Below are 242,580 nucleotides of genomic sequence, written 5' to 3'. Positions count from 1 at the left end.
GACATTGCCTAAGCATCAGCGTTGTTATACAGTCACAGTATGCATGCGTGCGCGAGATTGCGCGCCCGTGCGCGAAGCTCTGTCTATTTCCTTCAACTGTCATAATGAATATGTGGCTCGTGACACACTGAGTTAGTGTTAGTATAACTGATTTAAAAGAAAAGCACTCTCGGGTGACACCTTAAAAGGGCGCCTAAAGTGCTAAAAAGTGTATCTGTTCAGTTGAGCGCGCAGAAAGAGCGCGCGCCTGCTGAGCAAACACACACACAGCATCATTTGATGGCCCATCCAGATAAAGACCCATCACCGGGCAGCTCGCATCAGCACCATTTACCTACTGCTATTTAATGGACAGGACAAACTTTGAATCCAATGCCTGTCAATGCATTTTATAGCTGCAATCACAACAGAACCTGACGACTGTAGTTTTGTATACAATATAGCCTTAATTTAAAATGATTTCCATTGAGTCTTCTTGGCTGACTGCTGACTCAAGATGCAGTTATCTTTCTGTATGGTGTTCGGATCATTATCTTAAATTAATTCTATTCGTTTTGAATGACCACATAAATTCCACCAAGGACACCAATCGAATCGCGCAGACACGCTTGACGCTTATTTGCGTACAAAGTTATATCAGCGAAATAATTGAACTTTTGTTTAGTCTATAAACAGTTATTGATCGAGTTAAGAGCATTAGATGTGGATAGATTTGGGATGTGTCGCTTTCGTACTGTACATTAATCCAGACACTAATAATGTTTTACCACAAGAGGGCGACAAAGTGTTTCTACAGGCATTAAAAGGGCGTTCATTGCGGTGTGTTTTAGCCTTTATAGACATTTAAACAGACACCTTAAATCACCCATATCAGATTTTTTGTTATATTTGTGTCCTTATCGTTTATGTAGGCCTATAGAAGCAGAAACTAACCCAGCACTTTTCTCTGCATCGACTGTTTGTTGCCAAGTAAGCCAGTGGAAATTATGGCACCAGCCTTCAGACAAATACACAAATGGATCAAAGATATACTTTACTTTTATTGGATATGAGCATCTTTTTCATTTATACATCATACTGCTTGGTGGAGACCCATGTGGGCGCTGTAACGACTTTATGGGAAAATAGTTAATTGCCTTAAATGGCAATGAACAGAAAAATAGCATTTACAACTGCTAGAACAATGAAAACAAATGTTTGCTGTCCAAAGCCTTTTCGTCGGTCACAGAGACCTGAGAAACCAAAGTTTAAGATTTTAAGCTGTTCAAGAGTTAACTATACAGTTCATGACTCTCATATGTTAGATGCGTTCAAGGCAGAGTCTGTTTTTCCAAATGAAATGCAGATTGGATATAGCATAAATACAATTATAGTTACATTTTTAAAAGATATTCATTTCTGTCACCATTATAGTTTACAGCTGATATGACTCACTGGATTCAATACAATACACAAATGTAACATTTAATACAAAAATATGCAGATGCACCATAGGCAAATCACAATTTTAGTTCCCAAAGATATTTGATGGAAAGCATGTCCGAGTACAGCCCCTTGTCTCATATAAGTAACTGTATAGCATTATTTATTTTAAACTCTTTTTGTTACTTCAGCATCCAGACGTTAATCAGAAAATTCACAAATGTATTGAATTAATCAAAACTTATATTAATTCTTATTGTTAGCACCACATACACATTAAAGGGCCACCTTTACAATAAAATGTTACCAGATATTATGCATCACTTACTTCCAGTAATAAATGCTTTAAATAAATCTATGTCTATTTTTGTTTCTTTTTGTATAGCACCACTTTACGTATCAGAGTTGTAGGTGGTCAAACACACAGGACTCCCAAACTGCATCATGAAGATCAAGGTCTCTCATAAGGTACATTGTAAAAATGCATTTCAAAACAAATACAAAAAAAGACTCAATAGGCACCACTATAGAAATATTTGCTGTCCATGGATTTCATGAGTTTACCGTCCGTATCTTTTGCTTGGCTCAGCCTTCAGACTTGGCTTTGATAAGGTGACCATTAAACGTCATGTAGGTGTCAAAATCATCGCTGAACACTGCGTTTTCTCGCTCGCCCTTAAAGAGTCGAACCCACACCTGGTCGTCTCTCTCCAGCTCCAGCATAAGGCTCTGGCTCTGCATGATGGATCGATCACTGGGTTGAGCGTACAGGATGGCCATCTCCTGCTCGTTCTTCATCACGTGCAAGTACGTCTCTTTCTGGTTCCAGGTGTGAGTGTTCAGACTAAAGAAATAGATGCCTGGAACGTAGCAGAAGAATTTGCCTGTGAACATGTTGAAATGGCCGTAAAGGTTGACGATTTCTGTGTCGAAGATCAGGGTCTGATAGTAATCGTTGCTGTGCAGGGCTTTCTTACGGCCCACGGAGAAGGCAGCGTAGTAGGACTTGCATGGTTCACCGGAGGAACCAATGCTGCCCTTTGTGCCCTTCATCCCAATGGGCCCTCGCGTGCCGGTTTGCCCTGTCCTGCCTGATTTCCCATAAGGTCCTCTCAGTCCATTGTCTCCCTTTTCCCCTATTAGGGAAGGAGTTTAGCAGAATTGTATAGTAGACAGGATTAATTCATGCTTCACTAGCATCATTTTAAGGCCGTACATTCTTTATTTATGATTTATCGTCCCACTTTTCTGAATCTTTATGTGAGTGTTTTATGAAACATCAAATAAGAAAAAATTATGAAGTTCAAAATACGTATCATTTTTTTGTTTGTCTTCTGTAATTGCTGTGTTTTATAAAAGCGCCAATCTGAAAGCCATTTTGCTTTTGATGTTTGTTTCATAAAGACATTTCAGCGGCGGTTTGGTCATAGAGGTCAATGTTTTCCAGCTCACAGAAAAAGCATGTGATTAGCCACGCCTGACCTATATCATTCACAGACAGAGAGAGATTTAACTGACATGGATCTAAATTATTATACAGTCAAAGAGAGCCAACAGAGTAAGAAAGGTTATGTAAGTTATAGTTGTGTAAGTGATCGTTCACTCAAAAATGAAGATTCTGTCAACATTTACTCACCTTCTTGTAACCCAAACAGGAGATATTTTGAAGAATGTCGGTAACCGGACAACGGCGGTTCCCATTGACTTGCATTGTTTTTGTGTCTATACAATAGAAGTCCATGGGTATCGCTGTTGTTCAGTTACCGACATTCTTCAAAATATCTTCTTTTGTGTTCTGCAGAAGAAAGAAAGTCGAACAGGTTTGAAATGACAAGGGTGAGTAAATGAAGACAGACTTTTCATTTTTGGGTGAACTATCCCTTTAACATATTAGTTTGCATTCTTGAAATAGAAGAAGATGACTTCGCATCATATGTTATATCACATCGGAATAACATCTTAGCTGTATGTAGTATTTTGCACCTTTAAGGATGGTGATGTTTATCTGTGGCACAACCTTGTACTGTGGGTATTGAGGAGGTTCCTCCGCGGGATCACAGCATCGCTTGCATTCAGTTCCACTGATGTCAAAGTGCAAAAGAAAAGGTTACTAATTTCAAATTGCCAAACAAGCAGAATGTGAAGAGATTATGGATGGATAGACTGATTAATGGATTGAAGACGTTGTAAATCAGAAAAGTACCTGCCATCTCTGTAGTATTCTGTGGCTCTTTGATAATCTCTTGGTTCATACGTGTCCACATCTGGGTTTTGGGTAATGTATGGCTCAGTACTTTTTGCAAACACGGCCGCCAGCAGAACCAGACATGTCAAAGGCATCTGAGATAAAAGTCATGACATATAGTAAATATAATACCGAGCTTTATGTTGAACCCAGATAATACTGAGCTTGATCTGCTGAACGAGGATCAGTTTTCAACTTCTATCAGGTGGTAAAGGCTCTGACTGCCGATGTGACACTAGTTGTAGGATTTCTAAACATAGTCTAAAAAATGATGTAACCAATGATGAGATGTCTCTAAATGTCATCAGATTTTAAAATTGACATCAGATTTTATATTTAGATTAAACTGAACCTCTCTGCTTTTTCTTTCTTGGTAACTATGACTTTTCCAAGCCATGGGACAGAAACTATAAGCAAAAAGTATGATATTTACTTAAGAAAAACGTATGCCAAAAATGAACCTCAGCTTAAGAGAGTCACTCAAGGTCACTGCTGTCTCAGTTTTTCACTGTGAGGGTAAAACATCCAATTTTTGGATTTTAATCTGTTAGCAATCGTTATGGAGTTTTGGATATGAAAAGACATCTGCATCAAAACATTTGGCCTAACATAACGTTTGGCATCACAGTCTAAACACTGCTGAAACTTCTGTATAAAAAAGAACATGTTGAGAACATGTTGGAATAAAATCCCAAATGTTTTGTGAAGTAGCTGCAAAAAGAGGTCCAGAACACCTGGCGACCCGTATAAACACTGTTCAGTTTGAGTTCCCAAACCTTGTGTTCAGAGGTGAAATTTATCCATATTTATACACACTTTACAAAACTGTGACCATTTTTTTTTTTACAAAACAGTTTGTCCACAAGAAATGAAATCACTATCCGAAAACCATAATACATCTATTCACAATTTTCCACAATGGCCTGGTGAGTTGATAATTAAAATGTCCATTTTTTTTAGTTTAAAGTCTCGTGGTTTACCACATTGGGTTCAATTTCAGTTATTTTTGCAAATTTTTCAAAGGTAAAAAGGAAAAATATTCAGATTTCATTACTTTCATTGAATCACACAAGATGCTTTATAAATGTTAAAAAAAAACAAAAATTATACAACCAACACTGATTCACAGTAATGGGTGGCACAATTTCACACTATTCCTCAGTGTTTCACAGTTATGGGGTTTCCATGGGTACTGACATATCAAATTATGACAGATTGTTAAATACTTGTCCTCTGACATTTTAATTTAGTGTTCTGTCTGGGCCAGAAAGATTTTTAGTATATGATCTGAGTACTGTAGCTTTTTTCACTTTCTGTCTCTGCTGCTGTTTCTTTGATAATTGTCTTTTACCACTCATCTTTGTTTACAGTCTCACATGTGATATTCTTGCATGAGAATCTCTCTCCTTCCTGCAGATGCTGGTGTCATGAAGGTTATGTTTACACATACAGAACATCATAGAGTGCTACTTTCGCTCAAAGCCAGTATTTCTGACTCCAACAACATCTGGACTGAACTTTTTTAACATGGATTACATAAGCGAACTGTTTTTGCTCCCCTCTGCTCCAGGGAACGTCACGCTCCAAATCATAAACGTCCCATTTTTGCAATATCTAAGAGCTCCTAACCCTCGGATGCTTTGATGTGCCCCAAATATGAAATATTATTTCATCATTTATTCACCCTCATGTCATTCCAAACCTGTATGAGTTTATTTCTTCTGCACATATTTTGAAGAAAGTTGGCAAACAAACAATACTTACCCCTCTTTACTTCCATTGTAAGGACACAAAGTGAATATGAACGTGATGCTTTTCTAAATTCTTATGTCTGAGATCAGTGACTGAAGATAAACAGATCATCTCCGTGCTAAATAAAACTGCCAACGGAAATGATGCACAGCTTTCATTCCGTTTTCGGTGTGCGACCAAACATGACCTACTTTCAACCATAACTTACTAAATATTTAGCTCTTCTGTCACTAGTCATGCACTGTCAAAGCCCACGTATGCCTGATGTGCTATTTTAAAGGCTACAGACATGTGCACTTATGTAGTACATGCTTGACCTGTTTTTATTCCAACCCTACCAACTTTTTATGATAGAAATGTTTCAGAGGAGGTTCAATTAACTTCAGGGAATGCAAGCGAGCTTGAAGGACACGGCCAAGAACATCTACTGTATCTGCAGAGTAAACAAACAGCCAATTTATTAAAGCAACAATCTGCTTTGCTCCCTGAACTTCAAATGAGCTCCTCAAGTACTGTACGCTCGCATACATAGGCATGAATAAACTCTAGAAACATAGTTGGTCTCTGAGGGATTCATAGAAACACCTTAAAGTTTTTCAAACTTTTTCTGAGGGAATAATAGACTCGGGTTTGCCTGTTCTGAAAGCCTACAGCCTCTCCAACCTTCTGAATTGTGAAAACCCCTCTCCTCTTAAAGTGCACACAATTGCTAGGGGTGAACGCTTTGAAAACAAAGTATTAACTCACGCCACGTGCTTGTACCAAGAAGTCTTTCCTCTTCTCTTACACGGATGTATACATACCAAATAAAGATTTCACCTTTTGATCATTAAATAATATCTGATAAAGGTGGAAGAAAGTGCAGAAATGTATTCAAAAGTAGAGAAAATGTGTATTTGAATGTTTTAATTTATTGAGAAATTAATGAAAAAATGCATATCTGACTGTGTATCCAAACAGACAAAACAAACATACAGCACGAATACGATCAAGCAACTCATCCTTCCTTCTTATTGAATACTTCAAGACTTCAAAAAGACATTTACTGGCAAAAAAAAATTCACTTAAAATGACATGTTTTCCCATGTGCAGTCAATTGCAGTGTTTTTCTGTAATTTGTCAGTTTTTTTATCACCATACTTCAAAAATACATGAAAATCTGTGTGCAATTTTACAATTCTGTTTTTTACAGACCGTGCAGAATATACTATTCACTGCTTACCTTTTTAAACAAACCTTAAAAAAGTAGGTTTTATATCAATAAATCTTTTAATTTTAGCTCTTAATGTAAATACAAAACACAGCTGGATTTAATGGCTTGGACATAAAAGCGTAGACAGTCTGTGTGGTCACTTTGAAGTGTTCCTATGTGGCACAACAACACTGAGGTCAGGTTCACCCCCTGGTGCATGGTTAATGCACTTTGTCTATAACAATCTCCAATCGACTACTGGGTTTCGTGAAAAAATTGTGAGGTTATTTCAGATTAACATAATATGAGAAGAACAATATCTTCAATGAGATTGTAAGAACATATTGGAATGAAAAAGAAAGAATGAAAGAGAGAGAGAGAGAGAGAGAGAGAGAGAGAGAGAGAGAAATCATATTACATATGGTCAATTCTGATATTATGAGAATCTGTAAAACCCTTTTGCGGGAAACCTTAGCATTGCACAACATTCATAATTATGTTTGGAATAGAATCCCATTTTTACTGTGTAGGAAATGAAGCAATTTGAACATGGCTTTGTGATGGCACGCCTCAAGAATTCCATTCCTAGTTTCTGATCCTGCACCCTTTGGCAGTGCAGATCTTTCTATGGAAAATCAAAAGTAAAAACCTAAGATTAGTTTCTCCAGTAGGCCTATCCCACATCGCCCATGATTTAATAGATGTCCACAGGGACAGGTTGTGAGACATTTTCGTCGTATTCATTACATTGAGACTCAAACCAAATGAGGGTGTCATTTTATATGATAACATGCACCTGCTGATACATTTTTCATGTGCACATTCCCAGGCTTGTTCGACCTAACAATTATCTTGAAATGGCTGTCATCCATCAAAACAAAAAAAATGTAATTACGAAACAGTCACGGGTCTGACCGGAGAACACTGAATTGTTTTTGCGCAGCTGTTATGCACGCATGCACTTTATGCAAGAGAGAAGCACAAATTATAATCTCCAAACGTTTATGATGTGGATTTTTCCTTTTTTCACTTCACAAAGTGAAGTATCCGTAAACTCTGAATGAACGATGTACTGTATCAACAACTTCATCCAAACTCTTATATCAAATGACTCAATCACAACCTATACAAGTAAAAGACAGAAAAACAATTTTGTATTGGAATTTGTGAAATACAAACCCTGTTGTGGGTATTAAGTTTTCTTGGCATTATAAAAACTTTCTGACTTTATCTTTCAAAAACAGCCTCCACATTTCCATCAGTACTGCTCATGTGTCCTACCTTTGTTCTCGCAGGTCCAAACCTGAGGGTCTGCTTGGCTCTCTGTTATTTCACTGAAGATCCTTCTGTCGATGTGTCTCTGTGAGAATGTTGCTGTCTGTCAATGTTTTTAAAACATCTCCAAACACAGCATGCCTTGAGGAGCCAGGGAAAAGAGCAGAAAGGGAGGAGAACCGGAGGAGGAGCTTGGATGCATCCAAGAGGGAGGAATGAAATCAAAACAAAAGTACATAAACAAGACTGTGGAAAGTGTAGTAGAGACTGAGAGAGAAAGAGGTATGAAAAGCTAAAAGCAAAGCATTGTGTGCAGCTACTTCCCAGACAGTCAGACAAATGTTAAGTGGCTGCTCCAGGGAATCTTTTAAAGAGCAAGATTACCATTTTAGAAACACAAACAGTTCAATTAAGCTTACCAAAGGACTATAATAATGAATGTTTCACTTTTTCATCTTTAAAACTCTTGAGGCTTTTTAATATTATAAGAAAGTGTGTGCAAATTACTGTCTGGCAGTGTTTTGTCATTAAATGTTGTGAAACAAACAAGAAAACCTGCCTTTTTACTTCCTGTAAAGCATTCATAATCAGCTTTCAATCAAATAAGGGAAACTGAGATCAAACATTGTTAGTAAGCAGACCCACAGAACACAGATCTCCATGTTTAGATTCCCTTCTAGGAGTTTTTCCTATCGTGAATCTAGACTTTTGGTCAATGTTACTGAGTAAAGCTTATGATAAGATTATATGCATGGTAAACAAAGGAAACTGTGAGTGAAAGTGTTGTAAGTTGTATATAAAGCATTATAAACTAATAAGGGGATGTGTGTACTTTTATTCCCATAAGACACTGAGCATAAAAAGTTACTATTTAAGTAGCCTTCACTGCTCATCACTGATGAGCAACACATTGTGCTTATTTATTATCATGGTAAAACACACCTGGAAATATTACAAAAGTGTTTACAGAGATATTTAATGCTTCCTCGCTTAAAAGTCGCTTAGATAAAATCTTCTGTAAATGTATATGTTTTTGCTCTCATTACTAAAAACGAAATTCCTGCTGTTTATATAAATGACCACTAGATGTCGTCATAATTCCACTAGACCCCGAAACTCTTCAGAACCATCTTCATTTGATAAAAAGTGAAATTGAGACAATTGTGTTTATAAACAGTTTAAATACGTTTGTTTAAAACAAACAAAAAACACTTAAGTATACACGTTATAACTTTAATGTGAAATTACGTATCTAGGAATGCTGGAATCATCTGGACTTTATTATCTGGCAACATTTTTGCTTAAATGCATAATAGGCTATATCCTTAGCAATAAATTAGTCAATTAAACTGTGTCCACCAAAGCGTTTTAGCCAGCTAAAAATATACATAGTGCTGTTCTAAAAATGACCAGCTGATGGCGCTTGAGAGCGCTTGGAAGCACTGCGCGTTTTTCCGGAGACGCGTTGGTTGCTGTGATTTGGAAGATCCATGACAGTTACATGCTACTATAGTGTCTTATTTTAAATAATATTACTAAATAGACCGTTATAAAAATGCAGTAACCAACTATATTAACCTTCTCCATTGTTGGGTATGATGGTGGACCAATGTAGTGTTTGTCCAGCCCCTCCTCCACTGTGGTTGGACAGCTTTTCAAAAAACAGTGACGAGCTCCGCGTTTTTTTCCCAAAGTAAAAGTAAATATGTAAAAAAGACAGGGCAAAATAACTCGTGAAATATAATTATGATATAAAGTGCATCAAAATGCAGTGTCATCAGCTTATCTAAAGAATACATCACTTTTTGAATATTTGACGCAGCATTAACACGTGGTAGTGAGCAGGTGTACATTTCATTCGCACCATTAGCAACATTTTCACGAAGTCAAAACTACTTTAACGAGAGACAAACAATCAATTCGCACGTGTATCACGAAAAAGGCCCATGTTATTTTATTTATTTGTGTAGTTTACCTGAGTGAACTCGTGAACCTTGATTCTTTGTACAGTTATACATTGTCACGTGATAATTTACTAAAAAGTCCTTAAATTAATATTCCGTATGGATAATAGTTAATTTTCTCAGTTTTCTTGAAAAGCTCATTGAGCAACTTGAAGAGTGCATTGAAAAACACGTGCAGCGACTGTTACGCAATCTGCTGAAAAACATAACAGCCACGTGACTCCATCCTGACTGGATGCTGCATAATCAATCAAAATACCATCCACCAATCAGCGATCGGGTGGGCGTTTCTATACCCCAGGAAATGTTTAAGAGCGTACAAAATGTCATTTTACCACAACTTTCATCGATTATTATACAGCGTAGCGTTCAACGTTGCTTTTTACGAATTTGATCTGTTGCGCAAAAATGTGCTGATTTACCAGGAGAAAAAAGTAAATAAGATATATCTAGGACGTACGTAGGCACGCCCACAAATAATAAATGAATCGATGTTCGATTCGGTTAACGAGACTGACTTAATGAAACTCCTAAGCGTCTCTCCCACGTGACTGGCGAGCGAGGCGTTGCCAAGGGGAAGTGACGTCACGGCGCTACGTTCGCGTTCACCACTGGAGATTCTAGCCAGGCCTGTGACAGCTACGTTCTTCGCGGCTGCGACGGGGGACATTTGTTAAAATCCACCTCCATCTTCTTCACACGCGGGGAAAACGATGATCAAACCGCCGAGAGCATAATCTACACAGTCTGAGCTTTCGCCTGATCACAATATTGTGACATTTCAGGCTTTTCTTCATTTAAAAAGGAATGGTGAAAAGTGAGCTCCGTCGGAAGAATCCGAATTCTCCTCAGGGATTCATGGGGGGTTGGGGTCGCGTAAGGATTTAAGGGGTTATAGTAATTGAATAGCGTGTGTTGTCGAGGTGAACGCCAATTTTTAGGCTAAACAGCCGTTTAGGTTTAAGAGAAATATTTGAAATAGTGTCGGGCGACCCGTTCCGGAGAAACCAGTAAACAACGATGGAGCTGCGAGTTGGAAACAGATACAGACTGGGCAGAAAAATTGGAAGTGGATCATTTGGAGACATTTATTTGGGTAAATATATATATAAACTCTTGCACTATGTTACTATAAAGCTGTCAGTTGAATGATACTACTCGTATATTGTGAGTCATGTCTGTCAACTGTAAATGTCGCTTTAGTTCCTGTTATTGTCGTCTTATGATGCAACATCTCCGTTCTTCTGTCATTTATGCGAAATATCAAGTCCCTCATAGCGCTATTTCAGTCTAAATGTGCTATTGGAATCCCTTGGTACTTAAAGTTGTCATTTAGGTCCCGACAGGCACATACACTCGCTTACTTCTGTCGTAAATAACTTGAGACGCTACATGATGTCGTATGTGACCATGAAAGACATGAATTCTTTTGATATCAAAGTTTTAAGTTTCAGGTTGAGTGACATCACTCGACAAATGACAGCACTGAACCGGTTTTGTGAGAAACATCAACGTGAGATGCAAACAAGCCTTTACAGGGCTACTGTATTAATGAACTGACATGTACGTACAGGTTTCAGTGTAAACATGAATCAGCCAAAACGCCAAAACTTGGCAGCTTGCTCGGTTTGGATGGACACACCAAGCTGGAATGATTGACATGCTCGACGCTAATGTGTTCAATAGGGTGTTAAATCTAGAGGCTGTTTACAGAAACCTAGTGTGTTTTAATCTTGTTTGATTCAGTGGTATTCCTGATCACATGGTTGTGAATTTTGGTGAAATGATGGCGTGATGGATGACCGTTGTCATGGAGCGACACCAATAGTACCCAGAGAAAACTTTGCATTCACTTGGCGGATTGACTTTTTGGTTTCGCCTCCATCAGTCTCACACAGGAGGATGTTCTTGATTATTTGGTTGACATTTTGAGATCACACCGATGACAATAGAGAGCCATTGTTGGGTATGACAATGCAGGGTTGGGAAACCAAACTAGGTCATTATGTTAGATTTTATTTCGGTTAACAGACGTTTTCCTCGTTGTATAAGTTGGGTTAGCCATTTAATAGTGAGCTTTGGGATTTAAAACATCTACGGTCTACTATAAATCGTCTGAATAAAATGTGTGCGGTTGTAAATGTTGACAATGTTTCTCTTATTCAGAATCCAGTACAAACTTTCGCAAGTGTTGTCCTTTTATTTCTGTGGTTTTCTACCCTGCCCTCAAAAACATTGTTCCTCTTACATAGAAAGATACAACTGAACATTTAAATGAAGCAAAATTCAACTCCTCATCAGGCTCAAATCCAATGGGTTTGCCCTGCCTTGATAGACAAGCACTGTTTGCAGTGTTTAAAAGGGATCTTTGATCACCCTGATGTAAGGGTCTTGTGTTAAACTGTGGAGAGCCCTTTATCCTACAGCGTTCTGGCTGAGATCGAATTGTTTCAATCTCTTGTGTGTCAACAGGGTTTGGCGGGTGTGGTGAGATTGTAAACTCCATCTGCTCATGTGTTTCATAACTGCACCCCCTCTTTACGCATGTGACCATAATTAATGTAATTTCAAACAATACTGACATCAAATAATACTGTTTTTTTTTAAGGTGGTACTTTTGTTTACAATGCTTTTAAATGTGATTGTGTAGAAGTCATGTACTCTAATTGACTTGAATCATCCTCCGCCAGAGTAAACTGGTCTGATGTTCTACCAGTCAGCCTGGGTGAGATGTTACATCGTTTACCTCCCTGATAAATCATCCAGTAGTCACCTTAAATGCGGTACCTATCCCTTTTTGGGGATTCCTAGACCAATCCCATGCTTGCGTCACTTGGCATCATGAAATGCCTCAGGTGTGCGAGTTACCAAGGAATGCCTTTTCATCCACAGGTTTGTTTTTTATTTGTCACCCCTTATGTAACACATGTTTGGGAGGTTTCGGTTTGGCATCGTGCCTGTCGTTTGTTTATTTTTGTACCCCATCTGTAACTTGCTAATCTTTTAACACCAACAAGAAGAGATCTAATTAGCTGTCAGATTATATTGTACACTTTATCCTGTATTAACCTTTATTTTTATTTCATAGTTTGTGTTTTGGAAGTGGCTTTTTAACGTTTTGGCCAAGAACTATGTTATTTACATTGTTTATAGGCAGAGATAGATTTCGACCTGCTCACTCACTATTTTATCAGGGTTGAAAGAGTGTTCCTCTTATGATCAAAATGTAATCAGAGAGAAAAAAACAGTTTGTTCTCTTCCTTGAGTTGACTATGTCCAGTTTGCTGATTGGGTTGTGGGCTTATGCCCTACTTAAGATGAGTTTGTTCGCTAACACCTTAAGTGAATCTCATCCTTATGTGTTGTTTTGTTTGTTTTTCAATGTCTTAGGAACTTGCGGAACAAGTTTTGGAGTTTCTGTTCAGACAGACATGGGTAGTAGCTTGTGTCAGGAGCATACAGTTGTAAAACTGACAGACCCAGTTCTGAATGGTGATAGGTCAACATAGATTACAATCTGTGCTATACACAACATAGTAACACCTCTGATTATTTTTGTAAGAGAATTGTTACTGTGCAACCTGCCAGAGATTGTATTCGTACACTATTTACTGCCCTGACAGTTCATTTGTTTGCTAACAAGCTCAAAATGAAGGTGGTGCCATATTTATCTTGTACACACACGTAGGCCTACCGTACCTTTTAAGTGGTGGAACCAAAGTGACGTTGACATTTTATAAGTTCTAATAAAATAAGATGAATATTAAAATTATTACATTATATGAAACATTACTTTTATTCAAGCAAACAGACTTTTTTATCAAATAAAGCTTTATCGTTTTCAACTAACTTTTCAGCTCATATGGGGCTTTTGCCAGCTTAATTAACCAGTCTGACTAAATGAGCAACGCTCATTAATATTATTTCTTTATATGAACCATATTTTTGTTTATTATTTTATATTTGTCTCAAGTATATGCATGTATGTGTATGTTTTTATAAAGGCAAAATGAAGCACAGTGCACAGACGTATATTATGTGTTAACAAACTTTTATTTTGCTTCCGATTAATCATTTGACAGCCGTAAAAGCCATACTCTTATGCGTGTTTATGCAAATAACATACATGTTTCTTATATATATATATATATATATATATATATCATGTTTTTTATTGCGTATTCCAATTAATAGCAATCAAACTCCAGTTGTTTTGTTTTGATTTAGACCATAATAACAAAAAAAGAAGCTAACTTACACAATAAGACGCAACAAAAACATGATAATATAATATCTTAAAGCCTGACAGCCACTCATGATCAAAATTCCTCCAAGGATGTCATTCAACAACATGTAGGGTTGTAAATAATAGACTTCTTGGTTAAGCTTCTCCAAAACCTCTGTGACCCCCAGTGGAACTTTGTCATATGTGCACCGAATATAATGGTCTATTCATTATAATCTAGATTGACATCAGTTTGTACGATCCAATCCTCTCAGTCTTTTAACTGGTTTGTGTCTCGCTCTACCCCAGGCACGGACATTTCAGTTGGAGAGGAAGTGGCCATCAAACTGGAATGTGTGAAGACAAAACACCCACAGCTACACATCGAGAGCAAAATTTACAAGATGATGCAGGGGGGAGGTAGCCAGAATCATTTTTTTTACATTAGGGGTCTGGGGCTTAAAAAACAATCTGATCAATTAACATTTCAGTTAGATTACAGCATGGCACCATGTGTGATTGTGTGCATGTGGGTTCTTTTTGCAGTGGGCATCCCTACCATAAAGTGGTGCGGTGCAGAAGGAGATTATAATGTGATGGTGATGGAGCTGCTGGGCCCCAGTCTGGAGGACCTTTTCAATTTCTGCTCCAGAAAGTTCAGCCTGAAGACAGTCCTACTGCTGGCTGATCAGATGGTACAATCTAAAGTGTTGTGGTCATAAATAAAATTTGAAGTCTTTTTTGAAGAGTTTTTTTTGGAAAATGTTGTTCTTTTAAATTAAAATTTGGGGTGAAGTGACCAGTGTCCTTGCACAATGTTGGGAAAAGTGCGTGAATGTAGTTCTTTTTATTTTGCATGTGCTCTGTTGCCATAGATAATGGCTTATTTTGCATCACAATCCGTTTCTTATAAAGTGTCTTTTCACAACTGTGTAGATAAGCCGCATCGAGTACATCCACTCCAAGAACTTCATTCACAGAGATGTGAAGCCTGATAACTTTCTGATGGGCCTGGGGAAGAAAGGCAACCTTGTCTACATCATTGACTTCGGACTGGCCAAGAAATACCGTGACGCACGAACACACCAGCACATTCCCTATCGAGAGAACAAGAATCTCACGGGAACTGCACGCTATGCCTCCATCAACACACATCTTGGCATTGGTAAGAACACGTATGTAGACTGTTGAGAATGAAGTACTAGCTTACTACTTGCTGTACACTGCCTATTATATAAAAAATAAAAGTAATGCTTAAAACACTGAACGCTACATTCTGTTTTGGTACTTAGTGACCACATAACCTTCATATTTAGTTCATTAATTAGATTTAGTTCATTAAATAATGATTTTCATTTGTTCATAGCAACAGAGTGTGATGCTGGAGTGATTATACATTTTTAAAATAATTTTTTCTTAGTCTGCTGGCTTTGTATGACGTCACTGTTTGCTCATGCTTGGATGTCTGTATATTTTTAGCCTTTCCCAGGATGACTTTAATGCGTGCACACGTTTGCTTTGACATGACTGCTTATTCATATATTGCTACAGTAGTATGAAGCCTAGTTTCTTTTCGTGCTCCAAATAAGCTCTTATAATTGTGTGTGTGTGTTTGTCTCTACAGAGCAGTCTCGGCGTGATGACTTGGAGTCTCTCGGTTATGTGCTCATGTACTTCAACTTGGGCTCCCTGCCCTGGCAGGGACTAAAAGCCGCCACCAAGAGACAAAAGTATGAGCGTATCAGCGAGAAGAAAATGTCCACCCCAATTGAAGTTCTCTGCAAGGGCTACCCATGTATGTACAAGCCTTGATGTGTTGTTTTAGCAGTTCTTCAATGTAGAATTATTCGAAACTATGCCTGGCAGGTCTCAGCAGTCAAACCTAGATCGTAATGTAGATGTTTATCTGCCCCACAGCTGAATTTGCCACTTACCTCAACTTCTGTCGGTCACTGCGATTTGATGACAAGCCAGACTATTCTTACCTGAGGCAGCTCTTCAGGAATCTGTTCCACAGACAGGGCTTTTCCTACGACTACGTGTTTGATTGGAACATGCTTAAGTTTGTAAGTTAACAGCTTCTTACACAATTAATGATTGGTGGTATTTATTAATTTAGCTTGTAGCATTTATGCTTGTGCTGTTGTGTATTTCACATCTTAATGTAGATTATTTGGAATTGCTTATAGATCGTCCTGCATCCAACTGATTTTGATTTCTTAATCATGTTTTTATTTTTAGGGTGCAAACCGTACAGCAGAGGAGGCAGACCGCGAGAGGAGAGAGAGAGATGAGCGGATGAGGCATAGCAGGAATCCTGCCGCTCGAGGAATCCCAGCAGCCTCAGGCAGACCCCGTCCCACACAGGATGGAGCTGCACCAACCCCACTCACACCCACCTCTCACACAGGTAAGCACATTTTGCTTCCCAATCCATATCTGAAGAAATCTTTTGCTCTTTTTGAACACTGGTAAAAAGAATCATCTGCTTTTCCCTGTATCTTGCAGCAAACACATCCTCCCCAAGACCAGTCACTGGCATGGAGCGCGAGCGGAAAGTCAGTATGCGGCTTCATCGCGGTGCTCCGGTGAACGTGTCATCCTCAGACCTGACGGGACGGCAAGACACTTCCCGCATGTCCACATCACAGGTATGTGCGAACCAGTATGGCCACCTCCATCTTTTGCATATGCATGGTTCCAATGCAGACCAGTCAAATCCTTAATAAGCCCTTTTGTAAGTCTAGGTGTTTTCACTGATCAAATGTGTATCTCAGTGTGGACTAAAGACCAAAGCACAGAGAAAAATATGTTGTGTAATTGAGCTTATTTTGATGAAAAAATTGTGAACATTTGCTCTGTGCTGCTTTATCAAATGACTTTGGGCAGGCAAATTTTTTTTAACACACTTTCATTACGGAGTCTTAAAGGGATAGTTCACCCAAACATTTTAATTCTGTCATTATTTACTCACTCTCATGAGGTTTCAACCCTGTTTAAATTACAGTTCTTTGTTCTGATTAACACAGAGAAAGATATTTGGAAGAATGTTAGCAATTTTCAGTTCTGGAACATCACAGGCTACCATAGAAAAAATTTAAGGGTAGTCAAAGGTGCCGCAGAAATGTTTGTTTCTTCTAGGAGAAAAAATAAGACATCCGATCATAACATTAAGAGACTTTATACATACAAAATATCATATTAGGCTCAAGAATAAATTTGATTATTAGGTAATTGAAAGGGCTTTCCTAGGAAGCTCCCAACCTTACTTTAGTATTTCTTGGAAAATTCACCTGTAAAATCGGTCTGTATTATATACTGTGTAGGTATGGTTTGATCATTGGTTGGTAAAATGTCACTGCACAGGAATGTAAAGCTGAAATGTATTTTCATTTCAGAATAGCATTCCCTTCGATCATCACGGCAAGTAGTTGCTTGTCACGCCATTGTGTGAAGGCAGCCTCACCAGGTGAGTTCAGTTGGCTAAAAAAATTCCCACCTTTTTCAAGTTGCTTTACTACCTGCTATGGTCTGCTGCAACACAGTATCATGCCAAAGCGTGTAACTGACCACCAGACCACTCAAAAATGCGTATCAGTGTCACGCTTTGACTCCTTTAGGCTTGAACATGACACGCTCAGTTCTTCTGTACTTTATTTAAAATTATAGATTTTTATAGACCCCCGTCCTACCCTAAACCTACCCACCTCACGAAGATTAAAATTCACCCAACAAGCAGATAGAAGTTAGCCACAGGCATTTATAAAATAACAAACCAAAAACGTAGAACCGGTCATGCTGCATTCTGAGTCTTTTATAGCCGTACGATATCATACACGGTAGGTTTTAATCACCGGCGACGACCGCGCTACAGGAATGCATGCAAGTGCCGTAGGCATGAACACTCCAGTTGACGCAATCGGATCAGGACAGCCAATGGCATTTCAAAACGCAAGCAAACGTAATGATTCAACCAGTCACAAGGGTGATGAGAGCCAATGTACTTTCACAATCGAAGCTGACGTTCCGGTGGCAATTTTTTTAATTGTATGCACTACGCAGTCGGAAACAGGTTAGGGAATCTCTGTGCTCGATTTTTTTTTTTTTTATAAATGGCATCTGTGGCCATATCTGCCTTTTAAGCGTTGTTTTATAATATAATATACAAACTGTTAGGTTTAGGTGTAGATGTGAGGTCAGGTTACGTGCTAAAATGCGTCTAGTGTACGCACATAGTAATAAACGTCTGTAAAAATACCATGTACACCAAAGACATGTCAAGAATTATAAAAACTTTAGAAAATCGCCCTGTAATCCTAATGTTATTCAGCCTTCATACATGTGCGTCATGTTTACGCCTAGAAGAGTCAAAGTGTGATATTGACAAGCATTTTTTCGAGTGGACCGGTGTGTCTGTTACACGCTTTGGCATGATACTGGGTTGGCTACTGTCATGCACAGCTTTTGTTCTTGTCACTATACATTTATTTCTAGGACTTATTTTTATGCTGTTGTTGTTACAGATTGTCTCCATGTCCCAGACGCCTCCACTTTACAAAATGGAGCACGATGGACAGCCTAACTACACGTGGCTGATTGATTGACAGCTGTCCGCCATCAGATAATAGATAGTGCCGTCAGTCACTCTCTCTTCTATTGACGAAACCAAAATGGTGTAGAACCAACTTGACCTTTGCATAGGTTCTCGCTCTCTCTTTCTCTCTCTCATTCTCATTTTTTGTTAACTTCACTTAATAATTGTTCTCGTGGACATGAGAGCCAAGGCCATTTGTGAAATCAATTACGTTGATCAATCGGAGACTGGATCAGCCAGCCACACCTTGTCATCCTTCACATTATCACACTTTAGATCGAGAGCTGCACAACTTTGTCTGGTTCAGGCTCCTCTTTATTGAGGCTATGTATCGTCTATGTGATTTAAACAAGTCTTTGTATACTGGGTTTTCTTTTGTATTTTAACCTGCCCAACAGACTAGTCCGTCTGGTGGCGCTGTATTGGGTTCACTTTCAATTTTTTATTTACTCTGTATTTATTTTTACTATACTTTTAATAGCTCTTTGTAACTGGCGAGCTCCCACAGGTTCCATTTCCATGGCAGAGCCGGGGCCAAATCTCAGCCTACATCGTTCATAACAAATTGACTCAATGTCCTAATACAAGGACCCTGTGAACCTTACCAGTTTGTCTGCTTTATTAATCTCTAACTGTACAAAATTGCCCTTTCCCATTATTGTGTGTCTTCTGTTTCTAAGCTGTGAAATAACTGTAAAATATTTGTGTAAATGTTTCCATGCAACTCTATAGAAAGACTATGAAATAACCACAGATGGTTTGAGTCTGCAAGTTATCACCAGTTTTTTATTCCACTCTTTCCTAAAGCCACTAAAATGAAGTGCCACACAACTGGGGTTTCATACAGTATATTCTAAACTTGAACTTTGACTCTATGCTGTTTTGATTCTCTGAACTTCTACAAGACAAGTCTTTTAAACAGGTTGCTATTCAGCTTAAGGATGTGGATGCAAGTATTCTTGCATGGGTCCTGATTTCTTAGATGGTATTTTGGAAGTGATTGTTTGTTGGAGATACAGATCGTTTTTGCGAACGTTGAATGAAAAATCAAGTCTTACTTTTGAAGTTCACCAGTGATTAACCCCTTTCAAGAATTATTCCAGCACTGATGTGGCTTTTCTAATGCACCTTGAAAGCTGGTGTGGTCATACTGTTTCTTTCACGTCATCTGTTGAGGAATCTTTGGCAACTGCCTGGGCAAAGTTTTTTTCCATCTGATTCTCTCTTTCCAGCCCATGGCTGTTTTGGGCTCCACAAACTTTTGTGGAAGTCATGCCAATTTGTCAGTCCTATAATAATTTGTATTACCACCGTATTTGTGTATTTTAAACCTTGTAAATAAATGAATTACTTGTATTTGCTTGTGCTGGCATCAGTTTTTTTTGTTCTGTTAGTTTTCCTAAGTTTACCTAATTCATTTTATAATTATTGCATCTAATTTTCTACCGTTTGAATTTCAATTTATATTTATTTCTTATATTTACTTTTCTAAATATTGCTTTGTTATTAAATTTTACATTTAATAACTCCATTTATGTTCATTTATATAAACAAGTTTGTGTAGTAAACTTTACAGGCTATTTAAAAAACATTAACTCAAAATTTATTTCATATTTACTTTTCTAATATGCCTTTTTCACAATGACGTAACTTAACTTCCCCCTTTTTGCAAAGCAGTGTATCATGACATCCGTCTTGCAACAAACAAGAAAACAAATCCGTTTTGCCGTCGCGCTGGAATTTAACAACAGTGAAAAAAACTGACAGAGCACGTATTCAAGTACTTATACTAGAACCTTCGCTAACACACAAAGATAACAAAACACATACCTTTATAATGAAACAGGTACTGTTCAAAAATAATTTGTATCCTTTATCTAGATCTAGTTTTGTAACAACTTTTTATAGGCCCTTATTGGCAAATTCTCCCGGAAACGCACGCGACACGGGGCAGTAATGAGAGCAGTGGAAGTAGCATGCGCAGGCGTCACTTTCACCTGTAAGCAGGAGAGAGAGCATACGTTCGCGAAGTTCAGGTGTTTGTTTGTTTACTGCATTTGGGTTATGAATGTTGTATAAACTGTGGATATAACGCTGGATTTGGAGATCGTTTGAAACCGATATATGGAGCCATCCCGGCGCTAAAAGATGCCGGACATGTCGTAGTTGGTTAATTTTGAAATTTTAGCTGTAAGATTAACATCATGGATTTCCCTTTCTACTTTATTACATGGACCGCATGCGGTGAGTGATTTCCGTGTTTTGTTGATAATGGGTGCGCACGTCCTTGGGTTCAGCCTACCCCTCCCCCCGCAGGCCCGCACGCGCCGTATGTTTACGGAAACAATCGTACAGCTGTATCTATCTTTTATAAATGTGATCAAACTAAATACTATTCGAAGATACGTATTTTGATAATACTATATTGATACTCAAGATTAATATGGGAAAATGCAGGAAGGGATGGTAGATCAAGGCTAGTTTTACACATGTTAAATGATGCTTTGTGACACAGATGCTCGGTCCAAGAGCAAACCGTGATAAAACACTTAAACCAGCTGTTAACATTCTAAGTTTATTTAAATATTGCAGACCGGTGTGTTGCTGTGACTGGAAGCAAGTTATACCCTCAGCAGCAGGATTGGAACCCCTGGTTTAAGATGTTAAGACTCAATGCATTTACAGATGGCCACCAGCTGGACTCGACTCTAAATACTGTGGAAATCCTGTGCTAATAGGATTTGTGACGTGCTTGCGTTCCGCCTCGGAGAATGGCGTTGTGTAGTTAATGGAGTGATTATTTAGATTTAAAGTTGTATTGTTTTTCATAATTGAATGATTCCTTTTTAAGTTATTCAAATGCAATTCTTGATTTTACTGTGCAGTTCCATTTTCTCAAAAACGTTATTTATCACATGTTATATTTCAATGAGTGCTTTGTAAGCAAGTTAATGCCATAAGTAACAGACAGGATTCCGTGGAGAGGAAAATGATTGATTTATTTCTAGAACTAAATTAGGGAAACAAATCAGATTTAAGGCACAACCAAACATATCAGTGTCTTAAGTACAAAATACAGATGATAAGAAGGTTGGTATACTGGAAGGTTTTTATAAGCCCAAATATCTATGGTCATCTTTTTTTATCAAGGTTCTTGCTGTCCAAATGGGTACCCAATGAAACGTATTCACATTGAGTATGGGAAAAAAAATATATAGACATTTTACATATCCTGTACAAATGCATAAAATGGTCCTCTCCTTGTGATTGATGCAGTTGTTATGAAGTTTAGATGAATAAAACGGGTCTAGCTGCCAACTGACATCAACACTGTATCTATTATAAATACTGATAACATTAGAATAGCAACAAAAACACTACAAAACTATGTCCAATTATATCCTAAATAATACACATATTTTGCAAATTCTGAATATGCGCGTGTTTATTTAAGAAAAGACTAACAAGGACCCCGCGTTTCATACAAACCAAAGTGTTTGGAATTGTCCCAAACACATGGCTTTGAAACCACCAAAAATAAATAATCTTACACTCCTGTGCTCTCTTAGGACAGTTAAAAAAATAAGATTACAGAAAATAGAATTTACAGCAGACAAGCCACACCAAACAGGATATGCCACAAATCAAGCTGGTAATCCTTAACATTGCTGGTTCCCTGCACTAGCTCGGAGTGTATCACATTTGGTGCCACTAGAATAAGTTTTAAAAAATCGTAAAATCTCTCCTTAAAATTTATCCAAATATATTGGATCAACAAATAAATATTCTGTCGGTTCAGCACCATCATAAACTACACTGACTGTACAAGAACATATCCCGATATCTGTTAGCGTACGTAGCAGGAACAGGCCTTAACAATCACATCTTGGACGCAAAGCAGGTCTCAAAGCAGTTCTCTGTAGCCAGTTGAGAGACACACAAAGCGTGATACACAAGCATACACAACAACAACAAACATCTTTGAGAGTTAAGCATCTCATTTTTTCACTGACCGAGCACGTTTTCATATCTATTGTTCTACACTAGCATCTTCAGAGGGAGGATTCAGGTTCTACCACAACACCGTTTTCTTCAGTCAACTTTTTGGAAACGTCTATTTCTACAGAGTCCACCCCTGAGCTTTCAGGCTCTTTGACTTTGTCATCCTTGGGTTTTACGATTTCCTGTTGCGCTTTTCCAGTTCCTTCCACATCATCTTTGTTTTCCGGATCCTCTTGTGGAGCTTTGTTGAGAACCTCCATCTCTGCATCTGAAACGGCCATCTCCATCTTAGCTGGAGGATCCGGCTCTTGCGGCTTTTTCTTGATAAAGAGCCAATTACAGATGGCGAGCACAAGTGAGGAGAGAACAACCTCACACCCTGCCAGCAGGAATACGTACTTGTAGTTCTTGGTGGCATCCAGTAGGAGACCTGTGAAGCAAAACAACAGATGTGAGATCACTTCCTGTGTGGATTGGCCAATCATTGTGGCAGTCATCTAAGATCACTGATGTCTCAGAGAAACAGCCCATGACCTGTGAGCACCAGCTGTCAACGTTGTGATAAATCCACTAGCTTTGGGGTATGGGTCACTGCACTGGGATAAAAAAAACTAAAAAGGAGTTCAAGGAATCACATGGCCTTGTATAAATAGATTGTCCTTGTAACCCCAAACAAAAGGCTCTTGAGGTATGTGACAAGTCACATTCCTTCTATTTATCTTTAACCAATGAAGTTTGAGAATGTGACACTTTTACTAGATGGTTGATTCATTTAAAGATTAACGTTTATTCAACATTAAATCCATTTTCTTTCCCATGTAATGCATGTTAAACCAGTGTTCTTTAATACTAAATGCTTTAACCAACCTGCTCCAGGAGGTCCCACCAACACAGCGAAGGCTTCAACCAACAGCACCAAGCCGATCGCACTTGAGAACTTCTCCGTTCCCACTATGGCCATCAACACTTCAAACTGCAGGGCTCCAACCATACCGTAAGAGATGCCGAAAAATATGCAGTAGACCACGAGAGCTGGATAGTCTTTGGAAAAGCAGCCTACAAGATCGGTGATGCCGTTGAAGATCATAGCGAAACTAAAGAGGTAGACGCATCTGGGGCGCACCCACTTGAGTCCAGCAATAACTCCACACGTGGGCCGGGCGAACATATCGACGAACCCCAGAATGGTGAGCAGCAAGGCAGATTTTGTATCCTCATTACCTAGTTCCTTTGCGTAGCTAACCACAAACACGGGAGGTACGAAAAGTCCAAGCACCATAATAGCGGCAGCCGCTGTGTAAATCAAAAACCCGCGGTCTTTGAAGACGCTAAAGTCAAGTAGCTTGGGTTTTGGTTTAGATTGTGCAACTTTTTCAGGTTCAGCAACCTCGCTCTTTTTTGGAGCCACCAAGGGCCTCATGAGGGCACCGCACACACAGCAGTTCAGCAGCAGGCCTCCTAGGATGAGAAAGCCTCCACGCCAACCAAACTTGTACTGAAGGACCTGACCAAGAGGAGACAAACAGCACAGAGCCACAGGACTTCCCGCTGCAGCTAGACCATTAGCCAAGGGCCGCTTCTCACTAAAGTATCTGTTCAGCATGATGAGGGATGGCTGGAAGTTCAGGGAGAGACCCAAACCTGCAGTAAAATCAACATTGTCATGTGTGATGTTGAAGCTGTACATTTGACCCAGCGATAGGTTCAAATAACCACCCAACATTTTTTATAGTATGCATGTCATTATCTATACAACTTTGGGGTTGAGATCAAAGTAATGCTCACCTGTTATGACTCCCGTGCAGAGATAAATATGTATGATGCTGGTTGAAAAGGATGCAAGGATCATTCCAGAGGAGGCCAAAAGGCCACCGACCAACATAACTGGCCGACACCCAAAACGGTTCACCAAGATAGTACACAGCGGCCCTACAGCAAGCAAACCTCCATTAGTTTATAATGGATGGCAGTCCTTGCAAATCTTGCTCTACAAGGTCATATAATTGCCTTAAGCTAGCTTCCAAACATTGCTTTCTTCACAATATCTCAAAAGAACCATCAACTGTGATGCACTGATCCTTACCGGAACCATAAAGCATTGCCAAAAGAATGGAGGAGATCCAAGCAGTGTCACTGTAGCCCACTCCAAACTCCTGGATGAGCTCCTTGAAGAAGACGCTGACTGCTTTGGGAAATGCGTAGGAGAAACCGGTAATGACAAAGCACCCGAAGAGTACAGCCCAACCCCAACCTCCATCAGGTGCCTTGACCCCACTGTCACCAGTGTCTACTGCCGCTCCACCCATGATGTTTTAAGCAGGTCAGGTCTCAAAACTCCTAGAAAAAAAAATATTATTATAAAAACACTGGGAAAGTTTGGCATGTTGAATTGTGGAAGCATATTATGCGTCTACTGATTATGGCTTGACTGCAAAACATGTGGGTCATAGCTTGTTTTCTCAATGGCCCTGTACATAAAGAACTGGTCCTTTGCATACTAGATTCATGCCCTCAGAGCCATGTTCTTGCCAGAAACCACATATCATCTCTCAAGAACTAAGTTTTACATTCTGGGTGCAACACTTTAAATGTAATACACACCATAAGCATCAGAACAATTTACAACTAGTTCATATCCAAAGTCATGCAACCTCTAATCTGCCGTTTATTTCATGTTATCACTCCCAAAGATCTGCAAAGAAATACGTCATCACTGATTACCCAACATATGCAAGATGTTACTTGAGATTTATTTAATCATTTCCACACATCCAGTGGCATAAATAACAATCTTCCTAGTTAAACATTAAATAAAAGGCAAAGTATATTTAACCTTTGAACATGACCTTCTTAAAAGACAGGAACCGATTCATTCAGTCATTTTAACACTAATTTCAGACCAGGTGCTGGTCATTAGTTTAAATGCCATTGAATGTTGCCTGAAAACCTATTGTTTATGTAAATCACACAAAATCATACAAGTATGATTAATGAACCAAGAAAGAGTACAATTTAAATAAGCAACAGATACAGATCAATATGTGATGTAAATGAAAATGCCTTCAAACAGCTTCTGAACATTACTCACAAATGAAACACTACACAAAACTGTTGGCACCCAATCGAAAACCAGTTACCCAACCAGTAAATGCAACCTACCTTGCTTAAGGTCTGTAAAAAACTGCTCTTCTCCAGCTATGAGGAGTGCCACCCATATCTACTTCTCTAGTGGGGGCTAAGAGGCGGGGCTACGGTACATGTCTAGAAAGATCGAATGGGCAGAGCCATAATATCCATCCTAATTTAAGACCTTGACATTTGTGGCGCACATTTCAATGACCGGCATCGGCTCCCCTGCTATAACTTTTGTTGGTCTGGCATTTCAATATAGATGTTTATAAATACAGCTTATGTTTAGGTTATAATGTATTATTAAGGGTCAATATAGAAAGGTCACTTAATTGTTTAGGTTAAACAGGTCACAGGTGGTTGGTTATTTACTTCATTAAGTACGATCTTGACTGGTCCATGCTAATTTATGACACGTGCTGACTGCAATCTGTCGATCTAGTGCGCGTGTACGACAAGGCTTACATAGTTTTTTGATTTACAGAGAGGACACAAGAAACACTGTCACTTGTGTTTATTAATGTTTGTAATGATTATTTTTTACGATTGTGGAAGGAATTCTCCGAAGGAATTTTGCACTACATCACCTAGACATCCAAGCTATATTATTCCCTGAAAGCTAATAACGATGCTTTTAAATATTATGAATGATGATACATAGACGTTTTTGGACTGACTTTTTGTACTGTAGCTCAAGATGCGGGGTAAACACGCTTCACGGGTCCCATTTACCAGACTAAATATATTTGTTCATTGCTTACAGGATTTCCATCACCCCGTATCTAAATATTAGCATTAAGCTAAATATTAGCATCAGGTGGTTGTGATGCAGCGCTTTCAGCTGGTGTACGTGCTAGACGTGACTTTCATTCTCTTCTCCATCACAATACAGGTTACCACGACCCACATGTGTTGTAACCACAACAATATGCAAGTAAAACATGTTTGTATAAAAAAGAAAGCATTTTTCCACGGACCGCTTTAAGGTACACAACGTGAGGTAAAAAGCACCTATTTCTACCAATGTATCGGCATCTTGTTTTGCATTATATACACGTTAGATGCGATACTATTATAAAGTGTGTAATTTCTCATATATTTCATATATATTCAATGATACGAGGATTATCATTAAGTATTAAATTGTTGTTTGTAATAATACTGTTAGTACGTATTATCCACAACATGTCACTCATCACCAAAGCCGGATAAATTCTTAGTCAACATCCACATAAAAGCCAACATAGATAGCATCCCCCCTTACTCTATATAACATGCGCAAAAGCACCCAATCATTATCCCCGAACACGCGTCGAAATATTTAAAGGGATCTGTCCCATACGTACCTTAACGACGCTTGGTTTTTTAAGGTTTTCGTCTGATGATGCTGTGCTGATGCTCTGCTGGGACCAGGTTCATCACGTTTATACGGCACACATCTTTAAAAGAAGCACTCGAATGAAATGTTAAGCCTATCTTGGTGGTTCGCGATGCTCATCTGACTGATCCCGGTTCTGTCACCGACGAATGACTAGAGTCACACTGACGTGCAACCAATGATGCGGCTGTATATAAGGGCACTACGTGCGTTTCCCCCTGCTCTCTTTATCCTTTCTTGTTCGACCAAAATCTTGAGCTTGTCCTGTAATTTGTATAATAGAGGACAAGTGAAAAACAGCAAATAAGAAAGATTTTCTCTATATGTTTTAAAACGCACCACAAATTAGAAATAAGAGCGAATGCATCATTTGTACTCTGAAGTACAGAAACAATTGTAAACGTGACAGCACGCAGGCACGTGAGTCAGGTGTCACATTTCATTTTACGTAAGTTGCGTTTGTTCAAGCTAAACTCGGGGAAACTTGTGCTTTACGTTTGGACAGATGCTAAAAAAGCTAAACTGTTACTTACCTGTGACGAGAGGTCTAAATGTGCACATTTCATTTCATCCTACCGAAAAATTGACAAAAAGCTATTTTTGTCCTCGCAGTATTTTATCTACACAGTATTCCTACATTTATGAATTATTTAGTTCCCTCTTCGAAAATGCTAATATAAGGTAAAACTTCCGAAGAGAAGTCATCAATCCTGTCATTACAGTAAAAAAATGACGTTTAGTGGTACAAAAGGGAACTTCTGTTGCGAAAAAGCATTTAGTAGGCGTAAACCGCGGAAACCATGGAAACGGGTGTTTTCTTGACTAGACGATTTCTGTTGGCATGGAAACAATTACAGTGCTTGAAGGCGGCGCTTAGCTGCAACTTTTATGCTATACTTTAGCATGCTAGCTGACTTGCCTTAAAATGTCTAAAGCGACCAACCTCAGACGTTTTCAACAACTGTGTTGATGCGGTTTTCCTGTTTAGTTTGTATTTTACTCATTTCCGGTGAAAGTTTGTTTATTTAAAATAATTCGGTCCATGCTTGTGCTAATACACACATGAAGGTAAACAAGACAGCTAACGTATTTTCAATGATTCTCATTCTGTTTGTTGACTTTGAAACGTGCCTGTTGTTTTTGTTTCTACTTTTTCGGTTAGCTATATATTTTACCAACCCAACACTGTTTTGATTTGACCTCGAGTTTATGTTCATAGCTGCACGTTTACGCCGCACTAAATTTAGATGAGTTGTTTTCATTCTTATCTGGTCACAAAGGATATAACTAGAATACCATTCTCAGAGGCCATTATCAATACAGGACATTTATTTATAAACTCATTTTTATAATAATTTCAATGTGTATATGTTTTTAATTAATCAAGTACACTTCTGACCATCTTATGAACACGTTTTAATCACTTCCTGTGGTTACAGTGTTGCTTAACAGGATGCCTGGTATTCCCGTAGCCTGTTGTTCCACATCTGCTTCATAACCATGCAGGAAGCTGTGAACTTGGAATCCCAGCTGGCCTGTAAAGAAAGAGAATGGAAAGAACTTCAGGCTTTGCGGGTCCAACAACTGGAGACCGCTCTAAATGATGCCACTTCAGAGCTTTCGGTCCAGAGAGAGCGGTTCCTCCGTTTGAGGGATGACTTTCAATACAACCTGCGTGTGTTGGAAGAACGGGACAAAGAGCTGGAGCGTTACGATGCCTTAGCAGCCCGTGCTCTGACCGAGGACGGCGCCAGACACGAAGAAGTCAGTGAGCTGAGGATCGAGATAGCAAAACTCCAGGATGCTCTGGAGGAACACAGGAAGATGAAAGGTGATTTGGAATTGCAGTATCAGAAGAGGGGAGTCGAGCACCGACTGAAACTGGAAAAGGTCCAGAGGTATGACCTCTCAACCACAGACCCCTGATCTCACCATCTATATGCCTTTATATTCAAGTCCGATTCGTGTTTTCATATGTGAGTGGAATTTTGATGACACACGTTCTTGTTCTTTAGGGCGATGGAAGGCGAAATTGAGAAACTCAGGGAGGAGAATGAAACTTTGAGACGGGATCTCCAGAGACGAATTCGAGAGTCTGATGGGGAGCTGGCGCTGCAGAAGCAGGTGTTTTTATTGCTGGTTTACGTTGTTCGCTTATAATCTTTCCACTCTAAACCAATGGCATTGGGTGTCAATGTTGTCTAAGCTGGTGTGAACAGTAATGAGCCCGAATGATGACAAAAGCTTCATGTGTTGCCATGATTTCCGCTCAGTTTATGCTGAATGTTAAAAACTAACTAACTAACAAAGGCAATTTGGGAATATGTTTTGAATATTAAGAATTATGCTGTTGTGTCTGTTCTGCAAATTAATCCACAGTTCAAATGCTTCGGATTATTGCCAGTGCATTGTATGCTATTTAAAGTAAACTCTCTCACCTAAAAATAATCCAGCTCGCGTTCATATATGCCAACTACTCACTAAAGCAGTCCTCACCTCACTCTGTAAAGTAAAATGATAAGGCCGTGAAGGATTTCAGATAATGTCTTTGAACTAATGCTATTTATACTGTAGTGTATTCAGGTCAGTTCGAAAATAGGCTGGGGTTAGGTATTGTTTGGCATTTCACTGTCGCTTACCTTTGACATTTGAGTGTTGTTGAAGTTCAGGATGCGTAAACATTCCAAAAAAATGTTTTAATTGTCTTTCATTTAAATAGGTTCAGCGATTTGAAATGATACATAAATTCACTGTGATCCAAACAGGAAATGATGTCAGATTTTGACAGCGAGATAAGAAGGCGAGAACACGAGTTCAGTCTGAAGCTGGATGAGATGAACAATGTTATTCTTTCCCACGAGCTTCAAGTAAGACAAACATCCTGGAAAACTTCTCTTGTCCTATGGCTGAAAGTTTGAAGACACCCCTTTTAATCAATGTGTTTCACTAGGTGCCTTTATTCCAATAAAAAGACATATCCTTATGCTACGACCAACAATGGCTTCTAGATTGCCTATTTATGACTTGTGGCAGCGTCTTGGGAAGGCATATTCTGTTCAAGAATGCACAAAAACTCCTGTACAAAGAGGAATAAAGTTAATAAAGAAATGATTTACTCTTTCTGGTGTGAAGGAACTTGACCTGCATTAAGGCCAGACCTGAACTCCTCTAAACAGCTTTGCGATGAGGTAAAACACTAAACCAGAGCCCATTACCTATCATCAGCAACACCATGGTGCAGCAAGTGCGATGTCCACATACTTTCAGTGATATGGTGCATCTATGGTATGAGTGACCCTCATGAATTAATCTGAGATTAATGATATTATAAAACTATTCAGGAAAAGCTTTTGAACAAAGAGCTGGAGGTCCATGCCAAAGCTCACAGTCAGGCCACTGGGGCTCTGCAGGCATCTGAGGTACTTTACCAGAAGGCTCAGAAAGAGGTCCAGCACAAAGGTTGGGAGCTGAAAAACACCACTGCGATGAAAGACTCCAGGTTAAAAGACATTTGTGCACTAAAGTTAGACATTGGACACTACTGTTTGAATATAATAACATTACTGTTCCCTAGGATAAAAGAGCTTGATGACAAACTACAACAAATTGAGAGAAATTATAAGAAAGACCGGGAAGCCTATAACCGGAAGTAAGTTTATTTTTTTATTTAGTATCTGCGCTGATCATCATAAAAAAATCCTACTGAACATTGGTTTAGTTATTATTATAATGGGATCTAAAACAATAGCTAGAAATCTGGAATAATTATTTCAAAGATCTACTATACTATATTCTTACCAAGAGTCATAAAAATAATATATTTGCAAAAAGGGGTTTGACCACTTTTAAGAGCAAGCGAGAAGAGGAACTCGTGCTTAAAATATTATTGCTGCAATCAACAATGTAAACCCACAATATTATTTTACCGTGACCCAAATATTACGATAATATAAAATTACCAGGGGCCAGATTCACAAAACATTCTGGAGAAGAATGTTCTTCTCAAATGACATATTTTTTCTTAAAATCTAATTAAGAAAAACATTGTGAATATCATGAAGATTCCTGAAGATTTTTTTTTTTTTTATCATTTTCTCAAGGTTGATTTTAGGAATAAGAAGATTCGGACTTCTCGAAAAACAAAAACTGTCATAAAAAAAAAAAAAAAAAAATTAAGATCTTAATTAATTAAATCTCAAAAGGGAGATTGTTTTTTTCACACGTCACGTATATTGTATTATGCCAGAATCTTAATTTTTACATTAACTTGGCATTAAGGAATTTCAATATTGATATTATAATAAAAGGTCTCCCTTACTTTAGTGTTTTTTACATTTATTCTGGGACAAAGCAACTGGAAACAGAGAGATTCACAAATATTATGGTGTAGTAACACACAAAAGTATTATAATAAATATAATTTTGTGACACTTGTGAACATTTTAGCTTACATGCAATAGTAAATGCAGTTTAGCACATCACACGCCACTATAAGAACGTAAGGCTCTTGTTATACAAATATAGATCAATATATACAGTTACCTTAAGAGCAGGCGGCGAGTGTAATCATTGACAAAGCTTTTGTCATTTATTCTTACAAAAATTTGTTCTTAAGAAAATATTTGCGAACTCCTTACAAACTTCCTATAGTTTATCTTAAGAACAATCTTATATTTTGCCTTAAAAAACGTTTCATGACTCTGTCCCCAGATCCCTGCTGTTCCCTACCTGTAGTAAGAATTAATTGTGTTTTTTTGGATAACAATGTTGAATAAAAAAACTACTAAGGACATGAACTTGGTGGATTAGTATGTGTAGCTCAGATTACTTTGGTTAGCCTTGATGTTTTCTTTTTGTGCTGTTGTGAAATGTGATATACGCTGGGCCGCTGCTGCCTTCTACAGGCACGCAGAGCTAGAACGGAGGTCTCGGGAGAGCAAGGATGCCCTGGATCTCATGAGAGAAGCTCATGCCAGGAATCTCCTGGAAGAGAAGGGCAGGACCTCAGAACTGCAAGCCAAACTGGACAGGCTGATCCTGGAGCATGAGAGGAGAGAAAAGAGCCACATGGATGACCTCAACCATAAAGACCAGCAGATACAGGAGTAAGACACTTTAACAGAAATAAGATGTTCATTTTCACACAACTATTCTGTAGTTAATTTTATATATACAAAGAATAGATCACTTGGGTTTCTGAGTCATAACCTGGAAAAATTTACATTTTGGTGGGAGGCAATGTATAACCATCGGCTCTAGCTGATGACTAAATGATTGTAAATACATTGAGACTAAATGTGTGGGTGTTTCTCAGAATGTCTTTCAAAGCACTCAGATTATATAACATTTTAAATTTCAAGCAATGAACGTAACAAGAAGTGCTTATACTATAATTTGTCATATACATAGTCAAAAAATATGAATTTGACATTTAGACACAAGACTCTCCAGAAATGTTGTTTTTCACAGCTGCGACTGTTACTAGATCCACACTAGATTTGAATCTTTTAACATGCCACAGGCTCAGAACACAGCTGGAAACAACTCGATCTGGCTGGGATACTTACATCACTCAGGTCTCCAAAGAAATTGTTGCCAAGGATACAGAGCTGCTTGCTGGAGGAGAGAGAGAGGCCAAAGTGAAGGCAGAGCTACAAAAGTTTAAGGAGGATGTGGAGAGGTGAGAGGTCATGAGATGAATGATTGTACGCCACCTGTCGAATGTGTGGACACACCAAAATGATTTTCTTTCTTATTATTCTAAAAACTTAATCTAAGAGCTTTGACCTAAGTTGTATTGTTGTCAGGTATAAGCAGCAGGTGACTATTGGTCTGCAGAGGGAACATGCACTGGAGCAAAAGAGAGTTCAGTTGGAGTTGGACTGGGAACGTCGGTGTGAGGGGGTGCGTTCTGAACATTACCTGAAGAGTGAGGAGCTCATCCAAAGCCTGACACAGGCCAGAGATCAGGTGAGCTAATGCAGTCCGATTTGAGCCGGGTGCAAGAATAATTCAATCTAAACTGAAACAGTGCTACCTTTAAAAACGTTAATGTACTTTAAGGAAAATGAAAGCAGCATTACAAATTGTCCTGGCTATGGTCTTGATGTGAAAATGAAATTAAATCAACTTTATGGATAAATTGAGGCGATCTGTAAAGTAAACCTGGCAAAAAGTGTCTTATGTAATAGAACATAGTATGAATCAGGCCTGTATCAGGCCAGATACTAAGCTCATGTACTCATACTCATAAAAATGAGACTGATACCTCATTTCACAGAACTGACTGCAATTTGTTGGGATATTGGCTTTTAAACTTTGTGAAAAACACATAAAATCATTTATTTTTTCATAATGTGTTTAAGGTGGAGTTTTTTGTAGTTATGAAGCTATTCTAGTTTTATTAGTCTCACTTTGTTGTGAATAGTTAAAGGCATCAGTCAAAAGAATTGACAAAAATATTGGTACTTATACGCTTTCTCTAAAATATGGTATCGGTGCTTCTCTACTATGTAGAATTCTGTTTAAAAAAAACCTCTTTCGTTCAAAAGCAAAACTAAACAGTGCATCAAAGTTTCTATGACTGTATTTGAACATTTAATGAGGCTGTTTTAAAAGTGCTTTTCTTTTTGTTTTTTTACTTTTAAAGGAATTAACCTGAGTTTAAAAGGTTGTTAAGGGGACAGTTTACCCTAAAACAAAAATTCTGTCATAATTTACTCGAGTTGTTCCAAATCTGTAGGCCACTAGGCCCTATACATGTCTTTGTTCTGATGAACACAGAGGAAGACAATTGAAAGAATGCATGTAGCCAGTTTCTGCCCACCATTGACAACCATAGTAGGACATAGGACAATGGTAGTCAAAATTGCCCCACCACAGTTGGCTTTCCTACATTCTTCCAAATATCTTTCTCTGTGATCAGAACAAAGCAATGTATACAGATTTGGAACAATTTGAGAGTGAATAAAATGTAACAGACATTTGTTTTCTGGATGAACTGTTCCTTTAAGTCAATAAAAACTGAACATGCACTTAACATGCATTTAGATTTTAAGTTGTGTATCTGTTCACAGGTAACTGCTGAGTTTAAAGAGAAGGAACGTGAGTTACAGGAGACGGTGGCTTTGCTGAAAAGTGTCACCGTAGAGAGAGACCAGGCACTTCGACGAACCAAACCAGCATCAACTGGAGCCCAGGTCAGCATCGAACACACTCAGCGTTCTCTGTTACACCATTCAGACCCATATTCAATATCATGAAAAAGCTGAAGTCATTAAAGTGATCACCCAAAAATAACAATTCTGTCATCCTTTACTCACCATCTTGTCATTTCAAACCTGTCTGGTTTTCTTTCTTTCTGGAGAACACTAAAGAAGATATTTTGAAGAATGTTGGTTACTGGTCCCCGTTCAATTGCATTGGATTTCTGTCCATACAATAGAAGTGAATGGAGATCCGTGTTTATTTGTTTACCAATTTTCATCAAAATATCTTCTGTGTTCTGTGGAAGCTAGAAAGTCATCAAGGTTTGAAACAACTTATTTTTGGGTGAACTATCACTTTTACACCTGAACTTTCATTCAATCTGTAGAACTACAGACAGAATGCGAAATGCTCTTACTGCTATTCTGAAGTTATTTTGTCACGTTGCTCTGAGCAACTCTGTCAGCTGTTTGATAGGTCATTTATCAGGACACATTTAAGACACTTTAAATACCATACTAGCTAGGGATGCCTGGTCACTAACAGAAATTTACTTTGAAAGTTCACAAACTCCCCAGACAGTATGTTCTAGGAAAGGTTATATCTCATAACACCACGTATCCATATATTCAGCACAACACAACTTGGCTCATGTATCAGCAATTGAATCGCCAGCTGGAATTTGGGTCCATGACCTGGGTCTGACCGTAAAGTAATATCTTTTTTTTGTGGTGTGTGTATTCAGTCCCGTAATACATTATTCGTTGATTGAAAAAGCAGGTTTGTCATCATTCCGCTGACTCTTGCCTCCACCTAGTGGTGGTTATTTGCCTTCAATAATTGAAATTTTTATGTTTTTCAAACAGGCATCTGCAGTGGACAGCAGTAGTTTCCCTTCAGAGGAGATCAGGAGACTCCAGCAGCAGAACAGTACTCTAAGAAGTGTAGTGGCTGAAATGAGGAAAGATATGGAGAACCTGTGCAAACAGATGCCACCAGATCAGAGCCAGAACCCAGCCAGGAGCAAAGATACAGATCACAGCCCTGCAGGTCAAACAAAAAAATGTGCATAGTGCATTAACATACTCGCTAAGTACATGAAACTGTTTATTTAAATTCTAAGTGCCTGAAGAATGAGTCATCAGAGGTTATGGAACATGTTTTGTGACATGCTGTGACATGTGCATTTAAGGTAATATAGAGTACACTCAGGCGTTGGAGAGGGAAATCAAGGAGCTCAAGGCCAGATGTCGGGATCTTGAGGGGCGGTTGGAGGAGGCATCCAAGACCGTCAATATTTCCAACACTCCAGCCTTTGCACTTCCTCTTTCCCCTGACAATGCTTACCTCCAAAACCATATCAGATCCCTCAATGAGACCATAGGTGACTAAAAAACCTTTCATACACATGATCTCTGCTTCATTTTAGTTAAACATGTTTTTTTATGCCTTGGCAAACACTACTTGAATCCTTAATAGCAGGTTTCATTCGTCAGGCATCACGATATTTTCCAGAACCAAAAGGAAGGCTAGAGGAAAAGAAGGTGATAGACATTATCAGGAACATTGTGTTTTGAAAAGTGTTTGTGTGTTTGTAGGTGGGCAGAGAGCAGAGAAAGTGGCCAGTGCAGCTGCTCTGAAGAAACAGGAAGTGAGACTTGCCCATTTGGAGTCTGCTGTGGAGCAGCTCACCCAACAAGTAAGGAACTTAGCCTAAAGTACTCTGCATCTAATATTAAGCTTGCAATAATTTATTAATTGTTAATTCTCTCCAGTGTCATTTAAAAAACGTTGAGAACGAGGGGTTACATCTGGAGCTGGCCAATCAGAAGAGAGCAGCAGCTGCAAAGGAGGCCAAGCTGAAACAAATATTGGCTGCAACTGAGCTGGAGTTACAGGAAGTGAGAAAGGAGGCTGAAGAGTACCAGAAAGGCAGTTTATTCCATAACTTGGAGAATGTGGCCCTTGGAAACCAGGCAGGTTTACAGTATTATCCTAAATTCTTGAATAAATCCAAAGATTATGGTTTTTTGATTAAAACACGGCAACTCATATAATGATTTCCTACAGACATTGTATTTTTATTGAACTACAAAATGTTTGTGGTCAGGTATCAGCATTAAAGGTGGACCTTGCAAGCAGGAGAGAGCCCATTGTTCTTAACCAGGTACAATATTGTAATCATTTACTCACCCTCTTGTCATTTCAAACCCGTGTGACTTTCTTCCACAGAACACAAAGACATTTTTTTAAAGAAAGTTGTTAACCAAACAGTGCCAGCACCCATTCGCCTCTGTTGTATGGAAACAAAACCAATGCAAATGAATGGGTGCCATTTAACAATGTTCTTCAAAATAACTTTTTTGTGTGTGTTCTGGCGGAAGAAAGTCAAACAGGTTTAAAATATGATCAAAATATGCTCTTTGGGCCCATTTAATCTGAGATTTTTACATTTTAAAATGAAATCAAGAACTACACATCAAAACACACACAGATATGTTGTTCCTATAGCCCTGCTGCAAGTTATAACATTATTGTCTCTTATAAATTCTGTATTGAATGGTTATCTAACGAAGATTCTCTGAGATTAAAACACCACCTGTCTGATATTCAAGAGTGAGACTGTGAAGGAGCTTCAGGAGGAGAATCTGTTACTGAGACGGCAGCTGCTGTTAGGAAGATCCGCCAGAGGGGGTGCCCTGGGTGATGTCGTTCTGCTTCAATCGAAGCTCAAACAGGCTGCACGCTTGATCTCCAGCCTCAGTCAGGACAAACGGCAACTCATTGAAATGGGCAACAGGCTCCGAGCGCAGCTGATAGAGGCAGGAATAGAGGGTTAGTGTCTGTTTTAAAATGTACTTAATGGTTTAGAAGTTCATCCAACGTGAATAATTAATGTTTGGTTTTTATATTAAAGGAACACCATTTAGGATTAAGGCAGTTAAACTGGCTCTTATTGATATGCTAGACCGCCACCACAACTGCTTGGTCCAAAGGATTAAAGTGGCCTTGATTTACTTCTCAATAGAGCCCAATGTTTATTTGTCTCAGAAATTCTCTCTGCTTTCTGTATTTTATCTGCTTCAATTTAGGAGAAGTGAAATATAATTTGTAATTATATTGAAAAATATAATTTTATGGTTATTATCTTTCATGAGAGAATAAAGTTTGTAATTGCTCCTTGTATTTCCCAAAGCACATTGTAACGTTTTTTTTTTCTTAAAATATCTCAAAAAACGTGCATCCTTATTAATGTATTCTTAAATATAATTCTCGCTAAAGTTTGCTCTTATATTTTAATTTATTGTCCCCAGTTCCTCGGGACCCAAAAATCATAATCAGACCAAGCACTGTTCCAGAACAAAGCCTGGTGGGAAAAGAACCCTGCCAGTCTGAGCATGGGCTCCTGTCAAAGGGTCGCTTATCTACCTTGGAACAGCTACAGTACCAGTTAACCACTCAGGTGATTCAAGCAGGAGACCGAGACTTTGTTCGATTGAAACATGCTCACTGTATTGATACAGAGGACAAATTTAGTAATCACTGGCCTATGTAAATTTACACTATCTGCTGATTTAGACACAGTTTTTTCATCAAGGCCACTGAAGGGTCACAGTGATCAATGAACTGTCCTTTGTCAGATACAGTAGATGATGATCATACAAGCATAAAATTACAGATCATATTGTTGATACTTACTCATAGGAACTGCAATATGCTCAGAGAGATCAGAATGAGAGAAAGCCTATCGTAGTTCATCCTCGGTTCTCGGACAGCGAGAGTTCAGACAAACACAAAACCATCAACCCATGGGATCCACCTGCCAGAAACAAGGTACTATGACAGCTGAACCAATTAAAAGTAGAACTATAAAAAGGTTTTATTTTTGAATTGAGTGAATGTTGAGTTGTTTTATCATAACTCCTTTCTTAAGTTTGTGGGTAGCAAAGAAAACACACCCCCACTACTTAACCACTCTGGAGGCCCGGTGCCACTTTCCGGGCCACCCCACGCCCTGCTTTCGTCTGTGGGTACAGACGAGTCTCTACAGGAAGTGTGGAAGATGTTGGATCGAGGTTTGAGTTCATCTCTTTTTTCTCCAAGTGAAAGTGAGGACAAAGGTGAGAAGAAAAGCCATGTGTGACTTACTTGAAACTTTAGCTACTTGAATGTAATTATAAAAAAATGGTAAGATTATATCTATAACTGGATTAAAACAGATGAAATGTTTGAAAATATTATGTCATTTAGATCTTTAAATAAATATTGGACTATTATTGGTACATTTTTAAGACACTTTTCTATTGTATTTGTTTACAAAAAAATGGGGCTTATAAAATCTCTGTACCACAGAAAACAATACGCTTTCACGTTCCTTCTTCAAATATGTTTAGACTTTCTATCATGACTGTTTAATAGTCAACACATATGTAGATTTATGGGTTATGTGCAGCGTGTCCTTTAAACCATGTTGCATTTCATCATTCGAAATGTCAAGGCAAAGGATCATATTTGCAATGATGATAATGATTGTGAAATCACGACAGAACTGCATAATTATAATCGAGGCCAAATAAAGTTGACCAATATATGGTCATAATGTTAATAAGCTAACAGCTTGCCCTTGTCTTTCAAAATCGTTCCCCTATCAGTCCTTTTGAATTTTTTGAGATTGTCTTTTCAGTTTAGTTTCCTTGATTTGTCTACTGAATGCAAGTTTTATTTTTCCTAGTGTTTTATATTTTTTTAAAGTTATAAGTTTATTGAATATTAGAAAATGAAAATCCTGTCATCATTTACTCACGCTTTTGCATTTCAAACTGCATGAAAGAAGATATTTTGAAGAATGATGCTACCAGCATGTGTCTATGCAATAGATGTGAATGGGTGCCGGCGCTGTTCGGTAACCAACTTTCAAAATATCTTCTTTTATGTTCTGTGGCATTTTCACTGAAATTGGACCAGACGTGACTAGGCACACTGGACATTTTGCACCATTTCAGAACTTGGCACTGAAATGCTGACTGATGTGTCTGTCTGTGTGTCTGGGATTCAGCCCAGTGTACAATGCGCAATAAGCCATGAGCCCAGGCAACCTTGAAGATCACGCAAGCTGAAGTTCAATATCAACATTGCTTCACAGCACAACACTTAGGGCACGGACCCAATGAAATAACATTTATCCAGATTTCATTTTTCTTTGTCAGTTTTTTCGCAAAAGATCATTTTGAGATGCGGATCTTACTTTGTTCACTTTGAAGCTTTGTTCATTACAACTTATTGTAAATGAGAACGTTTTCCTTTGTAAGAAAGTCTTTTCTTTTACCTCATGTCACGACTAAGTATAATGGCACTGAAGTTGTTTAATCATAGATTGCTACATTCTAAATCTGGTTCATACTGGTGGTTGTTATCATGATGTACTAAATGTACTGTGATCTATCTGTGTAACCGCATCAAGACCAGAAGCATCGCAAGGTTAAATTGTGTTTGAGCCAGACTTTTGTAAATTCTTAAATTCTCATATTATAGGCAGAAAGGCAACTCATCGTTCATTGCTTATTTCTAGCAGAAACCAAGCCAGCACTTTTATTCACCATTAATGGGTTTTAACATGTTGTCAATGGTTGTTCTCAGGCAAATTGGCTGCAGACATGAGAGCACAAGATAGTGCCGGTCAGCAACCTACTCCACTGGTCAGCGTAGAAGGCACAAAAGCATCACTCCAAGAAAAGAAGAAACAAAGTCGAACATTTGTACCTGTACAAAAGACACGGCCTGCTGGAAATTTGGGAAAGATACGAAATTACAACATTAAAGACTAAAAAAGACATGATCCCTCTGAGCCACCTTTTTTGAAGGAGTACACTAGTAGTGTATTTTTATTTTGCATTGTGCTTTTTTGTAACTTGTTTTAATAAATAATTGTATGATGTAAACGACATAAATGTAAATCACAAGTCATTTGTTATGAGCATCAAGAGATTTAGAAGTTTCTCTATAATGTTACGTTTTTCCAAAGAATTTACACACATTTAATAATGTGTAGATAAAATTGTGTAAAAATGTATTCAGATGGTTCTCGAATAAGTATTTAAATATATGTTTCTTTGAACGACAGTAGCTCCTTTCAGAGGCCCGCCTCCTTGATTTACGTCACAGTCTCAGCAGGTGTAGGATTAAACTCCTCCCACAGCTTTGTCCCCACATCACCCTATCTCCTAGCAACACCCTTGCATTCATTCTGATTGGATTCGTATGCACACCTCCGCTCACTGATTGGTGCATTTTGTTCGCTGGTAACCGTCAAAAATTCAGCCACGGAGTCTCACGTGTCTAAAGAGATCAGCAGCGTCACCAAACGATCAGCAAAACACACAAGGCTTGTTCGACCTGACGCGGCGACGCAAGATCCGACAGGCAGATGACACCAAAGTACCGCGAGAGTTCTTCGAAACCAAACATTTGAAAGTTTTCCAATCGCTCTCGCGGTACTTTGATGTCACCCGCTTGTCAGATCTTGCAGCGCCGCAAATCGAACAAGCTTAAAATGTGTGCTAATGTTTAATCTTTAATTGCTTTAAATAAAAGCAAACAATACCAAATAATTTATATGTTATATATTTGATTAATAATAATAATAATAATAATAATAATGCAGACTATAAGCACTCAGAAAAAAAACATTTCATATTTATATTGTAGAAGTTTAAACAGTATGTCCCCTTTTCCTCTATTTTTAGCTGTTTTCTTTTATCAAAATCTAATATAATCTTTAAATAAACTTTCATAATGGACAAACATTTGAAATTATTGTTGGAATAGCTAACGCGTTGCATATTTAAATTCCAGAAAACATAATAGAAGTCACATTGCCGTTTTAAAACAAACGATCTAAAAATATATCTTAAAAAATAATATGCATTTACAATATTTATGCAAGTACTCCACAAAAAATAAACCGTCCTTATAGCAAACCAAAATCCATCCAGTGAATAAACAAACTCTATTGTTGTCAAACCCCAAAACAAACGACCTCCGACCCCGTATCGCCTTGAACTTGAACTTGCACGACCAGACCGGTAAAACAGACTTTTCTGCCGCCGTTTCTGTGCATGTGATGATCATCCGGTGATGAACTTTAATAACCCGGGATTTTTTCCTTTACGGAACTGCAGCGGCAGTGGAGGATCAGCCCATCAACGACTGCGTCTACAGCCCAGCCTCTCTTCTCATTGGACTGCACTTCACAGCCAAACTGTCAGCCCATGTGGCGTGGCCACCGAGGATGTTACACATTTAAATGAACAGACAGTGAGACTCAGGAGGGCGAGAGTAATGTTTTAGGGCTTGGCCGAGGGGCACATCGCTGTAACTCTCCATCTGAACCGGGAATCAACAAAGAGGAATAAAGAGGTCAACCTTTATCCTCAAGGATCTGCGTCGAACTGTGCCCACATCCAGGTATGTAGCATAGTGTTAGTGTAGCATCTTTAGTTCATTCAATGAGGAGTGATGTAGCTAAAAGCCTAGAGATTTAAAGTGAGATCATTTGCCTGGAGGCTGCAGATCGGGCTGTGATAAAGATTGTGAGATCACGATTGCGAGATCAGTATGTGTGGACACCACGTTTCGGATCAGATTCAATTAAACTCCATTACGGAGTGTCTTCAAATGCATGTGATCTATCTTTAATCCGCAGTGAGAGCTGCTCGCTTCATTGTTGCATCGCATCTCTCTATTTACAGAAGCTTTTAGATATCAGGTTTACCCCATATGAATGTTACACGATGAGAAAAAGTATCAGGGTGGCCCTTGTTGAGCCGATGCGGAATTTGCCACCTTGTAAAAACTCGGTTTGGCATATAACCAAGTTACTAAAGCTTGCCAGATTTAGGATACGCATGGGCAGTTTGTGTGGGCTTGTGCCCTTCATCCCTCTCCCTCATTGTATTATGAGCCTGAGCATGGAGCCTGGACTTTATATTCTGTTGCTATTGCCTCCTGTGTATTCTTTGGGGACCAAATTGTGTATAATTTGTTAATTAACATATTATTTCCCCTTAAATCTCTTTAAATATATGTCATACGACAGAAATGACTAGTCATGTTTGTATCAGTATTGTATGATTAGAATGTAAAAATAAATTGATTCCTCATGCATAGGTGTCATGGAGGTGGATTTATGCTTGTCGCTGAAATAAATGTAAAGATTGCAAAACATTCTTGAGCTGATGTCACCACTGCATCATGGGAGGTTTTTTTCCGAGCTGTAATGAGTGGTCAGCTGCATCAGCGGCTCATGAGATCTAGGTCAGGCAGATTACTCTCTTCAGAAATCTGTTTACCTACAGTTTACCCTCTCAATCTGCTTTTTGTCGGGCAAAAATTCAATATTATAGGAATCAGAATAGTAATATGGTTACATTGTTACTGGAATTGTAATGCACGGTGTCTGGTGCACTCCAAAATCAAGATTTATCTCTGTGTTTGGTGGGGGTTTGCCTGCCAGTTTATCTATGTGCGAGTAGTCATGTTTAACATTTGGTGGTTGATTTGAGACATTAACTAGAGTTTTGGTCTATACTTAACTAATGTGTTAAGCAACATAGTAACAGTTCTTTAGAAGACACGTGCATATTTATAGCAAGTACATCATCTTCCGGTTGTCACTATGGCAACTTGGAGTACTAATACCTTGCCTTGACATTTCCTGTTCACATTATGTTACTCTGAAAAATGGAATGTATTCTATGTATTTAACCTGCATAGTTATTATTTGACTTGTATATAATACAATTCTGAGGAACCATTGTCATTTAATTTTGTCTAGGTGAGTTTAAATGGTCCTGAGGTCACTTACGGTTTAATCTCTGACTTCAGCTTCTTTGCTCTTTAGCACATCAAATGTTAAACTCGTATGAATCATTAAACAAAAAGTTATGTCATAAACATAAAGCTGCAGTTTTGTGTTGTTTGTTAAAAAGTCGATTTATTTTAGAAAATGTTTTTGACATATTTTTACACTTAATGTGCGCTAGTAAAATCTGCTCAGATTGGCCGACCATAATTACGTTTATTGATTTATGATGCATAATTTAATCTGCCCCACTTTTTTAGCTACTGGGCACTATTGTGTTTTACAACCCAGTCGTGCTGTAAAAGTCTGTAGGAGATTAGCTGTTATGTAATAAATGTATGCGGTCTGTGACTGTTGAACACCTTTTTGTAATATCTTTCTTTTTTCATTATTTCTAAATCATTCTCTACTGGTTAAATTAAGATGTTCATAATTTACCAGTGCACTTCTTTGTAAAGATCTAGAAATGTAAAATGAATTCTCCTTGCCCATTGCTACGCAACATACTGTACAGAAGATAAGTTGATTTCCCTCCTGGATAAATGTGAAAGTGTTCAATGGTTCACCAAGTTAAAATTCACCCTCCCTTTTGTTTCGAGTGAAAAGGAACAGAGAGACACTTGTGCTTGTCATTGATGCTCGATTGCATTGAGTGAACAGGAATCCCATCCATGCTTTCGTTTTGTTGCTGGCTCTCTGGCAGGCATGAGCGTGAGGGTTCTGACCCCAAAAGGGAGAACAAAAGTGTCCGGCTTTCCAGCCCACGCCCCCTCCAAACAAACTCCCGCCCATTTTAAATTTTGCACAAACTCTGCGACCCCAAGACACAGGCGGTTGCTTTAAAATGAATGACACACATTCACACGTTTCTTTACAAGATCAAGCTGAAGGAATCACTTTTACGTTAATTGACTGACCGTTTCTTATTTTCTGTTTTCTTCAGAATCAAACTCTAGCCAGACATGGAGGATATTGTTATAGCTGGAATTTCAGGCCGTCTTCCTGAATCGAACAATTTGGAAGAATTTTGGCAGAACCTGTTTAATGGAGTGGACATGGTCACAGAAGATGACAGACGGTGGAAACCAGGTGTGTTCATTTTATTCAAATGTACTTTTTATTTAAATAAATTTAGCGTGAAAATAATTTTCTGAAAAAATCGATATGCAGGCCCAAAACAGCCATGAATCAGAATTTGCTACTGCTTGGTGCAGGTTTTATTGGGGGAAGGACCTTTTCATTCTCGAGAGCATTTGATTGGAGAGAATTTTGTGAAGTGCATGATGAGTCATCAGTATTGTTGGCTTATTTTAAAATGCACAAAAATATTTAAATGGGTATTTCTGTTTAGGAATACTTTTTTTCGGTTTATAAGCACATTCAACTCCTTGATTTGTAGTTTCTTTCATCGGCTGGTCTCCTTGCCTACCTGGCTGCTGTTGTGGTTTCTCAGTCCATCTGGCTTTTGGGTCTAATGAAGGGGCCGGCTCTCTTCTCTCTGTTGGCACCAAGCTAATACTTTCATTCATGTGCTAAAGCACTAGCAGGCTTATATCAGCGAGTAGAGAGCGCATTTGATTCATTTTTCTTAACTCTAGGTCTGTACGGTCTCCCTCGACGAAATGGGAAACTCAAAGAAATCGACAGATTTGATGCAGCCTTTTTTGGGGTGCATCCCAAACAGGCCCACACCATGGACCCACAGCTAAGGCTTATGCTAGAGATATCGTACGAGGCCATCGTCGATGGAGGTTAGTATCGGTATACATGTTAGTATACAGTGGTTGGTTATGATGCATGTAAATGTTTATGGGTTTAAATCCCAAGAAAACGAATGCGTACAATTTGTAAATTGCATAAGTATTATTTTTAACCATATGGTGTATGGTATGGGACTATGTATTTTTATATATACTAACATGTTGGCCATATGGTGTGTGTGTGTATGCAAGAAAAATGACTTGGCGTGCACATAAAATGAGTTTGTTGATTCTTCATTGCAGGCATAAACCCGGTGTCTATGCGTGGCAGCAAAACTGGCGTCTACATCGGCGTAAGTGGATCCGAGGCGGGAGAAGCCTTCAGTAAAGACCCAGAAGAACTGCTGGGCTACAGCATGACAGGCTGCCAGCGTGCCATGTTTGCCAACCGCTTGTCTTACTACTTTGATTTCAATGGTTTGTAAACAGTGTCATTTTAAATGCTCATTCAATGGTAGTGATGTGGGATGGGTTGATTTGTGTTTTGAATAACTGTGATGTAAATTTATGTTGTATGGTCTGATGTGTTGTGTGAGTTGATTTGAATAAGTGACTCATCACGCAGTCGTTGCTTTCACCGTTGTAACTGCATACCACGCATACGTAACACTTAGACAGCCACTTACATTTTAGATTTAATCTCTTCAAGGTGCAGTGAGCCAGTTTTTCTTCATGGAATGCCATGCTAAAACTTTAAAGGGATAGTTCACCCTCATGTGGTTCCAAACATGTATTCATTTCTTTGCCCAGTTGAACACAAAAGAAGATATTTGAAAGAATGTTTGCAACCAAACATGGGCACAATTGACTACCATAGTCGTTTTTGTAGTAGCCGAGAACTCTTTGGGTACAAACATTCTTCTTAATATCTTTCTCCGTGTTCAGAGTTTGGAACAACCTGAGGGTGAGGAAATGATGAAAGATGTATACATTTTTGAGTGAAAAATCCCTTTAAGATGGTGGAGTTTTGTAGATTAAGGGCGTGCATTGAATTGCAGAATGTCTTGCATTGTTTGTCGAACGTTAAGTGTAAAAAAATCAGCACATGTATTTTCTTCCATGTTTTTGTTGATTCAATGTTTACCAAACATTTATTTCTTTGTTTTGATAAGGTCCCAGCGCAGCCATTGACACTGCATGTTCCTCTAGTCTGCTGGCTCTTGAAAACGCCTTCAATGCTATTCGCCATGGCCAGTGTGATGCGGCGCTTGTGAGCGGAGTCAACCTGCTTTTCAAGCCTAACACCTCAGTTCAGTTCATGAAGCTAGGCATGCTTAGTCCCGAGGGAACGTGCAAGTCATTTGATGCCTCAGGTGATATGCCGTTCATCACTGTGATCTCTTCATCTCTCTAAAACTTTCGGTGGTTTCAGTGGAATTCATGTCTATAAATGTCACTGATAATATGGTCCTCTACATTGTTAAAGGCGGGATGGCCGATTTCTCATAGCCATTTTTGATGTTCAAATCATCAAAACAGACACACTCCTACCCCCATCTTTACTTTCGAAGCACTCTGCACGACTAATGTCCATCTTGTGCACTGTGCATCTTACTGCTGATTGGCTACAAGGTTGTTTTGGTACTCTGCCCTACTTTGTCTTAACAAGAGTAATTCGGAAATCGGACACCCCACCTTTAAGTGTTTGGCTATGTTTGGAATGGAATGCTAGCATACTGAATATACCGTACAGTATAAGCTGTATACTGTCTGTTTTGTGAAACGCATTGCATTATGGAACAAATTATTTACTTTGAATAAACAGAAGCTTTAATTATGCGAATACATTTTTCTAGGAAATGGGTATTGTCGCTCAGAAGCTGCTGTCGCTGTACTTTTGACCAAGAAGTCAATGGCAAAGAGAATCTATGCCACTGTGTTGAACGCAGGCAATAACACGGACGGCTACAAAGAGCAAGGTGAATACAACACCCTTCCTCTATCACACACACATGAAGTCTCATGAGTGAAATGTTAAAGGGATACTTCACCCCAAAATAAAAACGTTCTCATCATTTATTAACCCGATTTCATTCCGAACCTCTCTATGACCCTTTCTCTGTGAAACACAAAAGAAGATATTTTGAGAAAAGTCAATGAGGACATGTTACCAAAATTCTTCAAAATATCTTACGTCTTCTGCAGAAGAAAGAAAGTCATACAGGTTCGGAAGGACATCAGGGAGAATAAATAAAATGATGAGAGAAGTTAAAATTTTGGGTACGCTTTATTGCCTGCATTAATTTGAACGCTGTCACTTTAAATGTCGAACCTGAAATCATTTCTGAACCACTGTACATATTGTGAAATGTGGTGGATCTTTCCAGGCGTGACCTTCCCATCAGGCGATATGCAGCAGCGTCTGGTCCGTTCTCTCTACCAGGAAGCCAACATCTCACCCGAGCAGGTGGAATACATCGAGGCTCATGGCACTGGCACAAAGGTCAGTCAATCTAAAAATAATACACAAGACACGGACATACCCGTGTGAACTAGATAATAAAACTACAACGCTCCACATTTACAGGTCGGGGATCCTCAGGAAGTGAATGGCATTGTTAGTGTATTCTGTCAGTCACCGAGGGACCCCCTGCTGATTGGCTCAACCAAATCCAACATGGGACACCCAGAGCCTGCCTCTGGATTGGCAGCACTTGCCAAGGTACGTTTAACCACGTCTTTGAAACTTCACATAGACACATCTAAAAGCTTACAGTACGTTTCTCAATTGTATTTCTACAGGTGGTTTTGTCACTCGAACATGGCGTCTGGGCTCCCAACATCCATTTTCATGATCCAAACACTGACATTCCTGCTCTGACGGATGGCAGGCTACGCGTGGTGACGGAGCCCATACCTGTCCGTGGCGGCATCGTGGGCATCAACTCGTTCGGCTTCGGGGGCTCAAACGTCCACGTGATCCTGAGTCCACATGGTTCAAAAGCTCTAGATCAGACCACGCCACCTGTAGTCCCCAGACTTGTGCAAGCATCTGGTCGCACCGAGGAGGCTGTCAATACTTTGCTTAACAAAGCCCAGGAGCAGAAGGAGAACCCAAGCTTTCTGTCTCTGTTGAATGAGGTGTCCGGGGTTCCCACGGCTGGCATGCCTTACAGAGGTTATGCGGTGATTGGAGCCCAGGGAGAAGTTAGAGAGGTGCAGCAGACTCAAGGCACACCCAGGCCCCTCTGGTACATTTGCTCAGGTGAGAGCTCATGAATTTGGGATGGTTCATGACTTCTAGGGGTCACATCAAGAGGAATCAAATAACTGTAAAGATAAGCATTTGCTCACACCTGTGTTTTTAAACAACCACGTTCTGGATTCATCTGACCTGTTTCGAATGTTTGTGTTTCCTGTCAGGTATGGGTACACAGTGGGCAGGTATGGGTCAGAGTCTGATGCAGCTGCCGGAGTTCCGGGAGTCCATCCAGCGTTCGGACGTGGCTCTGAAAGACACCGGGCTTTGTGTGTCACAGTTACTCATGAACGCTGACGAGAGCACGTTTGAAGACACTGTCCATGCTTTTGTTGGCCTCGCAGCCATTCAGGTCAGATTCCCCTCAATCTAGAAACACTATGTGCGGTGCCCGTCTTGACGAAATGACAATTTCGCAATGAAATGACCCCTGTTAAACTTCACACTTGATATGGGGTGGATACATGTTGCAATACAGTGTCACAATCATCCGTCGGTATTGCAACTCTGTATGCAAGAGATTGTCTCTTAAAGGAACAGTTTATGCAAGAATATGAATTCGGATGTCATTTATTCAACCTTAAAACCTGTATATGGTTCTTCCTACAGTGTTAGGCAAAATAAGATATTTTGAGAAATGCTCGGTGGTTTTGTGTCCGTGTCTATGGGGGGCAATATTGTTTGGTTACCAATTTTATTTAAAATATGTTATTTTGTATTCTGCACAGTTCCGACTGAAAAGTCATGCAGGTTTGAAGTTATTTTATGGAGTAAATTTAAAGGAGCAGTTACCCATAAGAACCAACTTATACCAATATATTTCTGCGTATTCTCCAGGTTGCCCAAATTGACATGCTGCGGAAGATGGGTCTACCGCCAGACGGGATTGTGGGACACTCTGTGGGAGAGTTAGCATGTGGCTACGCAGACGGTTCCCTGAGCCACAGCGAGGCCGTTTTAGCTGCTTACTGGAGAGGACGCTGCATTAAAGAGGCCAACCTGCCCGCAGGGGGCATGGCTGCAGTGGGTTAGTGTGGCACCTTATATCTCTACCTCTACAACAGATGCAAACCTGAGGGAGCTTTGAGTTGTGAATTCATTAGTGAATTCTGGGATATTTTCGAAAAGCTTGCCTGTTTTCTTTAACCCTCCTTTCCTTGTCCTCCAGGTCTAACATGGGAAGAGTGCAAAGCTCAGTGCCCACAGGGTGTCGTTCCTGCCTGTCACAATGCTGAAGACACGGTTACCATCTCAGGCCCTCAGGTACTGTATGGTCTGCGACTGCATCTTTGTTGAGAAAAGATAGACGCTTAAAAACTAAACATGGGCCCATTTACAGTATGTATATGAATGTTTGTGTTTGCATACGCAGGAGGCTGTCAGCAAGTTTGTTGCCCAGCTGAAGAACACCGGTGTGTTTGCCAAAGAAGTGCGCAGCGCTGGTGTAGCTTTCCATTCGTATTATATGGCTTCCATTGCTCCTGCCCTTCTGTCTGCATTGCAGAAAGTGAGTCATTTAAGATGTTGCAGTGTCACAATGCCCCCTGGTGGCCATTATGGTCCCTGGACCATTTAGTTTTTTGGAACAAAGCAAAACATCTGTTTGCATCTGTATAAAGTAAAATATGTTTGGCTTCTATTCTTAATTGCATTTTTCTTAAAGGGACAGTTCACCCAAAATGAATATTCTGTCACAGTTTATTTAACCTCATGCTATTTGTGAAGCACAAAAGATATTTTGGTTTTGTGTCGATATGCGATGAAAGTCGATAGAAATGTTCGTAGGTTCCAACGTTCTTCAAACATCTTTTGCGTTCTGCAAAAAAGTCATACAAGCTTGGAATGACATGAGGATGAAGGATACATTTGTTTTATTTTTTTGGGATGAACTTTCTTAAATATAAATAACAAAAAAAAATGTAAATAAAACGATTACTCTTGCTGTATTGTTTATTCATTTTCCTTACATTTCTTGTAAAAAAAATATTATTTCTGTCCGTGTTCTCATAGGTGATTAAGAGCCCGAAGCCTCGTTCACCACGCTGGATCAGCACGTCCATCCCACAGGCGGACTGGGAGAGCCCTCTAGCGCTTTACTCTTCAGCTGAGTACCACGTCAATAACCTGGTCAGTCCTGTTCTCTTCCAGGAGGGACTCAACCATGTGCCGGACAATGCAGTGGTGATCGAAATCGCCCCGCACGCCTTGCTCCAGGTGATCATGAATTACAAGAACGAGTTTAATTTGATCCTTTAGACACACATTTAAGATTTCTTATGCACCTGCATTGACGCACCTACAGGCCATCCTTAAGCGAAGCCTCAAGCCCACCTGTGCCATTCTTCCCCTCATGAAAAGAGGTCACGCCAACAATCTGGAGTTCTTCCTGTCTCACGTGGGAAAGATGTTCATGAACGGGTTTGTCTTTGAACCTTTATATATTACAATTCAAGTTGTCTCCGTTTCCAATGCTGTTGATAACAAGTTCTGATATACATTTGCAGGATAAACGTGGACTGTAATAATTTGTATCCGTCTGTGGAGTATCCTGTTCCTACGGGAACCCCACTCATCTCTCCTCACATTCAGTGGGATCATTCCCAGATCTGGGATGTGCCCAAGGTGGAGGACTTCCCTGCTGGTTCAGGGGGATCCACCTCAGCCACCATCTACAATATTGGTGGGTAGCCGAGATATTAAAATCAGTTGGTGACCCATATACTTCATCTCACCTTTGAACTTTGTACAGATATGAACCCAGAGTCCCCAGATTACTACATGATCGGTCATTGCATTGATGGGCGAGTGCTGTACCCGGCCACAGGGTACCTGGTTCTCGCCTGGAGGACTTTGATGAGATCTCTGGGCACGGTTATGGAACAAACCCCTGTTACGTTCGAAGATGTCACCATCCATAGAGCCACCATTCTACCCAAGACAGGTAAGACATTTGTTTTTGCACTTTAGATAAATAAAACAAAAAGGCAGTTTGTCCATGTGGCGTAAGACTGACTTCATTGTTATTCTGTTTCTTGTATCAGGGTCTGTCCAGCTGGAGGTGCGGCTTATGCCAGCTACTAACCGTTTTGAGGTGTCTGAGAATGGAAACCTGTCTGTCAGTGGTGAGTTTCTGCAAACATATTGTTTTGAAATGATGCGGCTAGAATTGTACAGCAAATAGCTAGGTTCGGTTTTGATGTTGACATGATATTTTTTGAGTCGACATATTTATATTAAACGATTGATACCCTTTTTGGTTACAGGTAAGGTCAGTGTCTTGGAGGACGCTGCACTCGAGGCCTTCCATGCTGAACTGGCCAAGCCAATAGCTGCAGACCAGGAAGACCCTAAACTGCTTTTGAAAGCCGGAGACATCTATAAAGAGTTGCGTCTACGTGGATATGACTATGGCAAGACCTTCCAGGGCATCCTAGAATCAAACAATGCCGGTAATGCATTTCAGACAATATTATCTTTAAAATATAAATTAAACAATTTAATAGAAACTATTTGGACAATCCAGAGCTCTTTGATGAGGTGTTTGTATTCTCATAGGTGACTGTGGAAAGCTTCATTGGACGAGTAACTGGGTAACGTTTTTGGACACCATGCTGCAGATGATAGTGGTGGGGCTCCCCGGTCGTAGTCTGAGACTGCCCACACGTATCCGCTCTGTGTGTGTGGACCCCAGGCTTCACGAGGAGAAAGTGAAAGACTACTCCGATGACCAGAAAGGTACCGAATGTGTTCTATCTAAGGAAAGTTTGCATTAACTAATAGAAAGTTTCTGACCAAAAATTGAACTCTCCTTCTAGCCGTTGACGTCTGTGTTAACCGTTGCATGGACAACATCACAGCCGGAGGAGTTCAGATCTGCGGGCTTCACGCTACGGTGGCACCGCGTCGCCAACAGCAGCAGACTCCGCCCACCTTGGAGGAGTTTGTCTTTGTTCCTTATGTGGAGTCAGATTGCCTGAGAACCAATGAGAAGCTCGGAGAGCAGCTCAGGCATTGCAAAGGCATGTTTTGATTTTTACTTGACATTTTGAGCTTGGCTTTTTTATAGTCGTATTAACAGAACTTTGGCACTTTTTTAATGCATTTTCTATTAAAAAATTTAACGTTCCTGAATACAGGGTATATACATGAACAAATACAGTTCTTCAAGATAATCCAAATCAGCAAGTGAATAAAATATAAAGTTTATATAACTAATAAATAACTCAATGCTGCTAACGGTTATATTTTTTGGATACTAAATAAAAAATTAACAAATGTACAAAAAAACTCTCCTTACCTTACACCGATTTACAATAGTTATCCTATTAATAACCTTAAATTACACAATGTTATAATTAAATATCATGAATAAATTAATATTAATAATACAGAGATGGCAATATAGATGTATCCTATATGAGTTGCATACTTTTTCTTGCCTCCAGTGCCAAATTTGCACAAATCAGTGGCATCTTTATTCATGGCTTTGTTAAAATTTGCAGTGTTCCAATCGAGCATGATAAAAGCGGTCTTGTCCGTGTTAACTGTTTCCCTTTTATTTGACCTTTTGTTGGCACAGGTCTAGTACAGCGTCTGCAGAGGAAACTGGCCAATCAGGGAGTAAAGATCTGCATCCCTGGATTAGACGGTGCGGCCGAGAGCCAGCTGATTGAAGCGGAGTCGGAGAAAGGACTGTTGAGGCTTCTGTCGGTGCTGTGCGGGCTGGAGCTGAACGGCAACCTGCGCTCCGAACTGGAACAGACGGTACAGAAGGAGAGAGACTGTCTGCTGCAGGACCCTTTGCTGAACGGCCTGCTGGACTCTCAGGCGTTACGGCACTGTTTGGACACGGCTCTGGAGAACAGCACGCCTGGAAAGCTCAAAGTTCTGGAGGTACACTGAATAAGTTTGAGCCTTCTTGTGGTTATGGCTACAAATTCCTCAAAGTTTAGAAGAACCACTGCATCAAACTGGCTTAGAAAGCAATGAAGTTCTCATCTTTTGGTTTTCCGTGCTAGGCTTTGTCTACGGATGGTCGCTTGTTCTCCCGGGCTGTTAGCCTCTTCAACATCCAGCCCATGTTACGTCTAGACTACACTGCATCTGATGTCTCTGCTGATCAGCTGGAAGGTCTCCAGAGCTCCCTGGAGGAGCAGGGCATCACATCTGCTCAATGGGACCCTCTGCAGGGCCCGGCGACAGGTGGTCTGACCGGGGCTGATCTTGTTGTATGTAACTGTTCAGTAGGACCCGTGGCCAACCCTGCGGTGCTGATCGAGAACATGACTTCAGCTGCAAGGGATGATGGTTTTGTGTTGCTCCACACCCTACTGAGAGGAGATACTCTGGGGGAGACAGTAGCCTTCCTTGCATCTCAAAACAAACCGGATGGCTTGTTGACTCAGGTGCGAGCTAATATGCAAACGCTTAGTTCAGAAATATACATTTGAACCACAGAATGAAAGTTACATATTTAAATATCAATGCTATATTTATATAACTTGTAACATCTGCATCATTTAGTTTTGTCTGCAAGTTTCTCAGATTTTGAACTGTTGTTGTTTGTTTTTAGACTGAATGGGAGAAGCTTTTCCAGCAGGCCTCTTTAAATGTGGTCATGCTGAAGAAATCCTACTACGGCTCGGCTCTGTTCCTCTGCCGCCGACAGACCCCTCAAAAACAACCCGTCACTATTTCTGTGGACCCCACGGACTACAAATGGGTGGATACACTAAAGGTGAGTTATATTATCCAGCATTCCAAGTGAAATTTGACCAGATGTTGCAGATAATAGATTTTTTATTATGTTCATTGTTCCAAAATGGCAGACACATCGAGATGTCTAGAGCAGTGACATCACTTTGCACAATTTATATTTTTTCTAAAAAAGCTTTTTTTGACCATGGGGCATTGGATTGAAAGTTAACTCATACTAACTCATTAAGGATCTAAATTGATCCATCCATGTCTCCAAATCCTATTCTCTTTTTTTATCAGAGCACTTTGGCGGAGTCATCCGATAGCCCCGTCTGGCTGATGGCCACTCATGGTCATAATGGAGTTGTTGGGATGGTGAACTGCCTGAGACAGGAGCCTGGAGGCAACCGCATACGGTTTGTCCATTTACTGCGCATTTAGTCAGAAGACCTTTTAAAGGTACAGTGCGTGAATTTTAGCGGCATCTAGAGGTGAGGTTGAGAATTGCAACCATTGACTCACTCAACTGCTCCCCTCCCTTTTGAAGCACTACGGATGCTGACACAGAACTGAGATGCTGTCACATTTTCACTTCTTTACCGAAGGAGATAACATATTTACCAAATGCACTCCCTAGAGCAGTTTGTCCGTTTGGGGCTACGGTAGAAAAAACATGGTGAATTCCATGTAAGTGTATATAGAATTAGCTCATTCTACGGTAATAAAAACATAACGCTTCATTATGTGAGGTCTTTATACACCTCTGAAGACAGTTCTGTATATTTGATTGCATTTGTGTCATAAGATCTTCCAAATAATTGCAAATTGGACTTCTAATAGACTGTGTGTTTGTTGATATGTGCCGCTGTTTTGTCTTCATGAAGTTGACAGTCGGTGCAATCGTGCATTTTTTTTTTTTATTCATCGACTGTTCTTCAGAAGTCGACGGTATGGATGGCTATGTTTATATACATTCTCTCCCTCCAACAGGTGTGCATTTGTTTCTAATCTAAGTAAGAGCGCCAAAGTCCCCTCCCTTGTTTCTACTCATGAGGACTTTCAAGATGTACTGCAGAGAGATCTGACCATGAATGTGTTTCGTGATGGGTTGTGGGGCATCTTCAAGCACCAGTTGCTTTCACAAGGTCAAACAGAAAATCCTATTACATCTTTTAATGTACTTTAACTAAAACCTTTTTTTAATATACGATATGAAACAGACCCTAGCGCATCAGTGAGTGAAATCTGAGTCTGAAACTAGTGTGAATGTAACTTTGCTCATTTCAAATTCTCTGTCCTGTGCGTTTATTTGTAGATCTGAGTGAGGAGTCGGTTGAGCAGGCGTATGTGAATGTCCTGACCCGCGGTGATCTCTCATCATTGCGCTGGATCGCTTCACCTCTGCGTCATTTCGTTCCTTCCAACCCCTACGTGCAGCTATGCCGCGTTTACTACTCCTCCCTCAACTTCAGAGACATCATGCTGGCCACCGGCAAACTTCCCCCAGACGCCATCCCTGGTTTGTATCCATCCCAATTTGGGAATCTAGCTTATGTAAAAAATGAAATGTTTTGATTCCTTTTGTTTTGTGAATGCAGGAGACATAGCCCTGCAGCAGTGCATGCTGGGAATGGAGTTTTCAGGGCGAGACCCCAATGGGAAACGTGTGATGGGTTTGCTGCCAGCTAAAGGCCTGGCCACCTGTGTGGACGCAGACAAGCGCTTCCTTTGGGATGTTCCCAACAGCTGGTGAGACCCGGGAATAACTTGCACTTGTGATGTGAATATCTGATCATGTCTTGATCAAAATGGATGTCCAATGTTGTGTGCAGGACGTTGGAGCAGGCTGCCTCTGTACCGGTCGTGTATGCCACGGCGTATTACTCTCTGGTGCTGAGAGGACGTTTGAGGCATGGAGAAAGTGTGTTGATCCACTCAGGCTCTGGAGGGGTGGGGCAAGCAGCTATTGCCATCGCTCTTAGCATGGGATGCAGGGTCTTCACAACTGTTGGTGAGTGACATACTTCTCACACTTCTTTAGAAGTTTAAAGATCACAACCAGACAGTAATATTTTTCACTCTTTGGTTTTTACTCCTCAATGTGCATCTGGTTTTGATTCTCAGGTTCTGGAGAAAAAAGGGCGTACCTGCAGGAGAAATTCCCTCAGCTCACAGCAGATTCTTTTGCTAATTCTAGAGACGCCTCATTTGAACAGCATGTGTTGTTCCACACTCAAGGCAAAGGTGAATTATCGTATAACTAAAACGATTTGTATACGATAGAGTTGTCGACACTTTTTGTTAGTTTCACCTAATTCAAGTTAATTTTTTCCTACCCCATTGACAGATTTTGTTGTTGTTGCTTGTTTTAAAACATAAACTTAGTTCTTATATTTTTTTTCATAAAGCAAGACCTATATCGTGTCACTTTACAACAATGACATCTTGACTTAAGAATTAAGTTTTACCTCCTTAACTACTAAAAGTGATGGTTCACCTAAAAACAAAATTCGGTCATCATTTATTCACCCTTAAACCTGTATGACTCTCTTAATTCCGCAAAACACAAAAGAAGATATTTTGAAGAACTGGCCCCCATTCATGGTTTTGTGTCCATACAAGAGAAGTGAATGGGGGCCAGTGCTGTTCGGTTACCAACTTTCTTCAAAATGTTTTTTTTTTTGTAGAATAAAGAAAGACTGAGAAATGACAAGAGGGGGAGTACCTGATGACAGAATTTTCATTATTGGGGGAACCATCGCTTAAATCCAAGTTAATTTGTTTTACCCTGTTGGCAGATATTTTTTTCTTGTTTAAGGCAGAAACTTGCTAAATTTTAAACTTAGGTTGTTTTGCTTCTCAAGTAAATTAATTTTGATTTAAGAATGTTTAGACATTTTTGCTTGAAGACAATGTAAAGAGCGTTTTTACTCCGTACTTTTGTAGTGTAATACATTTATTGCATGGTTAAATTAATGCAACAAACCTCTGTGTGTGTTTCTCAGGAGTTGATTTGGTACTGAACTCACTCGCTGAAGAGAAACTGCAAGCAAGCTTGCGTTGCTTGGCCAGACATGGTCGTTTCCTGGAGATCGGCAAATATGACCTGTCCAACAATACGCCGCTAGGTGCGTCCCACATCTCAACACTCACTTGGCACAACACAGTACTTTTATTAAAATGATACTAATAAAATTGTGCAAATGGAAATGTGTACGCATGTCATTCTGTGGAACAAAAAAGATATTTTGAGAAATGTCTCTGTGGTTTTGTATCAAATATAAGTCAATGGGGACCAGAGTTATTCCAATGTTCCTCAAAATATCTTCATTTGCATTCTGCAGAAGAAAGTCATACAGACTCGGAGTTTCATTTTTTGGTGAACTATCCCTTTAATACTTCATTTCTTTAAGGTATGGCTCTGTTCCTCAAGAACGTTTCCTTCCACGGCATTTTGTTGGATGCTTTGTTTGAAGAGGGGAACCGGGAATGGGAGGAGGTATCAGAGTTGCTAAAGGCGGGAATTGCCAATGGGGTGGTGCAGCCGTTACGCACCACTGTCTTCGAGAGAAACCAAGTTGAGGATGCTTTCCGCTACATGGCCCAGGGCAAGCACATCGGCAAGGTCCTGCTGCAGGTAAGAACTGGGCTTTATTTTCTTACACTTTTGAGACGCAAAGTCTTCCTATGATCCTACCCACCATACTAATAACAATTTCTTAATCGTACTTTATTTTGCTCTTCCATCTCCAGGTCCGTTCAGAAGAGAAGAGCAGTACTGTTTCCACCACGTCTCCTCTCTCCATCCCCGCTATATGCCGTACCTTCTATCCTGCATCTCTCTCATACATCATCACTGGAGGTCTGGGTGGTTTCGGGTTGGAGCTGGCTCACTGGCTCACAGAGAGAGGCGCTCGCAAACTAGTGCTAACGTCAAGATCCGGTATCCGAAATGGTAAGCAGGCATGAGATAAGATCACATTTTTCTTTTTTTGTGAGTGCCATTAGAAGAATTGATTGACAACCTGTGTTGTTTTGACAGGATATCAAGCCAAGCGTGTTCGGGAATGGCAGGCAATGGGCATCCAGGTGCTCGTGTCCACCAGTGATGTCAGCACACTGGAGGGGACGGAGCGGCTCATCACCGAGGCTTGCCGTTTGGGACCAGTTGGTGGCATCTTCCACCTCGCTATGGTACATCTAGTCACTGCTTTACATCGACTGCCACTCAAAGTAAACAAGATGTAAAGGTTGCTTACTCTTTCATCTAGGTTCTTAAAGATGGCATGTTGGAGAATCTCACCCCACAGCAGTTCATTGATGTCAATAAACCAAAATATGATGGAACCATCTATCTTGACCGGTAGGGGTGGTTTGTCAATAAGACGCGGCCTAATTTTTTTACATTTCTTATGAAGAATTGAAATGGATTATTCTCTTTTTTATTCTCTACAGAGTGACTAGGCAGAAATGCCCACAGCTTCAGCAGTTCGTGGTTTTCTCCTCGGTCAGTTGTGGCCGCGGTAATGCTGGCCAGAGCAACTACGGATTTGCCAACTCCAGTATGGAGCGAGTGTGTGAGCAGCGTCGTCACGACAACCTGCCGGGCCTGGCCATACAGTGGGGTGCCATTGGTGATGTGGGTGTGGTCTTGGAGACCATGGGTGGTAATGATGCGGTGATTGGGGGCACGTTGCCTCAGCGAATGACTTCCTGTTTGGAGGTGCTGGATAGGTTCCTGTGCCAGCAGAAACCTGTAATGTCCAGCTTTGTACTGGCAGAGAGGGTGGTGGTCGCCAAAGGAGACGGAGGTGGACAGAGGGATCTGGTTGAAGCTGTGGCTCACATTCTAGGTAAGATACTGCTCCGAGATTAAAGATTGCATAACACACCCGGTTTTTGCCAATCTCATATTAATCTTGAGTGCCTATACAGTAGTATTGCATACCTCGTATCTTCGAAGAGTATTAAGTTTGATCAAAAGCATGCTCCGCATTAAAACAGCATGTCTGTAGAAATTTATTAGAATTTATAGATCTATTCTGGAAATTTCAGTCCAGTGTCTGCTGAATTTCAACAAAAACAAACATAAAGTCACCCGACAGCAAAGTATACATTTTTTAAATAAAATTATAAAAAAAGTACTATTTTGTTGTTTAAACGCGAGCATGAAGTTGTTTTCTTTGCAGTTTTCAAGATCTAAAATATTTGTGTTGTTTTGACCAGTAGGTTTAATTAAAATTTTCTACAAATAAATGCAAATAAAAAACATTTTATTTGGGAGAAATGTTGTCGGTAGGTTACAGAATAAAACAGTGGCAAGTTTCTTAAACACACCTATAAGAAGTAAATTCAGAAAAAAATATTTTGGAGTGGTCTCTCTTTTCAACGGCTAAAAATGATACGCATGTAATTTAAATACTTGACAGTGTAATGCAAAATATAACATTCACAAAGTTATTTTCTGCTTTTCTAGGTGTGCGAGATGTGAGTAGTCTGAATGCTGATGCCTCATTGGCCGATCTAGGTCTTGACTCGTTGATGGGCGTGGAGGTTAAACAGACACTAGAGAGGGACTACGACATCGTCATGGCTATGAGGGAAATCCGACAGCTGACCATTAACAAACTGCGGGAGCTATCCAGCCAATCAGGAGGCACTGATGGTGAGCATGTGACTCATTTACTCACCCTTATGTTGTTTCAAATCTGTATACATTTTTTTTTATTCAGTTGAACACAAAGAAGCAGCAAAACGTTCTAAAGCACTTTTGACTCTCATTTTTCCCACTGTGGTAGTCAATGGTGTCCAAGAGCTGTTTGGTTACAAGCATTCTTCCAAATATCTTTCTTTGTGTTCATCAGAACTCGAGGATGATGTCTGGAATGTAATTTTTGGGTGAACTGTCCCTTTAAAGTAAAACAAACTCAAACATGCATCTATATCCTTTGTGTATGTATATAAACGAAGAGGAGAGTGAAATGGCATCTTTCTAATTCTTCCTCTCCTTTCTCCCAGAAGCCCGAGCTTCTCCTGCAAAGCGTTCAGGTGCTCAGGGTCTGCTGGAATCAGATCTGAGTCGGTTGCTGGTGAACCCAGATGGCCCCACGGTTAGCCCACTGAATGAGGTCCAGAGTGCAGAGAGACCCTTGTTTCTCATTCACCCTATCGAGGGCTCCATCACCGCCTTCCGCACTCTCACCGCCAAGCTTAGCGTGCCGTGCTATGGCCTGCAGTGCACCAAAGGTACAAGACTTGTGATGCCAACATAAAGTAAAATTGATCAGACTTTATTTATCTTAAGTTTCATTTATATCTCTTCCCTTCCGTGTTTTGTCCATCCATAGCCGCTCCGCTCGACAGTATTCAGAATCTTGCATCATACTACGTGGAGTGCGTGAGGCAGGTGCAGCCGGACGGGCCGTATCGCATTGCTGGATACTCTTTTGGTGCATGTGTGGCTTTTGAAATGTGCTCTCAGCTGCAGGCAGCGAAGTGCCCTGTGGAGTACCTGTTCCTCTTTGACGGATCTCATTCTTACGTGGCGGCATATACACAGGTAAAATAAAAAGCTTGGAAATTACAAACATAAATGTGATGTATTGTAGTCACATGATTTGAAATTGATTTTTTTTTTTTAAAGAGCTACAGGGCCAAATTGACCCCTGGCAAAGAGTCGGAGGCTGAGACTGAAGCCCTGTGCGCCTTTATACAACAGTTTACTGGAATCGAGTACAACAAGGTAGAAATCCGATTTTATACTTCATAACTCATCACTGTTTCATTTTAATCCTAAATTAAGTTTTCTTATGTTGTTTTAGCTTTTGGAGACGTTGTTACCTTTGTCAGACTTGGAGGCTCGCGTAAACAAGGCCGTGGATCTGATCACATCCAGCCACAAGAAAATCAGTCGAGATTTGCTCCACTTCGCTGCTTCTACGTTCTACTACAAACTCAAGGCTGCTGACGGATACGTTCCAACTTCAAAGTATCACGGCAATGTCATGCTGCTAAGAGCCAAAGCCAGCAGCGAATATGGTGAAGGGTTGGGATCTGACTATAAGCTTCATGAGGTAAGAATACACAAATACAAATATTCATGCACCAATGATTATTTAGAGATTATCTGAGGAACTCAAAAGAAGATATTTTGAAAAATGGCTCTGGTTTTTGTGTTCATACGACGAAGGTAAATAGGGTCAATGCTGTTTGGTTGACAAAGTTTTTCAAAATATCTTCTTTTGTGCTCTGGAGAAGATGAATAAATGATGAAAATTGTTTGGATTTTACGGTGTACTATCCCTTTAAGGGGAACACCCCCCCCAGTAAATACTAAAGCTGGTTTACTAAAGATTGTTTTTCTTTCGAATGGTTTGCAGGTGTGTGACGGGAAAGTTTCAGTTCATGTGATCGAGGGAGACCATCGGTCCTTCCTGGAAGAAGGTGTGGAATCGATGTCGGGCATCATCCACAGCTCATTGGCCGAACCAAGAGTGAGCGCCAGAGAGGGTTGAACATTCTCTACTAGCATCTACTCTTTTTCCACCCCCTAGTTACATTATAAAGTTTACACCCCTGTATATTAAAATTAGAAAATCTCTACATATTTTACCAACCCCATGGCAAACTTTATTCACAATACAATCTGTTGTTCTTTGGCACTTCTTGGGTTCTTTTTGCTTGAATCAAAAGTTCAGTTCAATCAGGTTATCCTCTTTCACTCCTTCTATAAATAATCTCTCGGCACTGTGAAACATCAAATTCCCTGAATGATTAATATCATACAAAAATAAACTTGCACCTCATCTTAGTTAAGCGCCAATAACCCTGCATAGTGCCTAGATGTAGTGATTTGACCCTCTTTTGGTGACACTGTTTGTACCTGAATGTCTGCTAAAGGTTCTGGCAGCATCCATACCTGAATATTAATAAGCCAACCTAATGATGCGGACTGCCAATGCATGCTTTCAAATCTACAAAATAGCTGTTGGGAATCTAGTTACGCACATAGCTGAGAACGCTGTTTACCATAGGTGAGCGGTAACTGATGCTTTGAGAGTACTATTGATATCTCACCGGTTTGCTTACGTTTACTTCGCTTATGTAGCATTTTTGTTGTTGTTGTTATGAATGATATTTGCTGGTTCTCTTGATGTTGCTGTTGAACTTGAAGTTATGCTGCGTTGATTGTGCAATTCATTTGTATTGAAAAGAGAAAATAATATGTACAAATAAGAACATTCCGCAACATTCCAGGATATAAGTAAACAATAGGGAAGCTAGCTAATTGACATATAGACTATTTTTTGGGAAAAAAATCTATTATTAAAATAATTTTTAAATATATAAACACGAGAATGAGCTAAAAGTCGAAAGCAAAGTCCAATCATAAAACTGATGTGAAATGCTGCCGTATATTTCCAGCCTGTGCAAAAATGTTGCGTTGCAGTATCTACAGACCTATGGAGTATTAACCTTGTGTTGATTTATTCCTCTTTTAAATGATAGTACAAACATTACTTATGGTGTTTGTCAGATGTATACATTCTCCCATAGGTTCTGTGATTGAAAACCAATTAAATTCTTCAGATCCAGCTTTAAACTGGAGCTCTTCTCTAGTAACGTTTTACTAAGTTCACGTCGTGGTCAGCTCCAGACGCTCACTTATGTTTTGCACTTAAACGTAATGTTTGGGATTGAAATTGTGGTTGTATTTTCTTGGCATTGTCGTGATAAGTGACTTTCGGTCACGGCAGAACACGGCCTTCTTTTCAGAAAGCAAATCGCTCTATATTTCTGAGACTTCTATTCGAGTCAGTGACGAACAGTGTGATTTGTGTGCTTGAGGCAAAGCTGAAAGAGCTAGACAGTTAATTTGTCTGTTATTGTAATATTATTTTTCTTTTGGTGTAATGTTTTCAAGTATTTATTGCACTAGTCCAAATAAAACCTATTACTAACATACACAAGCCAGAGTGAGTTGTTTTTTTCCCCCAAGTTACTTTGGAAATTTTTTTGAAATTGTATTTTACAGTAAATATGTATAATAAACAAGCATTAATGCATAACTCACATTTATTATAACCAAACAAGTGTTGTCAAATCATTTACCTAAAAACAGGAAATAACTAAAGAAATAAAACAGCTAATCTCATATTGATAAATCTAAAAAATCAGCAACATCTAAAATAAAAATGCATCTCCTTGGAAAACGAATAACTTATGAGCATCTTCCAGATATAGTTTCTTCTAAAGCTTAAGTCTCTGATTATACTTTTTAAAGAAATGTAAATTGACAAACAAACAACAAGTTTATCCTTAAAGCAGTCTTTCTGAAATCCATCTTTTTAGTGACGGCCATGCTCTAATGCAGTGAATAAAGGCACAGTTTGATCTGAATGGTCATGCATAGAGGATAAGAGCTCATGAGTACCTGCTCTCTCAGCAATGGAAAGTAAATTCATCATGCAGTTCATTCTCAAACAAGCAAATTACTCATGCATGCATTGCAAACCGTAGAGACGAATCTTAAAGTATTAAACATTATCTCGTAATGCCTCTTTGAAATGCATATAAAATACTACAGTGTGTAACAATCTTTGGTTTGTAAGGTTCATGGAGTGTGTGGTTGATTCTTGATACAGTGTCTGCCACCATTATCACAACAGGAATATCTCCCAGGTATTAAAGATCAGCTTCATCTTTTGAATCGCTGCTTTCACCCAAATCTTCAAAGTCTTCATCTTCATTCAGAAAGTCTTCTTCTGCAAACTGCTGGTGTAACTCCTCAAGAACCAAGAAGCGCTTTATTAAAGCAGCGAGTGCTTCTACATCACTAAAAGACAAAATCAAAATCTTTAAATATGTTGAAAGCGTCATAGCAAATTTAAGTAATCTGTTGTGTTTTAATATGAAATATAAAGTATGCTTCAAGTGTTACATGTACGTAGGACTTTGAAAAGAATATGTTTACCAGCGTGACCCCAGCGTGGCGCTGTGTGTAAGCGGATGAGAGAATCCGGTTGCCAGACGTAACACCAACAGGTATCCCTTCCCAAGATACCTCACCTTCTCCTCCTGAACACTCACGTCTCGCAAATGTCTCAGATCTAACAACACTGACCGAGAGACAAAAACAAATTTTTGTATAACCTGACATTTACTGCAACCCCCCCCCCCACAATTAATGCTGAACAATGCAATGCTCACCTGTCTCGTGCCCTCTTTTCCAGAAAGTCAATATCATGGCATAGAGACTAAAAGATTTCAATTCTATTTCCTTCTTGGATTTGTTAAACACTGCCTCCTAATGAGAATATGGAAATACAAACCGTTAGTCTGGACAGTTGAACTCATTTGCTTAAACGAGTACGGAGTAAAGATACAGTAAATGTCTCCCTACCTCCCATTCCTCCATGTTTTGTAGTGCAACAAATAAACAGCCGGTCACGTAGAACATCTTCCATAATATACTGTCTAAAATGATGAAAGAAACAGGTAGTGATTAGTCATTTTTAATAAAATAAGTCGACACTGCATTACTGTACAGTCTGGAAAAGATTTCTTACCAGAGCTGTAATAGGCCGCGGCAAATCCAACCGAAGCAATTCCTGTACATAAGAGGAAGAAGAAGTTTGAGGAAGTTTTCTTTAATTCATTGAGGACATGAACAGACTAGCTGCAAACTTTTATCCGTGAAAATAATAAACCCATACCAACAAGGAGGGACCAAGATCTAATCCCAGGAGATCTCTTCAAATGAAGCACGTCAAATGTGTGCTTCTCCACAACCATATACCCCATCTTTAAAAGAAGAAAAGACAAACAACAATATTATATTGTTTTAAAATGTGTTCAAATACTTAGTCAATACATGTGACATAGTCAAACTACAATGTCTATCTGAAGCTTGGTCATTTAGATGTAAAACACAGTTAATATAAATAGTGAGTAGCTTTGTACAAAGGAAAGCCTCTCTTAAAAGAAAAACACAAAGACCAAATACTACACTATTCTGTTTGTACAATATATGCAAATAGACAACAAACAGGATCACACACAGTTTTGAATAAGCACAGGGACAACACCCACAATAATAAGATCCAATACAGGAAGTCCATCTGAAACATCCCACCTACCTTAAAAAGTCGCTTTCTCCTATATGACAAATCAAGATAAATATCAGCTATAAATCATCAAATACTTAGAAATCACCAACGAGACACTAACTGCAAGAAAACAGCTTAAGGAAATAAAACGTGTAGCTCATGCACACACATAAAAACCCGCCTTCCCGTGACGTCAACATCCGCTGCGCAGGTTCAGTTACGATTGGACCAAAACAAATTAAAAGTCCCGCCCTCTACCACGACCCCTCCCTCCCCCTATTTTTTACAATGGTTAAAATAATCCTTATAAATCAATAAAGTTTCAAAGTCCAAACTCTAAAGCACCGGACGTCCGGCTTACATATTATTACACTTACTAAATATAATTACATAATATATTTTACTAGATATAAATTATTCAATTATTGTATTCACTTCATACAATTGTCCCAAAATGATGGCGCACGAGTGTAAAATAATATTTTATAGTATAACGCGTTAGGCTAAGGGGAGTTGAAAGAGGAGTTGCCGGCCGCTCTGCGCATGCGTGCCGGTCAACGCAAGGACAATGGAGTCGCATACACCGGAGTGTCGAATAGCGATCTTTCTCCAGCCGATTCGGATTAGTCAGAGTTGCGAAACGTGTTGTTCGATGCGTAACGTCGTTATGTCACCGCATTGCGATCATCTCTGCGCCGTGTTTTGATGATCGCCCGCTGCTTTCGTTGTCATTAGAAGTTCCTTCTGTAAAGACTCTTCTACTGAACAATAAGGACTTCATGTGGTTTATGTAAGTAGGGAAGACTGTGTTTCATTTATTCTTGGCTGCTTTTTACCGTTGCTTTATCTCGGCCAGACTGCTGAACATGTCACGGTTATCTAATGAAAGTGAAGGTTCGCCCTATCTTGTTCATTACCCTCCTCCACGATGACGAGTCCTGAAAGATGTTTGGTTTCTCTGTCATTTGTTGATCACATGATTACATGCATGCAAAAATGAACGAGATCCGGGTGCTTAGCTGGTGATTATGTACATAAGCACGAAAAATCCTCAAAACAATAATCAGGTGAAATTGAATAGCGCATGTGCTGGGAACCCGACATTATCACATTTCTATGAAATTGCTTTACTGTGTGTACTTGTTTCGTGGCAATGATGGGCTTTATTGTAACTTCATCAAATAACCACCCCTCTCTTTATGTCAAATGCATGTTTATGGTATCATATAACACCCAGAACGCTTTATAAATATGCTGAAGTGTGAATGATTCAGTCATACCTTGTTTTCAGAAGCTCCATATACAATGTCTGAAGTCAGTATTGGAGGAAAGAAAGAAAAATGTGAGAATTGCACTAAACAGGTAACTAATGTCATATTCACGATTTAGCGTTTGTTTATATCTTACCAAAATGCTGTATAACTGGAACATAGTTTTGTTTACAGCGCTTTGAAAGTGACATTCAATGAATCGAAAGGCTGATCCATTCTGCTGTACTTTAATTTAAAGGGACCACAAATTGGTTTAAGTCTTGTTAATGATGATGATTGTTTGTTTTGCACGTTTTTAGTGCAGCAAGAAAAAGAGTGATGAAGGTATAACCTCGCTCCAGGAGAAAGATAATGCCAACGGAGAGGTATTTCTTCTTTGTTTTCGATAAATACATAATGCATCCGTTCAACACAGTTATAGATTCTCAGTCTGATAAGCTGTTTTTGCATCTGTTGTTTTACTGATGTTTGGTTTGAGGACAGGTGAATGAATGAACGCATGTTTGTTTTTGAGGTGTAGATGAGCGTGTGAATGATCATATGTGCCGTTGTCCTCAGGTGAGAGAGTCTGCGTCGGGGCAGCAGGTGCTGCTGAGCGCGTGTCTGTCCTGCAATGGATGTGTATCAGAAAGCGAAAGCCAGAAAATCTCTCAACAGAACCTGGATGAAATCAAGCATGTGCTTGCCCTTAACAAGGTTTAATATTAATTATTATTGATATGATTGAGTTATTTTACCTCGTTCTAAAGTGAGCGTTTCACATGTTGTTTTTGTGTTTCTGGCAGAAGTGTGATACTTCGAAACACAAAATCCTGGTGGTGTCCGTGTGCCCCCAGTCATTGCCTTTTTTTGCCATCAAATTTCACTTGGATGTTCCGGCGGCTGCACTGAAGCTCTGCGGCTTTTTCAAAAGTGTGGGTAAGTCTGGACGGCATTTTTGTCTGGAAACATTGTCACTTTTTGTGGCTGCTATGCCTACCTTATCTAGTCTTATTCAAATGGAGGGGCTTGCAAATATACGCCACATGCCAAGCATAGCTGAACGTTTGTACACGTGGCACAACATGAGTTTGATGCTGACGGCATGTCTTTTGTGTGTGTTTTTTATTCTTTGTTCTTAGGGGTTCATTATGTGTTCGACACTACGATAGCTGCTAGTTTTAGCATTTTGGAGAGCCAGAGAGAATTTGTTCAGCGCTACCGCCGTAAACATCACGACGCTAATGTCATGCCGATGTTCACTTCCTCGTGTCCAGGTAAGAAAATCCGGATAACCACTAAATCTCATTTACATCGGAAGTGCAATGTCCCATCCCTGCACGCAAATACAGTATATGGTTGCCAGCTGTCATCCATCTTGCATCTGAGCTTTTAAACAATATATGTGGGATTGATTTTTATTAATTATTATATCGTTGAAATTATTATTGGACGAAACCTCATGGTGTTGTTTCTGGAACATTTGATCATTAATGTAAATAAGAGCCAGATGAATGGGAAAGTTGTAGTTGGTTGAAATGGGGGATGTGTTTGAATGGGTGGGACTGTGTAAGATAGCCACATCATTCTGCAGCTGTGAGATAGATGTGTCTAGGCCGCCCTACACCCTTCCTGCAATAACCGCTTTCAATTTCACCCTTTCTCTGCTCTTTTCTTCCTCTAAACTCGATCGACAATGATTTCCTTTTCGTAACAGATTATCCAACGCAAAGTGACTTGCATCAAGCATAAATGATAGTGACTATTTTGAGGGTTTTCAGCGGGGTGCCTTGTGTCAGAAAAGGTTGCCAGCCTATGCTTTAGAGCAGGGGTTCTCTAACTTTTTGGGGCTGGGGACCCCTTAAAGTTGAGAAAAGGTTTCAAGGATCCCCTAAAAATTAGTTATTAGCATATTTGAATCACATTTTTCATTCTTCTTAAAGTATTTGAATTGTTTTTTAAGAATTATAATAAAGAAAAGTATCTTTGTATCACAATTATATCGTTATGCAAACCCTAAATATACAAAATATATCATATATCAAAACATCAAATATACAATATACAATACATCAAACCAGTACTTTCCTTTAAGGAAAGGATTAGACAATATTAAAAAATAATCTTGTGTCTATGTACAGTATATGAAAATCTATTTTCAATTTTCTTTTATTGTTTTTGTCATCGAGACCAACATCTTTCAGATCAAATGCACGGATATAATATAATATATATTTTTCTCAAACACTTAAGCAAACATTCACTTAATATATAACAGATTGTCTGAATGAATTCTTGTAAGTGTTTTTAAAAATTGTAATTCTGTGTATATGTGGATCGCACCTGTCTAAGAGCTATGATTTTTAATGGTTTTGAACGAATCCCACTTTGAGCACCTATGCTAAGACCCACCTTGTGTCACGTGTCCTACTCGACTGCACAGATATGAAAAGTTCAGGGTTTAAACCCACAACTGTTTGCCTTTAAATCCATATTTTTAGGATAAAAAGATGTAGGGTTTTAATCTATAGCTAATAATCATACTAATTTATTGGTGTTACACTTTTAAGTGTATTGCAAAGTTGTCGGTGGTTGAAGAATAATTGTGTCTGGTTGTACGCAGGATGGATTCGCTATGCGGAGCGCGTCCTCGGCAGCCTTGTGACACCACACATATGCACCGCCAGATCTCCTCAACAGATCATGGGTTCTTTGGTCAAAGACTTTTTTGCTAGACAACAAGTGAGGGGTGATGCCTATAGATGTAAAATTAGTTTATCATCAGCTCTGAATAAGTTGCTAAATCTATCTTTGTAGCAACTGACCCCGGATCAGGTTTACCATGTGGTGGTGGCTCCCTGCTTTGATAAGAAGATGGAGGCCGTGAGAGAGGAATTCTACAACAGCATCCTGGAGACCAGAGATGTCGACTGTGTCCTTACATCAGGTATGACTGTGAGAGAAAACCATTGATAACTCTCTTTTTTAAGACCGAACAGTTTTGACTTGATTCAAAGATTCGTGATTGATTTCTAAAATGTTTTAAAACATTGTTTTCACTTGTATATGGCTCCTGTAAATTATCATCAATTGAATTGTATTGTTTTTTATTGTTTGTAATAGCATATCAGATGCGGAAGTAACAGGGTATTTTGGTTATCTACGTACACAAAAATTCAATAAACAGGTGTTTTGGTTTAGGAGAGATTCTTCACTTAATGGAACAGAGCAAAGTTACTATTGAGGATGTGGAATCTACTCCTTTGGATCATGTGTAAGTTGCTGCCTTTATATTTGAGTTGACGGAGAAACATTCCCAGTGCTCTGATGTTTTAAAATATTAAGACAATCATACATGCTTGCATTCAATCTACAATAAGGCACTACAATAAGGTTTTTTAAAAGGGAAATTTATGTGAATGTTGTTTGCTTTAGATTTGGTGAAACATGTGACACAGGAATGGCTAGGCATGAAGGTCGTGGCGCTGAAGGTTTTCTCGAGCATATCTTCAAACATGCAGCCAAGGAGCTGTTTGGTCTTGAAGTTCAGGAGATTGTGTACAAGACACTCAGGTGAGAATGAGACATGTTTTGGCTTTGGGTGGTTGTTTAAAAATACATTTAATAATTGGATGGCTGTTGTAAATATATTGTAATTCAACTAAATAGTTATAAATGTATTTATTAAATATAAATCCATGCATTGTCTGGTGTATCTGTTATTTTGTTCCTTTTAGAAACCGAGACTTCCAGGAGGTGGCGCTAGAGCGTGATGGAGAAACCCTTCTGCAATTCGCTGCTGTCTATGGTTTCCGGAACATTCAGACTTTAGTTCACAGAATGAGGAAGGGCAAAGTGCCCTACCAGTTAGTAGAGGTGCTTTCCTGTCCTGGAGGTATGAAATTATTATTTTAAACATTTTAGATTGCATGCTGTTTATCAATTCCATTGTTGTTTATTTATTTATTTATTTCAGTTTTATTAATTAATATTGTTTATTTATTATTTATCTTAATTTTATTTTTGAGGATTGCATATAGGTTTTAATTTCTCAAATGCTTGAAAATATTACAAAAGGGTCATTTTCAGTAAACATACAAAACCTGAAAGTATAAGGGAATTGGGTCTGGGAACATCCATAGAATATTAATGTATATTATTATTGATAAAAATATATAATTTTAATATATATATAAAAAAAGTAATAAAAAAGTAAATTAAATATTTTTTTATAAATATAATTTGGTATAAATTATATAATATACTTTTTTCTGCTTTAAAATAATATATTCCATTGTCTAGTTATTTCTTTTTAATGCATTTATATTATTATGTATTGTTTTTATTTTAAGGCTGTTTAAGTGGTCGAGGACAGGCTGAGGGAGATGGAGGAAAACCTGACCGCTCGCTGGTTCAGCAGATGGAAGAGTCTTATAGCAGTTTGCCCGTCCAACTTCCCGAATCCAATCCAGAAGTCCAGCGCCTCTACCGGGACTGGCTGGCTGGCCATGACTCTCCACAAGCTCAACAATGTCTTCACACTCAGTATAAGAACCACACACAACCTCCCTCTCAGATACTGAATCCTGACATTCAGTGGTGATTGGAACAGGCTGTTTCATCTCCACAAATCTGTCAGAGCTTGGTTAATAACATGGAGACTGAGTTTGCAGACAAGACTCATGCATGGCACCTTCTTGTGCTCAAAAGGACTGCGCCGTTTCCCGTGCAACAGCTGAATACCTGCAATAATTCAACCGAGGATGAAGCAGGTTTTCTGTTCTCTGCAGGAAATCCATTCTGTTAAACTAATAAGACTTGCGTTTGAGAACTTGTAATCACATTGCAACCAAATGATGTCATGGATGCTTGGGCAACCGGGTATCGCATTAAAAGTGTGATTTTTAAAAGCATTATAGCAATTAAAATACTATGTTCTGTTAAAAATCTTATTGATTTGTTCCGTTAAAAATGAGCTGTTATTGAAATTAAATACTGGACCCTGTTCATATACATTTAAGGAAATGTGTCAGAATTTGTGAATAAGACTGTCAATAAGATCCAACAGTAGAAAGTGCAAACCTGATACTGGTGCTATGAATAGATTAAACAATGTTAACCATCAATTTAAAACTTTGTAGTTCAGTTTGTTATGAAACAATTTTGGCAGTGATTTTCTAATTTGTCACAGGTGCATTAAAAAAACATTCATATCCAGGGCTACACAAAATCTGCATGATCATTTGCATTGCATTAAGTTATTAAATTTGCATCGTATTTTGGGGCGGTTTCCCAGACAGGGATTAGAATAGTTTTAGACTAAAATAAATGCTAGAGCTGTCCAAACCGAAAACAACTTGCATTGCAATATCTTAAAATACATCATTACTTATATGTTGTCTTAAAATGCACACAAGCAATGTTTTATCTAAGGCATGTTTGGTAAAGCTACTTAAATTCCCGGATTAAACAAAGGTCTAGTCTTGATTTAAATCAATCCGTGTCTGGGAAACCACCCCAGAATTATGCTTTCTTACCGTAAATGTCTAGCAAGCCTGGCATACTTAAATACATTTTTCCATGTTTAAAATTAGTTTGCAGATTTCCTTCCTACCAGTATAAGTTCAGAAAATATCATACATCTGCATCCGAGTCTGTCTGGGCATGTTTTATAATTAATAATTTCTACTTTCGTTTGTAATAGTTATCTTTAATTATTTTTTTACCAGTGTCAGATTTACCATGACCACAATAAACATTGAGATATTGGATCATGTTTACAAGTGTGCTTGCACAAGTGCACTATGCTAAAGTGCCGCTTGATGGCAGTCTACATCACTAAATAGGTGAAACTTATTAGCTTAAACTATGGACCTAATAAAATCAATACAAACTTTGTTTTAACTCAACAGTTGGCTGTGCTGCCACAATGTTTCTGTGTTATAATAGCACTCCTGGTGTGTTAAAGAATATCTAAAAGATAAAAATCAAATTCTAGAGGTATTCTTGGTATATTGTCATGTGAGTTAGATTAAAGCATCAGTAGATTTTAGAGATAAACATGGATGAAGAATCATGAGTTGCAGCTCATATTAAGCAATCTTTCATCATTGCTGAAATTCGTGGACTTCCACACTTAACAAGCTGTCACATCTAAAGCAAAACACAGGTGCATGGTGCATTCATCAAAAGAAGAACCTGTTGAATTTATCCACACAAATATCAAAAGAAGAAAAAAAACAATATCCGGCAAAAGCTTTCATTTTATCTATTAGTGTAATGAAGTTTTACAAGTAGATTCTCATTTGTGATTAAAGAGTTAAAAGTATTTTGGGTGTGCCTCTGCCTTGGGTGAGATATGTCAAAAGGCAATCTGCCTATCAGCAACTTTTTATCTTTTTTATTGCCCGGCGTATGATGGGAGACAGTTAAAGGGTAACAAAAACAAATTGACATGTGAAAAGTTAACTGAAAATGTTGAATTTAAGAGCTGGAAGATATTTATCTTAACAGCAGTGTTTTACAAGAGATGCAACTACTGAATGATTTAAATAGCCATTGTTGAAGACTCAACACTACAAAGACATGTCAGGCAATTCTGTACCAAAAATGCCACCGTGTAATTAGTCTTCAAGTGATTAAACATAGCTGGAATTCCAAGTATTTTCCTTGTCCTGTTGGATTCCTGAATTCACCACACAAGTATTGGGAATTACATTCATATATAATTTGCGGCTTATCATTTAATACGTTAACAGTGAGATCATCATTACAGCAGGTAGCTTATGTCATGTGATCAGTGTTGGGTGTAACTAGTTACTAAGTAATTAGTTACTGTAATTTAATTACTTTTCCCTTGAAAAAGTAAAGTAAGGGATTACTCATATGTTTTCTATAATTTAATTACAGTTACTTTTGACGTAATTAAACTAAATACTTTGTGAAATATATGCGTGTGCAATAGTGTAATTGACATCAAAATCTGTGCTTTAATGTATAATTCTCACATTTGTAATACTTTAGTCAGTTAATAATATTTATTTGAATGAATTAAATAAGCCGCTTATTGTCTATCCTTGAATCACTTAACTAAGGTTGATGTATGATATAGAAAGTAATCAGTAATGAGTAACTAAATACTTTTTGGACAGAGTAATTTGGACAGTAATCTAACTACACTATTGAATATGTAATGAGTAACTAGTAATTAATTACTTTTTCAGAGTAACTTACCCAACACTGCATGTGATGGATGAGTGAACCACATAAAACAGAAACTATACCTAGATATAAAACAACAAAATAAGTTAAGGTTAGGCTGGTTAACATATAAATAAGGTACATATTTGAGGGGGTATTAGTTAAAAATGATATAAAATAGGAACGAGAAAAAGATTACTTCACTCTCTTATCAGTCACACAAATACCACGCCCCCAGCGCTGGTTCTCTCAGATGGACAGGTGAGTGGTCCAATCATAGAGCGCTATATACACAGGACGACCCGCAAACTGACTGGCATCAGTTCAAAGAAAAACTGCGATTTGACTTGCAACATAGTTACAGCACAGGAAAGACGCGAAGTGGGCGGTGAAGTTTTATTTTATGTTATTCATATATCAAGTTTGTCGTGGTTTAACTCTTCTTTAGCCTTGTCGTTTTTGTGTATCTGAAAGTTGTACGAAATGTCCAGCAACATCAGGCCAAGGCTGTGCGTATTAGAAAAAGGGGACAACGGTTACGGGTTTCATCTCCACGGCGAAAAGGGAAAGCCCGGTCAGTTCGTCCGACATGTGGAGCCCGACTCCCCGGCGGCCACCGCGGGTCTGATGGCCGGGGATAAACTGGTATTCGTGAACGGAGAGAGCGTCGAGGACGCCAAGCATCAACAGGTGGTGTCCCATATAAAAGCCGTCACGGGAAAACTTGAACTCATCGTGGTGGATCCGGAGACCGCAGAACTACTTGTGAAACATGACTTGAAGTGTCATAAAGAGTACTTGACTGATGGGATACCGATACCGGGAAGCGACGCTGGGTCGGATCATGGGGATGAGGTCAAGAACGGGACATCTGGGGAATCGACCCCCGTCCCGGAGACAAACGGAGAAATAAGCATAGATAGACTGAGCGTGAGCTCAAAGGTGAGTTCACATAAATTAAATATTGTTATTTTTTGATATATTCAAAACTTTGTATTAGCAAATCCTTATCTCTGAAAGATTTGTAAAGGCGAACGTGCGCGAGAAGATCGATTCCTTTGAGCATATAGGCCTACGTCATGTTGAACATGGTTGACAGCTGTCCGAGAACACAAGATATGCACAATATGGCCATTATTATTATTTTCTGAAACGTTTTATTATTGTTTTCTGATAAATTCCAAATACATTGTTCAATCAGAAGGCTATAAAACATAGGGTTTGTGGGAAAATTCCAGATGCCATTTTTAGTAGTCACTGGTTCTACTGGTTCTTACATTACTCCCAGTTTGACCTATAAAGACAGACATGTGTCCAAGCTTTTCTGTGTAGTTTCCTGTCATCAGCTGCTGTGTCAACCAATTACATCACACATAGTGAAGGTTTTATTGCTTAAAAAACTTTAGAAGAAATGTTTGGTTATTTCAGCAGATCTTGCCTCAGAATAGAAGAGAGGACAGTGTGGCTATTTTCTTATGTATATCAGACTTCATATCAATTTAAAAATAAGCGCTGTAGACCTTTTAACACTTATAGGCTCGGTTTCACAGTTTAAGCCAGGACTACGCCTTCGTTCAATTAAGATATTAAATATAAAAATACCTTTTAAGACTTCATTGGCGTTGTGCATCTTGAGAAAAAACAATGTCACCGATATATTTTAAGATATTTAAGGGCCAGTTTTATTCGGTTAAGACGGGTCAGACATTAATTTTGGTCTGTGACTAGCCTAGGCTTGTCTGTGAAACCGGGCCTTAGTGTTAAGGCTAATCGTTTTAAAGGTCTTTGCATGGCAAAAGATACACATTTTTATGTGACGCAGTACAAGGTCTCCAAGCAATTTGCTGTCCGTCAACACTATAAAAACCTTTATTGGCAGATATGCAACTATGATGTCAATCTGAAGGCCTTTTAAAAGCAATATTTTAATTGATTTCATAAGGGAGAGATAGATTTAGGTCACTTTCAGTAGATCGCTATGAGTTCCAAAGTAAACATTTTGCCAAATACATGTCATGATCTGTGCTTGTTTGTCTGTAGGACAAAAGCCAGCAGGATAAACTAACACCGATAAGGTACCAATCCCGGCTTGCCGTGGAGATCCTTAAGCAGTAAAGGGGAATATTTTGGAGAGTTACTCTTTGTTCAGGTCCAGAGAGAAAGGTGCTCATAGAGCAGAACTGATCATTTTATCCTATAACAGACACTAATATGACATCACATTCGGCTCAAGTCACTGAAAATCGTTTTTTAATAGTCTCTGCTAAGGCAAGCAACACTTTCATATAATTAATACAAGAGATTTTGAAGTATTAACTGTCACACACAACCTCAGTTATAACACTTTGATACAAAACTGATCGTACGAATGTGAAGTATAACTCTTGATTGTGTATCATTACTTTCTTTTATAATTGGTATTTAATCTGGCAGTTGAATAAACTGATTTACATAGGAAGCAATCGATCTAGAGACCAGTTTTTTTAGAGTTATTATTTTGCCAGTATGTAACCAACTAGCATAAGCTGCGTAGCAATGTGCTAACAACCTCTCAGAACACCTTTGCATCAAAGATATCAAAAATAACAAATTGCGCCACTGCCGCTACAATGAATGGCGAGGATGCGACTCTCAATATGGCCTCTCTAGCGAAGGAAGTCCCGCATTTAAGTAAAACGAGCCAATCGTCAATCAGTAAAGATTGATGATTCTCTGGGACGGGGCTCTCGTGAGGCGCTTGGCTGCCTGTGCGCAGGCGCAGCAGATGAGGCGACCTCGAAAAATGTAATTTTTTTAGCGCAATTTAAGCTAAGCTAACCTAAGTTATGATACGTTTTATGTCATGTTTAATTATTGATCGGAAATATGCTGTTAAATTGTGATTTAAAAAAAAAAAATATCTGCCTTCCCCCACTCAACTAGATAGGACTGTGGAAGTTTAACACCACTACCGAATAATTATTTGCTTCAATCCATTATCTCAATCGATTTCTATGGAAGAATACTCTGTTAAAGGGATAGTTCACCCAAAAAGATTTTTTATGTCATCATTTACTCACAGTCTTGTCATGTCAAACCCCCATGACTTTCTATCTTCCACAGAACACAAAAGAAGATATTTTGAAGAAAGTTGGTAAGCGTACAGCACTGGCCCCCATTTATTTCTACTGTATGGACACAAAACCAATACAAGTGAATAGGGGCCAGTTAACATAATTCTTCAAAATATCTTCTTTTTTTTCTTTGAAAGAAAGAAAGTCATATAGGTTTGATATGAAAAGAGGTTTAGTGAATGATGACAGAATTTGTAGTTTTTGGTGATGTTCTCTTAAAGATTTAATTGCCAGCACAGCAAGTTGATGTTACGTTTGCAGTCTTAATAATGATGTTCTAGTCGTTGACAGAATGGCTCAAAAGACCAGTGACAAAACCCAGAAATAGCTTCAGTCATCATAACCCCAGCACCCCCGAGAAGGCCTCAACTCAATAATAGTTATTTAAAGTCTCTGGAACCATAGGGATTGTGATCGCATCACTTTCCAGCAATCATCCAAGTGCTTTTGAAGCCTTTGTAAACTATGAATGGCCCTTCTGTTGTGTCGTTTTCCTCTCGCCCTCCTGCGTCCCATCCTTCCTGTCTGTGATCATTCAGGAGTGAAATGGAGCTGAAGGAACATCCACAATTTGGCTGTCAATCTGAGCCGGACAGAGCTCTCCTGATGGCAGTGCCCAGCGCATTGCTTATACGTTTTCAGAAGAGACATGCACGCTTGCAGGCATGGTGTTAGACAATAACATTATCGTAATTGATAGTAAAGAGGCATAACAGGTTTCCCTTTTAGTCTAATTCTGGTGTTTTTCTTGACATAACAAACATTTGAGTTATTGTATTAAACTCACTAGACGTGCTTCGAGTTCTTGTGACCTTTGTGTGATTCCAGAGACAGTCAGGTGTGTGTGGGAGGGTAGAGAGGGTGTGTTTGTTTCTACAGAAAAATGTCTACTTCTATACATTGATCCTGTTCTAATAAGTGACTTGTGCTGGTGAAGGATCATTGAATACATTGCATGCTGTCTGAACGAGATGTAGTTGTGTACAGTATGTTTGCTGTAAGAAACCAAAACACAGGGTTTATTCAATGCTGTATTGTTTGTTTAATACCTTAAATGGAAGGTGAAAGATGGTACAGGTCAGTTTCATCAATAAGAAATTTAGATTATTTTATTGACACACTTCAGGTATATTGTTATACATTTTACAGACAGATGACTTGCTATTAAGATTTTCTTTGGGCAGTTTTAACGTTATGGATGTGACATTTTTAGCTAAAACTTGAAAAATTCATTCCAAGAGAATGTATTTCTTTATTTGCAATATATTGAATCATCTGTTTATGTTTTTACTCAACTCCTGATGATGGAGTCCAGACAGTCTGTGTACAAGCTATTTATTTTAAAAGAGAGAAAAGTGTATGTGTCATGGATGTGAGTTAAAAGGACACATGTTTCTTTGGAAACATACTGTGGAAGATTTCTGTGAATTAAAATGTGCAAACCCAGAAGCAATAATACCCAACAAGTGTAGAAGGGATGCTACTTCATAGAATATAAAATAGTAACTATATTTTAAATAGAATGTGCCTATTTATAAGGAATATGGACTGCTATGGACGTGACAATTCACTTACCTGACAATGAAGAACTTTGCTTTAAAAACTTTAAGGGAGACTTCACAAGGGTACTTAAATAACAAAATATTGACATCTGACCTATCAGTAAGGTGAAAACCTTAGGTAAAAAATTAAAGCAAATACATTTAATAAGTGGTGCTTGTTGAGTATTATTCCACGGCTCATTGGAATACTTGATTCTGATTGGCCAGTTGTTATATTTGCAAGATCATTATTCCCAGATGACAATCTATCAAATTATTAGCACACAGTAACCCGGATGTATCAAATCATTTTGACAGGTTTTTTTGACAAATTAAATGTAAGATTATATTTACAAATGATTCAACCAAATTATCTGTTACCAACATTTGAACGTCATTTCTTGCCTTTAAAACGTAAGTAAACGGCTTTTCCTCACAGTAAATAAAGTATATTCAAATTCACATTTCATGTCCAGGTTTTTTCTCATGTGTCATCTAGCCGTATAATAAGCTGGATAATGTACAAGCAGCCAGCTGTTATGGTGAAATAAGCCCCTACAGTCCACTTCACGTCCTGATCACACTGTCAGGGCTTATTTCTGTGTTAACTATCCCTTACTTAAACAACTCCGTAAATATGACGTTGTGGTGCATTTCCTACCCAATGCTACCTCAAATCTTGCCCTTTTATAATTTCAATTTAAGCATTTTATTTGCAAGTAATTAGATGCATTTTGTCTATAGAATGTCTTAGTGTGCGTTTGGGACATTATATCGATGGCTAATGTGTATCTGAGCCACACGCATGCTCTCGGTCCCCATTTCAAAAGTTAACTGTCAAGTCAAGGCACAACTGCAAGTGGGAGGATTCTTCACACATTTGAATAAACCACTTCCTTAGTTACAGGTTTGTCGTCTTCCTGCTGTGGTATTGTTATATTTTACAGATGACACAAGCAGTAGACGAGGAGAAAGCGTATCAGCTCTCACCTCATTGGTTTGTGCTTTCAGTACCTGTCTGCATTTTGGTGGCAGTCGGCAGTTTTCAAATCTCTGTGTGTTAATTATTGTCTGTTGAGTACATGAACATATTCAGGATCCACAGCCTTTGGATAGGCCTGTAAATCTGTTTATGGTACCTTTCCTCCGCTTTGCTCATCTTTATACAATCAATTTATTGAAATGTCATTTTTAAAGCTTTTTTTGCTATTGCCTACCAATGTAAGTATTCCACATGACTAGGGGTATAAATAAAGCACGCCAGCTTGGAAGAAACTAGTTTGAGATAATCATTATTTTCAATCATGAGTTCATGTGTTACAAACCGTTCCCCTCAGAGTTGAGCAAACGCTGACAACATGAGTTACTAAAGTGAACAATAAAGTCATTAACCTTTGTATTATTGAACTGTAGTATCTTTATAGAGCTGGAGAAGGGTTTACGTTGTGCTTTTGACAGGTTATAGGGCCTTTCCTCTCTCGGAGGTTTACTTCCTGACACAATTTCATGAACATTTCTGAAAGTTAGTTATCTGACAACATGCATCCAAGTTTTTTTTACATGTAAAGATGAACTCAGATTTGAATAATGGCTGGATTCACTGTGTTCGTGTGCAAGGTGGGAAAATCCCCAACAGTCGGACAAAGATGAGTTTGTCTGCTGTTCTGATTGGGTAAAATAGTTACCCAGCTGACATGGAACGTTCTTGTTTGGCTAAAGTTCTGTTAAAGTTATCAAAGGTGAACTTGCATTAACCTTAAAAGAGCGTTTTATGAGTGTTATGTCTTGTTAAGAGTTAAAAATGAGTTATAAACATTTTATTCTTAAATTGTTACATGTTACAGAAAATAAAAACACATTCAGAAATGATGTTTTGATAACTTTAAGAGTAACTATTAAAATGTCCTTAATATTACTTTTCATGTAGTGTGTAAAGTTGCTGTTTGTATGTGTAAGCAGTCTGCCGAGTTGTAATGTCGAAAGTGAAGTTATTGGCTTGAGAAAAAAGTGAACAAGTCATCTGTCGTTCTAAGTTCTGCTTCAGATTTGTGTCACTCGGTGTAATGCCCGCCTACTTTCCATTTGAGACGCTGTACGCGGTAGACCAATCACAGCAGACTAGACCATCCGACCAATCAGCTCAGAGTAGGCTGACAGACAGGAGGGAATTAGACAGATGAATCGCCGAACGAATCATTTGAGGGTCAGTCAAGAAGTAATTTAAGTAACTTTGGTTAATAGTAACTGCCTATAATTAGAAAGTGTTTTTTCACCTTGTATGTACGTAAACTTGTTGTTGGACAGTCCATTGACTAAAGTAGTACCTTAAAAAATCACAAAGTATTTACTCTTTAACGGGAAACGTTTGTTAAACGTTCTTTAAGCATATTTTTACTACTTTGGTACTTGCCTCTGCAATACAAAATGTGAAAGTGTAATTTCTGAGCTACATACAGGTGAAATGTCACCAAGTAAAAGTTATATTTGCCAGTAGTTACTCTGAAGGCCACAGGTGATACAGGTTCATACAGACAGTTTACATCTCAGGAGAATGGAGAGCATCAGAGATCTATGTTTGAAGGCTATCCCGGAAGTGCCGCACTGGTTCTCTTGACCGAAAGCCTATGCATTTTTCCCATAGACTTTTCGAAGATCGTAAAAAACAAGGTCCGTATCAAAGGCTTATGATGTTTACACCTTTTGCCTATTAAGATAATCTTTACAAACACAAAATGTGTTACTTTTGAAGCCAAAAATACAATCGGCAGAAGTTAAAAGCTAACACGATGCTATAAACAGACTACACTTAAGGTTGCTCGATATCAATGTCACCACCACCTAGCCTCCGAAAACTCTTTCAAACTTTATTAAAAAAATTATTAAAAAAATTAAAAATTTATTAAAAAATCACAAGCGGAATATAACTGGTGGGTTTTTTGTCATAGAATAAAGCATGGAAATATTTAGAGGTTTTGTTTACCACAGACCATATTTCAAGCGATTTACCAAAAGACCACTTAAAAACCCATAGACTTTGGAGTAATGGAACCCAAAGCACTAAAATGCTAACTGGCTTCCGGGTTTTCTTTTTCATAAAAAAATATGTCATCTCTGAGTCTCCATATTGCCAGTGAATAAAGTTCTTTGTCAGGTTTCCCCCCCGGCCAGTCGCTCGTTCCTTTTTTGCAAAAAGCAACTATACTTCCAAAAGTTTTATGAAAATAGTTTCTGTGCTTTTGAGATCATAAATATATTATCCAAACATACGGATTAATATAAAGGCATGTTCAGCCAAGTGGCTAAAAGTTTGTTTGTAATGAGTCATAGATTTTTAAACAAATATTATATTGCCTATCATCCCTGTGTTATGTAAGGACTTAAAAATGTTACCTACTATTCTTAAATATTAAGTTTTATACATAGTTATATAAGTTTTTACATAGTTATTAGTATTCTCATTATGCTAAATCAAAATTATTTTTCTGTCCTTGAATTCGCAGGGTAAAATATGACTTCGATGTTCTTGACTGCTATCGTTAATCGTATGTTGTTATATTATATTGCTCATTAGAATATTCTTTCCAAATGTTTTTGATAAGATTTCTCACGTGAAATCACACTGCAGTGTTGCAGGGCTCTTGTAAAAGCAGATTATATCATTCTGACGTGACGTGGATGTGTGGGCCCCTGCCAAACCTATCCCAATGATAGCACACACCCAAGTCCTTTCCCACACTCCCACAATTCTCTCCTAGCTCACACCCGGCTTGACCAAACAGTCGTGTGCCAAAGCCATCGGCTCACCCTGCGTGTTCAAACACTTTTGTTTTTAAACAATGACGGAACATCGAGGTTGATTCCTGTTCACATTTGTTCTGTTTACACATAATGTTCAGATGAGCATGCAAAGGTTGTCGCAGTAGCGTCTATGATGACATAAGTCATGAAGACCCAAAGTGTATGATAACAGCATGTGACTTTATCAGGCAGATTTGTTTATCTTATCACTGTTGGGTGTATTCATTTTAAAATATGCTGAATGATCTTCTATTTTTACTTGATTTTTTTTTTATTCGAACCCTGAAAATGACCCTTTTTTCTGTGGAAACAAAATAAGATATTTTGAGAAATGTGCTGTTGTGTCCATACAATGGAAGTCAATGGGGGCTGGTGTTCTTTGGTTACCAGTGTTAGTCAAAATATCTTCTTTTGTGTACCAATTCAAGCAGACAGAGTTTATCAGGACCTTCTCTCTCTCTTTATACTAAGTAGTAATAGTCTTATAGCAGACGCTCTTATCCGATGCGACTTAGTGCACTTATTACAGGGACAATCCCTTTGGAGCAACCCAGAGTTAGGGGTCTTGCTCAAGGGCACCATGGTGATAGAAAATTGCTGGTTCAATGCCCACAAGCAATAAACCATACGTTAATAACCAACTTTACCACAAATGATGTCCACAAACCATCCACAAAAATACTTTCTAGAAAAGAACTCTTAGTGTAACATATGGGACCTGCTGGCTAAGCCTATGCTATTCAAAGCTAAGATAGGTCTTTGCCATAGTTAAGTGTTAGAAGAGCTTTTGTTTTATTAGCAGCACATGCGTCAAGAGATAAAGAGGATGTATTTAATATTGTTTGCCTTGTGAACTGTGAGGCACAGTGTTTTCGTTCATTATCAGTCGTGTTGATCACATGCGGTGACTCCGGTGCTAAACCCTTCTATCGTCACCGCTATCTAGTTTCCCAGCTCTCCCAAGAAGTGCTTAGTTTACCGTATATGCTCCACTCCAGCCTTCTGCTTTTGATTTTATTCTTATCTTCGATGGTGTATTTTGAGCACTTCGGATGGGCCAATACAATCCAATTGTGATTGGTCATTCGTTTTATAAAGCGACTCATTTTAATACAACCTCAATCTTAGGTTTAGGGGCGGGGCTTCATTATTGCTTCTTTTGAATAATTCTACATTTTTGTGTGATTTGACATCATATCATTTTTTGCAAAATGAATCCACTCATATTATAGTCACAAAACCTATTCATTTTATGCAAACACTATAGGATGTTTATAAAGAACGCTTTTTCTTGAATGCTTTTTTTACACATCCATATATCAATATGTGCATAAAGACAGGTGGATGTTTGAATTGGGCTGCTCGTGTTTGTACAATTTCAGCCATATATCACAGGTTGGTTTGTTAAAGAAGGAAGTGCATACACAGGTCGCTTTCTACATTTCACTTCTACGTTTCAGTGCTGCGGACTAAGAAGTACCAAGTTCTTTAAAAATGGTAAACAGGTTATATTTTCAATGAGTATCTCTTTCTCCGTGTAGTATATCTATGTGGTTTTATTTGGATTGATGAGGAAGCTGGAACGTGTCTGTATTTAAATCAGATGTTCGATGAGACCGGGTGGCTTTACGGTGGTTGTTCAGTTTCAGTGTGTTGTTCATTGTTTTTTTATATTTGTGTGCGCTTTTGTGATCTGAAATACTTATGATACACTGAAGGTTTAATCGATTTGAAGCTCTTTTGGGAACGGGGCTTCCATAGAGGGCACAAGTAATATCTTACATTTTTTTAAGGTTTTAATTTCTAGTTACAAGTTACATCGGAATCGTTCATTTAAAAATTGATATATCATCACTGTCAGGAAGAAACTTTATATCTCCAAAACTGATATGAGCATACGTATTTATAAATGATATCATGAAATGATTTTTTTCATAGTTTTCACTGTTGTTTGACGTTTCTGTGCAGGAATCTGCCAAAGAGCTGCGTCCACGTCTGTGTCACATGAAGAAGGGCGCTACCGGATACGGCTTTAATCTGCACACGGAGAAGTCCAAACCTGGCCAGTACATCAGGGCGGTGGATGAAGACTCTCCCGCAGAGAAATCTGGACTTCGACCCCAAGACAAAATAGTGCAGGTATAATCCATCATCTAATCAGTAATGAACACAAATGTGTGTATACTGTACTGCAGGAATGTGGGCCGATAGGGACTCGCATTCCTTTGTTTTATCTGACAATGACTCCTCACCATAAAAGCCATGACTGTGACATGACATTTTATCATTTTTAATAATAGCAAACATTCTTCCACCAAGTACTATACAGGTCATAACTGTAATTCAGACTATCAAAGATAGTGTAGACCAGCTGTCATACTGTATGCTATTTACCTTAAATACTTTGAATCTTACATGAAGCGTTTAACCTGTGCAATGGTTTGGACTCTTGTATTCAGCACTGAATGCTTGAGCCGTGTGTGCGGTTTCCAGAGCAGTAATCTCATTAGATAGCGGTGAAGGAGTGACCAGTGTCATTACGGTCTCTGTGGGAGAACAGGATTAGGAAACTCCTGTGGAGAGGTCAAAGGTGCATCTGTTTATCAACCCACCTGAAATCCTACAGGAAATTTAAGTCAGGCTGATAGCAAAGTAGAAGATGAGACGAACAGCGTCTTGTAGTGCCATCCCAAAACGGGAAATCAATCTCGCGTACCTTCTCTGGATCTTTGTTTACTGTGGTGGGCTTTATGAGACCAGTTTTTACTGCATTTATGCTTTTTGTTGTCCTTATGTTGTTCCAATTGCTTCTATTGTTTACCTCATTTGTAAGTCGCTTTGAATAGAAACGAAATGACGAAATGTTAATGTAAGGAGGTGGAGAGTGAGATACGTAAAGAGAGAGAGAGACAGGGTGAGGGAGAGATATAGAGACAGACATAGTGAGTATGACAAATGAACAGATTTGCAGAATCGGGATGTAAAAGTTATATTTAAAATATATAGAAAAAATATATAAAAATATATTTCAAAGGAAATTACATATAAGATTTAAAGGTCTAGTGTGTAATCTCGTGGAGGATCTATTGACAGAAATGCAATATAATATTCATGTCTTCAGAGGTGTATAAAGACTGTACATAATGAAGCGTTATGTTTTAATTACCTTTGAATGAGCTAATTCTATCTACATACACTGCGTGTCCCCTTCACCAGAACACAAAAGAAGATATTTTGAATAAAGTTGGTAACCGAACAGCACTGTACACCATTCACTTCTATTGTACTGTATGGACACAAAACCAATGCAAGTGAATGGGGTCCAGTTAACAACAATATTTACTTTTGTCTTCTGTGGAAGAAAGAAATCAAACTGGTTTGAAATGACAAAAGGATGAGTAAACGATGACAGAATTTTTATTTTGTTTCGCTATCACTTTAATGCTGCATGCATTTGCCTCTTTATTGTCATCTGTCTTTGAAACATAAACTAGCAGGTTACATTGTATACTTACATTTACATGTATTGAAAAACAACTAACATTTCCCAAGAAGTCAGTTTTAAACACTGATTGTTTATGAACTTGATCAATGTCTACAAGAAAAGTTACGGATTGCAGGTTTAAGGGATTTAAGGCAATCTAATCTTTCAGATGATGTGACTATTTCTTCTGCGTAGTGACTGATATGAACAATATTGGCTGTACTCTGTGACATAGGATGTTAAGTTCTCCGGGTAATGGTTGACTTGTCTGTGGTAGTGTGATTTTATTTTTCACAGTTTAAAGCGTTTTGCTGGTGAAACTGTTTCGAAAAAATCAATCTCTGTCACTCAATGCGTCCTCTGTCTGTTCCCGATCTGCTTTTGTACGTTTTTTATTATCGCTTATTGAAAGTTTGACCTGTTAAGAACTTTAAGGGGTTGCTTTGTCTCTGTTGTGAACGTCTGGTCCTCATTGGTCTCATAGAAGGGCTTTTAATTTCCTTCAGAACACCACGGAAACTTTTCTTTCAATGTTGGCTTCAGTCACCGGCCGTGTCTAAAAGCATGTTCTTAGTTTCATTTCTATTTCCTGCATCTTTTCTCAGATTCCAAAGAGCAGAGAGTCGTTTTGAATGTCAGCCGTGAAGTGAGATCACATGGTTTAGCTAATCTTGCCATGTTTCACGCTCAGTGATGAATTCACATTTTTACTTCCTGTTTTCTGTGAGTCTGGCCTCGTTGTTGTGTGTGTCTATAATAGGGCCGTGTTTAGGGACATTAAGGGACGTATAAGAGGGCTGTTGTTTGTCCGCTGTGTTTTAATTGCCTGCAGAACGGGAGAGTGGGATCCGCATTCTTAAGAGCCCACTTCTGCCCAGATTCTCCCACGCGGATTCCTTAACCTCTGGCCTCCTACGACCGGCCAACAGAGCCGCTATATTGTCCCAGGTGTCTCTCTCTGAGAACATGTGATTAGTCTTTTAAATTTGAAATGGTGTTAAATTAGAAAGAAGATTTGCTTCATCCTTTAAATTAAAGTGTGAATAAGTAACATTTACAAATGTGTACAGAAAAAAATACAATTTATTTCAAGTTGAAATCATATTATGTTGTGTAACATCAAATTATGTAAACTGAGAAAAGATAAAGTGATGGTAAATATGAAAACATATACACTGCCGTTCAAAAGTTTAGGTTCACTTACTCATATTAATTTTTAAGACAAATGGAATTATGTTACCGTATGTATGACCTCACAATTCTAAAATAAACCAAAACTGGTGCTTTTATACATCTTTTCCAGGCTTGCTTCTATTGGCTGCTTTTTTATCATCAATTATAAAAGTCAAAAGCATTTAAAAAATAAAATTGTAATAAGAAATAACATGCTGGCACAAATATATTATCCATTATAAAACAATGCTTTAAATGAAAAGGTTTTGTAACATCATATAAAACATTCCAGCCGAGTGAGTCATAGAGAACCGCAGGTGCTGACTGCCTTGCCGTTTTTATATCCTCCGGGGACACTATAATTTAATGTTGTTCTTTCTGCAGGTGAATGGTGTTCCTGTGCACGAGCTTCAGCATTCAGAAGTGGTGGCGGCCATCAAGGCAGGAGGAGATGAGACTAAGCTTCTGGTGGTAGATCCTGAGACGGAAGCCTTCTTCACGAGCTGTCAGGTCTTACCCACTGAGAAACACCTCACAGGTATCACTGTAACATTTTAACTCGATGTCGCCGGCGTGTTTTTACCCTGTGCAACGTGTGACTCTGTCGCGGTTTAGTTTGACCTATAGTTTGGTTTTGCTAATCAGGAACAATTTAGTTTACTTTGTCAAACATTTCACCGTGTTAAACACGCACACGAACACACTGCTGGTTAAATATCAACTTAAATCCTGTGGCGTCGCTGTATATGTAGGGTTTAGTCAAAGTCACCATCTTACTGCCAACATGTCGTCATGGTGACTAGGGCCTTGGCAACAGTATGAGGAATGGGGAAAGTCAGACACCCCTAAATACTCCAGACTAGGTAGACTATGATAGAGGTTGTAAATAGATGAAGAGGTAAAAATAATGATATTAATGACCAAGTTGTATTTATTATATTTGTTAGGGAGCTTGCCAACAGACAATGCTGTCGTAACATGCCGGAGGGCCACTGGAATTTCTCCATTTTTCATTGAAAGCATGTTGACAGCTTCACCCCCACACTTCTTTTATTTATTATTCATCCACAACAGTCACGTTTCCAAATTCTCATGAAATTCTAAAAGGCCTTTTTATGGCCCTGTTTTTCTGAATGAAACTCACTGTCCAGCTATATTGTGCTGTGAATCGCCACATTTGTCTGTTAGCCAATGGCACATTAGCTTTGAAGATTTTCCAATACTTTTATAAATCATTTGCTTAAATGAAATAAAAAGTCATTTGTATTTTTGTTTTTCTTATATAAAACTAGAAGTAATTCAAACGTTATTAACCTATTAAGCGCATTCACCCATCCAGTTATAAATGGAACTTTGATTCTGACAAAACTTTTCATCATATGCAGATCAGCTCAGGTTCAGTTGAACGCGTGGGAACACTGCATTGTGGGTTTCTGTTAATCTAAAACAAAGATGCATTTGCCGAGTCTAAAATTATTGTGGTGTAGTGTCATATTTTCAGCCTCACATTGTGACTGTTGTCATGCTTGTAAGTGAAAAATGATTTACAACCACGTGAACTTTTTCCTAAATGATCCCTTTTACCCTGAATCCATTTTGACTCACAACGTTGTTTTAAATGCCGCTCCGGATTCTGTTTCCTGGATGTGTTTCTGCAATCTGATGTCACATGTTAAAGATTTTTTGTGATTTCTCTGTGCGCAGGTCCCCTGCCAGAGCCTGTAGTGAGTCGGGACACAGTTGATCAGGTGAGTTACATTACCTCTACTCAGAGATGAGATCTTTACCAGCATGTGTTGAAGGAAGAAACATGCACTCAGACCTAATTCATGACACTATGTGTAAAGGAAAACATTGCGTTATTTATTACATTCTTGAAAAGTGGACAAGCCTGTTTTGTTTATGCGCACGTAGTGCATTTACACATGGCATGCGATCGGTTGATAAAGGGCTTGTAATGCATAGGGAAGAATGCGTGATGGTGTTAGATGATGTTCTGGATTCTCTCAACTGCACTTCTGTTAGATTAGCAATGAGAACACATCATCTCTGCTCTTTAATGGAAGTTCTCTAAACATTTGAATCTGACCGTCAGAAGATAAAAATGTGCGGGGGAGATTTTTTACTCGTTCTTCTATTTTCACACAGCCTGAAGCATGTGTAACTTTATCAGGTCCTGGTACCTCTGACATGATCTGATAAAGCATTCATACTGTAGCTCTCGGCAAGATGTAGTGTTCATTGAGTCTAGATAATCCAGCACTTGTTATCATCAAGTATGATATTTGTGGATTTATGTGTGGTTTCGATCATTGGCTTTAAAATGGGAGCTATAGTGTAGACCAGCATTCCCAAACTTTTTCATTCCAGGACCCATCTTGACAGGTATAATCTATCTTGAGACAAACCAAAATATTTTTAAATGGAAATATGGGGAGAAAATACACATTCATCCTCTATAAGTAGAAGAGTTTTTATTTTTGCTTAATGAAATTTAAGCTGGAATACCAAACTATCTAATAATAAAGTAAAAAAGCTATTGTCATTGCCAGTCATTAACTGGACTAAACTTTTTTTTGTGTGTCATTCAAAAGACAAGTGACTTTCCACAACCCACTTCATGTCACCGTGCGACCCACAAGTGGGTCTGAACCCACAGTCTGCAAACCCCTGCTGTAGACTATTAGAGGACGGCAAGAGGAATTGCAAGCATACCTTAAAGTGATACTTCACCCAAAAATGAAAATAATGTTTATAACCAAACAGAGCTAAACACCCATTGACTACCATAGTAAGAAAAATACAATGCTCCCGAACCATTTGCTGTCCTACATTCTTCAAAATATCTTCTTTTGTGTTCAACAGAACAAAAATTATAACGTTTTTTTCCTACTTTAAGAGTCAATGGGTGTGTTAAGATATACCTTTAAGATTTTTATTCTTAAATCATGTCCGTATCAGTCTACAGTAGTTCATCGGAGGAGTTCGATTTTTTTAGTACAACATAACCCTACATTTTGTGAAATGTCGTGTTGACCTAGATAGAGAAACCAAAACCAACTAATGCTGTAAATCTTTTGTGAATTCTTTACTGACAGATTCGCTGAACAGATTTTTCTTGGGCTTCATGTCAGAAAGGCTCAAATTCATTTTCTCTTGCACTAACACTTACATGCTCTTTTAATAAGAGAATAGTACATTATAAAATGGTAAAATCAGAAATTGTGGAAGAAGAAAGTTGACCTGGTGGTTTGTTCCATCAACAATAAAGGATGACAAATAAAAAATCAATATATGATAATTACATGTATTTGTCATGGGTAATGAATAAACATTTGTCTTATTATTATTATTATTATTATTATTATTTCTAAATGCCTAGATATTTCTCTCTATACAGTGCTTGATCACGCTTAAAAATGCTGAAGTTGTTACAACCCATGGTCAGGTTAATATGGGCAAACCAAACCTTTGGTTTGTCAGTAAATTAACATAGAAAATGTTCAGCATTTTAGATTTAAACACCTAGTGGGATTTCATTTAAACCCAGAGGTTGGGTTTGTTCACCTTTTGTCCAACCCAGCATTTTTTTTGTCTTTGATTATTAAAAGATGAATTACTAATGTTAATTAGTTATCCATGAAGTACATACTGTACTGTACTATTATTAATCTATTACTTTGATTTGTGTAATAACTAAACGTCATACTGCGAGTTGAAAACAGCTCAGGGTCCATCTAGTGGTTAGATGCTGTATTCTATCTAATTTTGGTTAAGTGTTTATTATTGTCTGTATTAACAGGTTTCTGTTTTTGTCAATACAGGTGAACGGAAAAACAGCCAAGGAGGAAAAATCCAGGTTGTCCGTGAGCCTTTCTACCTCCAGCACCACTTCTGACGCATCCACTTCTGCAGCTCCGGCCAACATTCCAGCACCAGAGGTTCGTCTCCATACACTCACCCAGCACTGAATCAATTTACAGGCTGATCACGGATGATTTTAATGACGGTGTTATGTGCTTATTTCAGGAGAGATCCAAAGAAACAACTTCAGATGAAGATAAAGGATTATCTCTTAGCATGTCGCTGCAGCAGGCTAAAGAACGAGCTCGCCAGAAACGCTCCAACAAAAATGCTCCAAAAATGGACTGGAGCAAACGTAATGAGCTCTTCGGCAACCTCTGAGATTTCTTCTCGTCCTGTTCACCATAGTCTTCATTTCATCAGTTTTCTTTACAGCTGCTTCATGTTCTCTTTTATCCCATTATGCCTTTCACCTTTGTTTTTCTCTTGCACACAATGAGATTCTTCTTTCACATGTATATTTTTAAACCAGTGTTTGTTGACCTGTGATTTTTGTTATGATCTTTTTTATGATTACTTATCATCTTGGTTTACCTCTATATCACTGATATAAGACAATATATATATATATATAAATATATAGGATTTAACATTACTGTACAATGTATAGTCTAGAATATAATTCTTAATGAAAACTCAAATGATATTGTGTCTATATATTTTTCTGGCAGTATTGATTGCCTTGCAGTTTAGTATTTTGAGAGAGCTGTTTTATTTCCTTCAGAGCTTGTCTTAAACCTTATTTTCAAACTGTAAGCAACAGTGTATTGAACTTTTTCTTCATGTTAGAAGGTATAGAAGCTGCAGCATTCTAAATTTGTAAATGTGAACTGTTTATAAATCATGAACTTATCAAGTTACTATATCCGACTGAATGACTATTATATTAGCTTATACTGCTGGCTGTAAGAATCTCTTATTAAAAATGTTATTACTCTATTACTTATCATTTAAGAGTCACAGTCATACTCCTCCTGGTGAGCAAACCCCTAATCTAATTTTGAGTAAAATCTATGCAATATCATTTGGTCATATTTCTATAATTTTAAGTGTTATGTTATTGATGCATTTTTTAAATATAATTTGTATCCCAAATTTGTCATGTATCCTTTTAATGCATTATTTCACATTAAAATAATAATGCATTTATTTTTTGTGTGAATGTCATCGTCTTGTGTAGCTCTCCATAAAGGGGATTTTCTAATTGTTTTCAGAAAATAAGCTTTTAGGTTTTAGTTTTTGGTTGGCCTGCCAACCGATGCAGTCAAGCTCTTGCAAATGATCCAGAAAGCAGCTGCACATTTAGTTTTCAATCAGCCTAAAATAACTAATGTAACACCCCTCCTGATTTCACTCCACTGACTACCAGTTGCTGTCCGCATCAAGTTTAAATCACTCACACTTGCAGCAAATTCGCCCCTTTACCTTAAATCACTGCTCCAGGGCTACATCCCCTCCAGTCATCTTCGGTCTGAAAATGAGCGACGCCTGGTTGTTTCATCACAGCGAGGCAGCAAATCGCTTATAGCTTTACCACTTAGATTCCCCCGTGGTGGAATGAACTGCCAACCTCCGCCCGAACTGCAGCATCCTTCACAACTTTCAAAAAACAGCTCAAAACATACCTGTTCTGCATTTATTTTACCAACCAATAACTGTCTGTCTAGTGTCTAAAAGAAAAATCTCCTCCACTTACTCCAGCTTTAACCCTCATAGTAGCATGGCCTAAACTAACAGTATTGTGTAGCGTGTTGACAAAATGTTTATACTTGTAAGTCGCTTTGAATAAAAGCGTCTGACAAATGAATAAATGTAAATATTTAGAGATTCTCAAACACTGTTTTGTTAAGGGTTCGAAGGTTAAATGTTTAAAACTGTATGAAGTGTCAGTTTTGTCAGACTACAGTCATATCAGAACATTGTTTTAGAACAATGGAAAGCATTTTGAAAGCCTTTATTTGATTCAAAAGTTAAGAAGGAATGCAGCATAGTGAGCATATTACTTTTTTCCCATACATATTTCCTTAGACATTCATTTTGAGTACAAGTTTGACTTTTTAAACCCAGGGTTCATACAAGGTGCTTGAAGTACTTAAATTTGCCTTTTTTGTATCAAGTCCTGGAAACCCATTAAAAAGAACCATATTAATGAAGAGGTACTTGAAAAGTGTTGAAGTTTTGAAAGGCTCTTTAAAATGAAGGGGTTTAAAAGATTCCTCACAGCGATGACATAGAATAACTAGTTTTGGTTCCACCAAGAACCATTCAGTCAAATCTGTTATTTACAATTTTATAATCTCATGAACCTTTTTCGCTACAAAGAAACAGAAAGGTTCTTATTGGGATGTTAAAGGTTGTGTTTGAAACCATTTAGACAAATAAATGTTGCTCTATGGAAGCGGTCTGGTCAAGGGGTACTTGGCTTGAAAAAATCCTAAAAAGGGTTACTTAAGCAAAAATAGTTTGAGAACCACTGCGATAAGGTACAACAACTATCATATGTAAATTCGGGGTTCCAAACCTAGTAACCTTTACACGCAAATCTTGCACAGTATGTTTAACCTTTAGCAAAAGCTTTTATCAATGGTTAGATTTGGTAAGATTTACCCTTTTAAATAAATTTAGAACTAATGTTGTAAAATAATCTTCTAATGTCCTTTAATATAAAAAAATAGCAGTCATAAAACAAATCTACCAGTATGTAATTCATTTTGTATAATTTATGGGAGCTCTTCCTGCAAAAATGGTACTTTAGTTTCTTTTTGGATGCTGTATTTGCTAGATTTGACCACTAGACTTTACACACAGAAATTATAATTAATCTTTACTGTACTGTCAAAAGCTGGAAATTGTTTAGAGCACATTTCTTCAACCAGACTTGTATAAGATACTGATAACTCTGTCGTCCAAAGAAGGGGAAAAAACATCAAACGTTTTAATATCCTTTTAATTCAGTGTAAAAAGTTATTTTTCAAATTCAACAGATACACTTTCACAGCCATGCGGAAACAGTTTGAAATGCTTGTAAACAAATGAACATAAAATTCAATCAACAAAACTTTTCCCCCACAGTTAAACTATATACATATATAAGCTATCAAACCCTATATATATCACAGAACACATCATCATCATCATCATTAGAAATAAAGCAAAGACCAGATACAGACTATCAAAAAGTTACAAACCCGACACCCTCACGTCTAAGTACAATGAGGGTTGACGTTAGTTCTTTTTTCGTTATTATTAATATTATATCAAATGATTCAGCTACTTGTATCCAAAATACAGATCTGAAGTTAATAATCACCCACTTTCCAACTTATAATTACAGACGTTATTTTTCTTTAATAGACCTAATGAATGAATTATCAAATATATATATAGCACCATGATGTGATTACTGAGGACAGAGGGAACGCCACAAAAACCCGTGTTAGTATCAAGACCAGAACAGCGACTGGCCCTCGTAAGATTCTCACATTGCTGCATGCACTGATAATCATCACTCTACTGGACGACATAAACTGTGTTTATATTTTCTATTCTGCTTCTCTATTTTTAAATCCATAGCTTTTCTTATGAGACAAAACAACACGGAGGATAAGGCATCAAATTCGCAGACGAGAGAGGGTTTACTTAAAGGTGAAGTTGTGCGTTAGAATTTCAATTCTTTTGAGGGTAGCAGCTGAATTTGCCCCAACAGTCATGTTTAATAAATGCGAACGATTGAAGGAATTTGGTCTTCGAATGAAAAAAAATGTGATGACTTGTACATGATCATAACCAGTGTGTACCTAAATCCTGACGCTATGAATGGGATTCATGAGGGAAACGAACAAAAACGGTACCAGCATGACAAAACTAAAGTATGCAGATGTTGATGTAAAATAAGTCTATTAAGTCCCAGTTTGATTAATTAAATAAATGACAGTGCCTTAAACAAACTACACATGCATACAACACAACAGCTACTTAAGAAACAAAAATAAAATCAATTCAGGACAAACATTTGTTTCAACCCGATATACAAGAAAGAACGAAAAAGACAGAGAGGGGCGAAAGAAACATTGGATCCTTTATACAATGAATCATAATTTAACATGGATACAACTGGAACATTTAGGTGACCGTTTACCAACGTTTAGTAAAGCATTTATAAAAACTGATAAATGAGATCAAGGTTGAGAGGAAATGAGTACATGGTCACATTTGTCAGGAGCTTCAAATATCAAAAACAAAGCTGTAGCATTAAATCGAATCGAATGAAATCAGAAGCATTTAGCCGCCAACCTTCAAATAAAGCAGAAGTCAATGAAATACGTTTCCTGAGAGTTCACCAACAACCTTACTGGTACTGAATAGAGCTTTGAATCATACTAAGATAAACAACTATGCAAATGTAATATTGGTTGTATTCTATATGATGTTATAAAGGTTATATACACTCAGAACAGGGAAAGCTCAAGTCTAGCTCTTAGAAAATTGTCACAGTTTTGTAATATATTGTAAGAATATTTGATTAAAGTCTATAGTCTCTAGTCTATATATTTTAATGAGTTGTGTGATTTTTTTCAGAGTAAGACATCATAAAACAACAGACATTATTGCATAACATTCTTTCTTCCACGTCAAGGACTCTGTCAATAACATGCTATGATACAAATATAAATGATGTTTAGATTTCTGCTGTGAAACAAGCCATGTGTTCTGTTGCATAAAATATACATGAATATACCCTTTCGAACGGAGCGTGAAAACTACCTATTGCAACATTAGCGAGGCGGAGGAGCTAATTGAACAACCTCTCGACCTGTGTTTTAAAAACCGCTTGCTTATAGAGGTAGTACAAATATCTTCTGGAATTAACGCTGTGAATAAAATACATGAGATGCACAAATCCTCTCAAGTTAGCGCTTGATCACTGGTCTGCACGGGCAGGAGGGCTGGTAAACAGATACGCTGGCGCTAAATTGTTCGCATTTGACGGTTTTACCACTAAAAACATACCGTGAGTGTTCTGGAAGAATACTCGACTGTGCTGTCACATCAAACATGACAGAAAGGTAGTGTTCAGGTAGCAACGATTGCTTACCTTTATTCCGCGGCTCACAAAATACTTAAAACTGTCCCATATAAAAATGGCTCTTAAGTATGAATCCATCATTGGCGTCAACGTTTTTCTTTGTTTTTGCATAACATAATCTTTATTTGACTTGAGCACATCCCACATCTATAATTAAGTTTAGATAATACCATAAAGTCATTTTATAAGCCGATGCGTATTCCTTTCCCTGTAGTGCAAATTGTGAGTGTTTTCCATAAGCCCGCTTTTCATACCAGTAAGGTTTGATTTCAAATACCATCATCCCTCATTCCACACCTATATACCTTTAAATATTTTATGTGAACGCGTGAGTGTTTTTAATATGAATGTCACACACGTATGAATATACTGTCTCAATATAGATTTCTACTACTCTTATCAAATGCACATCCATCCAAACCAAACAGCGCGAGAAATACACGTGGTACTAAAATCTTACAAAAAACAAAATCAACTTTTTCACCAAAAGGGAAAACAGGGGAAACAAAGAAGAAGAAAAAAAACAGCCAAGAAAACTTCAAGTACAATGAACACTGAGGAGAAAAACAAAAAAGTCCATCGGGCAAACGGAAAGTCAGTAAGTCAGTATCTCAGTTCCGAACAAATTCCCTCTTCAAACACTGTTTTCTCTCAGATCAGAAAAACGTCTGTTGTTCAGCTGATTGAACCTGAAAATGAAAAACGAGAGAGACCTGGTGTGTAGGGGAGGTCACTGTCTCATCTCCCAGGTCTGGTGTGCATCGCTCAGAGTGGGATTTTTCCAGTGCTGTTGGCAGTGAGGTTGAGCCTCGGTGATGGCTGATGATGCTCAGGGCTCCTGTCGGATGTAATAACTGCCTGAGCCGTTGCTTTCCTGGTCTGAGATGCCCTGTGAGAAGGTGAACTCATCGATCTCTGGAGTCTCCTCTTTTAACTGCAGTGAGGCTTCTGCGAAATTGAATAGACAAGAAAAACAAATCCATAAACTGAACACGGACGGAGAGGAACTGAATACAACATCGAAGATAGATGGCAAGGTCACTCGAAGACCATTCTTCTTTTTCAGATATAAAGGAAGGGAGGATGGGACGCCACAAAGCCATAATCTTACCTGTTTTTTTACACACCCTATTAAGTCACACCATCCTTTACTAAACTACCAATACAGGTGGGGGTAAAAACTGACCCGACTTTAAACCAAAAATAATACGTCACTCCCTTATCAGGGGATTTTTATATATAACAAATAACACCTGATGATGTACAATCGCGCCGGTTCTTTCTCCACGCCCGACCTGAAATGTGCAGTAGTGAGCAATGAGCTCAGCGGCGCCCTCTCCCTAAATAATGGAGAATTGAATTACCTGAGTTGAGTGCGTGATCATGCTCTACACCTGAAGCGGGAGGTCGCCCGGACCCAGAGTAGTGGGACAGGTAATGGGGCGGAGTCTGCTCTTCATCACCCGAGAAGCTCCTCCTCCTCAGAGGCCCACCCAAACCGATCGGCCTCCTCCCAACTGGAATCTTCCTCTCTAAACACCAAGCCAGACTGAAGTTACCGAGGTTACCCATGCTAACGAGCTCCGCTCCACAACCCCGCCGAGCACACTACCACTGAACCCGAATTTGACTGGACAGGAGGGTGAAGAACCCACAACATTAGAACCTCGGACCTCTCCCTTCTCCCAAACATTTGCTCGGATTCTTTTCACCCTAAGGAAGCGTGTCACCCTTCCGGCTGTCTCACCCGGGTATGATGATGGCTACAGTTGTCAGTGCTTATCTAGAACCCCACTGAATCATGACAACAGACCATTAAGAAGGACCAGACCAGACTCAAGCCAAAGAAAAAACGAGAGGTAAAGATTCCTGGACCAGATTAGCCCTCAAAATTTGTGATGGGTGAATGAAGAGAGAAGATGGAAAGATTAGGCAGGACTGGACTCACTTTTCTTTTGTCCCTTATACTGTGCAGCCTTCTTTTTCTGTTTTGAGACATTCGGTGGTGTTTCTCTTATGGCTGAGGAGAAAAGAGATGAGCTGTTACTCTATAAGGCTAACCAAAAAACCTTTTTTAAACAAATAAATACACAGCCTGAGTGATTGACGAATTGCTTTAGCTTTCTAGGTGTAGGATGTTCGCTCACTCTGTGCGGCGGGGGGCTGTAGCTGATATCCGGTCAGTTGGCACCAGCCAATCGGGTAAAGATCTGGAGACTCACAGTCCACCCACTGATCGTACTCATCCTCCCAGCCATCAAAGTGAATGCGCAGGAGTCTGTGGACGATCCTGGTTACCGTGGCAACACACACCAGTCGCGGCTCCATCAGGTCCACTGCCTCCAGTTTCATCCCTGGGCGGAAACCGTGATTCGGCACTTCCTGAGGGGAGCGAGGACACAGATTATTCTGGTCAATTTAGAAATCTTTGCCGTATAAAAGGAACGTACTTTAATATGATATTGCAAATATTAGAATTTCAGAATAGAGTATGCCTGTTTTCTTCCCATGAATACCTACTTTGTTAAAGAGCTTCACAGGGGCTGCAACTGCACCCACTTCTCTGAGGTAGTCGAACCATTTGAAAGGGAGCTTGGTGTACCCTGCAGAGCAGTTTTAGAATCATTTCAAGTCAATTTCCAATTTCATTTATTTGAAAGTGCAGAAAGGGACAGAAAGTGCACCTCTTGGGGGCGTGAAATCGATGCTGTTGATTTCACAGAAGCCGACAGGAAAGATGGAGGGTGAGGTGGAGTGGTAGCAGAACCAGTCTGAGCCATCTGCAGCCTCAGACCCATCAATCCCAATCATAAGGTACCCGTCTGCCAATACCTGTGAACAAGGTAAAAAAGGCTTCCTGTTATAGAGCGTTTTTATGCTATACATGTGTTATTCCTCATTTCTGTCATACGAGAGCTGAGAAACATAAAAAAATGAACAATTCAATTAACGCCAAATATTTACACTGTTGCTTTAAATATTAAAATTTAATGAAGTGAAATAAAAGTACATTTCTAATTCACCATTTTAGACCGACAACAATGGTCCATTTTACCTTTCGTACAGTAGCAACACATATAGCTGAAAGATTGAGAGGGTCTATCGCCTCTAACTTCATCCCGTCTTTGAACCAATCACCGTTCTGGTCTACATCCTTCACCTTTAAAAGACGACATATGTGAGCAGATGAATTAAAGATAATGTAAACACAACCTTTAGAAAAAGCACAGGTAAAAAGTACCTTAATAAACAACTGTGAAGGAGCATCCATCTGTCCCTCCATTTTCTTCGACACTTCTGCAAAAAAATAAAATGACAGTTCAGATTCCTGAGCAACAACAAGTTTATCACAAGTCATGCTTTAGACCTTCATTGTCCATAAAATATCCGTTGCATATTAACATTTATGTGTCCATTTGTCATACACAATAGCGATTCATCTAAAGTGAGAACCTCCCAAATCCAAAACAAACCATTCAGCTGCACTGACCAGATCTTTTAAAACGGTGTCCGATGCTTCGGGACCAGCCGATGGAGTGGATGAGTGGACTGAACATGTGACACCAAAAGTCATCAGTGCCATCTTGACTCTCCTCGTAGACCAGACGCAGACGCCCACCGATCACCTGTTCCACCAGGGCCACACGTGTCCGGCACAGGTGGGTCTTATCCACCACTTCCACACGCATTAGTTTCTTAAACGGGTACTGCATGTTCTCATGCACCTTTAGTTTGAAAATTTGACACATTTTAATTAGGGTTTTATATTATTGTGTACTTCACATCTTCAATGTTGTAAAGCAATCTAAAATCTGTAAACATGTTTTATCTAATAATGTCTGATGCATGTTCTCTGTGTAACAGGTAGATCTTGCTCCACAGGTTTTCCCTGATCTATAAGAGAAACTGTACCTGATCAACAGGACTGTGAGACTATTTGAATTTCTATGGCGCTTACGCTACACAACAAGGTCCTCCTTCTTGTTCTTGTTGTAGCAGCATGCACACAACACAACGCAGACAAAGTGCACTAACAACAAGACCTTAGTCGAGGAGCAGAAGCTACCAACATTGAAAACACATCCCACATCGCGCTAACTTCTAGTTTGATGGTGGATGGCAAACGAGTTCTTGGTGCGTTAACGCCATCCACTGGAATGTAGCGTGAAACATTAAAGTGTTAATAAAGGGCTTTCTATATTTCATTATACAGACTTGTTGCTTTAGGATAGTTTAAAATGGCCATTAAACACGCTCAGTTATGATAATGAATATACGCCTGCAGTTTTTAATTCCTCCATGCAATAATTTGAAACCTTCTGCGCTGTGATTGGCTGGATTAGTTCTACAGGTGTCACACACAATGAGATCGCTTGGCGATAAGATTGTAGCATCTGGGCTAGCTCGAGACCGGTCCGGATCACGTTGCTGACCTGCTTACACTTGCAACGAGCTTCGGTGACCGAAACGAGCAGCGATTTGGTCGCGATCCTGGGGTTTCGTCGCAGACCATGGAAATCTTTCCCCTACTACAAAATCCAGCCAAAAAACACGAAGTGTGAGCTTGCCATTACCTTTGTGGCAAAATCCGCTGGAAGGGTTTTGGCTCCAGTGAGTCGTTTCACAAGAAAGGCCTTCCAGTTTGAATACTTGTGTTGGATGGCTATGAGGAAAAAAGAACAATTAATAACAGTCATAACTGTAGTTTACAGAAGTACAGAATTATCAAGTAGCTTGAACAGTTAAAGATTTACGTACATTTAGGAGGAACCAGTGGTTTTCCACTAGAAGCACACCATCCAACAGGGTGGATTTCTGGGATACACAGATTACACCAGAAGTCTCTGCTTGTGTCGTTATCAAAACCCTCATAACGGAGGAGAGCTTTAAAGCCTGAGAAAATGACACAAAAATACGTTTTCAAGCATAATACATAAAATCCTTAGCAAGACAATGTACATCCAGCTTCGTGCAAGTGTTTCTTATAATGACCTGTACATTATTAACTATGTAAATGACAACATGGACTCATTTACCTGCCAGTTTTATAATCTCTGCTACCCAGTAAACTTTTGTGGAGAGGTTTGTGTCTGAGTTCAGGACCTCCACCCTCACTCCCTCAGCGATGTCACCCCAGCACAAACCCATGGGCACCTAGAGTATTTGAATTAACATGTTATAACAAACACACAAGCAAATAATAATAAGAAAAGATGGGCAAAAATCATATTTCTATCAAAGCACATGACTCACATGTTTAAAACTGCTGACTGGTGCCCCAACCAGATTATTGCTACAGACGTATTGACCCCAGTCAAAGCCTTCAACAGGAACCACTGCATGAGGAAGAAAAAAAAACAAATGAAACACTAAACATTAAGCAAATAATAGAACGGTTGCAAGAAACTGTTTATAGGGATAGTTCACCGCAAAATGAAAATTCAGTCGTCATTTACTTTCTTTCTTCTGCAGAACACAAAAGAAGATATTTTAAAGAAAGTTGGTCACAGAAAACCATTGGTCCCCATTCACTGGCATGGGTTTTGTGTCCATACAATAGAAGTGAATGTGTACTGATGGATTTTGTTTACAGAAATTCTTAAAAATATCTTCTTTTGTGTTGTTTTTGTGTATAAAGATTATGGAAATATTCTTGTCAGTCTTAAGCATGCATTTCTTCTGGTTCTGTTGTTTTACAAACAGACGATTACATCATCACAATTAAACTCAGCAGAAAAGTCACATACCTGATTTTGATTTAGCTTGGTTCTGTTGATTTGCTTGATACTGTGCATAAGCTGCCAACTTTGCCATTAATGGCTGTTTCTGTAAGATCTTTGACTTTTTAGTTGGTGGTTTACCCTTGATAGGACGCAAGCAAAACACATCACATATTTCATAGAAAGTTCCTGTTTAATGACACAAGCAACTGATTAAGAACAAAATAGAAGAACTATAGACAAAGTTGAATATTTACCTGAAGTCTCGCCAGTATACTGGCCTTTTTAGAATTGGAGGAATAGCTTCTAGAGCAGGACACACTGCAGAATCTCTTTGTTTTAGAGTAGAAAGCATCCCGAACACCAACCATACCACACATCTCACAGGTCGCTGAATGAAGAGGAACACAACCATTAACCATTCAGTCACGGTATTAAACACTAGAGCTCGTAACGATTAATCGTTTGCAGAATAAAGGTTTTTGTTTACATAATATATGTTGGTGTACTGTATATAATTATTATGCATATATATAAATACACCCACATGCATGTTTACATATAAGAAATATTTACATGTTTATATTTATATATATATAAATATTTATGCATGTGTGTGTATTTATATATACATATTTATTATACACAGTACACAAACATATGATATTTAAACAAAAACGTTTATTTTGCAAACGATATGTCTCGATTAATCATTATGCAGCCCTATTAAACACACTTATATACATACTTATGTTTCATAGACTATAAAAATGAGCTGTTTGTGTTCTTATTTAATCTATTTCTAATAAAGAATCGAATTAGTAAAATGTTGAACTAAAGAAAACTTTGTTGCTTTAATAAAAGCAAGGAGGACTATCACAAGTGCAAAATCTCAAACATTTCATGATATTTAAAACCACAACTTCTCTTTATTGCGCCCTTTAACCAAATCCAAAAATATCCGACAAATTTAAATGAAAATGACTCACCCATTCCTGCTTTTCCATCAGGATAGGTGTACACCTGGCCGTTGTTTTTGATGATAGGCAAGCTGGCGGGGATGCTCGGCACCTCATCCTCACTGTCCTCTGAGCTCGAGCTGCTACTGCTGTCTTCACTGCAGCTGTCATACCCATCAAACATCCCAAACGAATCTCTCCTCTTCCGTTCTGAGCGGGGAGTGTGCTCAGCCTGCGCGTGATGTGCAATGGACCGAAGATCAAAGAAAAGGTTGAGAAAATGCAAGGATTAAAGCTCCCATAAAGACCCATAACACTCATAATGCAGCTTGTATCAAAGCTGATACGCATATAAGAGACATTAAAAACCATAATCTTTCAGTTATTCAACCTATTAATGAGCTGGGAATTGGGACACAAGCACGAAAATTGAATTCAAGGATCTCACAGGTCATGAAAAAAGCAAGTTTAATGTGAAAGGGGGCAATGTTATCAGCACCCAATATCCCCACAGGGCATTTCAGGACATCAGATAGAAAAAGCTCAGGAATCAAGTTTATTATTATTATTTTATAGCCATTTAATACAAATATTTAATATATTCATCATTGGGTCCGTGAACTGGTGCATTGCATATATCTAAACTACAAAGAGTTGAATTAAAAATGAATTATTTTAAACTTCTTCCTCATTTTGAAAACATTAAATGTCCATTTCTTTCTGCTTGAATACCACCCAAATCTATAAATTTGACGAACTGCAAATTGTTTGTAGATCATATCACAAGCTGATAAAATATATACACAAGCCATAAAAACACAAACATAGATATTATGTACTATGCTTATAACGTTACCTAACATACCTAGACAACATTTTGGGTCCTTTTGCAAGTCTCATAACATCGTAATTTGCAAACCTACTAGCCCCAAAAATGCTGTTAACCTACCGGGGTTTGATATACGACCGTAAACACAAACATATACACATACATGGGCCTGCGAGAGGATCTTTGTAGCACAAAACACACACATAACCAGCTGTATTTTCAACATTTATTGGGACAGCGGTCTTAAATGAGTTATCGCACAACACACTGACCAATGTAAGTGGATTTAAGAAATGAAACATTGTGCTTTATGTGAACAGCAGGATCTGTTTCTGACAACCAAAACAAAGAGGACGGCTAACAATGCTAGCCGCTAACTACGCTAAATCAAGGAAGCGGGCAAATAAAAACTCGCTCTTACCATATCTCTTGGATTTTCCATTAGCCCTTCATGCAAGTCGGTTTTTCTGTTCGTTGTGGTGTGGTACAAAAGCCCCCCGGAGGGGAAGGGCCTGTCTTAAAATAATTTCACTCCAAAGGAAAAAAATAACTCCAGTAGATTATCAACAATTGTCATGGCTCGAATGCGCATGCGTACAGGTCTAAAATGATTGACGCGCGTAGTCGCCAATTGCGCTCCCCGGTAAGAACCAGTGGACCATATAAGGTAACAGGAAATGTGACAGTGAGGGTGAAAAATTGCTCGTCAAATAAATACAGACTTGGGTTGCCATTACACATTTATTGGCTATAAAATATAATAGATTTGGGGTCGTAACGTCATGGTAATAGAATATGACAGGATGAAATGATGGATGAGGTGATTCAGCTTTCAAATTCAGGAGGCTTGGGTTTGCTTTTCAAGGTGTTATGAACTTTGTGCTAATTTATTTACCCTATTTATGTAATGAAGTATTTCTTACTAAGTTAATTCTGAAATCCAACTAAAATCTAGTCCTTGTATTTACAGTGGTCTTCAAATAAAAACAGAATAAAAATAATTGAGCCATTTCTTGTTTACAGATTAAAGTTATAATGGAAATCCTAAATTCTGCCATTTATCTCACCATCTCATAATTTCAAACCATTATGACTTTCTTATGATGATTTTCCTAATGTATTTAAAGGCATGGTTGTCATTTCAAACCTCTTTTACTTATTTTCCATAGAACACAAGAAGATATTTTGAAGAATGACCTGCGGCGGCACCCTTTCACTTGCATTGTTTTTTTCCATTCAATAGAAGTGAATGGGTACCAACTTTCTTCAAAATATCTTCTTTTCTGTTCTATAGAAAATAAGTAAAAGAGGTTTGAAATGACACCTTCCCTTTAAATACATAAAATACATGTTTTTAACATTTGTGCTCGTCTTTGCTCTCTTTAAATGTAATTCTTAAGATGAATAGTTTCCATTGTAAACTTTTTAGTTAAGCATTTTACAAAATGAAATGGAAAAACAATATTTTTGTTACCTCATTGTTAACTTCAGGTGTTGAACAAGTATACACCGTTCACACATACACACAAACCTAAAGCACATGGATATAACAATAATCTTTATTTTATTGTACAGCAATATTATTCCATGGCATAAAACTTAAAATTCACCACATAAACTTGAACAAAACAAAAATGACTAAATCTTGTCACTCGTCACAAACCAACAATAACTTTAGTGCAACACAGCATTAACACTTCTGAAGTTTTTAACTAACTCTGTCATGAGTTCCCTGAGCTCTGCTCTTCACCTCTCTCACCTTGACTGTTCTTCAAATGCGTAATAAAAGCCAAACAAAGGCTGACATAACATTCAACACTAAACAAACACTATGAGAACGCAAGAATAAACAGCAGTATAAACGTCAACTGCCATCCACACAGTGTGAAAACTAATCCTTATTTGAGAGAACTTAAGTGCAGGCAGTCTGAGCAGGTGGCATAGTCAAGTAAGGCTCTTGTTCAGCGTCGGGAAGCACGTGCTGAATGTTAAATGTGGGCAACGACTGGTCTCTGGGGAGGACAGCAGGATGTGTGATGACATCATTAGAGCAATCAATGATTAGCTACACAGATATACAAACAAAATACATTAAACTGATGTTTGGTTGCAACTTACCGATATCAAGGCATACAAGTCTTTGGTCTGTTGTCAGTTGAATTCCTCATCAATAGTGTCATCCACACTTCCAGAAATGGAGGCGACTTCTGAATATGAAAGGGTCAAATAAACGATTTGTAAAAACACAACAATTGTTAAAATTAAATAGGTCTCCAATAAAAGCCAAATCCCGTGCGGTGTACATAAAACCTCATGTTCTGTATACCACATGTGAGACATATTGGACCTACTTTCTCAAACCGGTCAAATCCCATAGAAATTCACAAAACCGTCCAGACTTACAAAACTGATATACAACCATGTAAAACCACCACAGTGCTCCAGTGTGTTAAGTTTAATATAAAGTTTACACCTCTCATCGACTCTTCAACACCACTTTTGGCCACCTTGCTTATAAAATCCACCTTTGGTTCTTGAAGTTCTTCCCCACTTTCCGCTTCATTGCACTTCTCATCGCTCCATGTCAGGTTTGGTTCATCTACATTTCCATCCGCACTAAATGGTTCTCCTGAACCATCGCAAACCAAGTCACTTTCACTGCTGCTGGTATCACTTAATGTGATTATCTCCTGATTCTGGTGTGTGCAAGCTGGACCCTGTGCCGTTTCGTCATCTTCGACAGAAGCGCTTATTTCAATTATGGAGAGAGATGAAGCAGTTGTCTCGGTGCATGATTCTGAAGAATAAGACGATGTGGCGGTGGTGGACCGAGGCATGGTGGTGCTGAGAGAAGCCTCGGACGAATCAGTAGAGGAAGTGAGGTTAAACCACACACCTCTGATTCCGTCACTGCTGTCGGTACCCTCCACGCCCTCGCTGTAGCTACTGTCTATCATGCAGGACGAGCTCGTCTCTTCAGATTCAATAAACGTCACGTTTTCCCCACCAAAACAACGCGGCCCTATGAAAACATCGTCGCTGAGGGTGAAAGAATTCAGGGTGGATGTCACAGCCTCCACACAGGAGGGAGATGTAAAGGGAGAAGAGATGTCATGAACCGGCAGCAGGCCTAATGGTGACAATAGGGTCAAATTGTGGGATTGGATCATGTTTTCAGATGTCGTCTGATTTGGGGGTTCTACCCCTGAAGACGAATCAAGTATTTGGCTGACTAGCTCGCTCAAGCTCTGAGAAGGAGTGGAGTGTATCAGAGAAGACGTTGACAGAAGATTGAAACAAGCGCTCTGGTCGACGTCAGCGCGCTCAACTTCGGGAGAGCTGGCGAGCAATGATGACCATTCCAGTTGTTTTCTAAGCCACGGAGTTGCTGAACCTTAACACACGTCACCCACAGACTGTTTATACGAGGTTGATTTAAGAAGGTTAGTTCTCTAGCCCTGAGGGCAACATACCTGACAAACTGATGCAGGACATACTGAGTTCTGAGCTTGCTCCTGTCATGTCATCCTGTGAAAATCCACATAAAGATTCAAATCATGACCGTCATTAACACCTGAAATACACTTCGTAACAGAATGCACTTGTTTTTCTTACCAGCATCTTCTGGAGTGATCTGGACTCATCCCACTCTCCCCTCAAGCCAATTCCTTCATTCCCACAGCTCACGGCATGACCAAGACGAATCAGCTCCTCTCCCAGATCCAAAGCCTAGCACAGAGATCAGTTCAGATTTAAACATATTTTCTCTTTTTTACATTTTTGAAAGAAAACAGGATGGATGGGCATATGCTAAGGTGCTAGCTTACGGGTTCAAGTCAAGAGACTGGCCCCTGGTAGTGTTCTCTCTATTTATGAATCCCATGAGATCGTATCACTTGTTTTACTACTTTATGTTAAGTCAGATCTTTATTTACAACACTTTCCTCAACAGATATTTCTTTTTCATCTTTTTCACAAATAATACATAAGCAACATGACAAAGTTTAATGTAAGGTTTGTGTTTTACGGTCGTTTTTAAATATTTTTACTTGATCAAAATAAGCAATTTCAACTTAATTTCACTTGTCAAAAAAAAAAGAATGAAATGAATAAGCCAATTTGGTTGTACTTTAAAACGTTTTTTGCTGCCTGATTTTTTATTTTGATGATGTAAATTGTATATACTGCCGGTCCCAAAAGTCACCATCTTTGATTACGGCATGCATTCGCAGTGGCATCGCTTGGACATGCTTCTAAAACTGAGTGCAGACTTTTAAAAATAAATTCTGGGGTATCAGCAGAATAACTAGATTTCTCAAAAGGACTTACACCCCAACAATCCAGCATTTTACTGACAAAGTATGAGGGAATCTTCACCAGATAATAATAATGAATGTCAGTTGTTAGTTGCCTGAGATCATGTGTTTTTAGGCCACAACTACAACTTAGTCTGAAGCCAAAACTGCGACTATAAACCTGCTAGAGAACATGAGAATAAATCCTATTTAAGAAACTCCATGATGGTGCCAGTTTAAGCCTTCATGGGATTGGTTTGACTTTTGCACATTTAGCAACAACCATGGCATCACTTTGGCAAACAGCGTTTTTAACATGGATATAAATGAGTTGTGATGTTGACTTCTGACCTTGCCCTCGTTGTTATCGTAGAGTTTTACACTGGGCCAGGACGACACCTCCGAATGAGAGTAGCTGCACAGTTTAGCCAGTAAAGGTTTCCATTCAGCACAGTATGTCATGCGATCAAAGTCATCTAGTGCGGCTTCCGTCCAAACCTCTCCTGAAACAAAATGAAGACGTACAGCATTTGATTTTCCACTGTCGGTGACACTTTGTATATTTCACTTAAACATCTAAACTCATTACCTGCAGGACGAACTCCTGCTAGACTGCATTCAATAGCTTGGAAAGGGAGGCTCAAGAAGTCACTTCTAAACACAAAACATGCCATCAGAATCAATCCCAGAACACATCTGTGCATATTTAGAGATTAGAAAATGTATTACTGAGAAACAATGAATTCTACATTATATGGACTGTACTACAATCTCTCAGTCCCCCGCTGACCTCATGCTTCGTAAATGTTCCCTCGGTAGCTCCCCATTGTCTCCAAAGTCCACATAATACAAATCCACCGAGCCAGAATTCAGATTTCCCAAAACTCTAGCACGATTCCACTTGCCATAGTCCCTGTATGTAGCAGCCACTATGTCTCCAACTACAATAGTCTCCACTCTGAATTCCTGGAACAAGGAATAAAAACGTGATTTGTATGTTAATTTCTGCAAGACCACAGTGACTTCAGACAAGCTGTACCTGTGAGGTGTCACTGTTGTAGAAGCGGCTCATTTCTTCCGTCAATTTATCAAGCTGCAGAGATCGGACCCCTAAAATCTGGATCCAGAAGTGTTGAGGATGTTCAGAAGCAGATACATAGACCTCAAGGTGTTCATCGGGCTGGAAGCTCAGGTCTGGACTGGGGACTGACAACATCAATAATTAGTAAACAGACTGAACTACACAGGACTAGGATCAGTCACTAAGTAGATTCTTGTGATTGTGTGTTTGCTGCACAACTTTGAGTCTTACTTTCAAATTTTGAGATCTCCAGAGGCGAGACTGGAGAGGGAGCCTCCTCAAATTTGAGGGAATTTTCAGACGCATCACTGCCGTCTACAAAGCCGTTCACCGCAAGTCTGTCTTGTTTAAGATCAGACCCCCGGGAAGGTATATCTTTGCTATCAAGCTTTAATAACTCATTCTCCGCCCCTTGAGCTTTGTTAAACTGCACCTCAGGTGGTTTCCTTTTCTGACGAAGTGCAGAGGACTGACTTATCCGCTTTCGTACAGTTTCACTCTCCAAGACCTTCTCCATGATCATCTCCTGTGAAGAGAAACATAAGCTAATGCTGTCATCATCTGACAACGAGATGAACGCCTGATGCCATAATTCCATCATATTTGATAGAAAGGAATAAAACATTATTTAAAACAAAAAGTCACCTTTGCATTTTGAACTTCCTTGCGTGTGCCAGTAATCGTAACCTTGCCCTTCTCCTCTAAGGTCTGCCCACGATCTCTGGAGCAGTTCACCCTGGCCCCGGAGATCCTGTTAATGAATTTCAATGTGTCCCCGCCCCGACCTGGCGCGAGAAACAATATTTCAAAACAAACATGTGGCTTTCATGAAGCATAGACAGACTGATATGGAACCAAATAGTTGTTGATCGCAGGATCAGTAAGTAGCCTTAATATAGACCTACCTACCTATGATCCGCCCAAATGCCATTTGAGGCACTTCAATGACGTCATTGATGACCTCACAGTCCGTGGCCAATTTCTCCAGAGCACACTGTGCCTGAAGAACCTGCTCATGAGAACCCTGGATGAGAAAATTCACTGAGCTCTGATCTCCAGTGTTGGGTAGCACGTTTATCAGAGCGCCAGAATTTTGATTCACCTACACAAGAGAGAACTTTTGACTCGTTTTACATAATACAAATCATACACTATATTGCACCAAAACCAATACAGTGGAGCTGTGTGATGGGTCAGACAGACACCAGTGTCACTCACCATGTCCAGAAAGTTGCTCTGGTATGTTGCAATAGATCGGTACACATCAAGCGGAATAGATATTTCGGATTCTTCTTTGATTTGGGTTGGTACTACGTAGTAAAAACATGGAAGATCAATGTTTAACCATCAACAGCATCAGTTGACCATCGATACATGAAAACAGATGTCCAAGCACGAATGGCATTTACCAAAGAAACAACAAAAGAAAAATATTATCAAAGGTTGTTTACCACTGCTGTTTCGAATGTGCCGGTAAACAAGGTAGCCCACCGTGGCCCCCACAGAGATGCCTGCGGCCAAAGCCACTTTCTTCCCCGAGCTCAGGCTCTTCCACGGGCCGTCTCGCACCGCGGCCATCACTTGAGTCGAGCTTGCCGGTAAACTCCACCTAGAGATGCAGAATAAGCAGCAGATTTATAGTTGTCCACAATACTTTACAAGGGCCTTTGAACCAATGCCATGCAGTAAAAATGAACAATTCACAATAGAGGCTCATTTTGTTTTCAACTTTAAAAAATGTGAAGCGTAGCAAAAGACAAAAGCTGTATTCATAAACTGTTACCTAAGCAGGTTTATGAGAGCTCATGAGATTAGTTAGCCGAACTTTTAATACCAAAGACCACATTCCGCAAAACCCAGAGACTTAATACCTCTGTAATTGAGTCTTGACAGCAATGCATGAGAAACCTTCCAAGAATCTTGAAAGGATGTTTACAACCCAGTCTTTTTGTTTTGTAGAATTACAATTGAGATTTTTGTTAAAAGACGTATACACACACAGCAAAGCAGTGGACAATGCAACAACAGTACACTTTTGTTCAGTAATGACCAAAGCAAACAGCAACTAAACGGCATTGATGCATGAAGTTGTGCGTCTCAATACTGCAGTCATGCACGACACAGAAACATCATGCATGAATGATTCTCACTGAGAAAACAGAGACGTGGGGTTGTAGCTGACAATCACACGGGGTTTAGGGATGTCCACATCCATTTTGGACCCTCGGGCCATCTGACTCCTCAGGAGAGCGAACGGGCAAAGAAGTAAAACATGGTTATAAACTTTCTGATAGTTTTCTTTGGCATATATTGGCTATAGCATGAAAAACAATGAACAAACTGATGTTGATATAACTGACTGTCTGACTCTGAAGGCACCAAGGCATTGCCTAAAATATTTGGATGCTTGCCATAACAAAGGGAAATCTGTGCAGTTTGTCATTTCTTGTTGGCCTGTTGAATGTTAAAGGGATCAAATCCACGCCCATTGAAAAGCGGTTTGATGATACATGAATGAACAAGCTACTATACGAACTTAACGCTAATTGAAGACATTATCATAACAGACCTCTATTTTATCGAGAACATATGTGAGCATATGACAAATATTGAACAAAACATTTCTTATAGACGCGTGACGAGGCCTTTTAAATCAGGACCTGATGTGTACGAAGATCATGCACGTGCGTAATGCGCGTCCACTGCAATTGTTAACGCAGCGGCAATGGTGCGTGATGGGTGTCACAGAGGTGCGTTTATTTCACCCTTTAACCGAATCTTGTTTTCCATCCGTGCATGTTTCAACAACCACGCGACGTGATTTGCTTGTTGGGTTTTGCATTTATAACATGCAGGTCGTTTGTTTTCACCGCGACGCATCTCGTCCTTCACGCAAAAGCAAGCATTGAACAAAAACAAACGCTACAAATGCTAAATTTACCTCTAAAACTGTATAGAACGTGTTCGCAATCACGAAGTGAGTCCTTCAGATGTTCTTTATGTCACCAGTGTGGACGTACTGATGGTTCACCGGTGCTGTGGTTTGTTCTGTAGCACGCAGGACGCACAGTTGACGTTTCAACAATGATTGGCCCTCATCCCGCAGCTCGAGTATAAGAACCAATCACGGTCTCCGATTCTGCATTTCCTGGGAACTCGAGGAATATGATCTGATGTCTGGTGCTGACAACACAGCGCCTCCTTCAGGAAGGCCGATAGAAGGAGATACGAATAGATTCATTTAATGCAAACAATAGAAAAATACATTGAATTAAAAAAAATCATTTAGTTATTTTATTTTATCATTATTGTATTATGGATATCTTTCAAAAAGTAAATAAGGAAATACTTGCATTTATTTATTCTTATTTCTTGCGAGTGTCAAGTCATATTTTTATTAACGTACCACATACTTTTATCATTTTAACCGAGACATGTCAACTGCAAAAGGTTCTTGACTATTCAGAAATCGTGTGTGTTACAAATTAAATAGACATTAGACATGAGAGCATGTGGACATTTATTAACATAACATTATTGATTCACAAATTATCTGGAGGGTAAGTGTTAAAGGCATTTAAAAAAAATACAAACTGTACAACATTTAGAAATCTTATGAACATTCATAAATAGCAAATTTTGTAGTCAATCAGTTCAGGTTGTCCAGGCACATTTCACATAGTTTTCGTATGTCTGGTTTACAGATGTGGTTGCATCTTGACTTGAGGGATGTAGCAACATCTTCAATCCATGCACGACCGAGTTAACATATTCAGCAAATGACTGAGCTATAGAGATACATCGGTCTTTCTCATGCATGCATCAAAAAATGTTAAAGAAAATAATTCCGAAATAATTACAAAAACCTTGCTGTACACACAAAAACACTGCTCACAAACCCAGAACATGTCTCCGGTTACTCTAGTTTGTACATAAATGAGTGAGTAATAAACATAAAAACCACCCTTTTCAGGTTGATGTTATTTTACCCTTATCTATATTTTACATCGCCCTCATATACCTCTAATTCAGCACCAATTAATAAATTAAACAGTAGCTTAATTTTCCCTAGAGACTACATTTTTAAGATAAGATTTGAATAAGGGCAGCTTACTTATACAGCAACGGTCCTAAACAGCCCTCTCAAGAAAGTGTTATAATATATTGGCCGACATAACACGCATATAAAATGCCTTCAAAAATAAATAGCACAAATGCACCACATATTTTCATTAACATTCTGTGCCTATGACATACATTAGATGCAGACATGATTATAAACAAGGCTGGAAGATGGCAACAATTACAATTTAAGATGAACTTGTAATCAATATAAAGTGAATTCCATAACTAGCTTCTGTATGGTTACAGGTTAGTTACTTAAAACAAAAACAGTAGATGCACAGCAACAAAAAAGGAAAAAATTAATAAGACTGAGTACATAATGCAGAAAAAAATGATTGCGGCCCAAGACAAAGAAACAAAAGACATGTTGTAAAAGAGCACCAGCCCAAAAAAAACATTTATATATATATATATGACTAGCATTGGTAAAGAAGAAAATGCTGGTAACCATCAGAAAATGCACTTGCACTGTGACCCCAAACTGATTTTTAAAACAATCCATAATTCAACAATCGTAACCCACGTGGATAATTAAATAAAAACTAGTAAGAATTTTATAGAATGACATCTCAAGAGGCAATCAGATAGAGGAAGAACAAAAAAATATTCTAAAAAACATCCCTCCTTACCATTTATAACTAAAAACTAGATGGCCGAAAATAATTTCAAAAATAATACAAATATAAAAAAACATTTATAGTCACACATTATGTACACTTTCAGACCAGGCATTTTTTGCATGCAAATAAGTTCAGTGCATTCGGGCTGTCAATCACAGATGTAAAAATATTTCAAATATCTTTGCAAAGAGAAGTTTCTTTAACTGGAAAGAATATTTTTTCCTCTCATAAAATATGTTCTGTTTTGATCCGATAGAGCTCAGAGTTTCCAATAAACAGTAAAAACAGAGATAAAAATAAAATCAAGACAAAAAATTAAACTCAAAAGTGGCTAAAATTTTCTTGTTCATAAATCAGATATCCGACCCAGCATGTGCGTATTCACTTATATACATTTGAAACTTATTTGTATGACGACATAATTCAAGTGTCTCGATATTCTAATTTATAATTAATCATATGTGATGTGTGCCACTCTGACTGCATCTAAACTTTAAGTTTCTCTGGCTGATATATTCTTGGGGGTAGAAACATCCAATGCACATGTGCATTTTGATCATAATCACAAATAAAAGTGAATTAAATCTTTCTCATCTCAATGAGGTAAGTTCAGGTGATGACGTTCACATTATTTCCAGGCTACAAACTCTTTTGACCCTTGTTGCATGGTCAAGAACTGCATGAAACATCTCTGCAGTGCGTCAGAAAGAAACAAGAACACTGAGAAAATACAGCTAAAGCTCAACATGTGAGTGGCCTGTCGTTTCGTACTTTCTACATTCGACTGAACGAAGGAAATTATTAAAATTTCCACAACAGATAATATAAAAAGAAACAAATCATGCTAATTTAGCCCTCCGTTGTAAAATTTGGTATACACTCTATTGTGCACTACAGTTATGAGGTTTCATGGAGGATTAAGGAATGACCTCAACAAAATCCTCCAATAAATTACCCTGCCAAACCCAAAGCAGCATGCAGGTGAACGTCCCTCAAATCACGAAAGTACAAACTCGACTGAGTAAAGCTTAAATGAAATACATTTCACCGATAAAAACAAAGTCCTCAGTGACCATTTAGGCAGAAATAAAGCTCCGCCCATCAGAGGTGTGGCAGGAAGAGCTCTGCTGGGAGGATTCCAAAGGCTGCAGGATTTGTCTCCACCACCACTGAAATGATCAACAACCTACAAACGTGCAGCCCTGTTCAGATGCAAATCAGAAGGGAGAATTCATCCCCAGCTTAGTCTCAAACTGAAGCTTCTGTCTCTTCTGGTATCGCACACGTACCCTGAAAACAGCACAAACACTTACTGCTTATTTCCATATTTAGAGCTCAAGGCCCATGATCACAATATGTTCTTATTAAAAGTACAGCTTTTGTGTATATAAACCTTTCAGCGTCTCACCTGATTTCGTGCAGTTTTACAGCTTCGTTGATTAGCACCACAATTACAACAGACACAGAAACCAAGAGCCAGACCATCAAGGGAATGTGGCCCAGTGTGAAGACTTGTGTATTCCTGTCGTGCCACAAATGATAATCTGTAACAGCTTGCACCACCTGCCCCAACAACCTGAGAGAAGAACAGACAATTAGGTTAGACTAGTCCAGTTAAATGATCTCGGACCACTAATCTATATAAATGACTGGATTCCTCATGACGTCATTACACTGAAGTAAACGCGCTGCTATGTCCAAATAGAGATAACTTTGTTTAAAAAGTATCTAAAATGTTTTTTTTAATGTGCATTCCAATTAATATCAATCCAACTGCAGTTGTTTTGTTTTGATTTAAGCCATAATAGCTAAATAAATACAGCTATCTAATACAATAAAACATTTACAAACTTTATTTTTTTTTCTAACAGATTCATTTCATTTTGGAACCGAACACTTCATATGTTCTTTAAGTCATAAAGCTTTATTTCTAAACAATTAGGCCTTTGCCATTACAACAGTGTGCAATAAACACTCACCTTCTATGCATTGATTTCTATATGTAAATATTCTGGTCAAAATAAACATAACGTAAAACAGCATCTACTTAGTCAAAATGACGATCTAAAATAACGCGTTTTTCAGATAAGTCAATGAAGCTCTCTGTCAGTTGGGCACACCAATAGGGCGGCGCGATCGCTTCCGGTGGCTTTACCTTCTGCCGTTGGTTTAACATTATAGGCGCGCTACAGTCAATTATATAGATCAGTGTTTTGAACCAACAAAAAAAACATCAAAACTTTCATGCGAACATCCCTCTCGTGCATCTATATAAAGTGTAAATCTGAGTTAGACACTCACACCACAGGTACTGTAAGGCACCACCATGTGTTACTGAACGGGTTCTTTCTCCACAGGGGCTGGGAACGGTGCACATAGCTCAGAGAGATGACAACTGGAGAAAGAAAATCTGTTTAGTTTGAAACAAGTGCACATGCTATATAACTTTATATATTCAGTGTAATCAAATTGTATTCTCAGTATTTCATAGTAAATTATTTTATTTTTATCCTGCAGTATAATTTAACCAATTTATTTTGTACTGTTCGCATTATTTATGTCTTTTACAACAGAACACAAACATTTATATTCTTATTGTGCTTTCAACCACTTGTATAAAGTATAAAGTCATGGCAATGAGGTTAAATGCATGACCCATTTATATGCGTTTCTGACATTCATTTTCATGGATGTAAATAAATACGATGGTTTCGGATGCCTGTGTAAGACCATTTTTATCTCAATTTACCTGTGTGCAAAGCAAGGAACCCTGCCATGATTTTCTGAATCAGAAGCAGCCCGTTGGATAAATCACCAAACCACTGAGGGGCATCCTGGGAGCTACGAGTATAAATCAGTTATTAGAACTCAAAACAAACTATAATCAATTAAATTAACACATGTAACAGGGGAACATGCTTTATTTTTTAGGGCTGTCATATGATTAATCATGAATAATCGCATCCAGAATAAAAGTTTGTGTTTACATAATATGTGTCTGTGTACTGTGCATATTAATTTTGTATTTATATACAGATACATGCATATATTTAAGAAAACAGAAATATATTCTGGAAGCGAATAATCGTTTAAAAGCCCTCATTTTTTGTGAGGGTCAGGTGGTGAGGGTTGTGGGAAAGAAAACATCACCAGCTTTGTATAAAAGCAACAGGTCCCCACCATGACAGAAAAACAAATGTGTATGTGATTGTGTATACCTGGCTGTAAGTATGTGGGAGCAGTTATCAGTACTGTTAGCTGATCTTGAACACACTTCCTGTAGAGAAAACCCAAAGCCGACTAAATACACCAACACGGTCAGACCAAACTTCAACAGGAACCAGCCCAGGAAGTAATGCTGCGTCTGTGGGAGGGCGTCCAAAATAACCAAGTTTACACGCTGCATGTCAAGCCTGTTTTAAAGTGAGTTCAAATAGGGGACACATGTGGTCTCATGACTGACCTTGCGCGGTATCGAGTCCAGATTCTTTCCAGTGGCGACTGTCATCACTGAACTATCGGGAGGTTTTCCAAGGAAGGACACGCTGCAAATTCCAAACATTTATATAGAAACATCACATACACATGTAATCTGAAACTTAACAATCTGATGTGTGGGTGTTTTCTTACCTAAGCAAGGGGTAACAGAAGCAGGAAAGCCAGAGTATGTCAGTGATGTTCATGGGAGGGGGCAGCTGAATGAGACACGCAAGAAACTACAACCCAAACAGTGTCATATTAACATTACAGAATGTAGAAAAAAATCTTTAAATTTACCTAAAGAATTCCTTAAAGGCAATGAAATGTGTCTTAATCTCACCTGAATGGTGACCAGGGTCAGCTGACACTGCAGTAGAAACAGGAAGCACTTGCGAATGCCATAGGTGGTGTGTCTCGCCTGAAAAAGTGAACAAAGTCAACAGTTATAACAGCTGAATGCAATAATATTAAAAATATATATATTTTAATGGAACCTTGGGTATCGAGAGATGCATGGCTTAATATATTACCAATAGCATTGACTTTATAAATGCGAAATTAAAACAGTGTACCTGTCACAGTATTCATAAACTTTGAAAACATATTTTTACTTGGAGGCCGCCATTTTTTATGCGTCAAAATCCGTGACGTCAAATGGTTGCAACCTAAACCTGTTCTCTTTAACGCTACAGCGAAGCACACACGTATATAGCAGTAAAATGTCATACGTCAAACATAAGATCAGATATAAATACACAAGGACAGTAAGTGGCGGTATGTCCTCTTGACACAAGCAAGCCCGCCTGCCATAAAAGAAGAATGCGTTCAGTTAGCCTCTGTACAAGGTAAACGTGCATTAAATCATAGCTTTAAACGACCGTCTTTAACACAGTTAAGACTATTTAAAGCAGGGTGTCCGATTTCTTGTAGCAGTTGTTGATGTTCAAAACACCAAAACAAACACACCCCTACCCCCATCTTTCGCTTTCGTCAGCGCTCGGCTCGATTAATGTCCGTCTTGTGCACTGTGCACCTTACTGGTGATTGGCTACAAGGTTGTTTTGGTACTCGGGCCGACTCAGTTGTCGAAAACGTAATTCGGAAATCGGTTACCCCGCCTTTAAGACAACATTATCCACCATTACCGTATACTTTATACATTATGAAAATATACTGTTAAACACAAAAATAAGATGCTTGCTGTTTGGTTATTTATTTTGTATTAGAGCACACGTTAATATCAACACAGTCTACTATTGACAGAGAGAGAGAAGACAGTAAGGATAGCCTTCTGATGTTAATGATAAATCAACAATAAAAAAGTCAAAATCTGAATAAAATGCATTTTATAATGGCTAAAAACATTGTGTATATATTAAATTCTGAATTATTTTAGCTATTAATATGTATTTTTTATTGTTTCTGACCAACAATATTAAAATGTATGAAAATGCACCAAATAGCGTCTTTATTATTATTTATATATATATATATATATATATATATATTCTATCCTCTAGCACCTTATATTTACTGAAGAACTTATAAGTGTGTCTGTGTTCAGCCTGTGCGTGCAACCCTTTTACGTCATCGAAAAGAACACGGCAGCCTCCTTAGGTTAAAATTTAATTTTTTTTGAAGGAATTGAAAATGTTTGATGCGTTTCTAACGACAAATGCTAGTTGTGTAAGGCTATTACAACATATTAAGCCATAGATCTCTCTATACCCTGGGTTCCCTTTAAAACTTCACTGAATATTTGCTGCATAAGAACGTTAACATTTGCTCTCACTCTCATGTATTCTTTGCATTTTTATGCATTCATCATCCAAGCCAACACTAAATTGAAGATTTATATTTTATTTTCATATGCATATGCATTCCCTGGCTATCAAGGCCTTGGGCCTGTACCTGTTCTATGAGTCTGACCATGCTGACGCTCTCTCCCTGATGGAAGGACACAGAGCAAGCGAGACTGTTGAGACGAGAGCTGAGCCCCAACGGAGACAGCTCATCAGAGTCTCCATTGAGCCCACAGCCCGCAGCGTAGCCAAACGTCTCCCAGGAGCACCGCGATGGGTACAGAGGATCCAGAGAGATACTGTAAGACAAAAGAAGCGTTTTATGGGTTCAATCACTTTATATTCAAAGGAGCTGTAGTGAGTTCTAAACACAGACCTAAAACACATTTAAAACCAGTCTGACCAGGCTCAGATACTGCTAAAACCAGCATACGTTACTGGATACTGAATAGTAATATATCACAAACCTCCATAAAGATGAATCTTAAAGAGCAGGTTGCAGTGCTTTCACTATTGAAATTGACATGAGTCATGTGCTGCCCACCTGATGTCACTCTGCAGGAACAGGCAGCTGTTGCGGAAGTTGGCCGAGCTCCCCAAACAGCAGGTCATCTCTCTGCTCTCCTGCATGATCTTCATCATTTCACACATCGCTGTTTGAAGACACGGCACAAAAGTCAACATGGGCCGCAGAACATACAGTTTATATTTAGAAATATGACATTCAGGTAATGTCATACATTGGTGCATGCTTCACAAAGCTGTTGAATCGTTTCACATACATTCTCATGGCGATGCTAAAGGCTGAAAGCCAACATTTCTTATAAAATGATGCATACATGTAAATGTTAACAGTTTAAAGAGCTCGCTCACTTTCAGGGGTGCAGTCTGTGAACAGTGGCACAAGTAGAGGCACATTGTCGATGTTCTTCAAATGAGGACGGACCTGATGGATGCCACGAGGCAGTTTGGCCTACAGAACAACGGTGCGACAGTAAACACGGATAACTTTAATTGGAATGATGTCATAGTGCATGATGTGATGCTGTTGGTCAAAATGCTCACTCTGTTGCAGTCTTCCAGAAAACTGGGAACGTCACTATCAGTAGGATGGAAGCTGGCGAGATCCGATTGGTCCTCAGGCAACAGTGGCCCCTCGGCATCATCACGAGAATCTAAGAATACATAGAGGTCAACCAGAAATGATTAGCTTTATTACACTGTGGCTCTCTGTAATACTTGATTCTGATTGGTCAAAACATCGCTAACTTATTCATTTACAGTATTATTAGCACAAACTTACCCTGCAGAAGATCGTCATGTAGAGATCCAGCTTGGCTAGGGCTGGATGGAGCACCATCACAGTGACCTTCTCCGTTTGGGGTCAGAGAAATGTGACAGTTCCAGCCGGTCTCCAAACCCATCTTCTCAGCAAACACCTGCACATACACAGCAACAGGAGGTGACAATATTCAGAAATGCTCTTCAATTGAGTGAACGTCTATTGGCGATCGGTGTCTTACTTTGCTGCGTAGCTCGTCCTCCATGGAGAAGTACACGAAGCGGATACAGGCTCCTACCAAGTTCTCGATGAGCCGCACCGTATCCAAGCGAGCCTGGAACTGGGACGACACCATGCCCATGAAGATCTGCCCGCTCAGGGCCTGCACACAGTCCTCCTTCTCCAAACCTTCTCCAATACCCTCTGAAACACACACACACACAAATAGAAATGTTTACAGATGGCTTCTCTGACATTTTCATATACAACGTGAGATTCTGTATGTATTGAAAAATGACAAGTTGAAAAATATCAAAATCTCTAAGAATTGAAAGCCAAAACAGGCCACTTGTCCCACCATCAGAGCTCCAGCTGTTCCTGCGACTGCCATGTTTGATGGGAGTGGTGTTGGGAAGCTCCACCCCTGAGAAGAGCGTGGGTCCTGTAGACAACTCCACACATTTCCCATTGAGCTGACTGGACAATGCCACCTGCATAGGCTTATAGGCAAAAGCAGAACAATATCCTGACAGACAGGCACGTTGGTAGAAATCTAAAATCTTCTTCCTACGGAGACAGAAAAAAAATGTTTAAGTCAACTCATCAGAAACATTTGTTCTGGTGTAACAATTGTACAGTATAGGGCTTGCACAACTTTACATTTTTAAAGGGGTCATATGGCCCGAACACATGCTTTTATGTGTCTTCGTGTGTTATAAGTTACCTATGGATGTATGTTGGACCTGATGTTCTAAATATTGTAAGAGGCATATTTGCCGTCACACGCTTGCAATATTCGACCAATAACTTTGCACTGATTAACTGGCCAATACTAGCACACCTCGCTTTTCAGAGCGATGAGCTTTGTTGCGATGAGCTTTGTTAAAACTGAGCGTTTCAGAGATGCGGGTCATACAAACAGGCACGGTATGTGAAAAATACTGCTTTTTTAAACCTGAAATCGTGTATACACATTGCATTACATCTAAATCAAATGATGATATTCGTTTTAACCGTGTCACATGACTCCTTTAATTGGCAAGTAAAAAGTAGTCAACTAATGTCTACGTTAAATAAATGACAAATAATTTTTTTTTTCTTGGGCTGTCACCGACCATAGAACAAGCACTAAATCATGTGATCCAGTCAACAAACATATAAACTAACACACTAGTCTGTCTGTTTCATAGGAAAAACCCAAAATCTCATAATTCGTGTTCCTGACCTATCAGTGCCAGACAACGGGTAGATGTCCGCCCCGTCCCAGAAATCCGTGCAGGCTTCTAGGATGAGGTCAGCTGAGCCGTGGGAGAGCATCTGGACATTGTCTAAGAAAGGTCCAAAGGGCAAAGGTCAGTGACTAAACAAACCACCAAGGACAAACAGGAAGTAAGGACCGATAAGCTGGGCCATACTGGTAGTGCTTTCCCTGACGAACAGGCTGATGAGGTGACTGATGGGGGGCTGGCGTTTGGTGAAGTGCTGGATGCGGCGTGGGGCACATTCTTTGGCGTTTTCTCTAGAAGGGATCTGGTACAGCGCTAAATGGTTCTCATGCTTAAACAGTTCCCTTGCTCCTGGAGTGAAACCTGACATATGAAAGAAAGGAACAAGAACAAAACTGTAAAAAAAAATCATTTTTTTGGTAATCCTTAGAAAGGATACTGCAATGAGAAGGAACCTTAATACTTAAACCTAGAACTTTTTTCCTACATGCTTTAAATTTTTGCCTCAAGACCAGTTCACATCACCAGGGCAAGTTCAAATCTGACCTACTCTTATTATTGAGCTTTAAATGTGTAATTATTAACATTTGCACCTATAAGGCGAGAAAGTTCACAGAGGCCCCAGGGAACGTGAACAGGCAAAACTGCCCCGTGGCATTCCTGCAGCGCCAGGTTGGAGAGATGGTCTGAGAATCGGCAGAGCTGCTGGGTGACGGTGGCGTTGCAGAGGTTCAGCAGGATGTTGAGACCCAGGGGCTTCAGAGATGGAAGGTGGTTGTGCCAGCTGGAGTCATCGAACTGGATGCTGACGGGATTCTGCTGATCCTGGGACAGGCTTAACATCTCCAGGTGATAATCGCACACAAAATCTTCGGCTTCACACATGCCGTCAATCACACCGCATGGCTGGAAATATAAACAAAAACTATTACAGTTAAGTTACATTCTAAAGTAGTTTTAAAGGGATACTCCCCCCAAAAATGAGAATTCTGTCATGAACTCCTCAACCTCAATTTTTTCCAACCCTGTATAAATTTGGTTGTTGTGTTAAACACGAAGAAAAACATTCAGAAAAATGTTAGCAACGGAGGTCTGGGGCACCATTGACCACCGTAGTAGAATAAAAATTCAATGGTAGTTAAAGGTGCCTCAGAACTGTATGTTTTCCTAAATTCTTTTAATTTCTTAATTTTGTGTTGAACAGAACAAAAAAATACAATATTTTCTACTGTGGAAGTCAATAACAATGATGCACCAGAAATCTCAGTTGCTAAAAAATGTTCAAATATCTTTCTTTGTGTTCAACAGAAAAAAGACATTTATACAGATTTGGAACAACTTGAGGTTGAGGAATTTGATTATTTTTGGGTGAACTATCCCTTTAAACTTTATGAAGAAATGTTGGTGGTTGCTGGAACATTGCTAGATGGTTGTTCTGAGTTCTGGGGAAATCGGTCAGGGTTTGGCTGGTTAGCATGGGGAATAGACTATCAATGGAGGGCATGTAAAATTTGTGCGACATCTTAACCTGGCATTATCCAGGTGTGGTGTTACCTGGGCAATGTTGTTTTCTCCACCCTCCGTGTCATGACTGAAACTGACATTGGAGCCAGACGGGTGTTTGGAGCGAGTGGTCTGAGGTCCACGTCGTGGCCGCTGTGTGTCTGAGGATCGGGCTGTGTCATGTGACGTCTCGCTGGGCTCCTGCTCAGCCATGTGAAGGGAGGGTTCAAACGTGGGCAAACAAAGCAATGCTTCACCTTCCTACGTTTAAACACAAACAACACTCACTTACTACAGCACAGGATAAAAATATGTAACATTTTCAAGTACATCACTTTTACAAAAATGAATACTGATATATTTAGAAAAATTCACAATAAATTATCCAAAATAACAATTATTATGACCTATTAATGGCTCACTGGGATAAATTGCTTTGTTATACACACTTGTGTGATAAAAGGTTGTGTTCACGCTAACCTCATCTCTGTCTTCATCGCCCTCCGTCCGGCAGATGGAGTTGACTGACAGGTCATCTCTGAGGTCATCCTGGCTGTCATGGGGAGGTTCGACCCGTCCACTGAAAAAGAGCACAGTCTCAGGACTCGGGTTTGGCCAGGAGAGAATGCCCTGCTTATCCACACAGCACAGCACCTGTGAAAGGGTTAGGAATGAAGATAAAAACCAAGTTACTTCTTTATTCGATCATTTAATTAACATCTTGTTATAAATGTTTGTTACTTGAGCTGTCTTCTAAATAATTTTTTTATAAAAAAGGACTATATTTATTGTTGAAGGAAGAACACATTTTTCTGCTTATGAGCTATAAACACGATTTCCTTCAATTTAGCTTACGTCTTCCTAAATCATGCCTGTAAACACAATATTCTGTACATTATGCCACACTATTATGATGTACTATTTAAAACGTGTTTCATTTCATGTCTTTTATTGAAATATTTCCCATTACACTGGAAATGGAAATCAAGTCGAGCATAATGGCTTGTGGGATACATTATTTCAGAGTGTGCTTTTTCTGTATATATTTAGGTGGTATTACCGAACATTTTCATCCTATTAAATACACAAGAAAAATAGGGGTGTGTTAATATGACATTTAGAAACATATCAGCATTAGTTACGTCAGGCATGTGGGCAACAGCATGGAAGAGTATTTATTTACGGCAAACACTGCTTGACGTTTGTTTATACAAGCAACTACTGTAAATTATTGCCAGTGGTTGAAATGAGGTTAAAATGAGTAGGGATGCACAGATACCACTTTTTAAAGACAGAATACGAGTACCGATATTTTTTTCTGGAACTCGTCGATACCGATACCTATAACAGATGCCTGTATGATGTACAATTATGTTAATAAACAGTATCTTTTTTCTTTTGTCTTAAGGCCTACTTAGATTAAGTAGTCATTTTACCAGCACATTTACTTTAGTTTGCAAAAGTAAACAATATACTCTTTGGTCGAATTATAAAAAATTCAAGGGGGGTGTTGTGGTATTCTTGTTCAAGTCAACCAGGCTTTTATTTTGACGGGACGCCCCAAAGAACATTTGTTTAAGTTAACCAGACTTTTTTTGACGGATCGCCACAAATGGTGTTTGTTTATGTGTTTGTGGTCTCGTGCAGTGAAACGATGGCGCTAAAAGCTCCATAGGCACAATGCGTTCAGTATGCGCAACCGCACTACTCTTTCACACACAGTCACGCAAAAACAAGCAGAATACATATTTAAACTGTCTCTGAATATTTCGTTAGCTGCTACATTAGCTGTTAGCGGTTCAACGCTAATTTCTTATTAGGAAATAATACATTTTCCAGATTCTGTGCCATTCCATGTTGTACAGCAAATTATGTTTTTATGCCTGGATTCCTCGATTCCATCCGTGTTTTCCGCATTGAGGAAATCATAGGGCTCTATGTATGTCACATGAGGTATCAGTCATTGGTATCGGTGTGTCATTACGTGACCTTGGTATGGGCCGATACTGGTATCGGTGCATCTCTAAAAATGAGGTTGACAATCACCCAGAATAGTCCTTTAGTTTGTATTACTTAAAGGACCATTGTGTGAATTATAAGCGGCATCTGCTGTGAGGTTGCGAATTGCCACCATGGCTCACTCCACCGCTCACCCCTCCCTTTCGAAGCACTACAGTGGCTGACACAGAACTAAGATGTCGTCAAGTTTTCACTTCATTCCCGAATGAGATAACATATTTATGAAATGCGTTCTGTAGAGCAGTTTGTCAGTGTAGGGCTACTGTAGAAACAACATGGAGAATTTCATGCAAGCAGACCCAAACTGAATGTAGATAGAAATAGCTCATTCTATGGTAATAAAAACATAACGCTTCATATGTAAGGTCTTTATACACATCTAAACATATAGTTATGTATATTATACTGCAATTCTGTCAAAAGATCCTCCAACAACTGACACACTGGACCTTTAAGTAATTGTTCATCCTTTTTTTACCCACCAAAATGTAACTAGAAAGTGTAAGATCTCTTTTATGACAGCAGGAGGAGTGCTCACCGTAACTGAGCCCAGTGAGTGCAGAAGACTTGAGGTGTAACAAAGGGTCCTGGATTCTCCTTTCAGCTGACTGACCAGGTGTCGCCACACAGAGCGCAGCATCTCCTAAACACAAAAATACACAGTGTGAGTTTCATCCTGTTTGACCGAAACCAAATCCATGTGTCGTCTGCAAGGGTTTTGATTGGCTCTGCAAAAGTGTCAGGATACATAAACCTGAAACCTGATTATGAATGTTATCCACATACAGACGGACACACACAAAAAGAGTGTGAAGCCTGAGAGAGTGGGCCAGGTGAGAGGTCGCAGCAGAAGGTCCAGTGTAACTAGTCCTGCTGGAATGCATTCAGAGATTCAGATGGGTTTATATGCAGCAAGCAGCAGGAAAAAGGAGAAACTGTAGTTCAGATTAACACTTGAGCAAAAGCTAAAGGTGAACACCATTGCAGAGCGTCAAATGAAAATGGTTAGTAGCGGGTGAATGCATCAGACGTACTTTTAAGTCAAAATGAAATAAAAATCTCAGATCTTACTGTGAATAATTAAATTGGTTTGTTGTCCAAAAAGCTGATCAAATTGTATTTAAGTTAGGGCTGTCAAACGTTGTTTTGCGATTAATTGCATCCAAAATAAAAGTTCGTGTTTACATAATATGGGCCCTATCTTGCACCCAGCGCAATTGACTTTGTACACGGACGCATGTGTCATTCCTATTTTGCACCCGCGCAAAGCGCGCTTTTCCCTCCACAGAAGCACGTCGCTAAACTAGTGAATGAACTTGCGCTCCCTGGGCGGTTCAGCGCAAAAAAGGAGGCGTGTTCCGGCGCAAACAATCCCTGGTGCTATTTTGCTGTTCCATTAAACAATTGCGCCACTGACCAGAAAAAACCTAGTCTAAAGTCAGTGGCGCGTTGCGCGTTGTTCATTATGCTATTTTAAGGGCGCATGCTTGACCATAATGTATAGCGTGCACAACCCGCATACACTTTGCTCATGTAATCTACACAGATGCAACAGTTATTTTTGCAAATCATAAATTGTTACACTAAAAAAATATTAACACATGAGATGACGGAAGTCATTGTGGTGTGCCACGAAGATGTGAAAAAATAGGCATAAATCTAGCTTACAAATTATTCAGGCTAATTGTAGTAATTAAGGATCAGACCTGTTTGCCCAATAGTGGCAATAAGACATATATGTATATAAGGACATCTGACAAATTGGTTTGTCCGTCAAGAACCAGGAAAAAAAAAAATCGACTGAAAAACTGAAAGACAGAAAAAAAAGACTGTGAATATACCATAATGTAAGTACATTAAATACCTTAGTCTTCAACTTACCAGTTAAGTTGAGCGTGCTCATATTTTTGCGCCTGGTAAATACGCCATAATAATAGCAATCCATAATGGAACTTGCGCACCTGCTTTTAAAGGGAATGTTGGATGACGCTCTGATTGGTTTATTTCACGTTACGCCCAAACTACACCTATGAATAATGAAGCTACTTCAGACCAACCCATTTTAGATTTGCGCCGGGCGCAAGAGCGATTTATCCCGCCGGGAAAATAGCAACAGCGCCGAGACCCGCCCACAAAGTTACTTGCGCTTCGCGCTTTGACACTTGCGTTTCAGATCGTTAAAATAGGGCCCTATATGTCTGTGTACTATGCATATTATTTATATATATATATATATATATATATATAAACCTATACAAATACATTTTGTATTTATAAACACATTTTTTAATATGTGAAATTATATTATATATATTTATGTTGATTGATTTTTATATAATTTTTTGATACATGCATCATAGATATTATAGTTTGTTGCGTTTTTTTACTATTTTAAAGTCGCTTTTATTTTTTTAGTTAATTTTAGTCAAATTTTAGTTTTAATTTTATTATTTATTTGTTTTTATGTTGCTATATAAAATAAGATTAATACCTTATTTTTTGTTAAATATTATAATTTTATTGCTTTAAACATATTCCAGTTTATTTCTGATGCAATATTTACAGTTTTTTCAATCATTTTAGGCCAATATTTTATTTGATTTCAATTGAAAGAAAAGTTTTCAAAGTTTTAATTTGAGTAAACTAAATACACATTGATATGCATGTATTTGTATATTTTTATAAATACAAAATGAATATGCACAATACAGACATATATTATGTAAACACAAAGTTTTATTCTGGTTCGCGATAATCGTTTTACAGCCCTAATTTAAGTAATATTTTTATAAAAACTTTGCCTCTGAAACGTCTTATTTTTCAAATAAAAAAGGTTGTTAAAGCCATTTCAAGTTGACTTTAAACGCTCAGACAAACACACAGACAGACACACACACACTTTAACTGCACATCTGTAAATATACCAATTACATTTTTTATTAGCATAATAAACCTTCAGAGAAAAAAAAGACTCATTCATGCAAAAAGTTTTCCAAAAGTACCTTAAAGTGACTGTTCACTTTAACAAATATATTCCAGGCAAGCACCCTCACTATAAAAATCAAGGATTCTCTATCATGCAAACCTCAGGCAGAAGGTGGACAGCCAAAGGCCAAAGGGTGGGGTCACGGTTCAGACTAACCGGCGGCACAGAAGCGAAAAAAAAGGTGCAAATCATTACAAAATGGCCACAGGAGTCCTGCCTGAATTGCAAGCTCAGATGAAAAGATGAATACTGTGCACTTGTGATTGTAAAGGAAAAAAATGAGAAGGAACTAAAAGAAAAAAAGTTTTTTCCGGAGTGATCCTTCAAAAGACAAGTTGATATGAAAAAAAAGTCTGAGGGTCCAGAGCAGGGGGAGAAGGATCATAAGAAGCGTGTGGTGAACGGGTGGGAGAGGGGAAACACATAGGATATACCTGGGAGGACACCACTTCCGTGTAGCTGCTTAGAGTGTCCTCAGAGAACTTAGCAAGCTGGGACAAGAAAAAGGTCTGATTAAAACCCTGAGATGATGGACAGTCCACCGCTTCAACTCTGACATCATCGCTTTACCTTGTTTCTTCAAGTTAATACACACGGTAATGACTGACAAGACAAGTTATAATTTAGCAGCAATATCCGTTGTGCCGGATAAAGCCATTTTTATTTTTTAAACTTGCCCTAAACTTTGTAAAATGTTGATCTATAATCCCAGGAGGTCAAGCTAATTATGCTAAAGTGCTTACATTTTTTCACATTAAACATTCACTTCATACATTTTATTTAAGTTTATTCATAGAAATTGATCATATATATATATACATATATATATATATTTGCCTAAACCATGCTTGTGACAAGCAGAGTGGGACGACGGCTGTGAGGGAACAGCGGTTTTGGATCCCTCACAGAGGAGCTCGGAAGCATAAGAGGAGGAGCATCACCGGCCTCGCTCCGTTCCCTCACGACCCTCGTCCTGCTCTCCTTGTCACAATGCTATATGTACATGTATACATGTATGTGTATTTGTCTGTGTTAAAAACTGACAAATATCTGAAAGGGAATCTAAAAACAAACATGTAAACAAATCTGTGTGGTGTTTTGTCAGGCTTACCAGGCCGGTTGGAGAGTTACGTCTGGACTCGGCTAACACACTAGCCTCTCCATACGCATTGACCAGAACCCACATGACCGGAAACAGAAGAGGTAAAATGGGCAATACACCCATCATCTACTCATCAGAGAGAGAGAAAGAGAGAGAGAGAACTTTATGAAAAACTTTATTTTTGATTTAATTTCAACCTTCCTCTTCGATTGCTAAGAATCTGTGCATTTCATAATAAATCAAGGACATGCCAACCAGATCATAAACAGCAATATGATGTTCTTACAGTGACTAACTTTATTTCCTGTGAAAACAACATGAGTATGACTTGATGGCCTTTGATTGCAAAGCAGTTCATTACCTGCAACTGGAGGAAGTTGAAGGGTCCAGGTGTGAGACCAGGAGTGTCAAAGAAGTAACGAAGTGTGTTAATAGTAAAAAAGGCCACCTGCAACATTGTAAACCAAAGATCACAATTAATAATGGACAAAAACAATTATTCACAATTTAATAAATGTATGATCATTACGGCTTTTTAGCACATTTTGCGAGCGTGAACGTAACAGCAGTGTTGAGCTTTCGCACTGACAGAATTTCTGCCGTGTAGCAGTACAGTTTAATACAGAAAAAACTACACTTTCTGGGTTTAGTATAAAATCAGGATTTGGTTTAAAGAAATAGTTCACCCAAAAAAATGGTTACCATTGACTTTCCATATTAGGAATAAAAATGACTATTTTCAAAATGGTGATCATTTTTGGGTGAATTATTCCTTTCATAATGACTGTAAGAGATATCATGGCTGTCATTTTATTATGAATACTGTATCACATTCACATCCAAAGGATAATTTATTTAGGAACCCAAATTGTGTGAGAGAAAAATAATTTGAATCTTATGATGCACCGATGGAGGACACAATGACAATAAAGTTCTTCTGTAACATTTTCTTTTTTCATATTTATGAAAAAGGCTGTTTGCAAGACAGATTTAAAAACTTGCATGTGTGCATGTTGTCGTACCAATACAGCAGGGCAAGCAAACTTTGCAATGATGGACTGCACCGTAAACCGTTCATTATCAAGAGCAGTGATTGGGCGGGAAAGAGCAAGGTCAAGACTGTTCCTATTGGCCAGAAAGAATGCGAGATCATGTCAGAAACTCATTTTACGGACAAAAAAATGTACTTTGTATGTCTACTGTATGAAAATGATGTACCATTGCTTGAAATAAACCCTAGAGAACATGCATGACAATATAAAAAAATGCACCGATTGATATTTTTGCATTGATAGCAAGTTTCTCTGGCTGTAAGGATTTACCTGATGTTATCGAGAACAGGTGTTCGCACAACCCTGAAAAGGCGGTACTGTTGAGGACTGTGGGGGCCCCTCCGTTCGTTCACATGTGGGGAGGGGGGAGGAGAGAAGGGTGGAAAAAGGTCTCCTGGCTCCAGCACAATGTGTTCGTCATCCTGGTAACAGAGGATTTGGTGAGTGAGATGACCAGACAGAGAGTGCCCACAAAACTCGAGAAAATCACTCATTAATAATCATCAGACGCTTCGTTTTGAATTATTTGGTTATCGACACTCAATGTAGAGCTACAAAATGTCAAATATCATACATCACAGATGAGAATTGAAAAAGGATACAAAGTCAACATTAAATATAAAGTAATTACCTTAATTCCTCTGAGTGATGCAAAAGCTTCCTGGCCTGGTCTAAGAGCGATGACATCACCCTCCACCAGGAGACTGACAGGTACATTGACCAATCGCTCATCTCTGAATGTCCAATGCAGAGACCAGGAAGAGGAGATGGGGGTGTAAAGATCAGGGTACAGAGACGGAGCCCATCCAATAGGATGTCCTGCACTTTTCTCCAAATAATCTGACAGCACACAATAAAGCGAAAGATAACTCCTCAACATAAATTTCTTCACTTTACTTTTAAATACTCATAAATTACTTTTTACTCTGTTGATGTGTTCTGTTATAAGGGGGCCTGACTTTTATCCAAGCTGATTGGACGATAATTTGAGTAGTGCAGGATGAGTCATCAATAATTTAAATCCATTTTTCCAAAAGAGAAATACTGCGATTTGTTCTCACCGTTCAGTTGTGAGATAATGGACTTGAGCCTCCGCACCATCTCACTCATCCGTAACCTCTGCTGCCGCCCGATGAGGAATAGGTTCAACACCAGGAGGAGGAACAGTGCGCCCGCGTTCACCATCTCTATGCCCTGGCTAAGAAAATAAACAAATGGAGCTTATATAAAAGCAGGAATTCACCTTGCGTTGAGTGCTTATCCGGGATGTGATTTACGTGCGAACGTAAGAATGTGTCCCGTCCCACTAACCTGCCCTTTGGTTGGCTACCGTGTGAACACAATAGCCCGACCACCACGACCAGTGTGAGGACAGCTCCTGGCCAATGAAAGCATGAGTGTCGGTTGTCGTGGTGAAGGAAGCTCTTTGCCCACAGATCCTGAAAACCAGAGAAAACCTACATTTCTCAGAAGCACTGGTTATAGTTATCCAAAAATGTAACATTCATAGTGGGTTTACCGAAAAGTCAGTGATCTAGTACAAACCCGAATAGTGGATCTGCGTGGGCTGAATTTCTGGTGTTGTCCCAGTAAGTTGGACAGCTGGTCCCGTAGGGTGCGGAGAGCCTGAGTCGTGGACAGTCCCAGTGGAGTTGCCTCCTCCTAAAACCCAATCAGATCAAAAAAACAACAAAAATTGGTCATTCAAAACATACATATGACTATTTCTTCTGTAGAACACAAAGGTATTTTGGGAAATGTCTCTGTGGTTTTTTGTCTATACAATGGAAGTCAATGGGGGCCAGTGTTGTTTGGTTTCCAACATTTTGTTTTCTTTTTGTGTGCTGCGGAAGAATGATAATTTTTCCAGAATGGAATGACATGAGGGAGAGTTCATTATATAAACAAATATTTTGTATGAACTTCCCCTTTTACTTTATAAAACTCCTAATACAATCACATCTAAATGCATTTTTCACAATAAAGAGTAGCGTGTAAAACCATCATGGCTTTCTTCCACCTTTCATCAAATACTCAAATAGAACAAAGTATCTGTATTTTATCACTAAACCACACCAGCTTTGATGAAACATTTGCTTTTTTTAAATAGTGAGGATCTCTAAATGGTCTTATAATCTGAATGCTGGGGTCCCGGGATGAGAATGTAAAAGTTGCTAAACACTTGGTCTATTAGACAACTTGATAATATAACGCTGAGAAAATACAAATGCACAAAAATGCCCATTGAACCAACTTTGCTTATAGGGACGGTTAACCAAAAAAGGAAAATTCTGTCATCATTTACTCGCCCCTGTGTTGTTTCAAATCTGTATAAACTTCATTGTTCTGTTGAATACACAAGAATAATGAAATAATGTACAACCAAACCACTCTGGGGCAGAATTGACTACCCTAGTTTTGTTTCCTACTTTTGAAGTGAAAAGGTCCCCAGAACTGTTTGTAACAAACATTCTTCCAAATATCTTCTTTTGTGTTCAGTCGAACAATAAAATGTATACAGGTTTAAGTTGAGGCTGAGTAAATCATGACAGAATTTTCATTTTTGGGTGAACTATCGCTTTAATAAAAACACTAAATTAACAGACACAAACAGAGTTATTAAGCAGAAACGTTTGTTTGTTGCCTAATATGGTCGTAACAGAAAAATCTCTCTACTCCTCTGACCCATTTTTGCAATCATATCAGTGGAACTGTGAGACAGTCGAGGTCCCGTACTACCGGATGACGCCCCCATTGCTATAAATAAACATAATGCCTTCCCACAGCCAGAGTCTGACCACCTCAAATGCATCCAAGCGCCCGAGCCTCCACGCTCAGAGAGCATCTCGCACACATCAACAAGAAAATATTTACCATCAGCTCACGTACGGCCACATGCACTCACACATGACGGATTATGATGGTTCAAAAAACGCCCACAAAGTGCACACGTGTTAGCTGCAAACAACAGTAAGGCACTCTCACCTGTTACTGAAAATCGACTTAAACGCAAAATGTTAACGACTTGATTTAAACAAATCACAAAACAGCTTGAGTCAACATCCACTCACTTTCTCCTTCCTAAAGCAAGTCTCACTTTTCAGGATCATGGTTGCGGACGTTCACTCCACTCCAGCTCCAGCTCAAGTGTGAGACTGACGCACGTGTGGGATAAACAGGAGGGATAATGTATGCTGCAGTTTCAGCACCCGTCGCGGGGTCTGGACAGTCTGCGCCTCTGCGCATTCAGAAGAGTCTCCACTCTGGGCACGTCCCAGCCGACCTGTAGTCTGCCAGCTAAAAAAGCTTTGCACACTAAAATTTGAGTAATCGAGCGGGGAGAGGACAAATACAATTGTTAACAGAGTTTGGAGTGAGAGGAGGTCTCCTGAAGCCACTTTAGTTAAAAGAGGCTGAACAGAAATGAAAAGACATTTTGTGAGTTGGGGATTTAATGAGCCCGAGAGGTCTGCAGAGGCAGTGGCTGAAGAGAAAAGAGGGTGGAAAATAAAAAACAAAAAGCCAGAGGGGCGATCAGGTATGAGTGGATTTTAAAATTAAGAATAAGAGTATGCAGGATTTGAGGCGGAGGTTTGCCCTCTGCGGCCTGTTCACGCATTCTTCCCTTTCAGTCAACACAGCGATTTACAATTCCAGCAGTGGTGGGGCGGGGCAGGAATCAAGACGGGGAGCATCCTCGCTGAACCCACTGACAGTGTTGGTGGAGACGGGCCACTTGTAGAAAAATCATTAAGAGACATAGCGTCTGTAAAACCTACAAGCCTTCATAATAAATATTGATTTAAGTTTTCCTGTAGGTTGTGAAACAGACATGTAACATGGAATTCTGTTTCCCTGGTAAACTATAAAATGGTTTAGAAAAAGTATATTGATCCCTATATTGGGGATTCTTCAAAATATCTTCTTGTGTATTTCCCAGATGAAAGAAAGCCATACAGGCTTGGAATTACATGGTGTTTAAATGATTAAAGATCGTCATTTTGGGTGAGCTATCCCTTAAACTCTAGAAAACTCGTAGACTACCCTAGGCTAGCAGACACACATTTTATCTAAAAAAGGCACAAATTAAAGGTCCAGTGTATGACATTTATCAGCATCTAGCGGAGAGATTGGGAATTGAAACAAACGACTCTACTCCTCCCTTTCGAAGCACTACGGTGGTTGACACTATGACACTCCATTAAGAGATACAGCAGAAACAACATGGCGAATTCTTCATTATGTTAGGACTTTACCAATTCTGAAGGCATGTTTATGTTTATTATACTGCAATTCTGTCAATAAATCCTCCAAAAAATGACACATGGCACTTCAATCTAACATCACATAACCTCACACAACCTTGTTGAACCTCACTAACCCTGATAACCTTAATCTCATGGAATCAGATTCCGGCAGCAGCCACAGGACCAACTGTCCCCAACATGCTTCCATTTACACAGCAAAATCAATACAGTAAAGGAAATACAAGAACCAAGAGATGCTCTCACTAACACTACTGCCAACTATTGAGTTTAATGAGTGCAAAATGAGCAGTGATACAATATGAATTCACACAAATAAAGGTAACCTAAACCAGTATTCACGAACACACGGACAAACCTTTCAGTTTTTAATACATTGGCTCAGGCTCACATATACAAACAATATGTTTTTACAGTGTTTATTAACTCTTTCACCGCCAAAGACGAGTTATTACGGCAATCAGTGTTTGTATTGTTGTACAGCAGGTGGCGGAATTACACACCTTTGGGAAAAAGTACAGAATCCCAGAACCTAGAACGTATATGTTTTATCAGTTAGTAATGATTGTTCTGAGTGTAATCAGTAGTATCAGTAGATGTTGTTGAATTGTTTATGAACTGAAATTCTTAAAATTACTTTAGTATTTTTCCTATTATATATAGTAATACTAAGTTTTGTTCATCAGTGTAGGTAACATACAGAACCTTACTGTAGTGTTATCATAAAAATAACATACAGATATACAGAAATACATCATGTATTTTACTATGGTTAGTAGCAAATAACCGGTATGCTTTGGGGAGATATGGGATATGGGATAAAAACATCCTTAGTCACTGAAGTTCTGCTCAACGTCACCACTTCGCAAACCCATTATGAACTACAATACAGATTACAATTCATGTCCAAAGTCAATGAGAAAAGGATGATATGGTTTAATAAACCACTAGACCTTTCACCCACATGTGACTGTGTCTGGGATTCAAACTGAACTGGTAATTATTACACAATTATTACAGCACACTTCAAAAACCGAAATACACATTAACATGACCAGAAGAATAAAAATCCATTATGAATGAATAAAGTAATAAACTGACAAGTATTTGCAGATGCATCATCCCTGAGACAATAAAATACCGTTCTGTCGTTTATTGCTTATCTGTTTGTGTCAACTCCTGTACAGGGTCCAGGCACCTAAACTTTGGTGTGGTCACATTTATCAAATCTTTATAAAAGTCCAGAGTAAATGAGATACAGTTCTAACTCTTCTAGCACGGACCACATCTTATCACATGTTTTTTTTTTTTATTGTATTTGGTGTATAGAAAGTGACTGCTGTTTAGAAACTGTGATCATTATGGTAACGGATAATGAGCCAGAACTGAAATTTTTTGATATTTTTCCAAATATCTTTCTTTGTGTTCAACGGAACAAATAAATGTATACAGGTTTAAAACAATTTTGGGGTAGACTTCAAGTCGTGACATTTATCTATTAAGCAAACAACCATTCCACAGTTAGTCCTTCAAATTTACAGATTAAGTGTACAGAGAACACATACGCATCTCAGTTCATTCAGGCTTGTCTAAATTAACAAGACTTCCCGAGAAAGACTTCCCAAGAAAGAACTCACCTGTTTCTTATCCTGTAGCTCCATGGCGACCACTGTCTCTCACCATACTCTGTGGAGATGCCCAGGGCCGGCAGTCACTTCCGATGCCGTCCCAATGCCGACCCTGCAGGCAGAGAAAGGCAACAGTGGCCCCCAAAATCTCTGCACCTGTAAGTACTGCCAGTCTGGGGGGAAGTGGTCAGTGCTGGAGACGACGCTCAGGAAGCTGTAGCCAGTGAGAGGTCGGGGCTTCTCTTCACTCACATTCAAGTGGATCTGATTGGAGGAGAAAAAGTTGATGAAATATTTTGTGCTTCTGGTCAAGACATCATACATTTTACATAACACACCTACACGTACATACATAATACTAACTAATGCCTAATCATTTATTTGAATAACCACGGATAGTAATTGTCTCGTACATGTCAATGTGGGGACTGTCACTATAAACATAACCGATTAGAAAAAGGTTGTCTAATTTTAATCAATCTTAACAAATCTTTTGACTAACCCAAATAAACAGGCCATTTAAGTATTTATTCTTTGGATTTCTCTGTAGTGCGCTATATTTGACCAACAAATCTTTAGGCGAGAGAGACAAAACATGAACACACTCAGAAGCTAAACATGTTTGCATTTTATGTATAAGAATGCACATAGTGTATACATATGTACATACATAGTGTACACATAGAATACACATAGTGTATTCTATATATTAGAAACACATAGTGCTTATTTCACTAGAAAGATTTGTGATAACAATTGAACAATCATTTATTATTGGATAATTATAATGACTTAAGAGTGTTAATAAATACATGAAAAATAAAGTAATAAATAAATAGAGAAATGCATTAAATAATAAAAAAGTAATTCAATTGACATATTTCAATTATTGGCTTACATTTTTACTATTTTCATATTTCCACTGTATATATATTTATTTATACATTTTAATTTCATGCATTCTTAAGCTTTATTTACATTTTTTTCTACTTTCATTACCTCGCTATTATTCCGTTCTTCATATTTAAGTAATTTTCGTCCTCCATAACATATAGTTTCTATATGTAGGCTACAGTATTTCAAGTATTGTTCTTCACCAATGTTCACATTACCAGAAGAGGCTTGACATCAGCAGTGCGACCACAGAGAAGTTTTACTACACAGCTTACATTCATTTCAAATAAAGTTTAATAAGCAACATTTTCGTGCTGTTAGCTGTCAATACTATTATATGTTTACCTAAACGGTGAAACCGCCCCCGTTTCCCGGATCGCAAATACAAAGACATGCGAATTGGAAAAGTCAAGCTTTATCGCACTTCTACACTAAGGAAGCACATGTTCAGTAAAAACGTATTTTATGTATAAACATAATTACACCGTTTAGTCTAAACAGCTGGCTGAGTTCAGCAGAGGTGGCCTAGGGGTTAAATTAAGCCGTTTTGACTACGTGAAACCGAATTATGCATGGTGCAAAACAACCGCAAACTTACGGTATAGATCTGCAACATCAACGATCCGACGGCGTCAGCGTAAATCATCAAAGTTCTGTAAAATATCTCAGTAATGTCCGTCTCAAAATCCTTGGGCTCACTCCCTGTTGACGGCCATGTTTGTAACTCGAAGGGCGTGATGTTTTGAGACGGAAGAAATGCCGTGATATCTGATTGGCTTGTGTCGATAAGAAGGCGGGTAATATGTAATGTCATCCTTTGTAATTGGTTAGGTATATAGGGGCGGGAATCGGCTTGCAGCTGCGTGACTCAGAGGGCGGGGCCTCTACGGAAGACATCTGTGACGTCACATGGTCCATAATAAATGCGTTTGACGTTACACTTTAAATATATGAATCTTAATATAGCGTCAGCTTTACCCACAAAACACAAAACGACAATGTTTTGTCGTATTTCTTAGTCTAGAGGTTAAACACGTCGTTTTCGATTGAAACACAAAGGCACGCTTAAATTTAGAACACATTGTTATACTTTAATAGCATAGTTTAAATAGTTTGACGTCCATATATTATATAATTTTCATTGATTTGAAAGCAAATAATTCAACATATACAAACTCACAATACAAAATAGGCTATAGCTCTATACAAATGGTTACATAATTAAATAAATCAGCCTGTTAAGTTGGATATGCAAACAACATTATTGCTCTAACAAATGAAACATGGGGTAGCCATGTAAACGTTTATACTTTTTTATCAAAACATAATATTTTTTATTCCATATGGCGACATTTTGGAGCATTTTGTGTGATTGATAACATGCTGGAAATAAAATATACAAAAATTCTTTTGGTTTTCATTACAAATACTATAATAAACCAAAATTTACCATTAAAATCAATTCAAAAATCAAAATGTTTATTACCAATTTAATGGTGTTCTGTTTACCATTTTCCAGAACATCCCACCAATAACCTACCACATTAGAGACCCACACAGAGACAATTATGGTTTCCAGTTAAACCTATACAATTCCATTATAACAATGAATTCATTTGAATTTCTGGAAGTTTCTATTGTTTTTGTCAGAAGGAATGTTTGCATATATCTGCTGTTTAATGTGGGGTTCCAGCCCGACTGGGTAAGCTGCTCGGAGAGACTTTCACCACTTCTTCCATAATCACAGCAACGGTGTGGCAAAACTCTTTCGCCTGGTAAAAATAAAAATAAATGCATTTTTCTGCCTAAAAAAACTTTGCTCTCATTATTTATAAAATAATCTTTTCTACATACGTACCTGCTTCAGGTGGAAAGTGATGATCTTGGGCTGGGTTTGGCCACTAAAATTGACCTCAACCGTTGGCAGTTTATCTTTCTTAGGCCGAATTGAGCGCAAGGACTGCACATCCTCCATAGACAGGCTCAAGCATGTGTTCTGTAATGGTTTGTGATAGTTGATGAGATAGATAGATGGTTATTGTATAAAACAACAACAACTTGATTAACACACATGTTAGTGCTAAATTAGTTATGAAAATTAAACATTTGCATTCCAGCTTACAAGAAAGAACCTATAAACTGAATATCATCGCTGTACCTGTGTTTTCGGGTCTAGGACCAAGATAAGTTCATGGTTGACTGCGATCAGGCAGGGAGAAGGACAGCTGCCATGACTTACTTTCTGACCGGTAAATATATTAAATCCCAAAAGTGGCAGTGAACTAACACTTTCTGGAACGTAAGGATAAAAAAGTTGGTTTAGAAAAGACGCATAAGACAACGAATACAAACAATTCCCTGCTGAAACATGCAGAAATTATTGGGAACTGTATTGCTTGTAGTTGACTCAGTGGGTCTGCCTTGGTTTTAATGGTTTCTGTCGATCTCTGATGAGGTTCTATAGGTGGGAAGTTATCTGGCAGATAGGAACTAACAGAATGAAAATAGTGAAATGAAATAGACCCAAAATACACTATCTAGGCCCACATAAAGTAATTTTTTAATGGTTTAACGGTGAACAGCTAACGGTTCATAATGGAAACCATTGGAATTTGAACAGTTTTTATTTCAACAGGGCTGTTCATAAAAAATGGATTTTTAAAACGCATTTCGACAGATTTGTTTACTCACTCAGGAAGCAAATTTTGGCATCAATATTCTTGAGGGGGCCAAATGCAGAAAACTGTGCCCGTATAGTAGCGAGAAGCCTCTCGTCATTGGGGTTGACCAGTTCCAACTGGGGAAGGTACTGTTTTACCTCTTGACTAATGAACATTGTTAATGAATAAATATGAGTGTCCAAATAACTTCATCAGATATAAATCAAGGCTTTAACAATGATATTATATTTTCGTGTCTCAGTATCCAATTTTATTTAGGAAAGATAAGAATTCAGAGTACTTGAGAGATAAATATTTACTTTGTGGGTGGCTGAGTCAGTCCAAGGGTGAGGTGTTGAAGAGCGGTCAGCTCAGCCACCTGCTGGTAGACTGTGGAGCTGGGCAGCAATACTTTCCCAGCCAGATAATCAGCCAGAAGCTATAAGTCATAAATACTCAGTATCCAACATACTTCAAAAGCAACAAAATGTAACACTTTACTTCTGAACCAAAACACCTTTTGATTTGTTTGATTTAATAAAATCTAAATTAACATTATCTAGTTTCTTAAATACTGTATTGTTTGTGTTATAATTAAACTTCTATGTAAAAAAACATTTTCTTGCTTTTATTTGCACAGGCAGTAGGTCAACATGACTTTGTTAAGTGAACATTGAATAATACAATATAGAAATTCCCAGTCTACTGAAGCCATGTAAAGGGTTTTTTCTGTGTCTTTGGAAGGTACCCATGCATGAATTAGACACGTAAAATTGCAAATATTAAAGTGTCGGAACAAAAGATGCATTCTATCTAGGCGATTGCCCACCCAGACCTGCCTGAAAGGCCTAGTATAATCACACCCCACAAATCTTCGTCAGTTCGTAGGATGATTTGACTAAGACCGCCCAAATGTATACGCTAAGATATGCGTACCTGTCAGTACAATTGCTTTGGAAACTGATGTTCCAAATATGGTAAGAGGCGTTACATTTCTGTCACACGCTTGGAATAGTCGACCAATCACTACGCACTGGTTAACTGGCCAATCATAGCACAGCTCGCTTTTCAGAGCGATGAGCTTTGTAAAAAATCTTCACGTTTCAAAGAGGCGGGGCACAGAGGAGATACAAACATGCAAGGTATGTGGAAAATACCCTGTTTTTTACCCTTAAATCCTGTATACACATTGCATCACATCTAAAACAAACAATAATATTAGTTTTTCATCCATGTCATTTGACCCCTTTAATATAACTGCATAAAGCCATTATTCATGGCATAGACTGCATGCATTTTAAGTAAGTTTACATTTTTAATTTAAGCATTTGATATTTCACATAAAACTGAAAATCTGGTACCAGCTGGTAGTGGAACTCCACGTAAAAGTCGTTTTCAAAGTGAAGCGGCTGTTTCCAGATTATTCGATTAAAAGAGAGGGAGATCGAGCCGTCATCCAACAGGAAGTCAAACAGATACTCATCTGAGTGAATTGGGCGGGTCAGATTAGCTAAAGAAAGTAGATGATACATGAAGATCATGAATACATTATAGTATTGAATGAATGGAAATTCTATCAAAACTCTTTAAAAAGCTATCAAGGTTGAGAATTAAAGATCCTAAATGATAAAAAGCCAAGAGAACGATTTAGCAAATTCCAGTGAAAGGGTGACCACTTTGAATATGCTAAAATATAGCTTTGATTTATTGTATATGTATATGTTTTTATTTTCAACATAATATCCACAGCTATAGTTGTGCTACAAAAAATATAAATAAAGGTAGATAAAGTGTTTATAATCATCCATGAATAAGAACAACAAAGATCACATCACCTCCTTTTTTAGTAGCAAAGATGGAAAATTCCTTAATTTCTGCTGGATTCCCAATGCCCATCTCTGCACAAATGTCTGTTACTACCTCATATGTGACCTATAGAAAAACCATAGAAGACACATGACACACAAACATATTATATTCATGTCAGATCAGTTGATTCTGTGCAATTATGTTGGTAAGAGAATGAAAAATTGAAAGTGGGGCAATACTCACACTAAAGCTGCGAATCTTGCAGGGAAAGTCATTTCCACCAGGCAAAGTGATGGGCAGCCGTCGAGAGCTCCTGCCAGCCTGCAAAATATATAAATAGACTGAGATATAATTAAAGATACTAAAGACAACACTATAGATATAATAAAAATATATAATTACATTAAAGCAGGGTCAGAAATTAGCAGGAGCTTGAGGCAAAATGCCCCTGAAAATTGAAAATGTGCTTGGAAAAAAGCCCCCTCCTTTAAAAAACCCTTTAGTCTTTTGGTGCTTTTTACTCACCAAGATAGCCTCCATCTCCGAATGGGAGGGAATGTGCCTACGTCCTCCAAAATTTAGGGATCTCCTGAGATTCTTTTCGCACGTATTTGCCAGCTCTAAATGCAAACCCACACTTGAAAACCATTTCTTTAAATATTAGGAAAGCCAGTTACTTTCCTTTCACATTGGATTCTTGTGCAATTACAAAAAAACTCTTAAGCAGAAACTGCTGGAGGTGAACACTGTACCCTGAAAGGGATGGTTAGCATCCTGCATGATGATCTCCAGGTGGTGAGTGAAATATGGCAGAAGTGTACTGGAACAGGGAAAGAATCCGGTCACCAGATTCAGCAAACGCCAACCGCAAGTACACCTTTCCCTACACAAAGCAAAGAGATTTATAAACTTGTTATCACAACATTGTCAAGGATTAATTCGAACATACATAACCATGCAGCCAGACAATTTTTTGTACGTCTTACGAATACTGTACACATGAACTCACTTGACTGGGTTCTTGGTGGTCTGCTTGATGATCTGGCAGTAGATCTCATCTCTGAGGAATTCCTTTTCTTTCCCCAGCTAAAGCAAAACAAGGTTACAGATCTCATCTCTGAAAGAACAATGCAGTAGGTGAGGAGATAAATCTCACATGTAGAATGAAGTTCACACAGTCGCCTTCCGACTGATTTTTCTTTGTAGGCTGATCCGACATGAACTGCATCAAAACTGAAGAGAGATCATAAAACACATAAACACATGATATTTATAATATCTGTTGTTTATTACATTGCTGCTCTGTCCTCATTGCCCAATTCTGGCATTATAGTCTTTAAATTTCTATTCAATGCAATATTTAAGTATATGTTCATATGTTTATTTTGATAAGTTGCAATATAATGTACAATACTGTAAGCTGTTATAATTGAAAATAAACTGGAGGACCACCTGACCACGTTTTGACCCTTGGCCTGTCTGGGTTTATTCTACATCAATTTGTCTCGCACCAACACAGTGTGTCTGGTACTTTGTTTTGAATGTGTAGCTATAGTTCTCTCACCCATGAAACTCTGAGCACCCTGGCGACTGAGATCACTGTCTGAGAAAAGGATGAGCGATTCCTGAATGGGATTCTAATAAAAGCAAACAAAGATAAAACAGTTTTAAAGTCGATGGAGAGTTTAAAGAGATGGAGAGACAAAAAAAGCTTTATACATACTTGAGTGTGTTCAAGCATCTCCTTCAGACTTTTTTCACTATTAGAATGACTGTGATAAAGTGAAAGACAGAGATTTTATTTTCTAAATTTGTTTATGTAAGTTATCTTTCGTAAGTCTGGTTCTAGCCAATTTTCCAAAGTCCTCACCTGGTGATGGCAAAGTATTTCCTGGCAAACTCAGTCATGGCATACTGCTGACGGTCCGGTTCAGATCTCCGGATGGATGAGCTATCTAGACTGCGTTCACTGCCGACTGAAACTGCACGCATAGCGGGGATGTTGGGGGAGGAGCTATTGACTAGGATGTTGAGGGAGGAGTTATTGACTAGGATGTTGGGGGCGGGGCCATTGACTGGGACGTTGGGGGCGTAGCTATTGACTGGTACGTTGGGGGAGGAGCCAGTGAGTCTCATACTCTTCCTCCTGTATAGCTGCCTCTCCATGTTGCTGCTGTGGTAGTCTGGTGGGGCACAGGGCTGAGTGACATCCACGGGAAATAGTCCTGATCGACCCCCAGTGGAACCAAACATCCATCCTGAAGGGACACCAAATGAGTAAACACCTTTGATGTTTTACTACTTTTACCGATCTACATTAATGAGATTCCATCCACAAACATACATGTCTGAACAATACATAAACATTGCCTGTTACTTGTTTTATTCCAAAGCTGCTGTAAACTGTATAAAATGACTTTGTTACATAACAGAAATCCATGAAAATTATGAGATTTTCTAAAGACAATAAGAACTTGCCCAATCAAAACACTACAAATTTAAATGGTCTCCAATGGTTTTAATTTCTGGATTTTTTTACAACCACAGAAATGACTTACAGCAGCTTCGAGCAAATGTTTCACAAATGTCATTAATTCTTACCATCCTTAAGTCCGTCCATGTGCAGTAATTTGATGACATCACCTCGCTGAAAGCTCAACAGGCTCTTTTCATCGGTCACATAGCTCTTTACAGCTATCAAATAATCTGAGTCCTGCAAAATGAGAATCGATTTAATTATAATCTTTAGAATAAATATGGCAAAGAAAAGTGTCTGGTCAGATTCAAGTAAAAACACTTTAAGATTGGGGAACATAAAAAGGATTCTTCTGAAATGATGTCGTCTTTAAGTTAAAGGGGTAGTCATGCCATTTGTTTTCATCAGTACTCAATTTAATGTCATTTCGAACCTATATAACTTTCTTTCTCACGTGTGTGTACATTTCTCAAAATATCTTCTTTTGTGTTCCAAAGAAAATTGATTCACAAACAGGTTCGAAACAAATCATGGTTAAATAAGAGATGGCAGAATGTTTGGGGTGGTAACCTATTCATTTAAGTGCAAGGAGGGAATTGAACCTTTATCAGTTCCATGAGAAAGAGATTGATCACAGCAACGATTTGAGGAGACTGTGGAGAATGAAGTTCCAGGTCCTCATTAGTCAATGAGAACATAACCTTTCCGGTTCCTTTCTGCTGCACTGACAGAACCTGTGCATAGCTAAACAAAAATAACCCATGTTTACATGTTTACTTTTTCACTATAGTGAAAAAAAGCCTGTTTATTGTGACATTTCTACCTGTAGCTGTGGAGCAGTTTCAGATGTTTGGGGTTAATGCCTGAAGCTCTGGCCACCGTCAGCAGTCTAATTCCTCTATGAGAGACTCCTAGAATTTGAGAATCTCCTCTGTTTCCTACCTGCACACACACAAGCACAAGAAGATTGAGACTTCTGAACAAACTAATAAACTAATGAAATATATTTTTTTACCTTTACATTAAAGAGACGGGCAAAGTAATTGGTCCAGTTATCTCTTGCTGCCATGACAATCCTTTTCTTCATACCAACGTCCTCAAGAGTACTGATGCTTGTTCCAATGTGAAAGTTCGCTGGTAAGGTAGAACGGGACACAGTGAATTATACAAAGTTTTGTATTAAATTTGTTATTGCATTGTGAATTTATTTTAGGACATTAAACAGCATTTGTCATACCCAAAAGGTCTTTCATTTTTCGCCGTTCCTCACGTGAAATCCTCAGACAGGAATCTGAATAAGTGTCTCTCATGATCTATGACGAATAGATTCACTTTAGAATATAATCCAAGAATATAGTCCTTGTTAAAGGCATGGCCAAAATTATGTGGACACCAAAGACGATTTAATTCTGTCTAATCCAAAAATACTGAAATAGCCCAAACCATTATTATTTGAAACTAACTTTTAACTTTTACCCTATCTATGTACATAAAAAAGAACATTAAAGTCTCAGTGAACTAAATAAATGACAATGCTTATTTCTACATGAAAAATTGCAGCGTTTATTATAAATAGTTTATCAATGTGGTTTATTCTCTTTTTAAAAATCTTGTGCCCCCATAATTTTCTGTTAAAATCTGAAAATGCACTTCCTTCCTGCAATGACTCTCCATCTTAAATGACGTATGTTAGCGTCTTGGGGCAGAGCATCCCCTGTCAGTCTGCTGCTCAGTCAACAGCTATTTTTATACATCCAATTAATTCGCAGAAAAAATACGAAGGCTACTATTTTTTTCATTCGAAATTGTATTTCACTCAGAAGTGCGTCAAAGTACGAAAGGAAAAACGATCGCAACTTACGGTTCACGGGGACTTTAATATTTCAAAAGTTATTCCCAGTAAGCAAAACACGTAACATGCATGACAGACCTGTTCGCAGAGCAAGTTGAGGGTGTACGGATGGTTGAATTTCTCTTTGGGATAGAACAACTGGAACACAAATACAATGAGACGTGTAACTAAGATAGAAACTTGGAGTCATAAATTGTCCGTCTCTTGGCTTTACCTCCTTGCGCAGGAAGAGTTTGCCAGGCATGCTGGAGTAGGAAAAGTAGACACTGGCAGAGAATCTGTGCATCTGTGACCGAACACTCTCCTCCTCTGCCATTCTGCTAAAGTTATCTTCAGAGACACACAGAGACGGGATAAAATTGTAGGACTGTATTCATAAAAGCGATCAGTTTACTTTAAATCTACTGTGTTAAAATCTATATGATGAAACTGTGGTGACAAACATTGTAATATGGTCATGCCTTGATAAATTCATGAAAATATGGAGAATAACAAATGACATCACTTACTAAGTCCAGGTGCAGGCATCAGTGGCGGGTCAGGGATGTTAGGGGGCGGGGAAGGGGTGTGACTAGGAGGAGGAGGCGGGGCCTTTGATCGCTGAGAACTGAAGAGATCCGCTAGTGAAAGCTGTTTCTCTCTCATACTGTTGGAGATGGCACGAGGGCCTTGGGACTCAGGGGGTGGAGGAGGCGTCTCATTCCACTGTTTCTGCACCAGTTACATGGAAGAACAAATGGAGGGTTTTACTGACGTCTAAGATGTTTCTTATCTCTTAAAGAATTTCAGAAATCGTGTTCATGTTTCGAGTGAAGTTTGAGATTTGAATGTAAACTTAAACACTTCAGGTCAACATCTTGTACCTTTGGTTGAGCGACGGGACTCTTTGATTTGAGAATGGCCAGCGCTTCTTCTTTCGGATTATTCTTCTTCACAAAATGCTTGGCTGGAACCCTATGAAGATCCTCATTGTTAAGATTAGTCAACACTATGCCATCTGTTTACCAACCAAGATTAGTGTCAAGGTATAGGTTGCCTAGCACAATATGTACAAGAATTCAGGAATGACAGAGGTTGGAGTCATGTTGCAGCACATGGTGACATCAGTTAAAATGAAAGTAACTTCAGAGCAAGATCAATTTACAGTATTCCATTTCGACAAAGACTATTGATGTTTTGATAATGTGGACAGGTTTACAATGATCAGGAAAACTAAATGGAATTGAATTTCATATCATGTTGACTTTCATTTCTTAAATTGCCTACCTGACAGGCTCGAAGGCTTTAGGTTCTGGAGCAGGCCGGTTCTGGTATTTTTTTATAATCTCTCTAATTTTACTAGTAGGTTCTGGTTTAGGAGATGTGGGTTCTGGAGGTTCGGCTTCAGGTTCTGGTATTATTATAGGAGGTGGTGGGAGCGGTTGGACTGTGTAGAGCAAAAAAAGGTTTGAGCTTCTCAACCCATGTCAAACAGAAACTTTATGTACTGTAGTAACACATCATCATCTTAAAAACTGTCTGACCTTCATTCTTTACTGGAGGAGGTGAAGTTGGATGGCTCACTAGTGGGGGACTAGAGTAGATCAGTGGCTTAGCAACCTTAGGGGCGGGCTTTGGACGCGCTTCTGATGTACCTGATATGAATAAAGATTGTAAAAATCTTGTCTTTTATTCAATTACGCTGCTTATTTAAGCATTCTGATTTGATATCGTCTACTCACCGATCTTTTGAAAGAAATTTCTCTTATCTTGAAAGGAACCTATATCTTCCGGTGCCTTAATATCTTCCCTCTCTGGCTGAACCTTAAAAAATACAAGGAATATTTAATTCTGAGGTGAATTATCCAGTACTGTATGCACAGTATACAAATTCAGGGGAAACTTTGCTCTACCTCAGGGGGGCGGGGCTTTGGAAGGGTCTCAGGGGCTTTTTTGGAACTCGGAGTGCTGGTTCTCTCCGAGGAGCGGCGGGGTGAGGGTGAGGGTGAGGGCGAGCGTGAGGGTGAGCGTGCGTGTCTGCGGGGAGGGGAGCGGCGCCGTTGCCGTGGGGAAGACCTCTGTGAGTCTTTCTGACGTTTACGAATATCCTCCTGCTGTTGCTGCTGGGACAGACTCATCGCCTGCATGGTCATCTGCTGAGCCTGAGAGAACATAAGATATTAACAAACAACATCAAATATGACATATAAAATATTTGACTCACCAGGAGCAGAGCCTGCTGATTTATAAAGGACTGCTGTTGTGCAGCCATTTGCTGTGGGCCGACAGATGGTGTTGGCATAGGAGTTGGCATCATCATGGCTATATTCAAACAAAAGCAGTAAGAAGAGGGTCAAAATTCAACAGATTATGCTATTGGAAAAGCATAAGGAGGGGACAACAGACAGCGGGTTGCTTACATGGCATGGGTTGCATCATGGATGCAGCGGGCATCATGTTTGGCATCATTGGTGTGGCAGCATAGCCAGCCATGGCAGGATTGATCTGCATTCCTAATTTAAGAAAATGCATTAATGGTGGTAAGTTAAAGATTTGTAAAACGTGCTTGATGATCTCTACTTTCGCATTTTGTGGTCTTATGTATTGCTTTATTTTAATAAACAATACCACTGGTCACGTTCCAAATGATCCAACAGTCTCAAACAAATTTTCTGCATTACTTTAAACCATTTTGTAATTGTAACCCACAAATTGTTATAGGTTATCAGGCTTGTGTTTTAAAAGAGGTGTGGCTTGAGGCGTGGCAAATTGAGCATTAATAAACATGAATCGAACAGGCAGCATTAACCAGAGATATAAAATTTGCTCTGTACCTGCTCCAGTGTACATGCCAGGCATCATTCCCCCTGCGCCTCTCATTCTTCGATTCAGCATGGCCATTCGTTCAAAGTCCTAAAAATACACAGCAATGGTCTCAATAAAAACGCACATAATCACGCGTCAGTCCAGCCCTTAAAGATAAAAGACAATATGTGTCTCAGAGTTAATAAGTGCCAAAGATATATAATATTTGCTACTTTATTGAACCTATCTGAATCTGTAACCTATAACAACAAAATCTAGGAAGAAACACGTGGTTAAGCAGTCAGGACATTAAATGTGCTTAAAATGTCCAAATACTTTTATGTTATTAGTTTAACCGTGCCTATGAAAGAAATACACCAAAATATATCAATAAAAATGTATTTCTATGTGGAAAATCAATTTCCTTTAAATAAAACAATTCTGACAAATCAACAAACATTGTACATTATTAATGAAGAACTGCACAAAAAAATGTATGCCACTGACCTGAGGACCGTGATCCAACACTGGATCAAAAAGGTCATCAACGTAAGAATCGATCTGTTGCCCTTGTGATCCTAAAAGATGCATTATTACAGCGGTGTCCTTTACAAAGCTCACACTGAACATTATTTACTCAACAAGGAGTGTCAGTTGCTAACTCCCCAGCTGTTATTTGTATTCTTTCATCTCCATAATCATCCCGCAACAGAACAATAATAGAATTTTCTGCCTCTCTATAGCAGCTCTGGCTTACTCACCCTGGGATGTGAAGGCTGGTTGGTGGGTGTCCCATGGAGATGCCTGAAAAGACGGGAGACTAGGAGCCTGCATTGATGGAGCAGGTGGTATGAAATCCTCCAAGTCAGTGGTCATCATCCTAATAACAAAAGTTTGTGGCTTTTAGCATATGCCTATTAGCTTGGAGGCCATCTGATATACACATATTTTCCATAAAACAGAACCAAAAATATTGATGACTCATCCCGCACTGCGCAATTTTTCGTCCAATCAAATGACTAGAATGAAAATGGCCCTCCCACTTACAACCTAAAATTGACCAATTAGCAAATCATGGCACGTTAATGAAGCATAATGAGAACTAAAATGGTTTGCAAAGGATGTCAACAAATATGGTACCTGTCACCCATGTCACTAAAGAGGTAATCGGGTTGTGCAGGTGGGTGAGCCAGGGGCACATCAGCTTCCACTCCAGCCAAAAGATCCATGACAAAGTCGCAGCCAGCCAAATCAGTCCAGCCCTCCCCAGCCAGCAGAGATACAGACCAGCCTTGTGTAGCTTCAGATAGGCTCCTGACAAAAACGAATAAAAATTTCAAAGGACTTCCAAAAAAAAACATTATCATGTACTGTATTTAAAGAAATAAAATCAATTTATTCATTATAAAAACACACAAAAAATAGACAATGTTTCATCTTGGCTACCTGTAGCTTAGAAGCCAAGAAGCAAGTTGCTCCCCAGTGGTCCAAGACTCTACCTCCAATGTCAACCGCTCATCTAACAAAAAAGATGTTTGGTAACAAATTAAGAGTTTGGTTCCAAAATGAGATATCTCCGTTTTATTATTTTTTCAAAAATCATGCGTTTTATAATGTAATCTTGTTTTTATTGTGATGTATTTTTTTATTTCTTATGGCGTAAATCAAAACAAACCAACTGCAGTTTGATAATGGGAATGCAAATTAACAAAAAAGATTTATTTTAAACTGAGTAATCTCATTTTGGAACCAAACTCTTCAAATATCTATAAAATCTTCCACTATACACACGATAAAAGAAAACCAAACTTTACTCAAATCAATTATAAAAGGCACACGTGACTATGATATCATTTAATGTTTACACTGCATCCTAGACACCCGTGTGCCACACCAAGAACCTCTGAATCATTCCACCTATCAGATGTAGCCTATTGGCTCAAAATCACTGTCATCCTCACCATTAAAAGTGTTGACCTGCACTACCATTTTTCCTTTTCTCTGATTCGCCGTCCACTCGAGCTGTGTAGGAGGGTGCTGCCTACAGGCAGGAACGGGAAGCTTGAGGGAGGTGAGCAGCTTGTGCTGGCACAAAGACCGGTATTCTCCTGGACCCTGATCTGACACATACCTAACAAACACAAAACAGTTTACATCTGTCTGATCTGAGAACTGAAATCCATTTATTTATGGTTCCTTTACGTTCATCAGGTTTGACATACTTGAGCAAAGGTTTTTCCAGGGCTGGAGAGGGTGCGAAGGCACTCAGACAGCACGCCAAAATCAACCAGCCACGCAGGGCGCTCTCCTCTCTCTCCCCGTCCCAGGTGTTGAACACCAGTTGAGCCAAAACCTCGTCTCTGATGTTGATCTGAGATTGGCTCTTTTCCACAATGTAGTTTCCCAACATCTGCTCTTCCCACCCATTCAGATCTGAGTCCCCAGTGAAACGCAGGATCTAAAAAACACAAAACAAGAAAGCTATTACAGCGATTAGTCCCTTTCAAAATGTTGGCCACACATCTTTTTTTTACAGACCTAACATCTAATACAATCATTAAATCAATGGCATATGTTTCAGGCATCTAACTGACCAGTTTGTAGATTTCTAAAGCAGTTCGGGCATCCTCGGGGTCCAGAGAGGTCAAAGGTCTATGAAGCGGGTAGCCTTTTGGTTGGCACCATCCGTCCTGGAAGAAAACATCACAAATCAAATGCAAGAAATTGATTTCAATGGATGTTGTGTTCAATGGATTATTAAAGAAACCTTGATGGTGATGTATACCTTCAAGACTGTGTTGGCATATTTAGAAAAAGGATGGTTGTCGATGCCTAGGGGAAGTGAGAGGCTGTGTTGTGATTTGACCTGTGGGGGAGCCACTTCAGTGACCCCTGATCCTTGTGGTCGTCCTGCAAGGCATCATGGGAAAATTTAGCGAAAAGAAAGAAACACTGCATAAAGCTTTTTATACATGCAGATGAAACAGTCTTAAACCTAATGTAAAACATTGAGTTTGAGTGAGAGACGGTTGTATAAATATATTCCTTTATAATTTTATTTATATATACACTTTATAATATATTAATTTAAATATATTATTTTAACATGTGCATTGATAAGACTAGTTTTGACTAGTAAAATTTTTGTTAATAAGTCTCTTTCTGTAATATAATAATAATTAAACCATGCCAATATATCTATTTGAAAATCTTGATAGATATAAACCCGAAGCCCTCACCTGCTGCCCTGCGTAATCTGGTCGCCAGATCAGCCGGGATCTCCAATAGTCCCACATCCTTTTGAAGACACATAATATATATGTGAACATCAAAATGAAATTTTGCAACAATGTGAACAGCAACAATGTAATTCATGACAACCTCAGTCAGGATGTTTTTTTGGGGTGTTATTCGTATTAGGGAGTGCAAAATAATAACTTTAAAGAGAACTTTAGATATCCACTGTAGTGACCTCTATGTGTGAAAGGGTTGTTAGTTACAGAAAAAAATCTATCTTACAGTGTAGCACAAAAATATCAACACAACCAACAGAAAATCAAAAACAAGAATGAGAAACAGTAAGAAACATATGGTGTCTCACCATCTCGGTAGATGTAGGTTTTTCTACCTGTTTCACACTGGTTCTAGCTGTATGTTCCTTATCAAAACACACAAAAAAACAATCTAGCATTATAAAATGCAATGTCTTTAACAGTACCTTTTGTCTAATCACATATTTGCTTTATCCTCTCATGACTAAACAATGAAACATTTATGTTGTAAGAGACTATCCCATTTGTTTGTCCTTTTACCTGTCCATGGCATCGTATGAAAGGTAAACAGAACTATTCTTAGTTGCTGGGTGCCTTTTATATCCAACGAAGACCCTCCCTCCACTCGCTCCACCCCAAACCCTTCCCTAACGCTTTATCTTATCGTTTATTGCTCATTTAATTTAACTGCATTAATCACATTTCTTGTCTTGTGTATCAATGTTTCCATGGCGGCTGAAATGACCCCAGTGAACACAAGGAAATCTGTCATTTTTTTTCAATCAGATATTTTTGCTTTTTAAATCAAACAGACCCACACAAAACCGCTCAACCGCTTGAATGCATTGCTAGGATCATATCTCAAACCAGTCTCACCGATTAAACACTACAATCACTTTAACAGCAGACTACTTGACAGCTCAGGAGGACAAAGTCCAAACTGCATAAACAATGGCAGGAAACAAGAGCCCAAAAAACGAAAGTATCTGGTTATGAAACTTAGTGGATCATTTAAACTGACTTTACCAGTCAAACATTTGAACACTTTGAATTTATGTATAGGAAGATTGATCTATTGCATGCTTCAATGCTTGAAATTGAACAAAATTTTAGACAAAACTTGTGTTTTGTTTATTAGATAAAGAAGTTTAAACAGCCAGAAAGTGTTCAGCAAACATGAAACTAATGTTATACTGTTTAAAGTGAAAATTCGTTCATCATTTGCTCACTTTAAGAGTTGTTCAAATCTGTATAAATTTCTTTGTTCTGATGAACACAGAGAAAGATATTTGGAAGAATGCTTTTAACCAGACATATTTTGCCTCCCATTGACTACCATAGTAGGAACAAATGCAATGGTAGTCAAATATGCCCCAGAACTGTTTGGTGTCCTACATTCTTCAAAATGTCTTCTTTTGTTTTGAACAAAACAACAAAGTGTTTCTATGGGAGTCAATGGGGGGCAAAATCTGTCTGGTTATAAGCATTCTTCCAGATATCTTTCATCAAAACAAATACATTTATACGGATTTGGAACAACTCGAAGGTGAGTAAATAATGACAGAATTTTCATTTTTGGGGATCACTATAAAAAAGTATGAAGTATGTAAAAAGTATTTATATTGCAGAAGAAAAATCTTTTAATTATGCAAATTTGGGGGCAATATAAAAATTCTGTTCTTTTACTGTGCAGTTACGTAACTGTAATTCTGAAATGTCAAAAATAAATAGAATAACAAAAAGAATGTATACAATAAAATATAAACCAAACATTTTTAGATCTGAATTTTAAAATCTTTAGCAAACATTATTTGACATATACCTTGTTTACTGAAATCATTATACTTGCTTCCCCTAAATACTGTATTTTAAGCTATTCGGTTATGTGCAAAATGGATAAATGATATTAAACATTACCTACCTAGGACGATATTAACCCAAATGCAGCCCCATAGAAGTTATTTACCAGCAACATGAAACAGCAGGATTTTAAATCCAAGATACAGAGACAGCGACAGTGACCGAGAGAGAGATTGAGAGTGAGAGAGAGAGACTGGGGCAATCAAGGGCTGGTGGGATCAAAGATGAAAGAGCAGGTAAGAGGGTGGAGCTCACCTCACTATGACATGTGTTTTATACACTCTGTGACGCACCATAACTGTGTTTTAGTCTTTTCACTACAAAAGGACAAAGGACTAAACTGAGCGGTCAGAAAATGAATTTGACATAAAACTTTATTGGAACAGTAACATTAAAAATGTATGCTTGACACTGTTTTTTTTCTATAGAGGTTCTTGGCATGTAATAGGAAACAAAACAAAAACATTTAAGAGGCGTAAACTGAATTCCTGAAAGTTCACAAATGGGTCCAAAGTCCTCTCAAAGAAGGAAATAAATACATACATAAAATAAAGACTCATAACTTCTGATGTAAGTTTACACTCTGATCTTACACATAATATTTATGACATGTATAAAGCCAAAGCAGTGATTGACACATGGATCCTTGGATCCAATCGTTTATTGCAGTCTTAAATGAAATTCACACATTTTTGTTTGAAGTGTCTGCTTACTTCCTGGGACATTTGTATGATTTATTTAATAATTATTTGATAAAAGTGCAGGAGTGGGGCTGAAATTTACTGCATCATACATCATATTTTTAAAGAAGTGGTCTTGGTTACCTTGCAAACGATCATATATTTGTATATGTGAAAAAAAACTGAAAGAGGTATAAAGACTCTCACCCTCCATTGACGTCTTTTAATGGTGTTTCTTGTTATCATCATGGTTGCCCAGAATTGAGTGAAGGATTGCTTCAGTTTCTTGTAGTACCTCCTGCAACCGAAAGAGGGCAACATTCGTTTGATTTATCATCTCAAATTCACAAATCACTGCATATTCTTTGCACATACCTGGCCTGGTGGCCCCTGATATGGGACTGGATGACAATAGCTTTCTGCTTAAAGAAACGAAAGTTGCGTCTACAGATAAAGCCTCGAATGTTCCTCTGAATGGTCACTGCGGCCCATGTTTGTGTACTGCTCCATTTATCTTCCACCCGCTGGTATAGAATCTCCTTCATAAATACCTAAATAGTAAAAAAACACTGGGTGGGTAGGTTCAGCACCAAGAAACGTCAAATAACACTAAGAGTGTTAAATATACTATTGATGTACCTTTGTAAGTCCTAGCTGGTACTGGCTCTCCTCTGCTCCTACAGTCTCTAGCAAACATACCACCTGCTCTTTACAGGTCGAGTGTGCGGGCTTTTGGGCTAATAACACCCCATATCTTGAAATAAGACAGAAATATTGTACATTTTTACAAGAAAGAGAAGGTTTAGTTTAATAACCATGAGAAGTATTTTTTTCTCATAATTGCGAAGGTGGTTGTTTGGACGTTGCTTTTCAGTTGCTGATGTGTTGTAAATGGGTTTAAAGGGATACTTCACCCAAAAATGAAAATTCTGTCACAATTTATTCATCTTCGAGTTTGTTCTGATGGAAACCGAGAAAGATATTTAGAAGAATGTTTATAACTGGACATGTTTCCACCCTCCCATTTACTCCCATAGTAGGGAAAAAATCTGTTGAACACAAAAGAAGATATTTTGCAGAATGTAGGACAGCAAACAGTTCTGGGGTACTTTTGACTACCATTGTATTTTTTCTTACTATGGTTGTCAATAGGGTGCAAAATCTGTCTGGTTATAAGCATTCTTCCAAATATCTTTCTCTGCGTTTATCAGAACAAATACATTTATTCTGATTTTGAAGGTGAGTAAATGATGACATAATTTAAATTTTCATCACTGCGAAGGTATTCTTTATAAGTCCATGGGCGAGATGCAACATGTGGCTTTAATATATCTATTTAATACATTTTCTCACATGTTTGATCGTCCAGAAAATAGTAAATCGAATTGCCTATTATGATAATAGTATTAAAGTCTGCACGATAGACGAATTAGCGACTTGTTCAAGTATGAGCAAACGTTAAACTCATGTTTGTCATTTGATAGTTCTGGATTCTGTCATATTGTTGTACCTCTCCATGAACAGATCGAAGGGTATGCGAATAGGAAATCCCTCTTTCCGAATGTGAATGGTCCCCAGTATTCCTCCATGCCTTAGCTGTGTAGTTACATAATCTACATCAAATATTCCTGGAAGCTGAAACAACAAACACACCAAACCTTGAGCTAGAGAAGGTCCATAAAAAAGAATATAGAAAAAAATATATAAAATGTTTATATTTATCTAATGAGGTTACCTTAACAAAGTTTGGCTTGAAACAACGTATAAATGTAGTTTTAGACCTGAAATATAGAAGGAATTAATAATCAGAAGTCTGTTCATTCAGAAGATTGTACGAGAATTATTTTGTATTTACATAAATGTGATATTAGATGTTAGATAAAGGAACAGTTCACCCAAAAATTTGAATTCTGTTTATTTACTCCACAGTACTACAAGGTCGGGCATTATTCTGAGGTTCCAAATTTCTTTGTTCTGAACAGAGAGAATGATATTTGGAAGAATGCTTGTAACAAACAGTTCTTGGCAACCACAGTAGGAAAAATGTATTACGATTTTTTGTTGTTCTGTTGAACACAATAGAACATACTTTGATGAATGTAGGAAATCAAACAGGTCTGATGCACTTTTGACTACCATTTCTCCTACTATGGTAGTAAATGGTGCCCAAGAACAGTTTGGTTACAAGCATTCTTCCAAATATCTTTCTCTGTGTTCACCAGAACAATTACATTTATTCTGATTTGGAACAACTCACGTGTGAGTAAATTGTCGCCTTAGAATAATACATTTACATTTATGCATTTGGCAGACGCCAAAGCGACTTACACTGCGTTATCCTATACATTTTACATAGGTATTTGCAATCCCCTGGGATCGAACCCACAACCTTTCGTTGTTAATGCAGTGCTTTTACCACTGAGCTACAGGAAAGCTGTTAGATAGAGGTTATAATACGTTTCTATCTGACATTTTGGTCAAAATTTAGTTATTCACAGATTTTGTTATGTGACAACATATTTACATTATGCTATGTTTTTTTTAAATGTGTGCATTTCGGGACTTTTTTAAGAAAACAAAGAGATTCTATCCACAAAATCGAATTATGATTTGATGCTTTAAGGTCCTATCATAACTTTGAATGCACACAAAAGGACCAATCAGGATCAGCTTTATTTGTCATGTGACCGGCCTCCTCGGTGACAGTATCAATAGACAATATCTGAGGAAACGGTGCAACACAAAACAAGGTTTAAAAAAAAAAACTCAAGGTTTTATTGATACTCTTGTCAAGGAGAGGAGCTCAACCTACAGTTTTTTTGTTTTGTTTCAGGTTTTGTTGAGGAGATAATTTTTCATATTATATAAATCATATTAATTACATCAATAATCATTATTGTGTTATTTCAGCCATACTCATCTCTAAAAATAAATTTTACCTGTCCCACCTAAGTTGCATAAAATATTTAGATACAAGAATTACCATAGCATACAAATGCTTAACTGGAGGGTGAACTGCCCTTTAAGTGATATTTGTTGACCTCTCTAAACGTGTGGTGAGCTCTGTAAGTGACTGATGGAAGTGAGAAGCCACAGTTGTCATCTGACTGCGTCCTCTTGCTCTTCCCAGCTCTTTCTGCTGGATGTAACGCTCCTGTACCTTTCGAAAGAGACCCGACACCATCTACACACAAGATAAACACAATCCTCCTTTAAAACTTAATGGGACTTAAAGCTTGCAAATGACATATGTTGTTTATCAATTCTTTATTGTGTTTGGGTGACAAAACAGTCTCATGAATATATAATATTCATAACACATAAAATATGTTTCTTAGCACCCTGACCCATCAAAAATCAGTGTGATGAGCGTTTTCATGAGCAACGTTGAGATTCATTTACCTGTAACCTACTGTGAGCGAAGAGCTCTAACACTTCAGGTCGAAACTGGTCGTGATTTTTGTTGAGAAAGTTATGAACCTGGTGAAATAAAACAAATTTTAGCCACAAAAGCACAGAGGACTGTCTAAATATGAAATCTATAAATTATTTCCACGCAAACATTAAAAAGATTAAACTGTCGGAACTATGACGCGGACATTGAATAAGCAGTTTTGTGAATCCTCAAATAAAGCTTGACTGCTTGCCTGATAAGTGACAGCACCGGCATAGTGATATATTGTGAACACCGGCAGGGGAATTTTGGGTTTGGAGTAGTGGGGACTGTTGCCATGGTGATAGTGGCATTTCTGCAGGAATGTATGGTCTGTGGCCTGAAACAGAGAATAAAGGAGTTAGAGCCATAGAAAAAAAGATTAAGGCTGCCCACAAATCCATGTGTAGAATAGACTTATTTGCATTTGAAACAAGACCGGGTCATTCTTTTGTGGAAACTTTATGATATTTAAACAAAATATAAGCTTTCCTGTAGCTCAGTGGTTAGAGCATTGCGTTTACATCGCAAGGTTGTGGGTTCGATCCCTGGGGATTGCAAATACCTATGTAAAATGTATAGGATATGTAAATGTAATGTAAATAAGTGATCTTAAACTGAATACTTCTAAATCCATCACTGAGCTGCAGTCTAGCAGTACAGGAGGTGAATCACTGAAATGATTACTATTTTATGTACATATTTATTATTTGTATGTTTTCTATAGCTTTTAAAGCTAAAATGTTTCGTTACTTGAGGAAGGCAAGTTTGATCATCCAGGATGCGAAGGATTCCATACGGCCGTGCCGAGATGAGATCCAGACAGCCATGAGATGTTTCCAGTGTTATTGGATACCACCGGATCTGCTCTGCACTATATTCCTCCTAATATAAACACATATACAACAAACACAAACAATGTCAACACTGCAAAAAAATCCTGTAATAAAATATAATTTATAATGTAATAAGTTTTTCTTGTAAATGTCTTTTTTTGTAATTTGATATTTTTTATTGTATTTCAAAGACGTGTGAAAAAAAGCTGTAGTAGTAGTTTAAAATTACAGTTTTTACATTACATGTGAAAAATCATAAAAAAATAACTGTGAAAAGTAGTGATTGAATCATTCGATGTATATATAAAATATTGAATTATGCATATATTGTTAATATACAGTATATCTATATTACAATTTCATTAGAAATAAACACTTGGTTCCAATACATGGAAATGTATTATTTAACATATTGCATTATATTTTCCAGTATTTCCCCATGTTTTTCTTTATAATAAGGGATCCTGACTGCTCTGAATACACACGCTGACCTGCTCTTGTGCCACCAGGGCTTTGTTCACAAACTGTTGCAGCTGCTCGTTGGCATAGTTTATACACAGCTGCTCAAAACTGTTCACACTCAGATCCTGTAACATAAATACATACAGTTCTTACAGACTTCATACAAAGGCAAGAATTAAGTGTCACTGGTTCAGCTAAACATTGTAATACTTTAAGTTCAAAATGAGGGAGAAAATACCTCAAAGCCATATATGTCCACAATTCCAACAGTGCTGTCCATCTCTGTGGGCATCAACCACTCATTGATGCGTTCAAGTATCCAGTCAAACAGAACAGAGTAAAGCGTCTTGGCAATAGCATCTCTACAACAAGAGCAATGTGTCAGTATGCCGCAAGCTTTGTGCTCTGGTTATCTCACTGAAAAATCACGATGAGACCACTGTCACGCTCCCTCATTCCAAACCACTATGACTTTTTTTGTCTGCAGAACAGAAATGAAGATATTTTGAAGAAACATTTCTCTAAATATCCTATTTTGTGTTTCACAGGAGAAAGAGTCATATGCAGGTTTTAAATGACATGAAGGTGAATAAATGATTTTTATGTGAACTTATTCATTTGTCAGACCTGGATTCAATGGCACTTTCCACAGACAGGGGGCAGTAGATCCTGTCATATATTGTTTCCTGTGGAGACAGAGGACTCTTAGCTTTTTAGGAGATACCTCTGTTATATTAATTCAGAACACAGATGAATGTGTGTGTGTGTTCAAGATTCTTACTGTCACTCTGTGAGTGATGACGGTCTGTAAGGCCTCAGCGGACACCTGCAAAAGATTCCCGACTCTCCGAGCTTCAGCTTCACTAAAAATACGGGCCACCTCGAACGACTCACTCTAATTTAGTCAGGAGATCACATTTTATTTGTAATGAGTGGCTTTTTTCATATCTTAGCAACGTTTATTTAAATTTGTGTACAAGATTCCCCAGGAGAAAACGCATGACATAATTGTTAATATTGGTCCACAGCTGAAACATTAAAGGGATAATTCACCAAAAAATGAAGATTATTTTATTTACTCGGCCTTATGTCATTTCAAACCTGTATGACTTTCTTTCTTCTTCAGAACACAAAAGAATATATTTTGAAGAATGTCAGTAGACAAACAACACTCTTCTCTTTGTATGGACACAAAAACGACATTTCTCAAAATGTTTTCTTTTGTGCTCCAAATAAAAAGCAAATACAGTTTTAAACAACTTGAGGGTGAATAAATAATGAAAGATTTTTCATTTTTGGGTAAACTATCCCTTAAATGTTGAGTGAATATAGTATAATACTTTTATATCTGATAAACTGAAAATACATTTGACTGGGCATTTTCTAATTTCTCATTATTCCTCTATGGACATGCTAAAAAGGACCATGAACAGTATACATACCTCATAGGAGCTGAAGCAAATGTTGCCCAGCTGTAGGATAGATGACAGAATGGCCCAAATGTTTGCGAGCTGATCTGCATGTAAACCAATCGTCTCTAAGCATCGGACCAAGAGCTGGAAGTCTTGACTGTCATGCTTCACTTTTATTTCACACGCCCTACCCTGAACAAAACACGTAAAACTGGAAAATTAGAAAAACGACAAATATCATAAAACAGCAGGCATTACATGGGCTCTATCTAAACCTGGTTGAGGTAGAAGTAGGTCTCAGCTCCTTGCAGGTAAAGATCCTGCTTTCCCCACTCGTTCAACCCAGCCAACAGTTCATAAAACACATGGTAGTTTCTCTCTTCCTTCGCCTACAAGAACAAAAATGCTTCACTTACATTTCTAATGCAACACATTTGTTCAGTTATTTATTACAGAATGAACTTAATTCATATGTCAGACACCAAAGCACAAACTTAAAAAGTGAACACTCAACCTGAAAGACAACTCGTGATTTTTCAAGGAGATATTTCGACAGAGATGTGCCGACAACAACACCGCTGAGAAGAGAAAGATCATTTATGGAAATCATGTTATGGTCATTTAATGGTTCTGGCCCTTTAAATCAGAGTTATGAAATGCAGTCGGCTTACTGTCGTATATGGATGTGCAGGTACTTTCCAAATCGACTGGAGTTGTTGTTAAGTATGGTCTTGGCATTACCAAAACTCTCAAGAATGGGCAGAACATCCATTGGCTAATGAGAAGGTGAGATGTCAGAGGTTTTGTATCAAAGCATTACAAAAACCATATGGTTTGACAAACTGTACCTGTCGTAATTTATCATTCCTGCCCTGATACATGGAACTCAGATAGTGGACGATGAGCTTGGCAGCTTCTGTCTTTCCTGATCCACTCTGACCACTGTTTAGATAGCAAATGATAGAAGAAAATTCATATCTATTTTAATAATTCACATTCATGCATATACAGCAGAGGGGAAAATAAAGAGCCATTTCAAATTTATGAAATATACTATAGGTACAGTATGTGTTTATATAAAACATTTTTTTTATTTCCTTCTTTAGTGTGTGAACTACTAACACTATTTCCCAATATATATTGTTTGCATTTATTTGGAGAAACAGGTTAAAATAACAGAAACAATTCTGTGTATTTTTTAGACCTCAAATACTGCAAAGAAAACAAGTTCATATTCACTTTTTGCCAATATGACAGTCATATTTGTGCAAATAGGAAGAGCTTCAGCTTATTTTTTATGTGATAACCTTTTCACGTGTCTTGTAATGCTGTCAGTCTTCCACATTGCTGTTGGATGACTTTATGTCACTCCTAAGGTTTGATTTTGTTGAAAGTCAACAGACAATGGAAGGAAATGACCACAATACATATAGAAATGCTGATGAAATGGAAATTTGCAATGGTCTCTTATTTTTTCCGTGGCTGTATATGTGCATTCAATAAGTAAATGTAAAATACCCATAATCCTCCTCACTTTATGATAATGCAGTGCTCCTGGGTTGTATTCTGAGATTGGCAAAAGGCAACATCTGCCATGGCATAAATATGGCTGCAGACACCGCAGATGGCATAAACATTGAAAATACACATCATTTGCTAATAATATGACCAAAAATAACGATCTTAACTAAACACTTTTGAAATCAATCTTTCAAAGTACTCACGGTGGATTATTGTGCTTCTCTTTACCCTGGTACTGCTGTCTCAGCTCCTCAGTGTAAATACTGAGAGGTTTAAAGGGGTTGATGGACAGCAGCATATTTCCAATATACGTCTGTTGATTTTAACAAAGTGAGAAAGACGCCTGAAAAGTCAAGACTAGTGGGACAATGCAACCAACGAATACACCAGAGTAAGGATGGATTACGGACCACACCATACCAGTCAATGTCAAGGGCCTTAGACTATAACTTGAGAATTTTTTTAATTCTGTCATCATTCACTCGCCCTCATGTCATTCAACACTTTCAAGAAGATATTTTGAAGAATGTTGGTGACCAAACAACAATGGCCACCATTGACTTCCATTGTACAGACACAAAATCCCAGAGAGATTTCTCAAAATATCTTCATCTGTGTTCCACAGAAGAAAGAGCCGCATACAGGTTTTGAATGGCATAAGGGTGAATATATGATGACAGAATTTCTATTTTTAGGTAAACTCTCCCTTTAACTGAAGACAATAAAGCCCCTCTGTTGTCTGCAGAAATAAGAAGTGTCAGTAGTGATTTCACTTTATTACTTATTACTATATAGACATTTCATTGCACAAAGGTACAAAAAACAGCGGTGGCTTCTGTAGAAGTCATGTCCGCATATGTGACACATTTACAAAAATACGTACATAAATGCTATCGCGATGAAAGCGCTTCTTCAGATTCAGCAGAACTGAACTCTCAGACACCTCTCTAAAAACAACGTGAAGTTTGGTTAAAGCAAAGCTTTTAAGTCAAAACTCAAGATGATATATGATTTGTCAGTGTTTGTCAATCTTAATTCAATTTTGACTGGAAATGACAAACTAGTGTAAATGAAAAGGTACGAAAACATATTTGTACACAGCCATACGGTTCCTCTGGCCTATGTGAATGTGTGTATCAGGTGATGAATGTGATGAATGTGATGACTCACTCCAGCTGTGCCAAATCCTCCACCTCATCCACCTCCACAACTTCATTACTTCCTGGCATTATTACCTGAAACCCAAAGAAGAGTCAATCACGAGACCCCCCATTCTTAACACCCACACTTGAACCCACTACAACTCCGGCTCTTCGGTAGTGTCCACAAAAATGACGAGGTCAGAATTTTATTACAATCCAGAGAAATGCACATTTCATACCTGAGTGCTGTTAAGTCTCTCCTCCAGCATGTTCTGAGTTGGATCTTCTGATTCCCATCGGCCTCTGCCGTTGTGGACCGGAATGGTGTGTGCATGTTCATCATCCTGATACACCGTCCATTTGGTGAGCTTCTCTACTGTCTGATGTGGCAGGAGGTTCTCCGGACGCATCCAGTCTTGAGGATCCCCATACATCTGGCCCCTTTGAGCCCAGTGTAGTTCCATAGCGGAGGGCAGAAGACCATTCCCTATCAATTCCGCCACCTCTCGATCCACATCCTCCTCAAAAGAAGCTTGTCTTTCTCCGGTTCTCCACGTCTCCGTTTCGGTTGACTGGTGTGCGTTCCTTCGATTCATCTCCGCTTCTCTACTCTGTCCAATGCTTCCACCACTGTTAAGCAACGTTTTCGACATTGACAGCTTGGAGAAATTCAGTTGTGACTCTCCAAGTTTACCCTTGGCTGCTTGCAGTACACTTGTACCATCTTTAATGCCTGTTAATGGCTTTTTGTTGTCCACTTTGAGCTCAGACTCCATATCATTTGATTGAGTATTCGGAATGATGGTTCTGCCACTGTCTTGTGGGATTTTCTTGATGGACCTTAGAAGGCTCAAGTCGGGCTTTACGGGAAGAACCAGGCGAGCTCCAGGCTTTGGTGGTTTACGTTCGGTGGTGGCAGTGTTTTCAATGCCTGTGCTAGTGGATGTAACAGTGGCTTCGGTTGTCATGCCGATTTTGTTCATCCGGGGCAACACTATTGCGAATTTGGCATCTCCCGAGTTGACCTTTTCTTCTACGTCTTGTGAAGATGTACAAGGGTCGTCGCATAAATCGTCTTGGGGATCAGCAGGGGCGTCCTGGGGTTTCGACGTCTCCGTCTTTGAATCATCTGAAGTTTCATTTTTCTTTGCCATTTTCATGAGCATCTTGTGTCGGATAAGGTTCTTTTTAGACTTTGTGCTGCTACTCTTTTTCTGCACCACCAAAGCAGGAAGCCATTTTGAAATCCCAATTGCTTGGGAGACTGTGGATAACTTTCTTCGAACATGGAAGCTTTTTGGCATCTTCTTTTGAATCCATCCCGAGACGCGACGTAAGGTTGCCATGCCTCTTTTGCGGGCTATCAGACTCTCTGTTGATTTTGAGGGCAGCTGCTCTTCGAGCTCAGTTGTCTCTGTCTCTTGTTTTTGTTCTTCAACAATTTCTTTTGGAAGTTCCTTTTTGCCTTTCTTATTTTTGTCATCTTTTCCTTTACCTTTCGTTGTGAACAGCATACGAGACTCTCTGTTCAACAATCCTTTGGGCCCTTTTGTATCGGCTGTTGTCTGATCTTCCTGCTGATCCTCCACGGTCTTATTCAAAGCCTTTGTTTTACTTGCCAACTGCAGAATTTGAGATTTACCTTTTGCCGCTCTGCTTTTGGACAAAGACATTCCTTTAAGGTGCACCCCTTCTGGAGGACCTGCTTTAGGTTCCTCTCTTTTGGAAGGCCTCTTCTTTTGAAGTATCTTGGATTTCAACATCTTTTTCTGACCTTGGAAGTGAGCAGTCAGGTTTAGCGATCCTGGTTTCATCAATGAACCGGCGGTCTCCTCCTGTGCGCTCTCTTGTCCGGTATCACTCAGCACCTCCTCAGAGTCGACCTCTTCTATGCTGCTAACAGGTTCTTCCTCAGGTTCTTCTTTAACTTTGCTTTCCGGGGGTTCATTGTTGTTCTCATTGATCTCACTTTCTTCCTCTTCTTTTTCTTCTTCTTCAGTTTTCTTGTCTGGGTCTAAGAGTTCTTCCTCACTGCTTACTGCATTTACTTCGATCTCAGCCGACTCTTCCACACGCTCTGGCTCCTCCTCCTTGTCATATGTAGCTTCTTCTTGACTCTCTTGTTCTGAACACTCTGCTTTCTCACTCTCTGAATCGTCTTCTACCTTATCCACTACTTTACCACCTCTCTTTCTCACACCTTTAGCAGGAGATTTGTTCTGAGTCTTGGCTGTAATTTTTTTCTGCTGAGGTTTTGATTTCCCAGCCTTTCCAGTCCTCCCTATACCTGAATTGCCATTTGTTGTCAACTTAGCAGGTATAGCTTTGCCATTCTGCTTTCTCCTGGCGATTTGCCTGGAGGTCTCTATCTCTTCATCTTCCGATGCCTCGGCTTTCTCCTCTTTTCCCTCATCTTTTTGAGTCTTTTCTTTAGCAGATGTCTCTTCCTTTATACCTTTTCCGCTTTCGGTTTTTGTGAGGTTTTGGGATGCTGTCTTGACTCCTTTTTTGGGAGTAACTTGTTCTTGTTTCTCTGTCTTTCCAGTGACCTTCTTTCCTCCTCTAGCTCTGCTGGGGGGTTTGGCTGGAGGCATGATTCTGGCTCACAGGTCCTCTTTCTTAGTTCTTTTTACAAATGTCAAGACATTTTCCTGATCATATTAACACATAGATAGGAAAATATTAAAATCATAATGTTTCTAAATGGCATTACAAACAACGCTGAACTCTTGGATCTTTCTTTCTCACAATTTCTCATTTTTTTTTAACCTTGTGCTGGTCTAGTGAAACAACTTCGGTGACCTAAACTACCTGGGGTGTAAGATCAAATATCAGGTCTTTCAACTGAAGTGCAAGGTGAACCTGACCTAAAAGTCCCCATTAGGACCAAGTTTCAGGTATTCACTCTAAATGATGCCAATCAGAGATGTGACTTTAGATCAACAACGTTCAAGCATCTTTAAACTTGTCACTAAATTACCTAAGTTTGCAATTTTATGCAAAGCTTTAAAATAAACATTTGTGCATTTGTCCCAGCTGAATAAAAGAAAATGTAATGTTAAAAACACAACAAAAAGCTCTATTGTAAGCAAATCTATTCAAGTGACATGAATGAAATAATAAATGACTCACCTGTCTTCTCAAGTATGCAGGAGACATCGTGGGGGTCTGATGAATATTTCTTCCAATCTTGAATCGCTGGTATCATTGTCACACTCCCTGGATTGAACATGCATGTGGATCCGAACGTCTATACAGTCTTTCTTTCACAAACACACACATAGACAAGCATGCACAACACATCCATGGCTGTAGTGAATAATTTATATTTGACGGCACGCCATATAGTTATGCACCCATTGATTTCAGCAGCTGCTAAAAAAGACGGTGGAAAGGTGAGAGGCTTCACTGGAAGCTGACAAAAGGTGTTGATACATGAGAGAGAAGACAGTGACAGATGCAAACATGGTAAGAAATTCCACCAGTCATCTTGCAATCCACAGTCATTTCTATAACTTCAGTTTTTATTTGTCAATTATAGAGAAGGTGTACGTGCAAATGTAGGATAAGAAATTTACAGACAAAGAACAGAATACAAATGTTGGTATGTTACAACCACTTAAAACATACATAATGTCATAGTTAAATTACTTGAATATTTAAGCATGAGTACTTTGTGTTCAAGGTCTTGTTTAAAATGGTGTCTGACAGAATACTTAACTTTCAAATGTATTAGTCTGTTTTTGTGCTGTTTTGTCTCTGCTGTCAAAGCACAAATATCTAAAAAAGTCAAATGTAAGATTCAGTATCTGTTTTTGTTAAAATACCTTTTTTAATCATTTTAATCCCATCAAGTTATTTTTAAAGCTGTGCGACAGAATGCGGTAAACGGCTATTCTTCGACATTCTTGTGGTGCTGGTGTCCAATATCAGGCAAGCATCTGAGCTTCTGTGATTAGGGAACAAAGCGCCTCTCAATAATAGATGATCAAAACTCCTGGCTAAGCATGTATGACAACTGATCTTGCCGTACGGTACATTTTCTTGAAGTTTATGTTATAAGTCATGAAATAATTCGATTTCTTTTCAAAACATATGTAAAAGAGGTTGTCATTTATGCAATTAAAACTTTAGACTCCTCTTAATAAATGTGTTAATTCATTATGCATTTGAACTGCAAAAATCTAAAGAAAACTAGCAATTTCTATTAAAATTAAAACTTGTAGCACACATTTTTATAAATCACTTACAAATATCATCCTATATGTACTTCCTGCAAATTTACCAAAAAACAACTGGAGACCCTAAAAGGTCACCCATCAATCTGAGGAATTAACAAAACCTACAGGAAAAAGTTGTCTCCAGACAAAATATGCTGATTTGCCATCAATTTAAAATGATATTGGTTGTTGTCATCGAGGGTCGGGTTTAGTTTGTACAGCTCTATATGAAACACTTTTATTAATCAAGATGAATTCATCTGAGCTTAAAGGGGTACTCCACCAAAAAAAGAAAATTCTGTCATGAGCAGCTCACCCTGTAGTTATTCCAAACCTGTGTACATTTCTTTGTTCGGTTGAACAAAAAAACATATTTCGAAGAAAGTTAGGAAACTGACATTTCGGGGGCATAACTGACTTCCATTGTAGAAACATTTTAAAGTCAAGGGTGCCCCTGAACTGCTTGCTTTCCTTCATTTCTCAAAATATCTTCTTTTAACAGAAAACTTTGTGTTCAACCAAACAATACACAGGTTTGGAATAACTAGGGTGCGGGAATTTTATGACAGAATTTTTATTTTTAGTAAATTCATAAGACGTTGGTAAATGTTTCAAACACAGATCTTAATAAATCAAGTTAATTATTAAACAATCGTAAATGTAGACTGTTTGTAACCTTACAACCACACTGTAAAAAAAATCACCAATTTTAGCTGCCTTAAATTGTTATGTTGTATTAAATTATCTTTATGAGTCAATTTAACTTCAATTGAACTCACTTAAAAAATCCAGTTGTATCTCGTATAAAGTGCTTGCATTTAGTTTATTATTAAAAAAAGATCAATATTGAGAAAAGAAACCTGGCTCATGCATTTGTACTGATTTGACTTACTCCAATACTCAAATTTCAATATGGTTATAATTCCATCATTACACTCTAAAAAATGCTGGGTTATTTGTTTAACCCAACAGCTGGGTTGAGCCTGTTGGGTCATTTTGTTGGGTTATTTTCTTAGTGTTGGGTCATTTTTTGAGTAACCCAAACGCTGGGTTACCAGTCGGGTCCAATTGAGTGACAGTTGAGAGAGTAAACCCCTCCCACTCCTCTACGCATCAGACAAACTTTACCTTCGCGGGCATTTTGGTCCACCTCATCTCGAAAAGCTGTTATTCGGATAATAAAAGGTATGTTTTACGAGTTTATAATGTATAAAACTATTACTGTACAATAAAAATGCAAAAGTATGCAAAATTCGGCTGTTCGCATTAGGTTTGAAAGTAACGTTACAATCTAGCTTCGTTAGCTTTGGATAGCTAGTCTGTAACGTTATGCCCACGTTGTTCTTACAGCTTTTTAATCATTTAAACTTCATTTTTGGTGAACATTTCCCTTTGAAATTTCTGACTCGTGTGAGTCATTTAGTTCAGTAACTTACGCAACTTGATATTAGTTTAAGGTTGACACGAGAGAGCGTCGTGTCAAAAGCAAACATCCAGCAATTTTTTTATTTTAAATACCGCTAATGTTCGGTGAGGGAACTTAGTTTAAATAGTCTTTTAGACGAGAATGTAGTTGTTAAGAACACACATACGTGATATTTATATATAAACATAACGCCTCTTTGAGAATTTGTTAAGACGCTGTCGGAGGTGTGAGCTTCAGGCTGTCAGCGGTCGTGGCTCCGCTGAGAGCAGCTCTATCTCGGCCATTGCCTCGGGAGTAGACGCTCTTATAACGTTAGTGGTTAACCGAGATATAATTTATTTTGGGTATATGAGACGAACAATTGTTGCTCTTTTTAGACTTCTACTTATTCTAGAGTGTGTCGAATTAGTTAAGAGATGTGTTAACGTTTATAATATTAATTTTTAAGACTGTATTTCACTTTCTGTACTATATCCCACTCTTCTTTTTTCCCCCACTGACAGGATGCAGAATAACAGCTAATATTAATGGATCATTCTATTCAAGAGAAAGTCAACTGGAACTTGGATGTTTTCATAACAGGCTTAAAGGTAAACATTATTTAGGTAAAATGTTAATGTACTTCTTTATATGTTTATTATAATCCATTGTGCTCTGGGTAGGCCAGTTTCCTTACATTCTTCTCTCGTCTCTTTTTCTCTTTTATAGATGAACAAATTGATAAAGAAACCCTCCTGCTGAACATCCACTTCCAAAAGTGCACGCCACACTGTTGTCTACAAACTCCTTGGAAAAGAATCCTCTTTAGTAAGACTGCTCCGTGGATATGTCAGGTTAAGCAGTGCTGAAACCGAAAGAACTAACGCTCTTTAAAATGTTTTGTGAGTTTATATGAAGAGGAAAGTTACGGTGTCCCTTTTTCACATCCATAACGCTTGTTTATTTCTTTTTTTATCGAAAACTTGTGCATAGACTAATATTTTATCATATAAATGTGGTTCTATCAACAAGGGTTTAGTAAAATACTTTTTATAGTGTTTTTATGTTGCATCCATAACGCTGCAATTGCCCTAAAGCATTTTACTCGTGCCACTTTGTTAACTGTATATACATTTTTGAAGTGTTAAGTTGTCTAACTATTTATATTTACTTTAATAACTTTAATAACCTTGCTAAATGTATATGTTAAAATCTAAACTAATGTAATTTATTGAAGTTAATTTTCCTTAAATATGTATTAACATACATTTCATCAAAGTGTTTTATATGCCATTTTATTGTTCATTGAGCATAACATATTGCATGTTTTTATGAATTCCTTTTGTCTTGCATTTTGATCCTTAATAAAACTTTTGATTCTTACTGATGCCTCGAGTATTTCTCTGTGATTTTGTTATTATTATTTTTAAACATTTCGGGTTTGTTTTAAACCAGCAATGTAATTTTTAAGCAAAAGTTGATATAAATAAAACAACCCAGCATGTTGGGTCAAAGATATCTGCAGTAGTCTACCTTACTATATCATTTCTGTCCTTCGGAAACCTCGGAAGTCCAAATTCAATGCTTTCCAGGAAATGTAAAAACATTTTTTTAAAAACATGATTAAATACAGTGTTGGCAAAGTTGACAAGCACTTTCAAAGACATTTTATTAGTTAGATATTTGCAAATTTGCAAACAATATTTTCTTGTCAAATGTTCAGCAGATTTTGTAGTTTTCTTTAAGAATCATAAAAACACATCTCTTCCATCAACATCTTTTCTACTTTCCTATCCCCCCCGATAAAGGATATTCTTAGCTTCGTATACTGTGGTAGGCTGACTGAACAGGGGCCTGTACCATGAAGCTGTTTTAGCCAGGTAAGTTTAGGATTAGTTTGCACCAACCCTGGGTTTTAGGTGCCATGAAAGTACCTCAGCTTTAATCTGTGTTCATCGCCGTGGTAATTTACACTTCACGACTAAACTGCTCAGAAATAAATTATGATCTAGATTAGAGAGCTCACACCGAAACTGAACCAATCAGTGATCAGATTTACATATAAGTGACGCAACTAACTCGCATGCATGTTACAATGGCTAGTTATTTAAAACAATGTTTAATAAAATACAAATACTAATATAAAATGATATAAATATATATTACAAATATAAAAACAAATAATGGTTTCTATACAGGCAAAATCTGATTTTAGAGATAACATTTGCTGGCTTTTCAACATAATTTATTTATGTTCTATTCTTTTACTGTACTACACACAATTTGTATTTCTTTGCATTGCAATTTTTACATTCTTGTCTGTGGTGCAGATAATAATTTAATCCCTATAACATTCCCTAATCCATCCGTGTTGTGTCTGTGCAACAATACAAAACCCTTTAAATGAAATAAATGTGACGAAACTCAATTTCAAACTTCAACACAATCTTTCCTTCTTTACTCTATGATATGAAGGTTTGATAGCCTGTTGGTGTGAGACAGGGCTTATGTTCGAACACAGAACCACTTCAACATGCCCTCAGTCAAACCAGAGTCAGGATTTTGATGACCCTCAAATTTTTTAATCTACACTTCAACTGACCACTATATTCACACACTGGCATTTTTTTATTTAGCCTTTATTTAGAATTAGCTTCTCTCGTGTATTTTGTTCACATTTCTTCTGTAATGACGGTAGACGATTGAGTTTCTGGGGAAGGTTGTGAAATGTCCTACAATAACAGACAGCCGCATCGTAAAATAACAATCCTCACATTAACACGTTTGGCATAATAAACAGTACAAGTACATTGATCTCTTTAACTCTCTCAGAGCACACAGATAGTTTCTCTTCATCATGTGCTTCACCCTCATTAATAAAGGTAAACTAAATGATCACTAACATAAGGCAAGAGATTTTCATCCACTGTGGGGGCACATGCACACATTATACACACTGATCATATATTACATTACTTTAATATTTACCTACAGTAAATGTGTGTAATATATAGTCATTTAACTCAATCAGCAGTGTTTCTAAAACACTTCTCTCTTGTATAGACAGTAGAAACGGTATTACTCCATGGCTAAAATACATTTTTGTGTTACTAATATTTGCGCATATTTCCTGAGAAACATACAGTATCCATGTTGAACGTGATTGGTTTTGCGATACCGAACATCACTCCATGTGCACGTGCACGGATCTTAGCTTCAAGATCAAAGCTCGAGTTGACAAAGAAACTCCATGAGCTCTCCTTTATGGTACCAACAAAGCTTGATCACGTTGGTTTGGTTTTGTCAACGCAAAACTATTCCTTTTGTTCAGCTTGTTCAGTTTGTTCAGCTACGTTCATGGTACAGGCCCCGGTTTTACTGCTCCTATGCATTGTTGTTCTTTTGTTGCATATATTGCTTCTATGGTTTTCCCCTATTTTGTAAGTCGCATTGGATAAAAGCGCATGCTAAATATAATTATTGATTTTTTTGCCATATATCATTATTATCACAGATATGGAAGTTTCAGAAGGACAGCAGCGATATATAAACCACTGTAGAAGTACAGCTATGGTGAAAAAGAGGTGCGAGTACTTCTGGTCAACGTATGCATATACACACCATCACTATTAATGGAGTTACCTGAACTGATGCTGAAGTAAAACAAAAACAAACAATACAGACAGACCTTTCGTGTGAAAAATTTACTGTGAAGACTGTAGTGTGAAGTTACAAAGAATAATAATTAGTGTTCCGATACATAATCATGTCTCTACAAAAATATATTCTAGAACCCCCCAAAGAAAACGCTAAATAGCATTTCAGGAGACAGTACCAAAATATTTCCTCGGATCAGAAAATACAGCCCTCCAAAAACGAACCCATTGGTAAAACAGATTTTCATATACACATATATTAAAACATTTGACTACAATATCTTAAAATTACATTCCTAAATTACATCGTTCATAATTGGCATATCAAAACGTTTTACAATTAAAAAAGGAAGTTCAAATCCTATCCCCTCAGAAAACTGTACACCCCAAAAACTACAGCATGTGTACTACACAGTAGTGTAAAAATAAGTACCTATATATAATCTGATATCTACCACTCTTCTGGATTGGACGGGGTTAAAGGCAACACTACTTCCTGTGAAATACTCTGTGAGGTGTATCATACTTTACATGAGCTACTTAGTCCTCGGATCTAGTTTGCAAGTCCTAATGTTGCCTTGTCGTCCTATCCTAAATCATCAGCATCATCCTCTGGCATTTTTACCACACATTACCAATGCAGACTCGATCCGTTATAAAAGAAAAATCATGCATTTAAAATTAAGTTAAAAACAAAAAAACGCAAACTGCCAGTTTCAAATGCAGCAGTTTTTGCACGATGCTGTGAAGCTTGCGAGGTGGACGTTCAGCATGTAATGGATTGAGTGGAGATACAGTGATTGGTCTTAGCAGGCACTGTTGGTGGTCTCTCACTCGATTTGTCCCCCTGGGTGTAGAAGCTGTGAACGGGAGATGCCTCTCTCCAGGGCAAGGCTTTCGCATGGTTCAGTAGTGGTACTTGCAGTAGTGTTTGAATCGTAAGCAAATCTGGAATGCAGAATGGATCCAGAATTGTTCAGGCACTGGGGTTTAAAGGCTCAGTCTGTAAAAAGCCAAGGGAAAAGAGCTTTAGGCATCAGTTATGTTAAAAGACGTAAAAATGTACAACTTTTGGCTAGTGATTAACTGTAATATAATGATAATTTTATAAATCATTTGATTTTCTTTTCTTATCCCTATTATTTATAAAATATAATTATGCAGACAGAAAATAAGAGCATTATAAAGTTGAAGCACACTTAATGCAAGTATCAATCATTCTAAGTTATTGTAATATATTACTATTATTTATATGCTGTCAAATCGATTAATTGCAAATATTCAATTACAAAATAAATATTTGTGTTTATTAAAATTTTATAAATAAATTTTCTGTAGGTCTACCAGAAGTCAAGTTTGGGCCACATTTATGCTGTTGTCGCTGTAACCGTCAATACATATTTTAGTGTCATTAAAGCAATTAATCGGTTCCAAAAATATTTCCAATTATTTTTGGAACAGATTAATCACAATATAAATCCACAAACACACACACACACATATATATACATACTAAATGTTTACTTGTATATATGTATATATATATACACACACACATTTAAATATATTAAAAAAAAAAAAGATTCATTTCTTAAATATATACATGTTACATATACATTTTAGAATATTTGAGCTCATGAAAAACGAATATTTAAATATTTGTTTATTTGAATCAAGTTAAAAATGACGTAATTTGCTACGTATTTATTTAGGTTTTTTAATGTTGGGTTTTTGAAAAATACATAAAAACTGAATTTATACCTGCGCGGAACGGTATAATACAAAAAGAAAACAGGCAAAACAAAATGCAACGTGTATTGACAGTCTGTGATATATGGTTATCTTGTTTATTTTGTTTAACATGTTCTTGATAAGAAAATGCAAGAATATAGGTCTATTTTACTCTGGTGAAAGTCTATACGCTAAGCTGGCAGCGGAGAAAATACGCTGCTCTTCTAACTCCTATAGTAACAAAACCAAGAACATCTGGCTTTATTGTTTATAACGTTAATAATAAATAAAGTAAACATGCTTGATACCCTCCTGAACAAACAAAAAAATCATCCGTGCAAATATATTTACAGGCTGTTAAGTAGGCGAGGAATGACACACTAAAAAACAGTTTAGTCCAGTTAATGATGGGCATTGACAATAGCTTTGATATTTTACCATTAGATAGTTTGGTATTGCATCTTAAATTTCATTTATTCTATTCAGGGAAAATAAAAACTCTGCTACCTATAGAGGATGAATGTGTATTGTCTCCCCATATTTCCATTTAAAAATATTTTGGTGGGTCTCAAGATAGATTATACCCGTCTAGGTGGGTCCTGGAATTAAAAGGTTTCTGAATCGATGTTCTAATTGGCTTTTAGGTATGGAAAAGGTGCCAATCTTATGTTAAGGCCAAAAACATTTACATTAGTTGCAGTGAAATGTACATTTTCATGTTTCAAGTTGTTGAAATTAGCATAACTTAATCATTTTTAAACGAACGAATATGAATTTACTAAGAAAAAAAGCTCAGAAACAAGTTTTGGTAATAACTGATTAAGTGTTAATTTTTACACCTAATTTGAGTAATGTTAATAAATCACCAGTTTTGAAACATTTTAATATGGTGATGTGAGCCGAGCATAAAACACGATCTTGGCATCCGGTGTGTAAACTAAACATATTTAAACTAGCTTGCGACATGAGTGAACAAAGATGACAAATGATTTTTAACATTTTCTGTATATTATAAAACAATTACAGATGAAGTGCAAGAAGTTTTAAATAAGACGTGACAACTCTAAGGTCGTCTGTAGCGGTAACTTAACCTTGTGGTGACGCAGTTTTTTTCTTATGAAAAATACCAATATTCGAATAGCATTTTTAATATTCTAATAATTATTGTGGATCGAATATTCAAACATTTTTGCACATCCCTAACATTCATATAAATATACACGGTGCGCGCACACGCATATATAACAAACATTTATTTTTAATTGCTTTCATGGCACTAAAATATGTAAAGACTGTTTTAGCGGCAACAACATAAACGTTATGAGGCCCAAACTTAACTTCTGGTAGACCTCCGCAAAGAATCAATAACTGTTAAGTAGTTTTAATTTAATTCAATACAATTGATACACAATCAAATATTGATATAAATTAATATAAATCATACACCAGACACCGAAAGTTCACCTCGGGCCAGGTGTCTGCATCTGATGAAACCATCTATATGCAAGTTATCTATTTAATGTGTGAATAAATTAAAGTAAGACTTGCCTCCATTGCTCAGCACATTGCCTTCTCTTGACTTAGTCTTCACGTTGTTCTCCAGAAAGGACCTTTAATCAAACAACAGGCAGATTATTCCAGCTGTACCAAATATTAACAAAGCAATTTGTTCTAAATGAAAATGAAATTCCTCACGTTTGGTCTCCTTCTAGAGACTTCTGGATCTCCTGAAGCACACCTGTGTTAGAGCAAGACATTATTCAAACAAACTGTCAATTTTCCTTAAACACTATTCCTAGCGTTGTCAGACAGATTCATTGCAATAATGACAACATACAACAATATTATTGTGCGGGATAATGAACATTACAGATCATGCACACACAACTGCACAGGCCATTCTTTTTAAAACAAACAGCATGTTTAGATTGTTACTTTCAGCCATTTGCATGTTTAAAACACAGCAAGCATGAAACACACAAACTGATAATATGTCAATTGTCCGAGCTTGCCAAATTCAATCAGTTACTTATTTCTGAAAATGGGGTTTTGTTTGACTAACTGCTGATTCCTCGTGTACTCACTCTCATCGTTGAGCAAAGCATGCTCCATTACTTGACTAGCAGAATTCTCTGGAACAAACAAGCACATCGATCAGTCTAGTAAAAAACATGCAAACGCTTCATAGGGAACTTTAAAACACAATCTGCGATTGATGCAACAGCCATGCACAAAAGATAAAATATGGCACTGTTGCATCGATGGCAGATTGCGTCCGATTTGTGAGTGATTTACGGGGTGAAACATTCAAAGAAACATTGAGAACATGCATGTTTTAGTATTCATTGTTTAGCTAGCGCACACGAAACAGACGCTTAGAAAAAGCACTTTGAGTCTCACCATGTCCATCACCGTCTTTCGTGAAATTCCTGCATGGACAACAAACACAATTGTCAATGTTTGACATCAGACAAATATAATATTATATCCTATAGTTCAATAGATAAAGCTTATCTGCCATCTATACAAACCTGTTTTCTATTTCTGGTTGGTTCTTGTGAATGGGACTCGATGGCTTCTTGGACCTCATCTGATGAGGAGCCTCAACCAAAGAGTGTGGTTCCACCACTCAACGGGTGGAAAGAGAGAACCTTTCGAACTCAGACGGGGAGATCAGGTAGAAACCTAAACGGTTTCATGATGCAACATTTATATTTAAATAAGTGTTGAAGCATCAGCTAAATTTACAAGTGTAAATAAAATCCAGCATCTCCTACCTTGGCCATATTTGGTGAACACACAGGAGGCGATTCCGCTGACGTCCTCTTTCCGTATGCAGGGATAGTGCACCAGCATTTTGACGGAGGGTAGAGAGATCACGTGAAGCTCACCCTGATTGGTCAAAACCACCATGCTGCTTTCCAGCTGTTCGTCGGTCCGGCTTCCGAACCACGCCACGCCCACACGGCGCACGCGGGATCCATCGACCGCCGTGAGCTTCAGCTTTGACTTACTGCTCACTTTGGGCAAAGTAAACAGCTGCACACACAAACCCGCACAGTAAGACACAATCTCTGATGTAAAACAAGGCCAATCATATTTATAATAATAATAATGTCAATATTCACCTTAAGCTGCTCTTCTGACACGACTAACAGATGATGGGACCCGTGCATTTCAGGACTGCGTGCCAGGTCGTGGGCCACCTCCAGGGGTTCAGGCAGGGGGGCCCCTTTCCCATCCAAGACCACCAGACCTACTACTGGAGCCCGATGCATCAGTTGAATCTCTTTAGCTGCAGATATGTATAATGTCATTTATTTGATGATATATTTTAATATTTATATTACTATGTTTTGGGGCTGTCAAAGGATTAATGGGAAGTATTTATAAATATATATTTACAGATAATTAAAATGATATATTAACATTTATTATATTTTAATTATCATTGAAGTAAAATGAGTGTGTTTGTTTATGAATATGCATATGGACGGTACAGACATATGTAAACATGCACTTTTATTCTTGATTATTTATAATTGATTAATTCATCGTTTATATATTAGATTTGATTTTAACCTGGATGAGCCATCACAGGATCCTCCATCCTCCGTTCCACCGAAGGGATGCGGAGAACGTAAGCAAACACTGCTCCTCCATTGGTCCCGGCCCACAGTGAGGGTGTACAGTGTGTACCTGCGATAGACAACAATGTTTTCTTCAGCTACAAACTACAATTCAGAGATACTAAAGAGTGATAAAGGTGAGCCTTAAAACACTTACTATCACTGACGAACGTGTCGGCGAAGTAAAGCGTTCTAACCAGGCCGGTGAAGGAGTCGTCTGAGGAACGGGCTTCGATCTTTCTCTGGACGGGAGCAAGCTCCATCTCCTGAAGAGCCTCAGCCTCCAACCTGGCATTGATCTCTTGAAGCTACAAAAACAGTCACGATATTTACAATCAAGCCACCGTAGTCGCAAAACCTCATGCAGTAATAGTCTTCCTAAATCTGCACACCTTGGCTGCGTTGGTGGTGTGATGTTTGCGCATGGAGACCCGGCTGCGACGGATTCTACGGAAAGACTGGCGTAGGGATTTTTTGATGGACTTGACGCGGGACAGCGGCCCTTCCAAGGCCAACTGATCGCTGGGGTTTAGGGTGCACCTGTGAACAAAACGCAGACAACTGTCAAAGCATTCGATCCGTGAGCGTGGAGGGGGTTTGTTCCGAGTGCGGTACATTCATGTGATTTCCCTATGGATGTTTAGAACCAGAATGTTATTTCTTATGTTTTTCCTCACTTGACCATTATGTTGTTCTTCTGTTGGTAGTCGTAAAAACCAAATCCGTGGCTGGTGCCGAACGCCACCAGTTTCCATTCTGAGTGCAGGGCGATTGCTGTGACCACAGCGGGCGGCTGGCACTGCACGAGGGCGAAGGGCTGGAAGCCTGCAGGAAACAACACCGGCTCCTCCCGCACGTCTAGACGCGCCTGACCCTTCCATCTGAAGCCTTCCTGACCCTGCAGCAGATCCACCACTGTTGCCTCAACCGTCTGCTCAGCCGCCTCGTCGTTCAGCTCCAGAACCAAAATCTGATGGAAACGCACACAAAAATGACATTTTGTAAACACCTTTGGCGGTACTTTTTTCATGATTTTTTGATGATTTTTCAGTCAATTCTGATAATTACAAGCGTTTAAAAGGTCCAAGGTCATGTATTCGATCCCAGAAAAAACATACTGATAAAAAAAAATAGAGATTGAATGCACTGACGGTTGATACGTGTCGGCTAAATGCAAAAATGCAAATCTTGACTTGTCCATGATATTTTAAGAATTTCCATGACTTATCAGGGTTTCAAATTTCCTGACATTTCCATGCGCTCCATGACCGTGAGAAATCCATTTCCTTTACAGGAATCAAAACTAAACGCATTATTTCTGCAAGTTCTGCAAATCCATTTCGTTTCACTGAACTTGTAATGGCGGGTTTATGTTGTTTTTTGTTTTGATTGTCGTTGTGTATTGGAAACGTGTGATATGATCCCAAATAGATTTTGGGAAAAGATAAGGCAAATTGCGCAACATCGACTGTTTTTGGCAGACTGTACAACATTCATCTTTGTTTTAAGTCATCGATTCTTGTCATGTTGCCCATTTGCATCACTTTAAATAACTGAAACAGTGCCAGACCAACCCAAACATCTTAACTTTTGCCTTCAAGTCAAAGTGTCTGGAGTCTATATTCGCTGTAGTCTTATTGGTTGTTTATTTGTGGGAGGAGTCAGGATTGTGTGGACTAGAATTTATTAATGGTCCCAAAAATGTTTGTCAAACAGTAAATGTATGGCAAATCATGCGAAGAACACGTCTGCACGACACAGAAGAAGGTGTTTCTCAATTTACTGTCCGTTTTAAAAAATCGGTATAGAATTTTCAATTGTCCAATCAGAAAAGGGCAGACGCCCATTTCTCAATTTCTGGGCGTTATCAAACAGCATAGGCGCTTTCAACCATCCAATGGGAGAAAGGAATAGGAATTGCCCACTTGATGTCTTCAATCAATTCAAGAGATTGAAAAACGCAAATATGAGCCCTTTTTTTGCAGAAACCCCAGTCTAAATCGTGCTGAAATCTCTGTAGTTCAGTGAAAGGACAAAGAGAGAGTTACTAACACCACAAAGAAACTCTATACAGAGCACAACCAATTTCCTAATGGCTGATGAGGACATGATGTCTACTGAACTGTTAGAGAGGTTCAGTCAAACTCTTTAGCAGCAACTAAAAGGATAACGAATCTGATAGTTGCCGTGACAACTGGGTGCAAGAAATTACAATGGCAAATGGCTGTAGACCTCCAATCGTCATTATATTCACATCAACAAAACACACTAGATTCCAAGAAATGAGGTCATAACTAAATCGACAGATTTTACTTTCACTTGTCTGTGCACTGAATATTTCAGACAATATTTCAGTTAAGTGAAGCGTGAGAACCAAATGAGACCTTACCTGCCCTGCGGTTCCAGCTACCGTGAGGTACCCGCTGTATTTACACAGGTGGATCTTCTGAATGCCAAGCCGAGGGTCGTCACTATACGGGTCAAAGCAGCCCACCTGAAGTTCACAAATCATAAAAAGACATCAAGTCAAAATCAGGCGTTTAAAAAAAAAAATTCTCTCTATGAAATCAACTACTAGAATGAATGGAAACAAACCTTGCGGAACGGAGGCCACTCTCCCTCACTGCCCTGGTTCATGTTATCGTTCGGGTCGGCATCCGTATGAAAGACACCAGCCGTGCTAAGCTTGTACATGGGGAAAAGGCAGACCCCCGAGGCATCCCAGAAGCGCACTGTGCCATCTTCATGCCTTCCAGAAAAAAAAGACAAAAAAATTGAGCGAGGAACATTTATTTATTTAATGTCATGCGGTAAGAAGCATTTTTCAATGTTTGTTCCTCATCCGTAAAAGTGTTATGCAATTTTGCATATCTGTCTTCCTCCAGGGAATTTCAAAAGAATACGGGAGAGTCAAAACACTTCAGATCCTCATAAAAAAAAAACAATGGTTTTCCATAAACACATTTTAGACAGGACCCACAATTAACACTTTAAACCAACTGCACGTACAGTGTATAAAACAAGAGTTAGTGGATAATTTGCCTGTAATTACTTCGAATTTTGCAATAAAATCCATTAATTACTTATCTTAAGCGAGATATGATTCAATGACACAAATAAAAGAAAATAAAAACTAAAAATATGAGTTCAAGTGACTACCTAGTGTTTACGTTGTTGCCTTTATTTGCTTTCTTACTTTAATTTCTTTTTTCACAGTGGTTTTAATTAAGTGAGACTTTTACAGCACTTTAGGGCAACGTCTGCTCTTATAACACTCGCTTTATAAAGAAACACATTGTTACAGCCTCTGCTAGTAAAAAATATGGCCAATAAAATCTCAATTTACCCACGACTATTACATATGGAAAAAAATTTAATTTCACACCGTTTAGCTCTTTGTTCTTATGAACACAGGGATTTACAAAAAATATGTGTTGTGTTATTTGACAGCGGTCCACTCACCCTGTCAGGAGCAGGTCTCTCTGCGGAGGGTCTGGAGCGAGATTCTGTCCTCCGTTTATGGGCCAAGGCTTTAAAAAGACAGAAACAGGAAATCAAGCTCTGAATGAATGCAAGGCAAAGATTAAAGACGCTCATGACGCCATCAAAGAGAAACCACAGTGAAAACACTTGACACACTTTTGGGTGTACTTTGAAGTCAACAGAAGTTAACATTTAACTTGATAACCCTGAATAGTGTATCACTATTATGGCGCTATACTACAAAACGCCCTTCCCATAAAACAAGAATCAAAACTTTTGTTACATGCAACCTTACTATAACAACTACTTGATTAAATGATTTAAAAAAAACTTGCATATACACACACATGGACAAATCACTGAGCATCTTCTCTTTGCCTGAAATTACCACGCAATAACACAAATCACACAAAGCATGCATATAGAAACTTCGGGGGTCCCAGCTTGACCTTTATGTATACGTGTGTGTGATCCTTTGTATGTGGGCACCTTTCTGGAGTAGTGCGTGTTTTGATTGGCTCCGGCCGCCTGCACTCTCTCCCAGAGTTTGAGCGGGATGGACGAGACGTGGTGAGAACACGTGATGGCAGAACAGTGTAATGGCACCAGGTAGGGTGTCTGGATGACGGGCCAACCTTCAGTCTGCAGATCTATCACCACCAGCTCCTCCTCCACCAAAACCACGACAGCGCTGGGGTCACCTGCAACACGCACATTTAGATTAGAAATGCATCTTTAATTCAAAGGCAATTATCATTTTAAACATTGTATAGGTGTATGTGTTCCCTGGGAATCAACCTATAAATGTTCCGCCGCTAGCACAATTCCCTACAAAATGAGTTCAAGAAATGCAACAGGAGCAGTTTGCATCTCATATTTGCAATTGCAGTGAAATGAAATGAAACCCACATTTGACAGGCCTGAATAACAAACTATGTGTATATATATATACACATAGCTTTCCTGTAGCTCAGTGGTTACAGCATTGCGTTATCAACGAAAGGTTGTGGGTTCGATCCCAGGGGATTGCAGATACCCAAGTATAAATGTATAGGATAATGCAATGCAAGTCGCTTTGGATAAAAGCATCTGCCAAATGCATAAATGTAAATGTATTCAAAGACAGTATTTACATGTTCATAAGTATAAACAGTCAAATGAAAAAAAATTGAACAATTTATTAAAAATAATAAATTAAAAAAACAAAAACAGTAAACCCCATATTTTACAATTGTCTAAAGACCCTAAAGTCTATAAATGGTCACAAGAAACACATTATAAATGCATGTCATGACTAGATGTAAACAGAGATCCGTGTCTCCTGTATTTGTTATTGGATCACCTGAGCCAGAGACAATAAACATCAACTTCTCCCTCTTACCTCTGTGATCCTCTCCTTCCCGGATGACGAAAAAGTCGATAATGCGTGATGTGAAGTCGAGAGCCTCGTGGGTTTTGCTGTGGATGATGGAAATGCAGTGTCTGTCGCCATAACTGGCCCTCGGCATTCCTCCACTGAAGATGAGGAACGTTGGACTGGGAAGAGGCACAGAAGGTTTTACATGCAGATTACAAAAGCAATGTAGAGAGTTTGCTAAACTGTATATATTGCTGGTATAGTAAATGATGGAAAATATGGTCATAAACAGCTTAATTTGTAGGTTCAAATCCCAACCGCTAAGTTATTGTGGTCTTGACAAACATTGACATCATCTTGCCCATTATCATTAATTCATCTACACAATGACATATAACTAAAAACATCCATCCACTTTTCAAATCAGGAAACTTCACATCACACGTGCGTGACTTTTTTAAGAGAAGGAGAAAAACAAGGAAACGTGACATTAAATAAAACTGCAGGATAAAATGTGCTCGAGATTTGTGGCAGAAATCCGACGGAAGATTTCAAGGTTGAGAGGAAAATATGAAGCTCTGTAACAGGTTTAAACATTAACCATACAGTGTGAGTCACAGAGAAGCGCTCCGAGTTAATGACACCACAAGCAAACACACCTGTCTCAGCATCAGTTAGAAACACACAAACATCACAGTCTCATAAAACAATATAACACTTACCCTTGTTTTGTTGGCAGCTGTAAAACTTTAGATATGGCCTTGCAGGGAAAGGCGCCGTATGGTATCTCTTGTTTCTCAGGTTCAGTTTGCGGATCTTCACCAGTTACGGTCCAGTTGCAGTAGCTTCCGTCGCTATGGGAACTGAGGATGTTCCCACCGTCCTCCATCCACCAAACGCTCTCCAGTTGCTACAGGGAATACAGAGAAACTAAAACATTAGATTTTGGAAAGAAAAGTGCTTGCCTGCGAAAAACTTGTCCCATGAACAGTAGGGTGCTGTGGATGACTGCCCGGGCGTTGCTATGTGGTTGCTAGGGTGTTCCCTGTGGTTCTTTATTGTCCGAGTCAAGAGTCCACCTTAAAGCATTTGTCACATTCTAATCCTTAGATACAGTCCAGATCCCACTTTAAAAGAAAATCGCTGTGATTTTTCCAGTTAACCGCCCTTCAGGGCAAAACAACAAAAAGCACATTTTTCCTCAGCAAGCCACAACGTCTCACCAAAAATCACCATGTCTTGAGGCACAAAGTGTGTTGAGAGTTCTGGAGTTTGTTACCTGTATGCCTAGAAAGTGTTGGACGGGACGCCTGCGATCCAGATCCCACAGAACCATAAGGCCTCGGCTGTAGCCAATCAGAACCTGCCGTGGGTTGAGCGGGTTCTCCTGCAGGGCCTCCACACACTCCAGATTCCTGCGGCCGACATACTCCTCTGGAACTCTGGGAAAGTATAAAGAACAGGCCAGCTGTCACAAAGGGTAACTGTATCAGACATGTAAAAACGTTGCATAATGTCACTGGACTTGAGGAAATAATTGAGGCATGGCAGTGACGTGATGGAATGGTGCTTTAATTTGCATAAAAAGATAAATTTCCATTAATCTCATTGCATCTTTGCGTTACTTGTTCTTATGAACAGCTTATATTTAAGAAAAAAATTGTTACTAAACTGTTAGTAGCTTAATAGAACAATGTTTCAGTTTCAGTGTGACCTCTCACCTGCTCTGTACATCATCTACACTAATGTTATTCTCCTCCAGCTCTCTGAAGCCAGGCACCTCCACCACAAACACATGCCCTCCCTCTGTGCCCAGCAGCAGAAGTTCACCCGATGAGTGTGCCAGGACCGCCGTGACCCGCGTCACACTGGGAGGGGCGCTGTTTGCATAAAATCACAAGTGTGAATTAAATACACAGTATATCAGAAACACTTCCAATATATACAATGCATTACACAAGACATCGTTATTGCATTAAAAAGTAATTCATATGAACAGAAATTGAACATCATAAGACTGGCTAAATATAAAAAAGCTTAACGGAATACGATTTGTGAGCAGGGATGCACCACACAACAGGATAGATACAGAAACCAACAAAATGTGGTTTGTCCTAGATGGTTGAAACTCAAAGTGACTAGGGCTGGGCGATAAATCGGTATCGATATTTATCGACGGTACAACATTGTCGATATCAATATTAAAAAAAGTTTGATATAGCACTAGATAATTTCCTTAAAATGTGCGCACCTGTGACATCCGAAGATCTTAAAAAGCCTATAAGATGTTTTGTTACATGAGCGTGCTACGATTGACAAGCAAATAACTAATAAGATCTAATTTGCCAGGTTACGTTAGTCTCAGTCGGGTTGCGTCATCGCCATGTTGACATTAGAACACGTGCAAGATGATTGACGTGCCCGCCGTCAGCGAGGAATTTGTGAACAAAAAGTGAAATGTCAGCTCCCCAGTTTTTTGGTTTCTTTTCTTCCGACCAACATCAGAAGAACGTAGTGTGTAAGCTATGTAAAAAAAACTCCCGGCTAAGCAAAGAAACACAAGGGATTTATTCCTCCATCTAAACCGCTGCCACCCTTTGGAATATACATCATGTCGCCCATCTGCCTCCAGTCAACAAAGAACCCACAAGCAGTCCACGATGGAGAGGTACTTGGTAACAATGCCATATGATACATCTTCCAAGCGATATAATGACATAACCCATGCAATGGTTTACTCCATTGCAAAAGAAATGCTGCCGTTCAGCATGGTGGAGAAGTCAGGCTTTTGTTTACTGTTATAAAGGTTTGTTGGTATTACTTTTTACAGATGCTGTTGTTGATCTACCTCAAAGTTTGCCTTGATTGTTCCACGTTTACATTAAATTGAAGTGAACACATATTGTAACATCTTAAGTACAAAGTTAAAGTTTGTTTAAACTTGTATCTTAATACAAGTAGAGTAAAAGAAGATATTTTGTTTAAAAAAAATTGTTTTACTATTTTTTTACTGCTAAAACTAATTTTATTTGCTGTGTGCCTTAATAATGTGGGTCAGTTAAAATACAGTGGTTAAATACAAACTGTTCCAATTGTCATTTTTACTTAAAAAAAAAAAGGTCAATAATTATCAATATCGAACGATATGAAGCATCATATCGTTGATATATTTTTTAGCCATATCGCCCAGCCCTATGTCAAACTGCACTTGGATTGGACATAATATATATTTAAGCCATACATCACTTTAAGACAAATTTACACAACTTGTTTTGAATCTTGAGCTTACAGGATATGACATCATATATTGCTAAAAAAATAATCATGAGGGTCAGCTGACATGTCATGTGCCCGTGACAGGAGTCAAACGGAGGGGAATAGCAGTCATGTCTAGGAGAATGTGAGTCAGACCTCCAGCATTAGATGGGTGTGTGTTTGTGTAGAGGCATCTCGGTACATTCAAAAAAAAATCTTAAGCATGATAACATCAGATTAATAACCGTGTAGGTGTACGTTTCTGACTTACCCAGGTGGACCAGAGAGAGTGAAACGGCCGATTTCAAGTAATTCAGACATGCCACTATGGGCCCGAAGTGTCCACATGTGCAGACTGTTATCATCCAGCAAAGTGACAAACTCCACCTATCCCCCCCAAAAAACAGGGAAAATAAGAGCACATCAGGTAAAGACTGAAGACAACAGATATTGTATTTTATCAAGCTAAATTTAAAGCACCAGTTCAGCCGAAAATAAAAATCCAAACATCATGATGTCATGACGCACTACCTAATGAGAGCACCATATTAATATATTAAAAAAATAACCGTGACATGATATAGAGGTACTTTTTCATTTCATCGGTGTATGTATGTCACTCAGCAGGTGAAGGCGACTTACATGCAGCTTCCTGAAATAACTTTTCAACCTCGCCCAAAATTATTCGGTGATCTCATGAAAGATTGGGAATTAAATCCAAATTTTATGCCAAAAAAACTACTGGCAAATTCAGAGGCGGCAGGATTAAAGATAAAAAACATACCTGGTTTGGCAGGAAGTGCACCTGTGTAACTGCCGCATTCTCGTCATGAAGTCCCATAAACTCCACACCAGGAGCTCCATACCTGAACACTCGATAAGGAAATAAATGCCAGCCATTCACACAGCGCTTTGCCACTAATAAGATTACACTTTAATGTACATCTGCTGTGTAAATAAACAACAAATATGATTACATTCTAATCACACATTGCTAGCAACACACCAGATTACTCATTTCTATTTCCCCTCTTCCTCTCTGTAAATGATCAACAAGCAATTATGCAATACTATGGAAAAAACATACGTTCCCAGTGCTTGGGTTTAAATAAACTGTTCCAGCTTCTGGACTGCCTGCGTGATGGGCGTGTCATCGCCACTATAAAAAATCCTGTGATCAGATACGGGAAATCTCAGCACTCAATGTAATATCGCAATTTGCTCACTTTGCCTGAGGATTCAGAGACAGGGGAATGGAATGTGGAGTTATTTAAGTCAAGCCCAACGCTAAAGCCCTAACACAGATCAAATAACACAAACTCTGCTCTTCTGGTTGGTGGAGGATACAGTTTAATGGCTCCTGATCTGGTACCAATTGCCAGGAGCTCTAGACAGGGGCTGAATCCCAGAGCGCTGGGCTGATGGGGGAAGCCATGCTCTACCGTCTATGACAGAAAGAGAGAGAGAGAGAAAGAAAGAAAGAAGCAAGTTAAATAGAAATATACAAACAGATGAACCTGAGACTATAATTCTAAAAACAGCCATGTCAGTATTAAAATTGGAATTGTTGCCTGAGTAATAATGCTATAAATTTGTCTAACAAAATAAAATAAAATTATTAACTTCAAAAGTTTTTATTTATTTATATATATTTTTTTAATTATTATACTTTTATTGTAATATTTTTTTCTTTGTAATATTCATTACATTTTTAGCAATTTTGTTATCCGTTTCTGACACTTTAATCTTTATTTGTTCACTTTTTATGTTATGTTTATTTTGTTTATTTTTTTACAAAAATATAAAAAAGTTTAAATTTTATTTATTTTATAATTTTATTTTCTCTTGGTAATGTTAGTTAACATTAAAAAAAAAAATTATCTGTTTTAAAACCTTTTTTTTTTATTTAAATTTAAATGTATTTATTTGATTTACGTTAAACAAATAAACATAAAATTGTCAAAAGCAGATAAAAAATTGCAAAAATTTTAACTAACGTTACCAAGAAAACCCAAACCAAAAATAATAGAATAATAAAAATAAAACTACACTAAAGCTGATCAAAACTCGAATAAGGTTTGGCAAGAGTTTTTCACACACATACTTGCCTTTTTCAAATTCTAAAGCTAATCTGATTAAGAAGATTAAACCAAGTCGATAAGAGTCTGATCCCCTAAACTTCTCACAACGGTTGTACAAGTAGAGTCATATATAATATTTATTTAATGAAACTGAGGTTTCATTTTTTCGGTGGGTCCTGTCATGTACACTTTCAGAGCCTAACCCCAGACACTCCCACTTAAAGACCACAAAAATTTTATCTTGTGCAAATCAGCATATAAAAAACACAGTTCCTACGTAAATAAAGGTAGCAGTGCTTCTGCTGAATGTAAATGTATGCGTAATGGCCAAAACATTTTCGAGAAAATATCGTCATAAAGGTCTTTGATCACCTTGTTGAACTGATACAGATCCTGTTTGTGCTTGTCCCTATGAGACTCGTGTCCATGTCGCCGGAACCTCTTCATCCTCCCTGGAAGAGCAGGAACCACGCACTGCCTCGCTCACAGTTTCTCCTCTCAGCCACCTGACACATATACAATAAAGATACAAGGTTCATCATCAAAGGGTTCACAGACAGACAATAATAGCAACATTATATCAAGAGCCATCACAGTAAATAAAACACAAAGACTTAAGCTAAACACCTCAGAGAAGGTTGTGTGTGTATTCCAATGGAAAACGATGGATCTGATAGGTCCAGGATTTCCAAAGATGGGTTGCGGAGCGTTGACTGAAGCTACCCCCCTTAACCACCCACCCCATTCTCTCTCTCTATTTCACTCTCTCTCTGCCCAGCCCCCGCTGGGAGATCTCTGTGGTCCTGACTGAAGTAACTTTTGTTCTCGTGGTGCCCGGAGCTGAGCGCTATCGCGGCCCCTCCCCTCATCTGAACAAACAGCACCTGATGAAACACCTGTTGCACTGGGAAGCGGATTCATAAAGAGTCTCTTTCAGTTAGAGAAAGAAGGGGAGCTACCTGCTTTCCATTAAAGGAACAGTCCGTCCTAACAATACACAATACTCTCTGTATAAACGGCTGCTTCTCTCACCTGGTGCTTCAGATATTTGCCATTCATTTGCATGCAACAGAAAAGCTACTAGGGTAGCTTTTCCTCCATAGACCTTTGCCAAAAACTACCTTGGTAACCAAAGCATTGCTAATACTAACATTAAAGGGATAGATTAGCCAAAAAAATTAAAAAGTTTTTGTCCGATGTTGTTCAAAACCTGTATGACTTTTTCTTCTGTGAATAACAAAAGATATTTTGAGAAATGGCTCAGTGGTTTTGTATCCATACAATGGAAGTCAATGGGGGCCCATGTTTTTTGGTTCCCCACATTCTTTAAAATAAAACAAGAATAAGCCAAATGTTGAGTCACAGTCAATATTTGCAAAGAATGCTATGACATATTCAGATAAGAATTACGTCACATTACATCCAAACTCTCAGGTGAGCGTGTCCAGACATAACCAATCTCAAACTGCCCCATAATTCATCACACTTTCGAGACACTAAGCTCGACACATATCAACAACGAAGTTTGTTTCCTCAATCCATTCCAAACACAACCTTTCCACTGAGTCAGTCACTCTATTCGTCTCAGACACATATTTCTGTGATTCTTTCCAATATAAGCCAAGAACATTTAGTCACCGCTGTGCATGTCTGTACAAACGTTTCCAGAGAAGTGCATGAGATCCCGTTTCCGTATTTTTGGAAGCACAAATCCAGTAACTGTAGGACCCTGAAGCAAGCAGCCAAGAACAAAACAACGAAGGCTGTCAAACTCAACTTACGGGACAATGTTAAGGTGGGAGGTCCTCTGCTTAAGAGTAAGCCCGGCTTTATGAGGCAAAACTCTCAGCGGGAGAGCTAGAATTGAGCGGGCGAGGGTGAAAAGATGGGCTTCATTCAGTGAGAGAAAAAGTCTGAAACGATTTGCCTCCATACTGGGACTGTTTTCGTGATGGTGTCTAAAAACCATTCTAGTGTGTATGAACATATTAAATATCCATCCGTCTAATCCTCAATAAAAGGGATAGTTCTACCCAAAACTCAACTTTGCTGTTTATTTAGTATCCCCCAGGCCATACGAGACATATACATTTTTCCTTAAGTAGATCAATAAAAAAGATTGTTTTGTAAATCCGCAGCCCTCTGCGCATCATATAATGGATGTATATGGGGTCCACTTGTCTAAGGAGTCCACAAGCGGCTCCTGGTGACAAACTGACATCTTGTGAAGCGAATCGATCGATATTTACAATAAACTGAAACCAAAAACTACTAGTTTAGGAACTCTTAAACAGGTGGACCCCTTAAACATCCATTATATTAAGCACAAAGGGCTGCGGATTTACCAAACAATCATCTTAATTGTTCTACTCAAGAAAAAATGTCACCAATGATGTCCTGGGGGTGAGTAAATAAACAGCAAATTTGAGTTTTTGGATGAACTATCACTTTAATTAGAGGCAGAAAAAACACAGCTTCTTTGGAATCCTGTTGGGAGGAATTATAAGGAGGTGCGTTTGAGGGCATTTATGTACTGTAGGAGTCGAAGCCCAAGCTAGTCTAAATTAGAGGTGGGAGGACTGTGCAGAGACTTTATAGACGTTAAGAAGAAACGGTATGTTGAGCTAAGCAGCAGGCGAGCAGAGTTCCTCGCCATAATCAGCTCAAATGTTCAGATGACAGATTTATACCAGTGGAATACAGAATCATTTGTTTAAAAAAGCCTAGCAAACTATGATGGAATTATCTGGTTAGCTGGCAGTGAAGCCAAATGTCATGATCTATCAAGTTAATTACTCGGTCTTTATCACAATCTACTGTATTATCAAGGTAATAGATTGCCATATCTTTGTTGTTCTTAATGCCATTTTGTTACTTTATACACCAACATATAAATAATTGCCTTGAACATTTAAGAAACTAAATCAACATTTAAATAAATCCACAAATAAAGTTCAATTTATATTTAGCATTGAGCATTTTTTATTGTTCAAGGGAACAGTACCATGCAAATTATCATGATAAATATATTTATAAATACCAGAGTACCCTGTAAAAAACAGATTTGTTTTGTGAATTGATAATGGTTGCCCGGATGTTGCTCTGAGTGGTTTTTAGTAGAGGTGTAACGATACACAATCTTAAAAGTTCAAACGTTTGTGTAGTGCTAAAGAACTGAAACGGAAAGATCTGCTTGACCAGCGCTGTTTATGTCTTCTGAAGGGGTCTAAAACTGACGATATTCAAGCTATAATTGAAACTTCTGTATGTAAATGATTAAACATTTACATTAAATTAATATAATTCATTATATTTCACCAAAGTTTAATAGTTAGCGTTAAGAGTTCCTTTCCATCCCTATCTCATGGAATAAGCAATTGTCCAGTTTAAGCAAAACCCAAGACCTTGTATGGATGTCATTCGACGATAAAAAAAACCCCAAATGGCTAAAAACCGTACCCAGCATTCAAGGATTCAAACAGAGCTCATTCTGAAGTCCAAACAAGGAGCGCCTGCAGTAAATGGTGATATCGCTGTAAGGATCGATACGCTTACAGATTCTTCTGTTAAAGGTCATGGTGAGAGGTAACACTGTAGTACGCAAACACATCAACCAGTCTGAAAACTAACTCCGTGCAGTTTTACCATCCTGATACCCAGATGCGAGCAGCCAAAACTAGCACCCTACGGTCAGGAGAGGTCAATAGCTTATTAGTTTAAAACAGCATGTACAAGCCAACAGTGATGTCCAACTGAATAATAGAAAGCATCGTACTGCATGTGCTGCTCAGGCTGGTGTACGTCTATTAGGAATAAAAGGGAAACAACAACTTCAGTGGTGAAGTTTCTGATAGCTAGTTGCATTAAATCATGTTCCTCTCATTCACAGAGGTGCTTCTGTTCAAGACAATAGCCTCAGAGAAACTCTTGACAAATAGCAATGTTTGCGTGGAAACGAAACACTTAGCTCACGATTGAATACAAAACACGACAATGGGTTTACCGTTACAATTGCATCACGATATTTGTAAGAAAAAAAATATGTAAGTGACACTCAAATGACAGATTTTCTCCAAAACATTAACAATTTTAAGTAACACTATTATTTTGTTAAAGAATATACAACATTCAAGGTTTAATTTAACCATTTTTATGTAATCAAATAGAAACTGAAAAGATCTGTCACTGAAAAATAAAACAGAATTTTAACATAAAAATGTATTTCATATAAAAATATATTGCCATAGCTGTACGATACATATCTTAATAGCTCAACGATAAATTTCGTAAAGTTGTATATTGCGAAATACGATACTTCGATATATTGTTCCACCCTAGCAATGTTCGATTGTATTTTTAAGTACAGATTAAATTTAAACCCACTTCCTTAATTTCAAATCCGATAAATGCAAAAATGCCTGCACCTTTGACTTTTCTATTCATTTGTGACCATTTATTTTCTAGTATTCTTCATTTGTTTTAAAAGAGGAGCCATTTCTACAAAGAAATTCCATGACTTCTCCAGACCTAAAAATTCCTCGATATTCCCAGGGTTACCCTTCGAAATATTTCCGTTCAAATGATCAATTTCATTCAAGGTTCGACAGCTAATCGTGCCCGCTAACACGTCGCAGTGACATCAGTACATTCTCAGCATAGCATCCAACAGGAAACAAAGATCAGGGAAGAAGACAAGAACCGAGAGCCTGCCCTAACATGAGCGCAGAACTGTCAGTGAACTCTAACCCGAGACTTTCTCCCTCAACTGCGCAACCCGGTTTCATACGGCACGTTCCAATGTGTCATGACAAACCTTCGGGAACAATACGGAATTGCATGCGCTATTTTTGAGACAAAAGAACGTATTTAATGATATCCGAGCCGAGGTTAGTAGAAAGTAGAAACAAGTGCTGCAATAACAATCAGGTACACCCAGATTAAAAACTAAAATGTAAACACAGTTAAAACCAGTTTAACCACTGAGAGATGGTGACACGGCTACAGTTGGATTAAAGGTCTGTGGTATTTCAACCCATTGCGAAGATAAACATAACATCTTAAATGATGATCAGAGATAGCATTGTTTCAATGTAACAAAGTCTATAATAATTAACGCATGACAAGCGCTTAGATCACAGACTATGAGTTCAAATCGGTCTCGACAAAAGCGTCCCAGTCAGACATCAAATAGACAAAACTTCATAGCGCTTAAAAAAAGAATGGCTAAGGAAGAGGAAGTGTCAGACGAACTTCCTCACATTCAAACCGCTCATTGTAATCCCGATTTCTGCAGTGATTCTCTCCACACGCTATCAACTGCTGTGGAAGTGACAAGCCTTTGTTTACCTTCTCTTCCTCTCTGTGAAAATGCAAAAATAAGATCTTGTCTATAGCTATAGGGTGTGGTCGAACACAGGATGTCAGTCCCCAGACTCAAGCCTTTCCTGTCTTCTCTGAGAAGGTCTATAAACCGAAGAGTGAAAACCCACATTTACACCACAATCCCTCATTATGAAGTACCACACATCTAATGGTTTATTGTCAAGTTTGGCAAGAGGTGAAAACTGTAAAACCCTAAAATGTTGAATGACCGACAGTCATTGTCTATCAAAAGCTCTTCATATCACAATAAGATTAACCCAAGTTGCACTTTCTGCGCTCTTGCATTTCCCCTCAACAGGTGCATATTTCTTTTGACCCAGTTTTGAAGGACACACGAGTCACTTTACATTGTCTCACTAGATTCAACTTTGCATCGCGTTGGGTCAACGCATGTTTGTCAGGTAAATCAACACCATTTAAAAAGTGATGCGTCTCAAATCACATTGTATTGGTGCTTCACAAGGTGCTCAAAAATCCAGCCATGCATTACAGATCGGCCTAAAAAAAATGACCCATAACTAATAACGAAATTCATGTGACTCAGCCCTAATGCCTGTTGTCTAAGTTACTATTGTCATGGTTCCAAAACAGTCCGCTTTAATCCACATTAAGCATGCACGTATGAATTAACATGAGATAACAACGAACATGGCCGTGTGTAAAGGAACATGAGAGGCTCAGAGAGGCGGAGGCTTCATGCTCTCGATTCTTAACCTGTCAAACCGGTGGGACAGCTATCCACCAATCTATGCCAAGGACATCCAATGCCCAAAAAAAGTATTTCCCAAAAATACTTTTGCTTAAATAAATAGGCCATAGTGTCTTTTAACTATAGGACCATTGCGTCTTTATGCTATACATATTACACTATATAACTTTACCCTACATACAAGAAAATACACTTTACAGCACAATATAGAAACTGCATACACTATATACTGTATAATAGAACATAACTATATATACATACTGTATACACAAACTACCTACACAATGTATAACATAAAATAGTACAGTTACACATTCATATCTAGTGAGAACTTTATAATCAACAACAACAATAAAGGTCACTAACATTGCAACACGTGTCTATACTAATATACTGAGTATGGACACTTTTATCTGACTTACTGTTTCAACAAGCGGTTTCATAAAGACAAAGTCATTCATTCTCATATAAAAATAACATATAGTCAACGTAATAATAAGTGCTGCAGTAAGCAGTTGTGGTTTGATACTGAATAGTGTGTTACAATATGTTGAAAAACGATTACATTAAAGATAATGTAAGCAGAGACGTCGACTCCGTTATATAAAAGAAGGTAATGCACAGCTATGAGATAAACTATAGTAGATACGACTTTAAACTTGGTGAACTGCGACCCTGGCGTTCTTATAGACATCATATGACCGCTCAAATGTTCGCAAATCGAGAAAACCCAGTACGTTTTGCGACACAGCCATAGAGCCGCTGAGTGGTAACACCTGTAGCCGGGCAACAGTCGACGGGCCTTGGCAGGACTCACCTGATTCACCGCGGCCCGACGACCCGGTTCTGTCCACGACTCACACAGGTTTGCTAAATGATCCCGGGCTGAAGAAGAAAACCACGCCAGATGGTAATGTGAAGCAGGCTCGGTTGGTGTTTACCTCGCCTTCGAGGTGTGTGTATGGACAGAGGGATTATCAGTATAAGTGTTTCCTGCTGCGCGCTCTGGCTCCTCCCTGAACGAGCGCCTTCCGGAACAGTGTAGCGCGTGGTCGGCAGGGGCCGCTAGACACTATGGTTCTTTTATTTAATGATTTGGATACAAAGCACTAACATTGTTGTAACAAATACATTATTTCAAATGCATTAAATTAATATACGAGCGTTTAAAATAAATGTAAATAAATGAGATAATGAGGATTAGAAGTTTGAGTCAGTCAGAGATAGGGAAAATTGTACAAGAGTGAAATATGCAATTGGTTTGATATAAAAAATATACAAATACGAGTTTTATTTTCCTTTATTTTAATAAATTACTTTTTATTTTATTTTCGAGTGAAATATAAAATGGATATTTTTTGGGGATTTACAACTACACTTGTTCATAAATGGAAGTTATTCGATTCAACTAATGAATATAATATACAATTATAACATATACATTTTAATAAAACATATACAAAAGTCAATGAAGTTGAACACAACGCACAATTTATATAAATACTCTTTATTAAAATTGATAGAAAGTATTAGATCAAAGCCGCATTTGTAAACATCATTGACATTTGTAAAATGATTTAGATTAGCAACATTAGCACTGATTTCTGTAAAGATAAAAAGTAAATCTCTGTAAATTAGAAGAGCTTTTTTATTTTATAGACTGAGAGCATGTGCTCCATCTGATGGGGTAGTTATGTAGAAAGTTGGGGACCCGTGATAGTTCTCCTGTAAAGAAACAGAACAAGTACAAATTGGTCAGTATTCTTGTAATTAGAAAATACATTTTAGTTTTGTCTATAATAATACAAGGCAAAAGTCAAATCTGATTGAAACATCTTGAATAATTTGTTCATGCGTTTCATTATCTACAGTTTCAATAAAACTTTCACTCATAAGCAGAAACTTAAATTTGATCGCCCAAAGAGGATCTTAAACTGATAAACCTGAATGTGTTTCATTGCTCTCTCTTTAGCTTGTGCCTCAAGCAATGTAACCGTGCATCCACCAAACCCTCCTCCCGTCATCCGACTCCCAAAGACTCCATCCACCTCCAGTGCTGCAGACACCAGCTCATCCAACTCTGGACAACTGACCTCGTAATTATCCCTAAAATAAACAATATTTATCCCAGTCAAAGAACACATCATTTAAGGTCATTTAACTGGCAGTTAACCTCACCTATTAAACAAACAGGCTTAGGAATTAAGTCACTGTAGAAAGCCTTTCTTATTCTTATGTCAATCTTGCATACTGACATTTACCTAAGGGAATTGTGGCTCTCCGCCATTAGCTTTCCAAACTCTTTGTAATCTCCTCTCTTGAGTGCCTCTGCTGCCAGCGCCGTGCGCTCGATCTCCTCGATAACGTGACGCGCCCGTCTGTATGTGACGCTGTCCAATCGATCTTTGGCAGCTGTGAGTTTGGAAGAATTTTAGGGTCAATGCATGTCATAGACCCTGATCATTCAAATACATTATGGTGCATACTACAAATCTTTCCAACTCTTACCCTCCAGATCTGGCAGAGTTGCATCCCTCAGGCTGCTCTTGCCCAAAATGGCTGCCGCCTCCTCACATTGCTTTCGTCTGGTGGGATACTCACTGCCTGTGAGTGAGTGTCTGACATTGGAATTTGTGATCAGAATTACAAGTCCAGGGTCAGTTAAAGGGACAGCGGTGGCTTCCAAAGATCTTAAAGGAATGATTCAGAAAAAAAATTCATACGCTTTTTTTGTGTTCTTGTTTTTCAACTTGTAAAGCACAGGGCTGGCAATGCCAAAGTCACAAGTTTGATATCCAGGTAATATTGATCAAATGATCAGTTCACGCACACGGCAATGTAAATTGCAATGACATAAAATGTCTAGCAAATGCATAAATGTAGAGTTAAATTTGAGTTTTTTTATTTATGAGGAGACACATGTAAAAATAAATATAGACAAACAGTAATTTCCACTCGACACAGATATGCAAAATAATCTACCTGCAGTCAATGAGTAACGCATGTCCCTCTTTGCCCAAAACAGACACAAACTGGTCCATGATGCCACAGGGAACAGCGGCATGAGTGTGTTCAGCCTGCTGGCAGGCGATTGCTTTGGCAACCTGATTTCCATCATCTGTGAAGAAATGATTTTAAATATATATGACCACTAAATATATCTTATAATAAAAAGCGACCGCACAGTTGCAGGTGTGACCAATAGGAGTCCTTACCTGGACACAACTGCTGCAGAAAAGTATACATAGCTACTTCAAGTGAAGCTGAACTGGAGAGACCGCCCCCTAGTGGCACACTACTGGTTATTACAGCTCTAAAACCAGGGATGGGACGTACTGTGTAAAAGCAGAACAAATTGAAAATTATTTTAGAGTATCTACAAGAGACATGGGATTAATCTGAAATTCTGCACATTCAAGTACATGCTGAACCTGTTTATCTCTCGGTTTAAAAAAAAAATTGTGCCCTCAGCAACTTTCCAGAAAGTGCAGATATGATAAACACTATTTAAAAAGTAAGTCCATGAACAAGTTCTCAGCATGGGGCCCTGGGGGTCACATTTTGTGTTAGAGGAAGACAAAATGTACAGCCCCTCATTACTTCCCTTTTGTGCCGGATGGACAAAAATGTTTGCGATGGATTACCTCTATAGTGCTGTACAACTCCCTTTACATAATTGGCCCAGTTTGGTTGGCCTCTTAAAAGAGGGGCCAGTTCAGATGGGAGATGAAAGTCCACCTCTCTGGGTTCATCTGCAGCTTCAGTCAGAGTTACGACACAGCAGTTCTGGTCAGAGGTTTTGCTGCCCACGATTACGGTTACCATTGGCAAGGCCTAAAACCATTCAAACATATTATGAGATTTGTGGTCATTTCTATTTAAAAGACAATAAAAAAAAGATTCCTGATCAGAAGAATACTAGAAACTATCACATAAATTAATATATTTAATGGTTAATATAAAGGGACGGTTTTAATGGAAACTAAAATGGTCTCTGTGGGTTTCTGCTGGTAACTACTGAGTTCTAAAGGTGGGATATTTTCTGAAGATGGAAACCAACAGAGCACCACCAAAATTTGCTGGAATAAGGTCCAAAACATACTACATAAATACCTTTTCTTAATACCTTTCGTAATTAAAATTAGAGTTTCTTCAGCTGGACTGTCTGTCGTGTAAAATAGATTGTATATCACCAAGGACACGAGAGAACAGACAAACTATTGTTCAGAACATCAGAACTGCACGATAAGGTATTTTGCTTTAACAAAAACGTGACGTCATAATGCACATACTCGGTTCACGTTATTTGTCATTGCGTCAGAGATTGGATTACACCTATACAATTTGCTGTTTTTTTTATATCTTACTACAACTTCTTAAATGGGATTTAATATCATTGTCATAAAAGTCATTTACCATCGGGAGGACATAACCTTCATTATAATCAGTGTGTTCTCCGATTAAATTCACGCGTCCTGGAGCGCACGCCGCAACATTTGCGTCATCCCCGTCAAATCGTTCCCGGTAGACACGACGCGCCTCTTCAACCAAATCAGCAACATTTTGAATCGGATAACTTTTGGCCATTGTGATGCAAGATTGTGCTTAAATCGCTGTTAGCTGACGCGTGTTAAGTACTTTTCCAGATATTGGTTGGTAAAGCCATGCGATGTAAACGGAGTATCAACTCATTTACAAGTTAAGAAGCGATATGCGTACAAAACGTTGGTCAAAGCTCATGTGACTGCCATCCAACGTAAACAAAAGAGAGGAACGTCCAAGTGAGGTTTGGACACTTCCTGTATCTACACGAGGCTTCTGATTGGCGCAGAAGAGTAATGTGACGCGTCACATACACAACAGTTGTACGTGCAAAACTTTTCCTTACTCTAGTCGCCTTTATTTCTTAAAATTTGTAAAGCTGCACTTAGTTTTGCATTTTGTTATTCGTCCTCTTGTTATTTGCTATTGTAAGACATTAAGTTGTTATTGATGTTATATAATTAAATATATACATATTGTATATTTTTATTTTGTTGTAAACATTATAAAGGGTCCATGTCGTTTTTCCATAACTAGAAACCCATTATAAAACACGAGGAAAATCCCAATTTTTTATATTTGGTAATGATTTTGAGTAATGATACCAGTATAAAAATACTAACAACATAAATAAGCAGAAGATAAAGACTTTATGGAACACTTTTATTAACATTCATTTTCACAGCCTATTTCCAACAGCTTATTAGTTTGTTAAAAAAAACTAAGACTAAACTAACACTTTAGATTGATGAAATGTATGGAAGGATTATACAGTATTACTATACAGCACATGATACTGTTAAGTGCTTTAAACCATTCTACTGGTTTTATGAACTGATCAGGAAAATACTTCGGAAAACAAATATTGTTTATAAAATTGCATATTTCAGTGTAAATAACTTATTAAGGAATTGAAGGGGTATGAAACATTGAATATGACAACCTGTTCTCCCGGTTATTCAAGGACATGTAAAAATAGTAACATTCATACAGTTTTGGCATTTACACCTTTATGCAATAAGACAACATGCCAATCCATCCAGAACCACTACGAACAGCATTTTATGTTGGCCATCTCAGAAGCAACAAATTATTTTCCAGACTGAAATATTTGACTCACTAATACAACAAAACCTTGTTCACGGAATTCATCTTAAAGAATATAAAATCATTCTTGAATCTACAGATTATTTTTTTCATCCGTGGGACCCTTTCCTGGCCCAGACGCCTTAACCGTCTTAGCTTTGGTAGACTTGATCGTTTTCTTGATTTTTTCTTTGTGTTCAATTTCCTCTGTTGCCTCTGTGCTGTCATTCTTGTCCGCTTTGACTTTCCGAAGCTTCTGTTTACCTTTCACAGGGGCAGAGAAGGTGAGCGAGGCTTTGTTAAATTCTAAGGGAAAGATCCCACATCACCATCAAAGCGGTTCTTGACCACCTGAAGGGATCTACGACCTGGGCACGTTACCAACTTCTTCTCCTGGAGGATGAGCACGTTATCTGCCTCCTGACTGGCCTGATGTGACAAAGAATGATAGATTAGGCCCATGCGCTATACAGACAAGTAAAACATATATGCAACACAACACACAATGGAATAAATTGTTTTGGTCATTGTTTTTAGTGTAACAACCTTTGCTGTCCCAAAGATGGAGGCTGTCTGTAAGTCTTTATCATCTTCCTCTTTCCTGGGATGGATGATAAGGGTCACGTGACAGCTGCTGTTTGTGGCAAACTTCCTGAAGGCTCCAATAATATGGTCTTGTACTGCAAACCTTTGAAAAACATTAATTAACTATTAAATAATCATTTAAAGGTCCAGTGTATGAAATTTAGTAGCATCTAGTGGTGACAACGGCTCACTCCCCCCCCATTCCTTTCGAAACACTACAGTGTTTGACACAGCTCTAAGATGTCATCAGGTTTTCACTTCTTTGACAAAATGTGCTCTGAAGAGCAGTTTGTCCATTTAGGGCTACTGTAGAAACAACATCGCAAACTGCCTGCAAGGGGACCAGCGGTGTATGTAGATAGAAATAGCTCAATCTAAGGGTTATAAAAACATAACGCTTCATTATGTAAGGTCTTTCTTTATACACCTCTGTAGACATAGTTAAGTATATTATATTGCATTTCATCAATAGATCCTCCAAAAAGTTACACACAGCACCTTTAACCCATGATACATTTGAACAACTGAAGTACTATATTTGTACCTAAATATATTGTATTTGTAAAAATTCTGAGTTTATTTCAATTGTTGACTTACTTGTCAAAAGACAGATTCTCCTGGCCCATCATAAACTGCAGGTTGTCAATGATCACATGACCAATGTCATACAGGTAAACCGCATGTTGCATGGTCTCCAGAACAGTCCTATTCAGGGGGAAAAAAAATCTTTAGCCTTTTTCTCACCCTCATGTCATTCCAACCCTATATGACTTTCTTCTGCAGAACACAAAATATATTTTGAAGAATGTAAGTACGCAAACAACATTGACCTCCACTGCATGGACACAAAATATGTTTATTTGTTGTCCACAGAAAAGAGTCAGATACATTAGGGTAAATAAATTACAGACTTTTTATGAACTATTCCGTTAAGGAATGGGAAAAGTGTTTACTTGATGTTCTGCTGTCCATGGAAGGTCATAAAGTAGAGAGGCAGGTCCTCAAACTTGTCAGCCCACATGTCATATTGGTCCAGGTTCTCCTCCAGCCTTTCGTTGGCAAACTGGGTCAGCATAATTTTGGCCAAGCGCACATTGTTGATTTCAAAGCTGCCCCATAGTGTGTTGACACCCTGCATGCAAAGATCCAGGGCAAACTCGCTGATGAAGGTCGTCTTTCCACTGCCAGTTGGACCTACAAATATAATAACAATATTATTATCATTTAAATAGTTTATATAATATGTAAACTCGAATGTATCTTCAGAAGCAAATTTGAAAAGGTTACAGAACGCAATTAGGAAGAACTATGTTAAAGGGAAAGTTCAGCCAAAAATAAAATTCCGTCATCATTTATTTACCCTCATGCCGTTCAAACATTGTATACAACACAAAAAATATTATTGAGAAATTGCTTTTGTGTCCATACAATGAAAGTCAATAGGGGCCAAGGTTGTTTGGTTTCCAGCGTCTGTTGTGTTCTGCAAAAGTCATACAAGTTTGGAGTGACACGAGGGAGAATAAATAATAAAATAATTTTGGGTGGACTATCCTTTTCAGGTTAATACATCACCTGTAAAAACAGTCAGCTCCCCTTTGCGATGACCTTTAAGAATTCGATTAAGCTCAGGGAATCTATTCCACGGTATCCCAGCCACCTGCTCCACATTAGCCAGTTCCCCGTACACATCCTCCCTGAGCTGCTTGAATGACACAATGGACTTGTGGGCAGCCGGAATAGACGCCTTGACGATTCGTGCCAGGTTCTTTCCCTGTGCCAATGCCTTGCTGGGGCACGGCTGAAACTCCCCCGGCCTGACCAAAGAGCAGCGTTTCAGTCCAAGTTTTCTGGAGAAGATTTTTGAGGCTTCCCATGAGCGCATATCTCCTCCCAGCCATAATGAAACTTTCTTGAACTGCTCCAAATAAGGCAGGAGGATGGGGGGCAGACAGCTGACGCCCCGTGGCAAGGCCAAAGACGGAAGACCAGTGGCCTGACTTACTGCCATGCTGTCCAACTCATGTCCTGTAAGCACAACCTCAACATCCTTGTGCGCTATTAAAGGCAGACCGAAGAGGTTGTGGTAGCTGGAAACTTTTGGAACTGTAGCTTCAGTGTAGACCACCTGCCCTTCACCTTTGATGGCAGCAGTAAGGAGTTTAACGCCCCGGAGGCTTGAATCACGCCCGCTAAACCACGGGAACACCAAGCTCTTAGTGGGTTTGAATAACCGGACGCCGAATCTTTTCAATGTGGCGTTGGTGAGTTTACCAATCTGGAACATGGTTTTGACAAGCTGCACCTCCTCATCAAGGAGGTCGGAGAAAGGCACGGAGCTGCTCCAGATTCTTTGGACCTCTTTCAGCTCCATCTCTCTCTCCTCATGCTCCTCCACACTCTCAGGAAAACCCAACAGCACATTAGGGCTTATCGATGTCTGTCCTTCGTTTAACATCACCTCGATGCAATCCTGAAGGTCCTCCCAGGTCCCCTCCACCAAAGTCTCCATGCATGAAAATTGTCCAGTGGTTTTATCGATAAACAGTGAGTGGTTCTCTTTACCAGAACCAGGTTCCAAAAAGATACTAGGAGCATGCAAACAGCTGTACCCATCATGGAAAGGAATATCTCTTGAGCGAAGATACTGCTTGATGTCAGTCACCGTGAGGGGATGGAGAGGGAAGTCTATTGTAGACGTCGCATCTTTTCTCAAAGTTCTATAGAAATATAAAGGAACAGCATGTCTCAATTTGATTTCAGAGCGATACCCCGTTGGTGCCTTTACAGAACACCGCAGCGATGGATGGAGGGATGGCTGACAAAAAGAGAAATATCTCCAGAGATGAAGCTGAAAACGTTTACAGGGATAACGGCGATCTGCCCCTTGCAAGAGACAGACAGCCCCCCGAAGAAACTTGCTCCTCCACATCTGCTGCTATTCAGGACATCCGACCTGTAACATGATAAAAACATTTATAAGCGCTTTAATTAATAACCATCAATTATATTTCAAATATATATCTTATTAATATATATATATATATATATATATATATAATACATATAGTCTTGTTACTGACTGATTTACGTGAATGAACTGTAAGTATAGTGTAATAATGTATATTGTAACGTTACATGTACATATAATACATGCATGACCCCTGACGTTCCTACTTATTACTGAAGTATATCTGTACAATGAACAACAATGTCGAAAAAACCCATTATAGTAAACCCATAACCCTAAATGTTTATAAACTATAAAAAGAAAGAATGCATAATTCACAGAATTGTAGAAACTTACTAAAATGTGAGAAGGGCGCCAAACTGATAACATGCGTCTGCACGCCTCTAAGCTCAGGTCCGCACCCCAAAATACTTCCGTGTGAAACACAAACTCTATGTCTCTGTGTATCCAGTCAAAAATATCTTGTCTGCATGGCTTCAAATATAATTGAATTATACTTCCTAACGTATTAAGACATTTAAAGACAAATTACACGTCTTCTAGTTAAATAAACTTTGTGTATGTTACCAAGCAGAACTGCTGATACTCAGTCCCAGTTTCCACCCGGTTGACAAATTCTGACGGAATTGACATTACACATGTCTTCTTACGGTTGTCCTCTAAACCCAAACATATATAGGACCTGCTAAAATAGTCTTGCGAAGACTGACTGTATTTAAAGAGTGAATTTAATCGAATGAAAGATCATAAAGGGAGTTGACATGACTGCTCGCGGTACACCGAGTCGTTTTTTACAGAGCGTTCTTCATAATGGAGTAAGTCGATATGTGTGTCAGCTAAAGCGGATATCTATCATCTTTTCAAAGAAAGGACAGGGCTCTTTGGGAGTCAGGTATGTGATCCATGTTATTAATCATGTATAATAATATAGTATATAAATATGGTATGTATTATGTATAAATTGTTTTACTTCGATTTAAGAGGCTCCGCAAATAAGTAGTTTTCTCCTTTAGTTTCACTTGACAATTCTTGCTCATGCATCATTTTGTGTTGTTTATTGTGAAATATAACATTTTGCCGAATTCTTTCAGGGATTTCATTGAGGAAGGTGTGGTCGACTTTGCCAAGAAAACCCCAGGAACCGTGGTTTACATCTCGCCTCAGTCCAGCAGAATTCCCAAAATAGTAGCCGAGTATTGTATGTGATTTTGACTAATATTCCTAACAACTAGACTATATCAAACGAATGTAACTGTGCGCTGCACTCACTGTTTCTGTTTCCTTTCTGCAGTAAACGGTAAAGTCCAAGAGGAGACGGTCACCAACAAAACATCTCAGCAAATTGCTGAACTTATAACCAAGATGTCCAACCAATCAGGATTAGACATCATCCGAATTCGTAAACCCTTCCACACAAAAAGTCCAAGTATCCAGGGCCAGTGGCACCCCTTCACAAATCGACCTCTCCGCATTGATCCAGTTGGCCCACAAGGAAAATAAGGACTTTGCTGATGAATGGTTTTCTATTTATTTTCTGACTGACGTGCCGATTTGTTAGTAGACCTCCAAGATGATCAATTACCTCTGCCACGGATCCAAAACTGCCCCACGTTTAACAGTATAATGATGAGGTGGACATTTTCAACAGGCACCGATTAGGATGGACTCATAGGATGATTTTCATTTTTAATGAAGTAAGAGTACCTTGTACCTTGGAAATAGGCTTGTTGAAAGATGCTCATCCACTGAGAAATTTACTCATTTCATTGGGAAATAAATTTCTGAGCTAACGTGATCGTTTTTTGCTTGGTTTTACATTATGAGCCACTTTGATAAACAGTCACCAATACTAATAATCTCTCGGACCAATCTTAATTAATGAGATACAGGGGTACTATTCGCATTTGTGAGTTAAGTTATTGTAGAAAAGCAGTTTATTGTACGATGCTACAACTGGCAGATGCTACCAAAAACAAATTCTGCACAGGAGCACGAGTAGGCAGACACTGTTGCAGTAACCACATATTTATGTTCACAAAGAAATCACATGGTTTTAAGAATTAACCTTTGAAAACCCCCAATTAGAATTTTATTGCAAATGTGTCTGTGTTAATCACAGCAGCAGAAAATGGAATCTTAACCAACATGCAACGTGCGCATTTCATCTACAGTAACAGTGACACAAAGCTTATGGGCACAGTAGGAGCGATTTTCTCACTCCCACACATTTCTAGAAAATACTGTAAGCTGTATGCCACAGACCATTATCACGCTGTGGGCGAAAACATTATGCATGTTGGATGAAATCAGAATCAACTCTATTGGCACTTTATTTTTATTAACTTTTGAACACTTTGAAAGACCTTGATCATGGTTTCTGATTTCTTCAGACTTCTTTATTCGTGTTGTCACAGCTACAGTAGTAGAACCCAACCAGGTTTCCAGGGAGATGAATCAATGGTTGCGTGACAGTAACCGGGCAGAATAACCCAAGGCTAAGCATCTAATCAATGTTAGACATGTTATAATGAATAAGTTCTCGAAAGAAAAGTATATTTATTAATATGTCCCAATTATTATAAGCAGATGAGACAAGTGCTCTGATCACGTTTTTTGTCCCAAGTGAAAACTAGCTTGACCTATTATGGGGATTAAAGAAAGTTCTAAATAAAGATCTTTGTTGCTAAGTAACGGGTACATAGGGGATATATGAACACGCCTGATTTAGATGGGAATCTAAAATCTGCAATTGTGATAGAAAATTAGGTTTAGGTCAGGAACTTTGTGTTCAAAAGATAAAGAAGCAGTAACAACAATAAATACTTTAATAGGTTGTAAACTTCAAATATTGTTCAGTAAATGTACACTTGAAAATATCAACAATAGGTACAATAGGTTATACCCTGTGAGTTACATAGCATAGCAAAAACTTTGGGGGAAAATGGCAAAAAAGTGCAAAAGGTTCTGTGAGATTACAGGGAAGGCAGTGTATATTCACAAACAATAAAAGCCATACTAATATCTAAACATTTATGAGTCACAGTTTATGAACAGAACTAGTAGACATACTACACTTAGTCAATAAGAAATTTAAACGTATCCTACTAACTTTCCTAAAACATGTTCCTGGTTGTTTTACAAATGACTCATCAGTGCATGTTGCTCCAAAGAACAAAATGTTTATCTTCATAATTCTTCTATCTCCATAATAATCTATATATTTCTTGTTGAATTTCATGTTGCTAACAGCATTTCCTGTTGATTTCAATGAAGTTTTATAATTTAACCCCAATGCTTTTTTGACAGGCACCGACTAGGTATATAGAACGATAAACGGAGATCGATACAATCACAAATGTGTGGAAAAATGAATTCCTAAACTACAGAAATGAAAAATAACAGAAAAGTATTAAACTGAGTGGACTGTAATGAGTCAGTATGACAGCAGCTGTGTTAGCGTCAACGCTCACTGGCCAACCACAGCAGATTATGTGTCTCTTTCTAAACTCAGCTGTGTTAAGCCATCGCAGCCCTCTCGATCTCGCCAGGCACTGCTTTTCCTGTCAGTGCTGATAAATAGACCAGCATGAGCTCGAAAACCCACCGGGGAGAGACATGTGCTGACTCAACATTTGGGCATCATCCTTGCTTAACACTGTTTAACCAGTGCCAATCACAACACACACTACAGAATTCAAACATGCAACCATATACATAAAAATACATATATGAGTGCTGTTTTAAAGTCAGGCAAATTGTCATGCATTTTATTGCAGGAAAAGAACTAAAGCTGTTGTGATTGAAATGTTGTGATTGCATCAAAACTCCCTCTTATGCAAGTAATGGAATGATTCTTGCATTTTAGATGGCACTTTTCTTTGTTGGCATCTTTTTAATTAAAAAATCTATGTATTCAAAGTCAAGCTGCATTAAGACATTATTAGAAAGAAGAAGCACAAGTAATTCTTCAACTCCGATATCCAGTTGACACATCGCTGGAAAGAAACACGAGGCATCTTGAAAAGGGCACATATTTATGCAGCACAAAATGACCATCTGTTTGTAGATGTCAATGAAACTTGTGCTGAATCTTAATAAATCTTAATGCATGTATGAGTTAAACAGTGTTTTACATACTTGTGGCATTTCAGTGGTTCTCAACCAGTTTTGCCGTAAGAACAAGATCAAATATTGCACATGAAATGGTGACCCAACATCATTTATTGAAGAAAACGTGAAAATTGGTTATTTTAACAGTTAAATGGTTTTTATAGGTTAATGTTCTTAATAGAAAATTTATAATAATTTGTAAGTATTTTATATCCATTTTGGCATCTGCCAAATACAGTATGTGAAAAATAGAAATCTCCCATCTATGCTGGGCTCCTATTGGTTTATTTAGTCCAAATTATGCAATTCCCAAACTTTTTTATCAATAAAATGTTAGTTTTCAAATGAAATAAATTATTAGGGGCAGTTTTCCGAACAGGGATTATACTATTACTAGACTTAAATACATTTTTTCAGCGGTCCAGCATCGGTGCCATAGTGGTTTCTCAAAATGTACATAATATTTTTTGTAAAACATATTTGTAAAAAACAACTTCATTGTCCTAATTTAACTTGGACCTAGTCCTGGTTTAAAATAATCCCTGTCTGGGAAACCACCGCATTATGTTTGTATAATTATATTTCAGTCTACAAAAATACATTTAGCATACAAGTGATCCTAAAATTTTGATTTGTGTATATATATATATATATATATATATATATATACACTCACCTAAAGGATTATTAAGAACACCTGTTCAATTTCTTATTAATGCAATTATGGTGGTGGGGTAATGGTGTGGGGAATGTTTTCTTGGCACACTTTAGGCCCCTTTGTGCCAATTGGGCATCGTTTAAATGCCACGGCCTACCTGAGCATTCACCATGTCCATACCTTTATGACCACCATGTTCCCATCCTCTGATGGCTACTTCCAGCAGGATAATGCACCATGTCACAAAGCTCGAGTCATTTCAAATTGGTTTCTTGAACATGACAAAGAGTTCACTGTACTAAAATGGCCCCCACAGTCACCAGATCTCAACCCAATAGAGCATCTTTGGGATGTGTTTGAACGGGAGCTTCGTGCATCCCACAAATCTCCATCAACTGCAAGATGCTATCCTATCAATATGGGCCAACATTTCTAAAGAATGCTTTCAGCTCCTTGTTGAATCAACGCCACGTAGAATTAAGGCAGTTCTGAAGTCGAAAGGGTGTCAAACACAGTATTAGTATCTTGTTCCTAATAATCCTTTAGGTGAGTGTTTATATAAACAGATACACAGTGGAAAAAGAGAGAGTATAGGATTACTTGAATGCAGTTATAAAACTGAGGTGCGTGTCATTCATGGCCCACCAGTTGAGAACCACGTTATTCTTTCCATGAACTTTGATATCAAAATGATTGTTATTTACATTAGGTGCAATTATGCAAAATAATCTCTGTAAACGTATCTTGAATTGAGCAATACAACCTTGATTTTATACAAATAAGCTCTGCATTGTCTACACAATCTTTGGGCAGTCGTTGACTCTTCAAAATATCTTTAAAACGAAAGACACCAACCATTAAATTATTCTGCCGTGTCTTCAAACTTTGCACAGCTTGCATTTTTAATAGTCCCCAGTCAATAGCTACGAATGAAGTCTAGTCTGTACCTCGCTCTGTGTCAGTCTGTAGGCCAGAAATGCATTTGTCTTTGATGAATAATATTATAAACAGGAGACGATTCCAAATCTGACTGTTCTCAGTAAGCTTTAGATGCTCGCAGGGATACAACGAAGAACCTCCCAAAACACAAACCTCACTGTGTAGGAATGGTGATTCTTTAAACGAAGTTAAACTTCCCACCACAAGGGGGCGATACAGTTATGTCGTGAGATGGGTCTACACTGAGCTCTCATCTGGTTGGATGTCCTGTGTATGCTTCCTTTTTTCGAGGATCTTGTTGAGCTCCTCTGTGAATGAGTGGTACAGCGGTGACGTCATCCCCGAGTCAGTCTGAGTCAGGAGCATGTAGCTGTTCCCGTTTATTTTTCTCAGCATGCTGGGCAGCGTGGCCGACAGTCCGTTGGCATACTCTGTGGACGGCAGGGGTGGAGGCATCGGGAGAGGTGGCGCGGGCGGAGGATCTTTACACGGCGAAGACTGGACGTCTGCCGAAATGATCTGTAGAAACTCCCCATCTTGTGACGCGGCTCTACTCCGCCCCTCTATTCTCCCATTGCAATGACTAGAAATTGTCTTGAGCTCGAAGTGCGAGCTCCTTTTTCTTTCGGTTGCCATGGTAACAGAAAACTCCTGGCGGGAGTACTTTCTGACATTTGGAACGCTCCTGGCGCAGAAGCTGACATATAGCAGGACCACTGTCAGAACTAGACAAAGCCCACCGAGAACAGCCACCAGAGAGATGTACATAGCTTCCATGTGCCTGAAGGTCTGAAATTCTGGTCCGGAGGGGAGTGGGGCAGGTGGGGGGGATAGGAGCTGCTCAACGGGACCGCCGGAAGGACTCGGAGTCGGTGCAGTTGCAGTGGTGAAGAAACTTTCGGGAAGAGCCGTTGGGTTGGGAGATGAATGTGATAAAGGGGGTGACACGGGTTGGACTCTCACCACGTAGCTGCGAACAGGAACCCAGACTTTGTTTTCTACTGCGTAGCAGCGGTAGTGTCCGCTATGCTGAATCTGGGCACCGATGATGAGGAGGCCGTCGTTACCAGTGCGGAAGCCAAAATTCACAGCATATCCTTGTAGCTGCTGACCGTTCAGTGTCCAATGAGGAGAGGCCAGGTTGGAATGAATCTCACACTGCAAGAGAACATCATCTCCTGCCATAACCACACGTGTGCGGTGTGAGACGAAACCTGGTGAGATAAGAAACACATCAGCGATTGGCTCTCAAAGGGACTCTTAAGTCTACAATCAAAATGATATATTCATTTATTCACCCTCGTGTCATTCCAAACCTGTATGACTTGCTATCTTCTACAGAACCCAAAAGAAGGTATTTTGAGAAATGTTGGAATCCAAACATCATTGTCTCAGAATATCTTCTTTTGTATTCCACAGAAGAAAGTGTCATATACAGGTCTGAATGACATGAGGTTGAATGAATGAATAAATGCCAGACTTTTTACTTTTCACATATTCACATGGAAACATACCATCGCTTGTCATATTTGTACAGCCTCTGCTTCCCATCTGTACGTCCTGGATAAGGCTGGACCTACAAAATGCAAATATCACAGTTAATATTAAAGAGTTAAACCAAGAATGCAGAACACAATGTTCTGTAAATGAGAAACAAAATTAAGTTTTACTATGTACCAAATGGGAGAACAATGAATCTGGTGAGCAAATAAAACCGATGTGAGGTCATTTATAACAAACTGCAACATTACATGGTTGGCCTTAAGTTGTTAAGGTTTCCCCCTTAGTGTGTAAAATGATTTATAGTAAAAACCATATACTAAATAATACAGCAGATAAATGACATGTGACAACTCAAGTGGGGTCATTAAAATAGCCATATCTTTCTTACTTTATCCACCTTTTAACAATGGCGACAGGTTGAATTGTGACAAAGTTTTAATCTAGACCCTGATAACACAACTATGTTCACCCAAATCAAAATGTCTTTTATAAAACAAATGTCTGCGTTTACCTGTTAGGGTAGGATGATATCTCAACACATAGTTTTCCATCCCAAGCACAGAGTGGGTCTCGTGCAAACAAGCAGTCATAACAGGAAGTGTACCGCTCGCAGGATGACAGCGGTACCTGCACCACTCCAGAATTGCCGCTTACGTAGATGCTTTCCTAATGAACACAAGCGGACATATTTATGATGTCCATGTGCGATTTTACTGCATGTTAAAAAATTTAGATTAATACTGTTTTAATGGTGCATTATTGGCCACCTGTTTTTGTGATATAACCAGGTTGTTGATTGGTTGTTTCTCCCCGAACAGCTGCATCTCCTCAATAATGTGCATACGGCCTCTGATATTTACAGCCCTGTGTAACCAGCCATCATCTAGAGATAAACACACATTTTTATACATGACATTAAAATAAACGGTATTATTTAGAGTGATTTTTTTCTTTCTTTCATTACATACAAAGAAACGCAAATATAAAAAACATTAATGAATCAATGCTTAATAAAGCAATACCTGTTCCAATGAAGAGCATGTCATAGACGCGTCCATCCAAACCAGTCACCTGATGTGCGGTCATTTTGGTGTAATCCAAACTCCTCTGGAACAGAAGGGGTCGTCCTCCAACCGGCTGGATTTGAATGGCCATTAAAGGGTATCTTCGAGCAAAATTCAATACGTTGTCAGGAAGATCCCTTGAGGAATTTATGAGCAGAGCTCGATGCTGGTCGGTTATACACTGAAGACAAAGAAAAGAGCGGTTATATAGCTGTATTAATAAGAGTTCAAATATAATAGATGCAAAGAATATTATATGGTTTCTATATACAGTATATATCATATCTTTTGTCGAAGAACACACAGATTATGCGTGTCGCAGAGATTATTGGCCGATTTTGACGCAGAGGGATTCTGAGAGACTCACCGAACCAGGTCTTGGATCTGGAACTTTCCCAGTGTATTCTCTCCATTTAGAGTCCTGTAGCTCCATGTAAGGTCCGTCAAAAGCTGTCTGGACATCTCTGAGGGAATACTGACACACTGCAGACATTTTAACATTTCTCCTGACAGTGAAAATAAGAGAAAGAATGAGAAGTTACAGGAATGATTCTGCAATGTGGAATATCACAGTAACATTTCAACCGCAAACAAATGAAGAGTTGGGGTCCAACATGAGATAACTCGGTTGAAAATAATAATAAAATATCATGTTTTTTATAATGTTATCATATTTTAATTGAGTTTTATTGTGTAAGTTAGCTTTATGTTTCAAGTTATTATTGCTAAAATCAAAACAAACCAACTGCAGTTTGATTGATTTTAATTGTAATGCACAATTCAAAAACATGGTATGAGTTATCTCATTTTGGAACCAAACTCTTCAAATATTTACATTAAACAATGCAATAATAGTTTAAGTACAAGGTGTAAGGTAAGGGTTAAAGCAAAAATGTGAAGTTCATATCTTTATTAAAGCTGGCATTCACTTTAATTTTGTACATTTTTTCAATGATTTACAACAGTTGTACATTTAAAGTGTAAATCCTCGACATATCAGTGATGTGTGTGAAATTACAGATTTAATGTCATCACAGGACACAAAAGAACCACAATGTTAAAAATCATGAAACGAACTGAAAACAACATAATTTTTTTAAACAATTGCCCCAGACTTTGTATCATAATAAGTCTATAAGTCTACAAACAATTCTCTGAGCGTGTAAAACACATCATAGCAGTTTTATGATGCTATTCTTTTCACCCGTGGGATACAGGAGGATTAGTCTCAAAATGAAACACGGATGTTATGACTCCCTTCAGATTGATGGAATAGAGCCATTAAGTCTTTTTGGTTAGACGGGGCAATCTGGGGCTGTTTTTCCTGAAACATCCAATACTAATTCCAATTTTATTTATTTAGCGACCAATGTGAATTAAATTTTGAATCCATTTAGACCAATAAACTTGTCACACCTTAACTTACAGTAGGATTTAAGATAGGAAGTTTGTAATAGTTCCCCCGGCCCCAAACTTAGTCTGTTTACATTTAAAGGACAACTTAATGCAGCATGACTCTGCATACACCTCTTCTCTTATTCACCCCCACTCGCTTCTTTAGATTCTGCCAGCACAAATACTGGCCCAGTGCCCAGTGTTATATCGTGTGTGTCAGGAACATAAACACATGGGAATAATTAGAGATGCTCCCTGTAAAATCCTTTAGCCAATCTTCTTCTGAAAATGAAGATAACACGCAGTCACATGCTAGAAGATTAATGTCACTTTTGCTCACATCCCGTTTAATGAGACTGTTGGAACATCTCTACTCTCTGATACCTGGCCAAACACAACCTTGATGTGATAGGATACAAAATGTATTACCTGCATACCACAAACTTTGCTGAGGTCTAAATACTCAGTGACAATCACATTTTAATAAAAGCATCAGCTAGATGCATTAACCAAATATCAAGTTCATTTTCTCACCATTCAAGTCCGAAAATGCCATAAAAGATGGTGTCCTGTACATCGGCCCCCTTGATGACATGAAGGCTGCGTAGGACGTTTAGCTGAAGCTCATATTCAGGAATGGAACACACCAGCCTGGCCTTCAAAAAGGACGTCCATTTCCTCTGTAGAGTCCTTTGACCTCCAATATCACTCTGAGAATGGGAAATGAGAGTTGGATTAAACCGTTATAGCACACAACAAAACACATATAAAGTCACAGTTTTTTCAGGGTGGTAGAAACAAAACAATATGTTGTAAATAGTCTGCAGTTCTTTGAAAGCTCTTTCTCTTATGGGGCAAGCAAGCAAAAACATTGACAGATTATAAAATTGACATTATCCTAGTTTATATACTGATTAAATCTGTTTTAAAACTACACACAAAATTGAAAATAATTCAGCACTAGTATTTGATTGACACTTCAATATTGTAGTTCAACATTCTGCCTTAGTGATAGATCCAGTGCTCGAATTGAAGGGGGGCTGGGGGGATCCGGGAACCCCCATAAGGCCTTAGGGACCCCCTTTAAGAAGTAAAAAATGGACTTTGAGGAGTCTCTCTGATATTTGTATTTGGGTAAAAATTATAATGACAAATGTGATTAAATTCATGCAATGGATGTGGTAAATTTTGTAAATTAATTATTTACAATAATTTATATTAAGTTTGTTTATGGGCCAGTTGTCATGTCTCTTTAAATATGAAACGCCCGCCCCACGTCTAAAGACCGCTAAGAGCAGGACAGTGAAAGAAGCCTGTTCTTCTATGTAAGCCTGTTTTTAATATAATAGTATATAGTTATAATTATTATAATCAAATATGTTGTGTATTTTGTGTTAATTGTATATTGTGAGACTAACCCCCACCAAAAGAAGTCTTATGAGGCGGACCCCCATAAGACTTGGTTCAATTCGAGATAGATCACCACTAAAATTAAAATTCTGTCATTTTTTACTCCCCATTCTGTCATTTTTAAACTGTATGACTTTCTTTTTCTTGCAGAAAACATAAAAGATACGTTGAAGAATGGGAGTAATCGAATCGAACGATGGCGCTGGTTTTGTGTTCATACAATAGAAGTGAATGAGTACCGCTGCTGTTTGGTTACCAACATTCTTTAAAATATCTTCTTTTGTGTTCAGTAGAATCAAGAAACGTATTAAGTTTGAAATGACGTGAAGGTGAATAAATGATGACAGAATTTTCATTATGGTTTCTTCTATCACTTTACAATAGCCACTCAATTATTTTAACAGCGATTCATTGACCAAAAAATATTAAACTTACAATGTGACATATTCAAATTGAAACAAGATTCAAATAGAAATTGCAATGATATTGTTGTTGTGAATTTATTATCATGAGAAAATGATGTACTGAAAATTTGACATGGTGACTATACAGTACAGGGTTATGGAGTTTTATCAGATTTCTGATAATGTTGGAATAATGAAAAAAATCACAATCTGGAGTATTTCTACCAGATTCATCACTGCGGCCTGCCTCACCCCAGGGCTTTTGCATAATTCACATCTACCCCTGAGAGCGTTTCAATGCCAAATGCACCAAGTGCTGGCAGGTTAATGTCCCCTGAATTAAACATTCTGCTTAAATTGACACAGTCGTGGGCTTAAAAATTGTCCTAAATGTACTTCTGCTCGGATTTCATTAGCATATACTGTAGTAGTAATTTAAAGCCTTGCAGGCTAAAGGTGGTGTCAGTTTAAATTCATTCAGGCCAGCTCTTAAATGACTCGCATGAAAGAGAAAAGGCTAGAGATCTTGTTGTACACCTTCTCCATGAGAAATCTGATCTCGGTATCAGATTATAGTGGCATTGCCAAAGTCACTAAAACAGAAATGCAGCCATACATTCTTCTTTTTTATTCTATCAGGCTTTTGTGCAAAATATATGCGTTTGTTTCTGCACGAGCGCATGTGTGCGTTTGGCCGTATTGATGTGTGGTGTGATGTGGCCTACTTTGAACTGGAGATGCTCTCTCTCCTAACTCAGTAAGTCAACCAGTAAGGGACCTGACCTGCTTCCCAGAGCCGTGAAGATTTCTGCAGTGAGTGTGAATGCAGGCGTAATGAAAATATAACAGTGGGGGAAAATGTGGAGTTGTCCATTCCAGCACAATGAAGATGGTAAATGAGATGAGAATAATGCAGAAGGGACAAAGTGTGGGAGAAAGATTGAGGAGTTTGGCCAGTCAGGTTTCATCTGCCCGGCAACAGTGGAAAACCACAGAACCTCCAGGAACGTATTGAGATAAGAGCAGTCACGGGATCTGATTGTGAAGATTTATGCAAGTTTGATTGATTGAAATTGTATTTATGTGTGAAATCGTCGTTTTAATGTAGAGCTGAATAAGTTTGATCGTAAAGACATTTTTTATCAAACAGATAAGCCTTTGCTTCATGATAGTATTTAAAGGGACAGTTCTCTTAAAAATGAAAATTCTTTCAATATTTACTCACATTGATGTCATTTCAAATTTATGCAAGATTAATGCAAGTTTGATAATTGAAATTGTATTTATGTGTGAAATCGTCGTTTTAATGTAGAACTGAATAAGTTTGATCATAAAGACATTTTTTATCAAACAGATAAGTCTTTGCTTCATGATAGTATTTAAAGGGACAGTTGACTCAAAAATGAAAATTCTTTCAATATTTACTCACATTGATGTCATTTCAAATTTATGCAAGATTAATGCAAGTTTGAAATTGTATTTATGTGTGAAATCGTCGTTTTAATGTTGAACTGAATAAGTTTGATCATAAAGACATTTTTTATCAAATAGATAAGCTTTTTCTTTAAGATAGTCCTTAAAGGGACAGTTCACTCATAAATCAAAATTCTTTCAGCATTTACTCACATTCATGCCATTTTAAATTTGTATACCTAACTTTTTTATGCAGAATGTAAAAAAGATATAAAAGAAAGCTGGTAACCAAAGAACATTGTACCCCATTGACTTCCCTTGAACGGTCACAAAACCACTGAGACGTTTCTCAAAATATCTTCTTTTTTTTATTCCACATAAGAAATAGTCAAATGCAGGTTTTGAGGGTCAATAAATTATGAGAGAATTGTAATTTTGTATGATCGATCCCTTTAAGACAGTACACACATACAGTGTTGTCCTATGCATGTCATAAGAATAATTTCCCAATATAATTTACTCTTTACTGAATGTGGCACAATAACATTGGCTCATATGACCACCTGACCGTTTCTCACCTTACAAACACGGGCCACCCGGGCCACTCTGGTCTGGCTGGAGTAAGCAGTTGGTTCCACGTTCCTCTCAGTAAAGAAGAAATAGAGTTTGTCATCATCCCCGATAGAGCTGTTGACGCTCTCTCTCAAAAACGCTGAGCCAACAAAATCCGCCTCTGCGGGAGAGAACATCAGCGTTAGCTGCTGCCGGCACCACAATGAACCAATTATGTCCTGTACAGATATTATTGTGCGTGAGAGATATCTCAGAGTACAGTGTTTATTGATTCAAACACTGTTAGTCTTAAGTGATCTTTTGTTCATTTCTTTTTTCATTGAAACGAAAAGCTGCAATTTGCTACCTTCATCAACATGCAAAGCAGCGAACTTTACAGCATGTTCTACACATATCAAAAAAGAAAAGAAAAAATATAAAATCAAATCTCAGAAATGTCAAAATCAATTTTTGTCTCTCAATTTGATTTGAACTTTTGTAAACAAACTGTACAAACCCAGCAGCAATCTTGATGGGGAATCATCTGTTCTTAAGTTGGGAAAAGGAAAGTTGCGTCTGATATCAGCGATGCTACGAAACTCATACTGGGAGGCAGAATACATCTCACCGTCTGTGAAGGAAGTTATATTTCAGTATAGATCACCTATAAGAACACACATATGATGTGACATTACAAAACAAGATTAAGAATCAACATCCTTTTACCAATTATAAATCCAGTGTAGCCTTTTGTAGGATCATAAGGACATTTCTCTTTTCCCTCCTCAAAACGTACAAATGCGAATTGTGCCACGTCCTGTCAAAGAGGGGAAGATAAAGCGACATGCTTAAACATCTTACAATAATTTGTGTCCTTCATACACAGTTACATTTGTTCGTATTTTGATAGACAGGCACTGAGAGAGTTTAATGTCTTACTATATATGCGCAGCGAGGTCTGAAGGCGTGAGTTCCACATGTGTACAGGTGAGTGTCATTGTATCGGTCCAGGAAACGCACATGATTGTAACATTCGGTCTGTAGTGCAAACAACAAGAAAACATTCTTTATAAATAAAACTAAAATAGAAACATCTATTTTTTAATGGAGTTCCGAGCACTATAGGCAGAGGTGGACGTCTTTGTATTGCACAACTTTTTATTGTATTTTTCTATAGCCACTAAACCGAAATACAACTATATACAATGTTCTCTTCTACTTTCATGATGCTTTTGTACCGTATAAAAGTATTTTGAGTGTGTTTGGGCTTGTGGATCTATGGTGATGCCTACTTTAAACTCTCTCTCCTGTGATACTTGTAAAATACTTTTAAGCATAAATTGACACATTTCTGAAGTACATTTATGATGCATTTGTGTATTAATATTTGTAAATATGGTGCTTCAGATGTATTCCATGCTGATGGTTAGCTGCTAAACATATCTGCGCTCCAGAAGTACCAGAAGCCTTATGTATAAGCGTTATTTTTCTAGAAACTCCCATATGAGCATTGTGCATATACAATTGTGCTTACACAAACTTCCACAGACATACTGTATGGAATTTATAAAGAAATATATAAATAAAACAAAAATAAACTTAGCATAAATGTGCACACCATACAGACACTGACTATGAATTCACACAGGATTAGTTTGACAGATACTTTATTCATAAAGACCTACAAAAACTGTTACATCGGTTCCCACACCCACCTGTAGATCTACAATAACAATGGAATTTAGGACAGGATATTGTACACATAAAGAATAGCGATACCTGATTGTTCCTCCCTTTGCTCAGACACTGTCTCTTCTGTTCAGCAGACGCCGCCCATTCCAACTGTTGCAGGAAATGGACAAACAATACAGGTATTATCACCAATGTGACAAATTAAAACTTATTGTAGGCAAGTTTGGAAACCATAACTCACAGAAAGTGTGCTATTGCGTGAAATATTAGTGGCGTCCATTTTATAAATGGCTTCTGTGGCCCCAACATACAGAAATCCCAAGCCATCCTCCAGCAGCATAGAACTGTAGTTCACCACAGCCCCGTGAAAACGATTACATCCCAGCAGCCCTACAGGAAGTGAGAGAGACCCAGTTAGAAAAACAGGGACACATCGTGTCAACGACAGAGACAAGCTCATACATGCGGCTCTCTTTTGTCTCATAAATCTGTTTACTGTGATAAATAAACGGACAGCTGAATCATCAAAACCTGCACAAACTAAACACTTCATGAAATTCGGTGCGTGAATGCGTTACAAAAAAATGACCGCTTTTCAGATGAATGAAATAATGTGCATGAGACGAAATGGAATGATATGGGTTAAAAAATTAAGTCTGTTATCGTTTATTCACCCTCTCATTCAAGACCTGATTATGACGCTTTCTTCTATTCTCTATTTTTTACAGATATTTCGAGAAATGTTTTGGTGGTGTCCTTACAATGGAAGTCAATGGGGGCCATGTTGTTTGGTTACCAACGTTCTTCAGAATATATTTTGTATTCTGCAGAAGAAAGAAAGTCATAAAAGTTTGACATGAGGGTGAGTAAATAATACAAATTTGACTTTTTGGTGGTATATCCCCTAAACGTGATCTAAAGCACAACAACACAAAATGTTTGAAAGGTGTCACTCCATATCTAAAATATTTATGCCATATGATAAATTATTTGGGTGGTCTGCTTCTTCAAAATGAATGACATATTCCGAGTAGTGAAGGTTTATGTTATCCCCTACATTTCACTGCATAAATGCTACGATTTTCTGCTTCATGTGGAGAGATGGGTGTACTGTACTGATGAGACATGGCAGTATTAGGCCACACATCAACCATCATCAACCATGGTACCCCTCAACACCCCTCCCCCTAACACTGTGGTAAAGCACTGTGTCAGCATCCTTCACCAAATCTAGTATATTAACTCAAATTACATGACTTTTAAAACCAAATGCACTGGAACAAAATCAAAAGTGGCATCTCCGATATCCAAACCCAACAGTCACATATGGCGATGTGACGTTAAACTGTCAATCAAAAGAGTTCGGAACAAACCTCAGGGTTGCAGTGTGCATGAGAGAGCCAAGGGACGATGTAAATATTACTCATAACAGGAAGGAAAGATAAAGTTATGCAAACACCAAATTGAGACCTCGGGCGAAGTGACGCCATCCAGTGTTTGTAGCAAATCCTTGTGTCTCGTTGTGTAGATTGAAGAAGATAAGTTACTCCAACACACAGTGATGAGTGTAGAGATGACGGTAAGCTGAGTGAGGACACAAAAGCCATTCAGCCCAAGGCACACACACAATGTGTCCTTGGTCCATGTATCCACACAAACACACGCACAAAGACACAGCCGCATCACTGTTGCGCTTAACACAAACAACAAAAATGATATGCAAAAACAGAAATTCACTATAAATGCAACTATATAAATCTCCCGAATTTAGCTGTTTAAAGGTCATCTGATCATCTATGATATAGGAAGTCATTGATGGAGTGTTTGGGTTCGAAACAAGCCTCTGGATTAGGTCTATAAAAACAGACCCTGTTCTGCACACCGAACTAACAGATCAATGGTCCACGTCAACACAGAGCCCAAGGTCTCCTGGCATGTTACGTGAGCGTGTGAGCTGTTTATTTGATATTCTCTGGAACCAAGTTTAAACCACACAACTACCTGTGACCTTCAGAACAGCTCAGTATTATGCAAATTGTCTGTATTAACATTTTAAATAAGATTATATTCTTCTAATTTGTGTGTGTGTGGGTGGCTCTGTGAGTTTATCAAGGACACCCCATGGGGTGTATGTAAAATGTAATTTCTGGCTCGAACCACAAAGTGATGCTGTATCTAGTGTCTAGTGTGTGTGAGCATGACTTGACTGTTGACTCACTCCAACCCTGGTCCAAACTCGAGCGTCCAATCAGAGTTGTATTTCCTAGGGGGCAAACGCTGACTAAATAAATACTGACACTGGGTGAGAGCAGTCATCTGCAGACGTGATCAACATTACACAACCACGGTCACAAACCCATTTTTACCCCAGTAACACTGCATTTATAATGTATCCGATATCCAACAGATACTATTAAAGGGATAGTTCGCAATAAAAATGTCAAACCTGTTTGACTTTGTTCTGCAGAACACAAAAGAAGATATTTTAAAGAATGTTGGTAACAACATTGGACCCCATTGACTTCATTGACTTCCATTGTATGGACCCAATGGAGACATTTAAAAAAATAATGTTCCACAATAGAAATGGTCATATACATGTTTTGAAAGACACAAGGGTGAATAAGTGACAAAAGACGTTTAATTTGTGTATCAAACTATTTATATTAGCAACTCTCACAAAATACATAAAAGTGTTCCTCAAGCTCAGATAATAGATCATGGTGCAAGCGACAATAAAATCAAAAGTTTGATTCACACCGATTGCAATATATTACAAAATCTAAACTGTAGCTTGAATGTACGAAGTTACTTTGAATTTCAGCATCTGTCAAATAAATGTGCATCTCAGCAAGGAAATGTGCCATTTGGACTTAGTCCGTCCAGTAGGCATGTGTGGGAATATTTTAAGCATGCAAATATTTAACAAAAAACCTATAATATCAACATACTCCATCTCAGACACACTGGACCATTGTGACATTAAAATAGTTTGTAGTATAACAAAATGCATGCGACTACAAATACATTGTACAAGTATTATTGATGTTATTTCTGATTTAAAAGACAAAAGTAGATGACACAGTTCGATTCCTGTCACCAAGACAACAACAACCCCCACGCAGATAAAACCCCAGCCACCAGAGGAGTGCATTCTTCGGTGTAGGATTATGAAGCCTACACTTGGAATCCCAGAGGAGAGCTATCACTCTTAAAGAGTGTCTAAAACAACAGCAAATGTGAAAATGTCAGACATCAATTTCAAATGTCTATCCAGTGATCTTGAGCGGTTTCAATAAATACTACCTTGCTGGCTGAACGGCAAATAAAGATCTGGATATTTTTGCTGCTGTGTCCATTGCACAACACAAACTTCACATGCTGTGCTGCTGGTTATCAGATGTTCAACATCATTATCATTTTTGATCGTTCTGTGTATTACTTACAATAATTATCTCAAATGACAAATAAAGTGTTGTTTTAATGTGTATTTATTTGCAGAAAATAAAAAGTGGAGAAACGGGTAACAAACACTGAATAGATGCACTGTAGTATTTCAGACCTGAGATACTGTAAACTGTCACTTTTACGCAATACAACAGTAATATTTGTACATGTTTTTAGGAAACGTTCGCTTTTTATGTGATAACCTGCGATTACAGTCGTCATGTGTCATCATCATGCTGTCATGCTGTCAAGTCTTTCGCATTGCTGTTGGATCACTTTATGTCACTCCTGAACTTTGATTTTGTTGAATTTCAACAGACACTGGAGTGGAAAGACCACAATACATCTAGTGATGCTGATCACATGAGAAATTGTAATGATCTCTTAATTTGTTCCACAGCTGTATGATGTATTGTTAATGTCCAACTGATTTTGTGACTGCTTCATATTCACACAACCCCAGAATCTTGTACAGTAACACTGTGGGCAGGAAATATGCAAAGCAACAGTAATCCCATTACTTCAGGAGCAGTGAAATATTACCATAACCTTAAATAGGATTACATGAAGGCACATTTCTAAGCCAACAACAGCTACAAATATATGACATCTTGATATTTAATCTTTCATAACCTTATAGAAATTTCTCTCTCAATGGCTTTATCACCATTAGACATTCACTAGTCAAATGCATAGGAAAGTTTCAGCTCTGTCAATGTCACAGTTTCTTTAAAAAAAAACACCAATGCACTTTTTCCTCTTGTCTTGCCGCCCTAGACGAATTACACATGTGGACATATTTCTTTTCAGCATTACTTCAGGTCTGCTAAGCACTACAAAAACCAGACAACCGTGAACCAATGACCTCAGGATACAAAAACACGTTACACACTTAAAGGAACATTTCACCTTTAAAAGGAAATTTCTATCATGATTTACTCACCATGTTGTTATTTTAACCTGTGTGATTGTCTTCTACAAAACACAAAAGAAGATATTTTGAAAAATGTTGGTCTGTTGGTCTCCATTGACCTCCATTGACTTTTATTGTATGGACACAAAATGATATCGATCACAAAATAAGACAAAATTAGACCTTTACAGTGGCAATAAATGAGAATCACAACTACTAAGCTCTCTCTTATTTCATAAACATTTACTCATCAAAGTCAGCTTTGACACGTCAGAGGGGACCTTGCCCCCCCCCCCCGACTGAGACTGGTTTCTCCCAAGGTTTTTTCTCCATTTAATTATCATTGGAGTTTGGGTTTCTTGCCACAGGGCTTTGTTGTCTTCCTCACCAGGATACTGCTTTTATTAGATATTATTTATTATTTATTAGAATGATCTTGCTTGTTCTATTAACACCATGAGCTTTGTTTATACCTTTTCTGTGCTTTTCTGTTTTTCTTATTTTCTCCTATAATGCTTCTTTGGAACAATGCACATTTTGAAAAGCGCTATATCAATAATATAAAATCGAATTGAAGAAAACCATGCAAGTCAATGGGGACCAAGGGGTTTCTGTTGCCAACATTTTTCAGAATATCTTCTTTTGTGTTGGCACAAGAGAGAAAGCCACACAGGTTTAAATGGCAAGAGAGTGTGTAAGTAATGACAGAATTATCATTTTGAAGGTGAACTACTCCTTTAAGTCACCATTGTACAAAGTTTATAACACCCTCCATAAAAATACCCACTGCTCATTTTTAATATAATGTTTAAGTTTATTTCCTTAATACAAAACACAAGCCTTTGTTTAAAGAGATTTACCAGAACATGCCCATGCATGCATGTCTGTTCGCATCTCTCTCTCTTCCCAAGAGAGTCCAAATATAGGTCAAGGACTTGAGTCAATTAGGGCATGAAGAAAAATAAGGATTTCACAAGATGAGATTTTTTGAGCATAAATGATCTGCACAGATGAAAAAACTGAGCAATTTAAGTGTTTATTCGAGAATCAGTCAAACCGAGGGTCAAACACTACAGCTTAAGCACCTAAAAATATATGAAGGTTTCATAGCACACCAAATGAAAAATTGCTTTAAAGAGGTAAAAACGACAAAAACTGGCCTATTGTTGACAAACGGTACAGATAAAAAATTTAATAAAATTGAATAAGGAGAACAGCTCATATCATTCAATCTCGCACAAATTTGATGAGAAATGTCAGAAGCAGGACACTTAAGCCAAAAGTCTGTGTTTGTTCTCGGTTTAATCTCACTGCTGTCTAGGAGAATTTTAGGAGACATTACTGGGAGTTATTTTCGATCTCTACGTAAATGCAAAACACTAACACACACTGCCACAATTACGCACTAAAGAAAATTCTAGATAGAACCTTTCCAGCTATATAAAAACTTCAACAATAGACTTGTTTAATAAGAAAATAAAATTTTGCTACAGCAGAATATAGAAGAAGAATCTTACCATTGACGTGCACTGTTGTTCTGGGGGTGACATCCATATCGAGGTGAGTTCCGAACGGCCAGCCCCAAATGACAGATACTAGGCTCCCAAGCACCACCATGCAGATAGGATGTCTGGTGCAACACATAATCGTCAGGAGTTGAAGAACCCTGAGGTTCTGCTCAGATCTAGGCAGTACGGTTCCCTCTACTTAAGATGTTGTTGTTGTGTAATTGATGCAGATTCGCTTAAACAGGCTTCCATTCCAACAGTGCATTCACGGGCTGCTAACTCATCCTTTTCTGTCAAAGGTTTCCCACTGTATCGGCAAAGAAACATGAGTCAATGTTTTTTCCGAAGATACATATCAAGAGCAGATGGGTTGAACACACATCATATGCAAATGAACTCATCTTTTTTTAGTGTAGTGCATCTTTTATGTCTCAAATGTTGTCATAAAACAACATACGTTTTAAAGATTTGAAATATCCTACTATTGTATGTCTGTCTGAATGCAATACAATTCACTTTGAATGAAAATCCCACATGCACAATGTAAATAGGGAGGAATACCTTTAAATACGCATCAAATATGCAAGATAAAAAAAATTCTGAAAGCCTAATAAGTTATATAACAATCTAGTTTCTCTCTGAGAAACTGTACAAAGCTATACTTAAGGACCAGTTCACATTGAAAATGAAAATACTGTCATTATTTACACGCCCTCTTGTCCTTTCAAACCGGTATGACTTTCTTTTTTCTGCACAACACAAAAGAAGATATTTTGAAAAAAGTTGGTAACAGAAAACCGTTGGTGCCCATTGACTTGCATTGGTTCCGTATCCATTCGATAGAAGTCAATGGGGACCAACATTTTTCGAAATATCTTATTTTGTGTTCTGCAGAAGAAAGAAACAGGGTGAGTAAATGACGATAGAATTTTCATTTTGAAGGTGAACTCTTTCTTTAAACTGATCTAAAGTGCAGGGCAGAATATTGTTTTAGTTCCTGTATTTGCATATTATTACTGTAGCTGTTCAGTAAGTGCATTTCTTATTATTCTCACATCTACTGTAAACATATCAGTGTTAACACTCGCCTATCACAATGAGTGCCTTTCTTAGGGTGGCACGAACAAACAACATGTCACCTTGACAGTATCGCATACACGTGCTGGAAAAGTAAATATGCCTGGTTGTTGCATTAAAAACAGAAACATAAGATTCAGAATTTAAGGACATTTAAGGTCAAGTGTGCTACTTTTTATACATCTTCAAGTAAGCCATTGGTTAAATTTTGTAATTTTTGGGGTTTTGGTTCATAAGGAAAGGAAAAGTTGTTCTAGAAGCAAAGAAAGTACATTTAAAAATGTTTAATAGGGCTTCAGATCTGGGATTTTGGCAGGCCGTTCTTCAACAACACAACATTTTTTTTATGGGCCTCGCTTAATGCACACAATGAATTGTCATATTGGAGCAGAAAAGGCAACAAAGTTGAAGGCACAGAATTCTCTAGAATAGTTTGGTGTGCCATTAAGATTTATTGTCACTTACTGAATTTACAAATTAAATGGTATCGACAAACATTTAACAGTATACTGTATAGAAGCAGCACAAAAATGTGCTTTAGATGATGTTTATCATGCTCAAGCATCTAAATTTAAACAGCAGTGTCATATTTATGGCTCCTCGCCTCATCTTCTGAACCATTCTGAGCTCATTCATGTTCATTGGAATGTAAAGAAGAACAAAGTTTTGATATAGCCATCTGTCAGGCAAAACAGAATAAATTCTATACTTTCAGCCTGCCATTTTCACAGATGGCAAAGAAATACCTCTGATCACCCAAATGTAGATTTCATGGCCTGCCGCGTTAATTCTCCATCTGCACTTAATCTAGTTTAGCTTCACTGAAAGAGTTGTGAGTAATGAAGAGATCAAGTATGATCTCGCACAAACACCCATTATTACCACCCAAAAATCATTTGATTCGGTTTTATGTATAACTTCTTTGTTATTTATAACAAAATCTAGCTATGCATGCATGTCATCACGGAATCATTAAAATGCGTAACCATTACTCTTCTGCTTGCAGAATTTTATGAAGATGGGAAATGCAATGTTTCCTCCATACAAGACATATTGTGAATATACAATGGATAATGTTGCTCTGTTACATTGCCCACCATTGAAAAAGCACAAAAGACTGTTATTTGTTTTTCTTTAGCATTACAATTAATTATATGGTCTATAGTGCATTTTATGTGTTACTATATAAGGCACGTTCTAGGTGCATAAAGATTGGTCATATTTCAAGCTAATTGGTTATGGTACTTTTTTTAACTCATATGTTTCTTGTAAGGGTGACTTATTTACATACATTAAGCCGAACAAAACTAACAAACAAAACCTTGATCATTGACCAAATTATGCATCATCCACCAGATTAAAGACTGGTTAGATTAAAAGACACTAAAGACACGGTTTCTTTGATGCTGGAAACAGGCACATTATCTGCTTTACCGGAGATAATTCAATCAAATTACAATGGTACTGTCCTTTCACTGACAATGTATACAGCTTGGATGACAGAAAAAAATGCAGGGCACCGGTGCTTAGAGGAGGTTTTGTACCAACGTCCATCAACTGACACTTCTGTAATAACTAAAAACAATAACGAATTGCCAAGTCAATTAAAACACATATACTGCACATATAGATAAATACAACATCAACAATACCGTCGAAATGAAAGTCTGCCAGCACTTCTACGATCAAACTTACATCTATACAGACTTTAACACCCTATATGATGTACCATTACATTGTCCAGTAACATCGGATGGCACACCACTGCGGTATTTTTAAAGGACACTTATGTCGCCAAATCCCAGTCACCTTCACCTGCGTGCTGAGATCCCAGATTACATTAAAACATATGATGCTCGTAGATCAATAATAATGATGGTGAATCATATTAACAAAAAAGCAGGCAAACTATCAGACTTTTCAGTTACATTACCTCACTGTTTGAGCAATAAGTCAGCCAGTCTGTTTTCATGGAAGTCACCGATGTGCTGCTTGTGATGCTTCTGCTCCACTGAACGCACTGTGTGTACTGCGCTGCAACCACATGCGATTCCAGAGAAAAGCGCAGGTGAAGCCAGGCCACGCCCTCTTTAGTCATATTGATGAGAAGACACGCCCCCTCCACTTAGTGTCGCATTGACAGAACAAACAGAAACAAACGTCTTTGGGTTAGTATTTTATCATTTTAACGCAGTAAGAAATATTAATTCGTGATGTTGTTCATACTTGTGTAAGCGTGCTTAATGTGCACGTTTATAACCATCTGCGGAACACAGTCTTATTTGAAAGATTCGCACCTACTTTGTATTCATGGAGGGGCGGAGGGTGAACGTGAAATTTGCGAATGATGTTGCAGTGATTCAATTGTTTATTTGTGTTGGTTGCCACCTAGAGGTCAGTATTTAAAATGCAATAACGTCACAGTTTTCATTTCGGTCACTATGAATCCAAAGTCCAAATGCGTACATGACAATGGGTCCTTTGACATCATGTTTTACAATAATTTGTCTTTAAAAAAATCAATTTTTAACTATTTATAAGTATTTTTACTATAAATTATAAGAGTGTAAGGCCTACAGGTTACAAAACTGTTACTGATTCAAATTTGCAAATAATTCTGGAAATTAATGCAAATAAAACCAAAGTTTTCAGTGAAATGTTGACTTAATAAAACATAAATGATTCTTTTAACACCTATGAATGGTTAATTCAGAAAAATTGGAAATAGAAAATACTGATTAAAGTGACATTTTATCCAAAAATTTAAATTCTGTCATCGTTTACTCTACCTCATGTCATTTCATACCTGTAAAAATGACTTTGTTATAGTAGGAAAAAATGTATGGTAGTCAAAGGTGCCCCAGAACTGTATGCGACCGTAAATTCTTAAAATATCTTACTTTGTGTTCAACAGAACAAAACTTTATATTTGTTCCTACTGGTAACGTACTGGATGATGTCACAGAGCTGAAAATTGCTAACATTCTTACAAATATCTTTGTGTTTAACAGAACAAAGAAATCTATGAAGGGTTTGAAACCAGTGCTCGAATTGTACCTGGTCCCCCTCATAAGACTTCTTTGGTGGGGGCTAGTCTCGCGATGTACAATTTATCCAAAAAAACACATCATACAAAATATATACATCATATTAAAAACAGGCTTTCATAGAAGAACAGGATTCTTTCACTGTCATGTCTTTAGACGTGGGGGGGGGGCGTTTCAATTTAAAGAGACGTGACAACTAGCCCATAAATGAACTTAATTTAAATTATTGTAAATAATTAACTCACAAAATTGACCATATCACATTTGTCATATAATTTTTACTCAAGTACAAATATCCGAGGGACCCCCAAAGTCTGTTTTTTACTTCTTATGGGGGTCCCTAATGCCTAATTGGGGGTCCCGGACCCCCCCAGTCCCCCTTCAATTCGAGCACCAATTGAAACAACCTGAGGGTGAGTAAATGATGAGAGAATTCAACACTATATTTTTCTTTTTTTCCTAAGTCTATATGTTACAAGTGCAGGTGAAGATGTGTGAACGTGGACTATAGCAGCTGATGTATTGGTGGGGGGAGCGTGGGGAAGGAGGGCTCATGACGTCAAGGGCTTCCTCGTCCAACACATGACATGCTTTCACGTTGAAACCATTCGCGGCGTCCGTTTTCGTTATCAAGTGACTGTAATATGGACATCGGCTCCACATGGTAAGTGTTTAAAATCCTATGTGTAAAAACACATGATCGTCTGAACGTAACCTGTTCCTGGCATGAATATCTGCTGGTTGAGGGTGTGTTGACTGTGACACGTCGCTGCTTACATAGATATGAAAGCGGATAGCCTGCTAGCAAGCTTAACTTGACTAGGATTAGTAGTTTAAAGGGTCGGTAAAGATTTAAAGTGCCTCAAACGTCGATTTAGTTCAGATAAGTTACAATCGGATTCTCTGGTCCATTAAAAAATAAATAAAGTAAACTGTTGTTAAAAGCAGACATACACATCGAGACATTTACTCGTCACCGCTACCGCCATGATAAGGATGTTACGTCATCGTTATCACGTTTGGTCAGACATTCATAATGTGTTTAACTTAACGTTACGTATTTTAAAACTATAGCTTTAAAATCCACACGTTGATAGTCCATTTACTAGAGGTAAACAGGATAAATAACGTATATTCAATTACAGTTGTCAGGTTTTTGGGATCATAAGGTGATTATGGTTTATGGCTCTTATTACTGCTAGAGGTACAGTAAGATACAGGGGTTAAATTGACCTAAATTGAAACATTTTCTATTGTTTGCTTATAATACAAGTTACTGTTTTATATTTGAAAAAAATATAAATGTGTTATAAAGATTTGATTTTGCTGTCTTTATGTTTGGCGTCACAGAGATCCCATTGATTCCCCTGAACAAAATAAAAACGTAATAATAAAATAGACATTAAACAACATGGCAGTGTTATTATTATTCAAAGGGTCCTATAATCATAAAGAATAACCAGTGTTGTAAGAGATCAGGTAAAGTTTATATGTTTTTGATTTTGCGTTACCACAGTTTTATTATGAATATCATGGTTAAGCTATGGTTACTCTACTAAAAATGTGGTTAATTTTCTTTTAGGGGTGTGATAAATATTATATATTTTAATATATTTATTAAATTAATGTAGAAGTGTTAATCTTAGTTAAAAAAGCTTTTAATAGCTGTTAACATGGCATGTTGAGCTCTGAGACCATAGACAGAATACAGAAGGGTGTGAATGTTTGATGTTTTATGGTTGAGTTGAGAAAAGCTACTTCAGTGTGTAGGCAAGAGTAACGTTTGTTCCCATGCAGAGAGAGAGAGAGACAGGTGAGCAACCTGTTACTGCAACAGAGCACTGCCAAAAGAGTAGGTCCTTTGCTCAGTGATCACTTGATCTATTGTTGGCTCCAAGATTGCTGAATCAATCGTATCTGCCAGGAATGCACCTGTCCTGCACAGATGAGAATCGCTGTGTGTTTGCATTGTGATCCTGTGAAGAGCGTTATCCTTTGCTGCAAAGATAGTCATCGCAGAGTACACATGTTTATGTAATTTCTCTGCCTAAAATTTCCTTCATTGTCCTCTGAAAGAGCTGAGAGGAAAAGTTATTTTAAATGTAGCTTTTGCTATCAGACGTGCCAATGAGTGCTTTAAGTGAAATTCAGAACTTGTGAGAACTTGCAAAGTATGTGAAGTTTTTTTCTTTACATTTTGCTCATGCCACACTCTGGGATTATGTTTTATAGCAGCTGTCATAGATGTCAGAAGTGTTTATTTTGTACAAGGAAACCATTTGGTGATGTTTCAATATTTGATGGCAGATGCAGGTCTCCGCCTACAATAATGTTGCTCGGGTTACATCTCTCATCGGACCCCTGAGAAATATCAGTCCTGAATAACAACGCTTGTCTTTAAATCTTGGATGAGAGCTCATTAAACTATTAGGTTCGTGTGGAATTAGAAATTCAATGGATTTTTTTTATGGATTACAGGCACAATTCAAAACCCAAAACAATTGGAGATCTGCTCCCATGAGTCTCCACGTCACCCGCGCTGGGAACTGTCCAGAATAAGGCAAGAAGGCCAGGCAGTTTAGCCATTATAATTATGGAGAAGGGAAATGGCTGCCTTCTTCCTAAACTCTTAAAAACACTCCATGGAAGTAAACTTGAGGCTAGTTATTGTATGGTGGTGTTTTCTATTTGATCAAAATAATGTCACTCATACATTTTGTTTAAGACATGTTTAAAATGTTTAAAAAAAGTTCAATATACTTTTTTGTGCTTTGCCACAGCTTTTGAAATATTTATAATTTACATTTTTTGATAAGATTCAGTTTTCTTTTTTATTTGCTTTTGGGAAATGCATAATTTATACATTATGTTCAAACATTGTATTACTTTGAAGTCGTGGACCCTGTATCATGCATTGTATCCACTTGTGAGTCGTGCTTTTCAACGATTAATCGCAATTTGTCGCAATTAACCGCATCCAAAATAAAAGTTTGTGCTTATTTATTTTGTATTTATAAACACATGTGTGACCCTGGTTCGAAAATTAAATTGTATCGGTCAAAATTATAGATTTTTCTTTTATGCCAAAAATCAATAGGACATTAAGTAAAGATCATGTTCCATGAAGATATTTTGCAAATTTCCTACCTTAAATATATAAAAACTTTATGTTTATGAGTGGATGTCCTGCCACAGTGCCTCTGATTAACAACTTCAAAGGCAATTTTCTCAACATTTCTCATTTTTTGCTTCCTTGGATTCCATTTTTAAACGGTTGCATCTCGGCCAGAAATTGTCCGAACCTGACAACTCATACATCCATATAAAGCTTAATTATTCAAAAATTTATTCTTTATCTAAATTTCGAAGACATAAGACTGGTTTTGTTGTCCAGGGTAACATATGCGTATATCTTAAGAAAAGGGTTGCATGTGTATAATATTAATATTATATACAATTTAAATGCTACATGAACTTCAATTTATTCTTATATATTGCTTAAATAGGCTGTGCGTTTTGTTACATTCTTATTATATCATGAAGTTTATAAAAAATATATTTATAATTCCAAGTTTGCTTGACTGACCTTTTAAAAGCTGTGATTAAGTATGTTTGGTGATTTTGGTAAGATTCTTGTGCTGTCCTTTTCCCCAACATGCTTATTATTTTGTAAAAATAGCTTGGAGAGAGGTTTCCGTTATGTTTGCCGGTCCTGTAGCCTCTTTCCAAATTCAAGCAAAGTGCTGATTCATCATATAGAGAGAGACCAGAAACGAAGTACAGATCCCCTTGTTGGCTTGGCTATTTACCAATTACATTTCTCTGAATCTAATATAGATATGTCAATTTCCATATTATCTACAACCAACAGAGTAACAGACATTACCCAGCCTCATATTTGCCACGACAATAGATGTCTGACGTTTTTTATGCTCTCTGTTTTACATGCGTGTGGTTTTAATCTGGCTGGTTTAATTTGGTGTCTGTCTGTGTGCAGGGGTGGATAGAGAGATGACCCCGCCCTGCTCGGCCTGTGGGACGTGTAGAGCTCTGCGTGGGCAGGAAAAGGAGAAAGAAAGCGAGAGAAGTCGCAAAGGATGGGAAGGAGAGGATGGGGTCGCTGGCAGGGCATCTCCACAGCTGTGCTCTATGGATCCCTGGCTCTCTTCGTCTCCATTCTCCACAATGTCTTCTTACTGTATTACGTGGAGACCTTTGTGTCTGTTTACAAGATCGACAAATTGTCATTCTGGGTGGGAGAGGTGGGTTCATATGTTTGAATACAGCACAAATATTTAATCTTGAATGCAGGATGAATTTTTATTGTAGCACCCAAATACATTTGGCTACTGTGTGACCGTCATTGCCTAAATATGACGACAAAATATGAAAAGTTGCATAAATCTTAAATATAGCGCAGATGTACATTTCAGACAATAGATTAGTGTGGGTTGAAATGTGAAAACAATGGATATGCTGTTAAAATATTTAGACTCTTTCTGGTTGTGTTTCTTTTTATGTAGTTAAAGCTATAATTCCCTCAAAATGGAAAGTGAATTTACTCTTGAACACAAACAAATATTGATATGAAAATCTTACAAAGCACTCAAAAATGCACAAATAAATAAAAATTAAAAGCAATCCATACATGTTTTTTGGTGTTGAAATGATAGGATTATGGAAACAATTCATTTTGATCTTATTCAACAAAAGTGAAATAAAAATCATAACGATGCTAAATTCAAATACGAGGATACGGTGAACCAATGAGTTTTAAAGTTGCAAGCAGTCATATTTGATTTTAGGTATGGCATCAGTTTTTCACAGATGCTACTGTTTGATCTTATCAAACACATTTTGGTACCTAAATGACATTTCCACTACACTCGTATTTCAGTAATTTATTTGCAGTCTTGTGTGAGCTTTATCAAATACACTTCTTTTTTTCCCACAGACAGTATTTCTGATTTGGAACAGTCTGAACGATCCTCTCTTTGGCTGGCTGAGTGACCGTTCCTTCCTCAGCTCCCCTCAGTAAGTTTATGTTTACTCGCTCACACTTCTGCACTTATCATTTATCAGTTACTATATAAATTGAAAATCCACATTTTTAACACACTGCCCACATACTTTAAGCACCTCCTAAGAAAATGCAGAAAAGAAAACTGACGATAATCACCATTTATGAATGTGACCTTTTGCAGCATGGTTTTAATGAGTCTACATAAAATACCGAAGTGAATTTCTCTCAAAATTAGTTCCTAAAATATAGTTATCATGAAATCACTTCACTTACGGAAGTGTTGTAAGTGCTGATCATGTGATTGAGATGTGACAACTGTTGCAGCGTACCTTTAGTCACCACATTTATGTCTCTGTAAATGAATTGGTAGAGCGTGACATGTCAATTGTCAAGAAATGCGTACAGATAAAATCTACATCAAGTCATTTACATAAGACACCAAATGGAGTACATGCAAGAAAATACAATAGTATGCATTAGAACCCATTATGATTTAAAATTTTATACACACTGGATGCGGCGTGATGTGACCAACCCATTACAACAAGCTATGTGTTGCGACAGGGTTTCAGAGTTAATCCAAATGTAGTCTTACAGTTTTTAGAAAAAATGTATGTAAACATCTTTTTTAGTATTTTTTTTATTAAAAAATGTCTCTTGCCATGAACATAGCCATAAAAGCTGACATGGCATTAAAAATACATTAAAAAAGCTATTGTTGAAATATTGCAAGGGTTTACAAAAACTAAATGTTTTTGAATTCTTCAAAAACGTATGTATTGTAAAGGTTTTAGGATATTCAAAGTTTTAGCTCGATGCTAATAGAAAATGATGCATTATTTTCACCGAAAGAATGTGAAACATGTATGTTGGTTATAAAATTCAAATTCAAACAAATGAAACCAAGGATTTGAGATACATAGATTGTTCTAAGGCTAACACTGTTCAGAGAAAATTTGTCAGCAAGTTTTCGGTCTGCAGGAATATGTTTAATTTCATGAATCATGATTATGATGAAAATTTATTGTCTGTAAAATAATTATGATTACGGCGATTAATTGTCTGTTTAAGGCTTTAAAATTATAATTATAACGATTAATTACAAATTAATTTATTAAATTAAAATATAGAAACGTTAAGAAATGTGAAAATTCTTTTGAAAAAGGAGTGACCTAAACAGAAAAGGCTTTCTTAACAGAATAAAATGAGATATGTGGATGATGTCGTCTTGCTGTGTATACATGCAGCAAATCTGGAATCATAAAAAACTGATACAATTTAAATGAAGAAGAAATGTCATTCATAACGTAGTAGTGAGTGCAGATCAAGGACGGTGTATTTAAAATGATGCACATCATTCTTGTTTTCTAAGGATTTACAATAATTGCAGTTATCTGACTGCGATGAGACGATTATTTAATAATTGTGTCAGCCCTACTTTTATTACCCATTGAACACACATGCTCATCAAAGCCATGTATTTATTATAAGACTCATTTTTCAGAGTCTTCGTTTGTCATATCACAGTACTACAATAACTTGTTCTTGCTCAGGTCCGGGTCTCAGATCACCTCCCCTGAAGTGGTTCTAAAACGACTGCAGGCGCTCTCCAGAAGCGGGCCTCTTTTCGCTCTCTCTTTTCTGGCCTTCTGGGTGGCCTGGACTTGGCCTGGACTGCAGTTCCTCATCTGCCTGTGCCTTTACGATGGGTTCCTCACTGTGGTGGATCTCAACCACAACGCCCTCCTGGCCGACCTGGCCGTGTCAGCGAACGATCGCACGAGCCTCAATTTCCACAGCTCCCTGTTCAGCGCGCTGGGCGCGCTATCCGTCTTCCTATCCTACTCTTTCTGGAACAAGGAGGACTTCTATTACTTCAGGTTATTCTGTGTGACGCTAGCTGCACTCTCAATGTTGGGCTTTGCTGTGGTTTCACGTCTTCTGTGCCATCGCTTTCAGAAAGAAGTTCAACCACGCCAGAACGACTGCCAGGAACTTACAGAGTAAGAGAACAGCTAATATCTTAATAATGTGTTAAAATTTAAATGTTCCTAAATTGCTTGTCACTGAGGTTTTCACCATAAGTTAGTTGCAAAAACACTCCCCATGGAGCAACCTGAAATGTTGCTTTGGTTGATGTTGTTTGAGTAACATACAAACATCCAATATTTGTGTTACCGAAAAAGCTTCTTAAAGAAATAGTTCATCCAAAAATAGGAACATTTTTATCAATGTAAGGCAATGTATACACCCCACTCTGCCAGAGCTCTCTTAAATAATTCATGCTGGTTATCATCCAAAACCCTAAATTTAAAGGGATAGTTCACCCAAAAATGAAAACTCTCTCATCATTTACTCACCCTCATGTCATTTCAAACCTTTATGATTTTTTTCTTCTGCAGGACAAAAAGAAGATATTTAAAAAAAAAAGGTAACCGAACAACAACGGTACCCATTAATTTGCATTGGGCTTTTTGTCCATTCAGTAGAAGTGAATGAGTGCCGCAATCGTTCGGTTACCAACATTCTTCAAAATATCTTCTTTAGGGTTCTGCAGAAAGAAAGTCATACATGTTTGAAATGACAGGACTGTGAGTACATGATGACTGAGTTTACATTTTTGGGTGGACTAACGCTTGTAACGCTTTGTGGTTATGGCACACAAAAAAGGTCATTTTATTTAATTGAATATTTAAACAAAATCTATTTTTGTTAGAATTTTACAGTTACCATTGCCTTGCCAAGCAAATCAGAAAAGTAAAACAAGAGTTTACTGAACAGAAATGATCATTTCAGTCACAAACCTCAGATAGTTTGTTTCTCTCTGAAAGAATGTGTGAGCTGTGCTCTCCATTATTCATTCCACCCACACGGTAATGCTCAAGTTGTGAGTTTTCAATCCGTTGCATCTGTTTTCACCTTTGTTTTTCCCATTTAGTTTTTTTCCACTCAGCCAGTCCTGTTTTCTAGTTGTTTTCCTCTCTCTTTGTGGTTCCGTGTTATGGGTGAAGCAAAGTTGATTTTTAACCCATTGGAAGATGTGTGTTACTGTCGTTTTTAATGGATAACGGAGGTGTTCTTATTCACAACATAACTAAGAACCATGTTTTACCATGGTAAAATTACTGTATAAGAACCAGCCTCCTGTCAGTTATTTATGTTAACTAACTGCAACTGCAGTTTTATAGACGTAGACCCATGTTCAATCATTTTTTTTATTGTTGATCAAATTCAAAATAATGAACTCTTTGGTCATATATTGTAGTTGAACAATGAAACTTTGAGCATTTATATACAATTTGTTGTCACAAATGTGCGCTTTTAAGTGTTTTACAACTGCCTCACACATGGTCAATCCAATATGTACAGTACTTTTTTTTAATCTGTGAATTTTTGTTTTCCCTCATATTGATGTCTCTTTTGAATTTCCCGTTCTTCTTTGTTTATCTAGACTCAGTGTTGGTCAAGCTCCTTTTACCTCTTCTGAGAAGCCTGTCACTCTTGGAGAATATCTGAAGCAGTTATCACACCACAGGAACTTCATGTGGTTCGCCTCGATGAACCTTGTACAGGTAATATAAACATATGCAATAAAGCAAAAGTTACACGAAGTTAAAGCACCATTGAACACCCAATTCTATATTTTTCCTCCTCTGTAGGTTTTCCACTGCCATTTCAACAATAACTTCTTCCCCCTGTTTTTGGAGCACCTCCTGTCAGACCGTATATCTGCCTCCACCGGTTCCTTCTTGCTTGGTAAGAGACTTTTATTGGATGAGGGAGATGAAGAACATGGTCACATGACCACTGCGGGATCAACAATGTCGGCTGTGTAATGCTTGTGGGAACCTAAAGACTTTAATAGAAGCTTCATTAGAACTAATGAAGATTTCCCAGATGCTATGCGGACAATGCTGCTTCTTCTTTATCTTCCTAATGGAACTTATTTTCCCGTCACAGGTTTTTCTTACATCGCCCCTCATCTGAACAATCTCTACTTCTTGACGCTGTGCCGTAGACTGGGTGTCTACCAGGTGATTCGCTGGCTCTTTCTCTTGAAGCTGGGTCTCAGCATAGCCATGCTGTTAGCTGGGGCGGACCAGGTGTACCTGCTCTGCATCTTCATTGCTAGGTGAGAAATGAAGGGTCCCGCAGGTTCTTCCGCTTTGATACTACAGGTGCTCTGCCTCGTACGTTCAAGGTTCAACGTTTTGGTTTTTAATCTTTGTTTGAGGCAGGTGTGCTTTTGGTGGTACAAGACAGAGGATATATATCCATGTTAACAGACCAAAGATGCGTTCTGTGAGAAGTGCAGCCTAGAATCGTATTAGTATTCATACTCTGAGCTAATTGAGCTTAGATCAAATTGCAAAGTAGCAGGGAGGGTTTTAAGAATTCTCAGCGCTTGGTTCCTGAAAATTGCATTTGATGCATTACTGTGCGTTCTCACCACCAGCAACAAAGCGTGTGTGAACGCACAGCTAGAATGTCAAGAGTTTTTAAGTTCTGTCATTGTTTACTCGCCCTACTATGTTTTCAAAGCTGTATGACTTTCTTTCTTCTGCAGAACACAAAATAAGATATTATGAAGAATGGTGGGACTCATTCACTTCCATTGGTTTTGTGTTCATACAATAGAAGTCAATGGGGGGCCTATATTATTTGCTTCACTATATTCTTAAAAAATCTTCTCTTGTGTTCTGCTGAAAAAAGAAAGTAATAAAGTTTAAAATGAAAAACCGGGTGAGTAAATAAAGACAGAATTAAATGTTTGAGTGTATGATCTTTTTAAGTCATTTTTCAACATTCATTTCTGATCTTGAACCTTTCTCCATAGTAACCGCGTGTTCACCGAAGGAACCTGTAAGCTTCTAAACCTGGTGATCACTGACCTGGTGGACGAGGACTTTGTGTTAAACCGCAGGCAGCAAGCAGCTTCTGCCCTCCTCTTTGGCATGGTTGCCTTGGTAACCAAGCCTGGCCAGACCTTTGCCCCTCTCATTGGTACCTGGTTGCTATGCGTCTACACAGGTGTGTGTGTGTATTGTGCATAAACAGTTCTGGACCCGCATTATAATAAACATTTTCATTTATTTATTTGTGATTCATTTAGATGTTGTTATCAAAATTCTGTAATCTGGTATTTTTCTTTTTGTTTGACTATTTTTAGGTGCAATTCTTAAAAAGAATAGCATATGTTTATGACATGTTACCACCATGATCCTAAAATTGCTTTCCTGTCGGAAACCTTGTATCTCCATTTTTTGTTATGTGCCTTTAATCATTATTATAAGTCCTCGTTTATGTTTTTCCCTGGGTTTTGCAAATGTTTAACCAAAAAAAAGTATTAAAAAGTGCTTGTCAGCTTTGACAACGCAGTATCTGAATGCAATGTTTTTTCCATTTCCGGAAAAAAGCTAATTTAGACATCCTAGGGTTTGGAAGGACAGCAGCGAAATGAATTCAATAATAAAACCATGTCTAGATATGGATGAATTCCAGTGCATTGGATAGTAAAACTAATTATCTCTCATTCCTCAGTAAATTATATTATAATTAAATTGAAACTTTTTGTTCAAATGTGATTTTTCAGGATATGACATCTTCGAGAGGAACTCTGTGGGCACAGAAGCGATCTCAGCCCCTGCATCCCCCATACCCCTGCGTCAGGGTTGCTTTTACCTGCTGGTGTTTATACCGATCACCTGCGCACTTCTTCAGCTGCTGGCGTGGTCTCGTTTCACTCTTCATGGACGAAGACTGCAAGGCATCAAGGCCCTGAGGCAAGGCGCCCAGCACAACCACCTCATTGATGTCAAGGCTATCTAATGCTCTCAGAGTCCGGAGAAGGAGGAGGACGATCTGAACATTCCGCAAAACTAGGAATTCTGCCAACAGACTGACCCGAAATGAAGGATGAGGGTGCCAAATACAGCAAGAGACGTTTGAGTTTAATGTATGGCCGTGCATCTTGCTGAATCCTGCATTACTTTGCTTAGTTTGCTGAGTGTTAATTATTTATACTGAGTATATATTTGGGACCAAATACGAACGGTTAAGATAATCTTGTGGTTTGGGACCATATTTATCAGACTGCCCCCAAAACATCTTTGTATGATGTGTCAAGGTATATTTAGATGAGTTGATAATGAAGCCAAATCAGATTTGATCCAGACTCCCTTAAGAAGTTTATTCTTGCCTCTTTCCTTAATGGTCTATACAGAAAAACACTGTGGTTGTAGAAAAAGCATGTTTACAGTAGCATTCAGCAACATTCCAGGGACACAATATGGATTTGCATGGGTATCTGTGGAGGTTTCTTTAATACATTTGTAATTGCCAAATTGTTTGGATTTTATGTGGCCAGTAATATTTGTTTTTATATAACATTTTGAAATGTATTCAGTCATTGCCATTAATGATAATTATTAATCAAAATGTATATAGTGTGCATGTATAACTTATTTTTGTACCTTAATGTCCTATTTCACTTTATTTTTGTTTCAAAGTTAACTGATGGGACGTGAATATTTACTGGGCAAGTCTGACATTTCTATACAAATAGAATTCTCGAAGGTACAAAAATAGTTTTATATAAGAGTTTTCCAAATTAACATTTATAGCGTCGAATTTATATTGTCAGCTCTTCGTGAAAGTCATATTCTCAAAACACACATAAAGTTGCAGTGAATTTACAGGTATGGAAAATACTGCAAAAATACAACAACCAGACACGTCTTCATTTTTTTATTATAGGTTTAGACTTCTGTCCAGCAATTTCTGCCTGCACGATGGGCACATATACTCTTGTTATTTCTTCATATTTTAAGATTAATTACTTTCAAAGAACTTTATTTCTGTAGGAAAAACCATCATAGTTGGTTTCTCATGGTAAGAGTGTCAGAGACAATGAACTATGGCTTGGTTTATACGAGTTGTGCTTTTACCATGAATTTTTTTCAAACGTATCACTTGGAAATAAATTTCATTGTTTTACAAAAGTAATGTTTCAAGACTTTATCTTTGAATGTGCCTGCAGTACAACACTTGTTTGAAGCCATCTTTAAATTTACATTGGGACTGTTAGTGAAGTTAGACAGTTCTCATGTAATTTCATGTGTAACAAATATCTGATGCCGAGTCCAAGCACCCCGGATTAAGGATATTTCCCAACTAAACCCGGAAATATAATTCTGGAACGGTGCTGTTTTAATGTTAATGTTACTAAACATGTTTTATGTTGCTAAATACTTTTAAAGGCCCCGTTATTGTCCTGTTTTTGAAGTTTAGATTGTGTTTAACAATGGATGTTCATGTTTCTAGTTTCAAAAAAACCTTTATGTTTCACATATTTCGAGTCTATCGTCCACCGCTGTCTCTCTTCTCACAAAACGACTGGATTTATTTCGGTTTCTTCCCGCCTTTCGAAACGCTCTGATTGGTAAAGCTGACCAGGTCTGTCGTGATTGGTTCCCCGCTTAGAGCGTGTGTGTGAAAATGTCCCACCCATCCAATATCAACGAGTTCCGCTCCTCAAGCTGTCGCGATTGGTCGGTCCCCTTCTCGGTGCACATGAATTCACACACTGGAGCGTGCTCTCCTTGATGGCAAAACACTCAGGAAAATGACTGCTTACCAGTGTTGGGTGTAACTAGTTACTAAGTAATTTGTTACTGTAATTTAATTACTTTTCCCTTGAAAAAGTAAAGTAAGGGATTACTCGTATGTTTTCTGTAATTTAATTACAGTTACTTTTGATGTAATTAAACTAAATACTTTGTGAAATATATGCGTGTTCAATAGTGTAATTGACATCAAAATTCAAAGTCCTACTTTAAAATCTGTGCTTTAATGTATAATTCTCACATTTGTAATACTTTGGTCAGTTAATAATATTATTTATTTGAATGAATTTAATAAGCCGTTTCATGTCTATCCTTGAATCACTTAACTAATCAAGGTTGATGTAGGATATAGAAAGTAATTAGTAATGAGTAACTAAATACTTTTTGGACAGAGTAATTTGGACAGTAATCTAATTACACTATTGAATATGTAATGAGTAACTAGTAATTAATTACTTTTTCAGAGTAACTTACCCAACACTGCTGCTTACAATATCAGGAAATGCAAATCCAATGCATACCCTCTATAAACGGTAACAATGCGTCATAATGCGTCATAAAGCGTCAACTTCATTTCATCAGTTAAAAACATGCGTATCCATCGAAGTGTAACAGAGATATGTTAGTGCATGCGCAAACGTCAATCTTTGTTAGAAAGCGCGGTTTTTATCTACTACGGCGAGGAAAATAACACCGGAGCTGTTGCGTCAGATCGATTACATTATCACTAATAACAGAAGCGTTAGTTTTGCCTTTTTATATTGGACCCGAATTGATAAAACAAGCAGATTGACTAGGAGACTGAAAGCAGGACGTCAGAGGACATTTCATAGAAGTATTTTAGACAGAGGTATGCACACACACACAAAATCATTGTATTGTTAAAGTCGGCACAGCCGATGTTAAAGTCATGGAAGCTGCTATTTGACCGTTGGTTATCTTACAATGTGTGTAGCTGAACTCTTTCCAGCTGTAAGACTGTGATGAAAGTGAAAATAATGAAGCGCGCATCTCTACCAAATGTTAACAATCTCTGATAACCCTCTATCTAGCCCCATTTTTTGGCGTATTCCTTTGGGCGTAGGTTATTTAAAACAATCGGAATAGTGACATCATGTACCCAGGAAGTAGAGGGGTGTAGTCAATTCCAGCCGTTCTATGTAGTCCTTGAAAAGGGAATTATGTTCAACACAAAGTCTCGCTTGGCATTTAACTATGAGCTGTATCCTTTTGCAGGTAAACTTTTTACTATAATAGCAAGATCACGCACTAACTAAAGTTTGAAAATGCGATCGCGGGGAATGAGCCCTTTAATGTGACTAAATCCAGATGTTGTTTCCTGGTTTGAGATGGAAAATATCCTAAATCCGAGGTGTCTGGAACGCAGAGCCTCGTGAATAATGAACCACCAGCACGAGGCACCACCTGACTACGGTAGGTTCAGGTTTCAAATGACTTCAGTATAATTGGCTCCCGTGAGAGCACATGGTTTGCCTTAATTAACATATGCTTAAATCCTTTTGTCGGGTACGTTGTAAAGTATACCAAAGGTAAATGCAAACTGTTATGACCATATTTGTAATGAGATGTACACATGCTCAATGAGTTGACTTTTATTTGGTCTTGTGCACGTCATAATCACCAGGGTGTGTGAGTAGTTTCCTTTGTGGGAAGGACCTGATTATGTCAGCGAATTAAACAACTTCATGTCACTACAGTTCCTAAAGTAAGAAATCCCCGTAATCCCCCTCACCCATTCCCTGAACTGATCACGTTTTTTAGTTATGACGACGCTCTTAAAAGGGCCTAAACTTTTGCTGGAACCTCAATGACGATGATGTTATCTATACAAGTGGTTTGTTTCTTTTCAACCTACTATATGCTTTAGACTGGAGACATTTCAATGTA

The 242,580-nt window shown here is 38.3% G+C and overlaps 18 protein-coding genes and 1 long non-coding RNA gene across 31 annotated transcripts; 8 read left to right on the top strand and 11 right to left on the bottom strand.

The window, feature by feature from the left end:
- Positions 1-1,020: 1,020 nt before the first annotated feature.
- c1qtnf1 (C1q and TNF related 1) lies at positions 1,021-8,035 on the bottom strand. Its single transcript, XM_056772110.1, has 4 exons — positions 7,893-8,035; positions 3,626-3,762; positions 3,406-3,503; positions 1,021-2,558 (listed from the first exon to the last, which is right to left on the bottom strand). Exons 2-4 carry the CDS (start codon positions 3,760-3,762, stop codon positions 2,008-2,010), a joined length of 786 nt encoding a protein of 261 aa, XP_056628088.1. The 5' UTR covers positions 7,893-8,035; the 3' UTR covers positions 1,021-2,007.
- Positions 8,036-10,448: 2,413 nt separating this feature from the next.
- Positions 10,449-20,025, top strand: csnk1db (casein kinase 1, delta b). 2 transcript variants are annotated; one of them, XM_056771840.1, is made up of 10 exons: positions 10,449-10,946; positions 14,385-14,495; positions 14,622-14,770; positions 15,012-15,240; positions 15,700-15,870; positions 15,993-16,141; positions 16,317-16,485; positions 16,584-16,726; positions 17,479-17,544; positions 18,599-20,025. In XM_056771840.1, the coding sequence occupies exons 1-9, from the start codon at positions 10,871-10,873 to the stop codon at positions 17,527-17,529; spliced, it is 1,248 nt and encodes a 415-aa protein (XP_056627818.1). In that variant the 5' UTR covers positions 10,449-10,870; the 3' UTR covers positions 17,530-17,544; positions 18,599-20,025. The 2 variants fall into 2 exon arrangements, with proteins under 2 accessions (XP_056627818.1, XP_056627819.1); XM_056771841.1 differs by having other exon boundaries at positions 10,453-10,946; positions 17,474-17,544.
- Positions 20,026-21,649: 1,624 nt separating this feature from the next.
- slc16a3b (solute carrier family 16 member 3b) lies at positions 21,650-27,892 on the bottom strand. Of its 2 annotated transcripts, none has more exons than XM_056771839.1 (5): positions 27,712-27,892; positions 24,755-25,008; positions 24,457-24,600; positions 23,539-24,312; positions 21,650-23,101 (listed from the first exon to the last, which is right to left on the bottom strand). In XM_056771839.1, the coding sequence occupies exons 2-5, from the start codon at positions 24,975-24,977 to the stop codon at positions 22,722-22,724; spliced, it is 1,521 nt and encodes a 506-aa protein (XP_056627817.1). In that variant the 5' UTR covers positions 24,978-25,008; positions 27,712-27,892; the 3' UTR covers positions 21,650-22,721. The 2 variants fall into 2 exon arrangements, with proteins under 2 accessions (XP_056627817.1, XP_056627816.1); XM_056771838.1 differs by lacking the exon at positions 27,712-27,892 and adding an exon at positions 27,147-27,286.
- Positions 25,016-40,319, top strand: ccdc57 (coiled-coil domain containing 57). 4 transcript variants are annotated; one of them, XM_056771836.1, is made up of 20 exons: positions 25,016-26,800; positions 28,618-29,076; positions 29,194-29,302; positions 29,944-30,045; positions 30,520-30,677; positions 30,753-30,827; positions 32,083-32,283; positions 32,700-32,858; positions 32,986-33,148; positions 34,255-34,377; positions 35,251-35,449; positions 35,577-35,768; positions 35,983-36,083; positions 36,160-36,360; positions 36,495-36,551; positions 37,000-37,219; positions 37,699-37,847; positions 38,090-38,218; positions 38,319-38,505; positions 40,022-40,319. In XM_056771836.1, exons 2-20 carry the CDS (start codon positions 28,679-28,681, stop codon positions 40,207-40,209), a joined length of 3,111 nt encoding a protein of 1,036 aa, XP_056627814.1. In that variant the 5' UTR covers positions 25,016-26,800; positions 28,618-28,678; the 3' UTR covers positions 40,210-40,319. The 4 variants fall into 4 exon arrangements, with proteins under 4 accessions (XP_056627814.1, XP_056627813.1, XP_056627812.1 ...); XM_056771835.1 differs by lacking the exon at positions 25,016-26,800 and adding an exon at positions 27,436-27,626; XM_056771834.1 differs by lacking the exon at positions 25,016-26,800 and adding an exon at positions 28,024-28,246 and having other exon boundaries at positions 40,022-40,318.
- Positions 40,320-41,443: 1,124 nt separating this feature from the next.
- Positions 41,444-62,869, top strand: fasn (fatty acid synthase). Its single transcript, XM_056770801.1, has 42 exons — positions 41,444-41,848; positions 44,188-44,333; positions 44,843-44,995; positions 45,248-45,421; positions 46,117-46,317; positions 46,801-46,923; positions 47,332-47,447; positions 47,532-47,666; positions 47,747-48,209; positions 48,368-48,555; positions 49,041-49,230; positions 49,372-49,466; positions 49,576-49,710; positions 50,214-50,417; positions 50,506-50,621; positions 50,708-50,883; positions 50,953-51,144; positions 51,245-51,325; positions 51,467-51,652; positions 51,759-51,938; positions 52,019-52,222; positions 52,783-53,096; positions 53,222-53,608; positions 53,776-53,940; positions 54,201-54,316; positions 54,891-55,045; positions 55,216-55,419; positions 55,499-55,649; positions 55,733-55,911; positions 56,025-56,144; positions 56,906-57,028; positions 57,314-57,537; positions 57,654-57,855; positions 57,943-58,094; positions 58,172-58,263; positions 58,356-58,753; positions 59,377-59,565; positions 59,919-60,146; positions 60,248-60,459; positions 60,544-60,642; positions 60,722-60,973; positions 61,280-62,869. The coding sequence occupies exons 2-42, from the start codon at positions 44,207-44,209 to the stop codon at positions 61,412-61,414; spliced, it is 7,536 nt and encodes a 2,511-aa protein (XP_056626779.1). The 5' UTR covers positions 41,444-41,848; positions 44,188-44,206; the 3' UTR covers positions 61,415-62,869.
- Positions 62,811-65,209, bottom strand: LOC130438710 (cytochrome b-245 chaperone 1 homolog). The gene is made up of 7 exons (XM_056770802.1): positions 65,039-65,209; positions 64,616-64,703; positions 64,469-64,510; positions 64,303-64,376; positions 64,110-64,206; positions 63,874-64,018; positions 62,811-63,735 (listed from the first exon to the last, which is right to left on the bottom strand). Exons 2-7 carry the CDS (start codon positions 64,701-64,703, stop codon positions 63,585-63,587), a joined length of 597 nt encoding a protein of 198 aa, XP_056626780.1. The 5' UTR covers positions 65,039-65,209; the 3' UTR covers positions 62,811-63,584.
- A 268-nt stretch (positions 65,210-65,477) lies between these two features.
- Positions 65,478-71,273, top strand: narf (nuclear prelamin A recognition factor). Of its 2 annotated transcripts, none has more exons than XM_056772188.1 (12): positions 65,478-65,798; positions 66,303-66,370; positions 66,579-66,644; positions 66,838-66,975; positions 67,065-67,197; positions 67,401-67,535; positions 68,882-69,000; positions 69,076-69,205; positions 69,460-69,532; positions 69,694-69,831; positions 69,996-70,153; positions 70,611-71,273. In XM_056772188.1, exons 2-12 carry the CDS (start codon positions 66,314-66,316, stop codon positions 70,859-70,861), a joined length of 1,398 nt encoding a protein of 465 aa, XP_056628166.1. In that variant the 5' UTR covers positions 65,478-65,798; positions 66,303-66,313; the 3' UTR covers positions 70,862-71,273. The 2 variants fall into 2 exon arrangements, with proteins under 2 accessions (XP_056628166.1, XP_056628165.1); XM_056772187.1 differs by having other exon boundaries at positions 65,479-65,798; positions 66,300-66,370.
- Positions 71,274-73,776: 2,503 nt separating this feature from the next.
- Positions 73,777-91,580, top strand: nherf1a (NHERF family PDZ scaffold protein 1a). Its single transcript, XM_056771987.1, has 6 exons — positions 73,777-74,400; positions 83,879-84,049; positions 86,952-87,105; positions 88,272-88,315; positions 90,392-90,508; positions 90,597-91,580. Exons 1-6 carry the CDS (start codon positions 73,942-73,944, stop codon positions 90,750-90,752), a joined length of 1,101 nt encoding a protein of 366 aa, XP_056627965.1. The 5' UTR covers positions 73,777-73,941; the 3' UTR covers positions 90,753-91,580.
- Positions 91,581-93,360: 1,780 nt separating this feature from the next.
- On the bottom strand, positions 93,361-103,609 carry mbtd1 (mbt domain containing 1). Of its 2 annotated transcripts, XM_056771451.1 has the most exons (17): positions 103,447-103,609; positions 102,227-102,428; positions 101,495-101,628; positions 101,265-101,379; positions 100,771-100,853; positions 100,554-100,671; positions 100,276-100,410; positions 100,092-100,180; positions 99,008-99,242; positions 98,759-98,814; positions 98,573-98,677; positions 98,202-98,349; positions 98,038-98,120; positions 97,665-97,899; positions 97,466-97,537; positions 96,882-97,049; positions 93,361-96,465 (listed from the first exon to the last, which is right to left on the bottom strand). In XM_056771451.1, the coding sequence occupies exons 1-17, from the start codon at positions 103,465-103,467 to the stop codon at positions 96,347-96,349; spliced, it is 2,118 nt and encodes a 705-aa protein (XP_056627429.1). In that variant the 5' UTR covers positions 103,468-103,609; the 3' UTR covers positions 93,361-96,346. The 2 variants fall into 2 exon arrangements, with proteins under 2 accessions (XP_056627429.1, XP_056627430.1); XM_056771452.1 differs by lacking the exon at positions 96,882-97,049.
- Positions 103,610-104,568: 959 nt separating this feature from the next.
- On the bottom strand, positions 104,569-111,485 carry tdrkh (tudor and KH domain containing). 2 transcript variants are annotated; one of them, XM_056772157.1, is made up of 15 exons: positions 111,343-111,462; positions 110,552-110,641; positions 109,853-110,010; positions 109,620-109,711; positions 109,311-109,503; positions 109,047-109,186; positions 108,633-108,927; positions 108,360-108,526; positions 108,111-108,286; positions 107,910-107,974; positions 107,672-107,823; positions 106,641-106,754; positions 106,499-106,553; positions 105,144-105,232; positions 104,569-105,037 (listed from the first exon to the last, which is right to left on the bottom strand). In XM_056772157.1, exons 2-14 carry the CDS (start codon positions 110,632-110,634, stop codon positions 105,177-105,179), a joined length of 1,746 nt encoding a protein of 581 aa, XP_056628135.1. In that variant the 5' UTR covers positions 110,635-110,641; positions 111,343-111,462; the 3' UTR covers positions 104,569-105,037; positions 105,144-105,176. The 2 variants fall into 2 exon arrangements, with proteins under 2 accessions (XP_056628135.1, XP_056628137.1); XM_056772159.1 differs by lacking the exon at positions 110,552-110,641 and having other exon boundaries at positions 111,343-111,485.
- A 417-nt stretch (positions 111,486-111,902) lies between these two features.
- On the bottom strand, positions 111,903-137,327 carry tmem94 (transmembrane protein 94). Of its 2 annotated transcripts, XM_056771592.1 has the most exons (32): positions 137,203-137,327; positions 135,720-135,974; positions 131,363-131,479; positions 131,129-131,256; positions 130,879-131,015; positions 130,449-130,657; positions 130,088-130,239; positions 129,788-129,890; positions 129,127-129,213; positions 128,775-128,891; positions 128,098-128,154; positions 125,216-125,320; positions 123,139-123,312; positions 122,710-122,919; positions 121,749-122,061; positions 121,345-121,518; positions 121,155-121,257; positions 120,288-120,496; positions 119,952-120,133; positions 119,732-119,867; positions 119,494-119,603; positions 119,302-119,401; positions 118,973-119,081; positions 118,538-118,727; positions 116,967-117,044; positions 116,777-116,862; positions 116,610-116,691; positions 116,365-116,510; positions 115,896-115,987; positions 115,448-115,541; positions 114,555-114,722; positions 111,903-114,436 (listed from the first exon to the last, which is right to left on the bottom strand). In XM_056771592.1, exons 2-32 carry the CDS (start codon positions 135,741-135,743, stop codon positions 114,364-114,366), a joined length of 4,065 nt encoding a protein of 1,354 aa, XP_056627570.1. In that variant the 5' UTR covers positions 135,744-135,974; positions 137,203-137,327; the 3' UTR covers positions 111,903-114,363. The 2 variants fall into 2 exon arrangements, with proteins under 2 accessions (XP_056627570.1, XP_056627571.1); XM_056771593.1 differs by lacking the exon at positions 128,098-128,154.
- Positions 137,328-137,669: 342 nt separating this feature from the next.
- On the bottom strand, positions 137,670-165,397 carry myo15b (myosin XVB). Its single transcript, XM_056771997.1, has 64 exons — positions 163,043-165,397; positions 162,832-162,896; positions 162,545-162,608; positions 161,865-161,974; positions 161,675-161,749; positions 160,989-161,082; positions 160,812-160,915; positions 160,655-160,718; positions 160,416-160,529; positions 160,171-160,332; positions 159,510-159,623; positions 159,356-159,414; positions 158,967-159,090; positions 158,758-158,853; positions 158,184-158,315; positions 157,645-157,770; positions 157,400-157,477; positions 157,039-157,181; positions 155,733-155,778; positions 155,508-155,632; positions 154,637-154,751; positions 154,373-154,548; positions 154,205-154,295; positions 151,787-151,843; positions 151,425-151,482; positions 150,971-151,095; positions 150,780-150,875; positions 150,408-150,643; positions 150,147-150,316; positions 149,632-149,704; positions 149,326-149,499; positions 148,947-149,065; positions 148,693-148,763; positions 148,215-148,293; positions 147,801-147,893; positions 147,605-147,702; positions 147,294-147,542; positions 147,123-147,204; positions 146,925-147,035; positions 146,668-146,827; positions 146,265-146,355; positions 145,911-146,112; positions 145,616-145,731; positions 145,480-145,539; positions 144,787-144,862; positions 144,565-144,683; positions 144,373-144,491; positions 144,152-144,293; positions 143,675-143,786; positions 142,944-143,331; positions 142,797-142,845; positions 142,638-142,710; positions 142,230-142,306; positions 142,083-142,159; positions 141,826-141,956; positions 141,599-141,693; positions 141,317-141,394; positions 141,100-141,196; positions 140,626-140,774; positions 139,585-139,703; positions 139,296-139,429; positions 138,763-138,896; positions 138,463-138,600; positions 137,670-138,376 (listed from the first exon to the last, which is right to left on the bottom strand). The coding sequence occupies exons 1-64, from the start codon at positions 165,395-165,397 to the stop codon at positions 138,281-138,283; spliced, it is 9,555 nt and encodes a 3,184-aa protein (XP_056627975.1). The 3' UTR covers positions 137,670-138,280.
- A 2,623-nt stretch (positions 165,398-168,020) lies between these two features.
- LOC130439335 (uncharacterized) lies at positions 168,021-169,811 on the top strand. Its single transcript, XR_008909444.1, has 3 exons — positions 168,021-168,208; positions 168,953-169,039; positions 169,158-169,811. It is a non-coding gene; the product is annotated as an uncharacterized LOC130439335 (long non-coding RNA).
- Positions 169,812-175,363: 5,552 nt separating this feature from the next.
- llgl2 (LLGL scribble cell polarity complex component 2) lies at positions 175,364-194,718 on the bottom strand. Its single transcript, XM_056771171.1, has 23 exons — positions 194,529-194,718; positions 187,993-188,126; positions 186,887-186,984; positions 186,324-186,405; positions 185,811-185,926; positions 184,006-184,164; positions 183,564-183,726; positions 183,007-183,194; positions 182,309-182,463; positions 181,417-181,628; positions 180,907-180,974; positions 180,040-180,193; positions 179,834-179,938; positions 178,122-178,414; positions 177,837-177,984; positions 177,602-177,752; positions 177,398-177,514; positions 176,944-177,110; positions 176,593-176,854; positions 176,347-176,500; positions 176,216-176,244; positions 175,511-175,947; positions 175,364-175,425 (listed from the first exon to the last, which is right to left on the bottom strand). Exons 2-20 carry the CDS (start codon positions 188,065-188,067, stop codon positions 176,445-176,447), a joined length of 2,769 nt encoding a protein of 922 aa, XP_056627149.1. The 5' UTR covers positions 188,068-188,126; positions 194,529-194,718; the 3' UTR covers positions 175,364-175,425; positions 175,511-175,947; positions 176,216-176,244; positions 176,347-176,444.
- Positions 194,719-195,202: 484 nt separating this feature from the next.
- On the bottom strand, positions 195,203-198,454 carry galk1 (galactokinase 1). The gene is made up of 8 exons (XM_056770595.1): positions 198,128-198,454; positions 197,356-197,545; positions 196,927-197,046; positions 196,694-196,829; positions 196,220-196,401; positions 195,973-196,123; positions 195,655-195,817; positions 195,203-195,436 (listed from the first exon to the last, which is right to left on the bottom strand). The coding sequence occupies exons 1-8, from the start codon at positions 198,296-198,298 to the stop codon at positions 195,365-195,367; spliced, it is 1,185 nt and encodes a 394-aa protein (XP_056626573.1). The 5' UTR covers positions 198,299-198,454; the 3' UTR covers positions 195,203-195,364.
- Positions 198,455-198,908: 454 nt separating this feature from the next.
- Positions 198,909-203,310, bottom strand: twnk (twinkle mtDNA helicase). The gene is given in 7 exon segments (XM_056770593.1): positions 198,909-199,657; positions 199,660-199,768; positions 199,886-200,027; positions 200,522-200,629; positions 200,878-201,118; positions 201,497-202,877; positions 203,229-203,310. Coding segments are annotated over 6 exon segments (2,181 nt in total). The 5' UTR covers positions 202,854-202,877; positions 203,229-203,310; the 3' UTR covers positions 198,909-199,433.
- A 185-nt stretch (positions 203,311-203,495) lies between these two features.
- On the top strand, positions 203,496-204,682 carry mrpl43 (mitochondrial ribosomal protein L43). Its single transcript, XM_056770596.1, has 3 exons — positions 203,496-203,784; positions 203,984-204,090; positions 204,184-204,682. Exons 1-3 carry the CDS (start codon positions 203,654-203,656, stop codon positions 204,390-204,392), a joined length of 447 nt encoding a protein of 148 aa, XP_056626574.1. The 5' UTR covers positions 203,496-203,653; the 3' UTR covers positions 204,393-204,682.
- Positions 204,683-205,699: 1,017 nt separating this feature from the next.
- Positions 205,700-227,006, bottom strand: sema4gb (sema domain, immunoglobulin domain (Ig), transmembrane domain (TM) and short cytoplasmic domain, (semaphorin) 4Gb). 3 transcript variants are annotated; one of them, XM_056770590.1, is made up of 15 exons: positions 226,911-227,006; positions 223,910-224,207; positions 218,274-218,422; positions 218,120-218,182; positions 217,280-217,378; positions 217,067-217,157; positions 216,858-216,971; positions 216,367-216,521; positions 213,096-213,271; positions 211,534-211,672; positions 211,125-211,347; positions 210,870-210,985; positions 210,614-210,768; positions 210,114-210,175; positions 205,700-209,813 (listed from the first exon to the last, which is right to left on the bottom strand). In XM_056770590.1, exons 2-15 carry the CDS (start codon positions 224,034-224,036, stop codon positions 208,837-208,839), a joined length of 2,646 nt encoding a protein of 881 aa, XP_056626568.1. In that variant the 5' UTR covers positions 224,037-224,207; positions 226,911-227,006; the 3' UTR covers positions 205,700-208,836. The 3 variants fall into 3 exon arrangements, with proteins under 3 accessions (XP_056626568.1, XP_056626569.1, XP_056626570.1); XM_056770591.1 differs by lacking the exons at positions 223,910-224,207; positions 226,911-227,006 and adding an exon at positions 222,423-223,011; XM_056770592.1 differs by lacking the exons at positions 223,910-224,207; positions 226,911-227,006 and adding an exon at positions 219,503-219,924.
- A 1,582-nt stretch (positions 227,007-228,588) lies between these two features.
- mfsd13a (major facilitator superfamily domain containing 13A) lies at positions 228,589-239,784 on the top strand. Of its 2 annotated transcripts, XM_056772099.1 has the most exons (10): positions 228,644-228,688; positions 230,503-230,584; positions 232,022-232,286; positions 232,979-233,058; positions 234,601-235,050; positions 236,499-236,619; positions 236,707-236,803; positions 237,008-237,179; positions 237,885-238,078; positions 238,641-239,784. In XM_056772099.1, exons 3-10 carry the CDS (start codon positions 232,122-232,124, stop codon positions 238,874-238,876), a joined length of 1,515 nt encoding a protein of 504 aa, XP_056628077.1. In that variant the 5' UTR covers positions 228,644-228,688; positions 230,503-230,584; positions 232,022-232,121; the 3' UTR covers positions 238,877-239,784. The 2 variants fall into 2 exon arrangements, with proteins under 2 accessions (XP_056628078.1, XP_056628077.1); XM_056772100.1 differs by lacking the exon at positions 230,503-230,584 and having other exon boundaries at positions 228,589-228,688.
- Positions 239,785-242,580: the final 2,796 nt, after the last annotated feature.

This window comes from Triplophysa dalaica, chromosome 17 (assembly GCF_015846415.1).
Source record: "Triplophysa dalaica isolate WHDGS20190420 chromosome 17, ASM1584641v1, whole genome shotgun sequence".
In the NCBI taxonomy this organism is placed as follows: domain Eukaryota; kingdom Metazoa; phylum Chordata; class Actinopteri; order Cypriniformes; family Nemacheilidae; genus Triplophysa; species Triplophysa dalaica.
The sequence above is the reverse complement of the archived record's forward strand: the minus strand, read 5'-3'. Positions and strand labels throughout refer to the sequence as shown.

Bases quoted from the DNA above. Each gene is read 5' to 3' on its own strand.
- tdrkh (XM_056772157.1), bottom strand. From the start codon at position 110,634: ATGGCCCGAGGGTCCAAAATGGATGTGGACATCCCTAAACCCCGTGTG. The intron at 110,011-110,551 runs GTGAGAATCATT...CTGCATCTCTAG, and splicing joins CCCACGTCTCTGTTTTCTCA to GTGGAGTTTACCGGCAAGCT. The intron at 108,287-108,359 runs GTACAGCTTGTC...TCCTTGTTCCAG, and splicing joins ACAACAGTGACACCTCACAG to GAATTCAGAGTGGAGACTAT.
- csnk1db (XM_056771840.1), top strand. From the start codon at position 10,871: ATGGAGCTGCGAGTTGGAAACAGATACAGACTGGGCAGAAAAATTGGA. The intron at 16,486-16,583 runs GTAAGCACATTT...TGTATCTTGCAG, and splicing joins CACACCCACCTCTCACACAG to CAAACACATCCTCCCCAAGA. The intron at 16,727-17,478 runs GTATGTGCGAAC...ATTTCAGAATAG, and splicing joins CCCGCATGTCCACATCACAG to CATTCCCTTCGATCATCACG.
- LOC130438710 (XM_056770802.1), bottom strand. From the start codon at position 64,703: ATGGGGTATATGGTTGTGGAGAAGCACACATTTGACGTGCTTCATTTG. The intron at 64,511-64,615 runs GTATGGGTTTAT...TCTTATGTACAG, and splicing joins ATCTTGGTCCCTCCTTGTTG to GAATTGCTTCGGTTGGATTT. The intron at 64,207-64,302 runs GTAGGGAGACAT...TATTCTCATTAG, and splicing joins AAAACATGGAGGAATGGGAG to GAGGCAGTGTTTAACAAATC.
- narf (XM_056772188.1), top strand. From the start codon at position 66,314: ATGTCTGAAGTCAGTATTGGAGGAAAGAAAGAAAAATGTGAGAATTGC. The intron at 69,832-69,995 runs GTGAGAATGAGA...TGTTCCTTTTAG, and splicing joins ATTGTGTACAAGACACTCAG to AAACCGAGACTTCCAGGAGG. The intron at 70,154-70,610 runs GTATGAAATTAT...TTTTATTTTAAG, and splicing joins GGTGCTTTCCTGTCCTGGAG to GCTGTTTAAGTGGTCGAGGA.
- mbtd1 (XM_056771451.1), bottom strand. From the start codon at position 103,467: ATGGAAAATCCAAGAGATATG. The intron at 100,854-101,264 runs GTATGTGACTTT...TTCCTCATGCAG, and splicing joins CCAAGCTAAATCAAAATCAG to TGGTTCCTGTTGAAGGCTTT. The intron at 98,678-98,758 runs GTACTTTTTACC...CGTCTTTTAAAG, and splicing joins CTTCACAGTTGTTTATTAAG to GTGAAGGATGTAGACCAGAA.
- galk1 (XM_056770595.1), bottom strand. From the start codon at position 198,298: ATGGCCAAAAGTTATCCGATTCAAAATGTTGCTGATTTGGTTGAAGAG. The intron at 197,047-197,355 runs GTAATCCATCGC...GCTTTTACACAG, and splicing joins AGTTGTACAGCACTATAGAG to TACGTCCCATCCCTGGTTTT. The intron at 196,402-196,693 runs GTAGATTATTTT...CATTCCTTTAAG, and splicing joins GCGTTACTCATTGACTGCAG to ATCTTTGGAAGCCACCGCTG.
- llgl2 (XM_056771171.1), bottom strand. From the start codon at position 188,067: ATGAAGAGGTTCCGGCGACATGGACACGAGTCTCATAGGGACAAGCAC. The intron at 177,753-177,836 runs GTGTGCAGATTT...CTGTTTTTGTAG, and splicing joins ACACCACCAACGCAGCCAAG to CTTCAAGAGATCAATGCCAG. The intron at 177,515-177,601 runs GTAAGTGTTTTA...TGTCTATCGCAG, and splicing joins CGACACGTTCGTCAGTGATA to GTACACACTGTACACCCTCA.
- ccdc57 (XM_056771836.1), top strand. From the start codon at position 28,679: ATGCAGGAAGCTGTGAACTTGGAATCCCAGCTGGCCTGTAAAGAAAGA. The intron at 30,828-32,082 runs GTAAGTTTATTT...TGCCTTCTACAG, and splicing joins CGGGAAGCCTATAACCGGAA to GCACGCAGAGCTAGAACGGA. The intron at 36,084-36,159 runs GTAAGGAACTTA...AATTCTCTCCAG, and splicing joins TGGAGCAGCTCACCCAACAA to TGTCATTTAAAAAACGTTGA.
- myo15b (XM_056771997.1), bottom strand. From the start codon at position 165,397: ATGCCTCCAGCCAAACCCCCCAGCAGAGCTAGAGGAGGAAAGAAGGTC. The intron at 161,750-161,864 runs GTGAGTACTTTG...CGGTGTCTGCAG, and splicing joins GAGAAGCACAATAATCCACC to CCATATTTATGCCATGGCAG. The intron at 141,197-141,316 runs GTGAGTATTGCC...GTTTTTCTATAG, and splicing joins GCAAGATTCGCAGCTTTAGT to GTCACATATGAGGTAGTAAC.
- nherf1a (XM_056771987.1), top strand. From the start codon at position 73,942: ATGTCCAGCAACATCAGGCCAAGGCTGTGCGTATTAGAAAAAGGGGAC. The intron at 74,401-83,878 runs GTGAGTTCACAT...GTTTCTGTGCAG, and splicing joins GACTGAGCGTGAGCTCAAAG to GAATCTGCCAAAGAGCTGCG. The intron at 84,050-86,951 runs GTATAATCCATC...TTCTTTCTGCAG, and splicing joins CCCAAGACAAAATAGTGCAG to GTGAATGGTGTTCCTGTGCA.
- mrpl43 (XM_056770596.1), top strand. From the start codon at position 203,654: ATGACTGCTCGCGGTACACCGAGTCGTTTTTTACAGAGCGTTCTTCAT. The intron at 203,785-203,983 runs GTATGTGATCCA...GAATTCTTTCAG, and splicing joins CAGGGCTCTTTGGGAGTCAG to GGATTTCATTGAGGAAGGTG. The intron at 204,091-204,183 runs GTATGTGATTTT...TCCTTTCTGCAG, and splicing joins CAAAATAGTAGCCGAGTATT to TAAACGGTAAAGTCCAAGAG.
- mfsd13a (XM_056772100.1), top strand. From the start codon at position 232,122: ATGGGAAGGAGAGGATGGGGTCGCTGGCAGGGCATCTCCACAGCTGTG. The intron at 236,804-237,007 runs GTAAGAGACTTT...TTCCCGTCACAG, and splicing joins CACCGGTTCCTTCTTGCTTG to GTTTTTCTTACATCGCCCCT. The intron at 238,079-238,640 runs GTGTGTGTGTGT...GTGATTTTTCAG, and splicing joins GTTGCTATGCGTCTACACAG to GATATGACATCTTCGAGAGG.
- sema4gb (XM_056770590.1), bottom strand. From the start codon at position 224,036: ATGTGTTGCACCAGACATCCTATCTGCATGGTGGTGCTTGGGAGCCTA. The intron at 218,183-218,273 runs GTGAGTTATGGT...TTCCTGCAACAG, and splicing joins CACGCAATAGCACACTTTCT to TTGGAATGGGCGGCGTCTGC. The intron at 211,348-211,533 runs GTGAGTCTCTCA...CTTTGTCTTCAG, and splicing joins CAGATCCAAGACCTGGTTCG to TGTATAACCGACCAGCATCG.
- fasn (XM_056770801.1), top strand. From the start codon at position 44,207: ATGGAGGATATTGTTATAGCTGGAATTTCAGGCCGTCTTCCTGAATCG. The intron at 46,924-47,331 runs GTGAATACAACA...GGATCTTTCCAG, and splicing joins GGACGGCTACAAAGAGCAAG to GCGTGACCTTCCCATCAGGC. The intron at 55,046-55,215 runs GTCAAACAGAAA...GTTTATTTGTAG, and splicing joins GCACCAGTTGCTTTCACAAG to ATCTGAGTGAGGAGTCGGTT.
- c1qtnf1 (XM_056772110.1), bottom strand. From the start codon at position 3,762: ATGCCTTTGACATGTCTGGTTCTGCTGGCGGCCGTGTTTGCAAAAAGT. The intron at 3,504-3,625 runs GTACTTTTCTGA...CTTTGACATCAG, and splicing joins GAATACTACAGAGATGGCAG to TGGAACTGAATGCAAGCGAT. The intron at 2,559-3,405 runs GTGCAAAATACT...CTTCCCTAATAG, and splicing joins AAACATCACCATCCTTAAAG to GGGAAAAGGGAGACAATGGA.
- slc16a3b (XM_056771839.1), bottom strand. From the start codon at position 24,977: ATGGGTGGAGCGGCAGTAGACACTGGTGACAGTGGGGTCAAGGCACCT. The intron at 24,313-24,456 runs GTGAGCATTACT...ATTTTACTGCAG, and splicing joins CTGCACGGGAGTCATAACAG to GTTTGGGTCTCTCCCTGAAC. The intron at 23,102-23,538 runs GTTGGTTAAAGC...TTTGCTTCACAG, and splicing joins GGTGGGACCTCCTGGAGCAG to GTCTCCTACTGGATGCCACC.
- tmem94 (XM_056771592.1), bottom strand. From the start codon at position 135,743: ATGGAGCTACAGGATAAGAAACAG. The intron at 130,658-130,878 runs GTGAGAACAAAT...GTGTGCTGTCAG, and splicing joins CATTATCTCACAACTGAACG to ATTATTTGGAGAAAAGTGCA. The intron at 119,082-119,301 runs GTGAGCGAGCTC...GTCTTCAAACAG, and splicing joins CACAGACTGCACCCCTGAAA to CGATGTGTGAAATGATGAAG.